Here is a 237,311-nt window from a genome sequence, read left to right as displayed (position 1 = left end):
ATGTGTGGCACGTTCGCAATGCTGCAAGGAATACCAGTTGTTACTAGACCAGCAGCAAAAAGAGAGAGAGTTGAATATATTGCACTGCTTAAGGGGCGCAAAGTAAATGCAACAGGCAAAAGTGTGCATAATTTCCAGGCTCAAGGCTCGAGGCGCAAAAGGACTGCCAGCTACATACCACATTGTAGCTATCAAAACGCGTGCCACAATACTTAGTTAACAATTACAACGTGTGACTGCCTATCGAATATCCCAGCAGACTACGAGACTAGTTGCATTATTAAAACACTTCGAAGCTGTTGGCAAATCCCGTATGATCTAGGCGATTATCCGACTGCGCATAAAATATTCGGATACTGTCTGAGGCTGATATTATTCCAGTCGAAAGCTTTCTAACTGAGTTGATGAGATTGTTGTTATATTGTAGATGTAGCAAGATAATAAACCAAAAATGGAAATACTAATTTAATTGTGTTGTAGAAAAGAGCTTAACTATTAAATAATTCTATTACATTGAAGAAAAAAACGGACTTAAATGACGTGTTTGTTTTTTAGATGATGAGATTGTTATGTTTTGATTTAAGCAACTGCTCTTTGTTTTCAGTGTATAGGCATTGAAAATAGTTAACAAAAGCAAATGAAATGCTGTATTGTGCATCTTAAGCATATTCCATATTATTACCACAATTTTTGGTGCTACAAATTTCGAAAGCTGTTTTAAATGCATAAATAATGCAAATTTGATTGAAAACGTATAATAAGCTTGACAGTTATTGAGGCACACTCGATTTGTGTAGCAATCACATCAAATTGTTGTGCTTGACATTGCGTTCGTTCATTTGTTTATTAGATTTATTACGCATACGTTACTCCTAAAAGGCAATTAAGAAACGATGATGGCATCTCTGCAAACAATTGTTTTACAGTGCTCAACTCAATTTATAGATTGTGAATTGAGCAAAGGGAAGGGAAGGGAATGGAAGGGAAGGCGGAGCACAGTTTGGATCACTTTAGATTGGGTTAAAATTGGTTTACAAATACCTTTAGCTAGTGAATATCTCGTATTTTTTTTTGTAGATTTTTTTCCGTTGCAAATTGTAGCGGCAACTTTTAACACAAATTGATGGGCGTTGTTTTGGGAACGAGCGGGGCGGGGAAGTTATCAGCTTTGGCTGCTGCGTTTGTTTTCCAGTTATCGCTGAGTGGCGCGTTGAGGTGGGGGAGGCGGAGAAGTGCGGTGTGGGGTGTGTGGGATGTGGGATGTGGTAGGGCACATTTGCTCTGACATTTGCTAGCAATTTTATAAATTATCAATTTCATCGGCAACTGAGCAGCGAGCGAATAAATAAATACATAAATAAAAGAAATACGTGAAATGGAAAATGGAAAATCGTTGCGAAAATTGTGAAATTGCCAACTGGCGAAATTGGTAAAATTCGTGAAACCGCAGCGATGCGAACAAGCGAACAGAGACAGCAAGATAGTGTGCGAGTGCGAGGAAGAGAGAAAGACTAAAAGAGAGAGAGAAAAAAAAAACACACACAGAAGCGAATTCTCCACAAGTTGCCATTAAACGTCAATGGGAAATCGGGCCAGAAATTGTTAGATTGCAGATGCTGGCAATGGCAACGACAACGGCAATGGAGATGGAGATGGAGATGGTAGATGGCAAAGAGAGATGCCAGAGATGGCTGTGAGATGGTTAGAGATGAAATTGGAGCTGCGACGCCCTAAGCGAAATGTGCAGTTAAATAAAAATCAAAGCGGTTTACGTTATCAGCGACGATTTTCTGTGGGCGTTTGTGGGTCCTCGAATCCGGATTGCGATTCCGATTCCGATTCCCCCAATCCAAATGCGACTGCGACTGCGAATGCGAATGCGAAGAAGCTGCGTTGACAGCCTCGAACGTTTGCATAATCCCCACCCAATCGCATACAAAACTGAAAGAAGAGCGAATACCCGATCCAAAAAGAGAAAAAAAATAGCAGAGAAAAACCCAAACCCAAACCGAAAACTCTGGCAAAAGTCAATGCCTAACCGAAGCCAAACCCCAGGCAAGAAGTCAGTCAGTCAGTCGCCCAGTGAGTTGCATTTGTGCGAACAAATGCGAAATTGGTTTATGCAACAGACTTTTATGGCGCACGTCAGACCTGGCGAGGAGCATTTGGAAATGGCAAACTTTGACAGCGCAACTCAGGCGCATTCACAGGCAAATTTCTAAATAGAATCGAGAGCTGTGTGTTTGTGTGTGTGTGTGTGTGTGGAGTCGGTACGATCTGGTTGCCCTCGTTCTCTTCCCCTTCCCCTTCCCCTTGTCCTCACTTCTCTCTACCCTCTCTCTACTATCGAATGGAACCAGCATCCATTGCACTCGTGCAAATAAATTTGCTGTTCACGTACATGAAAGCCGTTTGCACAAGCATGCAATCATCCACAAATATTGTCTAAACGAACACACTCACTCGCAGTCATGAGTGTGTGTCTCCCTCTCTCTCTGTGTGTGTGTCGCGACTGACGACTGACATCGAAGTTTTGATAATCCACGGCTCGTTGTTGAATTGATCAATTGGAAAGCAACCACAGCATTGCAACCGCATGTCAATTGGTAGGCATTGCCCTCCCTTCCCTTTTGCTGCCCCCCCGCGTCCTTTTGCTGCCACGCCCCAGCACTCAAACACTCTCACACACACACACTCACACACACACACACACACTCAGTCAGCCGCTCAGCCATGTGAGTCTCTAAAGTTGGGTGCACACACAAAAGCAATGATGACATTTACTGGCTCGCCCAGCAAGCAAGCAAGCAAGCGAGCTCGTTGCAATGTCCCTTTCAGCCTCTTGCCACCTGCCAGCTGCCACCTGCCACCTGCCATCTGCCACGTCCTTGAGTTTTATGGGATTTTTAGATATTTATAGATTGCGCTCATACAATCGCTGTGCTTTGGCCTGAGCTTAGAGTTTGGATCTGGGTGCTGGACAAGTTTGAACTCCGCTCCGATTGTGGGCAACTTGCAAAAGTTGTTTGTGCTTTGCTTTTGCAACAAATGCCTAGCGTATACGTGTGTGTGTGTGAGTGTGCGAACTGTGGCGCAACGAAGCATAAAAAATGGCTGCATTCAGGACACGGCCAAATGCCTTCATCCTTGGTCAGTGCGCTGCAGCCAAGGAGCTGAGTGCGAGGGCGGCAAATCAAAGTCAATTTGGCAAAGATCTTGGAGTCACCCTCGAATGGAATGTCCTTGTTGCCACAACCACAAAGCGTTGCATGCTGCTGCTGTTGCTGTGGCTGTTTCTTCTCCACACTGACCCTGCCCCAAAATGCTGCCTCAAGCGACCAACAGCATCTTGTGGTTAGCAGTTGATGGGTCTAGACCCAATTCTCTTCACCTCTCCGCTTCTCTTCTACATTTTGCAGACTGCCAACGTATTGCAATTTCCTTGAGGAGACGACTTTCCACATGCTGCAAAACCACCGTGCAGGTTGCTTTTGCTACCTGTCGCTCTCTCTCCTCTCTCTCTCTCTCTCTCTCTTTCTCTTCGAAAATGGGCAAACATATTCATCCATAAACATTTAATGGCCGCTTCTTTTACTCTGATTGCACTTTCAAGTTTTAAGGCGCCGACTAATCTGCAAGTCTCGCTTGAGTGTCTATAACCCATTTTTCTTTTTCTTTTTTTGCTGCTGCTGCTGCCACATATTCTCAGCATTGCGTGGAAATCGTAAATTGCAATTGCACTTACAGTTACTATTACAGTTTGAAAGCATATGAAAGCTTTAATAACTCTATACAGTTTTAGAATCGATGGTTTTAAAGTCTGCAAGCAGTCAGTAGTTGAGTATCATCAGTAGTTGAGTAGTAGTTGAGTATATCAGTAGATAATATATAAACCAACAATTTTATTAAAGTAAAAAATGTATAAACCAACTATGAATTATTAATAATATGCCTTCAAAGCAAATTTATACTCACATTTTTTTAAGGTGAGGGCTCCCTTAAATTCACTGGCTCTATTATGGCTCTATTTGTGAATGAGTTCCAATGCTACAAATTTCATTTCTTGTTAAAATACAACAAATATTCTGTTTGATTTTTGTAATCTCATTTTTCTTTCACAACCGGTTCAAATCCTGCCAAGTTAAAGCACACTTTTCTGTAAGAATTTTAAATGCATAAATATTTTGTGCATACAATTTACTATCCCAAAAATGTCCAACACTTATTGTTTACCACAATTTCAAGTATTTTACAAAGCAATATTTCTAGTTACATACTTGCTTTTGTGCATGCGAATTTTATAACATTTCATTATTTAATATTAAAATACTGTGCATATTAAACTATGCAATTATGTGAAGAATAATGACTAGTAAATATTTACCAATAAATCTACATGCAAAAATATTTGCGTCTTATGAACGTATGCACACCAAAGCGAAGCGAATTCCTTTTCACGGCGAATTTGTAGTTTTTTTCCACAACCCCGCATGCAGCGTTTTTATACCCGCTACCCATAGGAAATGCCGGCAGGAAATGTATGTAACAGGTAGAAGAAAGCTACTACAACCCTATAAAGTATATATATTCTTGATCAGCATCAACAGCCCAGATGATCAAGCCATGTCTGTCTGTCTGTCCGTCTGTCCTTATGAAACACTGGAACGCAGAGACTATAAGAGATAGAGCTATAATTTTTTTCGACAGCATTTGTTATGATTGCACGCAGATCAATTTTGCTTAAAATGTTTGCCACGCCCACTTCCGCCCCGCAAATCATTAAAATCGAATAAAAAGAGAAGAATAACTAGAGCTGCGAATTTTGGTATATAACGTACAATAATTACTATAATAGTTGTGATTCCTGACAATTTGGTTGTGATCAGATAAAAATTCTCAAAGTTATTAAAGAAATAATTTTGTATGGGCAAAAATGCCTACTTACTAGGGGTCTAGTTGCTTTGGCCGACAATCTGGTATATTGTGCAGACTATGGTATATTTTGGTATTCGCCGCTGCCGCTGCGATTCCGCTGCGATTTATTCGCTTTACAATTCGGTTAACAGGCGAAGCAATGTGGATGAAGTATACGCCTAGTGTTCACTTTAAATAAATAGATGTATTGTGACTTGAACATTGCTTTCCAGATTTGAATTACCTTATTTCTTATTTCTTATTTTTATATTTTATTGTTTTCGTGCAATCGCATTTCATGAAAATATTTATATTATTTTCCACGCATTTTAATATATATTTTTAAATACTGATTTAATTATATCACCGAATTGGAATAGAATTCTGCCAACGGGCAAAGCAATGTTGATTAAGTATACGCCTAGTGTTTTTATACCCTTCTACCCATAGGGTAGAAGGGTATTATAACTTTGTGCCGGGAGGAAATGTATGTAACAGGTAGAAGGAGGCATCTCCATGTCCGTCTGTCCGTCCGTCCGTCTGTCCGTCTGTCCGTATGAACACCTAGATCTCAGAGACTATAAGAGATAGAGCTATAATTTTTTTCGACAGCATTTTTTATGTTTGCACGCAGATCAAGTTTGTTTCAAATTTTTGCCACGCCCCCTTTCGCCCCCGCTAATCAAAAAAATCGAATAACAAACGTAATTTTAAAGCTAGAGTTACGAATTTTGGTTTATACAATAACAACTATAGTAATTATGATTCCTGAAAATTTGGTTACGATCAGACAAAAATTGTCGAAGTTATTAAAGAAATACTTTTGTATGGGCAAAAACGCCTACTTACTAGGGGTCTTAGTTGCTTTGGCTGACAATCTGGTATATTGTGCCGTCTATGGTATATTTTGAATACGGTACTATGTCGATATACTAAATATACCATCTGGTATATTTTTTAGTATTTTTGCAGTATATTTGGTATATTTTGAGAAATATTATGCAAAATATATAGCTTTTATTCAAAATGGGTAGCGGGTATCTCACAGTCGAGTACACTCGACTGTAGCTTTCTTACTTGTTTTTTTTAAAGAACAGGTATTTTCTTCATATTTGGTTGACAATCTGGTATATTTAAAAATAAAAATCATACATAGTCACGGTACATTTTTAGTATTTTTTCGGTATTTTAACTTGGCATATTTTGTTATTTGTTTTGAATACCGCACTATATTTTGCACTCTTTGGTATATTTTGAATGTAGTACTTCATGAATATACCAAATATAGTCTTTGGTATATTTTAATTATTTTTGTAGTATATTTTTAAACTAATACCGCACTGATTTATTTTAGTTAAAAATTAGTAGCGGGTATCTCACAGTCGAGCACACTCGACTGTAGCTTTCTTTCTTGTTATTTTTATACTTTTTAATGATTACTTGCAATAGCGTTAATTGTATGTTTTAAAGGAATTACAATACAACTCGGTCAACATGGGGATAAGCAATGCTGATCAAGTATACGCCTAGTGTTGACCCATGTAAGTGGCAGTCTGCGACTAAAAAAGGTCATAGTTCGCAGTACTCGCACTTGCACTCGCCAACAGTCGAATGAGGCGTTGATGTCGCCAACGTTGGCACCAAAAGAGCCGCCGGCCAGGTGCCCAGTGTCGATGTCAGTCTTAGGGAGTGTGGCCAGGGTAAAGAGGAAGAGAAATTCAATTAGAAATTTACATAGAGTCGCTCTTGTAGGGTATTTGTTGCAGCGCTTCGAGGGGCGCGCTTGACTCACGTTGTTGTCGAGGGCAAAGCGCTGGCTGCGTGCCCCATGGCGTATACGTATTCACAATCGCGACAATGCATATCACATTCGCATTCACAATCACAATCACACTCGAACTTACATTCTCTACTCGATGCAGAGTGTGTTTGTGTGAGTGTGTGTGGCAGGGCGTGTGGCAATTGAATTTTTGTGGCAGCAGACACAGCAGTGGGAGCGAAATTGTGGACATCGCTGGTTGCAAACGGCGACAAATAAAAAGGTGTTGATGGACTGCAACATGGCTGCACAAATTGCATATTGCATCAGTTGCAGACACGAATTTGGCATATGGCCAAAACAACGACGATGCGATGCGATGCGAAGCGATGTGCAATGCGGCCGCATGACGTTGCAGCTAATTAAACGCGAAAATTGCATGAGGCCAGCGACTGTGGCACATTGTTGAATTTGTAACCAAAGCCAAATGACTGCAGAGTCTCTGGGCCAAAAATGGGAACAGCCAAACGCCACCCGCTGCTGCTGCTGCTGCTGCGGCATTTTCGATGCCAATTGAAATTCAATTCGGACTGCAACTAAAATGAAATTGAATATAACAACAGGGAGCGAACCTGAACGAGGTTACGAATTAGAAGCGAACGCGAATGCGAATGCGAATGCGAATGCGAGTGCGGTTGCTGAAGCGTGAGTTGAAATGGAAACCAAACGTGGGCAATTGCCAAATGGGTTTGGGATTGGGCTCAGTTGGTTGCTCCTGCGGACTGCCCTTGCCCTACGTCCTTTCCTTCTCCCTTCTCTGTTCTCTCTTCTGCCTTCTTCCCATCGGTCAGACCCAGAGGAGCAACTCGAATTAGAATGAAAAATAATTGCAGCTGGCGCTCGTTTCAATTAAGTTCAGCGCACAAAATGCCCCTTCACGGAGCTCTAACCGAGCAACTAGAACATTTCGCCTGCAGTCTGCAGTCTGAAGTCTTCCCAGCTTCCCACTCCCCTTCCCCTGGAAATCTCCGCAAAAACCACCTTCCGCAGTTGTTGCTAATTATTGCTGTGCTGCGCTGCGATGCGCTTACGGTCAGCTGAGTGCACACGATGGACTCGCAACTCCCAATCCCGCTCTAACCAACTAAAGGATTGCAACAACACACACACACACACACACAATACATACATACATATAAAGTGAAACAGATGCAACAACGGCAACAACTGCACCCGAGGGATGCATTTTACTGTCCGCTAAAGCCGCAGCTGCAATCGTTGTTGCCGCTGCCGCAGTTGCTGCTGCTGCTGTTGTTAAACAGTTAACTGGTTTGGGGCATGGGCTTGGGCTTGGTGGCGATGGCAATGGCGATGTCGGTGGGCGTGGCTCACTAAACAGCTGTCAGCATTTTGCTACACTTAACGATTTTTTTGCCACCTTCGACAGTGCCATAAATCAAGCCACACCACACATTGCCACAAATCAGTCATTTGGATATCCATTCGCATTTTGGACTTTATTTGTGCCCCATTAGCTGCCACATAATTCATAAGCATCAGCTTCAGCCCTCCACACACACACACACACGCACACACACACACACACACACACAGTCGCCACATTCTCTGCACACACTCTACAGTTGGGATAATTGAATTTCAGCGAAATGATTGCAGACGGTCTCCTCTTCCTCTTCTTTCCTTTCTTTGCGTTTCACTTTTTTTTGTGTGTGTTTGTCTTGGAGGCATTCACTTGAATTTCTTGGGCCAATGTGTGCATTGTCCTTGTCCAGTTCGTGCTTGCCTTAGCCTCTGCCTGTCCACTTGCAGCTAATTAAAGCTAATCGTGTTGTCGACTCGACTCTACGTTCAACTGCTCTGTTTGCTGCTGTCGTTGCCGTTGCTGTTGCTGTTGCTAGCCACTTTGGCTGCTCAAGCTCTGAGTGTTTGACACTGTGCGAAAAACGTAGCATACTATTTGGGGTAAAAGATAATGGTTACTTCACTTACTTGATTTTTAGGAAAGCTTCTTTGTGGAATATAGAAATATATATATACATATGTACATAAACATTTATGTCTTACAATAGTAATATAATTAATAATAATATTAATATTAATATTTATGTATTATGAAGCTAGTTTTTTTTTTATCAATGTGGCAGCTTTATCTGGTTTCCGGTACGTATCTCAACTTTCTTTAGTATTTTGCCTCACTGTAAAGCCAAATAAAAATGCCGCATAGATAATCAGAACTAGTTTAATGAACAGACAAAGTTTTAGGTAGCAGAAATCATATTTACAACATATAAAATATATAAAATATTTAAATAAAAACAAATCTCGCCTTCAATGCATTACATGCATTTAACTTTATAATCATTCGTTTAGCTTATTTTTTTATAATGACAATTAAAGTAGTTTCTCATTAGTATTCTAACTTATGAAATCTATTTTATTTATTTGATTTATCATTTAACTTATACAGTATGTAATTAATTCAAAGAGAACATACAATGCATGAAACAAAGTTCTTCATTCTTGGTTGGTAAGAACTTAAAAAAAAGCGCAGCTTGAAACAATTTTGTTTGAAATTCATTCAAATATTAAATAAGTGAGCTTGCAATTATTTAATTTTTAATCCATATTAAATAATTGCGTTTGAATGAATATTACGACATAATGGTGATGAAGTAGAAACTTAAACGTAAATATATTACTGTATGCATTTAATAAATTTGAAGAAGGCCAAATCGATTATAAATTTGTATAAATTTGCAATTTATACTTTCGAAATACAATTATTTGTTTTGCTTGGCATTTGAATAGATTTATGTTTATATTTGTTTTGTCATTACGTTAGCTTCCCATTTCTGTCTGTGTAGTTGCGCATTTGCTTAGCAATCTCAAAGCTTGCCAGTGGACACTAAGGGGGGTGGTGAGGAGGTAAGTGGGGAGTTGCAAACATAGTCGATTTGTTGAAAACAAAACCCCATACAAACGCCGTCGAACCCGAAGCCAAACCCGAGCGTGTTGGCGGTGCGTGAGCAACAACTTCGCCCTAACAATTTGCGGCGAATTCGGAAAGCTTTGCGACACGGCTTCAGTGGCATTCAAGAGGGGGTGGCGTAGAGGGGGAACGAACTCATGCTGTGGCTAGTTTGGTAGCAGAGCTTGGCAGTGGAAACGAGGTAGAGGTGGGAAGGGGGAAGGAGGGGGGAGGTAGGAATTAAGTCTAAGTCAAGTCGACACCACTTCCGCCACGCGTTGCTTCAGCTCAGCTCAGTTTAGTTGACGTTGGAGCAACGACAACAACACACAGACTCGCTTTCTCTCTCAGTCTCTCTCTCTATCGCTCTCTCGTTCTTACTCTCTCTGTGGGATGGCTTGGCCATCTCGAAAGTTGGCAGCATTTACTTGGCTGTGCTTAACACTTTCCGCTTGCAAGTCGCATCCGCATCTCCCAGACTGCCATCCACAGCTATCCGCCGCCACTGCCGCCGCCGCTGCCGCATGTTGCAAAGTTGTGCGGCTTGCTGATGTATGCTCATATAACTTTGCCACTAACGAGACTCATGAGCTGCATAGTAATGAGTACCATGGCTCAGGCGTCAGCCAGCAGCCGCTAGATCGTAGACTTAGTCCGCAAATAGGCGCCACCGGGCGCTGTAATCACTGAGCTTCCCCAGCGACCAACATTCTCCCACAACTGTAGCCCCCAACTGTAGCTGTCCTCATTCCTCATTCCTCATTCGCTATCGCAATCGCAATCGCAATCTGCCTCGTTCTTTAGCCGCCAGATGAAGCTCACAGAAGTTGGTGGTTGCCTATGGAACAATGCTTCATTTGGCATTTATCGCAAAAATATCCAGAGCCATCAATCAGACAGAAGGAGAGAGGGAGTGAGAGAGAGAGAGAGAGAGCTGCGCAAATGGAGCCAAGACGACCGGATGGATGGCTTCGTGGCCCGCCAATGAATTCAATACGATTAATTTAGCAACTGATTTGCCGATGACGAATAACAATGCAACATAATGTGCCACAATTATTCATTTCATCGGCACACTTTTGCGCTTCTTTCCCTCTCTCTCTTTCTCCCTCCCCCAACCCCCATCCGAACCACAGAGTTGACGATTGCGGTGAATGCCAAAATGAATGATTTGAAGCGCGAAGCTGTGCTGATGAGCAAAAATGTTGCACACACAGTTTTGTCTTCTCTTTGTAGCTATTTTTATATATGCGAGTATTTGTTGACACTCTGTTGAAGGTTTTCTTTGGCACACAATTTGTAGGTATTCTCTGGCATAATATTTTTTAATAATAAGTATACGCCTATTGAGCCAATTTATTTTTATATTCAATTGCAGCTTAAAAAGTGTAAGTGCGCAATTCATTTCGTAAATTTATTTTTAATTATTTCTGCTCAGCCAAATCTGAGATATTTTCAGACATATTTATTTAATATTAAGTATACGCCCACTGAGCCACAAATTGAATACTTTAAGCACTTTTTTCATATTCAATTGCAGTTTCAAATTTATAAGAACAGGATTTAATTTTCAAATTTATTTAAAATTATTTCAGCTCTGCTATAACTGAGATATTCTCAGGCATATTTTTTTAAATAATAAGTATACGCCTATTGAGACATTTTATTCATATTTTCAATTGCACCTTAAATAGCGTAACTCTGCATTAAATTTCTAAAATTCATTTAAAATTTGTTTCAACTTAACTAAAATGGAGATATTTTTTGCCATATTTTCTTCATATTAAGTATACGCCTATTGAGTCAAAGAATAATAATATACGTAAAGCGCTTTTTTTCGTTTTCAATTGGCTTAATGAATGTCACGAGTTAAGTGCGAAATTCATTTCTAAAATTTATTCAAAATCATTTTAACGCAGAAAATTGGGCGTTTGTTTATTCAATCAGTTTTTGGAAATGATTTCAAATTAAAACTCCCATTGAATAAAACGCGTGGATGACATGCGATTTTGCGCGTTGAGAACACGAGACATAAATTTAATTAAAATCAGCAATTATAAAATAGAAAGCTTGCTAACACCGGCAATTTTAGTCAACAAATTAATCGATAATCGATATGGCAAACAGCACCTATTTATAGCTTTTGTGTGTGTGAACGTTTATGGAATATGCGATTTAAATTTCGAACAAACAACGTGTGTGCGTAACGTAAATATTTATGAAGAGGGCATTGAACCAATGTTTAGTCTGATGAACAATTCACAAAACTGTGGTGTTTAACTGACAATTCCTTAGATAGATTACTTTAGTTATTTATTCATAGTATTTAAGAAAGCAACTCAGCCGCTGTTATCTGAGATATATATATGTATGCTGCTTGTTAAGGAAATGATGTTGACAAGTGGATTTCGTTGCTTTTTTTTCTCTTTTTCTCTTTTTAGTTTCATATTCGCTGGTTGTTGGTCATTTTCTTACTGGCCAGTTGTCTTTTCAATTACCAACAGAATGCAGAAACTTAACCGGCAATTCACAGCTTCCCCAACCAACCAGAACTACTTTCAACCGAAACTGAAGCGAACCCAATCTCCAGACTGTGGCCGCATCCCGGCCCGACTCGTCCCCGTCTCCGTCCCCGTCCCCGTTCTCTTTTTCGTTGCGTTGCAAGTGCAAATTAGTCGAGAGTGCCAACAAATTTAACGAGCAAATTTACACTCGAGCAGCGGCCACGGAACGGAATTCAGTTTGAAAAGCGACTTGCAGAGGGCGGCGAGGGGATGTGGCAAGGGGGAGCCGGAAACATGGGCTGGTGTGTATCTGCTTCTGTTAGCAGAGACCAAGTCCCTGCCTGCCAAACTGTTGCCAGATCAAAATGGGACTTCAGTAGCAGCAACAGCAGCTTGGCAAAAAAGCGGAGCATCGCCAGCCAGTTGTAAATTTTGTGTTTGCGCTTCCGGACCTCGAGGCAAAGCCAGTTCCCTTCCCTCTCCCTATGTGTGTGTGTTTGTGTGAGTGCCTGTTTTAATTTAGGGAACACAGCACAGCAATTGCCCCAAAAAAAAAAATGAAGAAGAAGAAGAAGAAGCCGTGGAACCTTTCTCTACTCCTGGTTGTCTTATTACGCCGTGTCTGCTCCTGTTGCTGCCCAAAGGGGCCAAAGGCCGAGACTCAGCATCAGCATCAGCATTGGAATCGGAGTTGGAGTTGGGAGTTGGAGCTTGAAGCTTGAAGAGCACACGGCCTGCTGAGCTGTGTGCGTATCGTTTCAGACGCCATGCCACGCCCATTTGGCCAGCCAGCCAGACAGGCAAACCTTAATGGTCGGCTGCAGCATCTTTTACGAGTCTCTTTCCTTTGAGTTTGCTTTGCTTTTTGCCTCGTTGCTCGCCACTGTCTGTCTGTCTGTCTGAGTGTGTATGTGTGTGTGTGTGTGTGTGTGTGTGTGTGTTTGTCGTTGAAATTGAATCAAAAATTGGATTCACTCAGGTCGTGGCGGTCATTGGGACTGCAGCGCTTTGGCTTTCAACTAAGAGTGGAGCACACACAAACACAAGACTCTCGCTGCTTTAGCTGCTTCAGCTGCTTCTCTCACACTCCAGCGGGACGTCAGCTTAGCCAGCGGCTCAGCTTAGCTCCTTGGCTTGGTTCTGTCTCTGGGTCTGGTTCGGAGTCTGGGTCTGTTTCTGTTTCTGGGTCTGTTCCTTGCCAGCTGTGAACCCATGTCAACTTTAATTGAATTTGATAGAACAAATATTTAGCAGCATCGCGCACCATTTACACCCCGGCATACTTAACAGACAGCTTTCTCCACCTAACCCAAGCTACATTAACAACAACAAAAAAAAATGAAAAACGAAAAAAAAACCATATAAAATATATGTATATAAAAAAAGAGAGACAACAGCAATAATGACAACAACGGCGGCGGCATTTGGGCTTCCTGATAATCGATGAATTGTTATGTCATAATTAAGGCACATTTTGTTTTTTTTTTGTTTCTTCTTTTTTGTGTCTTTTTTAACTTACTACACAGAGTTTATTTTTTAGGGATCATTCAACGCTTTCCGCTGATGCTTTTATCTTTTGGTATTATTTTTCATTGTTCTTTGTTTATGGAACTCTAAGAGTTTTGTTGTCATTTTATTAAAAATCAAGCAACAGTTCATTAAGAGTAAACAGTAAAATATTTAATACGATAATAATATCAAAGTATAATTCTAATTTAACTACTTGACTGTGTGATACCCATTTTAAATAATAGAAAAACAGTTCGGTATTATTCTTAAAATATTCAAAATAATGTATCGCTAAAATACTAAAATACACTAAGAGCCATATTTGTTGTATCGTTGATGTGCTACATTCGAAATTTACCATAGTGGCCAACTTTATTAATATTCACATCAAAATCAGCCAATTGTGTAATATTGCTTATTGATTTTTCATCCGATTTTATTTATCTTGAAATGACAAACAATGTTTTTAAGCGAAGTATTGCTTAAAGTTTAATGTTTTTTAAATGTTCTATAGTTATTTAAATCAAAGTATGATTATTCTTTTAATCATGGTCAACAATAAAATTTACATTTATTATATATTATGTATATATGTATATATATAATACGATAATAATATCAAAGTAAACTTTTTACTTTTTTAAAATCTGTCAATTGTGTAATATTGTTATTGATTTTTTGCCCAATCATATTCGTTAATGTTACACTATTAAATTTCACATGAACTCACATAAATTGTTTTTGAATTTAAATTGAATTAACCATAGTTATTTAAATCAAAGTATGATTATTCTATATTAAAAATTGCATTTGTTGCATACTTTATAGCCTTTTTGGTTCATTTGAAAGCATGCGAATGGAGACATTAAAAGAAATGACCGCTTGCAACAAATAGTTAGAGGTCATCGAAGGGCATTACGAGCTACTATATAGCTGCGATAGAAGTTGCATGTAGCATGTGCTGCTAATGGGTTTTATATCACTTTATTACACAGCACTCGTGTGTGAAATGTACTTCAATCACAAGTTAAGTGCTAAAAATACCAAATACGTATTCAAATAACCAGATCCAGCTACTCGACGACTGTCTGACTGTCTGACTGTGAAGAGCGAGTGTGGAGTATGATGCTATGCAGCATGCTGCATATGCGGCATGTGGCATCCATAAGGGGTAAATCAAAAGTGTTGTCTTCTTCACTGTTTGTGCTGTGTTCTACCATTTTTCTTCTTCTTCCCCTTCCCCTACCCCTCCTCATCCACTTCTCTCGTTCCCTCTCTGCCCTGTTTCAACATGCCGTTTGCTTTCGTTATTAAATTGCCAGCCACATTGCGCACACTGCGAAGTATTTATTAAGTCATAAGCTTTAGCCAGCTACGGGCACCATGCAACACGGCTGTTGCACACACACATACACACACATTCGCACACTGCAGTATTCTCCTATACTCCTACTCACATCCACACCCACACTCATACATATGTATGTAACTGCTATGAAAGCAAGTATGCGGCCATTGCAACCTTGCTTGGCAATATTGTGGCACAGTGGTTTAAAAAAGTTGTCTATTGGTCAGATATTTCATTGAAATGCATATATGCATCAATAAAAGTTTCAGTTCCTTATTTCTCATATTTATTTGGCTTTGGTTTTTTTCTACCAAACTTAATTCTATCTTTACTTAACTACATCAAACTTACATAATACACCCATTTCTCGCTTAACTGCCTCGATCGATTGGTCAGATATTTTATTTTAATCCATATACGTCAATTCTAGAATCAGTTTTATATTTTTCAACATATTTCGATTTAGTTAGTTCTAGATTTTCGAAATTCACCCATATCCCGCTTATCGGCTTCGGTTGATAAGTCAAATATTGTATTTAAATTCATATACATCAAAAGTTAATTCAGTTTTATGCTTTACAACAAATTTCGATTTATATAATCTTGGTTATTTGGCTTTAGCCTCACATAACTACACTTGGTTTACATTATATATTTATATTTATTATTTATTTATTATATTTGTCCAAAACATTAAAATGAAATTTATATACATATCTGATTTAATATGTAAATAATAAATATTAGACTTTAACTGTAAATGTATAGGCATGTGATAAAAAATGTATGTGTGTTATATTAAAATATATTTTATACTGGAAAACTTTATCATTAAGTGCGTCATTGAAATTATTAAAGTATATTTTATATGCTAATTATTTAACTATTAAAATGTTGTCGATAAAGTTCTACTCGCAAACAATTACAATATATTGAACTTCTTACTTATTTATTATTAAATTTGTTACGGTCAAGTGTTTCTCTCAAATTATTAGAATGTATTTTATATATTTTATATTTAACTATTCAAAGTAGTTGCTTCTTATTAAACGATATTTCTCTTAGCACTTACTTAACTATTCAAATTGTTAAATTTAATTGTATCTTTCTTCAATTAATTAATAAATTTATATTCTTATATTAAAAACTTCATTTTTTTCAATACACTTTTTAATTATGTGCTTTAATTAACTGGCTGTGGTAAAGTATTCGAAATTAGGTGTATTCAATTGAACCACAGTGCGCGAAGCGAGGTGCATTTCACACCTGGAGCAGCCAAAGGGCAACGCAGCCACAACCACGGTGAACGCAACTATGGCAAAGAAAGCACACACAGGACACAGTCAACTGGATGGGTGTGTGTGTGTTGGTGTGTAAGAGTGTGTGTATTGAGGTGTGTGTGCTTGCCTGAATGAGCAAGGCAAGGCGAGACAGGGCAATGCGAACAAGTCTCTCAGAACATCAACAATGAACACTGAACTTATGGCGAAGCAACTTCGCAGCTATTTCTCTCTCTCTGTGTGTATGTGTGTGTGTGTGTGTGAATCTGATGTAGTTGTGGAGCAAAAAGTTTTGCGAATCTTAACGATTTGCTTATTGTTCTTTCTCGTTATGCATTTACTGAGTATTTTTGCAGTTTGCCTCGTGTCTCTCAGCATATGAATATAACTGCAACTTGGTCTAAGGTCATGGCGAATGGCTCTCGCTCTCCTTCTGACTCGCTCTGACTGTGGTTGTGGCAAGCTTTATGCGTGTGTGTGTGTGTGTGTGTGTGTGTGTGTGTGTGTGTGTGTGTGTGTGTGTGTGTGTGGCAAGACTCCGACACTTCGGTGCCAACCACAGATACAGCTCCAGCTTCAGCTTCAGCTAGAGAACTACAAACGTTTGCTACATACCAAGTAACCGCCATCGCCAGGCATTCGTGACTTTGGGAGCCATTTGATGGTGCATGCTCTAACCAAAACTGAATTCCGCTTTAATTGTTTCACACATGTTGCACTCACATACCAAACCACCTTCTGTCCCCTCCTTCCTCTACGGTCACGTAAATCGGAATAGCATGTGGCCAGATCGAAATTTGCAATCGCAGAGTAATTCAATCTACACTCAAATTAACTTTCAATTCATTTCAATAGAATAGAGGGTAGCAGATTGTGTGTCAGCCCCTGTCCAGGGTATCAAGAGTATCAAATGTAGTAAAGAAAAGAAAAGCTCAGCAATAACTAATTTAATTATGTGGCCAAATTGCAGCGTCAGTTGTTGTTGTTGTTGTTGCTCTCTCTGCTGCTTTGCTTGCATAAATCATTTGGTTGAGAGTCGGAGGAGTTGGCATGGGATTTCTTTGACGGCAGGAGATATCGCGATTCCAAGCCATTGACTCAAATTTGTCGACTGGCTTCTCTCTTTCGTTCTCTCTCTCTCTCTCTCTCCCCTTCCTCAAATGCCAAATGACTATACTGAGCTCGCGTTGCGGACATTAAACCAAGGAAAACAGTCAAGCAAAGTTGTGGAACGAGCTTGGGGGCAAAAGCACATCTCTGTTTTTGTTGTTGTGGGGGAAGCATCGCCGCGTCTAGACTGGCAGTCAAGCTAATAAACTTCCAAATTTCCGACAGCAGCTTAAGCGGCATTAATGACGCGTTGGCGTCCAAATGATTTATTAACAGATAGCATAGATCCTTTCGAGCTGCCGTTGATGCTTCTGCTGTTGTTATGGAGCCAGCTATCGTTTACTGCCTTGATACATGAGCGGAATCTTGTCAAATGCCATTAAGATTGCATCTTAGATTGTGCCTAAGACCGTGACTACAGCCTAAGCTATCGCTAGATAGCAAGCTAGCTAGTTGTTGTGTGCAATTAATCCACAAATATCAAGTATACGTCTTTGGTTAGTTCATCAAATGACAACAGAGACAAAAGCCACGATCGATTGTTGTGCCAAAAGTCACAAAGTTTCTTTTTGCATAAGAAATCAACTTTTTCAAAATGTGTCTATTGATTGCGGCTTAATCAGTTACACTAATCAACACAGTCGTATACGTGATTTTATGCGCTTGAAAAAAACCAAAAAGGGTATTACATTTTAAAATTTTAAAATGTTTTAAAAATGTTGTCCATTTTTTTAAATTCTTAATTTGATTTTAATTTAAATACTGATATTACGATTGTTTTGAAATGTAAAATTTATGAAAATATGATGACATATAAGTCAACGTACACCTCACCTGTTTTTGTTGATCATATAATAATAAATAATTCACAAGCTAATTTAGCTATTTATTAATATAATAAAAGTAAAATTAGGATGTTATGTTAAACTGCTTTTTTAGTGAATTTTTTTTTAGCGGAGGCCTTTTTTTGAGGTGGTGCGATTAAAAAAATAGAACAAACTGCATTTATTTGTGTTGTTCTCTTTGCTCAGAAATTTTGATTAAAATATGTGATATATGTACTATGTGATTTAGAAGCAAATTTAAATCAATCAACTACTATATGCGTAATTCTCTAACAGAATTTATAGCATGCGACACCAAAAAGAATAAAATGAAACAATTTTAAAAATAAGTAAATATTATGCTTTAAACTCTGGACTAGGACTATATTTTGAGCTAAGATTAATTTTAGGAACTTTTTTTGTTTAACGATAAAATATATAAATTTATTAATTGACTTGCGAACGAATCCGTTTAATTTTGCAATTATTTTAAAACAGAAAAAAATTTTCAAATCTTAATCAAAGTGCTTATTAAGAGCTATGTTATGATGTTTGTTTTATAACTTTAGATAATGTCACACGCGACATTTTCGCAAGAGAATTACTCATATATTATTTGACTTAAATTTGTTGTTAAATAAACTACCAAATCTTGCATCATTCGAATTTGTTTTTAAATCCAAGAAGTCAGCTATTTAAATATTTATTTCAGCACAAGGCCAGTCCCAAGTTTGGTTTGGCAGTGTTAACACAAGAGTTTTCGATATTGAGACAAAAGTTGTTGCGGTGCTAAGTAAGTCGAGTCGTCGACGATTTAATTGAAATGCCAGTTTATTCGCCTGCGCACCTCCCTGGACAATCCCTATTAGGCACAACTGGCAACTGGGACAACGAGGACAACTGACACAACTAGGACACAACTGGCACAACTGACTGGCTAAGTTGCTCGGCAGTTGGTCTGCTGTTGCGAATGCCAAAAGCAAAAATCTAAATTGCTCAAAAGAAAGTTGCATTTGCATTCGGATTCGGATTTGGATTCAGTTTTGTTGTTCTTGTTGATATTGTTGTTGCCACTGATGTTGCTATAAAAGTTTTGGCCAAATGCAGCGCAAAATTGTTTAAGTAAACTTGCAACTTGAAGTTCGCAGGCAACTGGCAACTGGCAACTGGCGACTTGCTTCGCTGCAAGCTGCTGTTGTCCGGCATTAGAAGACATTCCTCTGCACCCCGCTGCATTCCTCTGCTCCCCTCGTAATTAAGTTGCCAACAAAAGTTGGCTGCCTGATTTGCAAGTCGCAACTCGCAACTCCTGCTTGTCCAGCTGCCTCAATCCAAATACCAATCCCAATCCCAGTTTCACTTCCATTCCCATTCCCATACTCTGATTCGGATTCCCCTTGGCCAATCAAAGTGTGTGTCATTTGCATAGCTGGATAGGCTTCAATGCATTGTTGCTGCGGGTTCACAGAGCTGTCTTGCAGCTGTCTATCGTATCAGTCTCCCCCGGTTCGTGTCCGAGTGTTGATTAAAATATAACCGGGCTCTAATTAATGCTAATTGACTCATTCGACATGTGTGCAGTGGTTGTTGTTGTTCCCTATTGTCGTTGTCGTTGCTGCTTAAGCTCAAGTGTTGTATTGTTTTATTGATTTACTTGAGATACTATATCTATCGCATTCCGTATTGCGCATTTCACTTCTCCACACTCTGCATTCCACATTCCGACACAGTTCACATTCCGCAGTTCCTCCTCGCATTCCTCATTTCGCATTCGTTGCCCCTCGCAACATGCGGGCTGCCTCATCAGTAACACCAACAGCCACAGCCACAGTAATATCAACAGCAACAGCCAGAGCATTAGCATTAGCGACAGTGATGCCGATTCGGCTCTTTTCCCGACATTTTGGTCCAATTGATTAATATTGCTGAATTGCCAGGAAGTGGCAATGACAACTTTAACTACATACAAATGTATTTGTCGCATTCCATTATTTGCATAGACATCAATTTGAACTAAACACATTATCCTCATCGACTGCAAAATACCCTCTGCTTAAAAGTGCTTATCAAATAATCTCTTTTGCTTTAAAACTTTTCTTATGGTATTACATTGTTTTCCATTATTTTTAATCTGTTTAAATATGAAAGCAAAATTAGCATGTAATCTTTTTTTATTTTAAATACGCAAACTTTTAAAAATGTCTTGTTATTATTCTAATTAAGTGTTCTTATTATCATTGTCATTATTATACACCTTATTTACAGGGTGAAAGGGTTTTGAATCATGTTGAAATTAATAGTCATTATATAAGGTGTGAAATGCAGCTATTGATACAGCGAGTAGTGATGGCTAAAAAGCCACCTTACTGCAAATAGATTTTTTATTTCACTTCTAGGTATGCATATAATGTTATTTGTCCAGTCTTGCCCAGTCTCTCATCTAATTATAGCAACAGTTGCTCACAAATATACACATACACACACATGAGCAACTCGAAATCGTTGTAAAGTTCTCCTGGTTGACTACGCCCACTTAACACCCACTTTCCACCCACCTTCACTAATATAGTATATCAGTTCCGCGCCTAGTCAAACACTCCCACATGCATTTGACTCCCTTAAACTAAAATTTTTGGCAAGCCATTTTTAAACACGATCGTTTAAGAAGCAATTACCTGTTGACAACTGTTGTGCAACAGTTGATGAAAAGTACCCAAAAGCAAGATTCGCAATCTTTGTGAAGCCCTTCCGCCCGACCACGCCCACTTAACACATCCACCTTCACTAATATATCGGTCCGCCGTCTAGTCAAACACACACACAACGTATGAAACACATACATCCAAATTTTTGGCAATGACTTTTTTCAGTCACTTGCTTAAATCAACTGCTAGCAGCTTGCTCTGGCAAGGCATTGTAATATCATTCAGTTAGTTGTTTAATAATAGTCACAATAGTCGATCAACAGTTGATCAAAAGTACCCTAACCAAGCGCTAGTCAATATAAGTGAACCTCGCCTGTCTGACCACGCCCACTTAGCAGGATCACCTTCACCATTATCTCAGTCCGCCGCCTAGTCAATCCCACACACACAATATGACCGTCATACATCGAAATTTTTGGCAATGACTTTTTTCATTCTCAAATTAATACCCAGAAATGTAATGCCTTGCATTTCTGCACAACTGTGAAGCAATAGTGGCAACAGTTGAGCAACAGTTGATGAAAAGTACCCAAAAGCTAACTTGACAATCTTTATGAACCTCCTCTGCCTGACCACGCCCACTTAAGACATTAAATGTCACTATTATCTCGGTCCGCCGCCTAGTGAAACACACACACATACAAATTTCACACATATAGACAAATTTTTGGTAAACCATTTTTTACATTTTTAGTCGAACTTATTACAGAGCCATTAAGAGCAGCTAAAATTCGGTTGAAGTTCACAGAAATTTAAATTTATTTAATTTATGTGTAATAATTTATTGTTATAAAATATTTGATTTATTTTGCTTACTACTTAGTTAGGTGATTTTGAGATTTATTAACAGCTTTTTGTTGTTGTTGTTGAAGTTATTTTAGGCCATTCGATGGGTTTTGTAACTCTTAGAGTAATTTATTAATTTGTAAAAGAAAATTTTGATTAAATTGTAGAATATAAATTTGTTGAAATGGAGCTATAGATCATTCGCTGCCTTGACCTTTTCAAAATTCACGTTCTAGCTAAGATGATATCAAGTACAGTAGAATATTTATGACTTAATTTTTAATTAGAGAACAACCAATAGATGTGCAGATGAAATTCGTGTCATGGGTTAAGACAATCGTTGAAGCTGACAACTGGTTAAATTTTGCATAGTTGGCACACACAAACACCCACACACACAGACAAGAGAAGGATGCCGCAAGGACATGCTGAGTGACAGGCTGAAGATGGCCAGAGAAATGCACACATTTACCAATTAGGCGCTGTCACATTTGTTGGCCTAGTGGATATTTGCAATTTGCAAACCAAATGCAGTTTACTTCACTGTCTCTCTCTCTCTCTTTGCACATGTCAACAATTATTTATAGTAGGCGCCGTGTAATGCTTTACAGTAATAACAAAAGCAAATCCACTCGCAATAATTTTGTTAAAAGTCAGCTAAATTTCAGTGTGCAAAATGCTGTCCGAATTCCCTCTCAACAACAATTTGGATCCTGCCGATGTGGGTCGCGGCTTCAGCTTTGTCAACAGCAAACGGTGAAAATGAATGGAGATGTATTTCATTTAATTAATCACAACTTTAATCCCAGCAATGGCGATCTGTTGCTGAAGGGCTACAAGCCACCGCAGGCTGTGCGCACAGGCACCTCGATTGTGGGCATCATCTACAAGGATGGCGTCATACTGGGCGCTGACACACGCGCCACCGAGGGACCCATTGTGTCCGACAAAAACTGCTCGAAGATCCATCGACTGCAGCAGCACATCTAGTACGTAGCTTAACTCACTCTTTTTATACCCGCTACCCATAGGGTAGAAGGGTATCATAACTTTGTGCCGGCAGGAAATGTATGTAACAGGTAGAAGGATCTCCGACCCTATAAAGTATATATATTCTTGATCAGCGTCAACAGCCGAGACGATCTGGCCATGTCCGTCTGTCCGTCTGTGTGTCTGTGTGTCTGTCCGTCTGTCCGTGTGAAACACTGGATCTCAGAGACTATAAGAGATAGAGATATAATTTTTTTTTTGACAGCATTTGTTATATTTGCACGCAGATCCAGTTTGTTTCCAATTTTTGCCACGCCCACTTGCGCCCCCGCAAATCAAATCGAATAACAAGCGTAATTTTAAAGCTAGAGTTGCGAATTTTGGTATATATATATATATATATATATATATAATAACTATAGTAGTTATGATTCCTGAAAATTTGGTTGCGATCAGATAAAAATTGTCGAAGTTATTAAAGAAATACTTTTGTATGGGAAAAAACGCCTACTTACTAGGGGTCTTAGTTGCTTTGGCCGACAATCTGGTATATTGTGTCGTTTATGGTATATTTTGAATGGGGTAGGTACTATATCAATATACCAAATATACTATTTGGTAAATTTTTAGTATTTTTGCAGTATATTCGGTATATTTTGAGAAAAATATCGCAAAATATATTTCTTTTATTCAAAATGGGTAGCGGGTATCTCACTCGATTGTAACTTTCTTACTTGTTTGGATTAATCTATCCAAACTGAACTCGCTTTGTTAGCTGCTGTGGCGCTGGCACCGCTGCCGATACGGAACAGATGACACTCCTGACCTCAGCGGAGATGGATCTGCATGAACTGAACATGGGACGCCAGGTGCCCGTCATCTGTGCCAGCATGATGTTGCGCCAGACGCTGTTTCGCTATCAGGGTCACATCAGTGCCGCCCTCGTCTTGGGCGGAGTGGACAAGTATGGGCCGCATATCAATTGCATTTATCCGTGTGGCTCGATTGATAAAATTCCCTATGCGGCCATGGGATCGGGCACTCTGGCTGCCATGGCAGTGCTGGAGAATGGTTGGAATGCCAGTATTGATCTGGAGGAGGGCAAACAACTGGTGCGCAAAGCCATCTCGGCTGGTGTCTTCAATGATCTCGGCTCCGGTTCGAACATTGATCTATGTGTGATCACCGCCAAAGGCGCCATTCCATTGCGCACCGAGACGATTGCCAGCGAACGGGGCGAACTGTTGGGTCAGTACTCGTTTCTACCCAACACAACGCTGGTGAAGAGCGTCTCGGTGCAGGACATTGAGATCACAGAGGAGCGTATCTATCGCCCATCGCGTTCCACTTCGTTTGTGGAGACGCATTCCGAGTCAAAGTCACTGCCAGAGACTTCGAGTGGCAGCCAGCAGCGACAAGCTGCAGATAAAAAGTAATTCATGTAGCTTTTGATGAGGCCAAAGTATCAAAATTCACTTAGGGGCAGATTTTTCGTTTATCAGTCACACACAATATTTATTAAATGCAAAAAAATAATTCATGTAGCTTTTGATATGTCCAGAGTACCAAAATTCACTTAGCGGCACATTTTTTGTTTATCAGTCACACACAATATTTAATAAATGCAAAAAAGTAATTAATGCAGCTTTTAACGAGTCAAAACTACCAAAATTCACTTAGGGGCATATTTTTTGTTTATCAGTCACACACAATATTTAATAAATGCACAACTTAATGGTCAAAGTGTGGCCGCTATCAAAATTGACTTATTGGTCACAAAAGGCATACCAAATACGGAAATATGTTATTGCTTCACTTAAAGTACCTTCGTGTAACGGCCAACTTGAGACCACTATCGAAATTCACATAGCGGCATATAATATTTTCGATTATTGGACACACACAAAAACGCTCAAATTAAGTGCATACAATATACGGGAATATGCACCTGCTTCGTTTAAAGCACTTTTGCTTAATGGTCAAATTGTGGCCGGTACTAAAATTCACTTAGCCGCATAAATTCTGCTTGACTAAATAAAATGTGCAGATAGTGTGCTGTTGCTGCATTAACGTTTTATCACTTAATGGCCAGTGAGCTAAAGACGTAAGGCTTAAGTTCTGAAATACTTTGGTAACTTATACTGCAGAAAACTAACATTAAAATGATATAAATATTAATAATTAATTGTAGCCTGCTGTGCAATCGTATCATCAAACAAGATACATAACACATTTTATCGATTTTCGCAAAATGTTTATTTATACATAATTTTGGCAAAATAGTTTGTAAACTAATTGGTCTGAAGCCTTTAAAGCAATAGAAGCACAAGGCGGAGGAGAAATATTAGAAGCTCCAATCAAGGTACAAAACTAACTGTCTTAGTTTTCAAGGTTTCAAATTTCAACTTGAATCTCGTATGGTAATCACAAGAAAATCGATTTTAGTTCAGAATACCAATAACGTTGTCGAATATCATAAAATATGAAAATGCGACCAATCAAATATTAATCATATCAATTTACTAGTTTCCATAAGGAAAATGCATTCAATGCAAGTAAACTACAAAAATAATAAAATTGTCAAAACGAAATTTGTAATGTTGGAAAAAAGAAAACGAAACGAAATGTAAACAGATTTTCAACTGCTTTGGTTGGGTGTAATTTGGTAAAAGCAGAATTAACAAGGAAATTTTTGGCTTTTAGCTCTGGCTCGCAATGTTTTTTGCCATGTGCGTTGATTACCAATCACAAGAAGTCAGTCGGTCAGTTATGCAGTTAGGCAGACACAGCTTACATAGCTGGAATTCTTGTGCTCCAGCGATAAGAGATAAGAAATAGCGATAGAGAATGAGAGAGAAAGAGAGAGACGGACATGCAGCAACTTAGAAATGCATGTTCAGATCTGTAGATTACTTTAGTAATTAGGTATGGACTGATGAAGCTATTGCAAATTGTATTTGTTGCCGCAATCCTCACGTACACACACAGCTCAACATGTGTGTGTGTGTGTGTGTGTGTGTGCATGTGTATTAAGAAGAACTTCGAGCAGGTGCACAGTTATATCTACATACACATGCTGTACACATGGCGACCAATGAATGCTGCACTTGATTTGCTCTTACCTTTATTGTGGCGCCAGCCATCCAGCCTTCTGTTGCAATCTCCCCTCTGCTCTTCCCCTCTCTTCCCCACTACTCCTCAACTCAACTCTTAGTGCTGTAACTGGCGTCCCGGGGCGTTGCTTTGAGTGTAGATCTCAGGTGGCTCCAGCTTGTGTTCTTGGGTGCTTATAAACAGGGCTCTGTGTGTGCACATTGCACATTTTAAATTAAATTTCTCTCTGTGTGTGCTGTTTGTTTCCTGTCGAGCTGTGGCTGACAGTTCTATCTCCTAGCAGCATTCCCCTCCCTCCCTACACCCTCCCCACCGTTCTATCTTGCTTTTGTCTTTGTTTAACTTGAATGATTTCTTTTGCCTAGGTTTTGGCTCTGCTTAGGGTCTGTTTTGTTGTTCCGGCCAAAACTGGCAAATGACAGAGCCGCAACAAATCCTTCTGGCTCTCTGCTTGGCCATCGAAAACTTTCATGGCATCCACTCAACTCAGCTCAACATTTTGTAAAACAACAACAGAAACTCAAAACAGCAACAAGCTATTTGCTATTTATATTTTGTTCTGTTTTTAATTAGTATTTGAATTCATCATAAATTTTGCTGCTCTCGAACTAAATGTGAAACTTAACTTTATTATTTGTGTACAAAATGGGCAGCAGGTGGTCAACAACGTTGCTCTTGTTCAGCTGCCTCAAAAACCCGAATTAATTGAATCGTTGTTGCCCAGACTATATCCTGCAGTAGGTTACGTTAGGGGAATGTCCTTTTGCCCTGGACCTGCTGCACTCGGTTCGCTTTCTGCTGCTGCTTCTGCTGCTGCTGCTGCAGGCAACTGCGTCGAGTGCAATTTAATTCAAATCGTGCGTAGCCAAGGGCAACCGTTACGCTTCCCGTATTCCCCCCTTTTGCTCCTTTACATTCTCAGCCTCGCACTTTGTTAGTAGTAACGCACACACTCGCACACATTTGAATAAGAAACCCGTTTTGGTAGGGTAGTTGGGGGGTGGTGAAATAGTAAAGGCAAACTGAAGTGGTGTGTGGATGTGGCATGAGGCATGAGGCATGAGGCATGCCTCGCGTCGCTGCTTCACAGCTCCCTCAGGCACTTGGAGCTGGCACATTTTACATCCTGTTGTTTATGGGCACATATCCTTAAAGTTGAAACATGCAAACAACAACTCGGTCCAGCTACAAACATTTACATGTCCGTCTTCCCCAAGCTTCCCCCAACTTCATCTTCTTCTCCTCGATGTTGGTCTTCATCTTCATCTCCGTCTCCATCTCCGTCTCCATCTCTTCTCTGTGTCCGTCTCCAGCTGCATTACTTATGTGCCGCACGGGAAATGGAATCAAAGGGCATACGACTGTGTGCAGAAAAGGCAAACCGAAACCGAAACAAACAGTGAATCCGAACAAATTTGTCGCTCAAACCAAGCCAAGACGAGACAAGAGACGAGCGAGGAGCGACGAGCGAGAGAGGAGAGGGGAGAGACGAAGCAAACTGAGCCATGTGCCGCCGGATATTGACAGGCGAGCAATAAAAAGGACAAAAGGCGACAACAGCGACACCAACAGGCAGACAAAAGGACACCCAGCACATTGCTTATTTATACGCCACACATACACACACATACACAAATACATACTATATATACTTATGTATATATGTAGAGGTTTAAGGGCGACACTTTGGCACTCACTTGACGACCCTGATGGCTTTCAATTGCGATCAGGTTGCGGCTCACAAATGAGGCTCCCTCTCGCCTGCTTGCCGCTTGCCGCTTTCCGCTTGCAACTGCCGCTTGCAACTTTGGCGAGTAGCTCGTCAAGCTGGCCAGATTGCTTTCAGCTTTCTGTTTTCAACTTGCCGCTTGGCATTATCCATTATGCCTTAACTTAACATGCAGCTGCAGTCGCACACACACACACACACACACACACTGTTGCCCACACGCACAGTGGGGCAAATGTCACACTACAACTATGTCGCTTCCATATTGATTCGCACAATCATTTATAATTGAAGCCAACTACATAAATTAATTGTATTCCGTCACATTTTTCTACACGAGGTTGTCCGAGAAGTGGACTGAAATTTTCCGCCCACTGTGGCACGCATCAAAATTCTGTGCACGGCGGTGGCTCAGTCCATGTGGATGATGCGGATGAGGAGGCTCAAGTTTGTCGTGGACCCGGACAGAGCACGTGATCTGGCATACGGACAAGTGTCCAGTTGGCCAGCGAGATGTGAACATGCCAGCCAACATGCACGAGGGCTGCTCAAAGAGTTCTCCAAAAATACAATTAAAATGTTGTGAGTTATGAACTATTTTATTCATTTGAATTTTTGTTAATTCTAAACAACTTCTTTCATTATGTGATATTGTGTATGCAAGCTTTATCTGAAATATGCAAGCTTTATCTGTTTGTCATAAGAAATATTTGATTTCTAAGAAATATTTGATTTCTATGCTATGTTATTTTGCCTCGTTTACTACATACAAAAATTGGTTGCATTCATATAAAAAGTGTAGAAGTTACTATGGATCTTAGTTGCCTTAGTTGACAATTCGGTATATTTTTTACTCTATGGTATATTTTAAATGTAGTACTATATTAATATACCAAATAAGCCTTTTACATATTATATGATATTATATATTTTGCTTATGTTTTATTTATTACTTCAAAATCTATTTTCTTTGTGTTTTTTACTGGATATCTAGTGTTTATTTATTTTATGTAGAATATTTACAAATTATTTCTAAAGTTGTTCATGGTGCAAGTTAAATGTTCAATCCAGAAACTGATCGAGCCCATTTCGCTCGCATAATCCGTTCAGCTATCCGTTCGCATATCTATCAAAAAATTGTCGCGCATGCTCCACGTGTAGCTGCATATCAAGCAGTGTCATGCGATTGGGCAGCTATTTATCGTGACTAACTGAAAACATACAGCAAAAAAAAGAAAAAACAACAACAACAACGGGCACGTTCCGCTAAAGATGTAGAAGAAGCCAAAGAACGTGGTGCACACTGGGAGAGCGAAAGGAAGAAAGAGTGAGAGACTGAGATAGAGAGAGAGAAAGTTGTCTCACACCTCTCGTCTAACCAGCTAGTTGCCTATGTTTTTTTTACGAAATTGTCACGCTGCACTCTGGACTGAGAAGCTAAAATGTTCAGAGAAACTGGTAAAAATGGAATGCTTGACTTTAGCACTGTCATTTATAAGCTTTAGCTTGTACTTCTAGGAATTACATATATAGATAAATTAAAAAAATGATCCAGAGACTAAATTATAAATTGTCAGATGTGCGTTGAAATAAATGAAAGAAATTAAAATTATGCCTTGGAAATAACAAGTTCTTCTTTATTATACTGATATGAATTCGGTCTTCATTTAAGGAAAATAACATTTATGACTTTTAAATAATTTTGCTATTTCCTTACAGTTTTCGGTTACTTTGACTTAAAAGAAATGTTATATATTTAAGGATTATATATTCGCTAATGAAAATAAAATGTTAAGATAAACCTTGACGATTATTGTAATCATCTAAGGATCGTTTCTCTTCGATACCATAGAAGAGATGAGAATTTATCATATAAATGCAATCTCTGTCCCATAGTAAACTGTAGCAAGTGTTTTTTTTTTCGGCTGTTCACCCGCGACACGTTTGCCCAGAGCTAGAGCGAAGCTTGCTTCATTTTGCAACTTTTGCTCGAGCCGCTTGTTTGTCTTTGGCGTACATCAAAAACCAAAAAACGAAAACATAAAATAGAAAAGAAAGTTAGTTGGCTGGCATTTAGCAGGCAGGACAATGGAGCACGCGCACAGCCAAGAGCAGATATCGCACACGGTTGGCCGTCGGTCCGTCTGTCCGTCTGTCCGTGGAATGCATGCCACGTCTGGCGACGTGCTTCACAGCTTAAACAGTGTCCGGGCATATGTCACCCGTCGACGGGCGTACAAAGGGAATCTCCAGCCCATATCTTGCTCTCTCTCTCTCTTTCCATCTCTCTCTTTCTTTTGGTCTCCATCTAAAGTTGTAGCTGGGCGCACAATGCGCTTTAACGGAGCACTGTGCGCCACTTCATTATCGACAACACTTGCGCCTAATTAGCGGGGCAGACGCGGCGTATGCGCAATGAATAATCTCCCAGTTACCTTGGCAGCGACGTAGCACACAGCATGGCACACAGCGTGCCAGCCTGGCAGCATGGCAGCATAGCAGGCAGGCAGGCAACAACCTCACCGCAAAACTAGTCAACCAGGCAACCACACACGGCAATACGCATCTGCATGATTCCAAATCGTCTGCGGTCTGTTGCCAGCTGCCGTTGCGGTTCTCTGCCACTGCGGCGGCCACTTTATCAAAGCAACCACATCGCTGGGGCGAATGGCAAAGCTCGAATCGATGCTGGTTTGTGGATGTTGTGGCGATGCCAGCAGAAAAGTCGACAGCGATTGAATAATACAACAGGTGGATTTGCAATCAGGGTAAAATACTATACATAACATATTGAATTACTCATAGATTTGGCCAGCCTAATAATTTGACCATCTAACAATGAATTAATGCAACTTAGGGATCCCTACTTGACAGTAAGATACCCTGTAGTTAGTGTTAATTAAAGGTCGACAGTCGATGTATAAATATTAATGTAAATAAACATTGAAGAAAATCATGTGCAATTCAAATTATTAGCAGCTGCAATACAAAGCCTCGACTGTAAGATTGATTCACTTGATCAACTTGTTGTGCTCGCATTACACTCATTACAGTTACGTATACGACACGTATGTCTGATTCCTCATTAAATTAATGATGTCCATGAAGAGCGCGTCATGTAATTTGCACAAAATAGGTTTCGACTTCGACATGCAAAAGGTTGAGCATTAAATGAAATTCCAATTGCACAGAATGTGCTAATTACGTATGTACATAAAATAATATCAAATGTCAGAGGAATGTGGGTGTGTGCTGCTGATTTTGGAGGCGGCTGCGTAACAACCGCATTGCCATGACTCGGGCTCCTTTTTTGAAATCCGCATGCACATGTGCATCTAATTGAGTCGGGCATTAGACACGGTTCACTAATTATTCTGATATTAGTTACACATTGCGAAAGATGAGGCAAGCGCAAAGATTTCCAATTGTTTTCCCTGTATCCTGGCAACGTTTGAAATTGCATTCCCGCACATAAATCCCTCCCTCTGCTCCCAGCCGCCTCTATCGGCTTTCTTCTCTTCCACATTTCATGCTTATTAGACGCATACCAATACGCCCACACACACATTCATGCGTGCACACACATGCAGACTACGTATTCTCAAATTAAATTATTGTGTGGAAATTGAAGGCAGCAGTTGAATTCCTTCCCTTTTAAGCGCTTATAGAAGCACCGCAAATTTAAAATTGTTTTTACAATAAACGTCTACGAATTGCAATTATTGATATTATTTTTTGGTAACATTTAAAATGTAACGACAATCACGTCATAATTAGTATCGTTTTTGCTTGTCGATATTTTTAATTGCCTATCGATAATACAAAAATGAATGTAAGTATTTTTAGTATTTCGATTTCTCACATGTGTTACGCTAATTGAATTTTAAAGATTTGGCCACACTAAGATGTAGTCTGTGCATTTTCGCGATCAGCTGTGAAAGTCGAATAAGCAATACGTTTTTGTGATGAGTTCTATTTTACCGTTTGACGATGTTGAGTTTAAAGTTGTCACCGCCGAAGACAGCGAGCGTCTCATGCAGTTTCTGCATGTGCATTATTATCGCGAAGAGCCGCTAACTATCGGCTGCCCGCCCCCGGAACCTGACGCCGAAGACGAGGCCTTCCTGTTGTCCAATGTGCCGCATGGCACCTGCCTGATGGCATTGTGTGGCGAACGTATTGTTGGCGCCGCCGTTGCCGGTCCCAAGATGCCGGACGAGGCCGAGCATCAGTTCGAAGAGGCAGCACGCCTGACGGGCACCAAATGGGGTCGCATTTTGGGCTTCCTGGCGATTGTTGAACGCGATGCGAACGTTTTCCAGCGCTTTAACGTGCCCAAGGCATTGCATCTGCATGCTCTGGGCGTCGACGCAACGCTGCGTGGCCGTCGTATCGGTGAGCGAATCGTGTCTGCCCTGGGCAGCCGTGGACGCGAACTCGGTTATCCGGTGCTGACCACCGACTGCACCAGCGTCTACTCGGCACGTCTCATGGAGCGTCTGAACTTTCAATTGCTCAACACACTGCCCTACACAAGTTACGTGGATGCCGCGGGTGTGCAACTCATCAAGCCGCCTGCCCCACACGAGCAAGTGAAAACCTACGTGCTGCGATTGTAGCGTGGTCACATTTCCATACATACTGTTATCGATAAAGTGTGTTATCAGCTTATCGCAGATATTAGTAAAACTGATTAGTTATTACACGACTGATAATGTAATTAATAATACTTACACATGATCTTGATATCTTTATGTGGCATTTATGAGCTCGACTTTTTTTGTGGAGTGAATTTATGGATATTTCAATATGCATTTACAACTTACGATCAACTCTAAATAAAATGACAATTGGACTTTAAAGTAATATGGATACTTGGAGTCATTATTTCTTCTTTTTATAAGCTAAATATATGGATATTTCAATAAGAAATTTCGACTTCAAACTTGCAAGTCGTTTATAACGTACTACGGATAATTACTTCGTTCAAAAAGTACCATCAACATTAAAAAAAATGTAAGTACACCACTCTTTTTAAATATATATATTAAATTCCTTTTAATATACTATCACAAATGTGCCGTTTCCTTTTATTATTTCACGGCCAAGAAATAATTTGGTTGGTTAATATTCCAGTCCGGTTAAAAGAAGTAACCGAATGAGAAAAGAGTCCAAGAGGGATGTTGGTGTAATAGAGTTGTCCGCTAAAGAAGAGATGTATAAAAAAAACCCCAAAAAATATTATAAATCCTGTTGAAAAATACAATACTTAGTTTACTGATGTGACATGAAGTTTTATTGCGAATATCAATTGAACATATAAAAAAAAAAATTCTTGAGAGTAATGTTGAGCAATAAGTAAGCTAGAAAGAAAAACAGAAGCCTTCAATAAGCTGCGTTGAGAAGTATGCTATGATTTTCTAAATCGACTTGCAATTTCTGTTTGACTGGGTCCAAATTAAATGAATGAATGCTTATGCAGTAGATATTTCGAAGAATATATTTAAAATTACTTTTTTTTTGTTGAATAATTAAACACGAAAATGAATTTTGAAAAGCTGTCAATGTAGTGATGTAGTTAATAGCTAAATACCACGTTTCACTTTCTTCTCTTCGTCTCTTTTGCTCTGAATATTTGCATCGCAGTCTCGCTCGCATATTTGGCTATTTATGCTGAGCTGTGCTGTGTGCACTGATTAGGATAATGTATTCCTTGTGTCATGGGGGCAGCGACAAATGTAATCCGCAAAGTGAACTACCATCAGAGCGACGTGGCAGGAAGGAAGTGGCACTGGCTGTGACTGTAGTTGTAGCTGTAGCTGTGGCTGTGGCTGTGGCACTAAAAGTGCCAATGCGACTCGGATGGGGCCATCATGGGGTAGGGATTATGCAAGTGAAGCTTGTGGAAGTGAAATCGAGCGCGTGAAGTTTAAGTGGCGACCATTGTCCATCGAAAATGGTTGTAATTGGAGCAAAGTTTGATGGACTCCTGAGAGGGTAGAGAGGGAGGGAAATGCGCTAGGGGTTTGTCCAAGGTCAGGCGAATGGGCGAAAAGAACTAACCGAAAGTGTCCAAACAAATCAACTAAAACTAAAGAAATGCTGCACAATAAAAGCATTAACTTTCGAGAGTGTGCGTGTGTGTGTGTGTGTGTGTGTGTCGGTGTCTCTGCCGCTGTCTGTGTGCGTGTGTATGAGTGTGTCCTTGAGCATTTTGTGCCAAATGCATAGGCAGTGCTTGTTGGCTGCAGAGGGGTGTGGCGAGAGACGGAAGCAGTAGCAGTACCAGCAGTAGCAGCCATGGCACCAACAACAACGACAACGACAACAACAACAGCGACAAGAAGAGCGGGCAGCAAAGCTTAACACACACTTCAAGCGCTAAGCGAGCCACAGTCACGTACATTTTATAAACTTCATGGCACGCCAGGCCCTTTGTCTGTCTATCTCGCTCTCGCTTCCACTCGCAATCACATTCTAGCTCTGTCAGTCGCCTCGTCTCGTCTCGTCTGTTCGCTTCGTTCGTTCGTTCGTTATTGCTTCTTCGCCTCGTTCGTTCGCCTGACACACTCGCACACACACTCAGCTTGTGTGCACTTTGTCTCGCTTGCGCTCGTCCGTATGCTGCACTGTTAGTGGCGAATTTGCCGCAAAGCTTTCGCTTTCGCCGCAAATCCTCGTAACGTTGTCACTGGCGCCATTCAAAAGCAGCTGCCATCGTCGCCGAGACGCCAGAACAATTCGTGCCGCGTGCGCGTTCGGTTCGTTTCGTTAAACAGTGGCTTCATTAGCTGCTGCTGCTGCTGTTGCTGTTCACTGAAGTCGCTGGTGTTGTTGCTACTGCTGCTTCTGCTGATTCTGTTGGCTTTTGTGCTCTTCTCGCAATTGCGAAATACATGGCGCCAGTTTTGTTATTCCTCCACTGCCTGTCTGTGTGTCTGTGTGTGTGTGTGTGTTACAGAGTGTTTGTGTGTGTGTGTGTGTTCGTTTCAGTGAAAGTAAACAAGCCGCATGGGCGCCGGCAATTCGACAAGGCACAAAAAACCATCTAACTCCACTGAGTAGCAACAACAAGAACAACAACAACAGCGACGACAACAGCAACAACGGCAGCAAGTGAAAACCCAGCAAAGAAAAACTCGGGAATCCAGATTGGAATCCATTCATTCATTTCATTGAAATTCGTCCTCGTTTATCAGTACTGTTTTTGTTGTTTTTTGTAGTGCAAATCGCTGGCAATTCACAATAAACGCCAACCACAAACTCGCAAAATAAAAAATACAAAAAAGAATACGAAAAAGAATTACACCGAAAACAAACAACAACCAAACACAAAACCATACAAAAATCCAAATAAAAATACGGTAAAAAACGAGAGAGAAATACAAAAACAACTACAAAAAGAAGAAGGAAATAAACTGATAATGCTGCGAGAGGTGCAACAAAGACGTACCGCTGTCAACTACAGCCGGCTCTGGGTGTTGCCCCTGTTGGGCCTATGCATCGCCAGCTTTGGTCTCCGCTGCGATGCACGTGCGGTAAGTGGCCCATTGTGGTCGTCGATGTTGTTGTTCTCGGTTTGCCCTTTACTCTTTTTGCCGCGGGGGCATGCCTCACGAACATTACTACACATGCCACACATTCCGTCCACATGCCGCGCGCACGAGCTCAACTCTTGGCTCGTGGCCACATTCAGCGCTATCCGTTAAACTCTAACAACACAAACACAATCGCAATAACAATCGCGATTACTTCATTTCGCGCAAAGTCATCGACATCGATAGTGAAGTAAATACGGAGAGCGTTTGTCAGTGAAGCGTTGAAGAATGTCGCACAAAGAGGAATTGCTAAATTAAGTGCTCTCAAGAGAGGAAATGCAGTTTGGCTTGGAGCTCCAACCTCAACAGTTTTCATTTATTTTTCTTCTTTTTCTTCGACTAAAGTCTTAAAGTCTTAGACAATAAAAAACGAAGCTTTTCAAACAATAATCTAAAATAAATTTTAAATGATTTATAAAAGAATCTTACAAAAAAAAATATTAAATGCAGTTTGGTTTTAATCGCCAACCTCAACAGTATTTTCTTTCTGCATTCCTTTTGTTCAACTTTTTGTTATCTATAAAAATTAACGAAAAGCTTTTCAAATAATAATATAAAATAAATTAAAAATAATTTATAGAAGAATCTTACAAAAAAAAGAGTATTAAATGCAATTTGATTTTAAGCGCCAACCTCAACAGTTTTTTAATTTTCTTCTTTTTCTTCGATGGCTAGTTGTCTACAAAAAATAAACGAAATACCTTAAGTCTCAGATAATATTGAACAAAGCTTTTAAAATAATGATATAAAATAAATTGAAACTTTATCTAGTTTATAAAAGAATGTTGCAAACAAAAAGTAAAAGTTAAAAGTTAAGTAAGATATTTAGTCTTATGAGAAACATACATATGTATATAGATATATACCATATATGTGTTATAATATGTATGTTTCAGTTACGCATTTTGGAAACTTACCCAATAAACTTGGTGTAAAGCTCTCACATTAATGTAGCTGTCAATTAATGAAATTGGGAACACATATCGAAGAGCGTCTCGGAAACTTAACATGTAATATGCTCATCCCCCCCTCAGCAAATGGCAATGACACTGACAAGCCCAATGACAGGCCCTTTTTGCTGTTTTGTGTAATAAACCCGAGAGAGAAGCGGAGATAAAGGGAAGTAACAACAGCTTGGGGAACCTTTGCAGAAAGCATATTCTAGACGAGTCTAGATTTAGTTGTGACACGAATATTCTATGCGACGACGATGCTACCAATCAAATGTCCTTGGAACTGGAACAGTTTTAATACTTTTTTTTCGTTCGTTTTCTTTTTTTTTTTTTGCTTGTCGTTTTGCGTTGAGTATTTGTGAAAGTTCTTGATGGCGAGTGATGGACTGGTTTCGGGGTCAGTGAATAGAGCGATTTAAGCGTTACTCACCAGCAAAAATTGTTTTTCATGGCTGGCGCCAATGTTGGGTGTGTGTGTGTGTGTGTCCAGTGTCCTCCGTCCTGTGTCCTGTGTCCGGTGGGCGTAGGCCACCAACGATGACGATGATGATGATGTTGTTGATGGTGCTCCTCTGCTGCTGGCAGCACTTCGAATTGCCCAATTTATATGCGCAAACTGGCGACTCTTTCTCTGACTCTGACTCTCTTTGTGTGTCTCTCTCGCTCTCTGTTTGTGTGTCTGTGTGTGTGTGTTTTGGAAGTAAATCAAAAACGTGAACTCTTGGCTAGCCAAGCCAAAAAGGTTTTTCTTCTGCTCGTTTTTCGTTCTCGTTTGTGGGGGCAGCTAAAGCGGCGTCAATACGTCGCCTTCTCCGTCGCTGTTTCCATTGCTGTGTCGTCTGCCAAAGCAATTCGCCCAGTCTAAATGCCAGATCCTTGCCTGGTTGACTTGTTTTGCTTGCTGCGAGAGTTTATCCTTTCAACTGGACCTCGTCCCGATCCGTCCGTCCCATCAACCGTCTACCAGTGCCATTTTTCTTCCGTTTGTTTTGCTCTACCTCTTGTTGTTCCTGTTGTTCCCGCTACTGCTGCTGCTGTGGTTGTTGCTGCTGCTGCTGTTGTTGCTGTTGCTGTTGCTGTCCACCCGCCCGTAAGCACGCTGCGAAATGAATAATTTCTGGGAATTTACTAGAAAATTTTATTCATATAAATCACAAATTAAATAAGTTTTTACGACGTTGTTCAGCGGTTGCAAGCCACTACAAAACTTATTTGTGTTCTCATTCCCCCGTGTTGTAGACTCATTGTTGTTGTTGTTGTTGTTGTTGCTATTGCTGTTGTTGTGGTTCCTTCATGTTGCCGGAGCCTAAAGGACTAGCTGGGTTTGCCTTGCGGTGCCATTTTATATGTATCGCCGTCGTTGCCGCCGCCGTCGACGTCGCCGTTGCCTCTCCACCGCTCACCCCGCTCATCAGTTTGCTATTCCCTTGCCGCACTGTTTCCCCTTTCCCCTCTGCCCGTTGCCCCGTCTCACAGCCTTTTGGCATTTGCCCTTTTTTTATGGTCGTGTAATTTTTTGTTGGGCTTTTTATTTATGCTTATTATCGTGATTGCTTTTACCCGTAGCGAGAGCCATAGCCATAGTCGCCGCAGGAGTTGCCTCTACAGCATTACGCACTTACACACACACACACACAAACACATACCTTTTTTTTGCACTCGGGGCAGTTCCAGCAGTTGCTCTAATTCAATCAACAATACTTTTTTGTTCACGACAGGAATAGATTCAAGTTTACTTAGATTAAAAAGATTCAAAAAATACTTTTGCCAAAAAATTGCAAAGTAAATACACGCATATTTGAATGAAATTTCAATGCTGTTTACTATGTAATAATACTTTTGCTAAAAAATTGCAATGTAAACTTACATTCTGAATACAAATTAAAAATTAATATTAAATTAATATAAATTTTCTAATTTTCAAATTACTATAGGAAATTACTGTGACTATTTGCTATGCGATTTTGCTGAGTTAAAGATTTTTTTTTACTACTACTTTTGCTAGAAAGTTGTAATGTAAACTTACATACTGAATATAAATTAACTTTCTAGCAAAAAAATATAAATTTTCTAATTTTCAAATTACCATAGAAATTAATGTGAGTATTTGCTATGCGATTTTCTTGAGTTGAATATGTATTTTTACAAAGTTTGTGAATTATTTAAAATAAATATAGCTATTTTGCAAGCAACCCTCGTTCTTATAGTAGAGTAGACTGCCATGTTTATACTACATTCATTCACATTGCTGTGGTGCTGTGGTTGCTGCTGCTGCTTTGCTTTTTTGTGTTGGTCATTTTGCTTTTTGGTTCGTTGGTTGCCTGGGTTTGGCTTGGCTTGGTTTCCATTCTGGCTTAAGACAAAAATGTTGCCTAGTTTTTGGGGGCATGCGGCAAGCTAGTTGCAGATGCATTAATAATGCAACATTAGCAGAGCGAGAAAGAACGAGAGAGAGACAGAGAGAGGGACAACAACATTTACAAATACTACGTCTGCCGGTTGCTGTCTGCTGTCTGGTGTCTGCATCCACCTAACATAGATGCCCGTTGGCAAATGCTTTTCATTTTATTCATGGCATCCACGTGCGGGTGACACGACTGAAAGCAATTTACGATGTGGTCGCCGCAACAACATGCAATTAATCATAGCAGTTGCCCACCTACTTCATCTCCTCCTTTTCCTCCTCCTCTTACTCCCCAGCTGGCAAACACATAGTCATTGCCAAAAGAGCCACTGGCTGCTCCACTTTCACTTTCAGTTTCAGTTTTTACTAAAACACACACACACCAAGGACGCCTCGCCCAGGCGAAGGCCAGCACAGCACAGGACATGGTAGAGAGACACACGGACAACACACAATATAAAAGTAAAAAAAAACAAAAGTAAAAAAAACTACTGTCGAGTGTACTCCACTGTGAGATACCCGCTACGCATTTTGAATTGAACCAAAACTGTGCGATAATAATTTAAAAATATACGAAATTAATATACCACAACAAAATGCTTATAATATACCCAAGGTTATATTTTGGTATATTAATACTGTGTTACATTCAAAATATACCATAGAGTGCAAAATATGCCAAAGCAGCTGAGACCCGTAGCATATTTGGTATATTGATATAGTACTATATGAAAAATATACCATAGAATGCAAAACTAAACCCGTAGTAAGTAGGCGTTTTTTAAAAGTATTTTATAAGTAGCATCTACAGTAAATACATAAATACTGCAGTTAATATTGCATGTACCAAAAAATTACGGCTCAAAATTTAGTTTTCTAGCGGCGTGGCAAAAATTTAAAACAAACTCTATCTGCGTGCAAGCATTACAAGTGCTGTCGTATCTTTATTTTATCTCTATCTATTATAGTCTCTGAGATCTAGGTGATCATACGAACGAACAGACAGACGGACATATCTATTTCGTCTCGGCTGATCAAGAATATATATACAATGTAGGGTCAAAAATGCCTCCTGCCTGTTACACGCATTTCCCGTAGGCACAAAGTTATAATGCCCTTCTTCTCTATGCGGTACCGGGTATAGAAATGAAAGAGAAAATGAAGAAAAATCCAAAAAACTGGCAGTTGAAAAACCAAAGAATTCGACCTTGAGCCAGCTGCAACTATTTCGCACATCAAATCATAATTTATGGCTCCAACCAACAACAACAACAAAAAAAAGAAGAAGAAAGAATCGAGCGTATGGCAATCAAAGTGAGCCTGCAACGTGCCACCTCTCGCTCTCGTATGGCAAGTGGCAAGTGGCAAGTGGCAACTGGAAACTGGCAACTGGCGGTACGCAGTCGCCCACATAATTATCGCTTTGATTTATGGCAGCATTTTCGCAGCCAATTACTTCGCGCCCAGCTTGGCAAAAAGAATGAAAGGCAAAAACAACAACAACACATAGAAAGAGAGAAAGAGTGAGAAGAGTACGGCAAAAGCGGAAACGGAAATCGCATGGAATGTGCTGTGTGCTGTGTGCTGTGTGCTGCATGTGGCAGGCAATGTGACGCAGACCTTCCACGAAGCAAAGATCAAATATTCAACTGGCAAAAAACTAGAGGAGGCCTTCATCGCATGGCTTGCGTGCCATGCAAATCACCTTCAGAACTCACTCATCATCATCATCGCCATCATCTAAATAGCTTTCCCCCAATTACATTGTAATCCAACAATCGAGTTGCAACGTGTGTTCAAGCTGTGCAACCTTCAGCTGAAAAAAATCTAAAAGAAATACCATTACATTACATTGATGAGCTATGAAGTGCACTTTTTCTTATGGCGAAATTACAAAATATAGTTGAAGTGCTGTCAATTTAAAAAGTATTAAAACAAAGCTAAGGAGGAATTATATAGTAATTGATATACATACATATATGTATATATATGAACAAGTTATTTTCAAATTAAAACTAATTCTCAACAGTTTCGAGTTGTTTCAAGTAGGTATTATATGTCTTAATAGCGTGTAATTAATCTTTTATGAACATACATATGTAGACAACTATTCGCTTAAGTGAATTTGTGACTAGCTTCAGGTATCGCACTGACAGTAAAAAAGCTAGTTTATTAAATTTAAATAAAATAATTTTTAATAAAAGTCATCAATGTTTTAGATCTACTTGTAACTTCAGTGAAATTGCTTCAAAATAATTATCTAATTCTTAAAGTTTAAGTGAACTGCGGATCTTAGTTGCTTAGGCTGACAATCTGGTTTTTTTTTTTTTTGCACTATATGGTATAATTTGAATGTAGTACTTTATCAACATACCCAAATTGTACGTTGGTATATTTTAAGTAATTTTACCATCTATTAATTTGGTATATTTTAAAATGAATATCGCATTATTTAACTTTTATTCAAAATGGGTAGCAGGTATCTCACAGTCGAGCACACTCGACTGTAGCTTTCTTGTTATTATATATTGGAGCTGTTTATATCTTTAAAGAAAAAAATAATTTAATTAAATTTTACATTTACATCGCTACCAATATATTGAATTTGTTTATAGCTTCAGCGAATATTGAAGATGTTTTTAAGTATAACGAAATTTCTTAATAATAAGTGAATTACTTAAAGTTTACATTAGAGTATCTCCAATATATTTCATCTGTTTAAAACTTCATCAGAACAGGTTAAAAATAATTCAATAAAATTCTACTTAATTCATTCCACTTAAAATAAGCAACGCCTCCAATACATTCGTCGGAATTGCTTTAAAATAAGTAAATAAAATTCTAAATAACAGCTTCTCAAATATATTGAACCAGTTTATGACTTCAGTCGAGTTGCTTGAAGCGAACTAGTGTAAATATGTTTTTCAGGTGGCATAAATTTCATTTGTGTAGTTCAGTTGCTTGAGGCTTCTCTGCTCATGCTTAAGATTTGCACTTAGATTGAGCTGAGATTGTGCAGCATATGTACATATATATTATAGTATTCTCAGTAGACAGATGTCAGCGCATCTATTTACTATATTTATTGCCAGATAATTGTCAGGCCATTTATTTTATGGAGCATTCAATCGACTTGCAGCAGCAATGCAGTTTTGTCTTTGTCTTTGTCTTTGTCCTGGCAAGCGGTAATCAACTCAATTGCGCTCGTCCTTGTCTCCTTTGACCCGATTCGGGAGTCCCTCAGCGCCTTGCAACATTGTGCAATGCATTGTGCATTGCGTACTATATGCGTATGCGGGTGTCGCCGTCTCAGTCGCAGTCACAGTAGCAATCGCAGTCGCAGTTGGTTGATTTCCCTCCCATTTCCCACTTTCCACTTCGTCTGCGCTCGCTCCCTCTCTCTCTCTCTCTCTTTTGCAAAGCGAACGAGCTGGCACAAAGCAAATGCCCTCTACATTCCCTTTCCCTTCCCTCATCTTTTACACACACACACACACACACACACACAGAGAGCGAGTCCTTTTCCCATTTTGGCACTGCTGACGCCTTTCGGTCCGGGTGCTTTGTTTAACGCGCCGCACGCCTCGTTATGCACAAACAAAGCGTCTCGCTTCAATTTGGCAGCAAATTATAAAAGTCAGCATCTCCAGCAGCAGCAACTGAGGCAGCAGCTTTGTGCAGCACGTGCCGCTTGAAACTATCGACAACGATACATGGCGAGGCGCATTTTAAGAAGTGCTTTAAGCTCACACCGATTACCATTTCAACTCTGCGCATTTCAATTTTAGTTCTAGTTAAAAAGCAGTTGTTGCTGCCCTTTCAACTTCATTTCAATTTACGAATAATAATAGTGAAATAAATATGCAGTTAACCTTACCTAATGCTTAATTATTAAACAGTCGCAGTAAAATTTAAATTTTAGTTCTATTTTAAAAGGAAGCCCTTTCTGCCCTTTCAATTCATAGTATTTGCAAAGGCAAGTATGAAATAGAACAGAAATTATAGCTTGCAAGTGCCACAAAACTTTACGCATTTTTATTTTGAGCAAACAAAAGTAACTATGAACATTTTACAATACTTCATAGAATTATAAGCTAGCAAGTTTTCAACTGCAACTTTCTGTATATGCAAATTTGAAACTGTATTTTCAAATAATGAATGTTGGAATTTTGGTAAAAACTCGTTTACTGCTTGATGAAATGTCGTAAACTAAGTTATTTTCAAATTGTAGATTGATGAAGGTTTAATTTTTAGAAAGTAAAAAAATAATAATTATATTATAATAGTGAAAAGCACAAATATATGATAACTACGAATTATTTAAACAACAAAATAAATTCCTTTAGGTGCAACAAATTCTAACTTTGTATATATTCAATGACAAGAAAATAAATGTTGTCCCTCTGAACATAATATTTCACACATCTTTAACATTTTTCCAACATTTCTGCTAGACTGCAAAAATATAATTGACTCTCAAGGCTTACAAAAATATGCAAGTATTTGCAGCATTTAAATAAATGAATGAAGTCAGCAAACCGAACTAGTATTAATATTTTTAGTAAATTTAAAACAATTTGAGTTGAGCTCTCACAATTTATTGCGCAAATATTCAAAATAGTTCACTTGTCGAATTGATAACAATTTATGTGAAAATACAAGGAAATTAAATATTTTTACAAACACTCACAGACATACACACACAAATTTGTGTGTATTTCTTTTTTTTGAGAAAAGCTCGAAGAATAGCAGTAGAATATTATTTGGATGATGGAATGTTGTGTGTGCTATTCGCTTTTCTAATTACTTGGGGGCCAGCCGCAGACAGTGGAAAACAATGGGCAACAACAACAATCATAATAGGATGAAACGAACAAAAAATATGAAAACAGCAGCTGGTAGAGCAATGAAGGCAAATTAATTTGCGGACATTTGAGACGGCGGTCAAAGTTCAGCGCATAGAATGAATCCGGCTGACGATAATGAGCATAGGCGTAGCAGCTGTAATGAGGCTGCTCTTTTCTCCCCATCTCTCTGTGTGTGTGTGTGTGGTTGTCGATGGCAACAACCATTGATGCAATGCTGATGATGATGATGATGATGATAATGTTAATGATGCTGTTTCTGCTGTTGATGAGCGGCTGTTGGGCGATGCTGGCGTTGAAACATTATCGTTCACTTGGGCATCATTGATAACTAATGTTTGCCCATTAATCGAGGCAGTCAGCAGTCAGCAGTTGTTGTTGGTGTTGCTGGCCGTTGCCTGCCTGATTAAGCCAAGCTCATACAGCACGCAAACAACAACAACAACAACAACAACCGAATGACCGAAAACACGCTGGCCAAAAATGGCAACTGGCAGCAATTGGGCTCTAATGCGTGTTAAACTTTTTATGTTGCCCATGTCCTCTCTGCTTAATAATTGAACGATAAAGAATGTCATTAAGTAATTTGTGTATGTTCAGCCATAAAACATACACCCACCCACACACACACACACACACACACTCAGGCATACACACACGCACCCATGTGCATTAATTGTTAATTTAGTGCTCGTTTAAGTTTAATGATTCGTGGGCATGAAATTTTAAAGTTTATTGCCCAACTCTGCCTCAACAAATTACAGATGTGCGGCATTTGCAGCAAATGAAATACTTATCCCATCAACCAAGCACACACTCACACACACACCCTCGCACACACACACACACACTCAAATTCAGCCGCAGGCACAACACATTTCAAAAAGCCCTTAACCCCCCTCGAAAAATAAAACCAGTGATTCATGTTAATTAAATGTGACACAACTTTAACAACTTTTCTTTTCGGCTTCGACTTCGGCTTTGGCTCTCTTTCTGCACCCTGTAATCTCACGCTCATATCGGGTATAATGATAAGCATCTAACACATACTTAAAGTAACACTCAATGATTATGATAATTGTTTTTTATTTCACCAAGTTTAGAGATCTTTTAGATGTCCCTGCTTACTGTGCAATTTACAATTTTAGAGTTGTTTAGTTTTGTTTGGTAAAATGTAAATTTAATTTAACTGCTGTATGCGTTGTCACGTGTCGTATACTTGATTATTATCATAATGCCTCGAAAAGTATGCTACACATTTTATATAATTCAATCGAAGCTTTGTTTTACAAATCGAGAGTAGATTAGCAAACCGTTGACAGTTAACAAATGTAATAGTTTATGCCATTTAACAACTCATATATCAAATTAGTTTAACATATGTATGTAGATCTAATTAATAGCGAAGCTATTCGAAATCGATTCATCATGCAATGCAACTCCTGCTTTTATATTTTGAACCACACGGCTTACTTTAGTAAAATGTAAATTTAATTATGCTGATGTATGCGTTGACACGCGTCGCATACTTAATTATTTGCGTAGTGCCCCGAAAAGTATGCTACGGTTTATTGTATAACATTTAAACGAAAAACTAACAGTTTATTTTAAGAACCAATGCAATAGCAACACAATACCTTAAAAGTAGATCAACATTTGCATAAACACAGATAAAACCTTATGACATTTAACAACTTATATGTAGAAGAGCTTAAACATAGGTATTCAATTAATATCGAGATGTACAGAATCGTTTGAACCACACGGTTTACTTTAGCAAAATGTAAATTTAATGTAACTGCTGTATGTGCTGTCACGCTTCGTATACTTAATTATTTGCTAAGTGCCCTGAAAGGTATGCTTCACTTTTTTAGCGCAGGTTTCATTTGAAAGTAGATTAGCTTGCAGTTAATATTTGATTAAGGTTGCAGTTAGTGTCGATTCCTGTTCTGTGTAGTAATCTGTATGAACAGCTTTAACATAGATATTCAATTAATAGCGAACATCGATTCATCATCCAACTGCAACTGCTGCTGTCTTTGCGTCTCTTTTGAACTTTGAACCACACAAAATGCGGCGCCTCAGCAATTGTTTCTTAACGGCCTGCAGGTTTATCTCAATGCTCACATCATCATCCCGCTGTCCGTTAAGTTAGCGTTCGACTGCGACGATTTCGATATTGATATCGATCAATGGCCAAAAATTCGTGTAGCCGAAAGTTTTGTGCTTTTAATTAGAAATCGACTCCTCCGGCAATTCATGTGCAAGTTTTATCTCATGGCTGAGCTGAGCACACGCGGCACATTTTTGCCGTCGCACGGTGAACAGCGAATTGACGGAGCACGGGATGCGCAATCAAAGTTTGTCAACGTTGCCATAAAAGGCAAACTCCCATAGAGTGCCGTGTGGGATGCGTTTGTCGTGTGTGTGCAGAGAGACCGCACAATAAATGACATGATGATGATACTTCAATATTAAGCACATGCACATGGTTGTGTTTGTGGCTGTTCAAACTTTTCAGTTGCCAATTTAATTGAGCCAAAGTTCGGATAAGTATCAACAAAGTTCGCTCCAGTGGCGAGCACAGAAACTATTCAATTATTGTGCACAGCACAGCAATTGAAAAACCTTAAGATATTAAATGGTTTACAGCAACTTTAAAGAAGAACTTAATTGCTTTGGCTGCATTTAGTTTCCTGCTATTAATATATATTTCATTTGGCATGGAATTTCATGATGTTTTCATAAGGTATCTTTGCGGGTCTAGTTTCTAGTTTTGTTATTTTTACTGATATTTTCTTTGTGTCGGTAACAATCGCAGTCGGTGCATTTGATGTTGGGTCGGCCATTTTCGTTGGCTTCCCTGTGTGAGTGTTCAAGTTTAACTGCTCCCGTCCATCTCTCCCTCTCTCTCTCTTCTCTCTTTCTCTCAATTTCAATTAGAAACTTTAACTGCCTCTCACACCAATAGCAGAGTCTCAGATGTGTTGCTGCTGCTGCTGTTGCTGCCTTTCAAATTGTCGTCAGCAATGGCGAATGGCTTCCACTGCTGCTGCTGCTGCTTCTGTTGCTGCTGTGGCGCCTCCGTTTCTGTCTTGGGTGCAGCAGCTGCTGGCAGCGCATTGCTGTGCGTTTCTTTTACCGTTTTGCAGTCTCAACTGAGATAATAAGAGTAAGAGAGGGCTAGCGAGTAAGTGAAAGAGAGAGAGAGAGAGCAATTTAATTTCTTTTCAGCTGGCATTCGTAGCGTCTTGTGATGAAGCTGCAACGACTTGGCAATTCACCAGCAGCAGCAACCAAGTTGAATATAACTGCGGCATATATGTATACACACACACACACACACACGCATACACACACACACAAAGAGTCGCATATATATGCAGCACACTATTAGAGTAAATCACTTAAGCCGGTTGCAAAATAAGATGAAAAAATAGTAAAGAGCGTAGAAATTCGCACACTGCCAACTGTGGCCTTTTCCCTCAGATAGAGATCTCTAGATAGAGAGACACAGGCACTTGCAACAGCTTAGAATATTGTAGTATTCGAAATGACTTATGTACATAATATATGTATATAAATGTATATGTGTTGTATATACACTATACTTGTACAATATGCTTAAGTGCGACTGTTAATATTTTGCGTCTTTGCGTTGAGTGCATTATTCAGCATTGGCTCGAAAGTAGCGCAAGGCTTTGAGGATGCACACGAAATTACGTTAGTATCCTTGGGCTTAAAACGCATGTCAAACGCAGACCACCGCAAATAACTAGAGAAAGAGACACACAGAGAGAGAGAGAGAGCGAGCGAGAAAGTGAGGAAGAGACCAATTGCGAATTAGTGGTAGAAAGCCACAGCAGATGAAAAGATAACTGGCAAGTAAACTTGCTGCTTACTTGTCGTAAACTGCTTGCTTAAGCGCTTTATTTCCCATTGTGTTTTGGCGACACTTTCGCTCTTAATATGGCAAATATCAGCAGATGAAGCGAGACAGCTCGATGCGATGCGATAAACACAACAACAACTAGCTACTTTCGACGCAGAAAAGTATGCTACAAAATTGTAGGAATGTTGTGGGAAGTAGGAAACGAAAAAGAAGCAATTCCTGCATTTATCTTATTTGAGTTATAAGCTATTTTTGAAGTCACAAAAAGTATTCTTGCTTACTTTTTAGACTATTATGGAGATCTTCAAAAGAATTCTATAACAAATCAAATTAATTTTAATATAATTTTTCTTATAATTTTACAAATTCCTCAAACATTAAACAATTAACTACAACAAACTAACCTATTTGACTGCGAGATACTTTCTATGCAGCGCAAAAATGAATGATACAAAAATAAAAGAAATGTCAATGTGCAGTAAGAATCAAGGAAAAAGCAGAAACAACTTTTTTATTTAACTTATATATATTGTAAGCCACTTAAAAGCTCTAGAAAAGTATATACAAAGAATTTCAATATGTAGTTGGAAGTAAGAAAAAAGCAGAAGCACCTCTTTTATTTAACTTTAGCTAAGAGATTTAATCCCATTTTAAACAAATGCTTAAATACTTACTTGTGATTTCACAAACGCTGCGAAAACTTCAAGACAATTGACATCGATGCAGGAAAATGCAATAAGACAAAGAACACATAAACAATTGAAATTGCTAATTGCTCTTCACTTTGAGTTAAGTTAACTTTTGTGTTTTCAAAATAAACTAAAGTTCAATAAAGTGACGACGAACGAAATAATAAATAGTCATTAGCAGCCAAGCGTTCAAAGAACTTGAAGTGAAAACTTTAAGAAGCATTTCGCAAAAATGTCAAATGCATGCCAAAAGGATGCAAAAGGCGCCTCGACTGGGTGACTGAATGACTAGATGACTGGATGACATTCAAGTTGTCTTCAATTTTAATAAATTTTCGGATGCATGTAGCAAGCGCGACAGTTGACAGCTACATGAGAACGCGGAGACGATGATGGAGATGCTGGCTGGCGAAGCAGACGGAGACGGAGACAGAGACAGAGGCGGAAAAGAAAAAGGACAAGAAGCAACGCTTCGGTGTCGACATCGACAGCGATGTGGCGTCACTTTGTCCACAATGCTGCACGCTTGACGCAGGCAACAATGTTGCCACATTTGCTGTTGCTGTTACTGTTACTGTTGCTGGCTGCCGCTATTGTTGCCACAAACTGTTACAGTTAGAGCTGCGTTGCGTTGCGCTGCGCCACGCTCTTCTGCTTGCGTCTTCTCTCTATGTGGAGAGGGGGTCACGCCAAGGACAATGCAGCGCCTGTAAGTCTCTGTGTGTGCGTGTGTGTGTGTGTGTCTGCTTGCGGGCGTCGCTTTATTTATAAGTCGTGACACGCCCATTCTATTGGGCAACCAACGATGCCCACCCATGTGCTCATTTCACACATAGATATTTTTGTACATTTTTCTCTATCTCTCTCGAAGCGTCAGCGCTATTTATCATTTGGGGTCAGATCTGACGCTCCCTTCCCTTCCTTTTCTTTCTCCCTCCTCTAGCCTCCTGCCGCCCTCTCAAACATTTTACCTGACTGTCAGAGAGACTATCAGGCTGTCATGCCACCCCCCCGCTTGTCACTCGCTTCCTTGTGCCTTGTCCGACTGTCGGAGTCGTTGTACCGTTTATCAACGATGCTCCAAACAAATTGAGCGTCCAATGCTGTAGCAGCTTTGGCAGCTCTTGATTCCTGATTGTTTGACTAAAATAAATGTGAATGCTACAGTTTTGATAGTCCTCCTCCTCCGGCCACCTCCACCCCGAAACATTTGTTGTGTTGCGCCCATCTCTCTTGAAAATTACGCATACGCAACGTGAAAACTTTTGTGCTGTAAAACTTGCTTGCTTATTGATATCAAATTTGGCATTAAAATTCAGTTATGCTCATATGTAGTTTCCACATGAATTCGCCATGTCATCCAAGTAATCAAATGTCAGACTGTTTCGTGAGTGAGGAAGGGAAAGGAAGGGAAATGACTATGCCAATATCAATTGTCAGTTAACGAGCTTTCAATTTGAGGATCTCTGCTCAAAATTTAAGGCGCTTACCATGCCAAGGCATCTCTTCTCATTTTATTGAAGCATCTCTCGTCCTTCAATTAGTAGCGGAAATATTCAGGCGCTGCTCTAAATTTAAACAGCACTTCAAGTGGCTGCCTGACTGACTGCCTGACTGGCTGGCTAGCAACCAAGGGGACGAAGACATAACCGAATGAATGCTACCATACTATATATTGTATATAGTACAAGTATATAGTATATTTTATTCAGAACGTAACATTCACTCAATGTCGCGCTGGCATCGTTTGGCTTGGCTACAACGTTTTTCTTCATCGCATTTATTTTCGCTTTTTATACCCGCTACCCATAGGGAAGAAGGGTATTCTAATTTTATGAAAGAGGCATCTCCATTATAGGAGATAACACAGATCAAGTTTGTTTTAGATTTTTATCACGCTTCCTTTCGCCTTCACAAAACGAATAGCAGGTGTCATTTTGAAACTAAAACTAAACTATTTTTGGTCTACATACATATCTTTTCTGAAAATTGTATTTTTGTGGTACGTTAATTTAGTATGTTTTAGGAATAATACCACACTGCGGGTATCTCACCGTCGATCACACTCGATTGTAACTTTCTTATTTGATTTCTTCTTTTTTTTTTGGGCCACATTTTGCCCTAATGGCCATAAGAAGCACTCAGCAATCAGGGACGTCGCGAGTGAACGCAATGCGACAATGTAACGACAGGTGTTGCATGCGTGTTGTATGTAGCAGCATGTAGGCAAAAGTGTAGCTATGTGTATATCTTTGCGAATGACATGACATTTGACACAGTTAAGTGTACTTAGTAGCAGCAACAGCAGCGCAGCCTCCACACAGCACAGAGGTGGGAGTTGCCCAAAAATAAGTAGAAAGCGTTGGCATGCATAAAATATTACAATACATCAAAAGGATTGCTAATACAGGTGTGTGTGTGTGTGTGTGGGTGTGTTCGCTCTGCTCTCTGTTCGGCACTCGACAGGCAAACTTTAACTTCAACCCCGAATAGCAAAAAGCCAATACTCAATACCCAAAACACAGAGGCAGCCAACTCCCATGGCATGTCGGGATGACGCTGTCTATCGTCGTTCCGTTTGCCTATCTCTGTGTGGCATCTAGTGACAAGGATGCTGCGCACTTTTGATTTTTAAGCGCCACTTGTTCACCTGTCTGTCTGTGTGCTGAAAATTTGAATATACAAAAGTGCCTTTGGAAGCCAATCGAGCTTATGCCAGAGGGTGTGTGTGTGTGTGTGTGCGCGGTTGGGGAGGAGACAGCACAATCAAAATTATTGCTACTCGTGAATGCAAAGCACGCTTATCGTGACCCACTCTATATTGCGTATACGTATACACCCGCAATTATGTTGGCTTAATTCAGCCATTATTAATCGACAATCGTGTAGGAAGCTATTTATTTGGCATTCAAGCATAAAACTCTCGAATGCTTATTAAGCTATTTACTTACCGCAGCACGTTGGATTTATTTATTACGCTCGCCAGGCTCTATTTAGATTAGCCCAACAAAAAAATATAAAATGAAAAGAAAAGAAAAATATATATATAATCTTGTCTTAATTTGTACATTCATTCAACATGCAACAGCAATGCTCTTAGCCAAGTGTCCAAGCATATAGACGACAAGTTTCCTTCTTTTATTCAGTTTTTAGTTCGCGACTCTTGGCCTGATTCCCAAAGACAAAGCAAAATGGAAATAGAAATGGGAATGGGAATGGGATTGAAATGGGCGCTGACTGCAGTTAGCAAGCGCCCATTGTCCTCTGTCCCCCTTTTTTGACTTCGCAGCACAAACACAAAGCGCAACGCGCTCGCAACTTGTCCTTGAGTGCAGCGCAAATAGAGACAGAGAAAAAAAAAAACTAAAAACAAGTGAAGAAAGGGGTAAAGCACGGAAATGCAAATGCCCAAATTATACAAGAGAAATCAAAAATAAATGCAACCAAGTTGAAGCCGCATCGACAGTGAAGATACTCTTCATTTTAATAGCAGCGCAGCTGCAACAAACTACTGAACATACCCGATTGGTTTATACCTTCTTTTTACAGGGTATGTGCCTAGGAATTGTTTAGTGTTTTCACTTATTCTTTTGTTTAAATTGTAACAGGCTCGTTTTGCAGCAGAACGCGCCCTTTGCCTTTGCCTTTGCTTTGCCGTCGTCGTCGTCTTCATCATAACTGCAAACAAAGAATAACGAGGCAAACAGTCAAACAAAACTGAAGAACCTGAACTATTTGCACTGCAACTTGCTAAGTGGTCCCCTCTGTATCTCTCTCCTCCCTCAACAGATACGAAAAAAAAAAACAAAAAATATATATAGTACAATAATAACAAAAGGCACAAGAGTCAACAAACTGCTGAGATCTTGTCTAGGCAGCAACGCATTCATTGTATTTGTTGCTCTGTTGATTTTTACACACAAAAATTCGCATATATGTACATACATATATGCCACAATAATATTTATTATATTTCCTTTAGCCAATAAAGAATTTAACCATTTTTGTATACAGTGTTAATATGAATATTTCATGCATACAAATTTCATTAAATTTTTGGTGAAATCGTGTGGAGATTCAGCGTATGCGTAATTTCAGTTAATTTTTTAGCCAATTCATGCGAATCATGCGAATTATTCATGCCATTTTTCTGTGTTGCATTGTGTGTAAATAAGTAATTGAATAATTACGTTTACCTTCGGCGAAAATGCAAGCCCTCAATAATTGCATATTTTTGCAAACAGTAAAAAAATTATGTTTGCAATTATTTAGATTATGATTCAATTTGTAGCTGTCAACGCAATGCTGATCAATTTCAAATGGAGAAAAACATACACACACACAAATGATTAATGAATGCGAATCAAAAAAATGAAAGAAAATTACGTATATTGTAAAATGCTAAATTTAAAAAAATGTTCATGCTGATTGATTGACAATCAATTTCATTTCTTTGGTTCAACGATAGTTTATCAAGTCAAATTGCAAAGTTCTTGGTAAAAATTATTGTTTTAGTTTTTAAATCCGCTATCCCATATGGTAAAAGAATATTTCTTATAACTTTATGCCTTCATCAATTGTATGTAGTTGGTAGAGGGAGGCATCTCCGACTCTATAAAGTATCTATAATCCTGATCAGTGTTACTTATGGGCATTTGTCCGTATGAAACACTGGATCTCAGACAGAGCTATACTTTGTTTTCGCACTTGTAACTTTTCACACAGATCAAGTTTGTTATATATTTTTACCACGCCCTCTGATTTTTATTCTGCCTCTGCAAATTAAATGGCAAGTTCAATTTTGAAGCGATTATTGGTATATATTCATTATGCCTGCACTCGACTTAAGCTTTCTTACTTGTTTATTATGTATTTTTAAATTGCATTTCTAAAATTAGCCTTTGAAAAAATCAAATTTAGCTAACAAGAAATTATTGTGATATCCAAATATTGAAATATTGCAAACTTAAATTTGCTAAGAGTTTGAAATTGATTGGGAATTGAGACAAACTAAAAATTTGCTGGCAAATTATTACAAAAAAATTGCAAATAGATAAATTCCTCATTAATTGCGTTTGTCCAGTTCGAAATGAAATATGCTATAAATTTAGCTTGAACTGCTATTGGCTTTTAATACACGATATGAAATATTATACTTGGACTAATCAGCAAGCTTATGGCAACCTGGTCTTCGTCTGCATATTTATGTCGAATATTGAAATTCTTGACATCGTTTTCCTTTCCTTGTGTGTGTGTGTGTGTGTGTGTGTGTGTGTGTGTGTGTGGGAGTGTGTTTGGCTTTTTGCTTTGTATGCCAAGCTCTGTTCTTGACGTTATGCACGCTCTTAAGTCAACAATTTTATTGTTTTATTCTTCATTTTTTATGTTGACTTTTTGTGTTGTTGCTTCCGTTGTTGCTGCTGCTGCTGCTGCGGGTTTTTGATATTTTTATTTCTTTTGGCGAGTGCTCGCTTTCAAATTGCAATTAAAAGATGAAAGTACACCGCCGCGTGCTTTGCGCGTCTGTCAAACAATTTCAATTAAAAGTTAATTAACTTAATGAAACGTTTGGCTCGTTTTTGCACTTTGTTGCCTCACACTCACAATCATTCCAGGAGTGTGTGAGGTGGGGTGTTCTTTGGCCTACGCGGCGTATGCGCAATGCACATTCTTAATGCCATCATCACCTTGTGGCGCACTTGATATGGAAAAACTTGTGCATCGAATGCAAGTTTATGCAATTTGCAGCACTCGAATGTCGTTTCAATTGCTACTTAAACATTTCCACAATGATTATTGAATTCTATACGAAATTGCATGCATTACGTATACGTAATGTGAGCCGCAAAGAAATGCATAAACTGTATGTATGTATATGGCAATTAATTAAAGCGCATTTCACTTGACATTGCACACACACACACACATAGGGTACATAAACAGTTATTTAATGCAGTCTACAGTCTTCAGTCTGCTTCAGTTTCTTCTTCCTTTTCCCCTTTTCCTATTGCTGCTGCTTCGTTTAACCGTTACTTTGTTCTCGCTTGGCCCCTTGCGACGCCTTTGATAAACCTCAACGGGGCATAAAAAGATTTGATGTGCTCTTAATCTTGCTCTGGCTTATGTTTATATGCATATTTATTTTCACACACCCCTTCCGCTCTCCCCCTCTTCTGTCTCTTTGCTTTCTTTTCGCCACCTTTTAGCAGCTTCTCTTTGTGTGTGTGTGTGTGTGTTTTTGGCCTCTACTTTCATTCGTAATTAGTTAATGTGCCGCCGTTGTCAGTCGCATTGGCATTATACAGCGCCTAAGCACCGCGACAGTCTGTCAGCCAGTCAGTACCCCCTCTCTCCCCCCTCTCCATTCACGTTCCCACCTCATGCTTTGCCTGTTACAAAAGGGAAAAGTCGCTGCTGTTGCTGGAGGAGGTCTATATTATGGCCTATGCAGGGCTTTATAGCAGCTGTCCCATTCGTTATTCAGTTGCCTCTGCAGCACCCAAACACACACAAACACACACACCCCTCCTCTTCTCTCTCACTTTCTGCCTTTCTCCCTTTGGCTGTTTTATGCCAGCATCCGTCCATGTTGCGGGCCAACCTCCCAAAGCTTCCTCAACCGGCTGCTGCCTCAGCTAATGAAGTACATCTACTCGTACACATGCCAGCCTTCAAAGTAAAATTTTCTTCTCATTTTTTTCCATTTTTTTTTTTTAGCCGCATTTACACATAAGCACGCACCACACACACACACACATTTGCATACATAATACGTGAGAGTGTGTTGGTGTATTTATTTTTTATGTCGCTGCCTCGTTTTTGCTCTCTCTATGTATGTGTGTGTGTGTGTGTGTGTGTGTGCGCAACAACATTAAAAATGAAGGCGTTTTACGTAGCGTATGCTTAATACATTAAGTATACGCCGCGTTGAGAGCGTGTGCCACAGTCAATCCTCAAAGGTTTTGCGCTGACAAGAAAAGCGGAAAACTCTCTGCTTCTTCTACCGCTGCTGGTTTTTCATGCTGTTTTTTTCTTTCTTTCTTTCTTTCTTTTTTTGTGCTTTTGCACTTTGCAGGTGAACGTGAGCAACACCTGGACAATGCCACAGGAGGGCCTGAATGTGTTCTATCGCTTCTTTCGTGATCGCATCTCGTGGTTCGAGGCTGACGCCGTTTGCCAGTTCCATCATGCCAATCTGGTGACAGGTAAGCGAAATGAATAGAACAAAAGCTGAGCTGCAGAGTGAGACATGAAACACAGCAGCAGCAGCAGCAGCTAGTTAGCCAACAAAAACAACAAAAATCAAGGTTGGCACGCCAATGCCTTACGCTTATTAGAGACTGCAATATTCAAAAGCAGCTGTAGCAGCAGCAGCAGCAGCTGACAAAGAGGATGTAATGGAATACTAAACGCCAACACAAAATGTGAAATGCAAATAAGCCCAATGACAGCCAAGAACAAAAAGCCAACGCATAGAGATAGAGCAAAGAGCAGAGAGCGTGCAAGGCGGAAGTGTTGCTAGAGAACATTATTGCAAATGTCCGGCAGCTGTCGTTGCTGTTGTTATTGTTGTTGTTGTTGTGGGGCACAAGTTGCTGCACCTTGACTGGACACTGCGATGCACGGCGCAAATGAATAGAAAGCACTGCAAAATGACATCAGACCCAGACCAAGGGCATTTGGGGTCATGTCCCGTTGTCCGTTGTCCATGTCCATGCTCTATTGTCCGCTGCCGATGCCAATCCCAGTGTCATCTGCATGCGCCTGTCCATAGCTGCATAGCTCATCGTTGTCGTTGTCGTTGTCCTTCTTGTTGTCGTTGTCGCTATAAATCCTTGTGACAAAATACCAACCACTGCACTGCAGAGATCAGAGTTGAGAGTTGAGTTCAGAGGATCACAGCAGCAACAACAGCAGCCGCATGGCAAACAGTTCAACTGTGGTCATCCATATCGTATGCACACTGTACGAGCACAACAATGTGTGTTTGCTTCGCAAATAGCAGATATAAATTCTCTGTTAGATATTGTGTGCATATAAATTGTGCATGCCACTCAATGACAATGGCAATTCAAGTTTTGCATATCTCAAAATATGCAAGTGTGTCATTGGGACAACTCTTCCGCTCTCTCTCACTCTCTCTCTCACTCTCTATTCTCTTCTTCCTTTCTCTTACAAAACTATTCTTTTTTGGTATCGAGGGAATACCATTTTGTCTGGCTCCCAGTTTCCGGTTCAAAGTAAAAGAACATAATCTTAGCAACTTTCGCTTCAATATATGTATGTATGTAGATATGGATAGGTCCATGGTCTTGGCCACCCTTAGACAATACACTAAGTATCCCTTTTGCCTGTGTTCTACACACACAACAACGGAAATAACTCTGCGTGTGTGTATGTGTGTGGCAGACAGTGCGCATAAATAAGTTGCAGCAGGCAGCTGAATCCATGGATCCATGTAAATGTGTGAAACAGATGAACAACAAATAACAAGAAGAACTCGGAAAGTACACAGCTAAATAACCACAAGAGTATGACCAAATAAATAAATAGATATATCAAACAGACAAGCGACACAGCTTATACACACTAAAAAGGTGGCTTAACTGGCTGAGATGCTTTGGAAATGTTTTCTTTTCTTTCAACATTTCCATAAAGTACGATAATTAAAAGCAAATAAAATCTAGTTTGCTTTCGAAGAAAATATAGAAGAAAGTTTGCAATTTTATTGCTGCAAAAGATTAAAGAGCAAATAATTGTATTAACAAATCTGGAAGAGATTAAAATTTTCTTGCTGAAAACTTAAGACTAAGACTAAAACTGGAATTAGAAAATATAGAAAAGATTCAAAACTAAATGAAAAAAATACAAAAGATTGCTGAAAAACTAAGCAAAGGATAAAATGTAAAACTAAGAAAACTAAGAACAAATTAAAAAAAAAAATTAAGAAAAGATTGCCGAAAAACTAAGCTAAAATTTGAAAGTTAAAACAGATTAAAAATATAGAATAAATTGCAAATTTGTTTACTGAAGAACTAAGCCAAAATTTAAGATTAAAAACTGTTATTAAAATTATTTCGATTTGTTATGGCAAACTTTAGTTTTATTGCAGAAAATAGATATAGGAATGGATTCAAAACTTTTACGATGAATTAAAACTTATATGACATACGAATAGGATTCGAATCTATTACGATATGTAAATCAAATCTTATATGGCATTCGAATAGAATTCAGATTTAATACAAATAGAATTCAATGTTCATTTTCCGACTGCAATGCAAATCAATCACAGGGTATTACTTAGTGTCAACACTCTGTTTTCTGTTCTCTGTTGTCCGATTCCGAGTCGGCTTGTGTCTGTCTCTCTCTCTCTCTCTCTCTCAATTTTTTTTGGTATGCTGTGTGTGTTACAACAATTTGTGTTGACACAAGCTGGGAGCAGGGACGGCCCAGCGATCGGGTTCGAGTTGGCAGCTGGCGTGTTGTTGGATTGCTCAAGGGATAGAGGGAGGATATAGAGAGAGGGAGTCCCCTCTCGATGGATGTATTTGGGATGTATATTTTTTTTTGTTGCTGGGGGTTTTTTTTCTCGTTTTGGTCACTGTCCCAAATATTCAACATGAAAAAACAATGCGCTTGGCAAATTTAATAGAAATATATTCGTATCGTACAAATAAAAACCATTTGTCTCTTTTCCCTTTCCCTTTCTCTTTCTCATTTTCATTCGCTTTTGCTGGCTGTCTGCTTGTGTATTTTAAATTGTTGTGTTTGTAACCCTTTTACACATTTCTGTTGTTGTTGTCTTTGTTGTTTTTGCCAGTCGACAACAGTTTTCAATTTGATGCAACGCGCGACCTGCTGAGGGAATTGGATGTGAACGACATCGTTTGGATTGGTCTCATGCGACCGCAGAACTCGGATCGTTTTATGTGGTCGTAAGTACAGTAGCAACACCCTAAACGCAACACCCTAACCCAACCCAGCCAACCATTGAACAGCAACAGCAACAACAACAAGCAAAACAAGAGCAATAAACAGCAAATATTGTGTTGTAATTGTTTTGTTTGTGTTGTTCATGAACACACACATGTGCATGTGTATGTGTGTGTGTATGTGTATTTATGGTCTGGCATTATAGTTGCGAGTACGTGCATATTAACGGACTAACGGTCTAACCGTTCGCTCGTTAAGAGCAAGTAACGAGCTCTTCAATCGAATAATCGACACGATTAACATATCAAATGCAACGACTGAATTTCCAACAACAACAACATGTCCGAAATGTCTTCAATTCTTTGACGGACACAAATACAAATACAAAAACAAAAGCTAAACGTAAACGTTAACGTTAAAGTTGAACACGAAAAGCAATTAAATTTATTTTTTATTTGCGAGTAATGTGAGTTTAACGTGACATTTAGTGTGCGATAATAACTGGCGCCGTTAACATTTTTATTTGTATTTATTTTTTTAATACTCGCACACGCAATTCAATTGCAAAATCATTTGTCCATTAGCCAAGGTCTTCCCGGACAGATGTAGATGCATTCGCTTTGACTTTCAATGAATCTAATCAAGTCTGGTTATATAGTATATTAGTTTTACAAAAATATTTAATGTAAATTTAATTACTTCTTTTATATTTTATTTAATTAAAATAACCAGAATTGCGTTAGTTTTTATTGATGAATTTGATGATTGACCCAAATTTAAATAACAAGAATTTTCTTCAATATACTGAAGTTTTCTGTTTTAAAATTAACCATTTTCCTTGCCTTTAATCAGAATAATCGAGTATTTACGAAAAGTTTAAAATTTGTCCATCAGTGAATATTTTCGTTGAAGATATAGTTACGGTAAATAAGGCACAGGTTTAAAACTCATAATAACTTAAAAAAAAGAATATATTGGGTGTAAAAGTTCCACGAATTGAACTTTTTCCATTACTAAATCTTTTCTCCCTAGTTACACTTTATCTTTTATCAGGCAATATGAATTGATTAAGTTTTCGTAAATGAATTTATACACTTATTTTGCCTTTAATGAGCCACTGATTTGAAATTCACATTGTGGTAAAATACCAAATACAATTTTATATTAAATTCATCAATGATTAAAGAGACTTTACAGAATTTTCATAAATATTAAATCATTTTCAGCGCAATTTATTATGCCATATGCTATTGAATTCCACTTTCTAAGCTGCTTGACAACAGAGTATTAATAATGTTTTCTTTTTTGCTTTGGCTTTAATAATGGCTTACAAACAAGATTATTATTTTTGTTGTATTTTTTTTGTGATGAGAACTTTAAACATATAGAATATGAAATCATGTAACTATTGCTTGGCAGCAACTCACGTCCCTTGGTTGCGGATACCGGCTACTGGGCCGAATCGTTGCCCCTCATGGATGCTCCGCTGTGCGCTGTCATCGATCCCATACGCGACTATCGATGGCACGCACTGCGTTGTGGCGGACCGGAAACCGCTTCGTTCCTCTGCGAGATGCCCGGTAAGTTTTTGTGGATTCCCAAAGGGATCAACGATGGCAGCTAAGAGAATCTATTTCCGTTTGACTACACACACTCGCACACACACACACACACACACAGTGCCTAGCTGGGCCGACGCTTGCATATTGAAGGAGATGCCCAATCTGACGATGCAGTATATGGCGGACACGGCGAGCATTGAGCTGATCCGGAACTGCCAGGAAGAGGGACTCTTGCGACACACATGTCGCGGCAAGGAGGTAAACACGAAGACGAAGCGCACTTTTATATCATCTCTTTGTATACCCGCTACCTATAGGGTAGAAGGGTATTATAACTTTGTGGCTCCACGAAAGAAAGGCAGAAAGACGAATCTCCGATTCTATAAAGTATTCATATTCTTCATCAGCGTCAACAGCCGAGACTATTTAGCCATGTTCATCTGTCTGTCTGTCTGTATGAAACTCTGAATCTCAGAGACTATTAAATATACTATAGTATTTCTGATTCCTGAAAACTTGGTTGCCATCAGATATGGTCAAAAACGCTTCCTTACTACGGGTCTTAGTTTCTTTGGCTGACAATCTGGTATATTTTGCACGTTATGGTATATTTTGAATGTAGTATGTCGGTATATATATACTCTATCAAACAAATACAGCATTTGGTATATGTTGGTAGTATTTTTGCGGTATATTAATATGGCATATTTTAAAATATATACCGCACTGTTTGCCTCTATTAACAATATTTTATTCAATAAACCTAAAAAAGCCTTTGGTACATTTTTAGTATTTTTCGGTATATAAATATAGTATTATATTTCAAAATGAATACCGCACTATTTTGCTTTTATTCGCAATGGGTGGCGGGTATCTCACAGTCGAGCACACTCGACTGTAGCTTTGTTACATAACTTGCCTTTGTTTGTCTTTTGATAGGATCGTGAACGTGCCATTCGTGAGCTGATCTGCCCGAAGGAACGTCTGGAGGCGCAACGCATCAATGACATCACCAACTCGCACTTCAAGTCGCTGCAAATCATCAACAACATACGCACCGACAACAACGAGAACAACGACATCGAACTGTTGCCCCTGGTGCCCAATTACGGAGGTAGTGCCCTCAAGCTTGAGGTGGCCACCGCAGCTCCAGCTCCAGCTGCCGCAGGAGAACACTTCAGCCTCGACAAGCTGATGCTGGCCGATGGCCCAGTGGCACACTATCATATACCGGATGAGGTGCCGATGCCGGTCAAGAAATCGGCCAAGAAGGTGAATGCACACGACGATTATCAGGCCAAGAAGTTGAAGCAGCAACAGCAACAGGAGAAGCAACTGCTGCTGGAGAAACAGTTGCAGATGGAAAAGCAACAGCAGGAACAACAGCAGCAACAGGAGCAGGAGGAGAAGCCATTGTCGCATCTGGACATGATGATGGGCGACCAGCCGGCGTTGAGTGAGGAGCAATTGCCGGAGGATGTCAGTGATAGCGATGTGTCCAATGAGATACTCGAGGCGTTGCCGCACAAGAAGAAGACATTGCCACAGGATTTGCGCACGATGGCGCCAATACCGGAGGAAACATTGGCAACCACAACAACAGTTGCACCTTTGCCAACCACTAAGAAAGCAATAGCTACCAAGAAGACAACAACAACAACTACAACTACTACAACAACAGCTGCACCGCCAACAACAACCGAGGCAGCGCCGGCAACAACAACAGCAGCAACAACTGTAACTACAACTACAATTACAGCGCCAGTAACAACACCAGCAACAGCAACCACTACAGCAGCAGCAATTGCATCCACAACCGAAGCAGCAAGTGGCACAACAACAACAGCAGCAACAACTGTAGGCATCAGCAGCAGCAGCAACACACCAGCGGCAACGACAACAACCAAATCAACGGCGCCATTAACGACAGCAACAACAAAAGCAACCACTGAAATCAACATAATGTCATCAACAAGCAAAACAACAACAACAACATCGACATCGACAACAACAACAACAACTACAACTACAACAGCAGCACCAGCGACAACAACAACGGAAACGGAGGCGGTAGCAACTACAGTTGTCGCCAACTCTAACAGCAACATCAACATGAATCCGGCGCCGACAACAGCAGCAACAGCAGCAGCAATGCCGATAGCAACGTCGACGGTCAGCATCGCACATCCGATACATCCGGCACAGCAGCAACGCGTTGATGAGCTGCTGCTACCCCAGCATCCACACATTAAGGAAACGGCGGACAATTCGCATTTCATACCACCAATGTTGCTAGTCAAGTCACACTATGTGCCGCCAGCCAAACACGGCGAGCACTCGGAGCACTTGGAGCATGGCGAACATGTTGAGCATGGCGAGCACAAGTTGGAGCACAAGCTGGAGCACGTAGAGCACATTACAACAACTCCGTTGCCGGTGACAACAACCGTGAAGATAGCAGCAACAACAACAACCGCTAAGCCAGCAACAACATCAACAATCACAGCAACAACAACAACGGCAGCAGCAAGAGAGTCTGAAATGTCAACATCGAGTGGCATCAATGTTGCTGGCGTGACAGCAACAGCAGCGCCATCATCACCAACAACAACAACAACAGCAGCAGCAACAACAACCATTGCCAGTAGCACATCAGCAACAACAGCAGCAGCAGCGGCAGCTGGAGTTGCAGCAACAACAGCAACGCCAAAATTGCTGACCACTGAGATGCCTCATCTGCCTTCAACGACCACAACAAAACAACCAGCCACATCTAATGAAAATAGTTCAAATGCAACCACAGCAGCAGCAGCAGCAGCAGCAGCAGCCTCAACAACATCAACAGCAGCACCAACAACAACATCATCAGCAGCAGCAGCTTCAACTCAAATGAAAACTGATACCAAGAAGCGAGTGCAAAGCGAAGAGTCAGAGTCAGAGCCAGAGGCGGAGGTGGCTGCTGCTGCTGTGGCTGCAGCTGCCACTGATAGTGATGCTGCTGATGATGATGATAATGATGAAATTGATGCAAGAGGCGCCACAACAGCACGACACAACTTCCTACAGGAGGAAACTGAGGCGCCATTTAAGCCAAATCGACGACGCTCGCTAACAAAACCGGAAACTGTTAGCTATTTCAAGAAGATCTTGGGCTAAACTGTAACTGAACCAACCGACTTTTACAGTTAGCACACATTTCCGTTAGCAGCAGCAGCAACATCGACACCAACAACAACAACAACTGAAGGCCCTTTCCGCTTCCCCACTATCACTCTCTCTCTCTTTCTCTCTCTGTCTCTTGTTCTCTCTTGCTCTCGCCCTCTCTTTGGTAATTGGTGTGCAGAAATCAAAGCTGCAATGCCAATAAATTGAATCAGTTGATGTCGCTGCCTGATTCGACTTCCCAATCCCAATCAGATTCAGATTCACATTCCCAGCAAACGTCATCATCAGCAGCAACATCAAACATCATCATCATCACCGTCATCGTCATCGTCGTCATCACCGTCATTCACATGCTGGCCAAAGTTTGTAAAACTTGGCTCCACGAAATGATTCCCCTTCGACCGGAAACTCAAGCTGTTAGTCAACGCCAAGCGGAAACGCAAAGCAGCCAAAGAAAACTCAAGCTCATCGAGAGTGGAAAGTGGAAAGTGGAGAGTGAAGAGTGTAGAGTGTAGAACGTAAAGTGTAGAGAGATGGCAAAGACAACAACGGTGGCAGGAGAGTTTCAGTTCCAGTTGGGCGCACCAAATATGTCAATTTTTCAGCACAACCCACAAAACAACCAACCACACACACACATACACACACCAGAGAAAGGGAGCGGAAAAATTCAGGCGAAAGTCTTGTCAAAGTAAGTAGAAAAAGCAGCAGTAAAATGTTTGATGGAGAGTGCGGGAAAAGAAGCAAGCAAGAGAAGCGAGTAGCAGTAGAAGCAGAGAGAGAGAGAGAGAATTGCAGAGGCCAAATCTAAAGTATGATAAATACAAAAGTGTGTTTACAGAGCTAGCAAACTACACACATAAGCAGGAGAGTCTGTTTCAAATTTCGCTTACATTTACCATTTACCTTTTACTACCCATCTATTTGCGATTTACCTTTACCTATTGCCAATAGCACGGTTGATACTCCACAGTCGAGAGTCGACAGTCGACGCTCGACGGTTGTCAGTTGGCCATTTGTGTGTGGCAGCCAAGCACTTAGTTGGCCACAATTCAAAATGTTGCACTCGAGTAGTCGATAGTAGTTTTCATATTCATACGACGAGCACTCAGTGTACTCAGTACTCATAAACATGGCGCCAGCCATTCAGTATTAAAACACACAAGTATTATATTCAACTATAACTTCAATTTCAATTTGAACTTTTTGCAACGGAATGCGAAACAGGCCTCGGTATAATACAAATATTGATAAAACCCAAAAAAAAACAAAAAAAAAAAACATAAACAAAATTGATGTATGCAACAATTATGAAATAGTTCATATTGTTTTTTTTGTCCAAACAAACAAAAAGAAATACAAAATAGTGATTATATATAAATCTATATGTATATGAATGTACTCGCATGTAAGACAAGGTTTTCGAAGGTTGGCATCGTTAATAATAATAATAATATGATACGAATAACATGCAGCACGCGCACAGTAAATGGATTTTAGGCCAAGCGATCGTAACGTATTTACTTAAGATTAAGATTAACACACGCACACACACACACACACCCCTCGGAAAAGATCTCGCAAGAAAAGTCCCCAAAATCCAAATTCTGACCTTAAGAAAACCCTAGAAAATTATGTACTCACAAAAGTATGAAATGAAAGTAAATGAATGGAAACGAGAAGTAAACAAGGCGAAGCAAACAATCAGTTTGCAAGTTTTTTTGCGGTAATGAAAGTCAATGCGAACAATGTGGACAGAGCAAAAATAGTCTATGCGTAAATAGTATAAATATAAACCAAAAATAAATTATTAAATATGAATAAAACCCCATTCAAAAAAATTAATAAAAAAAAAAAAACGAAGCACAAGTTTCTTATTTATGAAGGAAATCGAATTTTATTTCCAGCAAATCTTGGTAAGCATTGAGTTCATTTTATTTCGAATTTAGAGTAGAGAAAGAAAAAATACTTGAAAAAATACTATGAAATTTTCAGGCTGCCACTGATTAATATTTCAAATTTGTTTAAGTCGCCCAGTTAGGTAACAGTGCACCTATCTTTGTTATCATTTCGTTATTATTGTAATCAAAGAAAAAAAAAGGCTGCCGCAGACCAAAAATTTATCAAAATTATGTGGCATACTTTTAGTGTGAAGATTAATTGAATGGCAATCAGAATTTCTTAGGTGATCCTAAAAGTACGCAATACACTTTTTTCAGCAAGTGACTTTCTGTATTTCTGCTTGCTGCTTATTTATGTTCGCCTAGTATTTTATCAGCTATGCGGGCACTTTTTAGTCAATCGTGCCGGTTTCAAAGAGCCAACAACAAGAACAAAACATTCGAAAATTACAAATTGAAAATTACGAAAATTTCAAGTGGAATAACTCGAAAACCACAAGGACGATTTGAATGTCCCTTGGCACTATGATAGATCTGATCAAAGGACATCGTTTGTGCCAGGTCCTGCCAGGTTCACAAAAGATACCCCCGAAATTTACGTAAATTTCTGTTCACAAAACAATCGTTCTATCTCGAGTCCTGTAAGGACTTTCGTCCTTTTATGAACACCAATTAGTTTGCATTTATGAGAGCAATCTTTGTGCAGAAGGATATCACGATTATCCTTTAAATGACCAAGATACTGGTTTTCCGTGTGACAAGCCACCAATTTCACTAAAATTGTGTGGCATACTTTTAGTATGAAGATTAATTTAAAGGCAATGAAAACTTCTTAGGTGATCCTAAAAGTATGCAATACAAATTTTTCCACCAAGTGACTTTCTGTATTTCTGCTTGCTACGGATTTATGTTCGCCTGGTATTTCAAATGCTGAGCGGATACTTTTCAGCCAATCGCGCCGGATTTAAATGGCCAATAACAACAACAACACATCAATGAAACATACGAAAATTACCAATTGAACATTACGAAAATTATAAGTGGAATAACTCGAGAACCACAAGGACGATTTGAATGTCCTTTGGCACGATGATAGATCTGATCAAAGGACATCGTTTGACCCAGGTCCTGCAAGGATCCCACTTAATACGCCCGAAATTTAAGCAAATTTCTCTTAACAAAAGAGTCGTTTTATCTCGAGTCCCGTATGGACTTTCGTCCTTTTAAGTACACAAATTGCTTTGTATTCATGAGAGCTAACCTTGTGTTAAAGGACATCATGATCGTTCTTTAAATGAGCGCGATACAGTGGAATTTTCATGGAACCACAGGCAACTAATGGCATAAAAATTGTGTAGCATACTTTTAGTATCAACGATAATTAACGAGCGTTTAGAATTTTTAATGCGACCCTAATAGTATGCAATACAAATTTAATCCACCAAGTGATTTTACCTATTTCTGCTTGCTGCTGATTTCTGTTCACCTGGTATTTCATCTGCTAAGTGAGCACTTTTCAATTACTCGAGACGGTTTCGTGTAGCCAACAACAACAACTGTAAAGATTTTCGCCCTTTTGACAATGCTAGTCGGTTTGTATTTACTATACAGAGCATTTTTTAAATTTTTGCTAATATTTTCATACTTACCTCTTCTACTTACCTCTTCTACTTACCGATTTTACTTACCTTTCCAGATGCTTAAGGATTCTGCCGAGATATGACTATAATGTTCGCAGATCGCAACGAGTTTACCGATCGGCATCAAATCAGACTGAAGAAAACATTTGCAAATCGTATGATCCATTCAAAACACCACTTAAATTGGAAATTAATAAGTAATATAAGAATCAAATATTGAAATATAGTAGCACTATACTATATATATAAATTTGTATGTATGTATAGTAGCAAAATAAACCGAAATTGACATAATTTATTTATTGAAACCAAACCAAGAATTGGAACCAAATAAAGTGCTCGTAAAATAAAAGTTGAATTTTGTTTCAGAAATGTTGCATAGTAGCATTTTTTTTCTTGGTATTTCGACTAGCCATGTAGTTGAAAGGGATTGATTTTTTCTCACTATATGTTTGAGTACTCGCTCTCTCGCGTGTACTCAAACTCGCATTTGTAGTCGGTGTACAAGTGAATGCGAGTTCTCATGAATATTCTATGGATGCTCCGTTACATATCTGAAATTTCTCTTAAAGTGCTTAGCATGCAACAAAGTGAGCGCCGTCTGTTTTGGTTCGCAACCGCCCACGGAATTTGCCCGGCTCCCGGAGAGGAGAAAGTGCGGAGGCGATAGGGTGTTGGTGGTACATGGAATCGGGGGCATTTTCTGCAACTGAAAGCTCTGCCAGCGTCAACACTGCTTTCCGGCTTCGTTTGTGGTAGCCATTGGCCTGCCAGGCCACCCCTCGAACTCCTGTTCCCTCGACCTCCTGCTTGTTGCTTGCCAGCATTGCCCGTCAAAGAGCTGGGCATTTGCCGCAGGGACTCCCGCTTTTTTGCGGAGCATTTCCTTTTTAGCAAAATGGGCAACGCAGATGGACAGCTACGAGGCTACGAGTCTCGGACTCGGTCTCCCAGTCGCCAGTCGCCAGTTGCCAGTTGCCATCGGACAGCAACTGCGTTCTACTTATGATTGCCTAAAATCCAATGAAGCGTTGACGCTTGCTCCTGGTTCGGGGCAATCGCTGTCATCGTCGAACTGCTGTTTGAATGACCAGCGGAAGCTTTTCGTTCGTGCTGCACAGTGGGGCGAACATCAGCAGCAGCAGCAGCAAATAAAACATCGAAATGAAGCCAAGCATCAAACCATTCACTCATCCACTTAACCAACCGACCACGAACCACATTGATTTTTAAAGAGCGCTTCGTTGGCTGTCTTTAAAGAGATGATGAATGTTCTGTGAGTGTGTCTTCTACTTTACTACTGTCTTCTGTATGCGTGTGTGTGTGTATATATGTTATGTGTATGTGTGTGCTTACTCATCCACACATGTTGGTTGCAATAATTCTTATGCTTAAAATTGTAATTTCTCTGTTTACTGTTAATCCTTTTGCTTGCGCAAACCTCAAGCTCATTTTGTCTGTCTGTGTGTGTACGTTTATGTAAGCGCATTTATGTGTGTGTGTGTGTGTGTGTGTGTTTGTGAGTGTGGTTCTGTATGTAAAGTAAAGCAGAGATGTCTGTGAGTGTGGGTGTTAAGTTACATTTGACAGACGAGCACGCAGCAAATTTATTCCAAGTGCGAATGCTGTGAGCGCTTTTATTTTTATTATACCCTGTGCTCATAAACTGCCTAAAAGGGTATCATAAACACACACAAGCAAATTTCACGCCATAAAAACAGCAAATGTGTATGCGTGTGTGTGTGGGAAAACATTGAAAAATATAAAGAAATATTCTGTGTAGAGGGTATGTTGTGGTCGTAACGTAATCCTCAGATAGTTGCTGGGGGTCTGCCTTGTTATACCCACTACCCATAGGGTAGAAGGGTTTTATAACTATGTGCCGGCATAAGGACGAATCTCTGATCCTATATACTATATATTCATACATATGTATATACTTCATCAGCCCTTGTTATATTGACAACATGATGTATGTTGTACTCTATGGTATTCAAATATACCAAACATAGCTTTTGGTATACTTCAGTATTTTACTGGTATATTATTTTCTTCTATTAATACTAAATATAGCCTTTGGCATACTTCAGTATTTTACCGATATATCCAATTTGAAAAATTTTCTATGGATAATGAATGTAATGATATATCAATATTCCAAGAATATCCTATATATATATCCTATATTTTAGTATTTTTTTTACGAATAATGAATGCAGTATAATACTATACCAATATACTCAATAAGAATAATACCGCACGGTTTTGCTTTTATTTAAAATGAGAAGCGGGTATGACAAAGTCGAGCACACTCGATTGTAGCTTGCTTACTTGTTTTTATTCCGCTTTTATTTGCCTCGTCAACGACGCGTTTTTACAGTCAACTTGGGCAGCAAATTAAATGCAACTGACAAACAAACTGAAAGACGGACGGACCTGCAAAAGTGCGGATAAAAAGATGGACAGTTGGCGGAGTGAGCGCAGAGGTCAAGGGAAAAGAGACAGACCGAAGGAGAGAGAGAGAGAGGGATACCAAAGGCGTCCGACAAATGAGAATCATTTGCCATGAAATAAAATGTTTTATTAAGAATGAAAGCGAGATGCAAGTTCGTTGGGGGTGGCAATAAGAGTTACCTGAGTGGAAAATATGCCACATTTGGAAGGGAGGGGTGACAGGTAAGGCAAGGTGACAGCCAAGGCTTTATCTTGTTGTTTGATTGAATAACTTAAGGCATCGATCTATGCAGCTCAAGTGTTGACTGAGTTGCGTAATAAATGAAGCATTTATTTAATAATAACTCGAACGAATAACGAGAACAATAAAAACATGACTGCGGGCATAATTCGATTTGTAAACACTCACACACACACACAAATTGAGAAATGCAATAAATCAACAAACATTACGTATACGCAATGAAAGCAGCAATTACTTTTAATTCAAAAATAACAAACCTCAAAGTTCAATCCTTTACTTAATTAATTGAATTAAAATGTTACAACACGACTTTTTTTCTCTCATGTTTTGTGTTCTGTGAACAAACACAAACAGACAGCAATACGTACATACATATAATAAAATATATCTCGTGGGTGAATTGCGTTGGTAAATAAATGTAATAACAATTATTGATTACGTATACGTAACATTAAACCCTTACAGAGCAATTTAAATGCCTCAGCACACACACAGAAATTGTTTGCCACGAATAATTGCTGTATTTAGCTGTACAAATAGGAATTCCCATCTCAGTTGAGCAGCAGCTGCACCTTGGAATTCCCAACTCTGCCGCTGGGTAAAACGTGTACTTCGAACTATGTTATGTAATATGATTCTATTCTATTCGCTGTCTTGTTGCTTGTTTCGCTCTGCGAGCGCCCACCTCAGCAATTACACTTTAAACTTTAAATTTTAGCCAACGAAATGGATCTTTAGCACAGCTGTGAAAAGCGCTGCAAAGCCTGAGCCCTGATCCGATCTGAGAAGCCGAGACTTGGAATGGTCTGCTTGGACAGCTCTTGGTTTTTATGAGCTGATTACTTTATGCTGAAAGTGTATAGTTGCCACAATCGCTTAAGTGTAAGTAACGCATAGTCACCGACTATTCCAGAGAGCAAGACAGAGAGAGAGAGAGAGAGAGAGAATCAGAGACAGAGACAAGTGAAAGAGAGGGAGAGAACAGAGAGTCACAACACCACAAGCAAAGCCATTTCAAATTGCGGCAAAAGCCTCGAAGAATAATGGCATTGTTATTGTCACACACACACACACACTTGCACATTCATACACACACACACACACACTCAGCAGAGAGACATACGCACGCAAACAGAATGAGGGAGCGTCTATTTACTTACAGTCAAGCACTAAAGGATAAATACATTTACAAGGACAAAAATGCGGCCAATTCAGCTCCATTTGCCCTTTTAGTTAAATTGGCCCCACACACACACACACACACACACACACACACAGAAAACAGCTGAAATAAGTAGATCAAGTTGCAAGATACCAGTAAAACACTTGCAACTTTTTATAATAATAATAACAGCAACAACAACAACGGCAATAACAATAATAATAATAACAATAAACGTATACTACGACTACGAAACATTCTTAAGTACTTAATTTCTTAGTTCGTTAAACTGACCATGTCAAAAGGCTCCTCTGGCCAAACCTCAAGGCATTTTTAAACGAATTGAATTGTGTGTGCCTACTGCTATAAATACTCATAATAATAATAATAATAAGACCGACCAAAAATTGCTGTCTTTCCTTATCAAAGATAAGATGCAGATAAATGAGCGCAAACTAAAGCTGAAGCCGGGAATTAGCTTCAGCTTTATGTTTTCTGTAATGTAAGCTTCAAATGGCAAAATGAGACAACAGCAAAAGCTTATTAAACTTGGTCCTAAAATTATAAATTAATTGAATAACTAAGCAGCCATTACACCAAGTAAACTAAAACAATTTTAGGCTGTGGAAAATAAATTGACAGTTTTTTTGTAGGCAACAAAAGAAAATTGTGTGAGGCCAAAACTTCAATTACAATGGTAACATAATCAAAAGAATTGGTGAAAAAAACTAGTAACTAGTAACAAAATGGAACAATGCAAATTCAACTAACAAATGAAATTTACAGAGCAGACAACTAAAAAAAAATACATTTTTTTGTTGCAACTGAATTTTAGAAAACAAAAAAAAAAAGTGAATGCATTTAGATTAAATTCCGTGTAAACTAAGAGAGCATATCCGCTGTGCTGTATACTCTATCAAAATGGCGCATTGGAATTAGCTTATTCCTTTGAGATGGGAGCGACAACTGACAACTGAAAGGAAAGGCCTGAAAGGACTGAAATTGGCTCAAATTGAGCTTAACCATTCGGAACTCATTTGAACGCATTGCTAAACTCATTTAGAGTCAGATTTAATACAAATTTTAAAGCAGGTTCTCTCAACAATCAACGTCAACCTTTCGGTTGCCATTGGTGTTGCTGTCAGTCAACTCCTTTGTGTGTATGTTTACCTCGCAAAGCAGGCCAAAAGGAGTATCTTAATACTGCTGAACAGGATATATGCTGTAAACATATCGAGGATATCTTTGAGTCGCGCAATGTTTTGAAACTAATTTGCAGGTTTCTCGCACTCGCGCTTCGCTTTTTTCGCTTTTTTTTTGGCGAATTTACTTTTCCCGCTGGGTTTTTGTCGCTTTTGCCATCCGCATTTATTATTTATTACATTGTTATATTAATAATGCAGTCCCGTTGAAATTTCATAATGTTCAACAATGTCATTGACACTGTCGTCGTCAGTTGTGTGTGTGTGTGTTTTTTTTTTGGCTAGCAATGTGGCTGCAACAATATTATGTTATGCCATGTAGTTTGTTAGTTGTATGCAGTTGTGGTAAAGCTATATTTAGTTGCGGTTGTCATTGTGTGGTCGCGTTTTGAATTTCAGTTTTAGGTGAATGAATATCCATTTAAAAATTTAATCCAAATCTGGCAAATTAAAAACAAAGGAGAGATGTGTTTGATGATTATTCGATAATCTGGCAACGCTTGAGCAGTTCCTATGCTTGTTAAGTTGGCTGCGCTTCAGCTCAAGCACTGATACAACTCTCTCTCTCTCTGTAGTTGTTGCTCGAATTTCACTTTTGAGTAATTCGATTTGCTGGAATCAGAATCAATACAACGGGCAAAGGCAATAGAAGTGGACAAAGCACACAAACATCAAAGAGCAACTCGAACGAATGCGAATGAGTATGTGTGTGTGTGTGTGTGTTTGTTTGTTGTCTATTTATAAGTTCTAAACGAGGTTCTTAATTTTATTTTAGATAGACACTCATGCATACATATGTATCGTAAGTGCTTACATATGTCCGAAATGCCTTTTCTAGTTCAGCTGTTGCCATTGTTGTTGGGGGCAACCATTGTGAACCATTTTATTCAGACCATTTCCCCCGCTTCTCTCGCGCTGTCTCTGTCTCCCACTCTCTTTCTCTCTGTCTCGCTTCATCTTTCCGTGTGCTGCACATGTGTGTGAGTGTGTGTGTTTATCATCATAAAATTCAATTAAAGCGAAACGCACACAATCAAACAACAGATCAAATTAAATGCCAGACAAGCAATTTACTATGTATGCTGTTGAGGGCGCTGAGATGGGCGTGGCAGTGGCAGCAGCAGCAGCAGCACGTGGACGCCAATTCGGATATGTGCGTGCGTGGCTCTGCGATGGTATTGGTGAGTGTGCGGAGTGGTGTGGTGTGGTGTGATGCATGGTGTGTGGAGTGCTCTTTACAGCCATGTGAGTGGGTGAGTTTGTGTTTTTATTGAATTTGAAATAAGATACAATGTTGAAACAAGCTAAAACCGAAATAGATACGCTTTCTAAGTGCGGAGAAATCTAATGTGAAGTGCTCTCTCTATCTATCTCTATATCTCTATCTCTATATATATATATACTATATCTCTCTATCCCTTTTCACTCTATCTCTATCTCTCTCTCTCTCTCCCCCTCTCTCTATCCCTTTTCACCTTTTCTCTCTCTCTCTCCCTCTTTCTATCCCTTTTCACCTTTTCTCTCTCTCTCTCTCTCTCTTTCTCCATCTCTCTTGCTCTCTCTCTCTCTATATATATATAATTTATCTCTCTATGCCTTTTCACCTTTTCTCTCTCTCTATCTCTATCTCTCTCTCTCTCTCTATATTTCTTTATATATCTCTATCTCTCTCTTTCTCTCTCTCTCTCTCTCTCTCTCTCTCTCTCTCTCTCTATGTCTCCTTCCCCTTCTCTGTCTCTCTCCCTCTCCCTCTCCCTCTCTTCCTTTCTCTCTTTCCCTATCTCTCTCTTTCTCTCTCTCTCTCTCTATCTCTCCTTTCCCCTCTCTCTCTATCTTTCTATCTCTTTTCACTGTTGGCGTATACGGTCATACTTAAACAACGGCCGCACCTGTCTAAGCTACAACCAGACACCAAAACACAGAAAAAGGACAGTAAATACGCTTTAGTACTATTACAATACATATGTAATTTGAGCGCCTGAACATGGCACGCACATCCATTCCTCCCCACTCCCCGCTCTTACACACACACACACACAGAGAACCCGAAATGTATGTATGTGTGTTTGCTGGATTGTACGCCGAAAATCACATAAAAGGCATTGGCACTTAGTTAAGCCAGCGATATTAACAAATGCTGCCGCCGTTGTCCTTTTGTGGCCCCTCTCAAAGGACATGACAATAAACCAACTAGAAAGCCGCAACGAATGCTCCAAGCTAAAACTCAACTGAGCCGGGGCGCTTAAAGATATCGCGATGTAACGCCAGTAAATGCCACATGTTACGCCACGAGTATTGTGGCCAGCCAGAGAGACAGAAGCAGAGGAGAGCGTGGAGAGAGGAGAGCGAGGAGAAGTCAAAGCTAGAGACAACAATCGCAATGCTACTTTTCCTATGCCACTTCCACTTCCACTTCGACATCGACTTCGACTTCCACATCCAATTCCAATTCCTATTCCTATTTCTATTGCTATTCGCATTCGTTTTCGTTTTCGTATCCGTATTGTGCTGTCCCTGGCCAATGTATTATGTATCTTATATATATCTGCTGCTTCTGCTGGTAAGTAGTGTGTGTGTTTGTGTGTGTGTGCGTCTCTCACGCTTAAATTTATAGTTGCAATCAACTTGGCCCAAATCGTTGTCGATTTTATTTACTGCGTTTATGGTGTGTCCATTTTTGCGGCATCATTGCGGGAATTCCACTTTAATTCCTCTCAATGCCTCCTCTCAAAGCACCGTCAACTTAATGCACTAATGAAATCCGTGCAGAGTTGTCAGATCGCCTAACGAAGCGTCAGAGCAATCACTTTGGTCAATCAAACGCTTAGCAATCAATCAAATCTTTATAGCTGTTTAAAATCAATAACTTTGGAAATATTACAATTTAAAATAATTTAAATACAAAATTACAAATTTAGTCTCACTTTTGAATCAAACTTTAAATGTAAAAATTCATCAATAAACAAACATTTTTTTAACAGCAGAAATCTTTGCAAAATTTCAAATTTCATTTTAGAATTTATCTATAAAAGCTTAAGTTAAATGTAATAAATAAGTGGTACTTTTAATTTGAAAGAAATTCAGCGTTTATTTTTCAATTTTTGCACACTCCTTCTACAGCACAAATTTATCTGTGGCACATTATTGGATAACTTTGTGCATTTTAAGCCCCTAAAGATTTTATTGCGCACTCCGCTGCTTACAACTTCGATATTGCCTTCACCATAAAAGGTGTTGATGTCTAATTGAAAAGGTCTTATCTACCTATCAACTTTAACTTAAAGTGCATTATCCATTTGCAAACTAATTAAGTGAACAATAAATGTGCTTTATTTTTCATAAACAGAATTTCGACTTGAAAGCTTATGCTGCAAAATTCACAACGTTCTAAGGGTATTTTTACTTTCCATACCAAAAAGTCCGCACTTGATTTGCTGTACCTTAATACTGCCTTGCGGACTTGGACTTGGTAGACGTCTGCACAGTGGGGCAAATGTAGAATTTTGTTGTGTTTAATCTGTATCTTTTTTACTTAATTGTAAAACCAGTAAATGAACTACAGTACGGAATATTCTTCAAATAAACCAAATTAATATACCTTAAAAATACTACTATATACCAAAGGTTATATTTAGTATATTGATATAGTCCTAGTATGTAAGTTATAATGCAGTTCTACCCTATGGGTAGCGGGTATAATAAAACAAGTAATTTAACTTATCAATGAATAGTTGTTAACACCGTCAAATTTGAGATATTTCTTAGAAAACTTTGAGCACTTTCGACCACAGTGCAATGCACTGAAATAGCAATAAACGCAGCGATGGCTTTGTATAATCCGCACGCTGTCGTCGTGGACGTTACTTTGGGCTTCGTTTCAACGCGTCATTGTATAGTTATATAGTCTACTCGTACTTAAGAGTATCGCATCGTAGTCAATTTTTGTTGAGCGCTCGTGGCGCCATCTTGCGTGCAAAACAATTAAAAAGTTTGTGCGCTGCACTTGAGGCACGGCATTTAATTAGCTACAGCAGCCGGCTCGCAACTCCAAATGGCTGCCAGCATTTGTTATGCAGGGAGTATTTACGTACTAATAGCCGGAGAAGTGTGCCATTTAATTGAATGCCAGCGGCTAAATACGAGTAAAAAAAAAAAAAACCAGCAGCAGCAACAAATTCACAAACAAAACACGTCCCAGGGAACGATAGGAAAATACCCTGTAGATAACATTGCAGTAGTAAATTATTATTACATTTTGTTATACAAATCGAGTGTGCTGACTATGTATGTCAAGCGAATGTAATTTAGGAAATATTTATTTATTTTCTATTAGCTTGCCCCAAAAAGTATGCTATAGAAAATGAGCAAAGTACTTTCGCATTCCACTTTTTAATGGGCGAACTCTATTTAGAGTTGGGCTTCAACCAAATCATGCAGTAATTACGGAAATAAAGTTTCGTTTTATCTGCAACTAATATTGAGCTGTTGGTTATTCGAAATATTTGCTATTGAATCGCATGAGTTGTGTGTTATAGGGCTGAGCACTTGACTTGGCTTTTGGCCTGAATTGCGGCCAAGGAACTTTTCAATTTGGCTTACATAGCGGCTCAGCTGCAGCAGCTAAATTGGCCATTTTATTAGTATGTTTTAACCAAAACTTCTGCTTCTTGTTGGGTCTTGTTCTTCCCCCCGCTCATCGCCATCTCCATCTTCACCCCCTCTCCAGTTGCCAAGCTGCGACCGCAAAAACCACAGCAGCGGATGGCAGCGACTGCAGAAATGCTTTGTGCCAGAGTGCAGAAATTATGAAATGCCAGCGGCGGTTGTTGCCCATTTTGGTAACTCGCCAGCGTTGGTAACGGTTACGGTTACCGTTACCGTTACCGTTACGGCAATAGAAATGGTAACGGTAACAGCAACAGTAACAGTAAAGGCAGCGGCAACGGCAACGGTTAAGGCTAAAAGAAAACAAAACACTTTTCATGTTTTACTTTTGAAGTTGGCAGACAATGTGTTGCCAACGAGAACACAATGTGTACCAACAAATACATATGCGTATAACGGTGCTGAACAGCTGGCAGCAGCACTCGACGACAACATACCCTATACTTGGCACAAAACAATCATGACAGGCAATTGAACTAGTATATATACAATATTTGTTACTATTTGTGTTCAAAATGTGAAACTTACAAGAAAAGAAATACATAATATACATAAATATAATATATATCAGACAATAAATGATATATATTTGATTATTAAATGAATAAAATGTGAAAGCCAAAACAAAATAATTGAAGTAATACTACATATACTAAAATATTTATTTATGTTTATTTAAAATTCCACAATTAATCAAAATTAGATTAAAAAAAAAACTATTAAAACAGATAGTTATAATACATATAAGTATTACACCAGACAAGCAAAATAAATAATTAAACACTTTAAGTTCTTCTTTATTACTGCCAACAGAGGGTATCATAAGGAACAGCATCTTTCGCTCTCTGGTAGATTACGCGGGGGATGTAAAAGGAGGAGGATGAGAAAGGAGGAGGGGTAGCAGAACGCACTGTGCCTTGCCCTCGATTCGTTTTGCTTATAGCTAAAATATGCAACGTCACTCGCCCATCATTATTCCCGTACACAAAACGTAAGCTCGTTAAAAGCTGCTCAAAAGCAAACCGGAAGCTCTCACTCAAATGCTCCTTCTCAGCATTTACAAGCTGTTAGGCGTTTCTTTTCCGATGGATGCTCGTGGTCGGAGATGGCAAGTGGCAGTGAAAGGTGAAGACGGGCGGAAAACGGGGAGCGGTGGACTCTTGCCTGTGGCCACATTTATCCCGGAATCGTGTTCTAAACAGCTCAGCTCATGTAAAGTTCCATATGTTTGTAAACCATTTACAAGAACATATTGGGCAATGTTTATGCCATCCATTTGCCTTTTTTTTTCGTTGTTGCCTGCTTTGTTTTTGTTGCATCTTATGAACAATATCATCGTATATTTACATGTTTATGTATAACATAAGAGCGTTTTGGGGCAACGGCTCGCAACGAGTGTTCAAATATTCGAGTTTCGTTGTTTCAACAAAAGTATTAACGAAATAATAAACTAAGGCAAATAATGGTTTTCGTTCGCAAAGGGTTTGGGAGCATAAAACAATAGCTCGACTTTTTTCGTCGACGGATGCCAGAAGCATGCAACGTGTCGTATACTTAATTTTGGATAGAATACATTTCTATCAATTCAAATTTGGAATAAAGTTACCGAAATGATGTTAGAACAGCTGGAAAAAAAAACATACAGAATAATTATAAAATATTGAACTGATTTTACTATATACAAAATGATTTTTCTTTATCTTTAATGCAATAGCTTTTTTTTGGCGTCGGCTGTAAATAGTAGAAACGTGTCGTATACTTAATTTTAGACTGAATAATACACTTCATTCCAACATTTTGTCTCACAAGAAATTTAATTTTTCAACATGTCGTATACTTGTTTTTGGATTGTAGTGTATTATTGTTATCAAAATTAAGTATTCGACACGATGGAAATTTAAATTTCTTGTAAAAGAAAAAAAAGATTATGAAACTATTTTGAAAAGGCTGAAAAATTACAATAATAAATTAAAATATTGAACTGATTGATATATTTTGATTAACTTGGATATAAATGGCCAAAAATAAATGCAATATACACAAACGACTAAAAATAGTTCCGGAACTCATCTGATAGCTTAAATTATAAAATGCTTGTAATTGAATTTAATATTTAAATCTTGATTTTATAACGTTGCTCACTGATTGACTCTATTCGTTGTTGAATTTAAATTATAGCGAATTAGTCAGAAAGTTTAATCGAAACTAATTTTCGGAAAGTCTTCCATAAGATTGAGGAATATCTTGAATAAGCAACAAGTTTATTTATACTAATAATGCATAAAGCAATCTTGTCACGTGAATATTGAAAATTTACTCACAACAGAGAGCAAGTTGTTCGCTTTGAGTTTGAATCTCTCTCGAGAGTCACTTAATTTGATGCATTTTGTTTTGTAAGCGCATTCGTCAACTTTTCGCAGACAGCGTCGGCTTGTCAGTTCATTAACTTTCGATTAACTTTGCAATTTGTTATCTCAGCAATTTTGTCGCTATTATGAGAAAGTTAAACATGCGCTAATCTGCGAACTGTAAAACTGAAAGTTAAAAGTTGCGGCACAACAAGTTTCCAGCACTCTGTGTGTGTTGAATTGTAATTGTAATTGTATTTTCATTGTAAATGTTTTCCATGCAGATGAGCTGGCTGCTAAGCAAGCATGGCGTCTGCGCCTCCCATTGCAACTGCGGATCGATGGCGACTGCGAAAGAGAGCCTAGAGGGGACGAGACGGGTCGGGTTGGGTCGGGAAACCAACGTGCCACAAATCACATTTGGTCGTCGACGACGACGACGACGAGACGTAGCTGTCCACAGATATGCACATTTGCGGGCAACCAAACATTATCAATCAGTTGCTGTTGCAATTACGACTCTCGCTGTTGTTGTTGTTGTTGTTGCTGTTGCTGATGCTGTTGTTGCACACACGCACGCAATGGCGGCGAATGAGGCTGCATTGGCGGGAGGTGGATGCGACACAGTTTAATGGTGGCTTAATTAAGCGTTGCATGCTACGTGCGGTTGCTGAAAACAGCACACAACAGCGAAAAACTTTCAGCGACGTCGAGGGACATCCAGACAGAATCATGTTGATGCTGCTGACATAGACACCGAGACACCCAGACACCGCCAACTCTTGTCTGTCGCCTGTCAATTGTGGGCATGGTTCGCCTTCCCGCCTCCCCATTGGACAGTCCCATAGCTCTTCTACTCCGCCCACTTCACATCCATTCATCCATCCATCCATCCATCCATCTGTCTCCATCTCCGTCTCCGTCGCCATGTCTATTTCGCCACTGACTTTCGCCTCCGTCTTGTGCCTTGGAGGTGTTAACGTGCGTGATTTGTTAGCAGCGAGACGTGCGTAGGATACAAATCGTAAATCCTGCGAGCCTGTCACCGAAGACAGTCCAAGGATGCGGACATGGATACCCTCAGTGTATATCTGTATGTGTGTTTCTTTGTATGTATGTCTGCTAGGCTTCAATTTCGAGTTGCTGATGAAGATTGAGACTCAGATTGAGATTGACATGGCGCATTAACCAAACTAACAATGAGCTCTGCTTCAAATTAGCCTCCAGCCTCCCCCAGAAGTAAAAAAAGAAAGAATACATCCCTCTGCATCACAACTGAAATTGAATTATTCACTTATTATGCTAAACTCAACACGCATTTTTCTTCATCTTCTTCACTTTGTTCCCCCAAATAATATCCAGCACCTTGGCATACATAAATTCAAAAATTATATTCTCAACTCCCGAGACCTTTTTCAGTTCGAATATTATTTCCAAGAACACTGGCCGCAGGCCCAGACACCAAAAATAACAAAACAACAAAAAGGTCGTAACACTGTTTTCTTTTTATACCCGCTACCCATAGGGTAGAAGGGTATTATAACTTTGTGCCGACAGGAAATGTATGTAACAGGTAGAAGGAGGCATCTCCGACCCTATAAAGTATATATATTCTTGATCAGCGTCAACAGCCGAGACGATCTAGCCATGTCCGTCTGTCCGTCTGTGTGTCTGTGTGTCTGTCCGTCTGTGTGTCTGTCCGTCTGTCCGTATGAACACCTAGATCTCAGAGACTATAAGAGATAGAGCTATAGTTTTTTTTCGACAGCATTTGTTATGTTTGCACGCAGATCAAGTTTGTTTCAAATTTTTGCCACGCCCACCTCCGCCCCCGCAAATCAAAAAAATCGAATAACAAGCGTAATTTTAAAGCTAGAGTTGCGAATTTTGGTATATATAATAATAACTATAGTAGTTATGATTCCTAAAAATTTGGTTGCGATCAGATAAAAATTGTCGAAGTTATTAAAGAAATACTTTTGTATGGGCAAAAACGCCTACTTACTAGAGTCTTAGTTGCTTTGGCTGACAATCTGGTATATTGTGCCGTCTATGGTATATTTTGAATGCGGTACTATGTCGATATACCAAATATACCATTTGGTATATTTTTAGTATTTTTGGTATATTTTGAGAAATATACCGCAAAATATATTGCTTTTATTCAAAATGGGTAGCGGGTATCTCACAGTCGAGTACACTCGACTGTAGCTTTCTTACTTGTTTTAAATGGCATAGCTTTAAAATATGTTAAATTTACCAACAATTGTTTAGAATATCAGGTCTATTAAGCTGTCACCATAAAAAAACACTTGGCTAATCATCAAATACTTAAAGAACAAGCAACGCAAACAAATCATTGCAAAATTTCCCAATGTGCTGTGTTCAAAAGCCTAGAATTTATTGTTAATTTATTCGCAGATATAAATTAAGATAACAAAATGTTCGTTCTTGTGTTTGTTATTTTTTTGGGCGATTGCTGCAGGAAGCGTTCCCAAGAATCGCACCATTTGACATAAGTACTTGAAATGGTATTAGATATGATGGCATTGGCATTGGCATAGGCCTCTCGTTTCCCCAACAAACAGTTCCCTGGCTACAGCATAGCTATGCTATGTATATTGTATGCCCCGTTACCTCTGTGTGTGTGTGTGTGTGTGTGTGTCTTGTCTCTCAGCATTCGCCTCTCAGCAGCGGCAGTCAGGCATAATTTCCGTAACCAAATGCCATCCCCAAACAAAAACCCATCCGCACCCCATAAACAACGCGTGTACCTAATTTCCTTCTCCTGCTCTGCTTTGGTTGCCTTCTCACTCTTCTCTCGATGCTCTTGCTCTCTATCTCTTGTTGAATTGCTGCCGCTGCTCATTTCAATTCATTTCATTTCTACCTTTTAATGGTTCGGCGACAACGTGGCGCGTACTGAATATGAATCACGTTCTTATTTTCCATATTGATTGAAGTTGGGGACGCGACCAGTCACCAGACACCAGTCACCAGCCACTCACCAGTTGCCTCTGCCACCCAATCTCAATTCCATTCTCTCACTCGCTCTCTATTTCTCTGTCTCTTGAACCACTTTACCCGCATATATTTCGACATTGATTAGCTGCGCTTTGAAGGATTTCTAATGATTTCGCCTCTGATGAGCTGAATGAATGCTGAATCTAGTGTTTCAATGTAGAGCAGAAGTAGTAGCAAAAGTAGTTGGGGTCAAACCTCGTTTAATTACAATTTACCGCCATCTAATCCACGCCAGAGTCGAATATAATTGGCTTTTTATGGTCATCAAGTGAGATGAACCAACAATCTACCAGCAAATAGGATTATGCAATGCTAGCTAGAGTGGTTGCCTCTTAAGTGCGTATTACTCACAATTTTTATTTCAAAGTTAATAACATAACGTTAACCTCTGCTCTTCTTTCATCTTTCATTACTGATTTCGATTTGAAATACCTCTCGTTGAATTCAACATTTCAAGTGTGATTTTCACTTTCGTTTCTTAATGTGACTCGTTGAATACGCTTACTGCATTATTGTAAAATTCGAAGTATGTATTTAAATCAGTAAAATATATAACATGAAGTACTTTTTGTCTTAAATATATTCAATATACTTTCAACTCGAAATTGCATTAATTATTGCACAGGGTATTGCATAGTCGAACACACACACACACACATACACATAGAGTATTTCACTGTCGTTCTTCCGGTACATAGAAATTCTGAAGCCAAGGGAACTGGCAGATGGCCGCTCTGTGCTTTCCATTCTCTTTGCCGTGCTGCTCGTGTTTATGCAAATATTTGTATTCCATTTGCATTTCAAAAATTGAAATTTTTATATCTTTCGCTCTCTCGCATTTATTATGCGATTTGCTGGGAAAAATTTAATTTTTGCACAATTTAGGACAAGTTGATTAAGCTTTTTTGATGCCAGCTGCAAAAGCTGTTGCATAAATTTCCACACCCCATCCCCAACAACAAAGAATGCTTGCCAGCAAGCTGTTATGTCAATGATTATCATCAGAAAGAACGCTCGAACAACTTTCAACAGTAATAAGGCATATAAATACTTGTGTACTTGCCCAGAAAACACCATCAACAACAACAACAACAACAACAAAAAAGAATAAGGTAAAGAGCAGGCAAAAACGGGAGCAGGAGGCAATCAGGACAGCCAGAAATGCTGAAATAATTCACTTGAACCTTTCTTTTTATACACTGTGCATATGCTAATATCTACAAAAGGATTTGCTGATTGCTTTGCGAGCTTATTTATCTACTACTTTTACTATTTTAATGCAGTACTCGTTAATCGATTAAGTTATTTGGTATAATATATTATACTATATGTCTATCAAGTATCGATTATGTAATAAATTATGAAACAACACTGCAGTAGAGAAGATCACAAGTACAAGAAGAAAAGAAATAGTCGAGCTGAAGTAATGTAAGCTTAATAAAAACGGTATTTCTTTAATCCATCTCCCACATATGTGTGTATGTACTTTTATGCAGGGTATCTGCTGCTTCTGTTCACGCTTTCGTCACACATTGCATTGCTGTCATTTTGGTTGATTTGTAATCAGAAACGTGTTTGCATGCACAACGCCAATAGGGGCTTTGACTTTGGCTTCAGCTGGATGCTCACAAGTCCTGCAAGAGAAACGTGGACGCATCATCGCTACAAACATTACAAACAAATGGGGAAATACTTGCATCGGGCAGATGATTGAAGCACAATGCGTGGTTTCATTTCAACTGCTGCCGAGAAGTCATCGTTAGTTATGCGTCTCGCGAATGTAATCAAGCGAACTAACCAGGTCCAGATCACGTCCTGAATACTGCCTGATGCTCACGTAATATAATACGAGTAGTCAAGAGCATGAAGCCGTTGCTTAAATACACTTACCAACAGCAAAAAAAGAGAATTCACGTTATCTGTGTTCACATACATACATACATATGTACATGTGTGCTCCTCGATGATACTGCATAAAGATTCATTGAGTAGAGGCCAGCAAATTGACAGACTAGTTTATCACAAATACTACGTTGTCATGCTGCCAAAAAAACCAAAACAAAAAATTTGCTAAAACATTGTGAATATTTTTAGAATCATGACAGTTCGTGATTTAACGAGTCTGCGGTTCGATTTTTTTTATGCACTTTGTTTAGAAAACTAAGCGAGATTTAACCACAAGATTTCGCTGTCAAAGGGAAATATGTAGTTCCTATTGCATCATACATAACATATATCGTTGCCTTTGCTAAAAATTTTGCCACTGCGAATATTAAATAACAAAGGGAAGCTTATTGTAAGTAGTACCACAAAGTGACATTATGAGTCTCGCTTATTTCTCACCATCACCATCACCATCCACATCCACATCAGCACTGCTGCTCTCCATTCTCTTCCATTTGCATTCCAACATGCAAAGATTTTTCCTAATTTGCACTTGCACTAGCACAAAGCGTCAGGCGCTTCACTGCGTTTCGTTTTTGGCTACCCTGCAGAAAGCCGAAACTCTGTATTGGGGTATATTAAAATTGTGTAATTCTTATAATAGTCCTAAAAGAATACACTTAATATCATTATTTAACTTCGTTGTACACAAGCAGAGCTCTCAAAATATATTTTCCCATTTCCTAGTCGTATACTTAATCTACAAAATGCTACACTACAAGCTGCACTTAACAGCTCTTAATACACTAACCAAGTGTATGTTTACTAACTCTTCAAATTGGAAAATTTCTCATTCACCAAATCGTAAATTACAAAAATTACATTTCACGTTATACTGAATAATATTTGTATATTATAGATTTATTTTTCTTTTGGTTTTAAATTTAATTGCATTTTTCAAAACCAATTTGCTAAAATAAAATAATGTTTAAAATGATGAAATAAAATATAGGAAAAACCTGAAATAATTTATATATTCGACATTTGCTGATATTACTTATTTTCGATCCTGAAACGTTTTTTACAAACAATTTGATAGCATACTCCATTGATGTTTTTTGGGTTTGTAGAGTGTGTTAAGCTATAGAAGTACTTTCATAGCACTCCCACAAAAAAAAAAGAAGCCCACGCATTTTCCCTCTCTATCTCTTAAAACACACACACACAAGTACACACACACAATCGCAAATATTGCGCATAGCCATAAATAAAGTCCATTTGCATTGCAAGTTGGCCGATGGCTTTGGCATCTGCATTGCCGCCTCCTGCTGTTAGATGTTAGCTGTGAGATGTGAGCTGTGAGCTGCTAGCTGCACACTGAATGATGCTTCTTGCCGCCGCGTGGCGTGCCTCATGCAACATGCCCCACGCCATCAACCTTCTGCCTGCTACTGCTGCTGTTGTTGGGTGTCGTTGTTTATGTACGTGAATTGCAAATCCTTTTGACGCTCGGCCAGTGAAGCGACCGACATTTCCCAGCATTTCCCATCATTTCCCCAAAATCCCACATCCCAACCAAATGTCCAATGTCCACCAGTGTCCAATGTCCGTTGTCTGTTGTCCGATTGTCTATCGTCTGTCAGTCAGGCGGCAGACATTTTGGCAGTTTGACAAACATTTTGCTGCCTGCTGCAGATACTAGAAGAGAACGAAGAAGAAGAAGAAGGGCACTTCTCAGCTGGGTAAGCGCAGATGGTTTGTTGCTTTGGACGGCACGCATCTGGGCCAAAGGCTAAAGCTGAGGCTGAAGCTGAACTAAACTGAAGCCAGGCAGTCACAAATCTTGCAAACTCTTAACCATCTGGCTCTTATGTATGACGACAAACACATGTTAGTAAAATACTAATACAAACTTTTACCACATTGTCATTGCCGGCATTGTTATCGTTGCTTACTGATGTTGTTACTGCTGCTGAGCTTGTTGCTGTTGTCATTGCTGTTGCTGTTGCTGTTGCTGTTGCTGTTGCTCTTACTATTGTTGCTGTTGCTGTTGCTGTTGCCGTTGCTTTTGCTTATTATAATGCCCATCATAGTTGCGGTTTGTTGTAAAAGCCACAAGCTGATTGTGCACGATGTCAAATAAAACATATCCACTATATACGTACATATATACATAGTATGTAAATATGTGTGTTCCTCTGATATGTAGCAAGCAGCACAAACTAACACAAGTGCGAGGGTAGACTTAAATTATGGCGAAAGCGGAAGATGCAGAGAGTTTCGAATATTCTAAACACAATAGGCTTTTAGATTAGATTCCGAAGAGATACTATATTTTTCACTTGTCTTTCGTAATGCATTTCACAATAATATTTAAAGTAACAAGAATAATCCTCTACAATCCGCTGAGTAAATTGAAACACCATTGAAAAATTGAAATGAATTTCTTCAAGCCATTTATCTTCAACCACCAAACTTTTGCTATTCGAAAATAACTTTTTGAGAAACTCGAAACTATATGCTAATTGATCTGTTCATAGAAAAAATATATTTAAATCAATTGTCAGGAACACATGTAGAACAGACTGTACTATGAAATTCAAATTGAAATTGAAATTGAAATTGAAATTGAGTCAACTTTTGCAGTGCTGAGATCGTAGATGAGCTCAAACGAACCAAGTGAAACTGAAATGGGGAGCCACATTTGCCGTGAAGCTGCAAAACAAAAAGCCAAAAGGCTGCCATAAGTTAAGTTGAAAGTTTCGCAGGATCAACTTTGGCCTGAGTATTGCCAACAGATTGTTGTTGCTATTGCTCTGGGTGGATGTTGCCTGCTGTTGTCATCCAATGCCCGTGTGCTTATGAAATAATTTCAATACATTTCATGAAAATCAAATAATAGCTTGACGGGTGGTCCTGAGGGTGGAGAGGGGAGGGACAAGAGTATGTATAACAACAGATGCTTGGTTAAGGAGTCGCTGGTTAACACAGCGAGACAGAGAGAGAGAGAAAGAGAGAGAGCAGCGTAACCATTATACTTGTATTCTATTCAAAAGTTTTACAGCTCCATTTCGCTTCCTCCTCCTCAATCAGGAGAAGCAACGTTTTGGCGGCAATTGGTTGGTTTGAGAGCCTGTTGCCTGCGCCTTCGTGCAGTGTATTCGCAATTTACCTCATGCACAACACTTTTATCTCAGATTTTTGATTTCAGATTTCAGCATTCAGCTTACGGTTTTCAGTTTTCAGTTTACAGTTTTACAGCCCGGACTGCAGCTGCGTCGCTTTTCAATTTTCACCAGCGTAAATATGGCCAAAAGTTATGCGCCTCAACATTTTTGGCACAAACTTTAACAGCCCGACCCTTTTTTCCAGCCGGCTTACACCAAAGCTTCTGTGTGGCCTGCGGCTCCGGATCGCTGGCTGCGGGTTAACAACAAACACCACCGAATCCCAAACTACCCATCGACGACCCACCACGAATACCAGTCGAAAACCAGCAACATGAATACACAAGTTCAAACAACATAAGTCCATCGCAACAGCGATGGCAACGCTCTTGATTCATGATTCGTGTTTCGTCTCTTAATAATGAATAAATATATATCTTTGAAATTGAGTGTGTCTAAAGAAAAATTTGATATTCTTACTAAATATGAGACTATTAAAATAATAATTAATTTTAATCTCAGAAAAATATTTTAAGTATGGTACTTTAATATGAGAAATAGGAAATAAATATAATATATGAATACAATGAATACAAATTTAAAATTTTATTGAAATAATTAAGTTGTTAATTGACTTTTCACTAATGTAAAAAATAATCTTTAAATTATCCTATAAAGTAAATTTAGATTCCCAAATTGCACATCGCTAATTCTAGCATACAAACACCCAAGAGGTAAAGACATATTACTGAAATTGATTTAAAATCAGGGCAAAAGTTTGTTTAGTAAGTCACAGATTGAGATCGCGTTGCCAAAAGTCAGACTTATTGTCTTAAAGTTCCTCTGTGGAAGTTAACTTGAATTTGTTGATGCATCCACCTCAGGTAGGCAAAGATAGCTATCGAAATTGTTCATTAAATTGGATCAAAAGCATTTCGAGGGACAACAAAATTAAAAGACAACACAACAACTTAATACTGATCAAGAACATATAGGGAAAGGAAAAGCAGAGAAAGTTAGAAACAGTGACAGAGAGAGAGAGAGAGAGAGAAAAAGAGAAAAAGAGATAGAAAAAATTAATGCATATGCTGAGAGAAAAAATTGTAAATGTAAATCTTGATTAAAGATTTTGCCTTCTTAGTTACATTTTGAGGTTTTTCCATTCTTGAAAAAAGATTATAATCGTGAATTGTAAGATTGGGTAATCTAGAATTTTTGTAGAATTTCAATATGGATTTAAGAATAAACCTTTTTGGTTCAATGTATATATCATATAATCTTGATTCGAGATTCTATTATTCAATTTAGCTTGATTTATTTTATCTGTGTATAAATAGAAATAAAGATGAGTTGGAAGAGGGACATGCAAGGTCGGAATCATCCGCAAAAGGTTTGAAGCAACTTGACTCTTACACACGTATGTTTAACACATACTCAGCAAAGGGAAAGAGAGAGAGAATAAGAGAGAAAGAAAGACAGATAGAAAGACAGTAGCAATTTGCGTAAATTTATATTGCGTTTTGTAAATTTACAATGCAACATTTTGTAATTAGTTCATGGACTAGTTGCCACACCAGTGTGGCATTTATACCGACACACACACACACACACACACACACACACACACACACACACACACACACACACACACACACACACACAGACACACACGCACAATCATACACATTGTCTCTCATAACCGACGCGTCGCCTTGTCGGGATTTCTGTTGTTGTTTTTTACCCTTTGTCGCCATCACCGTCGTCGACGTTGTTTGTGCTTCTCCGCTTAAGCAGTGGGCGAAGTGAAATTTGCATATGTATTGCGATTGCCATTGCTAGAGCCATAGCATTTGCATTTATGCATGACGACCTCACCGCCCCTCCCCCCCCGACGTCACCCAGTGTCACCCCGCCTCCCCAGCGAGCGTTCACACAAAATACCTCAATGCGCTGCGATCCAACGATTCAGCAAATCCAACGATCCAACGCAGAGCCATCTGAGGGAAAGTCAGTGCCGTAGTCAGTGCGGTGCAACCGCGCATTTGCACATTTTACGGTCATGTTTATGGGCACCAGTTAATCGATTATGCATGGGCTGAGTGAACAATGCCGGAAATGTGCAAATGCTCAAATGCTGCGCATCCGCTGCCGCTGCTATTGCCGCTGCCATTGCCACACAGTGAGAAAAGAAAATGGCGATCTGAAATTGCAGCAGCTAAAACTGAAATGCATAACTTCTAGTCATGAAACATTTTCAATTGTCAACTTCAAAGTAATAATAATGAAATACAGATTCAAGTTGGTGGCATCAAACTGTGAATAAAAAAGCTTAATCTAAATATTTATTTGGTTATTTCAGAATACTTTATTTTATAAATATTTACTTGCCACAAGTTAATGTGCATTTCTTTTATTAGCAACCCTACACACATAAGCAAATTTAAATAACAAAATAATGTAAGGAATATCATATAATCGATTTTTTATGATATAATAAGACATTTACAATAAAAACACATCATATAATAGATTTTTTATGAAGAAAAGGTATTTCCAATAAAAACGCATTAACTAAACATTTACCTAAACTAATTGCTACTTTGGTTGTATTGAATATTGTCTATAGTATATTTATATACTATATATAATACTATAATACCATGAAAAAATATATCTACAATAAAAACGCATCAATTTATGATTGAAAACGAAACATTTAGTTAAATTAACTGCTACTTTGCTTGCGTTGAATATTACTTATAGTATTTATGTATGTATATACTATATTCTATACTATATACCATACTATAAACTATACTATATACTATATAATATACACATATATAGTAGAATTGTAGGGTAACTAACATATTTGGTTTAATTTTGGGAAAACAAACTCATCATTTCTCTCAATGCATTGCAACTCTTCCACAGCTCATTCCACAGCTCGTGCCGACAGCTTTGAGTGCAATGAGCTCACGACATACCCTGTTGCCTGTTTCCACCACCCCCCTGTAGCCTCCTGCAACGCAGCCACTCGCTAGACAATGCCACTCTGTGGATAGGTAGGTTATGACTGCTGTTTTTCATTTGGCATCCTGACTTTGATTTACCGCCATGTTGTCCACGTTACCGCAAGGTGCGAATAACGGAAATCATTAGCGGCGCCACGCCCACTCCCATTCAAACGCCTACACAGCAACTCGTATACTAACTAACTGTTAATTTGCCCATTGTTTTACTAGAGGAAATATAACAGTTTATAATAGTTGGAACACAAACAGATATGAGAATAAGATTTATTTATTTTAATTTCATTTAAAGTTAACTAACAACACTCAGTTTATGTTAGATTAGATTAGATTAGATTAGATTAGATTAGATTAGATTATTTATTATTATTTAATAAAAACTTAAAGTTTCAAATGAAGAATTCGTGCACTTCAAAATACACTTCTAAGTGGCACAATTTTGCAACTTAAATATTATATAATTCGAATTTCCTCATTAGAAGCGCCGATAAATATTACAATAAATAAAAAGAAATTAAGACTAATATAATAATGAATTTGAATAATGAATATTGAGTGGTTATGCATATTCACTTCATAATAGTAAATTATAAAATTAAAAAGTGTACAAATTTAAAAACAGATTTAAAGACATAGCAAAATAGTAAGTTGTACAAAATAAAAAAATACATTGTGATCATTCCCCAATAAGAAATGAGAAATTGTTGTACACAATTAGAGTAGTTAAGAGACATTATTGAATTCATTTCATCCGATTCCATTCCATCTCATCTTTTGTGTATTCATTGCACTTTCTCCTTTACGCAGCACCAGTGTGACCAGCCATCTGTAATATCGAAGCTGTTCTACATATTTCATTGGGGCCATTACATCAGTTCATATTCAGTTTTGATTTCAATTCCGTTTCATATATTTTCTTTTTTGTGACACAATAAAGACGACGCCATGCGAACATATATTTTATGTTATGTTGACTTTCGAATTCAGGATGTCAGGATGCTAAGAAAGAGCACACACACACACACACACACATATATATATAGTAGTTCACAGCTAGAGGATGAGGCGAGTGGCTACCCTAGAGATACGACCAAGTAAAAAGAGAATGAGAGGAACAGCAGCCTTGCCATGGAAATTGTGAAGTCTGGCGCCTGTCGAGGCAGACACGACTACACAAGTCTATGCATGCTTATCCTTAAAGTTTGTCACAGTTAAATAACAATAAATGTCACACAAAACGCCATAAGCGCGCCCGCACACTCACACACACACACACACACACACGCATGGTGTGGCACACTAACTGATAGCTGCCGACAACGACAAGGACATAAAAGGCAAAAGTTGCCTCGACGCCAGCAGAGAGCGTCGCATAAAAGTTTTCTTTTCTCTTCGGCACATCCTCCACGGCCCTGGCTCCTTGTCTCCTGTCTCCAGTCGCCTGGCGTCTGCTTCTTGGTGTTCCTTTGGCTCCTTTTGGCTCGTTTGCTCGTTGGCTCGTTGCTCTTTACCTTGGCAACGTTGTCGTAGATATTCCTCTTCTTTTTTGGTTTTTTTTCTGTTTTTTTGGGCGAGTGTAAGCCTCTGAATGAGGCACGTCATAACTTTGCCATAAAACAGCTGACAACTCCAACGCAAGCATATAAAGATGCCATCATCCCAGTGATGCCATCCCACCGCCCCACCTCATCTTCTCATCCTCGATGCTCACCCCATTCCATCATCATGCGTCTTGTGTGTGTCTGTCTGTCTGTCTGTGTATTGTAGTTGTTTCAGTGGCTTAATGTGCTAAACAACTGCGTAGCAAAAAGGAAAGGACAAAAGGAATTGAACTTCAGAAAATTTAAGCACTCCTCCATTGGCAGCAGCAGCTTCACCAGCTTCACCAGCTTCAGCAGCATCAGCAGAAGCATCGTCAGCAAGAACCAACAACAATCTGCTGCCCAGCCCTGTCTTGTCCTCCCCTACCCCCCGCTTCCCAGCCTTTCGTTTATTCCTTTATGCCACATCGTTGCCTATCCTTAGTTACCTAAGCTAACTCCGTTTTATTTTCGCCAAGAATTATTTATCTAGCTTGTTTTGCCTTTTGTGTCTCACTTACATTTTTATATACCCTACATATGTACGATGTGCATTTAGCTGAACTTAAGAGGCATAATAAAGTCAAGAAGAAGCCTTTAAGCCATCAGTTGGAACTGAGTTTGAAAGTGTTCAACTCTGTAACTACTGGTTGACTGCTCAAGAATAAACTTTATTTTTAACTAATGAATTTATTTTTAATTAATGAATTTCGATATTTTCAAAATTCACTTTTTACTCTCGCTGCCTATAAGCTAGAAGAGTATTTTAACCTTGTCTCTCTCAACATAGTTTTCTTAGCCTTAATGTTTGGTATAAAAAAATTCACAATTTGTATTAATCATTTCGTGCCAACTAAAAATTTTGAATTTGAAAAACAGACTGAAAATGAAGTCTGTCAAAATTCCAAATTCTACTCAACAAGTAGAAAAAAAAACGATAGATGGCGCCACGCAGTAAGCTAGTGACTTACTGTGTTTCTGCTTGCTGCTTACTTCTGTTCGCCTGGTATTTCTCCAGCTGACTGTAGGAAAGTTCATCTATTATTATTATTCATTATTATATTAACATGACAACCAAAGATACAAAATAATACTTACACCCTGCTGAAATTTTTGGACTTTTTTCCTATATCAATCTTTTAATTTTTTCTTTTATATAATATAATATTTTATAATGTACTTCGATTTCTTATGTATACGAAAGCGCAAAGCGGCTTTACTACGATTCCTTACAATATGCTAAAAAATAAATCTAATAATAATATATTCAATATATAATTATACGTTTCCTTAGTATAACAGTGACTAAGGCATACAGCTTGACGACCCAATACCAGGGTATACTATAAAATGTGTTGTAAGCGCATTATCATTGCGTCATAAATTCAAATATGAATGCGCAATGCGAGAAGGATGAAAACTAGGAGTGCACAATAGATTTCCATTAGATTTGATGCAGGTGTGTGTGAGCAAAGGTCTTAGTTAGACCTAAAGTGCGCTAACACGTATATTTTTAGTCGGGAACCAATCTGCCAGTTAATATGCATGTGCTCACTTAATCATATAAAATGTGCAGGTTGTTTAACTAGAATTCCTACGAAACTGACAAAATAGTTTACATATATAGACAGATAATGGTAAAAAGTAAAAATTAGTATATTAGTATATTATTACAGTTGAAAGATTCGTGGACATAGAAAAACGACATATGAGATTATAAGAACAGAGAAAAATAAATACCTAACGTATTTAGGCATTCAGATATACAATTCTTAATTCACTCTGAGTTAACTGTCTGTGTGTAAGAAGCAGGTGACTTGAGCACTTCACATTTGTACACATTGTTGTGCTCAACAATCGAGTCGATCAAAATCAAAAGGAATCTAAGCCAAGTATAACAAGTAAAATCCCTAACCTTGCCATTATTTTTACCACACATCGTTTACTATACAAAAACAAATATTTTTTGGCCCATAGATACATTCTTCAATATGAGCGATACACAGCGTCAAGTCAAGTTTGTGGCGGAGCAAGCGATGGCCAATCTGGTGGAGCACGCCAAGCGTCTTCAGCTGAGCAGTGTGTCAACCATTCCGAGCACCGATGAGAACAACTTTCGCAAATCATTGTCCTTATCGAACTCAACCCCACCAGCCACTGGCAAAAAGTCCAAGATCAATGTCAATGCTTCTGGCATTGGCGTTGGTGTCGGCGCCAGTGGTGGCGCCCAACGTATGGCGCACCCAACTGCTCGCAAGCCGCGTAAAATTGAAGCGGAACCAACACCGCCACCGCCATCGCCACGGGATCAATGCATGATGGCCGAGTTGCGTGACGAGTACGATCAGACCGATCTGCTAATTGAAAAGATGCTTAGCGATGCCACCAGCTTGAACGAGGACATGATAATCTGTTCGCAGCATCAGCGTGATCTCAATTTGGTGCAGGAGATCGAACTGGAGACGAACAGACGCTCGGTGGACACACTGTTTGAAGCGTTGAGCGCTGAATGCGAGCGCCCTGATCTCAGGGATGTCATGCGGCGTTGCTGCAGCGCTTTGGAACGCTCCAAGGAGCGTGTCTGCTGCCCAATTAATAGCGATCTCCAAACCATGAACACAGCCTCCACTATGGAAGACACAACTGACAATAAGACATGGCCACAAATTTATTACAACGGGGAGGAAAACCTCGAGAATGAGTTGCCACCACCCGGTTATCTGACTGATCTGGAGCCCCTCGAAACGTCCGTATGCCCATCTAAACGCCAACTGGACGAAATACTCAATCACACCACTCCCACCATGGACATGGATATGTCCGTGGTCGAGTTAATCACTCCACAGACTTAATAGGTTTCTCACATTGCAATTGTCGCTAACAATCAATAAAGGTTTCGATGCACTGTCAGTGGCGCTGCCTCTCATCCTTTATCCCTCCCCCCCTCCCTTGCGCCGAGGCGAATCCTTCAATCCCCAACATGTGTGAGAAAGACGAACTTTTCTTGTTAAGCTTCCCCCAATGGAAAGCCATCGCTGAGCCAACTGCACCATGCTGCTGCTGCTGCTGCTGTTGCTACCGGGATTGAGCTGGAAGCTTTGGCTTATAACTAATTACCACCTTGGTTGCCTCCAATGCGTTTGCCTCCGCTTCACAAAACTTTAAATTGAGTTGCGTGTCATAGTCGAAAAGTTTATCCACCTAGCTACTACATAGCTGGGAGCAGCGTTGGGCTCTCTTCTCCTCTTCTTCAGTGTGAAAGCGTTGTACTATCGCTAGCTGCCACAATAAATCAACTTTGTCAAATTATGTACACACACAAGGACAAGACTCCCAAACACTTCTTCCCCTTTCCAACAAACGCACAGTTTTTGCGCTTAATCCACATATATAGACAGAGAATAATGATTTCCAACTTTTTTTGCAGCTACATTTTAGTGGGAGAAATCTCTCCATAACAATTTCAAATAAAATATCTCAATTCATTGGATGCTTGTCGAACTTTCTGAGCTGCTCTTCACTCACACAACATTTGGATTGCAAAAGTGTCATGAATTTGTAAAATCGTATATTATATTATTTTCTTTATTTTTAATTAATCTGTCTTGCAACATTTCTTTGCCTATAAATATTTACCATTAAATATATACAGGTTACTTTGTACTTGATCAATTCTAGTTTTAAATTTAAAACATTTAAAACTGTTAAAAAAATATATATTCGTGTAAAAAAGCGAAGTTCAATTCAAGTTTAGTTGGTCGATTAAATATTAATCACTCTTTTCTAGTTCTTATCTTTGCAATCAAAAACACATAAAACACATTTATATTTTTACTGCCCATTTTATAATAATTAACCCAGAAAAATACCACACAGCTTGATTTATCTTTAACTTACGTAGAACTTCACATTTTTATTTTTAAGTTGGTCCCCTTTAAAATTAGTGTAAAGAAAAGAAAAAGAATAGAGCGATTAAACCCAGTGCTGATTACAAGTTAAAATTGTTCACATTTATTATATTAAAATGGTAGCTTATGATATGGAACGATTTTGAAGCAATAACATTCTAACGCATACATATCTCATTTATTAAAATACCATATTAAACAGAAATGGAAATAATACAATGTTAAATCAATTGGTTTTCAGCTTAGTCTTAGTAATCTCAACATCCCGGCGTTTGCCCACCGCCAGTGTCCAGCTAATAATCCAGAGCGGCAGGAAGATGGTGCAAACGACAAAGTAAAGCCAATTGCCATAGATCTACAAAAGGAAATGAAATTAATATTCAAGCCGACAGAAATTTGGTAATGTATAGATTAACATACCACTGAATCAATAAGAGCAAAAGTGGCTGCATCCATGGCAGCCGATGCGGCACGTGGCAATAATTGCAGTGCGGTGAGCTCAGGAAACTGATAGAAACTCATGATCAACACAATAATATAGATAATAACCAATGGATTCAATAACAAAGTCCAGACACAAGTCAGATTACGCATCGATTTATCGCCCGCCTTCGTATTCAGAGCAATTATCAAGGGCATCGAAATCACAGCCACAAAGAAGCCCAAGGAAAAGTTCAGTAATCCAATGACGATCATAGCACAACCATAAATGAGCAGCAGACCAATGTGAAGCAGCTCCAGTCCGCCCGGCGGTAGAGTAACTACAAATGGCAACACGAATCCAATCGCATTCAATCCGACCAGAATGCTCGCAGTTAATGGGGCTGCACTCAACGGTAATTTCGAAAAGTATTCCTGCAGTGGCAACACATTGCCGCAATAACCGATGAGCAGGACAAATGTGAGATAGATCAACACCGAGCCATAGGGCAATGAGAGTTTCATTGTATCGGCGGCCAATGTTGACTTTCCACCAGCACTTTTAGCATCCGATTGTGTTGCAGCAACGGTGACATCCAGTGTCGACCAGGTAAGATAGGCCTTGATGAATGTGCAGGCAACGAGCGCTATCAATGCTGGCATATAATCGCCAATGGAGATGTAACGATCATTATTCACAATCACATAGAAGAAGAAACTCTGATGAAAGCGTTCCAGCAAATTGTTCAGACTGCGTGCAATGCCCTCAATGGCCTTCAACAGTGGCACCGCCGCTGACGTTGGATTGCTCTTCACATTAGCATTGGTCACCCGCTTCGATGCTGTTATGGTCAACGCATCGATGCGATAGCGATGGAACAGACCGTGATTGCCATTCGGTACACCCGAGGCTTGAGACGATAGCATGGCCAGCATTTGGCGCAGATTTTGCTCATAGTTCGATTGATGGGAACGACGCTTCTTGCGCGGTGTGTGCTTATAGCCGGAGACGACGCCTTCACGTGCCATAATGCGTTGCACCAAATTGAACATGTCCAAATTAGGCAACTTTCCATTCAAACCTTCAATTTTCACATCAATGTAATCTACGGAAAACATCATAATTATAAGTTAGATTGCCAAAACTATATTATTATTCCGTTGATAGAAGATGGCATATAGAAAAGGCTTCTCACCAACTTCCAAATCCTGCACTTCAATGTTTAATGCCGCCTGCAAGGAGCCGGCACGTGCTGGCAGATTTCCAGCACGCAAATAGGCATCGGAACTATCGGATTCCTTGTCACCATCATGATAGGCTTCTAGCCACGCCTGCATACCCAGCTGCTCCTGTTCGGTTACCAAGAATATGAGATCCTTGGCCCAATAGTTCTTACCTAAAAACGCAGATAATTAATATAATATTCTTGTCATCGAATTGGTCAACGTACGTCTGGCAAAGTCGGCAAAGGCGAGCAATAGTGGCACACTGGGCGTAATGTCTACATGGACCGAGCTAGGCACACGATATGGAGCTGAGAAGACGATACCCTCGGTGGAACCGATGCGTGGTGCACGCAATATACCATAAATGTTCTTGCCATGAAACTCTTTGCCATCGCCAAATGGATATCGCAGCGTATAGTTGTGTGTGTGCGTCTCGAGACCAAACTCTTGGAATTTGGCAGCAATCCAGGCGTGTGGCGTTGTTGACTGATGCTCCTTACGTTCGCGCTGCAATTCCTCCAACAGCTGAACAGCCAAGCGATTCGCCTCGATGCGTATCTCTGGGTACACAAGACCTGCACAAAAATAAGCTTGTCTATCAACAGCACTCGCAAAACAGTCCGCTTAACAATGTTACCTGGTGACAGTGCATTCTCCGATAGGTACGTGCCATGATTGAATTCGGGCATCGCCAGACACAGAAACCAAACCACACCCGCTGTGTAGAGGGCGAAACACAGTTTGCGCACATGCTTGGCCAAATTGTCCACCAGCTTGTTGTGCGTGGATAGCGATGGATCGGACAGCAGACCCATTTCTTGCAGTTGATTTGTTATTGCTCCCTCACATAAAACGGCGCAGCACAGCAAGCAAACAAAATTAAGCCGGCATACTAGGGCTGAAGCACTACAGTTATTTTTGTTATCGATAACAGAGTATTAGTATTTAGTGTTATTTTGTGTTATAGCACTCCCTGGTGATAGTAAATATACCAAGCCGACACAAGACAAAAAGCACATCACAGAATGTTAAATGAAAAACTTTTATTTTTTCTGATTTAAATTTTAAATAATGGCCCATAAATATATAACTTTTTTAACAATTGGAAAAATTAAACAACTTTAAATGTATGAAAGCTACTGTGCTGTACTGAGCTCGGCAAAATATAAATGAAGTAAATATACCAAAACTTATACCAAACATGTTCCAATAAATTTCAGTTATAATTGAAGCAGTTATAATTAAGATCAACTGCGCCCGCATTAATCAGCTAATTAATGTGAACTATGATATAGGGTCAAACTGCAAGGCCTTTGGTTTCCAAAGGGGAGTATTTAAGCTTGCGGGATTTCTATAAACTCTCATCCACAATATGCATTATGCTTTCCAATTTCTGTATCTCAGTAAACCTAATATTTAATTGAAATGTGTAATAATTCCTTTTACTAATAACACTGGTTTTAGTTTCTGCTTTTATTTATTGTGTACAAAAAAAAAAATGGTTGAACTCACTAATTATTAATGTTTGATTAAATTTCTGAAGCTTAGAAAATAAACAAAAAAAAATTGTACAATCTACTTAATTTTAGTATGTCAATACATTATTATCATAATAGGTATCTGAAGCAAACAGATATGGTTCAAATTACTTAAGCGAGCGAAAAAAAAGCATAATCTAATAAACTCTTGCTGCTGTCGCCAACGGCTCGGCCTCCATAGAACTATCCAGATCCTCGCCAGCCTCCGTACTCTCGGCTTCCTCTCGAGAACCGCCAGTCTGAGTGACTGACGCTTGACTTTTCGGCTCCTCAGATGCCTCTGGCATATCAATGGCCGTTGGCGCTTCCTGCGGTGGAGGTGCTCCCTGAGTCGCTGACGTGCCCAATGCGGCCGGCGCTCCAAGTCCTCCGATAGCCGCATGAACGCCAAGGGCAGCCAAAGTACCAAGAGTTGCCGGCGAGCCTGGCACCGTTGGCGCCGGCACAATGGTCCGCACCTGAGTGATGAGGTATGGCAATGTGTTGTGTGGCTTCCAATTCAAGAGGTTCAAATCGATAGTGAGTTTGGGTCGCTTAAATTGCGGCAACTGTAGATGCTCGTGTATGGTCTTGGCCGTCACACAAATCACATTCTGTCCCTTCCAATATTTTATCATCTTCATCGATTGCAGCGTATAAATGATGTCATCTCGGGTAATGCCGCTCTCTTTGCTTAATTCCTCGATGCTCGTCTGTTCCGCTGAGCTGCGTCCTTTCATCAGTTCGAGCAACGTGTACGCCCAATAGCTGCGATAGCTGAGACGTCCCAGATCGGACAGCGGTATCTCCGGGCTGCCAATGATGCCCTCTTCGCGCGACAGCACATAGCTAAAGGCAATTAAGAGTTTTCCATAGCCTTTGCGCTGATGCGGTGGCAAGACAAGAATGCATGCCACATTGTTATACGAACCCTTCTCTTTGGAGAAATAGCCAACAATGTGACTGCCCTCCTTGTCAATTTCGCAGAGCACATAGAAAAAGAACGGATCCATGTCGAAGAAGAGACCCTTGTGGTCGAGAAACAGTTTGGCCATCAGACAGAGCAGCTGACAATAGAGCGGCTCCTTTTTGCCATTCACCTCAAATATGGAAATGGTACCCTTGCGATAGATTTCCTCACCAGGCGGCTGACGTCGCTTGCATTCGCTCATGTGGTACCGATAGCTCTTCTCTAGCAGCATATACTTGAGGCAATATTCGCAGACGTACAGCACTCGCGCCTTTCCATATTTGCCGGGGAATGGACTAAAGTACCAGGTGTCAATCTCATAGTTGCCAAATTGCAGCTTATCAATGTATTTGATTTTCGTTATGTTCTCGTGCTCCTTTTCGAGGGCTGCTTGGGCGGCTGTGAGTTCGGCATGACTCTTCTGCACATGATTAATCTCATCGTACCGTCGCTTTTGGTAACGTGTCATCTTCTTATCGCTGTAATCATAGCGATTCTTATCGCATGCCGACAGATAGTAATCCTTGTTCACCTGTCGCTTGGGTCGTTGTTCCGTTGCCTGACCGCTGCTGCTGCTACTGCTGCTGACAACAATATTAGCGCCACTTGCACTGCCACTTCCACTGCCGCTACCACTCCCAATGCCGCTGGCACTAGCACTTAGACTAGCACTGCTTGTGCCAGGCTGTTCGCTAATCGCTGGTGTCGATGGTATTGGCGTTGGTACTGTCACGCCACCTAAATCTTCAGCATTCGTTGAGATGCGATATCTGCTTACCCAGGCGTCCAGACGACGATTGAGACCAACGTAGTGCACATAGTATTCGTTCGGCGTGCCCGTGTTGTCCGTGCATCGTGATTGTAACACTTGGCCGGCATGTACAGTGCCATCGTCGCGACGTATATAATAGATCTTCTTCGGATTTTCAATGATCTCGATCTTTTGCAGTGTCGGATCACCGCCACTTGCGCTGCCACCGCCAATATCGCCACTTTCGGCCTCCACATCGGTTGTTCCGGGCGCCGTCTCCATCTCGCGCGATGTGGCATCATCATCACCATCATCATCATTCTCATCGAATTCATCGTCATCCTCATTGTCTTCGCTCTCTTCGCTGCTGTTGCTCTCCTCGCTGCTGCCCGAAATGTTCTCAATGTCTTCGTTGAGCAGATTGCGTGTGGGTTTCGGTGGCGCAGCCATCCGCTGTTGCCGTACATCACGTACCACCACTCGTGGCACCGGCGGAACTGGCGGTTGACGCATCTCTGTATGTTGACTGTATGTGGACGCCTCTGGTGGCATGTAACGCATACGTTTGTATGGTAGCAACAGATCGATGTCCCCGTCATCGGTGGGCGACTCTGGTGTCTCTGTCACCACTGCTTCCATTTCAATGTCTGCTTCCGCCTGAGTTTCCGCTTTGCTTGCCATTTCCACTGTGTTGCTTGGAGGAACATCTTCGACAGCCACCTCTGTCACCTCCCTGCTGGCAACCATTTCTTCAGTGGCAGCAACACTTTTGCTAACTCCCTCCTCCTCCTCTCCGACAGCCACATTAAGGCTGCCGGCAAACTCTTCGTTACTCACAAAGACAACTGTATTGGGTGAATGCTCATCTTCGGTAGCATCAGCGCGAACATCGCTGCCCTCATCCGAGTCTGATGAACTGGTATCGCTTCGTTCACCGCTGCTGGAGCTGCCGCTATTGCTGCTCTCGTCCTCGAAGACGGAACTGCGATTAGCGTCCATTTGTTGCGAATGAGGCTCCGCCATCTCCCCAGTTTCTGCCACTGACACCGTACTTGTCTCCGACTCAATTGTTTGTTTGTCGGCATCTGTTGTGGCAATCGATTGATCGACTTCGCTGTTATCGGCATCAGAGGCTTCGATGGGACCGCTTATTTCCAGGCTGCTATTCAGCTCGGAGGCTGCATCGTCATCGGGTGGCGGAGAGCGTGGTGGATTGCTGCTCGTTGATGGCCGCTCCCAGTCCGGTATGTTGCCATGTGTTTCTTTTGTTTTGAATCGCAAATATTTCATAAACTCTTCCGATCTTTCCATTCTGCGCTTTGCTGCTGAATATAAAAACAACTCGGCTATTGTGCTTCAGTGTGACCACATCGTGTATGAGCAAAAATACTTTTCTTTACCAGGCATGGTCACAATACTTGTAGCATCGATATCAATAGCGTTTTGTTACGTGACTGGCTCATAAATATTGCGAAATTAGAACTAACATTAAGGACTTTTATTTTATTTTTTATATGCATAAAGTGGTGAAAATGGGTAATTGCTTTATATCAACTGGATTCTAGTAGGACAAATTGCAGTGTTGAGTAACGTGAAGCATATTTTGGCGCAAATTTCGCCAACAGCCACATACATACATATTTCAGTGTTGATAATATAATTTTGCAGTTCTAATAGAACTCAACACATCCAATTTAGCGGGCAATTGAATTCTTGAAGCTATAATAATTAAATCAATTGATGTTACTTCCTGCAAACAGCAAAAGTATTTTACGTAGTCCTTTAATTTTGAATTAGTTATTTTTATTGATTTATTATCTGAAATATAATTCAATAAAAGAAACATGAGTGCATTCAATTTTAAAAACATAGATGGATGACAAAGTTTTTTTTTATTTTGACGGATATTTATAGTACATACATACATATGTATGTTCTGGGCGCGTGTTGTGGATCGGATCGATCAGATTAATCCATAATAAAATATTGCAGTGTCTTTTGATTGTAAAACCGTGAGATAGAGGGAGATAGATGGCGAAAAAGAAAGTGATAGAGTGTGTTAATCTCCGTATAGCCCCAACTATATTATAATATATGTAATTATGTTATTAAATTGATAGCCCTGCTGACAAGGAAACTTCTTATTGATTCGCTGGTAGTTTAACTGCAATAAATGTGTGATGTTTAATACACTTCTTAAAGATGCTGGACTTATTAACTAAATAATCGACAACACAAAAAAAAAATAACAACAAATGCATACAATTAAATATGTATAGTAAGAACATTTAGTTAAAGCCAAGTGTTATTTAGTCGAATAAATTGGAATCAACAAATCAACAACAGCAAATATCATTTCGTATATTGTATGTACAGCACATATCCCATTAAGTATGGGTGCGATATTTGCATTTTTTTTTTTTTAAGTTTTCTGTTTTTGTTTTATGCCCTATTTAGTCTGCAAGCCATATTATAATAATACATAATATGGTGATCGATGATGAATGTAGTTGTTGTTAGTAAGGGGCATAAACATTTAACAAGTAAAGCGTCGAACAAATAGGCAAATACATTCCAAATTACAATTAAAATAAATAAATAACTTATTTACATCCATGGTCGGTATATAATGTAATTTCTTTTACGTCTAGGCCGATCGAGTCAACGACTATGTCTGCAAACTGGGTCCGGTTGCACCTCCATGTCCATTGCCACCCACGATTGCACCAGATGTTTCGATCTAGATAAAGCGCCGCATAAACTCACTGCAACGATTCGCATAATCTATCGTCATAGCGTATTCGCTGCTGCGCAATAGAATTCGTCCGAATATCGAAGCTGGATGGATGGAAAGAGATTGACATACACACAATTAAAATTTATTTATACAATTACATAAATAGTATTTTGCTTTAATCATTGTATACAACTCACCAACATTAGATAGCTCGTAATAGTGACGCTCAATTCCCTCGCGCAGAAACTTGCAGAGATGCATAAAGATATTACTGTTCGGCGGACTGAGCAACGCTATCAGCTTCATGGCCTCTGATTTGCTCTTACTGATTAGTAGATCTTCTACAAATGGCTCCAACAGCGCTTGATCGGGCAAATCGAGCAGCAACAGCAAAGCCTCGGCGGCTGTTTCTGGTGTTCCAGCTGCAAAGCAGAATAATCATGATAATGAATATATCAATCGCTTCAATGCGGCAGTGCTGGGGATACGTACGAAACTCAGCCTCGGACCAAGTGTCGAGCCAATCGCGTACATCATTAAACTTTGCACTAAGTGCCTTCCGGCGATCGTAACTTTGGAATATGCCGCGCAATCGATCTCCTTGCTTGTGCAGATAATCGATGAGTAGAAAGAATTCCCGAGACATCTTCACACGATATTCAGGCGACACCTCATTCATCTAGCAACAATTGAAGACGAATTAAAACTTTACGATCTGATGAGCATTTTTGCAAGTCTATTAACCAGTTCCTTGATTTCCTCCTGCTTGTATTCGCAAATAGGTCGATTCGTGCGGCACATTGTCTCCATGGAGAGGCCAAAGCAACTCGGTTGATATTCGCCAGTCACAGTGATGAAAATGTCGTGTCCCGACTCTACATGCAAGATGAGTATATCAAAATCGCATTTGCCCCTGGTCTTACATATCTTTCGCAGCAGTCCCGCTATGGAATTTGGATCGACCAACATGCATAGCCGTATGCTGCGTTCCGAGTCAATCATTAGACTATCGGAGCATGGATCCACTCGCAGCCATTTCTCGCAAATGTCATTAATTTGCGCATCCCACGCTTTAAACTTAAAGTCTACCTGTTGCGAGCAATTGTTGTAGACATTAAAGTCACGCATGGAGAGCTCATTGAAGCGTACGAGACCGAAATCAATAACGGTCTTTGATGCAAGAATCTGGGGTTGATTGTCATTCTCACGCTTATCCACCGCCTTGAGCACCTCCTCCTGTACTCGTTTGTATTTGGCCTCGTCGCGTGTCTTAATCTGCACTTGAAATATGGCATAGACGGGCTTATGATCGCTCTGTCTTATCTCCATGACGCTGTTGTAGTCCAACTGTTCTATGCGTTTACCCTTCCACAATACGCGATCACAATATGCTGGAGCTCGTTGCTTTTCGGACGTGTCATACGTATCGGTATCCACATCGTATTTATATGTGGGTGCAAATTTGATATCACCCTCCATGTAGCCCCTGAAGCATCGGTCATGTCGCATCTCATTGCGCAACTGATCGTATTGCAAGAGTTCCTCAAAGGTTGACGCATCACTCATCGGCCCCGGGCGCTGATATCCAGGCGGCTCCTGTATGCGATAGTTGAGATCTCCCAACCAGAATATGTGGCTACAATATGCAATTATGAAGTATTATTATTACAAATAATTACGCATATTTGTTATTAACAGAGAGAGAGGGAGAGAGTGAGAGACAGAGACAGAAAAAAAAGTCTTACTCATGATCGCTGATAGTGCGAAATGGTCGACCCTCTTCCTCGAATCGCATCTCATTCTCAATAATTCCGTAGTCTTCGTTGCGCGCCGTAATATTCTCCATATGCGCGGGCAGATGTGAGTTAATGAAGCATAGATTTGCCTCATTCAATTTCAAACTGACACCAACGCCGCCCTTGTTGCCGACTGCATTCAAGAATCCACATGGCACCTTGTGGATGCGACAACGGAGAATGTTTCGCCGCAGCTCCTTGCGCACAATGATGGCTAATATGATGCCAGACAAACGAACCGTCTTCAACTCCTCGTAATCAATGCCATTCTCAGTATGCAGATTCGCTATCATTTTGCGTCTGTGAAAAGCAAACAAAAATGTTATTTGAGGCGGATAGCTCATAATACTTTATGAAATATCTTATTGTATTATTCATCTTCATAATTTTTAATGCATGCATGAAAAATGATTAAATTTTTCGTGACGCATCTTGTGAGTAAATTAAAATTATAAATGCGAAACGTGTGTTAATAATAGTTTCAAGTGATTTACAATTAGAAGCATAATATTATTGTCGGGAGCAAGCAGACAGCTGGCAGACGCTGTTACAGCATTGCATTAACATGCGCTGTCTGCTGCTCCCGACAATTATCTTAGTTTGTACTAATTCATTGCATAAAGCGGGCATTGTTTGCTGGGAAGCTGTTGCAATGGCCTAACGATAAGATAAGATAAGATGACTTATCTTTGCACAATTTCGTATGATTTAATATACTTACATCCACTGTGAGGTGTACATTTGCAGTTGATTGCTATTGAGCATCATGATTTTGGTAATTGTTTCAAACTCCTGCAATCCAATGGCATAAATATGTGGTGCATTTTCGCCTCGTGCCAGCCAAGGTTGCAGTGAGCTGGTGTTCTCCCAACATGGTCGATTGTTCACATTCCAGGTGGCACAATAAATGCTACAAAAGTGTCGAAATATAAGTATTAACCATATGCATAAATATTTTTAGAAAATTCAGTATTTATACGTAATATCTCTGTAGACGATATATTGACTTTCACGCTTCTTTAGCTCCTTGTTCCCTTCACCAATTTCACGATAGTCATCAAGCCTCTGAGAGTGCATAATATTTGTGAGTGATAATAATATTTGATTGGCCTTTCGTCATCTGCTGACAAATCAAACTGTTGCTGCGTTATGGAACTCTTGGAATCTGCAAAAAAAATTCAAAAACATATTACTAAAAGGTTACGGTTACGAGTACGAAAACCGTGCTTGTACTTGTTATATACTCTTTGTCAGTTGGAAACTTTTATTTATCGGAAATACTTTGTTTATTTTCAAATCGCTGCTCAGAGTAAGGTTGTTGATAATATATCAATATATCGATATATTTCGAAAAATGATATATTTATATCGTGATTTTTTGTTTTCCAAAATATCGAAATTCCGATATTTTGTATGATATTTTTTGATATTGTTGTCTTTCGTCACTCTGAATTCCAAAGTGACATCGAGTGAACGAATTCAAGGAAAACAAGGAGTTAAAACTGTATTTTAGTTTGCTCAAAGCTGCATTGGAAAGCAATCCACTTAAAGTGTGGAAATCGCATAAAGCGACTATGCCGGGGCTCTACAAGCTGACCATGAAGTATCTAGTTACAGGTAGTTCGGTGCTTCCAGAGCGGCTGGCGTCCTCCATCAAATGTGTTGTGTGCGACATAAGAAGCAGGATGACGGACGCACACATAACGCAAAGGGTATAATAATAATATTATTTATTTTTAAAAAGAAACTTATTGTCTTTTTATTGTAGGCAGGGCATTTTTTTATTTAACGCAAAAATATCAAATATATCGTTATTTTTATGTGATATGTTAAATATTATCTTTTTTTTGATAAACAAAATATCATCAATACGATATGTTTTAAAATATTCGACAACCCTAGCTCACAGTCAGTGGTGTGCGCACTGCGCAGGAGCCATCCCCAACAACAAAGAATGCTTGCTATCAAGCTATGATCAGAAAGAACGCTAGAACAACTTTCAACAGTAATAAGGCATATAAATACTTGTGTACTTGCCCAGAAAACACCATCAACAACAACAAAAAGAATAAGGTAAAGAGCAGGCAAAAACGGGAGCAGGAGGCAATCAGGACAGCCAGAAATGCTGAAATAATTCACTTGAACCTTTCTTTTTATACACTGTGTATATGCTAATATCTATAAAAGGATTTGCTTTGTGACTTTATTTATCTACTACTGTTACTTTTCTTATGCAGGACTCGTTAATCGATTAAGTTACTTGGTATAATATACTATATGCGGGAGTGTGGCAAGAATTATCGATATCAAATATCGATTATGTAATAAATTATGAAATCAACACTGCGGTAGAGAAAAAAGATCACAAGTATAAGAAAAGAAATAGTCGAGTTGAAGTATGTATGGACTTTTATGCAGGGTATCTGGTTCCGTTTATGCTTTCGTCTCACATTTTGGCTGATTTGTAATCAGAAACGTGTTTGCATGCACAACGCCAATGGGGGCTTTGACTTTGGATGCTGGATGCTCACAAGTCCTGCAAGAGAAACGTGGACGCATCAACGCTACAAACATTACAAACAAATGGGAAAATACTTGCATCGGTTTCATTTCAATATTGTGAATATTTTTAGAATCATGACAGATGGTGATTTAACGAGCCTGCGATTCGTTTTTTTATGCACTTTGTTTAGAAAACTAAGCGAGATTTAACCACAAGATTTCGCTGTCAAAGGGAAATATTTAATTCAAAAAACATGAGCTTATAGTGTCTAGTGCAGCATATGTATATCGTTGCTTGTGCCAAAAATTTTGCCACTGCGAATATTAAATAACAAAGGGAAGCTTATTGTAAGTAGTACCACAAAGTGACGTTATGAGTCTCGCTTATTTCTCACCATCATCATCCACATCCACATCAGCACTGCTGCTCTCCATTCTCTTCCATTTGCATTCCAACATGCAAAGATTTTTCCTAATTTGCACTTGCACTAGCACAAAGCGTCAGGTGCTTCACTGCGTTTCGTTTTTGGCTACCCTGCAGAAAGCCGAAACTCTGTATTGGGGTATATTAAAATTGTGTAATTCTTATATGTAATAATCCTAAAAGAGTACACCTAATATCATTATTTAACTTCGTTGTACACAAGCAGAGCTCTCAAAATATATTTTCCCATTTTCCAGTTACAGCATCTCCTAGTCGTATACTTAATCTAAAAAATGCTACACTACAAGCTGCACTTAACAGCTCTAATACTCTAACCAAGTGTATGTTTACTAACTCTTCAAATTGACAAATTTCTCATTCATTAAATTATTTTTTAATTTCATATTATTTTTCAAAGCTGATTTCCTAAAATAAAAATTCTTTTCAAATATATATTTTACGATATAAGTATGATAAGTATTTTCATTTTGTATTTTTATTTATTTACGTTTTTATATAAATAATTTTATTATATAATTGGTTACTAATTTAATATATACAAATTTTAAAATAATGAAATAAAATAATAAATAAATAACATATTATAGGAAAAAACTGAAATAATTTATATATTCGACATTTGCTGATATTACTTATTTTCGATCCTGAAAAGTTTTTACAAACAATTTAATAGCATACTCCATAGTTGTTTTTTTTTTGGTTGTAGAGTGTCTTAAGATATAGAAGTACTTTCACTGCGGTTGGGTGTCATTGTTTATGTACATGAATTGCAAATCCTTTTAACGCTCGGCCAATGAAGCGACCGTCATTCCCTAGCATTTCCCCAAAATCCCACATCGGAACCAAATGTCCAATGTCCACCAGTGTCCAATGTCCGTTGTCTGTTGTCCGATTGTCTATCGTCTGTCAGTCAGGCGGCAGACATTTTGGCTGTTTGACAAACATTTTGCTGCCTGCTGCAGATACTAGAAGAGAACGAAGAAGAAGAAGGACACTTCTCAGCTGGGTAAGCGCAGATGGTTTGTTGCTTTGGACGGCACGCATCTGAGCCAAAGGCTAAAGCTGAGGCTGAACTAAACTGAAGGCAGGCAGTCACAAATCTTGCAAACTCTTAACCATCTGGCTCTTATGTATGACGGCAAACACATGTAAGTAAAATACTAATACAAACTTTTACCACATTGTCATTGCCGTTGCTTACTGATGTTATGCTGCTGAGCTTGTTGCAGTTGTCATTACTGTGCTGTTGCTGAGCGAAAAAAAAACAAAAAGCATAATCTAATAAACTCCTGCTACTGTCGCCAGCGGTCGTGGTGTGATGTGTTTCTTTTGTTTTGAATCGCAAATATTTCATAAACTCTTCCGATCTTTCCATTCTGCGCTTTGCTGCTGAATATAAAAACAACTCGGCTATTGTGCTTCAGTGTGACCACTTCGTGTATGAGCAAAAATACTTTTCTTTACCAGGCATGGTCACAATACTTGTAGCATTCTTATTGCTCATCGATATCAATAGTTTTGGTTTTGACTGGTTCATAAATATTGTGAAATTAGAACCATCATTAAGCACTTTTATTTTATTTTTGATATGAAAAAAAGTGGTGAAAATGGGTAATTGTTTTATATCAACTGGATTCTAGTAGGACAAATTGCAGTGTTGAGTAACGTGAAGCATATTTTGGCGCAAAAATCGCCAACAGCCAAAAATTGCAGTTCTAATAGAACTCATCCAATTTAGCGGGCAATTTAATTCTTGAAGCTTTAATAATTAAATAATATTTGTGTTGAGGTTTGGTGTATTTTTTATATTTGATACTCCTGTGATGTTAAGGTTTAAATTTGCTGTACCGATTCTTCACTTAATAAAATGAAACAAAAAAAAAAAATTGAAAAATTTTAATAATAAAATCAATTGCTGTTACTTCCTGAAAACAGCAAAAGTTTTTTACTTAGTCCTTTAATTTTGAATTAGTTATTTTTATTGATTTATTATCTGAAATATAATTCAATAAAAGAAACATGACTGCATTAAATTTGAAAAACATAAGATGGATCTGTTTTTTTTTTATTTTGACGGATATTTATAGTACATACATATGTATATAGATTAATTAACACATTATATGGGTGTTAAACTAAACGTTTATTCACATTTATTACTCTCTTAAATTTTGGAATGTTCTGGGCGCGTGTTGTGGATCGGATCGATCAGATTAATCCAATAATAAAATATTGCAGTGTCTTTTGATTGTAAAACCGTGAGATAGAGGGAGATAGATGGCGAAAAAGAAAGTGATAGAGTAAGTGTGTTAATCTTCGTACAGCCCAAACTATATTATAATATATGTATGTATGTAATTATGTTATTAAATTGATAGCCCTGCCGACAAGGAAAATTCTTATTGATTGGCTGGTAGTTTAACTGCCATAAATGTGTGATGTTTAATTCACTTCTTAAAGATGCTGGACTTATTAACTAAATAATCGACAACACAAAAAAAATAACAACAAAATGCATACAACTAAATATGTATAATAAATACCTTAAGTTGAAGCCAAGTGTTATTTAGTCGAATAAATTAGAATCAACAAATCAACAACAGAAAATATCATTTCGTATATTGTATGTACAGCACATATTCCATTAAGTATGGGGTGCGATAACACTCCGTTAATTGTACATTAATTGCATGTGTTTTTGTTTGTTATTTGCATTTTTTTTAAGTTTTTGTTTTTGTGTTTTAAGCCCTATTTAGGCTGCAAGCCATATTATAATAATACATAATATGGTGATCGATGATGAATGTAGTTGTTGTTAGTAAGGTGCATAAACATTTAACAGGTAAAGCATAGAACAGATATGTACGTAAACGCTAAGCCATCAAGAGTGAGCCACGGAGATACAGTAAAATGGAGAGACAGAGAAATAGAACTCATTCACTCGGTTGGCATACCAATAAACTAGGCAAATACATTCCAAATTACAATTAAAATAAATAAGTAACTAATTTACATCCATATTACGGTCTGTATATAATGTAATTTCTTTTACGTCTAGGCCGATCGAGTCAACGACTATGTCTGCAAACTGGGTCCGGTTGCACCTCCATGTCCATTGCCACCAACGATTGCATCAGATGTTTCGATGTATATAAAGCGCCGCATAAACTCACTGCAACGATTCGCATAATCTATCGTCATAGCGTATTCGCTGCTGCGCAATAGAATTCGTCCGAATATCGAAGCTGGATGGATGGAAAGAGATTGACATACACACAATTAAAATTTATTTATACAGTTACATAAATAGTATTGTGCTTTAATCATTGTATACAACTCACCAACATTAGATAGCTCGTAATCGTGACGCTCAATTCCCTCGCGCAGAAACATGCAGAGATGCATAAAGACATTACGCTTCGGCGGACTGAGCAACGCTATCAGCTCCATGGCCTCTGATTTACTCTTACTGATTAGTAGATCTTTCACAAATGGCTCCAACAGCGCCTGATCGGGCAAATCGAGCAGCAACAGCAAAGCCTCGGCGGCTGTTTCTGGTGTTCCAGCTGCAAAGCAGAATAATCATGATAATGAATATATCAATCGCTTCAATGCGGCAGTGCTGGGGATACGTACGAAACTCAGCCTCGGACCAAGTGTCGAGCCAATCGCGTACATCATTAAACTTTGCACTAAGTGCCTTCCGGCGATCGTAACTTTGGAATATGCCGCGCAATCGATCTCCTTGCTTGTGCAGATAATCGATGAGTAGAAAGAATTCCCGTGGCATCGTCACACGATATTCAGGCGACACATCATTCATCTAGCAACAATTGAAGACGAATTAAAACTTTACGATCTGATGAACATTTTTGCAAGTTCTACTTACCAGTTCCTTGATTTCCTCCTGCCTGTATTCGCAAATAGGTCGATTCGTGCGGCACATTGTCTCCATGGAGAGGCCAAAGCAACACGGTTGATATTCGCCAGTCACAGTGATGAAAATGTCGCGTCCCGACTCCACATGCAAGATGAGTATATCAAAATCGCATTTGCCCCTAGTCATACACATCTTTCGCAGCAGTCCCGTTATGGAATTTGGATCGACCAACATGCGTAGCTGTATGCTGCGTTCCGAGTCAATCATTAGACTATCGGAGCATGGATCCACTCGCAGCCATTTCTCGCAAATGTCATTAATTGGTGCATCCTTCACTTTAAACTTAAAGTCCACCTGTTGCGAACAATTGTTATAGACATTAAAGTCACGCGTGGAGTGCTCATTGAAGCGTACGAGACCAAAATCAATGACGGTCTTTGATGCAAGAATCTGGGGTTGATTGTCATTCTCACGCTTATCCACCGCCTTGAGCACCTCCTCCTGTACTCGTTTGTATTTGGCCTCGTCGCGTGTCTTAATCTGCACTTGAAATATGGCATAGACGGGCTTATGATCGCTCTGTCTTATCTCCATGACGCTGTTGTAGTCCAACTGTTCTATGCGTTTACCCTTCCACAATACGCGATCACAATATGCTGGAGCTCGTTGCTTTTCGGACGTGTCATACGTATCGGTATCCACATCGTATTTATATGTGGGTGCAAATTTGATATCACCCTCCATGTAGCCCCTGAAGCATCGGTCATGTCGCATCTCATTGCGCAACTGATCGTATTGCAAGAGTTGCTCAAAGGTTGACGCATCACTCATCGGCCCCGGGCGCTGATATCCAGGCGGCTCCTGTATGCGATAGTTGAGATCTCCCAACCAGAATATGTGGCTACAATATGCAATTATGAAGTATTATTATTACAAATAATTACGCATATTTTTTTAATTACAGAGAGAGAGAGAGAGAGAGAGAGGGACAGAAGGAAAGTCTTACTCATGATCGCTGATAGTGCGAAATGGTCGACCCTCTTCCTCGAATCGCATGTCATTCTCAATAATTCCGTAGTCTTCGTTGCGCGCCGTAATATTCTCCATATGCGCGGGCAGATGTGAGTTAATGAAGCATAGATTTGCCTCATTCAATTGCAAACTGACACCAACGCCGCCCTTGTTGCCGACTGCATTCAAGAATCCACGTGGCACCTTGTGGATGCAACAGCGGAGAATGTGTGGACGCAGCTGCTTTCGCACAATGATGGCTAATATGATGCCAGACAAGCGAACCGACATCAACTCCTCGTATTCAATGCCATTCTCAGTGTGCAGGTTCTCCATCATTTTGCGTCTGTCAAGAGCAAACAAAAAGTTATTGGAAGCGGATGGTTCATAATACTTTATGTTAAAATATCTTATTATGCATAAAAAATGATTACATTTTTCGTTAAGTGACTCATGTTTTGAGTAAATTAAAATTATAAATGCCAAACGTGTGTTAATAATAGTTTCAAGTGATTTACACTTAGAAGCATAATTTTGTCTTAGTTTGTACTAATTCATTGCATAAAGCGGGCATTGTTTGCTGGGAAGCTGTTGCAATTGCCTCACGATAAGATAAGATAAGATGACTTATCTTTGCACAATTTCGTATGATTTAATATACTTACATCCACTGTGAGGTGTACATTTGCAGTTGATTGCTATTGAGCATCATGATTTTGGTAATTGTTTCAAACTCCTGCAATCCAATGGCGTAAATATGTGGTGCATTTTCGCCTCGTGCCAGCCAAGGTTGCAGTGAGCTGGTGTTCTCCCAACATGGTCGATTGTTCACATTCCAGGTGGCACAATAAATGCTACAAAAGTGTCGAAATATAAGTATTAACCATATGCATAAATATGTTTACAAAAATCAGTATTCATACGTAATATCTCTGTAGACGATATATTGACTTTCACGCTTCTTTAGCTCCTGCTTCACTTCTCCAATTTCACGATAGTCATCGAGCCACCGAAAGTTCAGCACTTTTTCCTCATGTGTTTCAGCACTCGACATAGACTTTTTGCAGGAATAGATATGAGCAACGAATTCCTCGTAATCAACCGATTCCATGTCCGTTTTAATGGGGTGATAATAATATTTGATTGGCCTTTCGTCATCTGTTGACAAATCAAACTGTTGCTGCGTTATGGAACTCTTGGCATCTGCAATAAATTCAAAAACATATTACTAAAAGGTTACGAATACGAAAACAGTGCTTGTACTTGTTATTTACCCTTTGTCAGTTGGAAACTTTTATTTATCGGAAATACTTTGTTTATTTTCAAATCGTTGCTCACAGTCAGTGGTGTGCGCAGGAGAGTGAAAGAAACGAGCGCATATGTGCCGCCCTTAGAGGATGAAACCAATGTGAGCAGACCCTCGACATGCTCCTGTCCTATAATTTGATATGCTTCAAAGATCTGATGAGAGATAAAACATATACATAAATATATTAACTATACGTATTCCAATTGGAAAGAACTGTCATCTTATCAAATCATATACTACGAACGATCTTTCTATATAATCAACTAGATTTTAAGAGCCACAAAATTTATAGACCTGCTTTATCAAACGATTATATTGACGCCATAGCTTTATGAAATTTTGCTATTATCGGTTACAACATTTTTAGTATACAGGTTAAGTGAAACAATAAAAGTGACTGATGGAATCGAACAGCGAATCTTCCCGCTGATAATTCAACCCTTTATGTGCTTTATTGCTCATTTTAAGATCGTTACAGTGGGAATTTTGATAACTGTTTTGGTTGTTGCGTTGATAGTTCAATCAGTAAATGAATAAGTCAGCTAAGCAAACGAATTTTAGAGATTTGTTTCTACTCATATTAAGGAGTTATAAGAGTCTTTGTTAATTGTATTCACTACTGAACATACAAATGACTGACAATTACTACTTCGAACTATTGACTATTATCTAAAATGTATTACTGTTATTATTTAGCCAAATCCAGTTTGAAGATGCGTGGGCTAGTTTTTATTTATATTCATTTATTCATTTTTTGTTTGCTATTTCTTTTCTGCCAAATTCTCCCAGTGTGCTGGATGAAAATAATTATCACCAGGCAGTGAAATACATTTAAAGAGGTTGAGCAAACAATGTTATCTCGAAACTCTATTTGCGGCGTTATGTTAAATGTAAATAGTACATTAAATCACTATCTACGGAGCTATGTTAAATATACGTGGTACATTTGAAAGGCTAACATTGAGAAGACTTGCTACTTGAGAAGAGATGGCAAAATCAGGCAAATCAATGAATCGATTAATCAGTTACACTCGCATGCATAAGTGTGTGTAAGTGTGCATGCATGCATACATATGTATGCAAAATAGTCACTTACCAACTGAACTTCTTCATCCGACTTGAAACGTTGTTGCACCAGTTCCATTGTTGTTTTTCTTTTCGGTGGCACAGCCGCCGTTGCTGTAGTTGTGAATGTTGTCGTTGATGTTGGTGTTGTTGCTGTAGCTGTGGCCATGGCCGAGGCCGCATTAGCGCCATTGGGGAAATTGCTCCCGCGTTCCATCGCTTTTTAAGCTTCTTGCTTGCTGTTGTTTTGCTACTTCTGTTGTGGCTAAAGTGCAAGCGAATGGAGAATGAAAATAACATTGTTAACCACGATATTACGACGATGGTAAATGCCGGAATTCGTCTTCTCCTGCATGTATGTGTAGTTCTATATATTATGCTATTTTTAGGAAAACAGCCAACAACAACTAGTGACGACACCACTGCTTGAGTTTCTTTTGCTGTTTTACAAGTGCACAGAAGCAAAAACCAGCGATATGGAGAGCCGAGGTCAAGAGACAATTTAATTTCAACGTTTTTCTATTTGTTTTACATATTTAAATTTTTTTTCTATTATTATTTTGAGCTTACATTGCGTGGAGTTAGTTATTTTGTGGGTGTGGGCGGGTATATCTTTTTTGTTGTACAATAACACACACACTATTGCCGTCAATTATTCACACAGTGTGTAGAAGGAACGACGATGACGATAAAAAGTTGTATTCAGCTTTCGATTTCAATTGTTACACACTCGGACACACAAACCCATTAAAATTACTCACATATTATATCAACAGCGAACTCATTAAACTGCAATTATATTTAATCACAAATATTGCAAATGCAAATAACATACAATATACACTAACAATAAAAATGCAACTTTATGAACAACAAAACATTCCAGCCGAATGCCAATAGCAATACAAAAAAAACCAACGTCAACAGCTGATCAGGGTTGCAATGCTCAATAACAATCGATAATTTAACCAACACTAACAGCTGACAGTGCTGTTAAAGACACAACAGCAACAGCCTACTGAGGCAACACAAGTTTTTTAATTTTGTTACATTTGGCACGCAAAATTTGCGTGTGTTTATTTTCTGTGTATTTGCTAGGTATTTACAAATAAAACAAATGTCACAGTTTCAAAAGGAGATCGTGCAAGCGGTACTCATAGCCGACAATAATGTGTGGAACTTTAAACCGCTCTCCGACGAAGGCTCCACGGTGTGTATTATTGAATGAATGTCACGTTGCATTATTATTGAATTGATTGCATCTTGTCATTTTTTATGAAGGCGCTGCTACCGTTGGTCAATGTAAGCATGCTGGACTATGCGTTGATTGCCTTGAATCGCAGCGGTGTCGAAGAAGTCTTTGTCTATGCCAGCCTATATCTGCAGGACATACGGCAACACATCAAGTGAGTGACGTTCGTGACGTTCACCTGTCTCCTTGCCACAACAAGTGTGTGCCACATTAAAATTCTTATTGTTTTTCTCAGACAGGGCATCGCCACATTTGCATCATGGTCATTTAAAATGACCGTTCATGTGATAGGCGGCGAGGGATGCCGTTGCTTTGGTGATGCAATGCGTGATCTGGATGCCAAAGCATTGATACGTGGCAATTTTATATTACTGGGCGCCGACACTGTAACCAATGCCGATTTGCGTCCCGTGCTGGAGCAGCACAAGCGCACCGCCAAATTCGATAAGGGCGCTGCAGCCACATTGATCTTCAAAGAGGCGAGCAGCAGTTGCGGTCGTACCGGTAATGAGCTATTGATTGCCATGGACAAGCAGAGTTCGCGTCTCCACTATCATCAGCGTTTGCGGATGCATCACAAGGAGGGACGCTATCAGTTGCCGCTCGACATCTTTCTCAGCAATGCGTGTGTAACGCTGCATCACAATCTGCTCGATCCACAGATTGCCATCGGTTCACCATCGATGCTGTCGCTGTTCAGCGATAACTTTGATTTCCAGACACGTGATGACTTCGTGCGCGGCCTTCTTATCAATGAGGAATTGCTCGATAGTCGCATCTATGTGTCGCTATTGCCGCCAGCACAATATGCTCATAAGGTAAACAATTGGCTGTCGTATCAGCTGGTTAGTCGCGACATCATCAGTCGCTGGGCATATCCACTGGTGCCAGACATGGGTGTCTATAAGCTGCAGCAGCAGTATGTCTTCTACAAGGATAACATCTATAAGAGTCACTCGGCCAATGTGTCCAAGGTGGCGTTACAGGAGAATGTCGTCGTTCAGGCTGGCAGCCATGTGGCTTGCGGCACCACAATTAGTTGCAGTGTCATCGGTGCCAATTGCCGCATTGGCAAAAACTGTCAGCTCAACAATGTGTTCCTCATGGCCAACGTAACCATCGAGGACAACTGTCAGCTGCGACACTGTGTCATTGGTCCTGATGCCGTCATACATGAGCGTTGTGTCATTGAGGCTGGCTGTGTGCTGGGCCCCAAATGTGTGCTGCCGGCCAACACAAAGCTGGCAAACACACTGGTCACCAGCTCACCAAATACACAGCGTAGCGAAGAGAATGAATCGGGTATGTATGGACTATAGCAATGGCTTTTAATCGAAATAGATTCTTACATTTATTTCATTGCAACTTTTAATACTTTTTTCTCTAACAGTTGAATTGGATGCCATTGGACCAAAAGCCTATATTGTAAGCGATGTGACAACTGGTGATCCAGACGATTCCGATGACGACGAACAGCTGCTGCCCAGTACCACAACACTAAGCATACCTAAAATGTGTGAGATTCAAGCAGTGGCCAACGATGCTAGCGATTACAGCTACTCGAGCGATGATGACGATGAGGAATCTCGCGTAGCGACACCTCTGCCCGATGATACCAACAGTAAGCAGCAATCAATACTTATTTTCCCTTAAATGAAATATTCATGAAATTTATTTCGCTTTTGCAGTTTTCCTGTCGGAAGTTATTGATTCATTGACACGCGGCTTTCGAGAGAAATCGAAACCTGAATTTCTTATACTTGAGATTAATTCGTCACGCTATGCCTACAACATGTCCCTAAAGGAGGTGAATTTCAATGTGGTCAAGGCAGTGTTTGGCATGGAAAGCATCATTGAGCCGGCTAACAATAATGTGCTGGTTGCCATCAATGCCGCATTCAAGCAGCTGGGACCTGTTGTGTCTAACTATATTAAAAGCGAGGATGCCATGATTGATTGCCTAAAGGCATTGGAAGTAAGCAACATGAATAAATCACCGCTCATTTACTTTTTATTCATTAATGATTATCGCTGTTCCCTTCCCTGTAGGACATTTGTGAGGAGAACGAGTTGGTGCGCGAGAAAATATCGCAGGTGGTGCATTACCTCTATGACAAGGACTTTGTCTCTGAGGATGCCATTCACGCCTGGTACGAACAGCTGGATCCCACAGAGCAGCCAACATTGAGACAAAGTCTCGCCAAGCTGGTTGAGTGGCTGAACCAATCCAGTGAAGAGGATGACGACGATGATGACGATGATGAATAGTCACTTACATGTTTTATATTGAAAAATCATTGAATACATACAAAAAAGGAAAACAAATGAAATAATTAATTTTTTTTTTTTTAATTTTTATTGCGACATAATCGAGAATTTGCCGTTAAAATTTAAAATGTGAACTACATAAAAACTAATATTTAAAAAAAATTAGGAGAATGATAAACACGCATTACAAATCGGATAAATTATACAAAAAAAAAATCGTATTTCCAAGTTTATAATTCTTAGGCGGATTATAATTGTAGCGCTCCTCAATCAATATACAGTTTGTATACCATCAGTTGCAACCAATGGGAGAAACATTTAAAAAATGATAATATATATAATTTATATGTATACATAATTTTTTGTAAAAGGTGTAAAGTGTGAAAACGTAACATTTGGTATTTTTTTGTTACGACTTAACTGAAAGTACCCAACTAATCAATATAACGATGCACTTGCTACTCGCAGCTCTCTCAACTCGTTACTCGCTACTTTTCATACAAGAATTCTTGTTGCGAGTCCGAATCATCTAACTCGGCGACCAATTTCAGTTCGCTGATTTCCTGCTGCTTGTCATCATCCTTCTCGTCGTGCGCTTGACTCTCATCGTCGGACTCCTTCATTGACTCGATTGTGATTTGTGAATCCTCGGCACAGGGATCGGTATTTGTTTCATCCACTTTTGATTCGGGCGTTGCAGCATCATTTGCTGGCTTCTCAGCCGCATCCGTATCATCGGCATCAGCATCGCCATCTGCATCACGATTAGCTTCCGCATCTGCGTCAGTATCAACTTGAGCTTCGTTGTCGTCGGCATCTGTTCGTTTTTTCTTCTCAGCCGGTGCCAGTTCATCATCATCCTCATGCTCGCTGTCCACTTCCATGGGTTCCACATCCGATTCGACAATGTCTTGTTTTGATTTATCTTTCTTGTTCTTTGCCTGCGCCTCCTCCCCCTCCTCTTCCGCTGGTTTCTGATCATCTGCTGTTGTATCGTCGTTATTCTCCTCGTCATTATCGTCATGCTTCGCCTTTTTGTCGGTCTCGGTGCTTTTAGCATTGCCGCCCGTCTCGCCGGCCGTATCGGTTGCCTCCGATTTGGGTGACTTTGGTGATTTGGCCGATGCCTGGCTAAAGCTACGTTCCTCGATGTTCCGATTAATGTCGAGGGCAATGTACTCGAGGCGCGATTGTACACTCTTCTGGAACACCTTGCTGTTGGCGCTGCACACCAGATTGCTGCGCACCTCCTCCATGCAGCCCTCGAGCACCTTGTTCACCTCGGCTGCCTCCCAATCGCTGTCCAAATTCTGTGTGACAATCAGCAGCGTTGTTAGATTCTTCAGTAGCGTCACCATGCGCTCGCTCTTCACCACACCCTTGTTCATCTCATCGACCGTCTGGCTGGCCTTGGCGCGACACTCTTCGCGCAGCAATGTCGGTGATATCATGGCCTGAATGTTGGGATTGCGGGTCAGGCTGCTGGACAGCTCCTGCACCTTGGTCAGCTCATACATTAAATTGCCGTTGATGTACTCAATGCGCAATATGTTGGAGGCATAACGACGCTGGAAATCATCACGCAATTGTCGGCGATTGCGATCGCCTGTCTCCCCTGTGACCAGATCACCCATGGCCAGTTCCGCCTTGGCGTTCATCTCACTCAGGCGATGAATGCGCGCCTCCTTGAGCGCAATATAGTTCTGCAGCAGCACCAGATGCTCCAGCAATTTCATGGAATAGCCATGATGACGTGCCAGCTGCTGACGCATTGGACTATCACTGATGGCGTCTTGTCCCAGCAATGGATCACTCTTGTTCAACTTCATGCTGAGCGCATTGCGTGCGGCGGCATTATTGTTGACCAGATGTTTCTGTGGTGCCGTTAAACTGTTGCTGCTGATGTTGTTGTTGTTGCTGCCACTGTTGAGATTGCCAGCGGTTGCGGCAGCGAGCGGATTACGTTTGCCCTGATAGCTGCTGGCCAGATTTGTGGTGAAGCCCAAATTGGTGGTGAAGCCCATGTTATTCGTCTGATAGATGCTCATCAAATTGGGACGAAAATCTTTGGTGAAACTGTGCAGCGGCAACATCTCGTGGAAATTCTCCGAGACAATCTCGTAATCGGGTATCGATTGGGTGCCCAAGCCCATGCGTTCAAACGTCACACGATACATGGCATTCAACGAATCGTAGGCGGCAACTGTGCCCGCAAAGATGCCGTCCTGCGGCGTACGCAAACGTGCCGTCACCTTGGTGCCCAATGGCAGCGGCATCGGTATCTTGTCGGGCATATCGGCCAATAGCACCGAATCCTTTAGTTCGCCCGGTTTGCGTGACTGTAGCGTACGCATCAGCTGCCGCTTGCGCTCCAGCTCCCGACGCTCCTCGTTGAAGAATGCCGCCGAACAGCGACGTGGCCGTCCCATCCGGCGCCTAATGTTCACCCACTCGTGACGATTGAGCCGGCGTGTGCCCAGCCTTGGCGTTAGCTCGTTCACATGATTCATAAAGTCGTATTTGCAATCGAACAGCGGCTTATCAATGTATGAATAGAACCACTCGGCAATCGCCCATTTGTGCGCCTTCGGCAGCTTCAACAGATTACGCAAGCGTATGCCAATCGATTGACCCAAACGCTTATTGGCCGATGCCTGTGCCTCAGCTTTTTTGGCTGCATCCTCGGCCGCTGCCATGGCCGCAGCGGCAGCCGCAATCTTTGCACCGCCGCCCGCACCACGTCCACGCATTCCCCCGGCCAGCTGCTGTTGCTGCTGCTGTTGTTGCTGCTGCTGCTTGAGGCCCGACGAGGTGCTTGGCAGTGCCAGCGATTTGCCCGGGGTTTTACGCTGCTTCAGCGACATCTCATCGTTGCTGGCCGCCGAATTTGAGGTGGAAGCACCGCTGCCATTGTCATTGGAGCGCATGTAACGCGAGACGACACCTTTGCGCTTCTTGAGCACCTTCGACGGTGTAGTCTGCAGCTTGCCGGGACTATCGCCGGCACCGCGTGCAGGCAACTTTTTGGGCGCCAGACTGACGCGCAACGGCTTGTCATCGTTGATGATGTTCTCGTCGTAGAACAGCGGATTGCGCTTGCGTATGCGAGCGGGCATGCCGCGTGCATTGAGCGTCAGGATCGGTGCCTTTTGGCATTTGGGCTTGGGTGGCGGGGCGCTGCCCACACGCTGTAGTCCCAGCGTTGCCAGACTGAACGCAGGCGGCGGCTCATCGGGATCGTCCTCCTGATCGCTGGCCTCATTACTGTCGGCTTCCTCGACCTCGTCGTCATCGATATCATCCTGTTCCATTGCATCATTTTCATCAGCTTCCATATCCTGTTCCACATCATCAGCAGCACTGGCATTATTAACATGCTTAACATATTTGCGATTGTGGCTGCTGCTCGTGCTGCTGGTGGGCACCATTACTTCATCGTCATCGTCGTTGGACACTGTTGGCGCTTTGCGTACGGCGGCCACAGACTTTCGGGGTCGCCCCCTGTTGCCGGTGGGTTTAGTTTCCGTTTCGGGCATCTTTGCCAACGAGCAATTGCTGCAAAATGTTTGAGATCAATTAAAAAGGTATTCTTTAAATTTTATCGCCTAGCAAAATGATTTAAACACTGATAGCTGCGACGAAGAATGGGCTTAATATATTTTCAAACTATGCCTTAAAGTCTTGAATCTTGGCAAATAAAAAAAGTTGGCAATTTGATGATTTCTCTAGTAAATGATTTAAATGTATTCATATAAATATGAATTTATATGTGTATGAGTTTAAAAATTATAATATGTATTTCCCAAATTGTTAAATAAAACAACAACTCTGTTGGCTCATGTTTGGTTGACTTTATTTGTTGTATGTATATATATTGTATATATATATATAATTTAATATATATTTTTCATTCTCATATATATATTTTTTTTGTTGTGTGTAATACTTTGATTGAAGGATCTCGAATACACATACATATGTACACACATATGCATATTAATATATTCGTAATTGAAATTAAGCACAAATACAATTTATTCACTTGTTATATACCGTGTTAATAGGTGGATGCATGTGTGTATCTGTGTGTGTGTGTGTATTAATTAGTTTAACTCCGCGCATAATTTAATACCTATACATACATACATATATAAATACAGGTAGGTGTGTAGGTGTATGTGTGTGTGTAATAATGTTTGCTAAACTTTGTAATTTGTTTTTAAGTAGTTGACGTTTTGTAATACGTTTTTAGTTAATGTTTAACTTTAGTTTGTAAACTTGCAAATTAACAAGAGAAAAAAAAAACATACGATTATAATAATATTAGTTTTCCTATCTGTATGCATTACGATGAAAACTGAGGAAAACTATGGAAATAATAAAATATATGTAGCTGACATAGTTATGTTTGATGTTCTATCGTTTCTCGATTTTCAGTTTTCGGTTTTCGTTTACTCGCTTAACTTTGCGCAATACATTTTATATTTGTTTTGTTTAACTTTTCGTTTTAGTAGTTGTAGATAGATAACAATACATTAGGCATAACAAATATCAATATCAATAATAATAGTAATAATAATAATCATAATAATGTAATAGTAATAGTTACAGTAGTAATAATAATAATAGCATAAGTAGTAATAACAGCATTAATTCTTTGTTTTTATTTTCCCTTTCTCTCCTCATCACTCTATCGCTTTCTCTTCTCTATCGCATTCGTTATTTCGTCTCGTTTCAATTCCATTTCGTATAAACAAATGTATTTCAAGTCGATTTATCGATTTATATTTATTTTTTTTTTCTTTAGTTTTTTTTTTGTTTAACTTTTTAAATAGTTTATAGTTTGCAAATAACAACAAAACAAAAAGCGTTCATTTACTACGGGACTTTTCCTCATCATCTATCCATCCGTATAGCAGCTAAATCTTAGGCTACAGAATATAAAATACACATCATATATATAGAGTAAATGTAAACAAACAGCGACATTCCGAATTCCCTAAACGCAGTAATAGTCACCAACATTTAAAAACACACACAAAAAAAAAGTGTTGAACATTTAAAAACAGAAAACGGAAATAGTTAAAAACATAGCTCCAAGGTTAGTATTATTGTGATTAAGGGAGATTTGGAGTTCCATCTCGTTAGAAGTATAGTAAGTATATATATATATATATATATGGTAAAGTAATTGCGTAGAGTGAATTCGGAACAAATGGCGCTGTTCTAAGTGATAGAAACAAGAACATTTTAAAATCGCACAAATACATTTAAAATACGTACACAAATACAAATAGATAGTTTATACATAATAAATAACAGAAGCTTCTTATTTTCATTACTATTTTTTTGCTTTTCTTTTCTTTATTTTGGTTTTTTTTTTAAATTTTTTTTTCGGTTTTTTTTTGTTTTGTTTTTTTTTTTTGTGGTTTGTTTGTATATGTTTATCGGCTACCGCTCAGATGCTAATTTTTCGATTCTCAAATTAATATTTGTTTTCTCATGTTTCATTGAATTATTGTTTTAGTTGATGGTTGCTCTACTTAGCTGGTCGCTCGCTTTTGAAGTCCGCGTTGTTGATTGCCTAAATAGTATGCAGCTCAGCTGCTCAGTTTATGTGGCCTAACGACGTTGACTCCACTCCGGAATACGCACTGACTTCTGATCTAATCGATGATCAACAATCGATCGCAATATCTTCGATCATCTATTGCACACATTTAGACATTGAAACGCGTCTCAGAGCCATCGGCCAGCATTAGCGTAACGGTGCGATTGTTGATCCAAACGAGTTTTGCCAAACGCATCGGATTCAGACGCGACACATCTGGTATGGGGGCGGTGGAATAGCCTTTGGTGCAGCGCGTCTGCGATTGTCCCAGACCAAACATGCCCGTCGATGTCTGCCAGAAGGACAAACGATTCTCGGCACATGAATACGACACCAGATATTTGCCATCCGGTGAGAAGGCCAACGAGGTGATCGGATGCGTATGCGCCGGTATCATCTGGCATTTGTTCTGTCGCAACTCATAGATGGCCAAATTGCCGCTGTTTGCACCAACGGCGATGCGACGCGTCTGCGCACAATGCGAGATTTGATTGAACTTGCAGATGGCCGGACAGAGTTCAGCAAGGCCGCGACTCTTCAGCTCATTGCTATCCACACAGTGCAGCGCAATGTCCATGACCTCCACCAGGAGTCCTGCAATCTCCGATTGCATCTTATCGATCAGCATCTCGACACACTGCAGTATTTCGCTCTTCGCCTTGTACAGCACCGATTGCGTCAGCGGTGTGTTAATCGACTGTGCATTCTGTTGCATCGTATTGTACCGTGCCACCTCTCGCGCCATCGTCGTGATGAACGCAGCCGGTCGAGCGGTGGCAATCAAGCGCAACGCATGACGTGCGGTGCGACAAGCGTCCGCTTGCGGTGTCAGCGGCAACTTGTAGTTGAGATTGGGCACCGCTTTGCCCTCGCACGAGATCTCCAGCAGACCCAGCAACACCTTCGACACATCCAGATACGGTTCCCAGACGGTAAAGCCACGACCCAGCAGATCGATGGCGGCACGTCGCAACGGCGTGTATTGCGGCAGCTTGGGTGACGGCGGTGCATAAAGCAGATGGGCCAGGGCCATCGATGTGAGGCGTGCCAGATTGTTGGCAATGCCGAAACCTTCCACCACCGATGACTTGCGACGTTCGGTTTGGGCAGCGCTCATGCTGATGCTGCCGCGATGATTGGGCGACTCCTGTGAAATGTCCTGACCGAATTCGGCACCAATTACGCCCAACAATATGACCGCTGTCGTCTGCTTGCGCTTCAGCTCCGACAAACTGGACGGTTTGCGTATTATCTCCTCCTCTTCCTCCTCATAGTCCTCGTCCTGTTGATCGGCTCCATTACCGCCAGCGCCATTGCCTGCAACACCGCCGCCGCCACCACCACCCATGGACTGTCCACCCGAGAGTGCGTTGTTGCCATTGCCCAGCGAGTTGGCAGCACCGCTACCAGCGCTGCCACCACCGCCCGACTGGCTGTTGATCAAAGCGGCCACCTGTTGGGCGCCAACAATGGGCTCCGTGTGCGTGTAAAGCGGCAGATACTGAGCCCAGCTCTCCACGAGCTGTTTGCGTCCCTTCTTGCCCATGCGCGTCAGCTCGCCCAGCAGTATTTGCTGCGCCGCCTCGCGTATCTCGATGCAATGATGCTGCCAACGTTTGACCATCATCTCAACCTGCGGACGCTTGAATTTCTTTGGCTCCAACGCTTCGATTTTATCGGGCAACAGGAAGCAGTGATGCGTCGACAGCAGACTCCAGCCCTGCTTAATCTGTGACGTGTGATGGGCCAACAGCTCTTCACGTTCCTCCTCATTGCTCAGCGTGGAGTCGGCACGTTGGGCCAGACGTTGCAGTTTCTTGTGCTTCTCGCTATCGGGCAGAAAAGAGGCAGCGCTCATGGACATCAGTGTGTTGGACATGGCCACCAAGGCCAGTATGTGATTGGAGGTGAGTGTGGTGCTCAGCTCCCAATGCAGACGGGATGTAAAGATTGCAGTCAAATGCTCCAAGCGACGCAACTCCTCGGGCAGCGGTCGCTTCTTGGAGCTGGTGGGCAACTGCAGACCCGGCGGTATGGCATAGTTATTCTGCCACGTGGGCAACAACAGCGACATGTATCCAGCCTTGGATAACACACCATACGATATAGGCACAATCGGACGCAACAGACCCAATTGTGACTCACACACCTTGTCCAGATGTGGATCTAGGCCCCAGGAGTGCAGCAGCGAGAGCAACAATTGCGCTACCTCCATGACGTGTGTCACCTCCATTTTGGAGGCGATTTTACTCTTTAGATCCTGTTGCTGTTCATCGTGCATTTCCACCGCCTTCTGCAGACTCTCAACCTTGGCCTGCACCTTTTTCTCCACAATTTCCGTTTTCTCCTTGAACTTTTGCACCAGCCCATGCTTGTCCTTTTCCTTTAGTATCTTCTCCACATCGACTGCCTTGTTCTTGACCTTGTTGAAGAAGTCACCAATCTTTTTGCTCGCATCAATGTGCATTGACTTGCCATCCTTAGGATTGTTGAGATGCACACCCAATGCCTCCAGCGTTGCCGGCGTCATCTGTGCATATTCCTCGCTGTGCAGTTCAAAGATCAAACCCTCAATGTCAAAGAAGAGTATGTGACTCTCGGCATCCTTGGGATTGGTGCGCAGTCCCTGAATGACCAAGGGATTGCTGCGATGCTTCATAAGGAAATCAAAGTTGCCCTGATTGTGTCCCTGCAGCTGCTGCAACTGATGAATGCCCCGTTGAGTTGCATGCCTGATGGCATTCATGTTGCGCGATTTCAAGCCACGGAAGAAATGCACTGCCGGATTCGCCATGCCCATTTCGCTCGCCGAATTGGCGGCACCAGCGCCGCCGCCTCCAGATCCCGAGCCACCGCCGTCTTCCAACGCTTGCTCATCGCAGGCGGACAACACTTCCTCGGCCAGCATCCCGTGGAGCACACGATCCAAGTGACCCGTTTCCATTTGCCACACATAAACGCTGCCATCGGAGCAGCCAACGATAAGGAAATCATCGAGTGGCCGCCACTTGATGGTCACCACTGGAAATAGATGACGACTAGCCAACGTCACGCACTTGCGCTCCTGCAAGCTAACGAGCGTCACCGAATGATCCGAGGCCACCGAACAGATGCACTTGAGTATCCGGGGACTGCAGCTCTCGGGCGGTACGAGCAGCTGTGTAATTTCGCCGGCATGTACACAGAAGCGATGCAACAAGCTGCCGCTGTACAAATCCCACAAGCAGACGGCGAAATCAATGCCGCCGGACAGTAGATGGGATTTCTCGTAACGTGGATGCACCATCGATGGACAGAGCAGGCAATTGACGCGTCCACGATGGCCGTAAAGTATCTGATGCGATGGCCAATCACTGAAATTCTGCTTAATACCCACGAGCAGCTGCATCATGACCGTCTGCGTTGCCGGCACAATGACAATGCTGCCATCCTCGCGTCCAATAACCAAACGACTCTGCTGTGGCAAATAAATGCTGGACGTCAGCTTCACTGGAGATTCGGTGATGCGTGACAATTGATCGAGTATGCCAACGGGTGGTGGATCCATAATGGACCATGCCTCCACCAGCGAGGTGCAGACATGTGGCTTCTGTATGCGCGGCGGCATCTGTTTGGCCTGCAGTATGCTAATGTTATCCAACGGCACCTCCGGCACATTCCACACCGAGATATAGCCCTCGGAATCGCCACGCAGCAGGAAATGCGTTTGATTGCCATTAAGCAGTTTCATGGCCGGTGGACACGACAACACCTTGTCGCCAGCATGCTGCAGAACATAGTACAAATAGGGAGCATCGCGCACCACACTCTTCGAATGGAACTCCTTGTTGTCCGGTATGCAATTCGCTGGCAATTTATACAGATATCCCTTGCCCTCGTCGGTCCACAGCATGACACGATCTGAGGTGATGAAATCACCGCCTTGCCAGCGTTCGCGTGCCGGTGCAATTACCGAGCACAATACCGTGAAGTCACCGGCATCGTAAATTTGCCAATATTTAGTGCAAACGAGGAGCACAGTACGTTGATTTTGGGCACAACAGTTCATGGTGATGGCATTGAGGCAACGTATCTCCTTTGATTCATTCTCATAGATTGGCTCCGCATGTTTGTTCTCATTGCCCGTCAACGTCCAGACCTTGACGGTGCCTGTCGTTGTGATGGCCAGCACAACATCGTCTTTGCGTCGCATCGGACGCAGCACATGTATGGCCGATATCCAATCGGGTTTCACTTTCGAGCTGAGCACATAAATCACCTCGAGACTGAATGGATCCATGACCATAATCTCGGCGTAGTAGCCAATGCAAAAGAGACGCACATCCTCGCTGTTGGCCGTGTGATAGCTTTGGATCTGTGTGTGCACTTGCGGCAGCTTAACAGCCTCGGTGCATTTGCCATCGATCAGATCCCAGGTGCACATCTCACCGTTTTCTGATGAGCTGACCAGAAAATTGTTCTCTGGCAGCAGTGAGGCACGTACCAGGCACAATACGGGCGCCGAGTGTCCCACTAAGAGGCAGCGCGGCGACATCTTTAATGTGCTTGGCTCCACCTGCCACAGGCAGATTTGTCCATCGTAGCAGCCGGTTACGAGTGTGCATTGATCGTCCGATAGAAACACGCTTGAGATGCAGTGCGTCGGCGCTGTGGGTCCCCACAGCACCACTGGCACCACCAGATTCGTGCTGACCATGGTGCTGGTGTTGCTGTTGCTGCTACTCCTCCTCCTCCGCCTCCTCTCCTCTAGTTATTTGTCTTGATAATTATCGTTGTATCACGACGTGGTTGAGCTCTGTAAGAATTTATTAGTAAACATTGTGGGCCACACAAACGTAACATTGGCGAATCGACACTCGAAGTCATGCTGTACGAGTATGTGTGTGTGTGTGTGCGAGTGGGTAAACAGACTACAGTGAATACTCTTCATCGAAAACGATACGAAACCTTATAACTAAGCAAGTTTTCACTGCATTATGAATAGATGAAGTCAAGAGTATTACGCAAAACTACAAACTAAATCAACTCTGTGACTAAAACTGATATCTGATCATCTGGAAGCGAATTAAAGCTGATAATAAAAATAATCGTTCACGTAATATAATAATTTCGCTGCTAATCACTTGCGACAGTAAAATGTTTACGAATGCCAAACAAAAGACGCAGACGATTAGTCACGTTCACAACATCAAAAGTTGGCACAAAGGACAAAGGCTGTCTTTGGCAACGATAGTTTACTGTACTGTAGAGTGAGAGAGCGACAGAGACTGGCAAAGTCAGGCGTATTGAATATCAAAAGATAAACACACACACAACTGGAATTGTGTGTTATACAATTGAGGTGCTGGAGACAACAACCTTGAGAGTAAAAAGTGTGACCCGCCCCCTGAGGATGGCGTATACTACTAAACTTAACTACGTTGAGAGAAGACGGACGTTATGCCAGTTGATTACCAGAACTACTTGTATTATAGACAAACAATAACACTAATGTGTACATAGTAAATTGTTTTTTAAAGTAAGTGTTGCAAGTGTGCCAATTACGAATGCCGGATAAACAGACGTATGAAGCACAAATGGACAGACAGACAGACCAATGGTGTGGGGGAAGGCACGCGCATGTGTGGACGACAATTAGCTGCAGCTCTCAACAATTCTCAACTTAGACAATATGGCAAACACGCAGCACACAAAGAGAAGGCATCAATTAATAAAAAATAATATGCTAAATTAATAGGCTGACGACGCGTGCGTATGCATGCATTTTTTTCTTTTTTTTGGCTTGAAAACTCAAATAGGGCTACAATAATAGTGGGAGGGGGAGGTTGGCTATAACTGCTGTCCAATTGTGGGGGTGCACACATACACACGCTCTCACACTCAAAACACACACATACACGCACACTCGACGAATGTAGAGCCGCCAATAAATAATAATTGTAGATAACTTAGCATTTAGCTAACATTTTTCTGCTGCTACTGTTGTTGTTGTTCCTGCTGCTGTTCGTGTTTTGCGTGTATTGGTGGCGCGTGATTGTTCCTCCTCCACCCGTTGTTGCTCCTCTATCGTGTGACAAATTCCAATTGGAATTAGTTGGGATTGCTTGCTATTGATCCTGATCCGTACGCTGCTGCATTGTCAGTGTTGTAAATTAGTGTTGGTTACGGCAGCGCAGCAGTTATGGAATGTCGCCGTCGTTGTAGTTGTCGCCTCACGATTCTAATTTGAATATACGATGTGTGTTTTTCTTTCCTCTCTCTCGCTCGCTCTCGCGAACCGTGTGTTGTGCTGTCGCTATCCGTTCAATTACAACACACACACACACATTGGCAGCACATTTACGTTGCTGCTGTTATTGTTGTTGTTCGGGTTTTTTTTTGTTATTGCTATCGCGCTGTTAGCGATTTTTTCATATGTATTTTATACTATTTTTTTTTTGTTTTTTAGCTCATTGGCATTTTGCAGATAATTATTACAACACTTTGCGTACAACTATTAATTGTACTTTTGGTAATTCAAATATATACACACTTTTCACTTTAACAAGTAATTCGATTTTTACTTTGTATAATCTATTTGTTTTTCTAATTTTTTTTTATTATTTTTAGTGCACACGAAAATCTGCTGAGCAGAGAAAAAAGCATTGAAGATATCGACCGTGGCGTAAAGTTTGTCGATTAATTCGTTAGAGTTGTCGCGTCATCGAATAAAAAACCGATATACTCGTGCAAATTGCGATGGGGTGTCAACTCTGCCACAGCAATTTTGATATTTTGCTTAAATTTTTGCGTTTTAATACGTTTTTCATATTATCAGATCCAAATACATGCACACAAATACGTTTAATGTTTCATAGATGCTAGCTCCAAATTTGGAGTATTAATGTCGCCACCACAGGCGGTTCAGATACGTGCTTAGAGTGTATTGTTGTTACCGATTGCCCAACGGACAACGCAACTCAACAATTTGCATGCGCCTGTACAAGAATGCTTATGATTGTAATCATATTACACTTATATGAGTTATATTATAATGTATTGGGATATTCCTGCGATCTGCTAATATAACGCGATTGAGACACATTTCAAAATGTGCACACACATATGTAAATAAATAAACACACGCTTGTCAACATGAAGCGAGCTAACGCTATTGCTTTCGTGTCTGTACCAGTGTTTTAATCACAAATGACATGCTTATGGTAAACAGTATCGTGTACTCACCGTTTTAAAGATAATTTAGTGTTTGTTTTGAACTTTTGTTGCACTTTCTTTTGAAATTTAAGATGAAACGCTCTGAAACACACTCTTTTGAATGGCGGCTAGAAAAGAAAACCAGTGATGAGTGTTGTGTCGTAGAGTTGCTTAGAGTGCGATGATCGATTTATCGAACTGCGATTTCAACTGTAAATATGAATTTCAATGTTTATCAAATTTTTCGTTAAAAGAGAATGTTTCTTTTATCTAAACGAAATAATATACTGTAATTATAATTGTGAATATTATAAACAATACGTAATTTTTAAGTAAAACAAGCACAAATAGCTAAAGCGCAAAACACCCACTTGGCGCACGTTCGCATCATTTTTATTGGAACAATAATTTTAAGCTAAGAGCACCTTACACAATTATTTATGATTCAGTTTAATATTTTGTAAACAATTTATATGCTATATTTTAAGTTATAAAGAATAATCATTTTCTGGTAGCCATTCGAGGTCATCATTCACATACTGTTAATGACGATCGACCTTATTTGTTGCTGGTAACACTGTACGTTATGAGCAGCGCTGTTAAGTGCGGAGCAACTATATATATTTTTTTTTTAACCAAGGAATTACTGCGCTAAAGAAACGTCATTTTGAAATCGTCTTAAATCATTTAATAGTATAAATAATTAATGCTTTTGGCTAGTAAAATATCGATGTTTGTCATTTAAAATCGATGTTTACAATAGTAGAGGAATGCATAGATTAATCGATAGTGTCATCGATGTTTCTGTCCCACTACAAACAAAAAACCAAATGCGGCGGCTGTTACTAAACAACAATGGACAATTCTGTGTGTCCCAACTTGTTACGCGACATGTCAGTAGCAATAATGGTGCAGGCTCCTCCGCCATTTCTCAAACACAAAAGCAGCAGTCACAGTCGAATACAACGACGGCCAGCAGTAAAGAAGATAAATATGGTGCCAAATACTGCATGAACCTTGTGCAGTAAGTAAAGCATTCAAATGACAATGACTTAAATTTAATAATTGCTAAACAATGCAGAAAATACGATTATGAGAACTATCTGAGTACGCTTCTCCTACCCAAAGAGTTACGACCGGCAGCCTTTGCGTTGCGCGCCTTTAATGTGGAAGTCTCGCGCTCCGTTGGCGCCCAGGTGAGTTCATGGAGAAGTTTGATGGAGAGTCAAATAATGAATATTTTGATGTTGACAGATTAGTGAACCACAAATAGCTAAGATGCGTCTGAAGTTTTGGTACGACTCCATTGACAAGTGCTTCGAACCAGAGGCCAGTAAATCCTATGTCAAGGATCAGCCTGTGCTGCGAGAACTTAGACGCACTGTGGGCGCTCGCAAACTAAATAAGATCTATCTGCGGCGTCTGGTCACTGCACGCGAACGTCCAGCGAATCAGGCATTTGAAACACTGCGTGAACTGGAGGATTATGCCGATCAAACGTGCGCATCCATGCTGCATCTGCTCGTGGAGTTGAGCGGCATCAAAGATCTGCAGGTGGATCATGCCGCCTCGCATTTGGGCAAGGCCCAAGGCATTGCCATTTTGTTGCGCGCTATACCACATGCTGGACGCCAACAGGCGGTTTGTGTGCCGCTCGAAGTGCTGGTCAAGCATGGTGTAAGTCAGGAGCGCATCTTGCGCAGCGATCGCAACGACAAGGGCGTCGAGGAATGCATCTTTGAGGTGGCGAGTCTTGCAAACACTCATTTAAAATTGACGCGTCAATTGTTACCAGAAGTGCCGCGTGTGGTGCGCAAGATCTTTCTGCCTGCAGTTGCCATCGATGGTTACTTGGAGCGATTGCGACGTTCACACTTCCTGTGAGTTACATCAAGAACTCACTAATTCAATGAAATCACAATAATCATTTCCATTTCTAGTTTGGCGCACCCCAGTTGCATGAAACGAGACACCTTGTTGCCTGCACGCCTCTTCTGGAAGACACTGTTTAACAAATACTAAGGCTTAAATAATATTGTAGTGTACGAGCTTGTTAAATTTGTTAATTATTAAAAGCAATTGCATAACATTCAAAATGTTGTTTCAATTGGTATCAAAGGATAAAAGGCTATAACTGTAACTGTAATAACGGGGATATTTGAGAGCGTCAATAAAATATTGTTAGCTGAATTCATTTCTTGCCATTAATTATTATTTTCACAAAAATCGACATATATATTAAAAACATTTTTATTTATTAATTAATTTTTTTCCTTGAAAATTTATTAAATATTTTGTTTGTGTTATGACATCGACAATTTAAATTAAATTGAAAACAGTTGACATATTGCCGCAGTGGGACCATTTAGGTTGTATTTTATACTTTTTGATATACAAATTACAAAATACCAAAAATGTTGGCGTAGTTTGAAATTAGGCTGCGGTCACGCTGCTTCTATTTGCTTAAAAAAAAGCGCGGTGTCTTCTTTTTAGTTTTTAGTACAACAAAAATAAGTAAACTATATTGGAATGTGCCACAAGTTTTAAATAAATGTTTCTTAATTAATATTAATGTGCCCCTTGTGTGTTATATTTGCAAAACGGAGACGTGCGCCAGCGCACCTCGAATTAAAAGCACCGTTTTAAAGTGAACTGAGCTCCCCAAGCATTACAAATGCATTCCAATTAGAATTTTATGGTGAGTGTGCTGTTTAATAAAATATACAAAATGCCATTGAGATATGTTTAATATTTATAGTTGTTATTGAAATCAAAATTCATATAAATATGCGCCATTTTTTTCAGTACACGCAATTTGCATTAATAAACTGCATTTCTGCTTTACACGATCATACTCGAAAATAACGGAATTTGGGCGTCTTCCTTTTCGCTCACACTGCACGAAATAAAACTACAGTTACTTGTTTACAGTGGTGGCCCAAATTATGCCAGTCCAGTTAGAACATAGTAAAGGCAAGAGAAAAAACATTAACTAATAAGAATAAACTGAAAATTGCACAAAATCAATGAAATAATAATAAAGTCACAAAGCTGTGCATAAAAATCAAAAATATTAAACAAAAAAAAAAATATAAAAACAACAAAATTGCAAAAACAAAATAAAAACATAAAATATTAAAAAAAATACATAAATAAATACAAATTTACACATGTACGTTTTACAAATAATTTAGTCTTAATTATAAAAAAAAAATCGCTTTGAGTCATTTCTTTTGTATGCATAAAACTCAAAGCGTCGCGCCGTCAAAAAAGAAAAGTATAGAATTTTGAATTCTCTCCTTGGGCTATGTACACGACCAGGGCTGAAATGAAAATCTTTGCCACGAGTGTTGTTGTAGGCAGCGCGGCAGACGGCGTGGCTGCAACGCCAACGACGACAACAACAACAACAGCCCAGCAGCAGCACCAACAACAACAACAGCAGCAGCAACAACAACAACGCGATTATCGTTGTGGTGCTCAAGTGAAGTTTAATAAATACAACAACAATAACAAAACTGCTAATATTTTGCGACAAGCGAAATATAACAACAACAACAGCAGTAACAACAACAACAATAGCAGCGGCGATAATAAAAATGTCAAGCGTCAGCAACAGCAACAACATTTACACTACAACAATAACAATGTCCATAATTTTACGCGCAAGAAATATTATGGCAACAACAACAACAACAATAATAATAATAACAATAATGGCTATAACTGCAATCAACAACAGCAGCAACAGTCGCCGTATTACCAGCAACAACATCAACACGCGGCATCAGCAGCAACACCAAAGCTTTCTAATAGCAATAATAGCAACAACAACAATAATAGCACGATCAAAAATCAAAATATTACTGACGAGAACAATTGCAAGCAGAGCAATGACAGTAATAACAACAACAATATCAATAAAAATAACAACAACCACAACCACAACAGTAATAGCAAGAGCAACAGCAGCGATAGCAACAACAACAATTGCAACACAAAGCAGCAGCTGAAACAGTTGAACAACAACAGCAACAACGTTAAGAAACACAACTCGCTGTCATCCACCAGCGAATCCTGCGCCTCTTCATCCTCATATTACCACAGCTGTTCCGAGTCATCGTCGACATTGCAAACGTCAGCAACTAGCAGCAACAATAGTTGCAACGGCAGCAGCAGCAACATCAACAGCAGCAATCATCATGAGGAGGACCAGCGACAGCAGCAACAACAATTGCAGAGCACGCCGCCAACATTGGAAACGACAACAGCAGCAACAGCAAAGCAAACACCACCAAGCACAATCGGTGGACAGTCGGACAGCAGTAGCAGCAACAACAACAACAACAACAGCAACAGCAAAACTCAAAGGACACGACAGCAACCGTTGTGTTTCTGGAAGACGAGCTACCCACAGCAGCCCACATTGCAGCAGAAAGAAGTGAGCAAAGCTTTTACCGCTTCCCTTAATACCGTTTATTTGATCTCTTTACTTAAAAGTATTGACTTTAACTGCACATTACAATAATTTCCATTTAAACGCATAATATTTGTCAACTCTACAATATTGTTGCTCGATCCTTGTGACTATCATTCGTATAAATGTAAAAGAAACTTATCAATTTGGTTATTTTTCTGTCCCTCTTTTATATAATTAGTTTTTTTTTAGTATAGTTTTTTTTACGACTGCTCCTCTATGATTTCCAATCTATTCGTTTAAAGAGACTCCTTATATAAATAGAGCTCAGTTTTAGAGATCAGTTTTAAGCAACATATAGATATGATTCTTATTTTATATACACCTTCGAGGTGCGCGGATAACATTCATCTAAATATTTTGGTTTGTTACAGCAGCAGTTGGAGGCGGCGCTGGCCACACAAAAAGAAACTGAGCTGGCAATTGCAGCAGCAGCCGCCGCCGCGGCAGCAACAGCGGCAGCAGCAACACCACACACAACCGAACAGCAGCCGCATTACTATCAGTATTATTATTCGCAACCGAAACAATTGACGATTGCATCGTTTCTGCAAAAGGAATTGTTGCCTGAAGCGGACAAGGCAACCAAGCAACAGCAACAGCAGCAATCACAACAGCAACAGCAGCAGCAGCAGTCACAACAACAGCATCATCAACAGCAACAGCAGCAGCAGCAATCAGGCGGTTATCAGCCACGTTACCGAAGCAATGCCAATTACAATTACAACAATGGCTATCAGCAACAGTCGCATGGACATCATGCTGCCCACGGGCAGCAGCAACAGCAACAGCAGCAGCAACATCATAATAATCACAGGCACAACACGCATTTTAGGTACAACAAAAAAGTGCATTACGGTAGCAACAACAACAACAACAGCAGCAATAACAACAACAATAACAACCATAGCAACAACGCTGCTGCAACAGGAGCTACAGGACAAAAGTCCTTTGAGATTTGGCCATCGAACAGTTACAATGCTTCGCATCGACGTATGCAACATGGCAATGTTGCTGGCGGCAGTGGGAACAATGGCTATGCTGTTGCTGGTAAAAATGAATATTATCAGCAGTTGCAACAGCATCCGCATTCATATCACTTGGTGCATGGCAAAGAGCATCAGAACTTTCACAATCTCACCTATGTGAATATGGATGTGCCGCCGCCACCAATCATAACAACAGCAGCAGCAACGACAGCAACAGTAGCAGCGACAACACCAATGGTTGCTGGGATGACAAAGTTGCCATCGCTGTTGGCTGTTTCGCCAACGCCATCGTCATCGACAACAGTAACAACCACAAGTGAAGGAGCAACAGTAGCAACAGTTACCGGCAACAACATATTTCTACAGCCGGTGCCAACAATGCAGCTGCTTGGTCCTGGCATGTTGTCGCCGGTGGCGCTCTCGCCTGATGCTGTTGCCACGACGCCATCGAATATGATTAGTTGTGCTCAACTCGATGAGGCAATTACCGCAGCAGCGGCCAACAATACGAGCAACATTAGCAACAACAGCGGCAGTTGCGACAGCAGCAACAAGAGCTTGGAGCTGCCAACTCTGATGCCAATACCAAGTCCCGGCTATGCTGCGTTGCCATTTATGCTGCAGCCGCAACAGCAACAACAGCAGCAACAACAGCAACTGTTGTTTCAGAACAACAAACAGCAGCAGCAACAGCAGCCACAGCAATTGTTTGTTGGCTTTGGCGATGGATACAGCAATCCCACCGCTTGGGGTCACGCCAATTCGACGTGCTATTCCACAGCACAATATGGACCCAATCCCAACAACAATCGCATGCCAATGCATCGTGCTGTATCGCCCGCCTTGTCCAACTGCTCGATGGCCAGCGATGTTCAGTCCCAATGGAGCAATCGCAGTCAGTAAGTTGTGCTCTCTGTGCATTTGATTACCACTGTATTTGAATTCCATTGCAGTTTAACGCCAACGGAACAGATGTTGTCCGTTTCGCCAACGCCAACAGTGGCTGCACCTGGGCAGCAATTGTCGCCACATCAACTGGCGAGTTCGCCGCTGATGGGAAACATGAATGGTTTGCATGCCATGATGCCATTTAGCCTGCCACAGCCGCCAGCCCACAATTTGCAAGCGTATCCGCATTATTGTGGACCCAATTGTGGCTGCAATGGCAACGCATCTTGGACGCCAGCATGGTATGAGCTGATATTGCCACCGGATCGCTATTTGGATCATGCACGCAACGTTGAGTTGAGCGTGCAACCGGAGCAATTGTTGCGCCACTGCAAATACGATAATTTGTCGCTGGACATTTGGAAACGATTTCGGGGCGCTCAACAGACGCATGCCAAGTTCAAACTAAAGATGCGATTGTGGCGTTATCTCTTTATCTGGATAAACGTAAGTATAATTCGGGAATGTTTTTCCGGTGAATCAACGGAGTTTTACGCTAGTAGATTTGCTTTCAGCAGCCAATGTTTTCACGTTTTCGCATTTGTCTGGTGGGCTCAACCATTACGGGATTTGGAACCGACTCGTCGGACATCGATATGTGCCTGTTGCCGGAACAGCCAACGCATCAGCATCAGCAACATCATTATCACAACGAACTGCGTGCCGAAGCTCTGATGACTTTGAATCTTTTTCACTCGGTGCTAAAAGAAATGGGCAAGTTCAAAAAAAGGCTGTTTTATATATTTGTCAATTAATACTAAGTCAAGTTTGTACTATTATTAATCTATTTTTCTTTACTTTTTACAGAAGCCTTTCATGACTTTAATCTGATTGAGGCGCGTGTGCCAATTTTGCGCTTTAAGGATCGCACCAATGGCATTGAGGTTGATCTCAACTACAACAATTGCGTGGGCATCAAGAACACTTATTTGCTGCAATTGTACGCGCAGCGTATGTACTAACAACAATATTCTGGGATTCCCCTAAAACTAAATGTTTATTATCTTTCCTCAGTTGATTGGCGAACACGGCCACTGGTTGTAATCGTGAAGTTGTGGGCGCAATATCACGACATAAACGATGCCAAGCGCATGACTGTGTCGAGCTATTCGCTGGTGTTGATGGTGTTGCATTATTTGCAGTTCGGTTGCGTGCCGCATGTGTTGCCCTGCTTGCAGACTCTCTATCCGGAGAAGTTCAATTTGGGGCAACAAGATTGCCTGGATCTCGATCTCATTGAGCCCATTGAGCCGTATCAAACACACAACACGCAAACGTTAGGCGAACATCTACTTGGCTTCTTCAAGTACTACAGCAATTTCGAGTAAGAGGGCAGCATAGACAATGCTCCAACTTCTTATAATAATGCATTACGCCGTATAATTGCAGCTTTCGCAACAATGCAATTTCGATACGCACTGGCGGCATTTTGCCGGTGACAACATGTCGACTGGCAAAGAGTCCCAAGAACGACATACATCAATGGAAGGAGCTGAACATCGAAGGTAAATGATGTCAGCAGCCGAATTTCCCAACGCCTGAAGTATCAATATCCTATGTTCATTCGCAGAGCCCTTTGATCTGTCAAATACGGCACGCTCTGTATACGATTTCGCTACATTTGAGCGCGTGAAAGCAACATTTGTGCATTCGGCACGTCGCTTGGAGCACACTCTTGATTTGGCCTCCATTTTCACACCGATTCATCATCAAACTCAACGTATGGCCATGCATCAGCCTGCGTTGCATCTGCATTCGCAGTCGCATCCAACAACGTATGCTCAGCATCCGCATCAGCATTTGTTGCACACACGCAACGCAGCATCGACGACTGCTGCAACTGCGGCTGCTTCTACTGCTGCCAAAATGATTCCGGCTGGTGGATCATTGTCAACACCAGCCACAAATCTTGTCTAAGAGACAGATTAACACCTAAAAAAAAAACATGCATATGTCTGTCTACACATGCAGTCATATTATACTCACAACAGGTTAGTTTTCTAGTCCATAAATATTACGGTGAATATATACATACTATATGTACACTAGTTGAGGCAACATAATCATTTTAGAAACATTATTTTAAAGCTATGATATTTTTCCGACTTTTTTGGTCTTCAATTTTACAAATTGGAATTGCAATAACTGTGATATATAGGAAAATTTTGACTAAACTTATACATACCACATGCTTTGTTACATTGAAAAGTATTTTTATCAGTATATATTACACAAGATAACGAGTACTTGAAGCAACCATACGACACGTCAAGTTCTATAAAGATTATACATTTTATATAATATACATTTATATTTACCAACCAAATAATATGCATCTCTTCCAGCCCACCCAAAAAACATATTGCAAGATGCATGTGCGATGGCACAACAAAAACATATACACAGAAAATAATGTAAAATAATAAAACATACAGATTGTACAACACTTGAAATGTTTTAAAGTTTAAAGTATATATTTTGTAAATTCAAATTCAATTGATCATCGGCATCTAAGAATGATCAATCGATTATAAATATTTGTTCATTGAATTTGAATGATTTCTTAAGTATGATTCATTGATTTCTTTTGTCTATGTGCATTATTTAAATTATGATAAAAGTCGTAGCCCCCCTTCAATGTAATTGTAAAGTTTAATCGCTTCGCGTCAATTTATTGTAAGCATGTCAGATAAGAAAAGGGTGTGAATTTGTTTTATTTTCTTTCCCCCATTTTCGACTTTGACATGCAACGTTTTCAAACACAAAATCTAAAAAACAAACAAAAAAAAAAAACACCTCAAATATAAGAAAATGGGAATCCTTCATGAAATATAAAGTATGTTAATCGAATGAGCTGCAAGAGATATGGAAAGCAATCGAGTACGATAGATGGTATCCAAAATTCATCAAATCATCAAAACCATTGCCGAGTAATTCATAAATGCAACTTTCGTTTTGTAGTTTTTTCATCTGTTTGCAAATTAAATGAAATTCTTTATTCAGAACTCTCTTTTAAAACTTGTTTCGGGGACTGGGGCATAAACTGGATGGGATTGGGGATATGGGAAGGTGTAGTGTAAATCACAATATTTACGTATGTTGAAAAAATATATATACCATTTCTTGTCAATTATTGTTTTCTTGTATAATTGTTTATTGTTTGTGTTTTTGTTTAAGTGTAGTAAACAAATAATTTTTAACTGTGTGAGGATCACAACATTTTCCAATGTTTTGCAAAGATACAATTTGCACTCAATTATTCTCTATTCGTCGAAAATGTTAAACAATCAAATAAATTTTGTTGAAATTCAATATGTACTTTTTTTTTTTGGTCGTCTTACTTTTTATTGGACGATATCTTTTTAATTGTTTACTTTTTGATAATAATTCTTGTTTTTGTTTTTTTTTCTGTTTTCATTTTAAGTAACAAATTTTAAAATTGATTTGCAATTTTAAGTTAAAAAAAAATATACCGAATTGCTGGACAGAAACAGATCTCCAAGTCGTTCGATATGCTAATTTCGACGCCACATTTCGATAATTTTGGAAACACGCTTGGAACAGAAACATTTGGCATTCGCATACAATTAACAAAAACGTATTTGTTTTTATAAAAATAGTATTACAAACAGTGGCAAAGAGGAATTGAATGGAAATTCTAAAAAAAAAAAACTCGACAATGTCCAGACAAAAAAAAAAAGAATAAAAATAGAAAAAAATTAAAACAAAAGTTGAAGCAAATTAAACGGGAAAGAAACGAATCATTTAATTTTTCGATTCTTTCTGTTTCGTTTCGGTATTTTTGTTTTCACGAAGAGGTTATCAGGAATCCTGAAGCGGCATCATCTTGCCCATAAAATCGATAAACGATACCTATGGCGCGTATGCTTAGCACATCGATCACCAAAACGGCTTCATACATTTTTGGTTTTCGTTTTTTTTTTTCGACGCATCCTGCGTCCTGTCGCCCCGCTGCGGGTGTCAGCAATGCCGCCGCCTCCACCCAAATCGTGCGACGTCCCACCACCGGCTGCATTGCCGTGACTGTTGTGGGGTGCATCATCATCTGTGTTTGCTGTGAGAGTTTCTCCTTGGGCCCCGCGTTCTCTTCTTCGTAAGCTTGTATGAGTGTATGTGTTTGTGTTTTTGTGTGTATGTGTATGTATGTGTTTTTGTATTGGTTTGTGTTTGCGTTTGCTGTCCCAAGTTTCTGTATGTTGTGGGAGAGAGAGTGAAAGATGTCCGGGTTTATGCATGTGTGAGTGGCCCTTCTTATTGCTGCCGCGTTCGCCATTTTGCTCTCTCAACCTGTTCCCTCTCTCTCTCGCTGTGCCGATCTGTGGCCATCTTGCTGTCTTGCTCTCTTTTGTGTGGCCGAGTTTATTTGTTCCAATAGACAATCCTCTGCTGCCTGTGTATGTGTGTGTTTTCATGATGCTCTCTTCCTTGTTCTTGTTCATGTTGTCCACGTCTCCATTAACATTTTGTTGCTCTTCGTGTTGTTGTTGCTGCTGTTGTTTTTGCTGTTTGCTGTTGTTGCTACTGCTGTCTGTTCTTCTTGTTGTTGTTGTTGTTTGTTTTTTTTTTCGCATGCAAAAGCTGCTGCCGCATGACGTTGCTGTTTATCGCTACCGCGCTGCCGCCGCTGCTGTTGCCACTGCTTGCTTGTTGGCTTCAAAGTTCTTTCAAATTGTTTTGTTGTTTGCTTGTAGTGTTCTCGTTGTTGTACATTTTGTTGTTTGCAATTGTGTGCGCGCCATCTCAACCTTCTCAGTAAGGTTGCGAGAATTGATTCAAACTACGTTCGCCTGACTGTAAAATATTACAAAAATAAATAATACAAGTTAATATTATTCATTTTCACTTAGAATTTAAAATTTAATTATATTGTTAGCATACTTTTTAGGGCTAAAATTCCCTAAGGTTGATATATTAATTTTTTTTTGTACTTAATTATTTATTAGTGAATTCCAGTGCGGTATAATTATATTTTGATTTGAAATTATTGTTGTAGGCGTACAGCTTCGCCATTTTGAATTACTTCTCGATTAAATTGTCGCAGCAATTGCAAATGGCGTTGCATCCTAGCCTGCTTTATAACTTTAAACGATAGATGGCGCCTGAATTTAGCTGTATCTTTCGATAAGCACATATCGATATATTTAAATGAAGCGCCATTTCGCGCTCAATTTGGAAATGATCATGCTTAACACTTACCACATTGAAGGAAACGTCCTGCGAGAGCAGTCCATCCATTTGCGAGATCTGTCCAAAGTCCTGCGACAGCTCCGGCTGCTGCGACAGAGCAAAGCCGCTCGGCTGTGTCATTTGCAGGGACAATGATGTCGGCAGCTGGCTAAATGGCGTCGCTGCAATGCCACTAGATGTTCCAGCACTTGCTGCTGTTGCACCGCCTGCTGCCGCTCCCGCAGACGACGAAGCTGACGAGGATGCAGCACTTGCTGTGGGCAACAATTGTCCATTAGCCGCCGTCGCAGCCGTTCGTGCCTTGGATAACTTGCCGCTGGCAGCGCTGCCAGTCTTCTTGGCACCCGATCCAATGGCTGCACCTGGTCCACCAGCAATACTATTGCCACCCATGGGCGGCGCAAAGCTATTCTGATTCTGTATGGCACGATTCTGTTTGGCTGCCATAATCGTCTGCTGATGCTGATTGTAGAATCGGGGCGGTATGTTGCTCATGTTCATGAACATGCCCACGGGCACCGGCATATTGGCCATCGCAGCGGCGCCATGATCGTTCGATATATAACCAATATTGTCATGCAGATGTGCTGTATTCCAGTTGCCGCCGCCGCCACCGCCACCAGCTGCATTTGCGCCACCGTAGTTATTGTTGCCACCAGCGCCTCCGCTGCCGCCACCATATCCACCGTAAGCTCCAGCAGTGGGTCCCATCATGCTGTTGCCGCCGCCAGCAGCAGCACCGCCAGCTCCAAAGCCGCCGCCGCCACCGCCAAATGGACCGCCAGCATAGGGACCACCGTTGAGACCTTGCGCTGGATTGGATTGCATTTGTCGCCCGTAGCCGCTGCTGCGCTCATAAATAGAACCGGGCACCATCACCTCCTTGGCATCGGCCATCATGGTGGACATAAAGTGGGCGCCAATGTTCATGCTGTTCACCAGTTTCTTGGGCTTCTGGAAATGTATCAGCGACTCCTTCAGATTGTTCAACGAACCCTCGACGAGCACTTTGCGATCCTTGTAAAAGTTGAGCAAATGATTCCACAACTGTTGCTTCGCCAGCACCTTGGGATTGCCCACAATGATGATGCCGTATTTGGCACGTGTCAGCGCCACATTCAAGCGACGCGGATCGTTGAGGAAACCGATGCCTTGTCGCTCATTCGAACGCACGCACGACATGATGATGATGTCCTTTTCGCGTCCCTGAAACGCATCCACGCTGGCAATCTCGATCTCCTGATAGAGACGCGAATGCAGGCTGCCCTGATACTGCATGTATTGCACCAGATACGCACGCTGTCCCTCGTATGGCGTTATGATGCCAATCTGTTCGGGCTTGACGCCCGCCTTCAGGAAGCGTGTCGTAATCTTCTCCACATTGGCGGCCTCGGTGCGATTGAGAAACGATGTGCCAGAGCCGGCGATTTCCTCCTGTCCCTGGGTGACCAAAAAGAACATGGGACGCTCGGGCTGCGGCCACGGAAAGTCCAGCTTGAGGCGACGATCCTCGGCACAAACGCCATTCTGCAGCGAGCCCTCGTAGAAGAAATTGGACGGAAATTGCGATAGCTCCGGATGCATACGATATTGCACTTCCAGCCGAAACGGACGTATGCCCAGCACCACCAGACGCTCGAACAAGCTCTGCGAGAGACCGGCGCGTGCTGCCTTCTTGCACATGACAACGGGTCCCAGCTGACAGTGATCGCCCACCAGGATGAGCTGCTTGGCGCCAAGGACAACAGGCACCATGCATTCGGGCTCGGTGGACTGCATCGACTCATCAATCAGAATTGAAGTGAATTTGATGCGTGACAAGCGTATGTCGCCGGCACCGACGCATGTGCAGCAGATGACATCGGCTGCCTCGAGCAGTTGATTCTCGGTGCCACGTTTCAGACTACGATAGCGCTTCTCATCGGCCGAACTCAGCTCGCCGGTTTCATCCTTCAGCTGCTGCAATTTCTTCAGCTCCGAATTGGTTTCCATGTTGCGTATTTGATTGTGCAACGCCAAAAAACTAACCGGACTATCGATGGCCTCGCGACTCTTGGCGCACATGCGCACCACCTTCAGATTGGTGCGATGTATCTTCTCCGTCAGCTGATCGACAGCAGTGTTGCTGGGCGCGCACACCAACACAGTTCCACCATGTTGCTTCACCAGCTGGTACACAATGGTCGCAGATGTGACCGTTTTACCAGTGCCCGGCGGTCCCTGAATAAGACTCAATGGACGCTGCAGTGCATGCTTCACGGCATACACTTGTGAGCGATTCAGATCCGGCAAATGCGGTGCACTATAGAGTTTGGGCTGCGGACCGCGGAAGAGCACCTCATCGCTGCCATCGGCACGTCCATGGCCAAGGAGACGGGCATAGATGTAATTGGAGACGGAATTGCGATCCATGGCAAAGTTGCGCAACGCATGCGTCATGCGATCAAACGATGTGCACTTCCAGATGAAGTCTACAGTGAAGCTGCTCGTGCACTTCACAGGCGCATTCGACGAGCATTTCAACTCGAGGCCAACATCGTCACCGAAATTATCGGGCACCTTGATCACATGCCCGATCTCACTCCACGTATTGTAAATGTCGCCCACGTAGCGCAATCGCAACTCATCGCCGTGCATCAGTTTCATATCCGAATCGGTTTTGGCCAGCGTAAAATAGGCAATTGTTTTCTTGTTCAGACCCACATCCCAGCGCACTTCGATGTTCTCCTGCGTCGCCGACTCCTTCAGCTTCTTGTCGTAGTCGGCCTCGAGACGCACCAGCGGCCCAAAGGTCTTCTCGTACTGATAGCCATCCTCGTAGCGCAACAGCACTTGGGCTGGCTCCGAGTCAATGCCGGGCTTCTCTAGATCCTGCAATCAAAGTTAGGTCGATTAATTTTTGTATCAATCGAGTTCTTAATTGATGATAATTATTCTTCAACTATTGAAAAACAGAAAGAGTTTAATATGCTCAATTATAAACTAAGAATATGTTTCATCATAAATCAATTCAATATGACAAAATAACCATTTTTGTAAGACTTATTTTTATGTTGTTCACTTGCAGTTGTTTTGTAAGCTTTGTTTTTATATCGTTTAAATTAATTCTTTTTATGTCATCTTTTAAAAAATAAACATAATAATATGATCTAGTAAGGTTAGCTTGAATTTTAAGGTTTTAAGTCAAACCCCTCAATATTTGCGTAAAGCTGAATCGCTTGATTCCTACAGATCTTACGTTAATACATTGTTTTCAATATTTTTGATTTATAAAACCGTTTTTCTATAAACTCCATACTGCAAGGGAAAAACTCTTTAGCTCAATGAATCGTTTAAAGCGATTCTTTAATGTTAGCAGATTCAAATTCACCTGAAATGTGGCCTCAATGTTATCCTTCCACAGCTCCTCCAGTTTGTTGATTTGTGCCGCCGAAATCTGTCGAGCTCGGAGCTGTCCCTGTTCGCTGGGCTGCTTCACCAGCCATGGCAGAAAACAACGATCCGAAATCAGCGGCTTCCACTGCTCCTGATCCCAGTTCATGTCCTTCAGCGAATTTTGTGCGGCACACGGCTGGCGACACAACAGCACAACCACCGAATCCGCTTTGGCGGGTATGAAGCCCAGCACAAAGACATTGCGCACACCGCATGAATAGCACTCCAGGATGGTCTCGCCCAGCGGCCCATCGCCATGCAAGGTGACCTCACGATGCTTGGCACGCACCAGATGATTGATGATATGCGAACCGGATGTGCTGCCGCGTCCATTACAGAACCATTTCTTGCAATTGTTGCACATCACAACGGTGGCCGGATCGTGGATGCCACAATATTTGCAAGCGTGCACGGGCAGCTCTTTGACATACGCCGAACTGCCGCCACCACCGCCGCCCTCGTCGTCCTCCTCCTCGAACTGCAGATCGGCCAGATCATTGGTGATGGATGCCAATCGTGGCTGGATCTCGTTGGTATGCACGCTCACGCGTCGCGGCTGTGAAGGCAAAAACAAATTAATGTAATGTGTTAATTACTTGCAAGTTTGTTAAACGATTGAGGGAATTATTTATTTTACCAATCACAACTCTTCTAGTCTTTGAGTTATGTGTTTAAACAGACAGGCAGACAGAACTAACTTTAATATTTATGCTAAATATCTATTTAGCAGGTAATTATCAGCAGCTTTAGAACTGTAATGTACCTCAGTTTTTATGATGAACTACATATCTATTATGTAGTAACTGCCTGAGAGCTGTAAAAGTATAGCCAGCAATTTTGGTGACAATAACTCTATTAATTTTTTAAGTAAGATTTGGCTTTATGTCAGATTTCATTCATTCATTTCATTTCAACTTCATTGCATGGATGTGCAGTGAAATCTGCCTTAGGGCACACAACGCTTTATTCTTAATGTCACAAAAGTGATAAACATGCGACTTTAACAGCTGATTAGAGTCGGTCAAAATACACGTGTGACTGTGGGCGCAACCGCCAACGGTAAAGTGTAAACTGTCAACTCACCTGCTGCAGTTCGGCAAGCTGATGATCACCCTGGGTCTGACTCTGCGATGTGGACGGCATGGTGAAGTCACGATAATCGTATTGCGTTGGCTGCGTGTCGGCGCCGCGCAGCAGCTCGTTGTCGTCCATGTCGAGGAACGATAGCGCCGAACTTGGCGCATACGTGTCCACGCTCATTTCGATGGTTTGCTATTCCTGCTGCTGTTGAGATGTTCACGATGTTCATTATAAATGTTATGTTTGCTTCTTGCTTTATTTCACTCACCTCGCAATCGTTGTTTGCTCTTGTTCTTGTTGTTGTCGTAGGCAAAATTAATTAATGTCGTATTTCTTGATAAACCTCAACGGTTATTTTGTTCGCCTTCCAATCGAAACCAACAAATAGCAAACCAAACAAAACGCAAAAAAAAACAACGCGAACAAAAAATAAATGAATTGAAATAATACGTATCACAAAACTATGCCAGAAGAATTGTCCGTCGTGTGTGTTGCTAAATTGTTTTTGCGCGTGAAATAATTTCGTCGAGGCAAATGGCAAAAACAACGGACGCGTTCAGCACACACGTTGTGTGTGTGCGTGTGTGTTGTGCTAGTGTGTGTGTGTGTTGTTGCAGGCTTACTAGACGGAATCCGAACGAGATAGACTGATTGTATGTGTGTCACTTGTTTTTTAACAATTGATAACCTTTTTGGTTTTTGCTGTGCATTAACATTTAGTTATTATTATTATTTGTAGTTCTATTACAACAGCGCCTACTAAATATAGTTGCATTTGGCGTTTGCCATGCCACACACATATGTTTTTTTAGTGCTTTATTTTTTTATGTTTGACGGCAAAAAATACCAACATACTAACAGGCAGCCGCGCGCAAAATTCTTAGCTTGCTTGAGTGTCTGTGTGTTTCAGATAAAATTTGCCGTTCACTATGAACTGGAAAGCCAGCTGAGTTTATTCATTCATATATTTTTATACTCATTGCAATCAATTGTTTTATTGCATAAGCAAAATATATAAAGCAGACACAAATAAATTTTTTATCGCATTAATAATACATGTAATTGCTTTCAAAAAAACTACAATCAAAAAATAATCGAAAAATAAATTTGTCCGTCGTTATCCACTACAGGGCTACATGTTTTGTGTATATTTTAGGTATACATTTTGAAAGTGGCTGGTCACTTGCGAGCTTATCGATAACGTCGATAGTTCGATACGACGTTCGTGACATCCCTAATACCGATTGCAAAACCGACAACTCGCTTGTTAAATTTTCGCATTGAAAAAAGTGCTTTAATTAGTAAAAGTGTTTTGAAAATTGTGCGAAAATTAAGGTAAGTGCCATGGCAAAACGTTTAAAACGATCTGCTCATATGCACTACGATCGCTAAACGCTGCCAAGTCAAGTGCAAAATTCATCTAATACACAGTCGAGAGTGTAAGCGTGTGCGTGCGCCTATGTGTGCGTGCGTGTCTGTGTGTGTGTCGTGCCGCTACGCGAAGCGAGCGCGCTGTTGCTTAAGGCCCAGTTGGAACATGCATACAACACACCAAAAGCCAAACGCTTTAACCATTTTTTTTCCGCCGTCAAAACGTTTGTATAAAAATTTGTTGTTGTTTTTGGTTTTACTATGATCATTGCATTTGCGATATCGATACAAAAACCTAAACTCCTCTCCAAAACCAACCCAATGCTACCAATCGAAATGTAGTATATCGAGTGTAACCAAAAAAAAAACTCGAACCGTACGGCGTGCTCGATTTCCACACGGGTCGTCTACAAAAAAAATTTCACTGTTCACTCGCTCTCGGTGTCTCTTATTTTTTTCTTTTTTTTCTGAATTTCTTCGCTGCTCTTCTTCTTCATCATCGTCGTAGTGCTCGGCACATTTTGTATGTGAGCGCAGCGCTTGTCAAAATACGCGTACAGATTTCCGTTCAATCGAGTGTGCGTTGAAAAATAACAAGAAAAGGAAAAATTAAACAATCAAATTGAATATTGAACGCATAGTGTAGGCATCAAAATATCCCACAACAACAAGAAAAATAAACTGCGAAATAATAATAAATAAATACAGCGAAAATACAAAAAAAAAATAGAAATCAAACAAAACCTGAGAAAACGTGTAACGCCGCGAAGACGAAGTACCAGCGTATTAATAATATAGCATAATAATATTATTAATCGGTAAATCGAGACGCGCACCTAAAAACTCGTGGACATATTCGATTCGTTTACTTTGGGCCCATCGTCGTCGTTGTGTTGGTGTGCGTGTGTGTGTATGTTTGTTACATACATACATACATAAGTTTCTTGACGGCTAAGGCCCCTTCCCCTTGCCCCCTTCGTCATATGGTTTTTTCAACAACAATAAATTCATCAAATTACGCAAAATAATTCCTTCAATGTAGGTTGGACACACACACATGCATTTACAAACACACGCACTCATACACATACATGCACTCACACACACTCACGCACAAGCACACACTCATATACTATCAGCAATATCCACAAGATACAAATCCTTAATTTTGATTTCTTTTTGTTTGTGTGCAATCGCATTTCATTATTTACCTATTTCTTTGATTTTCTCACCTCACAGCAAAATGAGCAGCTCCGAGGAAGTCTCTTGGGTCACCTGGTTCTGCGGGCTTCGCGGCAATGAGTTCTTCTGCGAGGCAAGTATTGCACATACAATAATAATAACAATAATCTGTTGGGTGTTCCACCTTTCTTGTTGTTACCTAAGCGCGCGCGCATTCTTTAGCACCCACAAATCATGGTCGAATAATGCCAGCAACACCTTCGTCGCTTTTCGGCATCCACCTTGAATATATACTACAATGAATAGCGTCGTAGCTGTGGAATGCTTACTACAACTACTATATTTACATGGCCATGCTAAATAAATATGCTTGGCTCTTATCAAACGCAGTCACCTTTTGCTGTTTAGTACAGTTCTCAGTCTAAGATATATCCGCATTGCGAGCAATTCAAATATTGAGATATTGATATAAAGATCTCAGTCTAAAGGCTAATTTCAAAGTTACAAATTGAATCTATCGATCTTAATAGATATACAGATTCATATATATTATTATAATGTCATTTCAGTTGCTAAATATTATATTAATCAGAAGTACAATAGATCCAAGTCGCAGTTTTAATTATATTACTCATTATATTTACGTAAACTTAATAACTCCCATCACTAATGCACAATTTTGGACTTACAGGTTGATGAAGACTACATACAGGACAAGTTCAATTTAACTGGTTTAAATGAACAGGTGCCCAACTATCGCCAGGCCTTGGATATGATCTTGGATCTGGAGCCCGGTGAGTATTAATTTCTTGCCAACAAATTGAATCAACCAAATAATACTAACTTCCTCGATTTCCTTTTACAGAGGATGAGCTGGAGGACAATCCATTGCAATCGGATATGACCGAACAGGCAGCTGAAATGCTTTATGGACTCATACATGCTAGATATATACTTACAAATCGGGGCATCGCTCAAATGATTGAGAAATATCAAACTGGCGATTTTGGACATTGCCCACGTGTCTACTGCGAGAGTCAGCCCATGTTGCCTTTGGGTGCGTATCTTCGTTGCACATTAGTATTTATACGTATAATCTCTATAACTCACTCTTATTTCATCATATGCTCACAGGCCTGTCGGATATACCCGGCGAGGCAATGGTGAAAACTTATTGCCCCAAATGTATTGATGTTTATACACCAAAATCATCGCGTCATCATCACACCGATGGCGCCTATTTTGGCACTGGATTTCCACACATGCTCTTCATGGTGCATCCCGAGTATCGCCCCAAGCGTCCTATTAATCAATTTGTTCCACGGTGAGTTATCGTATTTACGTCTAAGGAAAATACCGCTATTTTGTCTATTGTCTATTTTTGCAAGGCAAAAATACATGTAGTACTTTAACATTTATTTTAGTTATCAGTAATACAGCTATAAATTGTATTGAGAAGTATACATTAGGTTTCTTCTAGAGAAAGCACACCAACATATTATAGTATATTATACAAATCTTAATTCATTGCTTAAACTTTTTAATCATTTACTGAGTTTGTATAATAATAAGTATTGAATTCTTCAAGAATAGCAAGCAATATAAATTATAATTTATTCATACAGTAGCTAGCTATAATTAAAGCTTCAGGAGTAAAGGAACGGTGCTTAAGCTTCTATAAATTAAAATATTTGTGGTTTCAAGAAAATATAGTACTTATATTAATAGTTAAAATCTACAGTTTTTAGTGGCATAACTTGAGCACCTTCGAATCATATTTGTTTCAATTGAAATTCAGAACTCATCTTTATACTTGTTATCAGTTATGTATAGTCGATTAAATCAAAATAATAAAGAGAAAAAATTAAATACATAGTTTATTTTCTACGAAAAATATTGTAGTACTTGTAATGTATTTGAAGAATTGCCTGGTGAATTTGTAAGACCATTTTATATTTTGTGTTTCTCCTTTTTCCTATATTAAGCAACTTCAATTTGTTATCGACTAATGCTAATGAAATATTTTTTCCTTTACCTTTCATGCCCAATCTCTGGTAATTCCTGATGACGACAATTACAACAACGATCCTCGCAACAATGAACATTTACAGTCTGTACGGCTTTAAAATTCACAGCTTAGCTTATCAAATTCAGCTGCAGGCAGCAGCCAATTTCAAAATGCCACTACGAGCGGTAAATTTAAAATGAAATTTCTTATTCATAATATTTTCTTGACTAAAAAAAAAACAATCACTTAAAATGAAAAACATGCAAAAAAAAACAAAAAAAACCGTCAACTAAGCATATATATATCTCTATATTTTTTGTTTGTTTCTCTCCCCACACATACAACCACCAACCAACCAACCAACTGAACCAACCAACCAACAAAACCGAACCAACAACAACAACCAACACAAAAAACACGTAATGGTCATCTATCTGAACGACAATCAATTCTAACTATGATCAAACCGAATCCAACATATATATTTATTGCATATGCACATGTGTATGTGTGTTGTTTAATATCGTATCTATTCTATACATATACATATATATATATCTATTTATATATGTGTGTGTATATAAAATTGTGCCGTGTCTTTTTTTTTTTGTTTTGTCTGCGTTGTCTCGATAACCACACACCATCCATCATAACGATCGTCGCTGCTGCATCTATCGATATCGATAATTTTACATTCCCGCCCAAAAACAAAAACCTACCAACTATCCATATTCCCCATACTTACATTTGTGAATAGAAAAACTAATTAAAAAAAAAAACAAAAACACGCATACACGCACACACAAAACACATACACACACAACCAACACAACACAAAACACAACATAACCATAAACATTGCATGCATACTATATATATATATATATGATGATGATGATAATGATGATTGATTATAAAGAAACGAGAGACATAGTTTCAACTGAAGAGAGAGCCGAAAGCTACAGACCCTAAATAAGTGCAGAGGTTTTGAGCGCCACAAGCAAAAATCATTTATATAAAATAAAAATTTAAAACAAACAAAAAAATTCAAAACAAACTGCGTTTATATTTAAAAATGATAAAACAAGAAAAACACATAACGAACCATATATATAAATAAATTCGTAGTGAAGTGAACAAGTATAGTAGAAAATGTATTTAAAAACAACAAAGTAATATGAGAAATTAAAAAAAAAAGAAGCAAAAACCCAACATTGATAGAGAAAGACACAAAATAAATAAGAAACTGAATAAAGTAATTGAAAATATAAAAATAATAACTAAATGGAGAGACATATAAGCAAAGAAGCCAATCATAATGAAAGAGTTACGAAAACACGGAAATGAAGTTTTTTCTTAAGGCACGCACTTACACACACACACATACCAACAACAATGACACAAATGCACACAGCAACACTCACACATACGCACATCTGCATCTCAATCCATAAATGGCCATAACATTGATCGCAGTCGTTATCGATATCGAAATTTGTTGCACTCATTCAAAAGCTCATCTGCGCTAAAATAACGATATTTTTCGTTTACATAATCAACACACACACACACACACATGTACAGTGATCGCTCTGTAAATGGGACGCCAAAGCAGCTCTAATGTGTTCATTTTTTTCCTCTTTTCGACAATAACCACGAAAGTTAGCGTTTATCATTGTTGTTTAATTTATTTCCAATCAAATTATTATGTTTTTTTTTTGCTTTTGCATAGCTTCTATGTCCGAGTGATCACTGTATATACAATATAGTTAATATTCTTTTGCTAGCATTTAATAATATTAAGAAAAAAAAATCAACTGAATGCGGCAAAATAGCGAGTGAATTTATTTTGCGTTTTCTGTTTTTGCTGCTGCTGCTTCAAAGTTTTCTTCTTGGTTTTTGCACACAAACATTCAGCTCACACACACACACAGACGCATAGCTCACACATACATATACAAATTTGACTTATTCACAATCAATTCAATCAAACATTAGTATTAATATTAATTATTGTATGTTTAAACTATCTTAATTGTCCTGTGTTTCGTCTTTAGTTTGTAGTCTCATCTCTTTTCTCTGTATTGTTTGTATTTAATTTTTTGTGTACTACTTTTCAATTGAACATAGCTGTATTTACTTATGGCAAAAAACGTTTTATGTTGTATAAACCACACACAGGACACTTTTAGGTGGCAACCCTACACCAAAACAACACAATTAGTTCAACTGAGTGATTCGATTATAAAATCAAAGTAAAACTCAATAATGAATATGAGCGAGACACACAATAATCAAACACACACAAACACAAAAATTAGCGAGAAAGACAGAGACAGCAAATCAGAGAGAAAAAGAGAAACAAGGGGTGTGAGTTAGGGAGAAAGAGAGCGCGAATGTAGAATGTAACGTTATGTTAGTCCATATACAACGATTACGAGCAACATAGTACTTCCAAACTAATAAGATGAACAACAAGATCAACTAGAACGACAAAAAAGAAAATTAATGAAATTTAATTACTTACTATTTAATAGTAATATTATATGTATGTATATGTAAATGCTTGTTTATAATTTATATACATAGATATATAAAAGAAAGAAAAAAAGAACCACACGCACACAAACACACACTTGACGCGCTGACAAAAACCTATTGAAGCTATGTTTGTAGAGTAAACAACAAAAACCAACAAAATACAAAATTATTTTCAACCTATCCTAACAACCATCCACCCCATTTCCTCCACCTCCTTAAAAAAAAAATACAAAAAAACTGAAGAAGAAACAGAAGAAAGAAAGTCCCATGAAATGTGATGAGTCGCGCTCAGACACAAAACCTACACAATCAATACCAACAAGCAGCAGCGGCAACTCTACCACCTCTAACACCACTAGCACAAGCGATTCCGATAGCGATGACGATAACAAGAAAACCAAGACCGATAGTAAAACGAACTCGAAAACCAAGTCTCGCAACAACAGTTCAATCGCAAAAAAATTCGAGAAAAATAGAAAACGATCGGAAGGACGACTCGCAGGCCAAAAAGAATAAAAAAAATAAATGTAGACAAAAATGCAGCAGCAAACAACAACATCGACAGCAACAACTACAACAGCAATGACGATCCAATTGATCGCAATGTGAAGACGCATACGAAAAGAAAGCTGAGGTTCGCCAATATCACGAAACTATTGAAAACCAGGAACAAGACAACCTACAAAATTAAAACAAACAAATCATAATAACTTTGTAACGAAGTAAATTTGAAACTACTGCACAGATAGAAGACACTAACACACACACACACACCCGCATAATTATATATGTTTATATACTTATATATATGTATATGTTTATTAATAGACATTAATATATATTTTAAATGCATACATATGTATTTGTATATTATCAAAAAAAAAAGAAAAACTATTCTGTTCGAAACAATTTGCTAATTGATATGGTCACACTTAAATTGTAAGTAACCACGCTGCATATACTAGAAACAAAACTTACATTAATTTCGGAACACCGAATTTGAAATACTCCTGCGACAAAATCTTCAAGATAGTCCGATTATCCAATTGGTTGTAGATAAAGATGATAGTTTCAATACGATCTGCTGCAGAGTTAACAAATATTAAATCAATTGTGTGTGTTCTTTAATAATGATGATTTCCAAGCTTGTTTTTAGCCATGCAGCGTCGTAACACATTTAGTTCTTAAGGGTCCAAAACATTTTTTTTTTAAGTAAAAAAATGAAAGAAAAAACATAACCTATAATTTTGTTGTTACTCTTATAGGCGCAAATATAAAACGAAAGTTTATTTTGCAATATATACATATTAAATACTATATCACTATTATATTTTTTTTTAAACAATATAGTTTTATAAAATTTTACATACGACAAATTGTGTTTTAGTTTTTCTTCGATTAGTTTTCTTTTCATTTTTATTTTATGGATTAACAAAAAACAAAAAGAAGAGACAAAAGAACACTATGTGTGCAGAGAAGATATGATGTAATAGAAGATTTGTGCATGCTGAATCAAAAATAAGAAAGGAACCCCGTAAAACAAACAAGTACATAACAATAAAAGTGAAAATTTTTTAAGCAAATTAGCAATAAAATATATATATAGAGAAGTCGATACAAAGGAACGTTGATTAGTTGACGAGTGCATACCGCAAAAAGAAAAACAAAAAAAAAACTGTTTACAATTGATATATAACTGATACTGATTAATTTAATGCAAAACATAAGAACGAAAGAAGAAAAAAGGAAAGAAAAAAACAAATACAGCAAAGAAAAAAATGATATGATGACAAGTAATAATAACAATAACTAAAATAAAAACAAAACTGATATTTAATACAATTTTACAGTGTATCATTTTCGTAATATTTGTGTCTAGGCCACAAAAGCAAAGCACACACAACACCGATCGATGACTCTCTATCCATATATATATACAATATGATCACATATCATACTAATCCCATTGCATATATATCGATCGCTTGTCTCACTCGCTCGCTCTATAAGTTTCCGTTTCAATGTGTATTGTGGATCGATCTGTGGTGTTGGATTAACCAATGTATGTATCTGTTCATCGTATTCTTTTTTTGTGGGCTTTATATACATATATTTATTGCTTTTGATTTTCATAATAATTTCATTTCTCTCCCATGCTATGCTATACATTTTCTATTATTATTTATATTTTCTACAAAAAAATTATGAACATCCATCAACAAAATCCTAGGACTACATCGCACTCTGTCAGGAGATCCTAAGTCGTCCCGATCCCGAGGCCGAAGCAGAATAGATATTGAAAATTCTCTCCCCATCTCTCTAGCAATGCGTTTGAGGACTGTTGTGATACACTAACAGAGCTATGCTACTGCTATCGATAATGCTATCTCAATCTAACTATCACATGCACGATGCCTAAGCTAGCTTATATAACTGACAAAAGCTAGTTGCTACATTGAGATTTGACTATAGATAAATACATATACATACATACATACACAATGCATCTTTTGCTTTCCTCCCCCCCATTCGCCAACACAGTTTTGCGACACCGACAACAACAACACATCATTTCACTACTATCATTTTGCGATTTTACATTGTTGATATGCCGAATGTTGTGAATGACCATTTAAGCAATAATAAAGCAAGCACATTATTTTTTATTGTATCTTATACATTACTTATTTATTGGTTGGGTATTTTTTCTTTCATTCTTGCTGCACTGCGACACTTACATTCATACACCTATTCACACACGCACACTTTTCAATCTTTTTTTTATTTATCATGATGAACATTCGCACTTAACCTCAAAGAGTGCCAAGTGACAGCGCCACACGCACAAGTGTGTGTGTGCGTGTGTTTGTATGTACATATGTATGTATGTATGTATGCAGCTTTCTCACAGTTTGGATTGGATTTGAAAGGTCGGCGACCATTTTGAAACATCAATACTACCAACAAATTGACTGATTGATCCTGTTCAAACAAGGCGCATTTTCAATGCAAGCGACAAAGACAACAATACGAATTTCTTCAATCACATGTGTACACATCAAATACTTTATTTTACCTTTACTCCCTCCACCGTCCCTCCCCCAACACTTTATATGATATAATACATATATTCGATACACACCGTATGTATAGTCTTCATATTCCTGCTGCTTTCTCTTGATTGTTTCATTTTACGTTTTTCACTCTCTCTCTCTTTCTCTTTTATTGTGTCTTCCTTTTCTTTGTATCTTTGTTCTTGTTGCGCGCGCTCTCAAAAATTGTGGCAAATCTTCTACATAAAATGCAAACCTCTTCTAATGTCGTTCATGATTCTGATCTGGCACAGCAGCAACGCGGTCAGCCACCCAAGGACGAAGAGCCTGAGAACAATGCCATCGATACGATTCCAAAGCGCATCTAAAATATATGTATTTGCAGCAGCCGTTACACCAACAACAACCAAATACACAAACACACACACAGACAGGCACACACACACACACACAAAGCAGGAAGGACCAACTACAACTATGCGAGGCTTATGCGAAAGTCGTCTTATCATTTAGAAAGTGCAGCTTCTACACACATACACCCACACACACACACACACACAAACATACATACAGACATGCAGCCAGTCACACAGAGACGCATACACAAAGAAAACTCAGCTTTGTCAGCCCTGTGGTCAGTGGTGGGGGCAGCAGCGCATTCAATTCAATTTTATTCTTTGCATTTTATTTACTAAGTGAACGGGCTAAAACAAATGTTTAGCATAGTTTTTAATAATATTTAGTCAAGTTCCCAACCCAATATCAACACTTTCCCCGATCCCCCCCTTTTCAATACACACCTGAAAGGAGCGAATTGGAATGAGCTACAATATTTGAAAAAATGCAGGAGAAGAACCTTTATCCGTTTATCCCAACAAACAAAAACCCAACCAACCAACAAACAGCAAGCTACGAGGAGATCCGAAATAATTGTCAGTCGTATTTTGGAGAGCGCATACGTATATAAGAATATATATATATACATATAATATATAGTGAAATACACATGTGTACACAATAAACAATATAAATATACCGTTAGCTTATTTATATACATATTTAAAATGAAAACAAACAAGAAAAACAAAAACAAAACAAAAAAAACATACAAAACAAATATTTTATGTATTTTTTTAATGTATTTAAGATAATTAAGATTACTACACGTCAAATCGGGTGAAAAAGAGCAGAGAGCAAAGAAAAGCTCCCCACAAATCGGAGAGGTAACTCTGAAAAACAAAACTGAATCTGAATGCGCAAGGAAATGAAATTCGTAAAGAAATAAGAATGAAAAATAAACAAAACAAAAAAATCATTATTGAAATCAATAATATTTCAATGTGCATTTGATCTATTGTGTTCCTAAGTCCCCGATTTTCCCAAACCATCTTGCGCTGTAATAAGTAAAAACTAGTAAATTGTGTTTTTTTTTTCAATTTATTTTTCTTTATTTTGTTTTTAAATAAATTATTAGGTTCTTCGTAAAATCGAAGGATCCATTATCATTATTATTATTATGTGGGTTTCTGTGTTGTTTTTCTTGCTGTTGTTTTTTGCTTTTGTAATTATTCAATTGAATTATTCAAGTTTATCTCTTTTATTGCCCCGCAGCTCTTTCTTTCGGTTGTCTCTCTCTTGTCACGCGCTCTTTCTTATTCATATAACATTTTGTATTTTGTTTTTTTTTTTTCTTGCTTAATAAGATTGTTTATAACTTGTAAGCTAACCTATTGATTTGTGATTCCTCAATTAGAAGATTAGCGTTTATCGTTTTTATCAAAAAATATACAGTTTTCGGGATTTTGAGGGAATTGATTGGCCATTGTGGTTTCTTTTTGTTTTTGTTAAAGGAATGCGAGGAACACACACGATTCTCACCCCATATTCTACTTGACATATTTTTATAATCATAATCATACAAACGTTCTATCGTTATCATTATCTCTCCCCAACCTACCTAAAATTCTCTCTGCTCGGTTTTGTGATTCTAGGCCCGAAAGGAATTCTTTTTTTTTCGTTTTCACAAATTATAATTTAAATGAAAAAAAATAATAGTATAGTAATACGATATAGAAATAAAAAAAAACAAAACAAAAAACATAATGTGCTACAAGGAATTTAGAGTGCGGCGATTTGTGTTGTTTGAGCTGTTTGTTAAGCTATTTTTCTTTCTTTTTTTTTCTGGTTTGTTGCTTTGGGGATTTGGTGTGCTTGTGATAGATTTCTTTTGCTGTTGTCTTGTTAATTTGTTTACTGGATTCTCGGTTTGTTTGTTTGTTTAATTATTTACTTGTATTCTTGTTGTTGCAATTAAGTTTATAATTGTTTATCAGTCTGCAAAAACTATTTATATAATCAATCCGTCCACTACTCCCCGCGATCGATCACTCTCGGCTCAGAGCTGCGGCTTACAGCTCATCCTTGAGATCATCGCCAGCCTCGCCGCCCTCTGGTGGTGGTGCACCGCCAGCTCCTTGGTACAGCTTGGCAATCACGGGCTGAACAATGGCCTCCAGATCCTTCTTCTGTTTCTTGTACTCCTCTGGATCGGCATCGGGATTCTGTTCCAGCCATTTGATCGACTCATCGATGGCAGATTCCAGCTTGGTCTTCTCATCGTCGCTCAGCTTAGCACCCAGCTTTTCCTTGTCGCCAATCTGGTTCTTCAGACTGTAGGCATAGGACTCCAGTTCGTTGCGTGACTCGACGCGCTCCTTGAGCTTCTTGTCCTCATCGGCGAACTTCTCGGCGTCATGGATCATGCGATCGATATCCTCGGGCGTCAAACGGTTCTGATCGTTGGTGATCACAATCTTTTCCTTGTTGCCGGTGCCCTTATCCTCAGCGCTCACTTGCAGAATGCCGTTGGCGTCAATCTCGAAGGAGACCTCGATCTGGGGAATGCCGCGTGGTGCTGGTGGGATGCCAGTCAAATCGAATTTGCCGAGCAGATGGTTATCCTTGGTCATGGGACGCTCGCCCTCGTACACCTGAATGGTGACAGTGTGCTGGTTGTCGGAGGCGGTGGAGAACACCTGCGATTTCTTGGTGGGAATGACTGTGTTGCGTGGAATCAGTTTAGTCATCACACCACCAACGGTCTCAATGCCCATGGTCAGTGGATTGACATCGAGCAGCACAATGGCATCTGTATCCTGTTCGCCAGAGAGCACACCAGCCTGGACGGCAGCACCGTAGGCAACAGCTTCATCGGGATTGATACCACGAGATGGTTCCTTGCCGCCAAAGAAGTCCTTGACCAGCTGTTGGACCTTGGGAATACGAGTGGAGCCACCGACCAGCACAATCTCGTGCACGTCCTTCTTGTTCATGTCAGCATCCTCGAGCACCTTCTGCACTGGCTTCAATGTGGAACGGAAGAGATCCAAGTTCAGCTCCTCGAACTTGGCACGTGTCAATGTCTCGGAGAAGTCATCACCCTCGAAGAAAGATTCAATTTCGATGCGCACTTGATGGGAACCAGACAGGGCACGCTTTGCCTTCTCGACCTCACGACGCAGTTTCTGCACAGCGCGGTTGTCCTTGCGAATATCCTTGCCCTTCTTCTTCTTGTACAGCTTAATGAAATGATCCATGACACGCTGATCGAAATCTTCACCGCCCAAATGGGTATCACCATTGGTGGCCACCACCTCGAAGACACCGTTATCAATGGTCAGCAGGGAGACATCGAAAGTACCGCCACCCAAATCGAAGACCAACACATTCTTCTCTCCCTCCTTCTTGTCCAGACCGTAGGCAATAGCAGCCGCCGTTGGCTCATTGATGATACGCATCACCTGGAGTCCGGCAATGACACCGGCATCCTTGGTCGCCTGACGCTGAGCATCGTTGAAGTATGCTGGCACTGTGACAACGGCATGTGTGACCTTCTTGCCCAGATAGGCTTCAGCGGTTTCCTTCATCTTGCCCAACACCATGGCGGAGATCTCTTCGGGAGCAAAGATCTTGGCACCCTGCGATGTGTCGACGCTGATGTGAGGCTTGGAGTTCTTTTCGACCACCTTGAAGGGGAAGAATTTGATGTCGTGCTGCACATTGGTGTCGGACCATTCGCGACCAATCAAACGCTTAGCATCGAAGACAGTGTTCTCGGGATTGGTGGTCAACTGATTTTTGGCGGCATCACCAATCAGACGCTCGCCATCGGCAGTGAATGCCACGTACGAGGGCGTAATACGATTACCCTGGTCGTTGGCAATGATCTCAACACGTCCATTCTTGTAAACGCCAACGCTAAACACGGCAAAGAAAAGAAACGTGTTTGTTAGTTAAATTTGTCAATTGGAAACTGAAGATGTGATCGCATGTTCCTCTAATTGGAACGAGTTGTAAATTGCGATAAAGATAGTGATGACCCTTACCATGAGTATGTGGTTCCCAGATCGATACCGATAACAGTGCCCAGCTCCTTGTCCTTCTCCTTCTTCTCCTCACCGAGTGAGAGGCCAACAAAGGCCACGACGGCCAGTAAAATGCACAATTTCATTTTATTTGCAGAGTTCCTTTAATTACTAGTCTTAATGTTTAGTCCACGACACTAAACAAAAAAAACTGCAAAGAGAGAGAGAGAAAAGAAATGCGCGGATTAGTAAAATGTGAGAAAGCTAGGCTTAACTTTTGTACACGTCAACACACAAACACACGCACACACACACGTATGCAGAATAAGAGAGTGTGCTCTTTAATGCGAGAGAGCATAACCAACTGCCGAAAAAAAGCGCTGACGTTGCGCTGTCAACAGGTAAAAGAACCGCTATGTGTGCTACTTTTGGTATTAAACAAATTTATGGGCCGGTGATAAATATAAAAATGCCATGTGTACTTGAAACACAAGTAAGTTACTATCAAACTCACACACACCTGAGAAGCGAAAGAGAGAGAGAGAGTAAAAACACGTCTAGTTCTGTGGCTAACCTTTTAACAACTGTTAAGCTGCCCGCACACTGTTCTTGACTTTGCTCAGCTTTGTGTTCTGCCCGGCAGCAGAGCAGAGCAGCGCAACTCACTGACACTGACCGACGTCGACGTCGCGGCTCTGTTAGCGGCGTTGTCGTCTCGAACAACAACAACGTTGCTATAGAATTTTTTTTGTATACGTGGTAACATTTCTTTTTTGTTTCGTATGCTTTCTCGTTCGCGCTTACACTCTTGGCGGAGACTGTTGCTCACAAAATAAAACAACAAATTGCCGGCCGTCACACACTATTCAACTCTCTTAAAACTGGTTTTGTACTCGAAATTTGTGGTACGTTTAAGCGCCTTTTGCATTGTCAATGAGTGTGCAAGAAGGAAACTACAAGAATTACAACTACTACTACAAAAATTCGCCCACGCCCCGTCCGGTGAAAGTTGACTAAGGGTGGTAGGCGTCGTCTTTTCTTCTAGCCGGCAAAAAAAACTTGCAGTAATATTTGCATTAGTATTTTTGTGTTTTTTGCTCACATTTAAATTGTCTGGCGTTTTGCCTATGTTGAACACACTGTGCTTAATTCTCTTTAGATGTGTGACGTGTAATTTTTTGCGGCGTAAAATAACCAACTTATTTAGATAGCTTGAGGGATTTGGTTTAAATGACGTGTACAAAGCTGATTGAGTCGCAGACACCAACACAATTACCCAAGTGTGTGTGAGACAGCGACGCGATGCCAGACAACGTTAAGTAGGCGCAGGCGCATGTCTATGTATATGTGCATGTGTGTGTGCTGCCGCACATTTTAAATTTGAATTTACTTTTTTTCGCGTATTCGCGCAATTGTGTGATAATCAAAAAATGCTGAACTGGCAATCGTTGTTGCTATGTCATCTTCTCATCAAGATAAGCAGAGAGCGAGAAGAGAGAGTGCAAAAAAGTATCGATCGAAAATGAACAGCTGTGAAGTGCAGTTAGAACAGTGTGTACATCACAGAAAGACGAAGCACTAATATGTAAATGTTCGGCTAACAACATCAATAGCCGGTTGTTGGCTCGATGTGAATGAACTTTGTTAATAAATTATGTTATGCTAATTTGTTGATGCTGTCTGTCTTTGTCACACTATTGTATGTGTACTGTGTGTGTTAATTATACACGGTGGGCGAGTTTTAGTTACACGTCATACGAAATGTAAGAAGGGGTCACACTGGCAGTGACGTTTTTGAGGCACAAAATTGGACCGAACGGAATATATGAAAACTATTCGCGCACAACTTGCATTGCATGTGCAGCAATTCACACTGACAAACAAACATGTGCTTTACTATGTAGTACATCAAGTTTTGAAACATTTTTTTATTTCTTTTCGTTTTTTGCCTTTGTGGCCACATTGCCAACATGGCGACACCGCAAGCGACATGTGCAACGAGGTTATTTATTTCATTGCCGCCTTAATTTGTATGCTTGCATTTACTTTTAATTAAAACGTATTAATGCGTTTAAGAATTTCCATCGAATTAATTTGGGCAAAAGTAATGAAAAAAAAACTTACACTTGAAACTTTGCCTTAAGCTTATTGCTTTCAAATTTTCTCTCTTGACGTTTGAAACAGAACTGAAAGAATGTTGCGATTACTGTGCTTTGTGCCGGCGCTTTCTACACACACGTACACACACACATAGAAAGCTGTGCCAAGTACACGTCAGTGTTAACTTCACACACAGTGTTGTGAAACTCGGAAATTTATCGATAGTCGATTTGTTGTTAAACAAACATAACTTTTAAAATATATGATATATGTATATGTAGTTATATACTTACTTTTCCTAACTTATATGTTAAATTTGAGCACTATTATTGGCTGAGTCTTTGTTGTCTTTTTTTGGCTTGGTTTTATTAATTACTTTTGTACACAATTTCAATTTCACAGTCACAGTTTGAATGTTTTGTTTATGTTTTAAAAAAAATATATAAAAAACAAAATTCACTTAATATATTTTCGAATCGCACGTTCTAGTTGATGTATATTCCAATGTAATGTAATAGAAACGATTTTCTATGTGTGCCGATGCGTTATTACTTCTTTGCTGTCTGTTTTGAAACTGTTGATGTCTCTCTGCATTGCCGGGCTATTTATTCAACGGCTTTGTTTATGCTCTGACGTGTGGTACACGTCAGTGGCTGCTGCAATTCTGATTGGCGTTGCGTAGCCGCTCACCAACCGATAGACCTAACTGGAAACTTCCCCAACCATGCTAGTGTAGTGGAAGGAGAGAGCGTACTTCCAAAAGTATTGTTTGTGTGTGTGTGTGTGTGTCTTGGGCTTCAAACAACGTTTTTAGTTTTCGTCACCGTTTTTTAAATCAAGGCCGATGACACTGACTGCTTGTGCTCGTTATCTCCGCTTTTTTTTATGTCTCTCTCGCTCTCTCTTACAGAAGATTTCTATTGTTGTTTAGAATTTGTTTGAAATATATATGATTCGATGATGAAAAACAAATAAATTTCGCAAGAGTGTAGTATCAATAATCTGCATTTCTCTAATCACTGACGTGTACTTCGAGACGTTACTTGAATTGTTTCGAGTGTTTCCAGTGATTTCTCCGTTCGCAAATTCAAATATTTAACGATATCGCCATTTCCGTTTGTCTATTGATACAAACAACTAAACTATGAAAGATGAAGATATCCAAATGAGTAATTTCGTTATACGGATCTCGAATTTCTTTTAAAATTTTATCTAAATTTTCAAATTTAACTAGCAAGATAGTTTTTTCCCCTAAAAAAATGAAACGCCCATTTTTGTATGTTTTTTTTTTTGTTTGTTTAATGGTTTTTGTAATGACACGCAATCGATATCAATATATTTCTTTTTTTTTCTTCATAACAATAATAGCATTTAATAATCATAATCAGTGACATGTCAACATACGTTCTCAATTCTCAATTTCATTCCACAAATGTTTTGTTTATTCAACATTTTTGTGCAATTCTTCAAGTTATTAAGTTATTAACAATTTGTTGTTTGTTTTCTTGTTTTTTTTTTTTAGACTTGCAATCGACTCGTTTTTAATTGTGTGGTAATAAAATGTATACATATATTAATCTTAAAGTGGGATCGCGAAGGGAGAAAGGCAAACAGGACAAATAATTTGCGCAAAATATTTATTTGCCTGCAAAACATTGGTTTGTACAACCTGAAAAAAAAATGTATTATTCTTTTCTCGCTTTATAAGATAGGGGAGGGGGTATATTAGTAGTTTTTTTAATAGGCATCTCGTATATAGACGATATATAAATACATGGGCATAGTTAAGGTTAAACGACTTGTAGAACAATTCGTACTTGGTCGAAAAAAGTTGAGCTAGTCTCATCCAAAAAAAACTGACGTGCAATATTTGAATATTACATAGACAATATATAGTAGAGTAAATAAAATCGAAATATATCGAAAAAAAAAATGGCGAAACCTCTGAGCAGAAAATGAAAAAGCACATCGAAAATATTTGTATGTGTTTTGATCATGTTAACGCTTTTTGGTTATCTTCTGATTTCTTGAGTATACATATACATAAATATATATGTATGTATATATATGTATATATATATATAGAGTTGTAGTAGTTAAATAGTTGTAGATAGACAAGTTGTGCACAAAAAATGTTTGCATTAGATTAGAGAATTGCGATTTCAATTGGTATTTTGTTTCTTTTGGTTTAGTTTTGTTGTTTTCCCCATTTTTCTTTGTATATTTTTATTATGATTAAATTTTGAAACACTTTCGAGTTGCCATGCATCAATTTGTTTGCGTTTTCTAGTTGTTGTTGTTGGTCCGAAACAATTTGTGGCTGTTTTTTTTCTTTGTTTGTTTTGTAAATAGTTATAGTAAATATATGTATATAGTTAATAGATACAGATGCTAGTTAACAATATCAACAAATGGGCGTCTTGCAGCCTGCATTCTTAGTTTAAAGTAGTGTGCGTGTGTGTGTGTGTATATGTGTGTGTTCTATGTGTATTGGTGTTTTTGTTTCAAAATTGAAACTTTGGACGTTTTAGCTCCATCCAGTTGCCCATGCTCTCTCCTCTCTCCACTCTTCACTCCATTTCACACTCTCTCTCTCTGCCTCCGTCTATCTCTTTCCTCCCTCCTTACTCGTGCCGCACTCCACATATGGACAGGAACGTACTAAAGTTGTGCAGACTGCACGCCGGCAGCACCGTGTACACAATGGACGCCATCTCGTGGCACTTGTGCCTGAAGTCATGCAACGCCTGCAACAGCAGATCCGTTGGCGGTGCCGCATTCACCTGATAGAACAGTTTCAAGTGAATCGCTGGCAATTTGCTGTTCGCTGCCGTCGCGTTTGTTGCCGCCTCTCCGCCCCCTAACGACGATGGCTGCTGATCGCCAGCGCCTCCGGGTGGCAACTGTTGTTGTTGTTGTGGCATTGATGTTGCCTCTGTGGGCATGGCAGTTGTTGCTGTTGTTGTAGTAGTTGTTGTTGCTGTTGTTGATGTCTGCTCGCCATCAGCGACAACATCACGTGGCGCTTCCAATGGACGTTGTTGTTGTTGTTGTCGTTTCGCTATCGGATAATCCTTGAGCAGACGATTCACAATGTATGTGAGTATCTCGTCCAGATTCTCGACGCTCAGGCATTGGGCAAGACGACAGTGATTGCTCAGCACATCGTCGCTTAGCTGCGTCAACTGGGTCGTGGAGGAGGCCAGACCGGTGGCCACGTAGCAAACAATCGCCGCACAATTGTTCTCGTAGTTCCAGCGACGACGTATCGAAATCGTATAATCACTGACCGAGCAGCCGGTTTCCTCATCTGCCAAAACAAACGAATCAACAATCGGAGTGAATAACTTGTAAGGCAAGCAATAATAATAATTTTAAATAATTAAATTATTACTAGCTACTACTAGTTACGAAAAATTAATTACTATTATTATTATTATTCTGTTGTTATGACTCTTTTAATTTATGGTCGTCACATTTCCAATTGGAATTGTCTAGTAAATTCTTAAGCGTCTCTCAGCGATTCTCAAGTTGTGTACTTTATACTGCGGCTGTGATAATTTATGACTCTTGAGATCAAATCTTAAAGACTCACGTTTCCTGCGCATTTTGAGCTTTTCCTAGTTAATTTACAACATAATCGATTTACACATTTACCTAAAATAAAGAAAATATAGCTACCAAAACACTGAAGCCTTGAAAAACGTTCTGCATAAGATACAATTTTCTTATCTTTGTCTTTGATTAAGCGAACAATGAAAAATGATCTTTATGTATATACTACCATAGCTTTAACTACGATTATAAATGTGAGTCTCAATTTGGGCTGTATAAGTTGAAAGCAGAAATATCGCGCTTTATAATATTATAAATTTTACGGATATAAATCCAACAGAAAATGTTATATATGAAGTTTAACGCCTTTATAAAAGATTCAGTAAAATATATAATATTATAAAGTGCGATAGTTCTGCTTAATTTATATATAACGAATATTGTTGTTTAATATTAAATTACTGCTGGTTTCTTGGGCTTGTTGGAATCAAGTATAAATTAATAATTTGCAAGCTACATGTAGATTAATAATTTCATAGAATGAACTTGGCTAATACTAAGTCTTAGCAGCATAGAAATATAGCTGCCATAGCTAAGTCTTTTAAGAATAGTTTATGTACTTGACACAGTTTGATCTACAGCAAAGTTGGTTTAGGATAATTACACTTTATGCCTGGGTCTAGCTCTAGCTATTACATACAATCCATATAAATTGATGCTTACAGTCGAAACGATCGTTGTGCGTGTGCGCCCAGACTTGCCACTCAACGAGGGCGTCGCGGGGCAGGGCGGGCAGCACAATGTAGTCCATGATGGCGTTGGTGGTGCGTCGCTCCCACTGGCGTCGCGCTTCGCCAATGAATGCCGGATGGGTGACAAAGCAGATGCCGTGGACAACATCACGCAACTGGCCCTGAGCATTCATTGCCTTGGCAATGCGACTGATGTGACGCAACGTCAGTTTGCATTGCGGCCGAATGCCGCCCTCGATGATTGTCATGCTGCCCGGCACCAGCGCAATTTGGCCCGAAATGTACGTGATGTCGCCAATCTGTAACACCACATCCCATTAAGTTACAATGTTGCCAAGTACTACGAAATTGTGTTTGTCGTGACTCACCCGCGTGGATTGACTATATGGACCAATATTGGCTGGCGCCCAATGTGAGATGCCCTGGACATGCATCGTATTGCGTCGGCCATTGAGCAGCGTTTGTGTCTCCTCGCTATCATCGCCGCTATGCGTGGCCGGCGCCCGATATGCGATGGCCTCCATAATCACATGACAATCGTCTGGCAGCGGACACTCGACGCACACACGTGTCGGCGGGTTGTGAAAGTTAAACGCCTGCAAGTAGACGCTATTCAGTGCCGGATACTCGGCAATGGAGCGCACATAGAGTGTGGTGAAGCACAGATCCGACAGCTCATAGCCATGAGTGTGGCACAGTTGACGCAGCGTGTCCAATGCCTGTTGCATGCCCAGTTCCATGGTAGCAGCACAGCCTAAGAAAAACAAGATTGAAGTTGATTAGTTAAGTGAATCAAAAGAAGGGGAATGAATGAATGCTATTTGTTTTGATGGGGTAGGGAAGGGAAACGGGTTTGTTTACCCTGTATGCCAGCCAGCCACATCCAGCCTTTGGCATTGATGGCCGCACGCGGCTCATTGGCGAGTGGACGAAACTCTCGCTCATATTTCATGGGACTCGGTGGCTGTGTTTGGCCCGGCGGCATCGTCGCCGTCGCCGCATTATTGTTGCACTGCGTCGTGCTCAGCCCAAGCGAGGAGATGGCCAGCGACAGCGAGCCGCATACGGCGGCCGTGCTGCTGCCCAATGGATGTGAGCTGCCAAAGCCGCAGCAACTATTCGCCTGCAATGCATTGCTTCCGATACCAAGGCCAAGGCCAATGGCATTGCTATTGCAATTGCCACCGCCACTGTTTGTGGCAGCGGTGGCTGTGGCGCCGCCCAATGCAGATGTCGATGTCGATTGATTCGCATTGGCCAGCAGCAGCAGTGAGGCGCTGCCAGTGATGCAGCTACCGCCCCCCGCTGCCGTCGGTATGGGCTCGTCGACGCTGGCGCTCTTCGTTACAATGGGTATCGGCGAGGACGATGATGTGGCCAAATGGCGTCCAAATGAATTGCTGCGCGATATCAACTCATTCTGGCTCAACGATTCACGCAATCGCGTCTCCTTCTCAATTAGCTCCAATTCCGTTTCACTGAAATCCGGATCACTCAAATCACTGTACGTCGATTCGTTGAGATCGCTAATATAGTCAAGGGATTTCTTAACAAACACCACATCACCGCCGGCATTTGGCTCCTTCGGTTGTAGCGTTAGCTTCGTGAAATTAATATAGCCAACGGGACAAATGGGATCGGCACTGCTAATAATCGTCTGAATGTCCTCGACAACGATCCGTTGCTTGAACAGCGGACAGTCGAGCGTAAATGTCTCATATTCACCGCCCTCGCCGCACACATTCAAACCATACTTGTCGCGCATCTTCAGCAGATGCGTCTGCATCTCACGCAGCGATTTGCCCAAATGGCGATCGGGCACCAAGCCCAATGCAGCCACCTAAAAGAAAAAAGAGTGAAAATTAATCATATTTCATTTATTTAATCGAATACACACCTTTATGATGATGGCGTGCACCTGACAGTCGATCATCTCCTGCAGCAGTTCAGTCTGATCTCTCCTCCACAGATAGGCCAAGGATATCAAGTTGAGGCGACTGCACACGTTCTCCACGCGTACCCGCTGATAGTCTGACAATATGGCCCCAACGGCTACCGCTTCCACATTGAGTTCGTGCTGCAAAAGCGTTTACAAAAATTAATAATCCAATCGACTTTGAGAACATTCAGAAATATGGTTAAGCTAGTATGATAAATGTAAATGTTTTCATCTATTGTGGAAGAACTATTTCAATGAAAACATTGAGAAATATGATAAAGTAAGTATGATAAATATTAATATTATAAATATATTATGAAAAAGACATTTGTTCCCATATTATGAAAGAATGTTTTCATTTAGTATTGTTTACTTTTATGATAATATATGATTTGAGAACATTGTGAATTATGGTAAAGTAAGTACATTTAATATTATTTCTTTTTCATATATTGTAGAAGAACTTATTCAATGAAAACATTGGGAAATATGCTAAGATAAATATTATTTCTTTTTCATATATTGTAGAAGAACTTTTTCAAAGAGAACTTTGAGAAATACGGTTGATATATATTATAATTTTTTTTTTCATACATTGTGGAGGCTATTCAACGAAAACATTGAGTAATAAGAGAGGTATAGCAAGTATGATAAATATTATTTCTTTTTCATGTATTGTGGAAGAACTTTTTCATTTAGTATTGTTAACTTTTATGATAGTATATGATTATGATATGACTATATAATTTGCAAGTCTTGAACTTCTCCTTTTAAGCATTACAACTTATCTATGTTTAAAAATAAACAAAATGTCATGGACTAATTATATTTCAAAAGCGCTCATATAGAAATTATTAGTATAAATACTGCAATATACAAATCTAAGTTTTCCACATACAACTTTGTATTAATTAATTTAAATATATTTTAATTGGTATTAAATAATCTGTTCTCTTTAATGTGCTATTAAAATTGATAATTTCATTTCCATTTTGACAAAAAAAAGGTGGCTTTAAAATTGATTGGCAAGATTAAATAAATATATATTTTTTTAAATAATCTGTTATTTTTTTTAATGTGCCATTAAAACTGAATAGAAAAATGTACATTTCCATTTAATAGATGTTAATTGGCTCAACATTTTAAATGCTTAGTTAGAAATATAATAATAAGCGTAAGTTAAATGCAAAATAGAATATAATCACTTATGTTTATAGAGCTAATGCCTGAAAAATACTTTATGTAACACACACAAAAAAATGTAGTAATAATTCATTTGGCTATAAAACGGACTTAATTACAACTTTTAGATAACGTATCTATTGAAATTTCCAGACTAATGAGCTAGTTTCCATTTTGTTAACACCTTTACCGTAAAGCAATTAACATAATAATTACTGATAGCGGACATAAGTGGAATTTCATTGTATATAAATGGACCCAATATAAGCTCGATGTTTGAATTTCATTTGCTTTAAAGTCAATATTCTTGATTATTGTAGCTTCGACTTGGCGGTTATCGTAATGTGATAGCATTATCAATATGCAGACGAGAGCTCAGCATTACAGATCGTCAATATATTTATAGTACTATAATTAAAATTATAAGTAGAATAAACAATGCATCAAGTTGAAAAGGGATTGAAATTGTGTATAAAAGTGTTGAGTTCATTTCTGATAAAGAGACGAGCGAGTGAAAGAGAGTGAGAGAGAAAGCGACTGAAGTATAAACAAATATTTGCAATGCTTCACGTGTTTAGTGACATTTCTTGTGATTAGATTACGATTACCCAAACGAAGCGAAACTAATTTCCGCAATTATTTTGATTATTTGTTTCGTTACGTTGCGTTTTGTTTTGTTTGTGGGTCGCCACAACACGTTCAAGGACATTTTACAGACAATCAACAAATATATATACGTATGTGTAGCCAAGTGCTGACGTTGCAAGATATCCTTAATGCAAAAGGATTCGCTGTCTTCAATACTTCTAGTGCTCTTCAGCACGCTAGCCTTATTTGTCGAGTTTTGATTGAATTAACAATAAACTAAGACACGGCTAAAGTTTACTCGACTGTCACGATTCCTCAACTTACGCATTGAATTGCGGTGCAGCTGCACTTGGTTTTCTCTTTCTCTTTCTTTTTTGTTTCTTACACAACCTTGCAAGTTTATTTTCTCAGAAAGTAATCATACCTATTATTATTATTATTGTGTGTACCTTCTGTTCTCAAACTCTAAAATTAATGCACCTTAACCGCACTTAGTTTTGGTTTCTTTTTTTAAAAAGAAGTTCTTAATTCAATTCGATTAGTACCTTGTATAGTAAATGAATTCTAGGTGATTATAATAATATATATATAGCAGATCGTAATTGTTGTCGCAATTTTAGCTAAGCAGAAATCTATAAGAATTACAATCTTAAATCGGAATTTAAGTAGAGTGGAAATTGCCCATTAAATTAAATATCTAATTCGAAAACTGACTGAAATATAGAATAGAATATACATATATATACATATATATATATATATATCTCGTCTAATTATATATAAGAACTGTTAACCTAAAATCTTCTCGGCTAGCACAGAACTTGCAGCTATTTATCAATATTATAACTGAGTACACTTTACAGAGTCGTTGTAATATATAATAAGGTTTATACCCGCATTGGGAGACTATCAAATAACAGGGTATCAGAGATTTAACGTCATGCGCTACCTAGTTGCATCGTTAATCGCTAATCAGACACTACAATCTGTGGGCCTCTCATGAATATTTATTATAGACATTTCCTGGTGGATGCAATAGAAACTAAATTCGTGCTGGGTTGGATTTCAAGTTGGGGATTAAGGGGTGGTTACCTTGCACGTCTCGAGCAGACTGTAGAGATCCTCAACTTCGTCATCATCGGTGGGCACATATTGTTTGCCTGTCTGTGTGCTCTTGCCCTTGGTCTCCCGTCTATAAAGTGGCAGCCCCATTGCGTTGGCAAGTATCTCGATGCCCATGTGTCCAACGGTCTGATACATGAAGCTATCCAGCTCATCTGCATTATTAGCATTATTGTTAAACGATAAACCAAATACACAATGTTGACAAGTAAATATATGCACATATGTACATATGTACATATGTTGTACTTATGTATGTAGTGGGAGTGTTAATTGAAGTTACCTCGATCCTTTGGATGCAAATTGGCTAACGCGACAATTTCGTGACCCTCGGCGACGCACTGCATCATGTTGTAGCAGCTATCCTTGCCGCCACTTACCATTGCCACCACACGCATCTTGGACTAAGTGTGCGTGCGTGTGTCTGGGTATTTGTGTAGCAAATTTGGTATTATTTGATTTATTAATTTTTATGATTTTATTTTTCTTTTTGGTTTGGTTTGTGCTGCTCGTTTTTAGCTAGAAGAGGAGGAAAAAGTGTTGTGCGCTCATTTGGTCTGTTTGTTTGTTGACTAGACTTGTTTACTGTATAAAGTATAAAGAACGTAGTGTCTTCTATTAACACAGAGGCGGCTGTCTATTTTTGATGTCGAGTTGAGTTGTCTTTATTATTATTATTATTATTATTATGATTATTTTATGTTGTTGCTGTCAACTGCAAAGAGAAAGAACGACAAAATTCATTAGTGGTCTTGCTTCTTCTACAGCTGTGCTGTTGTTATTGTTGTTGTCCTTGTTCTTCTTGTTGTTTGTTTAATGGCATGCTGCTTCTACTGCTACTGCCGCTGTTAAAAGCTCTCTCAGGTGGCTGCGAAATCTAATTAGACGCAACATAATCAAACACAAGGGCTGCCTACTTAATGCACTTTGGCAGCCGGCAAAGTAACGGAACGACATAGCAGCTGCTCTGCTCTGAGGTAAACACAATGATTATATTATAATACAACAACAACGAGAGCAACAACAAATAGCAAAGAAAGAAAGAAAAGCATATAATGTGTAGACAACACAGGATGGTGTTGGTTGCTTGCTTGGGCGCCTCTTCCTCTGATTATAATTGGCAAAACTCGGCCAAGCTAAATGATTGCACGAAGGTCACACACACACACACACACTGTTACATACACACATGCTTGCGCATGCATATACAAATATAAATATACACATATGTGTAGATTGTACATATTAGCGACATGCGTATCACAAACACACACACATACACTATTGAGTCTACTGACTATGGCGCCGCTCTTATGTCGCTTTTGACCCAAATATCAAATTTGCCATATACACAAATCTCTTCATATTATTGTTTAATATATTTATTTATTTACCCGACCAGTTCTGGACGTGCACGACTTTTGGAATTCGCACACTAGCTAGAGATGAAGATACATCGATGGCACTATCGATGCATCGATGTTTCTCACATGTTATATATCGATTTTTTGGCAAACATCGATGTATTTTGCAACCAAATATTTTAATTCACAATTGTATAAATGGTTTTATTTTTAGATTAGTTGTTCGTAATAAGAATTTATTTTTGTAATGCTGTTTAGCATTAAAAATAAAAAATCGAGGTAATCACGATAAATAATCTTTGGTTCCACTTTATGTTTACCAGTTCATAACTGAAGCGTCGTGACAAGGCGCGTTGTTTGAAGAGCAGCTTCTTTTCACCATATTCTTCAATTTATCTAAATACCCCCTATTTTTATTGCAATCATCAGATTCCCATTCATGAATGGATAAAGTTGAAGCACAGATTAACAAGTGTTCATATGAACATGTTTTTAAAGTTATCCAGTAGTAAATGAGTTAATTTTATTAACGGCCAAATTCACACGACACTGAAATGTTTTTTCAATTCTTTGTCATATTTTTTGTTTTTTTTATCAAGATTTGATGCATTGCATTTTATATTTTACAAATTTAATTGCGCGCTATTTTAAAGTTGTTTCATTAAAATCAAATATTGTAAGTTGAACGCTTCCAAATGTGTTTATTTTTTTGTTTGTACGAATTAAAACGATTCTTATAGTGTTTGTGCACTGATTGTTATTGTTTAAGAGATCCAAAACTATATATTAATATAAAAGTAGCTGTGGCTATCAGCAAGCCAAGCTTTTATCTCTATTTAATGTGCATATTTGATTGCCTGCAATTTATATGCAACTTAACCGGTGTGACCACAAGTTAAAACTGGAAAAATATGCTAAAATATACTATAAAAGTCATATTGAGCCGAGCCTAGCTTACGAATTCGAAATGGATTTCTAATGTTAACTTACAGTTCGAATGTTATGACATTCGAAAATTGTTTTGCTACTGTGATGAAAAAGTAAAATGAACGTATTGAACAAAGTGTGTTGAGGTGTTTAAAATTGCTTACGATTAAAATATAAATTTTTGGAACGCTTTGCTAGGTTTATTTAACGATTTTCCTTAAAGTTACTCAATTTTGCGCATGCTGCTCACTTTTGCGTATTGTTTCTCTTGTTTGCGTTAGCAGCGTTCTGTTAAGTCCAAGGCAAAGTGAGTTTGCATTGGGTCTGGTTAAGTTTCTAGTTTTTTGTTTATGAAAACTCAAATTAAAATAAACAACAATTGTTTTGCAGTTTTGTCAACAATTCCGCATCTAAACATTCACTCGAAGTGCACACTTATAAATTCTTAATTATTAGAATTGTAACCTTCTTCCAATTGCAATAAAATATACAGTTTATATAAACAAAACGGAGTAAGCAATAACAAATAACAATTTGGAAGCAACATGAACGTGTTACCGCAAAGTAAACATTACAATTTGACACACTATCAACAACGCTACAACTGGGACTGTGGCCTGTCCTGCATACTGATGATATTGTCAACCACACAGCGCGAGCAATTTCTCAACAATTTTGAGGCAATCTGCAAGGAGGAAGGTTTTGGTTCGAGCACCTGGACAATTGATCTATGCTATCTGCTGCAACGCTACCAAGTGCGCCATGAGTACTACACACAAACGCTGGGCATCGATCCCAATTACACACAGCACATGTATTACTCCAAAATCATTGACAAGGACGAGAAGCGTGTGACGCGCAAGTTCAAGGATGCCAAAGCTCACGGACTGCGTGTGATGCAACGCACCGTCGATATGGATGTGATAATCAAGCATTTGGCCCGAAACGGACCCGTCATCCTGCTGACTAATGCATCGCTACTTACCTGTGACATCTGCAAACGCAATGCGCTCGAGAAGTTTGGGTGAGTCCTGATTCCTTTCTCTGATCCTTCCTCTCATTCTTCTCTGCACGAATACAGTCCAGTCCGAGTTTGTTATACTACCTAGAATTATATTATATACTTTGTCAGTCAACACTTTGTTGATGGTTCAGAAGAGCAAAGGTAACTTTGAGTTACAAACTTTATACATACATATAAGTGGACTACCCAAATTGTTTAAAACAAAAATAATCAAACAACTTGTAAGCAATCAATGAAAATATCAATATTTACTAAAAACATTTCAATGATTTAAATATCTGACAACTAATTGATTTGTGTCTTCCATAAGCACTGGTTGAAGGACATTTTATGGTTTGTGTCTCAACTAAATCGAAAGGTGCAAATTTAAATTTTAAATTGTAAATCGCTGAGAGTTGGAATCTTAAAATATTTATGTACTTATTAAATAATCAACAGTCTTAAGCTATTTAGTATCAAAAAGCAAATTAGCAAGTTATGGACTGAGTTCCACAATAGCAATTAAAGAACTTCGAAAACGAAATACTATTGCAAATTTGATTTGGGTATACCGTATAGTAGCTAGATCTTGAAATAAGCTTGAACTTTATCAAGAACGATATAAATTGTATTTATTTTTTATGCTGAAAATAGCATAAAGAACTGAGTACAATTTCAAATTTCATAGAGATAGCTGCAATGCTGCGAAACCTCGAAACAATTGACTGACCTCTGACTGTAAATTTGTGCCGAATTGTAGTTACCTAGTTACCTCTGTAGATTGGCTAACTTTTTGCTTATTATCAAGTTGCTTTCATCTATCTTGTATTGCACAAAACACACGTTTGCCCTCGGATAAAAACAAAAGATATGCCGGACACTATGTGGTACTCTGCGGCTATGACATGGACAGCAAGAAGCTCTACTACCACAATCCCGAGGTGCACGATGGACGTAAGTACAACTTGTTTAATGTTGCTCATCAATTTTTAATGTTCTTCATCATTTATTTGCAGATATTTGCCGTTGTTTGTCGGAGGCCATGGACACGGCTCGAACAGCTTTTGGCACCGATCAGGACATTATCTTCATCTATGAACAGCAGCAAAGCAGCGATCAATAGATACTTATATACATATATATTCGACAGCCGATGCCTGCGTCGATGCTAAATGAAATTAGAATGGCTATTTTAGTACCTTGCCGAGCAGTTTGCCAGCGTTGTTTGTTGTTGAATGGAATCTGCGTCTTGTGATATTAAATTGTAGGAAAGAAGGAAGGAAGGAAGGAATTGAATTGCATTGCATTCGCTTGTGCTAAGGCTGGGCCTCTCTTTCTCTAATCTGATGTACCTAATGCTTATATGCAAACATATAAGGAAACAAATTTATATTATAAAAAACATCAATATTCTATTTAATGTATTTTTTTTTATTATTGTAAACATTTATAACATTGCTATTTTATAGTTGCATTTAAGCAATTCAACAAACACGTACACTTAGTTATTGTTAGTTATTTAGTTGATTTAAGCTAACAGTTGGTCCCCATTTGCAAAAGAAAATAACAACTTATGTATTGTTCAATTTGAAAACAAATGTTTGTGACGTCGCAACAATTTGTGTTGAATTGTGGCATTAAGTGAAATTATCTATCTATACTCAATAAGTTATATCAAGTAATGTACTTATAAGTTTTTTTTCTCCATAAATATTTGAGCATGTGTTCCGCCCTCTTTGCGCGCATTCCAAAAAAAAAAATATTGTTGTGTAAAAGTATATAAATAATATATGGTATATGGTATATGTAGATAAATATGTTTATGGATATTAAACTAATGATCGTTTTCATATTTTAGCTCCTTGGTTAGCAGCTGCAATTTGATGTGAGGCGCTTCCACTGGCAAAATGATGCGACCCTCATCGTCCCTATATTTGGCATAGAGCTGCTCGGAGAACGCCTCAAAGCCCTGGGAGCGCAGTATCTTCTGCGAGAAGATGCCAGTGGCATCAGCCTTGAGCAGATGATAGCCAGATTCACGTGCCACCTGCTCGGCACGTCGCACCAGCTCCTTGGCAATGCCCTGACCACGATAGCGTGAATCGACCGACAGGATGCGCACATCAAAGATGCGTTGCACATTGTAGCGTGCAAACAGGTCCACCTGCAAGCTGTGGCGATACAACAGCTCAAAGATCTTCTTGTAGTTACTGTCGCAGCTGAATTGCAGTTTGTCCAGCGCCTGTTCCGTATCACCAGAACGCAGCACACCGTTTAATATAACGCCAGCTATTTGGCCATAGTTGACGCTATCCTTACGCTCATCCACGGCCATTATGCTCAGCTGATCCTGCAGCGTGGCCAGGCTGTGATGCTCCAGTTCACGATTGCCGCCTCCCTGCTGGCAAAGTCCAGCTGCTCGATTCAGTGGCTCGTCGGCAAAGAAATTGCCCCGCAGATGATCAATCACACGCTCGTAATAGTCGACACTGATTAGTTTGTACTCCATTTTGCGCAAAATTTGCTTGACGTAACTGGGAATGTATAGTAAATCCATTCAAATTCATTATTACAATGTTTTTTAAGTAAAATACATGTTCGGTTAAAATACTCTTATAATCAAATTAGTAAAAAAAGCATAGCATAAGTTTAAGCGCTTCCTATTGCTGTTACAAATAAGAGAAATTATCCTAGCTCGGACATATGTATATGCATTTGATTCGTGACATGGAAATCTAGCGATTGGCATTAGCAAAATGTGGTGTCATCTAAGAAGAAATATGTAAAATGTTGAATTCAGGATGGAAAATCGTCGAACACACAAGTAAGATTTGAGTATCCTTTGGTTAGCTGATAGGTCTAATTAATGAATGACATAGCACTCGACAGGATATGCAAGGTCTCGAGCGAGTTGTGATTAATTTTCTCTTTACATACTCTTCAAATGGGCGATATAAGTGTGATTTTGGGAATTTTAAGCTGACAAATGTAAATTAAAATGTAACTCACTTGTTTTATGCAATCCTAAAAATCCGTGAATGTAATTCGTTACTTATGAGTACAAAAAGGTAAGTCCTTTCAAATTCACTCACGATATAATAAAAGAAGGTAAGTAAAGTACAAAAATAGTCAAGATGAAGATGTAGTTGTTGTTGTTATTACCCAGTCGAGACAGTCACGAACAGCCAAAAGTACAAAACCAGCAAGTGAAATACCAGGCGAACAGAAATCAGCAGCAAGTATGTAGAAATACAAAAATTAACTTGCTTAATTACTAGCGCCATCTATGGGTTGTCACCGCAATGACAATTTATATTGGTACAGCCTAAAAGTATGCAATGAAATTTTTTCCATTATGCTGCTGCCATATACAAAATACAAATTTTAAATTATCCTTGCTTGGTCATATCCTCACATATTTTCACAGGACCTATTGCATTCGATTTGTGGCATCGAAATCTATCGATTGGCATCAACAATATATGGGGTCATCTAAGAATCCAACACTTGAAAAATTTTGGCTTCAGGACGAATGGAGAAACGATAAAAATCCAAAATCCTTATTATTTCGAAAAGTACCAGGATTATTTGAATGTCCTTTGACCAGTTGATAGTGCTATTAAAAAGAAATTGTTTGAAGCTAATTTCAGCTTGATCCTGTCAAGGACTCCAGAGATATAGCTAGTTTTCTGTTTAAGAAAATCTGAGTATATCTCAGCTGTTTGAAGGACTTTTAAGGATATTGTTATTGTTTCAGCATCTTTATATTAATATCTATCGATTTGGAAAAGGACATCCAAATCGTCCTTAAGATGGCGAAGTTACAGAGGAAAATTTGAATTTTGGTCAGTTTTTGAATGCCACCCCCCTTGGAAATTTTTTCGATAAATTTTTTGGTTAGCTTCTGGAAATTCTTGAATGCAAATCGGTAGTGCTGGCATCTGTGATCAAAAAATGGGTGTCTTTTTGAAATTCCGTTAGATCCTGCCGAGTTGTAGCTATAATCATAGTAAAAATTTACATTGTCGCACCCTCAAAGTATGCTACAAAATATTATTATTACTTTTTTTTTTCGATAATTGGCTTAATCCTGCAGCTCTTAGAATGGCTATATCGACAATATCCTTAAGGATTTTCACCTGATTCTGTTCGGTTTGTTAAAATGAACTTTCATGAACAATATTTAAAAATGATAATGGGAATCTAAGGATCAGATATTTGGAAAATGTTCATCATTCAAAAACTTTTGGACAAATAATTCAATTTTTAAATTGAAATAGAAAGCCCACAGTTTGCACTCAACAATTTAATGAGCACTTCAGCTGTAATTTCAAAATAATAACAGACGCACACACGTACACACCCATACGCATTAGAATAAATTTGTATGTGTGTATGAGAGCAACATTTACGCACATACATACATACATAGATTTGTTGTGCTAGAGTCAAGCTCCTCTCAGTGGCATTTTTGCTTCCATAACTCAATTAGAGAGCACTTGGGAAGCAGCGCTCTCTTTCTCTCTCTTTCACACACACACGCATACACTTAGGATTTGGCATTCTAACACGCATGCTGCACTCTTGCTCTCTCTTTTACACAGCCTGTCTGTTTGTATACGTGTGTATGTCTTTTGCACTCGCTCCTTGCTTTGTTGATGTTTGTTGTTGCTGCTGTTGAAGTTGCTGTTGCTGCGCTGCTGCTATTACAATCGCATTATATCCAACATTTACGTCGCCTAAACGACAGAGCTTCATCAAATACCATGACTTTCCTCTCCCCTCTCCCCTTACGCTTCCCTCACCCCACACATTCACACATAGAGCCTGACATCACCTGCAGAGGAACTGTTTAGTTGCCATCGACTTTAATTATTAATTTTGCACACTTGATTTCCATTAAATTACTTACTTTTTAGAATAGTTAGTTAGTTTGTTTCTCTTATCACTTCAAATTCAATGTTTGAAACTGAGTTGCGGGAGCTAGAAAAAAATATGTAACCTACTTGCGGGCGCTGCGAAATGCGAACTGCGACCAGCAGCAACAGCAGCAGCAGCAACAGCAACAGCGGCAACCAGCATCCCAGCTGTATTCCTGTGTGAGAGAACACACAGACAAAAAAAAAAATATGCTGCCTGCCCAGTGGCGTCGTTTGATTTGCGCCCCGCTCAACAAGTCGCTGTAAACTATGCTCGCTGTGTGGACGGCTCTGTGCAAAAAACATTTTTGGGGGCGCGCCTCACTACGCCTTACGCATTTAACGAGCGTGTGTGTGTGTGCGTGCGAATGCGTGTATGCGAGTGAAGGAGTCGTTGAGTGAGTCAAAGAGCGAGAAAGCGAGTGATTGCCTGCCTGCCTGGCTGCCTGGTCGTGACTTATGGCAAATACGAATACAAATGCGAGAGAGAGGCACAAAAGCTTCTTTTGTTCCAACACTTCACGCCTTACGCCTGCTTTCCTCTGTGACTCCTCTCCCACTCTTTTGGCAAACGCTACGCTACTCTCTTTCTATTTACTCCCTCCTAAAATTTGCACGCAACAACAAAGCCAACTGTTGATTCTCAATTGCATGTGAGAGTGTGTGTGTGCGTAAAGAGTGCTTACATACTACATATATGTATGTATGTATGTATGTATTGTTTGTAAATATGCATGCTAGAGAACGAAGCATGCATGTAAATAAGTGCGTACACACGACTTTTTGACTTTGATATGACTGCTGAAGCACCATGGAGAGGGTGTCATTTTTATAGCAAATTATCGAGCTTTGATATTGAAAGCTTTCATTTGAGCACGGCGGCACTTTAACGCACGTAAGTAAAACTATTATGATAATTTCAATAAATGTACGGCTATATAAAATGGTAATAAGTAGATTTGCGTTAATCTAACAAGGGGGAAAACGACTCAATAAAATAGCGCAACAGGTGAGAGCACAGAAAAGCGGTAATTGAAAATAAGTTATGCTCAAATTTTGTATTTCTTTTATTGATTTGTTTCTTTTCTTATTTATTTTAGAGACAGCTTTCTTTTAAATTATATAAATACATTACAATATAAGAGTACAGATCAAATTAGATTTTTTTTTGCCTAAACAGATTGAAATTAAAGCAAAACATTGTAAGGAAAATAATTGAATAGGTTTTAAGGTGAAAGAGGCTCTTACAGAAAACACAATATAAACGTTATTAATACTCCCAATTAATAATTTAACATCAAAGTTTTACGTGCACTTTGGTATTTAACGGTTGAACTTTCCCTTCTCATGTTCATTAGTTTAGATTAGAAATTTGCTTAGACGATTACCATTAAAAATAATCTCAAGCTATATTTTGAGGTCTTATTTTGTAATCAAAAACAATGAATCTCGATATAAATACAAATGCGAATAATACGAACAATTTAATGGCATACTCACGTAAATAGAGTAATCCTAGAGGCCCATTTGTTTTATTTTTTTGCCGAAAGCAGCTTAACAGCTGTGAACATATTAGGAAGTCCATTAAAGTAATACGTGATTAAATGCTTTCAAAATTGTTTTTATACCCGCTACCCATAGGGTAGAAGGGTATTATAACTTTGTGTCGGCAGGAAATGTATGTAACAGGTAGAACGAGGCATCTCCGACCCTATAAAGTATATATATTCTTGATCAGCGTCAACAGCCGAGACGATATAGCCATGTCCGTCTGTCCGTCTGTGTGTCTGTCCGTCTGTCCGTATGAAACACTGGATTTCAGGGACTATAAGAGATAGAGCTATAATTTTCGACAGCATTTGTTATGCTTGCACGCAGATCAAGTTTGTTTCAAATTTTTGCCACGCCCACTTCCGCCCCCGCAAATCAAAAAAATCGAGTAACAAGCGTAATTTTACTTTTGTATGGGCTAAAACGCCTACTTACTAGGGGTCTTAGTTGCTTTCGCTGACAATCTGGTACATTGTGCCATCTATTGTATATTTTGAATGGTGTACTATATCGATATACCAAACATACCATTTGGTATATTTTTTAAAGTATTTTTTTAGTATTTTCGGTATATTTTGAAAATGATACCGCAATATTTTGCCTTTATTAAAAATGGGTAGCGGGTATCTCACAGTCGAGCACACTCGACTGTAACTTTCTTACTTGTTTTTTATCGTTTTTATTTTCGCAATGAACTTTAGGGCGTCACGCCCCGACTACGCCCTAAAACAATTGTAGTTAGACCGACATGGACACACATCGAGACATCGGCAATTGTGTGTTCCAAGGTCTCTCGCACTTCATTTCATATTTAGCATGCCCCTCAATCTCCAATCTGCAATACCGTGTTGATTATTTTAATGAATAGTATCATCATCAGACTGGCCGTCAGTGGGCCGTGGCATTAGTCTCCGCATACACACACACACACACACACACACACATACACATACACATTTACATATAAGGCGCACACGTGTGTATATATTTATTTCGTTTGGCATTGTTGAAGGCACATGACGCCACAAGACGCATATTCAAATTGCGTGACTATGACACTCCACACCACCCCCTCTCCGTCACTTCACCCCGCCCCGTGTTTCCCTTGGTCTACTCCGACGATGACCGTGTGCCATTGTCACAGGTCAAAGCCGAAACTTGGATGACAATAGAAACGTCAGCGCGTGTTTTTTCTTCTTTTTTTTTTCTATTTTTTGGCATTTTTCGTTTTTCTTTTCTAATTTGTAAATTTCTTCATTTACGCGTCGTAAGTTGTTGTGCGTAGTCCACTCAATCAGCATCAATTTAAATCAATTCGCTCTAACGGTCATCGCTGCGATTTGGCCACACTGGCATCCAAAATGGCAGCCATATTTGCTGTAACTCGTGATTCGAAACAGAAATCTTGAAATCTTCACTTGATTGAAATGTTTATTATATGGAAGGTCAACAAGAAATTCAGCAGTGGAATGAGTTGATTGCCATATGAATGCATTTTTATTTGTGCATTCGGAATAAGAAAGGAAATTTAATATACTATTATGATTGAATTCATTTCAGTTTCTCACGCTTTTATTGTTGTTACAACAATGAAAACTCCAAGGAACATTTCTCATATATTGTATATCCATATTACTCATTTCCCAGAGCCTTTGGTAATCTTACAATTAATAATAATAATAAAGGGTGGTTTATATTTGCTGGGATTTCGAATTTAAACTTGAAATAAACTGCTACTTTTGTTTAGCTATGACAATTAAGTGAAATTTATAATATAAGTTGTTGAAAATTGAATAATTTATAGGTTGACAAATCAACTACGTTGCTCTCGTATTTAAAAGATGATCAAAAATATCTTTACATAAAACTGACCATAAAATAAAGTTTTAAAGTTCAAACCATTCTTTCAAAATTGTATAGGATTTATTTATTTATTGTTCATATATTCATTTTACAGACTATGTGCAGTAAATATTTCAATTATTTGCATACTTACCTTCGATCATTACTTCAAATTTGAATAACAAAACAAGAAACTACAATTAAGTGTCAATCATAGCAAGAGAAAATCAACGAAACTATAGCAGATATATAGAAATATCAACAAGAGACATCAACAAGTAAGCGATCACGTTGTCATCTCTAGGCTGGTCACGCCCATCGCTGCCAGCTGGCTGCGTAACAGCTGAGCGGTCTGGCCCATCGGTCGCTTTAATTTATCCACCCAAACGCAGCATTATTTTGGACGTTGGCGTCGACGTCAACGTCAGCGTCGACGTTGATGGCGACAGCGACTTTTCGCCGTTTGTCGTTTTTGTCGTTTGGTTGTCGTTTGGCCCATTTTGTTGTCGTGTGCTTTGCTTTGCGCTTCGTTCTCGTTTCTTGCTCTCGTGGTCGTCGTCCGTTTATTTTAGTATTTGTCGCATATATTTAGTTAATAATTTGTTGTTTTTATTTATAGTTGATAGTTCTTCTTTATTATTTTTTTTTTTTTGGTATTTTTGTGTGTGTGCTGTGCATTTAGTGTTTTGTGTGTTTTTTCTTGTAAATGTTATGTTTTAATTTTGTTGTCCCAGCAATAACTTGAATTCATAACTTTATAACTGTAACGGCAAGAAGAATAACGGTAACAAACAACAAATAATGGCTGCCAAAGATCGTTTGCCCATATTTCCATCTCGCGGGTGAGTGTGTGTGTGTGTGTCTGTGTGTGTGATGGCGAAATAAAGAGTGTGGGATGGAATTCATTTTTGTTTTTATTATTAACCAGTGCACAAACATTGATGAAATCCCGTCTGGCGGGCGCCACAAAGGGCCATGGACTACTTAAAAAGAAGGCGGATGCTTTACAAATGCGCTTTCGCATCATTCTGGGCAAGATCATCGAGGTATGTTGTTGAGTGCGAGAGAAACAGCGAGAGAGAGAGAGAGAGCGGGAGAGCGGCAGCTAAAGTTTCTCTTGCATGCAGACCAAAATGCTGATGGGTCAGGTGATGAAGGAGGCGGCTTTCTCGCTGGCTGAGGTCAAATTCACCACCGGCGACATCAATCAGATTGTGCTGCAGAATGTGACCAAAGCGCAGATCAAGATACGCACCAAAAAGGACAATGTGGCCGGTGTGACCTTGCCGTTGTTCGAGCCCTATCAGGATGGCGTCGATACCTATGAGTTGGCCGGTCTGGCTCGCGGTGGACAACAGTTGGCCAAGCTGAAGAAGAACTATCAGAGTGCTGTGCGTCTGCTGGTGGAGCTGGCATCGTTGCAGACATCGTTTGTCACCCTCGACGATGTCATCAAGGTGACCAACAGGCGTGTCAATGCCATCGAGCACGGTGCGTCTGTTTTTCTTTGAAATACTTAACATCAACGACTGATTTCTTTGCATTCGTACAGTGATTATACCGCGCATCAATCGCACCATTGAGTACATCATCAGTGAGCTGGATGAGCTGGAGCGCGAGGAGTTCTATCGCTTGAAGAAGATACAGGATAAGAAGCGTGAGGCACGCAAGTGTGCGGATCGTGCCCGGGAGGAGCTGCGTCGCCAGGGCTACAATGTCACCACCAGCGAGGAGGCTCAGAATATCCTCGAGAACGATGGCGATGAGGATCTTTTGTTTTAGTTCTAGGCGCGATCCAAGCAACAAAACTTCCTCCTCCCAAGAGAACACTACTTCATCCTCCTCTCCTATCAATGTACCGTTGAACATTTGAACACACACAGTTTTTTCCCCCATTTAATTTTCCCGTATATGTAATACCCGGTATCTGTTAAAGGCAAGGGTATAATGACATTGTGTGAATTGCAAGGGCATAACATATATATTCTTGATTACTTTCAACAGTCCGTCTGTCTGAAAATTCTTTTATTAATCTTCTCACAACTAAAAATATCTTTGTTAATCTTTCTTTGTTTTTTTTTTTCGTGGTCTCATTTCAACATATTTTTGTTTATCACTGTGGCCTAGGTACCGAGTATTTTCACAGTCGGACCGACCCGCTTTCGACTGCAGCTTTCTGTTTTCTGTTGCTTTCTGAGATGTGCTCTAATATCTGTTGTGGTTTCTGTGGTTGATGCCTTGTTGTTGTTATTGCTGAAAATACTATACATTTGTATGTTATATATTATATCTATCTACATCTCGCAATGTATGTACTATATATCTTATATCTTACTACGTTTTTGTATTTTTTTTTGCCGTGTGCCTCTCTCAAGCGAGATGCTTGATGAAAACCAATTGTTAATTTGCTGCTAAATTTATGTTTTAATTGTGCAAAACCAACAAAACCAACGAAACAAAAAAACAAAATGAAACGAATCATTTTGATGGGCCATAAAATGTCTCATTTGGTTGCTTTTAGTTGCAAATTGGCATTCCAGCGTCATCGATATGGTTGCTCCATGGCACGTGCCGCAAATATGTGTATGATAAAAAAGAAGAAACAAACAACAAAAACCGCAAGGCTATAAAGCAGTTTCTATCTGTTTCGATCGATCGTCTTCGTTTGCCACTTGATCTCGTTCTTGTTCTTAATCTTGAATTCTGGTATCTGAAATTCGTTAAGTAGTTGTTTGTGCATGCAAAAAAAAAACAAAAAAAAATAAAAATGCGAGAAAACACATTCATTAATTATGTACATACATATATGTATATAAAATCATCATGTTTATTCATACTATATTCCGTTTTTGCTTATACACGTAATAGTTTGCCATTGACCACTGTATTTCTTTTTGTTTTTTCTTCTTTTTTTTTCTTTTGCTAAATGTTTTCTTTAGTTGTCACAGTTTTTGTTTCATTTGTTTTCTTTAAGTAGTTGTTATAATTTGCATTCATTTAGTTTTTTCTTAAATTCGGCTTGCATATTGAGTTCTTAGCTAAAAAAAAGAGACAAAAAAAAAAACAAAACAATGAGATGATCCATTAACTATGAAGCTAATGTAGTCAGTGTAAACGGTTCTTAAGTCGCAAAATGTGCATGATTTGTACTTGTGAATGTATTTTTCCTTTTATCAGCTACGATTGCGTCTGCCAAGGATTGTAATCTCTCTCTTTTTAATGCATAATTCTGTATATGAATCATGAAATGTTTTCCTACTATGAACCACAAAAGCTTTTGCAAAAAGCTTTTCGAAGGCGCGCGTTTATGTTTGTGTGTGTGACGAAATTACTTCAGGTACTTGCGTCTGTGAGAAAAGGAGAGATGACAGTCACGCTCCTGTTTTAGTTTGTTGTGTTTTCAACCAAACAGTCTGGCAACGCTAGACTTCAAATATCGGACCGTTATTTCGCATTTGTTTTTGATTGATCAGTTTCCTTGGCATGTGTCGATTAAATGTGTATGGCATGTGTAAATATAATTGCTCTATAAGTACGAATGTTTTTCTTTTTTTGTTTTTTGTTTTTGTTGTATATGAATATAACGACATAAGTATGTGGTATGTTCATCTGAATATACATATATGTATATATGCATCTGTACAATTAATAGTTTTCTGTCTTGCAATTTTCGTGCATACATACATAAAAAAAAAAATTGTTTTTTTTTGCGAATCAATTTATGTGTAATTTCAATTTAGATTTAACATTATGTTTTCTTTTTTGATTTGCAATTACATGTAAGTAGATAAATATAAAAAAAACATATGTATACATTTATGTATATATAATATTATTACACACATATCAAGACATTTACATACACATGTACACACATATGTATGCATGTATTTAAAAAGTGCACAAGTTTCAGTTTCGAGTTTTCTTGTAGTACAATTTGCGCGGCTTAAAAGCTTTAGCTTAAGCTTAAGATGCTAAGCTACGAATGAGACAGAGAGCGAAAGAGAAGAAAATAGACAGAGAGTGTGGGCGAGAGCGAGAATAGAAAAGTGTGATCGCATTTATGTACGTATGTAAATATTAAGCTTTGGGCGTTTGCTTTTTATTCTGTAGTAGTGTTGTTGCTGCTGCGGTTGCTGCGGCGGCGGCGGCGGCAGCGGCTGCTGCAATTGCCGATGCAGTTGTTGTTGTAGTAAGAGCTGTAACTGTTGGCGTCGTTGTTGTTGTTGCTGCTGTTGTTGGTATTGTTGTGCTTGCCGTTGTTGTTGTTGTTGCTATTGTTGTCAGCGCAGGCAACTGTGACGTCATAAATATTTGCTGCGACACTTGAGCGCCAGGCATCACACATTTGTTCTGCAAATGACACAAGCAGAAAGACGCAAAAACAAAACAAACAAAAAAAAAAGAAAACAGAGAGAGAGAGAGAGAGAGAGCAAGACCAAGAGCGAGAGAGAAGTCGAAATGGGCGATGGATTTGCAGAAGTAGCGTTAATAGAAACAAAATATACAAATGTCGCAAAACAAAAACACGATGATTCCGAGAAATATTTCATATATGTTTCATTTGTATGCATGTTTGTGTTGATGTGTGTGGTGGGTGTGAGAGAGAGAGAAAGAGAGAGAGAGCAGAAAGATAAATACAAATAGACATTAACTTTTTATGCTTTCGATGTGGTTCGTTTTCACTTTAGTAAATATTATCCAATAAAAAATCACAAAAAAAAAGAAGAAATTATTGCAAAATTTGTGTGCGTTGCGTGTTGCAAACACAAAGCGCAGCTAACAACGTTCGTGATCATATTTAATTTGCAAATAGAAAAACGGAAGCGGAAACGGAAACGGAAACAAACGGAAATAAATGAATTTGAGGCTGCTGCCAATTTAATATGTATGCGCAGTGTGACCGAGTTCATAGAATATTCAACAAACAAAACAAACAAAATAAACAAAATACTATTTTAGTATTTACATATTTACAAAGACCATTTCATTTAAAATTTGGCAAATTATAATAAAAACCAAAAAACGAATTTCATATTGCGACTTCGGTCACACTGTAAAGAAACGTTCTTATTATTTTTGTTTTTTTTTTGTATTTCGAATGTTGCAGATATAGACATGCTGCCAGATAGAGTCCTATGCATAGTTTCTTGCTGGAAAAAAAATTATTGAATACCATGCTAACAGTAGCTTTGTAATATATATTTTTGAAGTATATATAAAAATTATATATAGTATATATAGTATAGTATAGTATGCATATTGATTGACTAGCGTTTTGTTCATTGTGGTTGAATGACAATTACATACATTGGTCGATTTGAAAATGGTAAGTAGTATATATATGCATATATATGATACAAGAAAAGTATCTCAACTAAAAACGATCCTAGAAACGAGTTTCGAAGTGTATGTTGTGGGCGAAAGTAAATACAAATGGACCCTGCAGATGGTTGAGACATTTTTGGATCTATACATAAAGGAAATGCGCTAGAACTAGAAATAACTATCTTGTATATCTTTGAAGTTGTTAAGCCAATTGCAATGAAGTTTTGAGGACGTTTACAAGTAAATGCCAATTTTAATTTCAAAGCTAAGTTTAGTAGGCCTTTTGTTTAAATCAAATTTGTAACGCCCTTCCATTAAAAAAAAGTGAAAAACTATGAGAATTTTGAGCGAGGATAACGACGGTCTTTGTACAGAGAGAGAGAGAGAGAGAGAGAGAGAGATGTATTGTCTATTGAGAGCGAGTAGAGCAAGCGTTATGTGGCGTATGTGCAAGTAGTAGAAGAAGAAGAGCAGCTATATATATAGTATGTATTATACAAAAAGTGTATGCATGTAGTTGTTAAATTTAGGATTTAGGCTACGTGGGCTGAGCAGAGGGAAACAAGTGTGTGAATAGGTTGCTTGGTTGGTACTTAGGGCGCTACGGGCTACAGACTACAAAACTAATGGCTAGGACTAGTATTTTTATTTGAATATTGTTTGTTGATTAGGTTAATTTGTTTGTTTGGTTTGGTCTACTGCTCTGACAACTCAAATACAACTGACTCGGTTGGTACGGATGACGCTGGCGGTACTCTCAGTACCTTTTGGCCGCGAAAGCACAGGCCGATCATCCAGTTGCGATGTCCCGATGAGGGCGCATCTTTGATCTGTATGCGTGTTGCCGATGCGGATGCCTCATCGTCTGGCATTATGTTGCGCGAATTGTTGTTGTTACGCTGCTGCTGTTGCTGCTGTTGTTGCACAAGCCGCTGACGTTGCGGCTCCTTGGCGATGACAATGCTCACGCTGCTGGCTTTGCGGCAATTCAAGCGTTTGTTCGGCGGCGACACACTGCGCGAAATACACTTGTTATGGCACAAATGAATTGTCAAATATATATAGAGCAAATACTTACCGCTTGCCAGCGGCCGCAGTTGTTGCTGGCGGCGGAGCATCGCCTGGCTGCTGCAGTGCATCGGTATCGGGGGCGGTGTTGTAGGCACCCGAATACATCGAGGCACGCTTTGGCACCCACTCGGGATGTCCACGCACCGACATCCACACGGCCAGGCTCTTCAACAGCACAGTGCGCACCTGATAGAGAGAGAGAGAGAGAGAAACTGTAGTTGTGACATTGCAAAGGTTTGATGTTGCACTTACTTCGCCATTGAGGAAACAATAGATGAGCGCTATGAAGAAGCCCTGGAACGATGTTAGGAAATGTGTCACATAGCTCCACACAGCGAATTTCCAAGCCGTTTTCAGTGCCGGCACCAAATGCAACAGATTCGTTATGCCCAGCAGCGGCAGCAGCACAATTGCCGCTCTCACCGCTTTGCGTGTCTGCTCGATGTCGCTGGCCTGCGACTGACGCAGCTTCACCACAAGCACGCGTATAATGTTCACCAGAAAGAAGAAGTTCAGCTGCGCAAAGGAAGCGCAAAACAAATGCGAAAGACAATGCTCAATACAGTGGTACAAATTATCTAATCAATACACGAATTTTCAAGTGGGTTAAGCACGTACATATGTGAAATTTATACCTTTATACTATTTTTATTTTAAAGAAATACATTCAAATTGTATATATCGTTTTGAATGGTTGAAGTATAGTTTCGACTAACGTAAAATATAATTTTGTTGATAAATTTTGAAAAATAATTCACAAAATGGAAATGTTATTTGCTGAAATTTTTTTTATAGATTTCATTTGCAATTCTTGCCAACAAAAACTTCAATATCTTACTTTTTCCACATAGTTTAAGATAAGACTTTAGAAGTGAAGTGAACAACAAATACATTGTTATAAAGTGCGCATCAACCTCAAACGAAATAGATTATTAAAGCATAAAAATGCAAGAAAAGCATAGAAGTTAGTCACTCTATTTGCTACCAAAAATGTCTTTTAATATCTATAAGAAGGTAAAGAGTGCTATGCTTCTATGTATAATTTGCGTATACTTAATACTTTATTCTTAGTTTTTTTTTGCAAAGATTGCGAGCTTAACAAGTTCATATGTTTATTATTATATACTTTAAACATAAATATGTTCATACCTTTCAATTTTATGTTTGCCATCAAGTACTTATTGACAACACTGCGTATGCTTAATATTTTAGTATTGAAGTCAATTTTACGTATACTTCATATTTCAATATATATTTTTCAAATTACTGTTCGAATTACAGAAATGTTGATTTAGTTTTAATTTTGAGTTTGTCATCGTATACATATTTTAATATAATGCTGAACACAATTTTACGTATACTTAATATTCAAATTTCTGTTTTTCTGCAAACTACTGTGCGAGTTACTCAAATATTGTCTACTTTTTTTCACTTCACTATCGAATAGTTCACTTTATGAATTAATAGAATAAAAATAATGCATTTGTCCCACAGTGCCTAGGTGGTTATAATATGGCGTGGCATTTGCGTTGCTAAGTGAAATGAAATGACAGTCAATGAGAGTGCAACTCACCAATATGACGGTCAGCCGTGGTCCCTCCAGTATCCAATAGTACGGTGTCAGATTGTAGTTCCACATGCAATCACCCAGCGATGTGTCCATGAAGATGGCTGTGCACTGCACCCAGACGGTGGTCATTACCACGGGCATTCCCCAGCCCAGCAGCGAGAAGATGATGAGCGGAAAGCTGCCCTGGAATACGGCGACAGTGATCATGTTATGCAAGTAGAGTCCCTCAATGAACATCCACATAAACATCGCGGTTCGTGCGTATTCCAACAGCACATAGGATGCTTCACACAGATACGGCTGCAAGTTTAAATAGAACGAGATTAATTTAAGTTTTGAAGTATGGACTTTATTTTGATCATATAAATGTGGTACTCGTATTCAAGTGAACAACTATTTTATCTGTATGTGAAATATTAAGTATTGAAATATTATCAGCAGAATTTTATTTCTTAATAAAAAGTAAATAAATTAAAAATCTAAACAATATAAGATTAGCAAAGGAATAATATATATTTGCTATTATTTATACTGTATGTTAGACTGTCTTTTATTTGATTTAGTAAAAAACATAACTGTTAATAGCTTGAAAGTAAGAAGGCTGATATATAATATGGAATACAAAGCAATATAATAAACGGAAGCTTATAATAGCTTAAAAGTAAAAAGACACAAAAAAAAGTAATAATAATCTTTACTTAAGGTTCACTTTGAGGATGTCAATATAATAGCCTACAAATAAAAGGAATGAGAAATAATATAATATAATATAATATGTTATATACAAAGACTCAAAGGAAAAAAATGAATAATGTATGTACTATAGAAAGCAATAACTTTCACTTTAAGGGAGCTGAAAATGGTCTTCTAAGATTTAATATAACACATTAAATTAAATTAAACACCAAATGAAATTTGCGAAATAACCTAAGACAATATTATAGAAGAAAATGCTTTTGTAGCTTTTGGTTATCAACTTCGATTTACTCACCGTGTTTTCAATAACCGAAAGACTCGCATTGGTCGCCGCCTCCGGTTTGCCACGTCGAAACTGATCTAGGTAGAGGGTCAGTCGCACAATCACCTGCAGCACCATGGCAATGAAGAGGTTCTTGTGTATCTTGGTGCGATTGTTGCGCAGCGATCGAAATGCGCAAAAGATTACCAGCGATATGATCAATGCCAATAGGGACAGACATAGTCCGATAATCTCCAGAGTGCGTGTTCGCTGCGCAATATCCATATAGAGCTGTCGATCAAAACGAGATCAAAGGAATTAAGTAGTAATTAAGAATATAAAAGTCTAGTTTAATTTTAAGGGAAATGACAAGAGTACTGTGCTCACATTCACATCCTTAATCTCCTGCATGAGTCGTATGACCTCGGGCTTGTAGCAGGGTCCATAGTCGGTCCAGCCAGCGGGATTTGGTTCAGTCTCGTTGGGTCGGCCACCCCAATGACCATCAAGCTCGCACTTGCGGTTGGCGAACTCTGTTTACGAAAATCAATTCCCATCAATTATACCTTTTGACTTTTCAAACAGAGTTACAATTTTGGGTCAAACAATTTGCGGAGGGGTTAAAAATGAAAACAACCCAAACTGACAATTGATTACAATTTTGTGGGATCGTTTGATAAGACTGCAAAGGGTAATAAAGCTAGTTTGAAATGTGTTTTATTCAATTTGCACATTGTAATGTTATTTGTAAATTAACTACTGAGCTCAAATTACATATTATAGTGACAAGTTGGCAGTACTAAGCTGGAAAGTTGGCAGTCCCAAGCTGGCAAGTTGGCAGCACTCAGATGGAAAGTTGGCAGCACTAATCTGACAAATAGTCATAAACAAAGCTAGCAAGTTGGCAGCACTACACTGGAAGGTTAGCAGCACCACGTTGGCACGATGGCAGTAGCAAGCTGGCAAGTTGGCAGCCCCAAGCGGCAGGTTGGCAGAACTAATCTGGAAAATAGTTATCAACAAAGCTGGCAAGTTGGCAGCACCCAGCTGGAAAGTTGGCAGTCCCAAGCTGTCAAGTTGACTGCACTCAGATGGAAAGTTGGCAGCCCCAAGCTGGCAGCACCAATCTGACAAATAGTCATCAACAAAGCTGGCATGTTGGCAGCACCCAGCTGGCAAGTTGGCAGCCCCAAGCTGGCACGATGGCAGTAACAAGCTGGCCAGTTGGCAGCACCAAGTTGGCAAGTTGGCAGCACTCAGCTCATTTGTTTTATTTGACCAGTTAATTGATTTTTGTTGACTATACGATTTACTTCACTTGCTTTAAATCTATTCTATATTACAGCTGCAACTTTTCATATCAAGTTGGCAGCACTGTAATCGCGTGTGTGTCTTTGTCAAGCCGAAGTTTTCTTTCACACTCGACACGCAATAACCTTTGATTTTTCCCTGTTTTATCTCGGTATTTTCTTTGTTGTCCATGTTCTTTCTGTTTGCTTCCATCAAGCAACTTCAACTTCAATGACAACGTCATCGTCATCGTCATCGTCAGCGTCAGAGTTAACGTTGGGGTTGTCAATGACAGCTCCGTTGTAGCAGTAATTATGTCAATCGAAATCGAGGGGTTATTGTAAAGGTGGACAAAACGAGGCCAGGTCAAGTTGTGGCTTTTGCTTGTTTATTAAATATTGAAAGCGAAAAATAGAAATAATCACACTTGTTCAGCACACTTGGCTTAACGCTATGGGAACGGAGCCGTCATTTAATGCGGCTCAACAATATCATCAAAAGGTGCAAAATAGTCGAGAGTTAAAACCCAAACACGAGCACATCCCTTTCTTTGCTTTCTTGCTACGCATAGTTCACCTTGGTGACCAATTAATTGATAACTGTGCCAAACACCTGACTCACTTACTCGTCGATTTGCTTTCCAATTTCAATTTCTATGCTCAATTCCCCAAATGACAAATGCTGATTGATTTGATCTGGCTAAATATTTAAAGAGCTACAAGTGTTTTCTGCCATATACGCTTTTAGCATAATGAATTTCATGTTTCAAAAGCAAATGACAATTTCTAGATGGCAATGTTTTATATGTTTTGTATATTTGCGTCATAACGTAAAATAATTAAATATAAATTAAATTTATTACTTTTATATGTGAAGCAAATATGAATGATCAAAGAAGGGGGACAGTTGAATGTTTTGGGAATTCGTCTGCAGAGTAAATAATATATAGAAAGTATTTTCTCAATTAAGATTCCTTTATTGGCATTTTAGAGTATTCCTTACTTCGCTTGCAATGCAGCTGCTAGTTGACCACCTTAGCTATGAATTATCGAAAATTGGAGCTTCAGAATATTTACGTTTAAAACTAAAATTATTATTATAATTTCTAGAGGTTACCGCCATATAAAGTATCTGAGCTATAGCACATTCTATCATAGAATGTAGTTATTAAATATTAGAGTTCATTTTTAATAGCATTTATAAATAAGTCAGTCCTTGGACTATATTTTGAATCCCTCTGATGAGTAGATCTAGTCTTTAATTCATTTATAGCAGCATTTGTAAATAGTTAGTTTGTAAATTATAGTAGAGTACAAGCGAGAGATGTCTTTTCCTTTTCAAGACTGATCGCAACGCTCAAAATTATGTAATCGTAAGTACAGAGTGGTAACAGAGATACAAAAGTAATGAAAAGAGCATGACTAACATCACGAGAGAGTTGTTAGAATACCCAAGAGAGTGTAAATTAAAAATAAAAACATTTTTTTTGCAACAAAAAATATGTGTTCTTATTATATAATAACTCAAGAAATTTCTATTCAAATATTCAATCGTTAGCTTTAAGAGCTGCTGATATTGCTTTAATTATATAGACCGTCTTTAACAATGCAAACATTTGAAAATGTAAAGAAAGTGTATGTGCAATGCGTTGTGGACATTCGTGTTGAAAGTCTTTGTTTACTTACTGCGTGGATCCACACCGTGATAGCCAGCGGGGCAATTCATGCGGGCGAGCACGCCGGCCGGCGTTGGTGGCCAACAGAGCAGCGAGTCCCAAGTCCAGTTGCAATAAATGCCTGGTAAAAAAGAGAGCGAACGAGACGGGGTAGAGAATTGAATTGGCAAATAGAATACAACACACAAAAAACGAAACGCATATGGCGACAAGCGTTGGGTGTGAATTGATATGCGGGTGGGATTAGTCTTTGTGCTGCCAAGTAGCAACAACAACAGCTACAGCAGCAGGTTGGCTAATTAAACAACACATTGAGTGCAAGGACTGTGTGGCATTAAAAATTAAATGCATTGCATAAAACATGGCTGCACAACCCAGTTACCAGAATGCCGTAGTTAAAAGCACTCTCTGTGCTATGTTCTACTATATGTGTATTTTGTTGTGCGATCAATTTAAAATTCAAATTGTATTTAATTGCATATTAATGCAGCTAGTTGCCAGTTGCAGTTGGCGGTTGCTTTTTGGTGCTCGCATCGACAAAGCCATTCCCTTTGTCGTTCTTCTCTTTGTCGCTGGGGGCACCAGTTGTTGTGCCACTTGGCTGTCCATTCACAAATTCGCCAGCTAAAGGCAGTTGCAACTGCTTCGTCTCTTCCTTTGGTTGTTGACTCTGTTTTTGTTGCAGCTGCTTTTGCTCTGCCACCATTGTTGTTGTTCTTGATGTCGTTGTTGCGGCCATTTGGCCAGGCTTTAGTGTCCTCGCATTCACAGCCATTATGTATCGTCCATTGGCCTCACTCTTAACCACAATATCTAGCAGAATTTTCATCATTTTGCTGCTCATTATGATACTCAATTAAAAACAATTGAAATTTTTGGGAATTTGTTTTATCTGAATGAAAGTTGCCGGAAGGAAATGCTGAAAATTTTTGATACGACACGCAAAGTTATCACAAACATTTGGCATTTCCAACGAGGCTAACATGAATAAAAAAATAAAACTGTAGTCGAAAAGCTGGAAAAGTTTTTGAGAGACATGCTAACAATTTTTGTTTTTAAACTGTTTTGGTTTCAAAAACATAGTTTAACTTTTAAAAACTGGTTAAAATAAGTAAACGTTTTCCTTTTTAATTTCAAAACTTATATTTTGGAATAGTTTGGGGATTTTTTAGTGAACTGCATTAAACGTTTTCCCAAATTCGAGCATTGAATTGCGGCTCTAAAATATTTTGATTTGCCTTTCATAATTGTAATTAATAATTATTAGTACATTCAAATGAATTGGATTTTTCTAAATTCAATTAAATCAATATAACCTAAAATTGGAAGACATTAATTGAATTGAATTGAATAAATGTTAAAATAAATCAATATCGCAATAATTTGAAACTATTTTACTTGTAAATAAATAACAAAATTTGCAGTTTTATAATAAAGCTGCCGTAACGAATTTTGGAAATTAATTACTTTTGTAAATGTATCCATATTATATTCATCGTAATTAGCATTACAAACGTGACCGTATTTAGTTTTACTTAGTTTTGTTGAATGTTCATACTTGAACTTAACTATATTTTTGTCTGTACATTGAGGTGAGGTTAGATGAGCATTATATATATTTAAAAGTAAATTGATGTTGTGCATTTTATTTGAAAACGTATATTAACAATCAAAAAATTACTATATGTATAAATCCTTTAATTTTAAAAGTGAAATTATAATTTAGAGCACTTCTTCAACTTTAACATTCCCTCACAATAATTGAAAGTAAATTTCTTTCATATTTTGTTTAAATTTAAAGCATTTTATTAGGGTATTATACAAAATTGTAGAAGGTATTTAAGAAATACTTTTGTATGGACAAAAAACTTTTACTTCAATCGCTTCTTAGTTGCTTTGGCTGACAGTCTGATATATTTTGCACTCTATTATATATTTTGAATGTAGTCCAATATCGTTATACCAAAGTAGTCTGCGATACATTTGTACAATTTGTAGAATATGGTTTTATTGCATATGGGTAGCGGGTATCTCCAAGTCGAGCATTATTTTAGATACGTGCTGCCCCCTTATTTTATGTTTATTCACAAAATTGAATTATATATCAACAGTCTTTTATTAATCTTGATTATTTATGCACTTACTATTTGCCAATGCAATTGTTTATCAAGTATACGACGTGGGTAACGGGTATCTCACAGTCGAGCATTATTTTAGATACGTGCTGCCACCTTATTTTATGATTCTTCACAAAATTGAATTAAATATAAACTGTTAATCTTGATTATTTATGCACTTACTACAATATTTGCCAATTCAATTGTTTATCAAGTATACGACGTGGTGAACTGGGTCGAGCAATGCTAATACGCACTTAGCTGGCGGATTAAATGCAATGCAGCACTGAATAAGCTCTTTTCGAGTGTCTTAAGCAGGTTGGATAACACAATTGACTAAGAAATGAAAATGAGACTAGGAACTCACCTGCTTGCGGTTGGGTGTAGTTGGCAAACAGGGCGGAACAGTTGTTGTAGCTGGTGGCCGAGACGGAGACATAGGTGATGTTCCAGGGCGAACTGGCGGCTGGATCCACGCTGACATTTGCTGACATTGCGCTGCTTGGCTCAAAATGTGTGCCAATTGTGACATCCGCCAGCCGATTGATGACATTCGAATCGTTTAGCGATGAGGCGCCAGCTGTCGAAAGTGACGAAATTGTGACTGCAGATGTGACTGATGTGGTTGCTGCTGCTGTTGCTTCTGTTGTTGTTGTTGTTGTTGCTGATGACATGATGTTGTTGTTGGTAGTGTTGCTGTTGCTGTTGCTGTTGCTGTACAGTCGCTCTTCGCTAACTGTCTGATTGCCGTATGGCATCTGTTCCAGCATGGACATGAATGGCCTGCCAAATTTCCTTGTCCTGGCGGCTGTTGGCGATTTCCTTGCAAATCGCTCGCTGATGCTTTGTGTGATGGTGCTAATGATGCTACTGTTGGCCTCCTTAATGCCAGACAGCTGCATTATTTGCCCTCAAATCGCATAACTGACCAGAGACAGAGACAGAGAGAGAGAGAGAGAGAAAGAGAAAAGAAAGTCGTACTTCACATTAATTCAGGCTGTGTTGCTTAGCACATGTTTTAAGCTTAAGACTCATTAATTTAATTTACTATCCACATCTAATCCTCATCTGCAAGCTGCGCTTCTAAAGCCTTTTATGCCAAATGAACGATAGTCGACAGATAAAATGAAATAAATTGTGAAAAATTCGCAGTGAAATGTAATAATGTTACAGCGAGTTATGCTCGACTAGCAGATGACCTAGAGTTTTGGAATGCGAACCACAATTTAGAACTTATTCATATTTTATATCAAACAAATTATTTTCTTGAATGGATCCTTGACAAAGTAACGTTTTTTCTAATTTAGGCTTAGTACTAACTAAAAAAAAAAGTTGTTGGTTTTAAGGAAAACAACAAGTGCTACTCAATAAAAGGGATGTACAATTAATTACTCCATCAAATCATAGCCCAAGAAAAGTATTTTCTAGTATCATACAGCAAATAAATTGTTTCAAGAGAACCTTCTAATTTATATTTATATAATTTCTTTAGTAGTTTCATTATCATTAAATTAAGTTGTTGATTTTAAACAAAACAACAAATGCTATTCTAGAAAGCTTGTAATTACTTCAAAAAATTCTACAACAAAAAAGTATTTTCTGGAATTATTTAGCAAACAGTTTATTTGAAAAGAATCTGCTTATTAATATTTATTGTTTTCTAGTAGCTTAATAGGAATTTAATGTAGTTATTGATTTTAAAACATAGTTAACCTTATGTTCTCATTTTTTTTCAGTTTATTTAAGCTGTTTTACTTTATTGTATTTTAACAATTGTACTTATAGACTATTAAACTATAATATAGTGGCAGATCAGGGCTAGATTTAAAATACATTAAAATTTATTTATAACATATGTACATCACTAACAGCTTTGGATATAAGCCTAGCACATCCTACGGGTGCAATGGTCTCCTTAGAAAAAATTTAAAGAGATACGAACTTTTCCAAACTATATAACAATATATAATTAGCATTTTTATGGTAGCTACACTATTTGCTGTGGTAATTCAACTGAATAGATTTTAAAGTATGTTTCAAGTTTGTGAAAAATATAATTCATTAGTACGTTCGGACAACTTCCTTTGATAGTAAATAGAAATCTTAGTTAATCGAATAAATACTTTTGATAAAAAATAAAAGTTCTATTTATTTGAATACTTTGTAAAAAATAATACATATAAAATATATTCCCATATATTTATTTTTGTAAAATATTTCAATAGTTGCATATTTGCAAGCTAATCATTATACCCCAAAATACGATAGCAAGCAGAGGGTATTACAAATCAATTATTGTTTAGCCTGGTTGTTCAACTTGTGAATGGATGTGTGTGTGTGAGTGTGTGTGTGTATTAAGACTCGATTGTGATGATAGAAATGAGTGCAGAGCTTAGTTTTAATTAAAAATGCGAGTAAACGAATGCATTCAACTGATTGAGATGCAGAACTGTGAGTTCAAGCACACATACATACACATACATATATATACACATATGTATTTATCTTTGCATGCTGCGATTCTTTGTTTGGCATTAGCTGACAACGTTTTTATTGCAGCCATTCACAAGCAAGCGCTGTTTATTATTGTTTATTAATAAATATACTATGATTGGAATGCAGTTGTCGTTTGCAGTATTTATAGCCTTCGGGGGCTACGCGAGCCACGCTAGAGACTCTCGCATACGGATATTATCACATCATCGCCACAATCATTATCATCATCATCGTCATTCCATCATCATCATCATCATCATCATCATCGTCCGTTGTCGTTGTACAAGAACTCAGTGGGGATTATTGTGGGGTTGTTGTCACTGCAACTGGGAGAAGGTCAGCTAACTAACGGTCTTCCGTGTGTTTACTCACTAAGCTTGTTGGCATCCTTTTTGTTCATCTCTTTTCTGTTTCTTTTTTTCTTTTGTTAATATATCGCAAACACTCAGGTCGCGTGGAATGAAGTCAATTCGGAGCAACGGTTAGATAATCTCAGGGATCACAGCTGCTTGTTTAGTTTTAAACATGTTTAAATTGTAAATAGATTTGCTATCATTGTTCGATTGACTGCAAAACATTTATATAACTTTACATAAATGCATTTCTATAACAGCCGGTTAATTGTAAAGCACACACACGGTAGTATTTCAAGCTTCGTTAGAGATGAGCATATATGAAAGATTCAAGTGTTGTGAAATACCCAAAAAATCAGCTTTTGAATTAGCACTGCATATTCGATTTTACCTGATTTAGTTAAGAAATTTTTATTGATAGTGTTTTGATATTCAAAGTTAAAAGCACGCTTGTTTTCCAAGCTACGTTAAGGATTATCGAAATATGAAAAATATCAGTGCTGTAAAAGATCCAACAAGTCAACTATTGAGCTGGTACTGCATAATCGATTTGGGTTTGATTCCCTTTTTAAATCAAATAAATCAGAGTATTTGTTAAAACAATTTTCACTAATGAAGTTTTGTATTTCAAGCTACGTTCGCGACAACCAAAAATAAACTATGCATAATCGATTTTAGTTGATTTTGCTGTGAAATTATCATTTATAAAATTCTGATATTGAAAGCTGTAAAGTGTTGTAAAGTAAAGCTGTCAGTGTTGTAAAAGATCCAACGAATCAACTATCCACTTAACGCTGCATTGCCAATTTTAGTCACATTCAGCTGTCAATTTAAATAAAACAAAATATTTCTTGAGAAATTAAAAGGCTTCTTTAATTTAAGAATCTCAATTTTTTCGACTTGAGAGTAATTTTATATCGAAGTATTTTCGTGTAGCAAAGCTTCCTTAACGAAAATGTTCGTAACTTTTAATCTAATTAAATTGCAACTAAGCCCTTAATTCAGTAGCGAGCAGACTACTTTAATGCTTTATAGATTACCCAATACTAGTCGAAAGTTTCTCTAGAAATAATATGAATAATAATTATGCATGCAGCAGCAGCAGCAACAGCAGCGACGGCAGCAATTGCGAAGCACTCACATAAGGACTGAAGCTGTGGCAGTCGGATAACTGCGATTGATTAATGCGAATATAAATTGTCTCTGCCACAGCTGCCAAGTGACCCGAATCGCTAGGTAAGGGGAGGGAAGTGGCGAGTGGAGAGTACAGAGAGAGAGGCGTCTCTTGGTTTCCTTTCACACCTGGCATATGGCAGTTGGCAGTTGGCAGCACTGAGCGCAGCTCAAATTACTCTCTGTTGATTTGGCTAAGAATATAGACACAGACATAGACACACACACACACACACACACACACACACACACACACACACACACACACAGACACACACACCACACACAGACGCACACACACACACAGAGACAGAGACGAGTGAGTGGCTTGGCCTGGCTTTTTGCGCTTACTTGGCTTAATTGCAAGCATGAATTCCGCTTAAAGAAGGGGTCGCAGAGAGGGGGGGGGAGGGGCAACGTTGCTGAGGCCACTAATTGATAAGCAGCCTCTGTGTTCGTTCGCTTCGTGCCTTTAGGCTATGAGGAAGGACTATAAGTAATGTCATCGCATCTAATAAGTAGCTCGGATTTTGCGCCAAGAACTTTTGCAGCTGTTGAGTCAGCGGTTTGTGGACCCAATGATGCACATAATCGTTGTGCCCTGGGAAGAAGCGACCGAAATGCAACTGGGCCATCTGCCATCGTCCTTTTTTTTATTTCTTTTTTTTTGGCTTATATAAATGTTGTGCATGCTTTAAGTCTGCCATTCGCCTCTCTCTCTCTCTCTCTCTCTCTGGTTGGTTATGAAAAGTAACATACGCTGCAACAACTTGCAAAATTGAAATTCTTATGAAATTATATCAAATACATATGTATGTGTGTGTACGTACACTCAAAGACATTTTCGGGGAGTAACTGAGCAACAACAACAAAAATACCCTGTGCAACAGAGAAGGGATCAAGGACCAGGCCTTAAGTTGAGTGCACTGAAACTTGCAGCTGCGAATCTTGTATTAAAAGCCAACTCAAGCTAAGCGCGCAGATTGCTCAAAAGTAAGCGAAAACCTTGACATCAAATACTGTTTGAGGGTCTTCTAATGAATAAAGCCATCCAACATGCAACGTGCAACATGTGACACAAATGTACACTGAATATATATTCAATACTAAAGTTCGGGTTTGATGGCAGCTTTATTGTTATATTTTAAAGAGATGTAGCTTGCATCATTCTTAGCTCTGATTAAAGTTCTTATTAAAAGTTATATATGGTTTGATATATGTAAGTTTTTTTTTCACATTTAATAGTGTCGCACCCGACATACAAATTAAGATAATATTCTATTTTCATTAAATCTTAAGAATTTTGTATAAAGTTTTTGCTAAGATATTTTGTTCTACAAATAGTATATAATCTTTTTTATCATACAATTTTATAGCAAAGTTTGTCTGTTTAGGTATAAAATGCTTAATTAGTTTTTACTCCTTTTTCACTTATTTTTAAGCAGATGAAACACGTCCTTAGAGCTTAATGGTTTTAGTCATTGCAGTAAGGAATTGTGTTCGTTGTTTCAATAAAACAATAATAATAGTAAATATTTCTTCACCTTGCTAGATTGAAGAGTGTTCTGCCGTCGACAGTTTGTTTTTGAGCAAGTGCAAGGGGAAACGAATTTCATATAGCTGGCAGATATTGCTGTTGTTGTCGCTGTTGTTGTAGTTGTTGTCGTTGACACAAGCATGCCAAGCAGCCTGTTTACGCAAGCATGCTTGTGCATACTACCTGGCCACACGATATGCAGATTAGATATGCGTACGCAGCATGGACAAATTGGCCCAGCTAACACACACACCCACACACACATACACACACACACCACACACACACACACACATAGCCAATCTGTGTGGTGTGTGTTTTGTGTTTATGTTTGGTCAACTTGTAGCCGTAAAGTAGGCAACACTTAACCGGTACAACACGTCGTATGCGTAACATTGCAAACAGAACTAAGAATCTATTTGATTCAACTAATTGACTTTCGCAAACAAACACAAAACTTGAAATGCCCATTTCTCTCTTTTGATAGAATTCATCATTGATAAGGTCGGTTTTCATTATATATAATTGTGGCAAATATTTTATTTTTTCCATTTTTCTGTAGTTTGCTCATTAGCAAGGGCATTGGCGTAGTTTTTTCTTCCCCCCCCCCCAGTCTTGGTTTTTTTTTTTTTTTAATTTTGTGTGTGGCAGGAATGGAGGCGGAATGCAGCTGTAGCTTTGGGGCCTGAACGACCTTAAAAACTTTCGCGCGATTTGACAATGGGGACGACGACGCAGCGAAAAGCTTTTTTGGGGGCGGGTTGGAATTGTGGTGACTGCGATGAGATGAGACTTGGCGTGCTGGCAAAAGAACGCTCCCGGGCAGACAAACTAGATGTGCTATAGCTAGATGTATACTAAATGTAGAGTAGGACATGCAATACACACACACACACACACACACACATACATAGCTGATGATGGTGATATACGCATAGTTCTTGGCTTGCAAATAAATAGTTGAACAGCCAAAAGTTTCATCAAATATTTACTTAAATCTTGAAAGTTGAACTTTCTTTCATTTCGTTTTTTTTTTTATTACAACCACATTTAATGCAATTTGATTGGAGTTGCAATTGCAGTCGCACTGCCAATCAAACGAGCCAACTTCTTGCACATGGTTAAGAACAGTTTACAAACTGTGTTCAGCGCAGTGCAAAACTTTTCAATGTATTTATCCAAGTTTGTTGCCAAAAACCTATAATAATAATGCTAAGCTACGCAACTGTTCAAATTGCCCCAATTGAATTAAATAGCATTTAAATTCATCAAATTTACAAGATATATTAACAAAGTAATTTCCACTTGGAAACTTTTGTTACCGCCATCTATCGATTGTTTGATATTGTCAATGATTTATAGTAAATGCAGAAGAACTTGGAGTTACAATGATTATTTAAATAATAAAATAGCTTTCTAATTAATCAAATATACACAAAATTAGAAAAGCAATTTTAATTTTCTTAGAAAAAAAAAGAACTAAGTAACTTTCGGTTTATTAAGCATTATGCTAGCGCCATCTAGCGTTTGTTTCCAGTTGTCAATGGCTCAACGTAAATACAAAAGAACTTAATGAGTTAAATAGCTTTTGAATTCATTAAAAATACAAAAAATTAGTAAAGCAAATGTTACTTTCTTGGAAAAATATAAAATAAAGAAGCTTTCTATTTAGTAAGCATAGCGCTATCGCCATCTAGCGTGTGTTTTGTGTTGTTAATGATGTAAAGTAAATGCAGAATAACTTGAAGTCTAGTCAAGATGATTTGTTAAGCAATTAAATGTATTAAATGGCTTTTGAATTCATCAAATATACAAACAATTAGCTAAATTGTAAAACAATAAACTAAATAAACTTTATATTTATTAAGCATTGCGCTAGCGCCATCTATCGTTTGTTGTCTGATCCTAGGAAAAGCAAAGGAATTTAAAGTTCAGTTATTGCCCATAATATTTGTTGTAAGGAATGTAAGAAATATGAGAGAACAAATCGCATTTGAATTGTGATATTCAGAACAAAAGGGAATTGAAATTCATTCGATTAAATTGAAACCCAAAACTGACCATTTCTGTTAAGTTGTTAAGCAGGTGTAGGAAAAGTGATAACGGGCTGGCAAACTGGCAATTCAAGTGCAAGTGGCAATTTGTGGAAGAAGCGTAGCCGCAATATGCAACGCTTGAACGGACAGTCGAGCAACGACGAGCAGATGTTGCAACTTGCAACTTGCAACGACAGCCTGAGCCTAAAATTGGGCAAAGGACATACCAGAGTTAGGCATGCAGAGAGACAGAGAGAAGGAGGGAGAGGGAGGAGAAGTGTGTGGATGATAGATAGTACATACAACGAATGTTGCCCTAAAGGCGTTCACTGCAACAGCATTTGCAGCAGCTGGCCAAATCTCTGAGCTTGGCTTATACATACATATATTCCTTATACATGCTCTTGCTATCTCTGTCTCTCTTTCTCTGTCTCTCTTTATCTCTCGCTTGCATTGTGTGGCATTAAAATTAAATAAAAACCTAATTCAAGGCAGGCCAACGCTGCTTACAGCAGTTACATCACCTAGCAAAGACTTGAGATACTTTCTTTTTTGCTGAGTGTTGACTGTCAGTTGCTGGCGAAGAAGAGGAAGAGAGAGGGAGGAGTGGCTCACCACAGGACATTTGCCGCTTGGCTGAGCTGCTGTTGCCTATTACAAGTTGGCATTGAAATTGTTACACTCTGCTCTCTATTCTATTCGCCATGATATTTGCACTGCCTAGTTGCTACTCTCTACTACAACTACTTTGCCACTTTTGCCACATTCTCTCTGTCTGTTATTCTGCAGTTATTTGCAAGTTCTCTTTCTCTCTCTCTCTCTCTCTCTCTCTGTCTGTCAGTCATTTGTCTCAAGTTCGCTCGACGATGTTTTGCTCGGCTGCATTTACTTTATCCGCTTTCGACTTGAGTTACCGGGGGGGGAAGGAGAAATCCGCAAAACATAACTGTGAAAAGGAAACACAAAACCGACAAGACAGTGCGCATTATAAGTACGATCACATGCAGCTACTTTTCGTTCTCCCCTTCTTCGTATTCAACGTATAATAAAAGCAAACGACCAACAGAGGGCGCCACACGCCTCGCTGACCAACCATGTAATTTTCTTCATAGGCCAAAAAACAAAAACAAAACAAAACAAACAAACAGAACAAAAAAAACAACACAGTTTTTGACAGCTCGTCACTATTTATTGTGCTCGCTTCGTCTCGCTTGCTCTTTCTGACTCTGACTCTATTGCTGGCTCGCTTGCAAATCGTACGCCAGCTGTGTATGTGTGTGTGTGTCTGTGTTTGTGTGTGTTTCCTTTGTATCTATCACAATATAATACAACTGTTGCATTGCCCTGCTTATGCTGGCCTGGCGTTGTGTAATTTGTCAGATTGACACTCTATAAATCAATATCAATACAGCGTATAATTCGCATTGTTTATTGCTGACTGACCCAAAAGATACTCTGTGATTGTAATTGACTTTTAGCTGAACTAAGGTCTATCAGATAAAAGTTCTATGAAATATTTCTCTAAGTTTCAAATACTTATTTGAAAAGTTTGACAAATAAACGCTTAAAAAAGTATAAAGGATTTTAAAATTAACAAATATTTGTATTTGTTTTAAGCTAAAATACTAATAAAATGTATCTTTTTTTTTGCATTTTTACTTATTTAAAAGATTGCATAATAAACGCTTAAAAAGTATTTTTAAGATTTCATTTTTATCAAATATTTGTATTTTATTTTAAGTCAAAATACCAATAACGGATATATTTTTTTTTAAATTTATTAATGAAACGTTTAAAAACCCTACATAAAGATTTAAATATTAACATACATAAGTAAAAAACGCCTATTGAAAAATACATTTTATTATCTTTTATGATTACAAATATTAAGCTTTTATTTAGCTAAAGATGGTATCAACAAATGCTTAAAAAGTATTTGAAAACTTAAATGTATTTTAAATATTCCATTTCTTTCTATTTTCCAGAAGACATTGTTATCATTATTAGCTTTAAAGATTCTATAATAATCAGGTTGCTTATTTATTTTTATGCTGAAACAAAGTATTGCAAATATTACTGATGTTATTTTAGTTTTATGAAACTAAAATATATGCAAAACTAATCAAATAAAATATACATATTTTATAAAATTAACTTTAAAACTTTATTAAGATTTACTAATAAAATAAAATACAAATATTTTGCAAAATCATCTTTAAGATTTAGATTTTTAGATTTAAGATATAAAAAATTAACGCAAAACTTAAGAATTTTATACAGACTAATACGAAATAGCTTTGCAGTTTCTCTACTTAGCTTACAAGATTTACGAATAAAATAATATATAAGTTTGTGATAAAATTTATTTGAAGTTTTCATAAATATTTGAGTTACATAAAATCTACGCCAAATTTAATTATTTTATACAAACTAAAACAAATTGAAATGGCTTTGCAGTTGTCTTACTTATTTTACATTTTGAAACGAAGCTTAGGCTTGGAATGTTTATTGATCTTTTGCACTGCCAATAATGTGTTAGACGGTTTGGAATCTATCGTGAAGAAGACGATGAAGACGAAGAAGTGCCACATTAGGTGGCAAGTGCTGTTGCTGCCGTTCTTACCTACTATAAATCAAACGGAATTGTTTGCACGTTTTCAAATTTCAATCAAAGTCGGCGCAGTTGCTCGATGGCATCTCAAATCAGGCATAGCCCAGGGTAGCTAAAGGCGGTTCCAAACCAAAATAGAAGAGGGCAAAAAAAAAGAAGAGTCTATATGCTCACTCTTCTCCCCTTTCGGTGTCGTCTGGCAGTGGCAGGAGTGGCATTGATGGCGTCCCCCCTCTCCATACACACACACACACACACACACACACACACACACACATACATTCGTTGCATGCCCCCGGCGATGGCAATGGCAACTAGGCAGGCAGCACAATGGCAGCAGTGGCAGCAGCAGCTCCGACCCAGACCAAGACCTTGACAACGGGCAAACTGCCAAAATAATTTCGTAACGCTCGTTTGGGGCCAGTCGAATTTGTTGTTCTTGCTGTTGCTGTTGTTGTTGTTGTATTTTACGACGCTGCTGCTGCTCGTTTATTTGATGCGGTAGTTGTCGTTATACTGAGTATTTCGCTGATTGTATTCACCATTTAAATGATACAATGCGAACGAAATGAATCGGAGTGAATGCGTTTAGTATTGTTTATCCTCTTACACAATATAATTAGACACAATTATGATGTGCTTTGTATCATGTTCATGCTCAAATTGGGCTAAATTAATTGGTATTGCTATCTACGTCGTAGCTCTCTCTCTCTCCAGCTGGAGTATGAGAGAGTGACAGGGAGTGAACTGTGCTGAGTAGCTTCACAAGTTCACAGGACACATTTTAACGAGATGGAGTCAGAAAGTACAACTTGGCACAAGTGCAAATATTATATTCATGTTCATATCTGCACTCGTAGTTGGGTGCTACAAATAAGTGATGAGCACATTTTGTACAGCTCTCTGATGTGAAGACGTCGCATGACATAAATGCATCAGATATTACAGCTGAAAAGCTGCTCACTGAATTTGTAGTTCAAGCTCTAGCTCTAGTTCTGAATTGTTTGACATGCAACAGTACGTATACTTAATATTTGTATAATTGTTATGCGTATACGTAATATGTGTATACTGGATATATTCTTAATACAATTATACTTTATATGGTCGTAAATATTTTAAAGTAATACTTTTAATGTTCCAAAATGTTACTACTGATTATATTAGTTTAAAAATAACGAAATTTATGATAAATCATTCTTTGCTGCCCAAACCTTTTTTAGATAATGTGTATGACATTATAATAAGATAATGGTAAAATACAAATTCAAAAAGCATATAGAATCTAAATATTTATTACTTATCAAAACAATGAAGATATTGTTTTTGCAGTATACGAAGTCTTTATTGGAAGACTTTACATAAGTGCATCAATTTTAATTCTTATCTTTTTTGCTTCTTGTTATGATTGACTCCGAAAATGTATTTAGTTTATCTCTAATTTACTTATTCCTTAATAAATTTAAAAAACTTAAAATGAATATAATAAATCTATATCTAATCACTGTTTCCAACGAACGAATTTTGGAATGAAGTTCTATTTTTGATTTTACCGTATCTGTAAATTATGGAATTGTGAATTTGCCTGCTAAACATTTATTCTTATTTCATATTTATCAAATTGGCATCATGCCCAGTCTTTGTCTCAGTCTCAGTCACAGTCTCAGTCACATTCACAGTCACAGTTACATCTACAGTTACAACATCGCATCGCAATTGAGCCCATCTCTGCTGAATAAATATGTGTTTGTTTGTGTGATGTAAATTCTTACATTTCATTCACACTGATGTGCTTGCCTGTGTTTGTGTCTGTGTCTGTGTCTCTGCTTCTTCTTCTACTTCTGTCCCTGACTCTCTTGCGTAATGCGTCATTCACACTTCTCAATCAGCTGCCGGTCAATGCTCACATAATATGTATGCATTCAAATAGCTTCACACAATGGCAATCGAACAGACACGACATGAGCGCAAAGGGACGAGGGAGGGGAAGGGACTCTCTCTTTCTCTGTCTGTCTCTGAATGGAGAAATGTTGTACAAACAGGATCGTTGTGAGGATGTCCTGCAAGTGTTCAGGTCAAGAAAAGGTTATGTTGTATAACCGACCAATGAAGCAGCACCGATGCAAACACAAAAACATGCTGAAAGCCAGTTAAGGGGTCGAAGAACGAGGCACTGCAAAGGAACGGGGCGAAGAAGGGGGAGTGGCAACAAATCAATGCAATGCAACTCAATTGCAAATAACAAAGTGCTGTAATGCTAAGCTGGGATACACACGGGCCAGGGCATCAATGCAAACATTTTTGCACGCGAGTCCTTGAGAAAGCGAGTCCAGGCTCAGCAGCCATCCAGCCAGTCAGCTGCCATTGAAGACCCTTAACAGCACCATCAACAAAAGCTGCAACAACAACAACAACAACAGCAACAGCAACAACAACAACTATTGCAATTGCAATGTTATCAGAGCACATGCAACAAATGATGTGCACAATATTTTGCGCAGGCGGAAATATTCAACAAATCGTTGCAAATGCAACTTGATGGCGCAATAGTGCTGAAGATTTGCATACGATAGCTGAAGCGATAGTTTTCCGATAGTATGAATGTATCTGATATTTCATTCATTTTATCTCTTGTAAAAATTTCTTTGAAATGGAACTTTTACAGACGATAGTAGAAGTGATAGCAGCGATAGTGATTATCTAAATTGCTGTTAAATTGTAAGAATTTCAGTAAAGGATATTTTCTTTTATTTCTTTCGTAAACATTTTAATTGCAATTATTCAATATATTTTATTTTGAAGATCGTTGCAAGTCCAACCTGATGGCGCCTGAACATTCTCAGACGATAGCAGAAGCGATAGTTTTTCGATAGTATCAATGTCAAACTAAATTCAGTAAAAGTTTTTTATATTTGCGTTACTTTGCAATTATTTTAGATAATTTTCAGGGGTTCCAATTTAATGTGTTTCGAAACTATTCAATTTTAATATCTTTATATTTTGATCTCTACTTTTTTTCATTACAAATATTTAATTTAAATAACTTAAAGGGTTCTGAATGCAATATGTGTTTGCCATTATTTTACATACTTTGCTTTCTTCTGCAAATTCTTAATAAAATCTTGAATTTGAATTATTATGTTACGATATTTTCTTTTATTTCTTAAGTAAAAATTTAATTTATCTATGGAATCTGACTTAACATATTTCATTCGTTTGCCCAAATTCATTTCGTAGCTAACGATAGTTTTCTTTCTTTTGCAAGATTTGATTGCTTTTCGTTCGCTGGGTGAACAGAAAAGTTTAGGAGAAATAAACAAGATAGTTTTGTGGGTAAAAGGTACAGCAGACTAGGACGGGGTTTCAAATGTAGCATTGCCCTTGCAATAATTGGAATTTAAGAATGTTGCAATCAATGTGGAAGCCAAGTTTAATGCCGAATGTTAGAAATCGAAAACATTTCTCGCATAAAGACAGACAAAAACAGACAAAATTATTATTACTCGAAATGCAATTTCAAATATTTTTGTACTGCATTTTTGAGCAGTGATTTAAAACCATTAAAAAGTTTAAACAAAACCTTAATTAGATAAATGTTGACTACCGATGGTGGCACAACAAAATGTTTAGTGAGACTGAGATTTGCTGATTTACTGCCTGTTACAAACACTTAAATGTCTGATGATGCCCTTGTTAGCTGTAGGCAATAAAAAGTTCGATAATAAATTTTATTGCAGAAGTCGTGTAGTTTTGCTGACAAAATAAAATGAGATCAACTTAATGCTGGAACGTGACGTAAAAAAATATCGCGATGTCGGTCGTAACTTATGCGCATAAACAAGCTGAAGGCTGAAGGATATGGCTGATGTGTGTGTGTGTGCGTGTGTGTGTGCGTGTGTGGCATACAATAAAGTAAGATACAAGTCATAAATGTTAATGGTCAAACTGAGGATGCGGGTGCGGGAAAAGCGTGTGGCAGCCTCAGGCGGAAGGTCACGACTGTAAGCCACAGGCAGACAGCTTATTCCGTTCCCTTTTTCAATACCCTCTACCCATTGGGTCGAAGGGTATTATAACTTAGTGACAATAGGCGATTGTGGGTAGATCCAGCTTCACAAAAATATACATATTCTTGGTGAGTCAAAAGTATTACGTTATTCGATTTACGAGCAATGTCTGTCTTTTAGCAGTCTTAACAGTCTGAGGATTATACTGTCATGTTAACTTAACAGCTTGAGTGTTAGGCTGTCATGCTAATTTAGCAGTTACAGTGTTAGACTGCCAGTTAACTTAACAGTTGAGAGTTGATGTGCAAACTTTAACAGTTTGAAAGTTAATCTTTATATGTTAACTTAACATTCTGAGAGTTAATGTGCACATGTTAACTTAACATAAGGAGCGTTTATCAACAAGTGTTAACTGTTAACTTAAGAGCCTGAACGTTAACCTACAAATGTTAATTTAACAGTCAGTGCATAGAACTGCGCTGTTAACTTCATAAGCTGAGTGTAATGCTGAAATGTAAACTTAACAGTTTGAAGATTTGATTGCAACGCTCATTTAAAAGCCATAATATAAATATTGATTAAACAAGTAAATCTATTTATTTGCATAGCTATGTTGACTACTAACTGTTGCTAACAACAGTTTATTAAAGTCCGCTTTGAGTGCACTTTAAATCCAAAGCGGGTATCTCAAGGTCGAGCAATCGAATTCATAACTTTTTTCCACGTATTTGTTTTTTAAGTAGTCGAGGAACTGGAGAAAGTGCAATTGCCATAAGGGCTTGAGATACTGAGCCAGCGAATGCGTTTCGTTACGTTGCTATGCCGCATGGCAGCTGCCAGCCACTTCATGCCCACCTGCCAGATGGCAGCTGCCAGCTTGCCACATGCCACATTGACAACGACTGTCAAAAAGTGCAGCATCCAAAGGATTGCAATGTTAAAATTGTAATGAAATCCGGATTACAGATCACAGTCAAATGTTGACTGTGGCAAGCGGCAAGCGGCAAGCGGCAGGCAGGCTGCCTCATGTTGCACCATGAACGGTGAATATTGAGCGGTGAACACTGTGAATATGGTGGATGACTTACACATGCCAGGAGACTCTGGCCAGGATTAAATCTGTCTGACTTCGTAAGCCACTCGTTACGGCAAAAGTGAGCATCGTATCTTAATTGAACTACATGGTTGTGAATGGCGATGGCGATGGCGATGGCGAAGAATGCAAAATTCCCTCTATGGGTGGGATGGATTATCAAATGGTTTAGGCAAAGGCAAAGTGGCATGATTGACAGCATCAACAACGAGAGTGTGAGTTGGCCTAAAAGCGATTAAATTGCGCTTCAGTGGGATTACAATTTATCAGCTGAATCCCATTTTACAAAGTGGAAACTTTAATACAATTTTGCATTTGCTGTTGATTGCCATTTGTTCTCTAGAATTTCTGTGCTATTTGGTCATTATTAAATTTTAGTTTGTTCTTAAAGTGCATCTAATTTATTCATTTAAATTTGAGCAAAATTTCAGTTAATCTTTTTTTATATTTTAGACATGTTTTTGCCTGTTTAAATTCAGCCATAACTTGAATGACGAAATCAATTTGTAAGTGTTTGCATATCAAATTTAATTTATCTTAAATTTTCAGTAATTAGTTTATAATTAGTATTTCCCTTAAATCCTTTTGAAACTGCAAACTTAGTTCCATACGCATTCTATTTATGAAATAACATTGAAAAAGAACTATCATTATTTTTAAAATTCCCATTTGTTAATATGTAAAGTGGCATTAACATTAAGTCGTGAGCATGTTACTCATCACTAGCTCTGTGTAATTGTTGTAATTGCCCAGCCAAAGTCAAAGCCAAGCGTTGTTGGCATCACCAACAACACCACCACCAACAACAACAACAACAACAACTGCGATACACAAACATATAACTGCAACCACAGAGAACGCCCTCTGCCATTTGCCTTTTGCCCTCTTGCCGGCATTTTGCATAAATTTCCATATGAGTTGCAGTTGCGGTCGCACAAGAAAGAGCACTTGCTAAGTGGCAACGCCTGTTCTGTGCTCTTCTGCGCTCCACTGTGCTCTGCTGTGTTGCCAATAAGCTGCACAGTGGTACCAAGTCGCTGAAAAACTTGAGCAACATTTGCAACTCAACATGCGTATAAATATAATTTGAATTTCGGAATTCACAGTTAATCAGCGAAGAAAAAGAATTAAATAGGCAGCGACAAAGTAAGCTCTTGGTAATGGATCCGGGTTGCCAAGCAGTTGAACTTCACAAAGTGTGTATTATTTATATTGTGTAAGTCAAATAGTACTTATATAGTATATAGTATTATATATTTATCATAAAATTATAATTTTAAAATATATTTCAGTTAAAGATTTCTATCTTAATTCCAACACGCTGTAATATGATGCAAGTAGCTTGATTTAATTGTATTCGGAATTCTTAGTAAAACAGTTATGATAAATAATTAAATATAGATTTATTTCTAAATTTAGGAAGCGACAAAGTAAGATGCAGTTAATGGATTCGTTTGGAAGCAGCATAAGTGATAATCAATATCTCCGAAACTTGATTTCGAATAGTAATTTTATTTTTTCATATTTAGCGACTTCTTAGCACAATATACTGTCTACTTTTAAAATGTTTTTGTTTTCGTTAAATATTAAAAACTTCGACTTTTGACTACAGTACAAATTTGTACATTTTTAATATGAGTATAACTTTTATTAGCTGATATTTAATATTAAACACATTGACACGCATATTATTATATTTTAGAATTTGATGCTGACTATTAACTGCTATGATAATGATGTAATGAGTGCATTTACTTATTAAGATTATTGTAATTTATGATTATTATGATTGGTTGGTTCAACAAACTTTTATAAGCCAATGTTGATAATTGAAATGTATTCACATAGTATTTAAAACATATTTTGAGAGCAGCAAATCATAATAAACTGCTTGTCAGCACATATTCCCAAATAACAATAACATGTTTAACTCAGCTTTAACAAACTTTGATGGTATGTTCTATTAGTTTGGAAGCACGGTAAGCTACCAACTGACAGTTGGCAAAGCAGCTTACGCTTTGTGATGCAATGCAATGTGCTGATAATGATGATGCTCATCATGCTCCTCATCATAATGATGATGTTGCTGCCCGTGCCCGTTGTTGCCTATTGTTGTTGTTGTTGTTGCTGCTGAGCTCGCTCAGATTGCCGCATCACAAAAGCAAAAACCAAAACAAAAAAAAACAAACGCAATGCAAAAGAGGGGAGCAGAAAAACGTAGCATACTTTTTTCTGCCGCTGCTTTCGCGTTGCGTTGTGTTGCGCTGACCAAATCCAACTGCAGCCAGTTTTTGTTCATTCACCTAAACCCGCTGTTCTTTCTCTCTCTTTCTCCCACACTCTCTCGCTCTTTCTCGCCATACGTTTGTCTGTTTATCTATTCTTTTGGTCTGTGTTTTGTTTGTCGTTTTTTCTTTTTTTTTTGCTGGCTGTCAGCTGTGCGCCCATTTAGTTTTGTTGCTCTTCCGCTTCCGTTTATCCAGTGTTCGTTGCTATTGCTTTTGCGCCCCCATTTTTTGTGTTTTTGTTCTCCGCTTTTGAGCTCCCTCTCGTAGTACTCGCCAGGCTTATCCCAGACTAACTCTAATTGCCAATGCAGCCGGGCAATGTGTCCCGGCCGAGTCTGCATGTTTATTTGTCCGAGCATTAATTAAAATTTACATGCAGCTCATTACAGTATCCTGGCTCCGGGTTTTCTAACATCATCACACAACTCGAAAGAACATCAAATGTGCTGTTGCCCCGACCAATTAGTAATCTCCTGCTCGCCCACACTCGCCATCAGCCATTGTGCTTCAATTGGCACAAAAGCACTGAGAAATTATGTCTCAATTGCATCTTCTTGCCTAGCCAAGTGAAAGCTATTCCGTTAAAAATACTATTTTACGTTTTTCCGGAAGCAATCGCAAAAACTTGTCCAGAAATTCCGCAGCTTTAATCACGGCTTAAGAAATGAACAAGTAAGAAAGCTACAGTTGGGTGTGCTCGAATTGAGATACCCACTACCCATTGTGAATAAAAGCGAAACGGTGTAGTATTAATTTTAAGAGATACCTAATTAAAAAAAAAACTAAAAATATACCGAATACTATCTTTGGTATATGGTTATAGTACTACTTAATAAATGTTCCGCAAAAATACTAAAAGTATACCAATGAATATTGATCTAGTATTACATTCAAAATATACGAAAGAGAGAAAAATATACCAGATTGTCAGTCAAAGCAATAGTCCGGTATTAATTTTAAAGTATACCAAATACCTCAGAAATACAAACAATATACCAAAGTATATTGATATAGTACTACATTACAAATATACCAAAGAGTGAAAAATATACCAGATTATCAACCAAAGCAACTTCTACAATTTTTATTTGATTCCAACCAAATTTTCAGTAATCATAAAAACTATAGATAATGTTGTATGTACGAAAAATCTAGCTTCTAAATTTATACACTTGTTATTCGATTATTATTGAATTGCGGAGACGGAAGTGGGCATGGCAAAAATTTTAAACAAATATAACAAGTGGTGGCCAAAAATTATATCTGTATCTTTTATTATTCGGATAGACAGACAGGCAGACAGAGAGACGGAGATGGCTAAATCGTCTCGGCTGTTGATGCGGATCAAGAATATATTATATATACTTTATAGGGTCGGCGATGTCTTCTTCTGCCTGTTACATACATTTCCTGAAGGTACAAAGTTATGAAAACTTGACCATAAATTCCTTAGCTTTAATTACTGTTTAAGATCTGAATCAATTTCTTGGTTAAATACTTTACGTCAAGTGCCAGAATTATGCGTACAATAACCTTCGTAATTATTTCCAATAATAGTCGATTGTTGTTGTAACAAAATTAACTTTAATTCCAGTCTGGATATTTTCGTACTGTGTTGTACGAATGTTGCTAAATACATATAAAAGGACACATAAGTGTTGTCTTGATTTGGCTTGAAAGCCATTGAGAAACAAATACACAATACATCGATGTGGTGCTGTGGGTAAAAGCTGCTTAATATTATTGTTAGTATTTGGTATTATTGTTGTTGTTGTTGTTGTTTGCCCGCATGGTTGCTAGTCAGCACAAGGCCACGAGGCGTATGATTAATATATGCTAGGACACATTTATTGCGTATACGCGTACACAGGCAAATGCCACAATCCGGAATCCACAATCCACATTGTGATGCGGGCAGTTGCACATTATTCTATTTATTGTTGGATAATTAAATTACAAAACGGGCAAAACAAATATAATATATGGTAAATATATATGTATGTATATTTGAATGTGCACAATGTTGGTTAATCAAATGAGTTTTATGGCTTTTGTGGTCGCAGAGCATTGCACAGCACTCGGCAGCAAAAACTAAGCCAACAAAACAATAACAAACACTTGAATTTCATGACATGGCTAAAACACCCGAGCAGCGAACAGTCGCCATCAGACCCTAGATTTGTCGTCATTGTGCGATGAGTAAAAAGAATTGAGTTCAATTTTAAACATTCCCGAAAAAAAACAACACAAGATTGCATTCAAACATGATTGACGTTTTAAATCCTGTATTCAAATTACTTAAACTGCAATTGTTGTGGGGGAATTAAAAACAACGTCAAAAGTTCAAAGCGAGCTGAAAGTTTCATTTACTTTTTTCATGCCAATTTTCCTAGGTTTTAATGTGTCTTTAAGTTTAAATTCGACCATTTATTTTTAACAGTAATTAACTTTATTTAAATACGCAAATGAATCTTTTTTATTATTGTACATTTTCATAGTAAAAATATTCTGCGATAACCAAAATGTTTATTGTATTTTAAGACCTTCTCAGTTTAGTTAGTTTTCACTATTTTGTCAACTTTCGAATTTTTGTTATTTAAACTGAATAACCTAATGAACGAATTTTATTTTAATGTTCAAGGTGAGTTAATAGATTTATTTAATTTCAAAAGGCAAACATAAATGTCAATTTTACCAGCTTTGTATATTTTATTAACTTTTAAATGTATTGAGGTTTTTTCTTGAAGTTTTAATTTTAGACTTTATTTGAATAAGCAATAATTTAATAAATGATTTTATTACTACAAATTTATTTTTACAAATTCCCTTATTTAAAATGTTCAAAACGTACTGACGCTTGAATATAATTTTGAATGGAAAAGTTGCATGAGAATTTTATATATTTCTTTATTTTAAAGTTGGTGTTGTTTATTTAATGAATGAATTTTAATGATATTTGGTTATAAACTTATTTTACTCATTCTGTAGCAAACTCAATTTAAATACACAATAAATTCATTTCGAAAAAATGTTAAGCGGCAAAGTTAATAATTTTGATAATTTTAAAAATGTATAAAATTTTAAGATTAATAAATTTGTGTGTTTCAATGCTTTTGTATTGCAATACTCAGATAATTGATTAATTGATTCCCCCATTTATGTATTTAAAAAAATTTGTATTTTTCACAAAAAAAAACTATTTATGTTAAATTTTAAATATTATTGTAAACATTTATATTTTTACTGCATTGACAACTTTATTGTTTTGCGTTTTGATGCTGTGTTTTCTATTTATTGATGCTAAACAATCTGGATAACTGATCGCTTTAATTTTTAATCTGGCATCAGTTTTATTGTTTTGTGATTGCAATTATTTATGCTGGTCGAATCGTTCTTAGAATTATACATTCTTCATAGCTTCCTGATAATCTCTGTGTCTGTGTGTGTGTGTTGCTCTTGTTTTGTGTTGTTTTTCTAGTCACACTTTCCATCTGATTTTGTCGTTGCTTAGCCCTCAGCTGAAAGCCTATTAAGAAGGCGCAGCCGGTTTCACTTTTGCTTCTCATTTTTTTTTATATATACATATATATGGGGGAAAAGGACATATGAAGATCAAGGTCATACTGCAAGGCCTACAACACGCACACACACACACACACACACACATTCATATATACATATATGCTCATTTATAAGTAGAACAAGTGATGCATGTAAATGCAGCCCAGTGGCAACAGCAGCTGCTGCAGCTTCATATGCAAATCATTGTCTACAGCTGTCTTGCTTGCACTCCCTCTTTCTCTCTCACTCTCTGGCTGATTTAATGCCTGTAGAACATTGTATAAGTATGAGGCATAAGCAGTTGCATAGAAAACACATACTTAGACACAGATACTCGCATGTGTGTGTGTGTGTAACATATGTACTACACCAGCGGCAACATCTTCATCTCATTCTTTCCCTCTCTCACACATACTCTCTCTCTCTCTGTCTCCAGTGTTCTACTTGGCTGATTAACACCCAAGTCCAAGATGCAATCGTAGACCTCGTCTTATAGTACGTGTAGCGTGTGTTAGCTTGCCTCTCGCACAGTGTCTCGCCATACGTCAAATTATCTCGCAAATTACGTGAGTGGATTTCCACATCAATATTGCACTTGCCGTTGTTCCGTTGTTCGCTGTCGTTGCCCAACCGCATTTGCCAGACATTGCTTTACATTAGCTGCCATATAAGTCGTCTCGTTAGTTGCCTCTCTGTTAACTTTCATATTAATTCACATGCAATTTGTGCACCGCACGCAACTCCTTTATTGCGTTAGCATAGCGTATTTTTCTATTGGAAGCTGTTAGCTATGTAGTTGTCTATGTGAATTCGCTACTTTACATTGTTAATTAGATTTACTCGTTAGTATGATTTGCACTAATTTGTTATTTTTATCTAGAAGTTATAAAATTCTGCGCTACTTGCTGTAGACATTGTTATTGATTCTCGTAAATTCTTTATTCCTTTTTTTCAACTTTACATATTCCACGGAAATAAAGTTACAGATTTTTCTGGGAACTACTTGGATTTACTCGTTGCAACATTACAATTCGTTATTATAGTATACCCGCTACTTATAGGGTAGAAGGGTATTATAACTTTGTGCCGGCAGGAAATGTATGTAACAGGTAGAAGGAGGCATCTCTGACCCTATAAAGTATATATATTCTTGATCAGCGTCAACAGCCGAGCCAACGATCTAGCCAAGTCCGTCTGTCCGTCTGTGTGTCTGTCCGTCTGTCCGTCCGTCCGTATGAAACTCTGGATCTCAGAGACTATAAGAGCTATAATTTTTTTTCGTTTAAAATTTTTGCCACGCCCCATCCCGCCCCCGCAAATCAAAAAAGATCGAATATAAAACCTAATTTTAAAGCTAGAGCTAAAGCGAATTTTTGGTGTATACAATAATTACTATAGTAGTTATGATTCCTGATTTGGTTGCGATCAGATAAAAATTGTCGATGTTATTTAAGAAATACTTTTGTATGGGCAAAAACGCCTACTTACTAGGGGTCTTAGTTGCTTTGGCTGACAATGTGGTATATCGTGCCGACTATGGTATATTTTGAATGTGGTACTATATCGATATACCAAATATACCATTTGGTATATTTGTTTAGTATTTTGCAGTATATTTGGTATATTTTGAGAAAAATACCGCAAAATATATTGCTTTTATTCAAAATGGGTAGCGGGTATCTCACAGTCGAGTACACTCGACTGTAGCTTTCTTACTTGTTTTTATCTTTTCGTTTTAAAAACTTGCTGCATTTTACGGCAGTTAAGCGTGTAGCTCGTTTAAAATTCGTAAGCATCGACAATTATTTTAAATACTCAATAGTTAAATCGGTTATTCGTGCATTTCTATTAACTATTATATTACTATTATATTAATATTTCTCTTATATTCTATTTATTTTCATATTCTATATACTCGTTATCGGTATTACATTACAACTAGTTATTTTTTGTTTACTCGCTATAAACACTCTTTATTGTTTGCTATATTATTGAATTTTTGTGTAATTTGCTATTCGTTAAAAATAATCTTCTAGCTTTTTATTTCAAAAACTCGTTCCTTTTTACTGAACTTGTTACACTGTAGGAAGAAAGTGGATGGCAACACTGGCTACAAGCATGAGTATAACATTTCATTGCCGCATTGTTTAAGCGCCTTATACTTGTATCTCGTTGTGGATGCCTCGCCACAATTGCCGCACTCACACACACACACACACACACACGTACGACTAGCACAACAATAAGCAGCAAAAAAAGCGTCGCACGCTTTGCCCAGTTTCTCCTCCTTCTTCCTCTCTTACAACCACTTCTTCGGGTTCTTGTTCTTGTTCTTCTAGCGTTGCTACGTCTCTTTCTTTTGCTTCCTTTGGCTGTGCTCTGCTTTGTCTTACGTTTTTGAGTCTTTTTTTTATGTATTTGGTCGCCGGAAAACAATGCAACAGTTTTGGCCTGGTCCGAGGCTGGCAAACAAAGCTCAGCCATAATAACAACAATAATGCATAATATGAATAACGCGATGCCTTCTACCTCGCTTTCCCCTGCATCTCGCTTTCTAGGTTTTTCTCCCTTAACCTATTCCACAATTTTCCAGTGCGTCGGCTCTTAACGTTGTCTGATATTTGCACGATTTTCTCAGAGCTTTTGTTTATCATGCAAACTGCAGGCACAGCAGATTGTTGTTGTGGCCTGCGTCCTACCTCAATGCCACGCCCACTGGCCAATGGAAAACAATCGTCCATTGTTTCTGGGGCGCCGGCACAGGACACAATTCATGTCCATTTTACTGATTAGTCAAGAGGCCAACTTCAACTTTAACTTGAAACCTGCTTAACATACATTGTGCTCGAAAGAGAGCAAGAGGAAGTGAGATGGAAAGAGCGAGAGGGAGAGAAAGAGAAAGAGGCAGCTGCCACCCCAAAGCATTCATTAATATGTTTAAATACATGAAAAACAGCCATGGTTACCAGATTCACTGTAATCCCAGTTCGCTCTCTATTTAAAGCACAATGTGGCTCATTTTTAATTAAATTTAATTAGGCTTTTTATCTTCATGCTTTTGGATTTAAAAGCACAGTCAACAGGTTGACATTTTTCGGTATAAATAGCTGCTAAATACGCTTGCACTGGCAACTTCATTAAAATATTTTCTTTTATGATTAAATTTTAATATTTTTTTGCTAATGTTATGTGATGAAAAAGTTCGATGCTTTGGTGGAAATCTTTCAACACTAAACAATAAAACATTTACATTGTAATACTTCAGTTCGTTAGCAAGTTGGAAGCGCTAGACAAATGTCAGGTGGCAACGCTGTCCAAGTTTATATTGAACTTGCACTTGTGATGAATATAGTCTGGCAACACGATTTGAGCTGTAGTTTTGCACTCAAATTCACAACTAGACCACACAAATAGCGCAAAAGTTCCAGAGAAAAGAAAGGGAAGGTAAATAGAAAAGAGAGAAGATATTAAAAGATGGGCGCAGAAAGAGCGATGAGCTGCTACTTGGATTGAAAAAGAGAAAGAGAGAGATTAAACAGCGATTTCCACATCATTTGACCCACTCGAAGCAACTTGCACTTCGATGGGAATCGAGTCGCTGATTGCCGCAATCCAAACTTCAAGTGGCGGCCAGTTGGCAACTTTTGTTCAAGTGAATCGTTGGCCAACAGCAGGTCAGCAGCAGCAGTAGCAGCAGCAGAAAGCAGGAAACAGGAAGCAGACAGCAGGTGGAACCAGGTTGCTCCACATTGACTGGCGGTCAATTTACGTAGGTACAGTAGAAAGTCGATAAACGCAAATGCCAAAAATGGCATAATAATTGTAATATAAACAAATAAATAAATTTGTATCGAAAGTGAAGAATTTTTGAATTTAGAAATATTGTGCATTTTCACATTTATGTATAATTTTATGAAGTGATATTTTTAATTACATACTATATTCATTGCCATTTTATTTTAGAAATAAAAGAAGAATATATTTGACATCATTTGAGTTTTTTTTAATTTGCATATTATTTTTTATTCACTGCCATTTTATTTTAGTAATAAAACAACAATATACTTTGGGATCTTAAAATACTATTTGTTGTGTACATCAACATATTTTGTACATTTTTATTTAACCATTATGTTAAAATGTGTTAAAAATATAAAAAAAATAATTAAATAAATAAAAACTAAAAAGAGTTAAAAGAGTTCAACATATTGCTATTTTTACCTATTTTTGTTCATGCTAACATATTTTTTACTCTTTTATTTTACAATTAAAAAAAATGAATTGAAGAAGAGGTAAAGAAACCTATATTATAGTCATGTTTATTTGACCATTTTTTTTATATTTTTCTTTTAAGTATTTAGTTAAATTTGCAGAATTTTAAACACATTTTAACATTTTTTCAGTTAAACAAAAAATATATTTTAAATACATCACCAAACAAAACATTGTGTGATCTTTGTGGCCATCGAATGTTATTTTTATGGCATCACTTTGTTTGTTTTATCGACATTACACTGTATTTAAGTTGTGAGTGGCTGGATTTTTAGTAGGCATTCTTACTTCGCTCTGTTTGCGAACGCGTTCGATTGCAAAGTTTTTAATTAATATTTTTTATGCAAGTTTGGGCATTTGGCAGTCGCATTGAGAGCATTGCCATTAAATGGCCGAAACCAAAAGTTGGCTGTTGGTTGTCCTTCGGGTCAGTGGTGCAACATTTGCAACGTTCGTTAGCCGCTGTCGCTCTCAGTTGCTCTGCTTCGCTGCCACTGTTGCTGCTGCTGCTGCTGTTTGCCTTTTGCCTCTGTGTGCTAGATTTAGTGCGCCTTTGCTTTCATTTTCATGCTGGCTAAGTGCTAACCTCTAACCCCATTGGGCTTAACCCAACACCCAACAGCCAGCATAACGCCAACGCCAACGCCAACGACAGCGCCTCATACCCACACCCAGCCACAAGTCAACACACAGTCAGTGAGCCAGCCACTCGCCCAGCTAGGCTATCAAAATTGGCGGCTGACCTTGCGCTTGCGTTGCTTTATTAAAAATAGAAATAGAAATTCTGCACAAATGGAAAGCGGCGCGCTTTTGCGTTATGCAAGCCAAATGGGCGGCACACGAATCCCGCCGCATTTCCTTTTTTTTTTATTCTTTATTTTTTTGGGTTGTGGGTCAACTGCCGTTGGCTTCTTAAAACAGCCGTCAATTACATTTCCCATGCTCCTAACTCTTGGCTAAAGAGTCGATTGAAATAATCCCCAAAACAACAAACGACAAAGAAAAAAAGGAAAAACATAATACACAGAAAAAGTGAACATTCGAAAAGTGAGCATAATCAACTGAAACTCATCCATTCAAAATTTTGCTCCCAAATTGCATTATGGTTGAACGATGTTGACGCAGTGGCAGCTGCCACTCTCGTTAAGAGTGCCCCAAAGCGTCGAGTGTTTGCAGATGTAACTCGCTCAAAGTGTGCTTCAGAGTGACCAATTGCATGACAACGACAATTTCGAATATTGCCAAGAGTATTAAGTAAGAAGTCCTAAGTCGCATTTGAGTTGCAAGTGTTAAGCATAATAACGGAATTTATAAATAGACAAAATTTCGCATTTTAAATTGTAGATGTTAAATCGGCATAATTATTAAATTGAAAATTGGAAAATAGACAAAATTTTGGACGTCAAATAATATATGTGAATGTATATATTAAATAATATTCTTATAATACCATATTTCAAACACTTTCCTATTTTAAATCACAGTTCAAATTATGTTAAAATAGTTTATAGTCTATAAAACTAACGTTCTAAAATGAGACTTGAAAGTAGTCCCATACAAAATTAAATGGAGTTTAAACTTTAATAGACAAGTCCTAACTCTCATAATTTTAAAATAGTATATTAAAATACCGACGGCAAATTATACTTATACTTCTTTAATACAAAATTTCAAAGAAAAAAATAATTCCATCATAAATCGAATAGCAATTTTCTCATAGTTATATAGTTAGCTATATTTGCTATTCATGATTACCAACAGCTTACTTTGTCACTGAAAATTAGCAATGCATATAGCTTTATTGAAAACTAGTAAAAAAAAACTACAATCGAGTGTGCTTGACTGCGAGATACCCGCTACCCAATGTGAATAGGAGCAAAACAGTGCGGTGTTATTTATAAAATTTACCATATTCATATACCAAAGGCTATATTTGGTATATTTATATAGTACTACATTTGAAATATACCATACAGTAGTAAACATACCAGATTTTCATCCAAAGCACTCAACACTCTATTCTTGATGCAGCTTTTTTGCCATACAAAAGTGTTTCTTAAATAACTTCTACAATTCATTACCAACAGCTTACTTTGTCAATGATTTTCAATATACATAAGTAGCATATTAATTGTATTGTCTTTACTTCAATTCAATTTATGAGTAAGCAACATATTCAATCATTTACATGATATAGTATTACTAGTATCATTATATATATAATATAGTATTTATAGTACAGTATAAGTATAACAATAAAGAGAAGCAAATGTTGTGCCTTCTATGTATGTCTACTTCAAAGTCAATTGTATAATAATGCAAATCATTTTCATTTAATTAGATTAAGCAAAAGCAACCTCCGAAACCATATTGAACGTGTTTCATGCCACAACTAAATTTCGTAGCGAGTAATTATTTTACGTAATTACACAAAGGAAACCCAAAAATTTAAGACTCTTAAAATCTTATCAAAAGTTTTTGCATCTTCTTTGCCAAAGAGTTGATATGGCCGCTGGTCGCATAAGTATCGTAAGAATTGTAAATTTCGTTTCTTTATTCGGTGTTTGAAAGGGAATTGCATATGAGCGAAGCAGCGAAGTTTTGGCCACATTAACCCAAAAATCAAAAGGCCGCCAACGTGTGACTTCTGTGTATGTGTGTGTGTGTGTTTGTGAGTGTGTGGCACTTGCCACGTGGCATTTGGGAGATGTATAGTTGGATAGCTGGGCAACTGGCAACTGGCACCTGCCACGTATGCAAATTTCCGTTGAGTTAAGTGAAATTAGCGGCTTGTGCGGCGCAATGAGTGTGCTGATGGCAATGGCCTTAGCTGAGTGCCGCATATTTCACCTAAAAACAAGCTGCAGCTGCCACCTGCCACTTGCCACTTGCAACCAAAAAAAAAAAGAAACACCAAGACATTTACACAAAACTGACGACTGTCGACTCTTTGGCCTGCATTTTGTCAAAGTTTTGAGCGCTGCCACACAGTCGCCAAAAAATATGAAGCATACGCCGCGATGGCACCGACGGCAAAAGAGCAAACATCCACAGAGTCGAAAGTAACTTTTGCACATTGCTTCCACTATTCGTGAAAATTTTTCATCCACACATGCTTCGTTAACTTTTGATGGCAATGAGATGTGCAGCAGCCGCGCATTAAAGATGTCAAAAAACCAAATGCCTCTGACTGTATTCGATTTTTACTTTTCTTTTCTTTTCTTTCTTTTTTTTTTCCTTTCGAAACTTTTGAATCTGGATATGCAAGTTTTGTGTCGACTCTGTTTCACTGTGCACACTCTGTGCACTTGGCTAATGAAGTTAAGGCAAAGCCGCTGTGCTTAACTGCATAGCAATGAGTTAATTATAACAATGAGGTAAGTGTTTAACTTTATTATGAAGCCAAATGGTGACTCATTATGCCGAGTAATAAATTTCTGAACGACTTCACTCGCTGCACTTGTTTAATTTGGCCAAATTTGTTGGCTAATGTCGTCGCAACGTTATAACGCTTATGAATTATGCTCTTAGTAACATTTGGTAGCTATATTTTCTACTAACTAAATTTAAGTGTTGAAATTGAGTTGAATTTGCAAAATAAATTTTCGATTGTTCGATTTTGTTGTTTTCGGTAAACTAAACTCAAAAGTAAGAGAATTAACAAATAGGAAGCAATCAAGAAAGAAACCCAAAATTATTTATAAGATTCTTAATTCTGAGAAATTGAAATCAAAGTTGAAATATATTTTGTTGTTCGCTTTGTAGAAAATGAACTGAATTAATATCTCAAAAGAATAGAACGCATAACTGATTTATTAAATTATTAACCAAACACTGAGCAATAAAGCAAATTTTACAAAATAATTTATCTTTGATGATTGTAAGTTGCAAGAAATAATAAATAAAAGTTTTTATTTTCTGCCGAGATTTGTTGGTTAAGTAAAATGTAATTAAACATAGCTGAATCGTTGTATAAAAAAAACACAATTAACTCAATTAATTAACATTATTGAAAATAATTTAAGCGAGTGTTCGTTGCAGTAAATAATAAATCAAAATTATTAAAATAATGGAGCAACAAAATTGATTTTGTAAGCATTGATAATGCAATTTTTAGAGCAACTTCAATATTTTTCTGATAAATACTAAAAATATAAATAAATGTAGAAATAGTGAAATCACCGTTAAGTAAAATCGATTTGAAAGTAGAATAACTAAATAATTCAGCGACGCTAATTGTTCAAAAAGTGTGTCACAAAGTGCATAATTATTTTCCTCAAGTCTCCGATTTTTCCGCAATTCATTTTCCAACAAAATTATAATGCAGCACAAAGTTGTAAAAGCATTTGCAATAATAATTACGAGCCTTAAAAATCAATTAGTTGATCTCAATGGAGTTATTAATTATATGGCAATTGCGAATTATTGATTTCTAGCTGCTGCACAATAATATTAATCGTTACACTTTAAGTTGCAGCATTGACACAGAAAAGCGGAAAATGGTTGAAAGGGGGGAAAAATGACTGGGAGTAGAGAACTGTGGGAACTGAAAAATGTGACATTTGTCATTATTGTGAGTGGTTTGCATTAATTTGTGCACATTATTTTATACCTCATTATTTTGCCGCGACGTGGCACGATTTCAAGCGAGGGAGAGAGAGAGGAGATCCAGGGTGGAAGAGTCTATTTATAAATTTATACCCGCTACTCATAGGGTAGAAGGGTATTATAGCATTATAACTTTGTGCTTGTAAGAAATGTGTGTAATACAATCTGGTATATTTTGCACTCTATGGTGTTTTTTAATTTAAGTACTATATCAATATAGTCTTTGGTATATTTTAGTATTTTTAGTATTTTTGAATGAAGTACTATATCAATATACCAAATGTAGACTTTGGTATTTTTGGTATTCTCTTGGTATATTCATTTGGTATATTTTTAAATAAAAACTTCAATTTCGCAATCTGGTATATTTTGCACTATATGGTGTATTTTGAATGAAGTACTATATCAATATAGTCATTGGTATATATCAGTAATGCAGACTTTGGTATTTTTGTGGTATATTAATTTGGTATATTTTTTTAAAATAAATACTGTAATTTCGCAATCTGGTATATTTTGCACTCTATGGTATATTTTGGATGAAGTACTATATCAATATTCTCTTTGGCATATTTTAGTATTTTTAGTATTTTTGAATGAAGTAATATATCAATATACCAAATGTAGACTTTGGTATTTTTGGTATTCTCGTGGTATATTAATTCGGTATTTTAAAAATAAATACTGCCTTTTCACAATCTGGTGTATTTTTAATGTATTATTATACAATATACCAATATACCAAATATAGTGTTTGGTATATTCTATATATGTATTTTGTTGGTATATTTTAAGAATAATACCACACTGTTTTTTATTTATTCAATATGGAGTGCGGGCATTTCACAGTTGAGCACACTCGACTATAGTTTTATTACTTGCTTAGTATACGATTGGATCTGCAGTTGGCTATCGATGGTTGTGGCGTCAATTCAATTAAAAAGTGCAAGTATAATTGCCAAGGCAGTCGAATGGAATTGCATTCAAACGGCACTCGTTTTATATGCTGATTAGTTGGAAACTAGCACAATTGCAATTGTCCTTGACACACACACACAGACACAGAGACACAGAGAGACACATGTAAACCGATATGGTGTCATGGACATTAGCCCTTTTAATTAGTAGCTAACACAAATGCCGTTAGGAGAGGAGAAACGAAACCTGAACGTACGGATATACATACATATATTCTTCATTTTTGGGGGGAGTCGCAAAATGTCAAATGCAAAACGAATGAAAAACAAATGTGCTGAAAAGCGAGCGACAAATGACATTTATTTGTGTGTGATTCTTGGTGCCACACAATGTGGGTGAGTGTGTGTGTGTGTGCTTGCCTGCAGGTCAAATGAAATGCAACACATGTCACAGAGTCGACGCTGCTCGTCCTACTCTCCTCATTGTTTTGGCCTCCAGCAGCAGCATCAGCATCAGCGACGGCCCGAAAAGGTATGCTACATTTATGTTACAAGCCTCGAGTGCGACTCTCCGTGTCTGTGCATGAGTGTGTGTGTGTGTATGTGGGTGCAAAAATCAATAAGAAAATCAAGCAAAATTCAACAAAAAAAAAATCATAAAAGCGCATATCATTATCATCAGTTCAATGCAGAAAAACATCGATCGAACTTTTTTCTTTCTTTGCAATTTCCATTAAATGTCAAACGAAAAACGTTTCACAACGTTTGCTAGCGAAGTTCACATGAAAAACAAAATAATGCAACAATTAAATAACAAAAGGTCAGCATTACAAATAAAAGCACAAATTTATAGACTGTATAAAATAAATAATCAAAATTGAACAAAATATTTTTAGGAGCAATTTGAAAATCATTTTGTTGTGTAAAATAATAAAAAAATAAATATATAAAAACAAATTTTCATTTTGAATTTAATTGAAATACATTTTGTTGTGTATTAATATAATAATAAAATTATAAAAAGGGCACAAAATGTAATATAATTTAGTTTCTATTATTTGAAAGTTTTTATATTTAAGCAATTGACAAATTATTTTGTATAAAATAATAATATAATTATGAAATAGAAATAATTTTAATTTGAAATACTATTCTTTTTGTTATAATATAAAATATGAAAATAAAAATAAAAAATTTGAATTCAATCTAGTTTTAGTTATTTTAAAGTTTATTTGAGCATAATAAATAATTTGCAAAAGTATTGCTTGATTTATATTTTTTCTTTGCTGCTCAGAAATCTCACTCATACCAAAAACATTTGACAACATACAGCTGATTTCTCTCGGTGTCTTATGCGGCATAAGGATATTACACATACGCACTGTGTGCCGCATATTTGTATGCACACATAGACTGAGGCAGTGCTTAAGTGCAGCATCTTTGTGTAAAAGCCGCTGGCGACAAATTTTCATTATAAATCGCGTAAATGTGCAAATAATTTAAGCGTCACCCAATGCCACGCCCACACATTGCGCCCTTGATATCACATAGTTTTGCATATTGTGTGCGCCTCTAAGTGTATGCATGTGTGTGAGTGTGTGTGTCGCGCCTAAACCGATTTGCAGTACAGCAACAACAACTCTCTTCACTCTCTCTCTGTCTCTAAGCTGACTCAGAGAATGCGATTTGTTGAACTAATTAACAGATATACACGTCGTATACGCAATAAAGGCAATCCCAAGCTATTGGGACTCATTGCAAATGGCAATTGCAATGCAACCACAAGTTAAGCGCTTTGAATTGTAATCGAATGGCCAAGAAGATCTCAGCACACAGAGTAAACAACCTTGACTTGTGCGAATAGCGAGCACAATAAAACCGCAGGCGCTTTTCAAATACTAATTGGGACAAACTAAAAGATTTATTTAAATTACGCTAGAAGTTTTGTTTTCGTTACTTCAATTAGTGGTTTTTTATAACATTAACCGATCAATACTTAAATTGCCTTTTACTTTAATGCGGAATGTGGTAAACTTAATACACATTTTTATTGTATAACTGAAGATCAAATACATATTAATATTGTATTTAATACTTGAGTAGAAGATGTAAATTAATTGATATACTTTTTTTTAAAGCCTTCTTTTACAATTGGCTTTCAAATTTGTATTACTTTATGAATTTTTGTATTTCAAATTGAACAAAATAGAACACATTATATTCATATTGTTTTTAGTACTTGCGCAGAAGTTAAACAATAATTGAAATGATTTTTTGAAATCTTTTTTATGTCAATAAGTTTGAAATTTTTTTATTATTTTATCTTCAGTATGATTTTAATCAATTTTGAATTGTTACTTTATCAAAATTTAAATTAATTTGTATTTCCGAAGCTTTGATTATTTAACATATCAATATATCATTTCATTACCATATCAATATAGCTTTACATAAATACATAAATAAATGAATATATCAAGATATCAATATACCACTATACCAACAAATCAATAAGAAAAATATCCATATAGCAATATGTCAAATTACTAATATAAATATATCAATATACATATCAACATATCAATATATATATAATTACTTTACATATTTCCACAATACTTCGTTATAGGGTATTTAACTGATTCTATCACTTAAGCGCTGCTGATTTGTTTGTCCTCGCATTTGTTTATTGCAATTTATGCTATCTGCACTTTCTCCTCAGTCACTTTCACATTGATCGCTGAAAACTGGCAGCTGCTTTTCAAACCGAAAAAATTTCCGCAATATCTGTGTCCAGTTGTCGGCAATAAAATTGTGAATCTATTATTATCACGATCATGATCAGTGCAATGATTATGATATGGATCGAAAATGTGGAAGTGACGTCAATAGAAGACGACTAAAACGACTTTTGGCCAATTGCATTTTGATTTAATTGTTATCATTTTGTTTGTTTTCCGATTTCATTTTCGTTTCTTCGTAAACAAACAGCGTATCAAACAGAGCGACAACAATAAAATCACAAGTTCACAATTAATTTATTTGTTTGGAAAACATCCGCAACTGTACTTTGTATTCCCCAAAAAAATATATATTATATATACCATATGCGAGAGTAATTCTATTTTTTTAACTACACTTTTTACCCCAATTTATTTTTGTGCCTTCACATTGGGGATTTCCGTAACGCGTGCTGAATGCCGTCAATTGATGTATCTGTATCTGTATCTGTATCTCAGATGGGGTAAAAAAAGGCCAACAGCTATGGATACCCCCATTGTTGGGCATTTTTTTTGCCATTTGTTTTCTTTTTTTTTTTTTTGGACGAAAAATTGAAATTTTATTTAAAAAGTGTGTGGCGGCGAAAAAAAACGCTGGCGAAACAGTCGAGTTCAAATATTTAATATTTATTTTTATGCAAATACACGTTTTATTCGTTTCAATATCCTGTAAAATTGCGTATACGCAATGTAGCATCGACACGTGCAAAGATTTCGCACTCAACTGATGTTTGCCAACTCTTTGTCGCCTTTCGCAAAAGTTTCTAATGCATATTTGCCTTTGCTTTCGTTGCTTTCGTTGCTTTGGATTATTGTCTTTGTAGCAAGGTATTTGGCATGTCGAGATAACAAATCGCAAAACGAGAGCAAAATGTTGCTTGTGTTGCTTCGTTGCATATGCAACAATTGCGAGTGTTGTTATTGTCAACCTTTAGCCTTTGCGTGTAATTAAATGGATCACTCGAATTGCATTTTGGGTTTTGCATTTTAAATGTTGCAACATTTTGTTGTTAAGCTAATGATTGCATTATTCAAGTTAATAAATCAATTATCTGGGCTTGTAAGGTTGCGTTTGCATATTTAACCAACGGAAGTGACAATGACAAAATAATACACTCAAAGTGCAAACACGCACTTTGTAATTGCGAATATGTTTGCTATAAAGTAAGGTCAAAGTATGATGATGATGATGATGACAGCGTTGACAGACGCGCGTTAATCCGCTTTGGGATTACCTCAAGTTTGGCCATAAAATGGATTTTTCAATGTTGTTTGGCATTTTACAGATTACCGACGCTTTCAAGCATTACATTTTTTTCCTTTTTTTTGTTTTTGTATACTAGTTGTTGATCTGGTACGTGATTATTATTTTCGGCTATTGAAATTTATTGAAATTGGAATTTGAAAAATGGTGATGCTCGCGCCATTTTGTGTTTGAATATTTTCCACTACAGAAATGTCAAGTTGAGTTGTCTCCATTGTTCTACATCACATTGTGTTGGCATTAACCCGTAATGGCTTCTTTATCGCTTTCAATTCGTTTCAATTATAGTGAATTATTGATAGATACCAAACCGTAATCAGCTTACGCAACAGAGGTTCGATTTCAGTATCGGTTTCAGTTACAGCTTCAGCTTCAGCTTTTCATATTTTGTATTGTGTATTACGCAATTGCAAAACGAAGAAGAGAGAAATTATCGTTGATTATGAGCAATTAAAGAGGGTTTATTGTCGCACACATTTAAAATTCTCAATAGCTTGTTGTCTATGTAATTCACATTATTAATGATGAGTATTAAATATCAATTGTGGTAACAATAATATGTGAGGTTCCGCCTTAAAGACAAATTTCTTAAAGCTAATAATTTGTGTGTGATTTGGAATCAAATAAAAATGCATCTTTTGTCGGCATCTCATTTACATATTATGCGGCGAGTCGAAAAATTGAATTTGCGCGAAATTCATCGCAAACCAAAAAAAAAAGGGTTCGAAATATGCGCGCATTAAGTACGTATACGACCCATATGATGGAAGAAAATTTAAATTGTGGGTTCATTTATCGCTTTACAGTTGAGCTCATTTCGTTGAAGACACAGTTGACAACACAATAATAAATAAATATGTATATGTAGTGGGAAGAAAAGTGCGGCGAGGAGTGCAACGGAATCTTTTTATGGCAAAAACACTTAACACACAAAACCTTGTGGCAAAACAAAAAAAAAATATGTGTAAGGATTTTCGCACTAAAGCTTTTCACTGTCTGTCGCACCCACATCACAGTTTCGAACCCATTTCATGCTCATTACTTGTGTTAATAAAACGCAGGCATGCAAGGCAAAAAGACAAAAAGACAAAAAGACACAAAAAATGAAATAAAATATGTACGTATGCTGAATGTATTCTTTCGGATATCCTTTTCGTTAGTGCGTGCCTGTGTGGGTGAGTGAGGAGTGTGAGTGTGTGTGGGCTGGTCAAAAAGCTAACCGCAAGTGTCTCAATTTGATTACACGCTCGTTCACGGCAGCCGCAAACTTACAACGCTGCTCCACCTGCCGCATAATGAGGCACGTGCTGTCGGACACAGTTGCCATCACACACACGCAGACTGAAGCTGCGAGAGACTAAAGCACAGACTCAGGACTGAAGCTCATGCGGAGCGTCATCAGTGTCAACCTCGCCCGCTAACTTACTTCATCGTCAGATGGCAAGCCATCTAGCAATTTGCCAGTTCATTACGTGGCGGCGGCCATCAGCAAGTTCAACGTTGAGTTTTGGTCTTCAGCAAACTCAAAATCCACACGTTCGCTTTAAGTTTTTGCTGCAAGCACAAAAGCACTTCACGGCCACCACTTGCCACCAATGCTAACGAGCTCAACACACACAGACGGACGGACGGACGGAATGACAGACACACTCAAAGATGCATACACTTGTGCAACATATATAAATACCAGTGTGTTGGCAGTGCATTCCATGCCCAGCAGTCTGTGCACAACATGTAACAACTTTTGTCAACACGAAGTTTGTCTTTGGCCAGTCAAAGTCCTTGTTGCCCCCCTCTCTCTCTCCCCTCTCGTTATTTTCAGCCTGACCGGGCCTGAAAGTCGCTACAACTTTTTTTTTTTTTGGGGACTGCAACTAAAGTAAAAACAGATTTTTTGGGGGAGCCACGGACGTTCCACCAAAGAAATTGAACGAAATGCAGCCACAAAATTTGCTTGTCGTCTCTTTGCGCTCACATTTTTGTTGGGGCAAAATGTTTACATACCTCCATACACACACACACACACACACACACACACACACACACTCACACACAAGCTGACAAGCCTCGGAGCCGGAAGGCGAATTATTACGAACGATACATAAACTATATATGCTGTATATTAAAATATATGAGATTGCATACAAAATTACGAAATGTAAATATTTGTAATGTTGCGCATACGTTGCGTTGTCCCGGCCCCAAACCAAAAATCATTTGTTGTTATGAATATTGCACAGAACGCCCGGAAAAATTGAAAAATGCAACAAACTAATCTGTTTGGATGTGTGTGAGTGTTCTTCAATGGAAATATTGTATTTATAAATATTTAGTTGGACCTGCAGTTGAGCACTTAATCAATTCCGTTGCGCAGTTTTTACGCAAGCAACAAACAACAAACAGAGACCAAAGTTGATAGTCGAGTGCGCAACTCACTTAACGACAAATCAAATTGCATAAGTTTTTGGACACTGAAATTTGGCAACAGCGCAGAAATTTTGTGTTTTTTTTTGCAATTATTTGAAACAACATAATGTTCGTTTAATTTGTTTGTTGATATAAACCAACAAAAATTTTATTGCCCGTCGTGAACGTGAAATGCAATTTTCTTTTCATTAATTTTGGCAACACGGCAATTGCATTTCGAATAATAAACATTATTTGGCAAGAAGACAATCAATTAAAAGAACAATTTTCATTTTAATGGTTGTCAGTTCAAACAAAAAAAAAAAAAAAAAAAAAAAATAGAATGTCACACTATAAACAATTCAATTGAGTTTAAGTAAACTCTGTTCGAAAATGATTCATTCAATTCATTTAGAGAGGCATTAAAATTCTATTTTTATACCCAAAAATAATTTTAGTATTGCAGATGATTAAACTTACCTGCCATTTTTGAGTTTTTGACTTTTAAATGCTTTGAATTTTAATTAGTTTTTTCTTTATTATCGCCGTTTTGGGACCAGTCGTCGTAAATATTTTGGCGTATCGTAAAGCTGGACTATGTTTATCTTTCGACTTGTATTTAACAAATAGTAACCATAACATTGCTTTCAATTTGTTTGGCTTACTCGCGATATCAATAGCATTTCGCTCCCACACTATTCGCGACTCGGCACTTTCGAAAACGTTTTTCAAATCTCTCTCTCTCAAAAAAAAAAAAAAAAAAAAAAAACCAACTCAATTCACGACAGCAACACAAACAAACAGAACGTGAAAAAACGTGAGGTGAGCGCGAAACTTTAAAAAAAATAACGTTTTGTTTGTTTGGCCCTTTTGATTGTTTCTTCAAATTCAGCCTTTTGCTTTGGCTGTTCTGTGTTGCTGTTTAGCCTGTAGCCTGCAGTTAGCTGTTTTGCCGCGTGCGAGACGCGCGCCACGAATGCCGAAGCCGTTATGACAGAATCTTGCAAGCATCTGAGCAACTTATCCTTCTGGCGGCCGTTGGACGACGACAACAACGACGACGACGACGACGACGACGACGACGACGGCGACGACGACGCCAACAGCGCTAGCGATTGCAACAATAACAGCAACAATACTAGCGACAGCGACAGCGACACGAGTGAATACGAATCGTTTTGGGGTCCCGTTCGTTCGTTTCGTTTTGTCGCTCGTTCGGCTTTCTATCCGTATAGATCCGCATGGCTGTGTGTGTGAGTGAGTGGGTGGTTGGACCGAGTGAGTGCAATTGCAGGCGTTTAACTAGCGACCAAAGCGACTGCTAAGCGGCACACTCGCCTCGCCTCGCCTCGCCTCGCTCTTCTCTCTCTGCTCTTCTTGTTGCTCTCTGCTCTTGTTCTCCACTGTTCTGCTTTGCTGTGTGCGTGCCTATGCGTGTGTTTCTCTGTGTTTATGTGAGTGTCTGCGTGTGTGTGTTTGTGTGCCAAAACGAAACGCCAGCGGAATATAATTTTTACAGTTTGTATATTGTTTGTTTATGACTGTTGTTCTTGTTCTTGTTGCTATTGCTGCCGCTGCTTTTGCTCTTGTTGTTGCTGTTACTGTTACT

The 237,311-nt window shown here is 38.7% G+C and overlaps 21 protein-coding genes and 1 long non-coding RNA gene across 46 annotated transcripts; 10 read left to right on the top strand and 12 right to left on the bottom strand.

The window, feature by feature from the left end:
• Positions 1-22,323: 22,323 nt before the first annotated feature.
• Positions 22,324-24,341, top strand: LOC132795670 (proteasome subunit beta type-7). Its single transcript, XM_060806527.1, has 3 exons — positions 22,324-22,484; positions 22,538-22,717; positions 23,494-24,341. Exons 1-3 carry the CDS (start codon positions 22,405-22,407, stop codon positions 24,152-24,154), a joined length of 921 nt encoding a protein of 306 aa, XP_060662510.1. The 5' UTR covers positions 22,324-22,404; the 3' UTR covers positions 24,155-24,341.
• A 7,109-nt stretch (positions 24,342-31,450) lies between these two features.
• Positions 31,451-32,535, top strand: LOC132795727 (arylalkylamine N-acetyltransferase-like 2). Its single transcript, XM_060806598.1, has one exon. The coding sequence runs from the start codon at positions 31,527-31,529 to the stop codon at positions 32,178-32,180; it is 654 nt and encodes a 217-aa protein (XP_060662581.1). The 5' UTR covers positions 31,451-31,526; the 3' UTR covers positions 32,181-32,535.
• A 1,745-nt stretch (positions 32,536-34,280) lies between these two features.
• Positions 34,281-63,917, top strand: LOC132796022 (mucin-5AC). Its single transcript, XM_060807032.1, has 7 exons — positions 34,281-34,322; positions 34,785-35,099; positions 55,038-55,167; positions 57,786-57,900; positions 59,318-59,478; positions 59,579-59,718; positions 60,400-63,917. Exons 2-7 carry the CDS (start codon positions 34,986-34,988, stop codon positions 62,614-62,616), a joined length of 2,877 nt encoding a protein of 958 aa, XP_060663015.1. The 5' UTR covers positions 34,281-34,322; positions 34,785-34,985; the 3' UTR covers positions 62,617-63,917.
• A 28,797-nt stretch (positions 63,918-92,714) lies between these two features.
• On the top strand, positions 92,715-93,838 carry LOC132795836 (uncharacterized). The gene is made up of 2 exons (XM_060806744.1): positions 92,715-92,829; positions 92,906-93,838. Exon 2 carries the CDS (start codon positions 92,920-92,922, stop codon positions 93,778-93,780), a length of 861 nt encoding a protein of 286 aa, XP_060662727.1. The 5' UTR covers positions 92,715-92,829; positions 92,906-92,919; the 3' UTR covers positions 93,781-93,838.
• Positions 93,839-94,936: 1,098 nt separating this feature from the next.
• On the bottom strand, positions 94,937-97,397 carry LOC132796384 (glycosylphosphatidylinositol anchor attachment 1 protein). The gene is made up of 5 exons (XM_060807542.1): positions 97,121-97,397; positions 96,708-97,058; positions 96,453-96,653; positions 95,257-96,362; positions 94,937-95,191 (listed from the first exon to the last, which is right to left on the bottom strand). Exons 1-5 carry the CDS (start codon positions 97,296-97,298, stop codon positions 95,063-95,065), a joined length of 1,965 nt encoding a protein of 654 aa, XP_060663525.1. The 5' UTR covers positions 97,299-97,397; the 3' UTR covers positions 94,937-95,062.
• Positions 97,398-97,937: 540 nt separating this feature from the next.
• LOC132796163 (males-absent on the first protein) lies at positions 97,938-101,096 on the bottom strand. The gene has a single exon (XM_060807229.1). It carries the CDS (start codon positions 101,030-101,032, stop codon positions 98,159-98,161), a length of 2,874 nt encoding a protein of 957 aa, XP_060663212.1. The 5' UTR covers positions 101,033-101,096; the 3' UTR covers positions 97,938-98,158.
• Positions 101,097-101,615: 519 nt separating this feature from the next.
• LOC132795640 (type II inositol 1,4,5-trisphosphate 5-phosphatase-like) lies at positions 101,616-105,580 on the bottom strand (the record flags this gene model as incomplete). The annotated part of the gene is given in 9 exon segments (XM_060806497.1): positions 101,616-102,559; positions 102,656-102,880; positions 102,951-103,137; positions 103,203-104,094; positions 104,204-104,554; positions 104,976-105,164; positions 105,234-105,339; positions 105,342-105,419; positions 105,499-105,580. Coding segments are annotated over 9 exon segments (2,208 nt in total), but the record flags the coding sequence as incomplete, so codon positions are not given.
• Positions 105,581-107,660: 2,080 nt separating this feature from the next.
• Positions 107,661-108,835, bottom strand: LOC132796092 (uncharacterized). Of its 3 annotated transcripts, none has more exons than XR_009633495.1 (2): positions 108,373-108,835; positions 107,661-108,166 (listed from the first exon to the last, which is right to left on the bottom strand). It is a non-coding gene; the product is annotated as an uncharacterized LOC132796092 (long non-coding RNA). The 3 variants fall into 3 exon arrangements; XR_009633496.1 differs by having other exon boundaries at positions 108,379-108,835; XR_009633497.1 differs by having other exon boundaries at positions 108,403-108,835.
• A 926-nt stretch (positions 108,836-109,761) lies between these two features.
• Positions 109,762-115,363, bottom strand: LOC132796367 (type II inositol 1,4,5-trisphosphate 5-phosphatase). 2 transcript variants are annotated; one of them, XM_060807521.1, is made up of 10 exons: positions 115,228-115,363; positions 114,498-114,731; positions 113,367-113,553; positions 113,016-113,295; positions 112,758-112,946; positions 112,088-112,438; positions 111,091-111,982; positions 110,838-111,024; positions 110,543-110,767; positions 109,762-110,446 (listed from the first exon to the last, which is right to left on the bottom strand). In XM_060807521.1, the coding sequence occupies exons 2-10, from the start codon at positions 114,681-114,683 to the stop codon at positions 110,277-110,279; spliced, it is 2,667 nt and encodes an 888-aa protein (XP_060663504.1). In that variant the 5' UTR covers positions 114,684-114,731; positions 115,228-115,363; the 3' UTR covers positions 109,762-110,276. The 2 variants fall into 2 exon arrangements, with proteins under 2 accessions (XP_060663504.1, XP_060663503.1); XM_060807520.1 differs by lacking the exon at positions 115,228-115,363 and adding an exon at positions 115,037-115,146.
• A 103-nt stretch (positions 115,364-115,466) lies between these two features.
• Positions 115,467-118,075, top strand: LOC132796368 (translation initiation factor eIF-2B subunit epsilon). Its single transcript, XM_060807522.1, has 6 exons — positions 115,467-115,676; positions 115,748-115,872; positions 115,954-117,020; positions 117,109-117,339; positions 117,407-117,693; positions 117,768-118,075. The coding sequence occupies exons 1-6, from the start codon at positions 115,584-115,586 to the stop codon at positions 117,984-117,986; spliced, it is 2,022 nt and encodes a 673-aa protein (XP_060663505.1). The 5' UTR covers positions 115,467-115,583; the 3' UTR covers positions 117,987-118,075.
• Positions 118,076-118,100: 25 nt separating this feature from the next.
• Positions 118,101-130,939, bottom strand: LOC132796366 (uncharacterized). Its single transcript, XM_060807519.1, has 2 exons — positions 130,822-130,939; positions 118,101-121,541 (listed from the first exon to the last, which is right to left on the bottom strand). The coding sequence occupies exon 2, from the start codon at positions 121,520-121,522 to the stop codon at positions 118,475-118,477; it is 3,048 nt and encodes a 1,015-aa protein (XP_060663502.1). The 5' UTR covers positions 121,523-121,541; positions 130,822-130,939; the 3' UTR covers positions 118,101-118,474.
• On the bottom strand, positions 122,744-130,256 carry LOC132796365 (WD repeat-containing protein 7). The gene is made up of 2 exons (XM_060807518.1): positions 129,562-130,256; positions 122,744-128,392 (listed from the first exon to the last, which is right to left on the bottom strand). The coding sequence occupies exon 2, from the start codon at positions 128,291-128,293 to the stop codon at positions 123,707-123,709; it is 4,587 nt and encodes a 1,528-aa protein (XP_060663501.1). The 5' UTR covers positions 128,294-128,392; positions 129,562-130,256; the 3' UTR covers positions 122,744-123,706.
• Positions 130,940-131,590: 651 nt separating the features above from the next.
• On the top strand, positions 131,591-132,887 carry LOC132795452 (NADH dehydrogenase (ubiquinone) complex I, assembly factor 6 homolog). Its single transcript, XM_060806157.1, has 4 exons — positions 131,591-131,815; positions 131,873-131,987; positions 132,046-132,671; positions 132,732-132,887. Exons 1-4 carry the CDS (start codon positions 131,622-131,624, stop codon positions 132,811-132,813), a joined length of 1,017 nt encoding a protein of 338 aa, XP_060662140.1. The 5' UTR covers positions 131,591-131,621; the 3' UTR covers positions 132,814-132,887.
• Positions 132,888-133,214: 327 nt separating this feature from the next.
• On the top strand, positions 133,215-139,165 carry LOC132795195 (poly(A) RNA polymerase gld-2 homolog B). 4 transcript variants are annotated; one of them, XM_060805761.1, is made up of 9 exons: positions 133,215-133,489; positions 133,597-135,232; positions 135,646-137,156; positions 137,211-137,652; positions 137,709-137,919; positions 138,013-138,156; positions 138,220-138,529; positions 138,595-138,710; positions 138,776-139,165. In XM_060805761.1, the coding sequence occupies exons 2-9, from the start codon at positions 134,099-134,101 to the stop codon at positions 139,120-139,122; spliced, it is 4,215 nt and encodes a 1,404-aa protein (XP_060661744.1). In that variant the 5' UTR covers positions 133,215-133,489; positions 133,597-134,098; the 3' UTR covers positions 139,123-139,165. The 4 variants fall into 4 exon arrangements, with proteins under 4 accessions (XP_060661744.1, XP_060661746.1, XP_060661745.1 ...); XM_060805763.1 differs by having other exon boundaries at positions 135,643-137,156; positions 137,724-137,919; XM_060805762.1 differs by having other exon boundaries at positions 135,643-137,156; positions 137,721-137,919.
• Positions 139,166-141,755: 2,590 nt separating this feature from the next.
• LOC132795197 (regulator of nonsense transcripts 1 homolog) lies at positions 141,756-147,749 on the bottom strand. 2 transcript variants are annotated; one of them, XM_060805764.1, is made up of 5 exons: positions 147,197-147,749; positions 146,932-147,132; positions 145,784-146,404; positions 142,423-145,284; positions 141,756-142,017 (listed from the first exon to the last, which is right to left on the bottom strand). In XM_060805764.1, the coding sequence occupies exons 2-5, from the start codon at positions 147,106-147,108 to the stop codon at positions 141,976-141,978; spliced, it is 3,702 nt and encodes a 1,233-aa protein (XP_060661747.1). In that variant the 5' UTR covers positions 147,109-147,132; positions 147,197-147,749; the 3' UTR covers positions 141,756-141,975. The 2 variants fall into 2 exon arrangements, with proteins under 2 accessions (XP_060661747.1, XP_060661748.1); XM_060805765.1 differs by having other exon boundaries at positions 146,932-147,129.
• Positions 147,750-148,106: 357 nt separating this feature from the next.
• LOC132795199 (casein kinase II subunit beta) lies at positions 148,107-159,135 on the top strand. Of its 7 annotated transcripts, none has more exons than XM_060805769.1 (7): positions 148,107-148,263; positions 149,539-149,614; positions 150,173-150,275; positions 150,347-150,538; positions 150,616-150,805; positions 151,593-151,674; positions 154,274-154,951. In XM_060805769.1, the coding sequence occupies exons 2-7, from the start codon at positions 149,543-149,545 to the stop codon at positions 154,544-154,546; spliced, it is 912 nt and encodes a 303-aa protein (XP_060661752.1). In that variant the 5' UTR covers positions 148,107-148,263; positions 149,539-149,542; the 3' UTR covers positions 154,547-154,951. The 7 variants fall into 7 exon arrangements, with proteins under 7 accessions (XP_060661752.1, XP_060661755.1, XP_060661754.1 ...); XM_060805772.1 differs by lacking the exon at positions 154,274-154,951 and adding an exon at positions 157,380-159,135 and having other exon boundaries at positions 148,108-148,263; XM_060805771.1 differs by lacking the exon at positions 154,274-154,951 and adding an exon at positions 157,377-159,135 and having other exon boundaries at positions 148,108-148,263.
• Positions 158,729-164,114, bottom strand: LOC132795198 (endoplasmic reticulum chaperone BiP). 2 transcript variants are annotated; one of them, XM_060805768.1, is made up of 3 exons: positions 163,841-164,114; positions 161,469-161,658; positions 158,729-161,340 (listed from the first exon to the last, which is right to left on the bottom strand). In XM_060805768.1, the coding sequence occupies exons 2-3, from the start codon at positions 161,591-161,593 to the stop codon at positions 159,492-159,494; spliced, it is 1,974 nt and encodes a 657-aa protein (XP_060661751.1). In that variant the 5' UTR covers positions 161,594-161,658; positions 163,841-164,114; the 3' UTR covers positions 158,729-159,491. The 2 variants fall into 2 exon arrangements, with proteins under 2 accessions (XP_060661751.1, XP_060661749.1); XM_060805766.1 differs by lacking the exon at positions 163,841-164,114 and adding an exon at positions 163,572-163,670.
• Positions 164,115-165,728: 1,614 nt separating this feature from the next.
• On the bottom strand, positions 165,729-176,058 carry LOC132795254 (uncharacterized). 2 transcript variants are annotated; one of them, XM_060805877.1, is made up of 8 exons: positions 175,962-176,058; positions 172,969-173,400; positions 172,656-172,840; positions 169,752-169,931; positions 168,716-169,694; positions 168,223-168,608; positions 167,826-168,153; positions 165,729-166,857 (listed from the first exon to the last, which is right to left on the bottom strand). In XM_060805877.1, the coding sequence occupies exons 2-8, from the start codon at positions 173,081-173,083 to the stop codon at positions 166,172-166,174; spliced, it is 2,859 nt and encodes a 952-aa protein (XP_060661860.1). In that variant the 5' UTR covers positions 173,084-173,400; positions 175,962-176,058; the 3' UTR covers positions 165,729-166,171. The 2 variants fall into 2 exon arrangements, with proteins under 2 accessions (XP_060661860.1, XP_060661859.1); XM_060805876.1 differs by lacking the exon at positions 175,962-176,058 and adding an exon at positions 174,080-174,183.
• LOC132795255 (protein GUCD1) lies at positions 175,212-177,459 on the top strand. Of its 2 annotated transcripts, XM_060805878.1 has the most exons (4): positions 175,212-175,283; positions 175,367-176,000; positions 176,788-176,933; positions 176,996-177,459. In XM_060805878.1, the coding sequence occupies exons 2-4, from the start codon at positions 175,522-175,524 to the stop codon at positions 177,100-177,102; spliced, it is 732 nt and encodes a 243-aa protein (XP_060661861.1). In that variant the 5' UTR covers positions 175,212-175,283; positions 175,367-175,521; the 3' UTR covers positions 177,103-177,459. The 2 variants fall into 2 exon arrangements, with proteins under 2 accessions (XP_060661861.1, XP_060661862.1); XM_060805879.1 differs by lacking the exon at positions 175,212-175,283 and having other exon boundaries at positions 175,290-176,000; positions 176,848-176,933.
• Positions 177,460-177,813: 354 nt separating this feature from the next.
• Positions 177,814-178,488, bottom strand: LOC132795256 (arylalkylamine N-acetyltransferase 1). The gene has a single exon (XM_060805880.1). It carries the CDS (start codon positions 178,486-178,488, stop codon positions 177,814-177,816), a length of 675 nt encoding a protein of 224 aa, XP_060661863.1.
• Positions 178,489-184,479: 5,991 nt separating this feature from the next.
• Positions 184,480-186,890, top strand: LOC132795626 (V-type proton ATPase subunit D 2). 3 transcript variants are annotated; one of them, XM_060806431.1, is made up of 5 exons: positions 184,480-184,569; positions 185,026-185,133; positions 185,220-185,337; positions 185,419-185,782; positions 185,844-186,890. In XM_060806431.1, exons 2-5 carry the CDS (start codon positions 185,093-185,095, stop codon positions 186,071-186,073), a joined length of 753 nt encoding a protein of 250 aa, XP_060662414.1. In that variant the 5' UTR covers positions 184,480-184,569; positions 185,026-185,092; the 3' UTR covers positions 186,074-186,890. The 3 variants fall into 3 exon arrangements, with proteins under 3 accessions (XP_060662414.1, XP_060662415.1, XP_060662413.1); XM_060806432.1 differs by lacking the exon at positions 184,480-184,569 and adding an exon at positions 184,803-184,862; XM_060806430.1 differs by lacking the exon at positions 184,480-184,569 and having other exon boundaries at positions 184,936-185,133.
• Positions 186,891-187,178: 288 nt separating this feature from the next.
• LOC132795625 (PDF receptor) lies at positions 187,179-236,453 on the bottom strand. Of its 7 annotated transcripts, none has more exons than XM_060806428.1 (10): positions 236,183-236,449; positions 198,668-199,224; positions 196,194-196,304; positions 193,606-193,751; positions 193,252-193,509; positions 192,264-192,560; positions 190,943-191,206; positions 190,698-190,876; positions 190,384-190,633; positions 187,179-187,329 (listed from the first exon to the last, which is right to left on the bottom strand). In XM_060806428.1, the coding sequence occupies exons 2-10, from the start codon at positions 199,200-199,202 to the stop codon at positions 187,300-187,302; spliced, it is 2,070 nt and encodes a 689-aa protein (XP_060662411.1). In that variant the 5' UTR covers positions 199,203-199,224; positions 236,183-236,449; the 3' UTR covers positions 187,179-187,299. The 7 variants fall into 7 exon arrangements, with proteins under 7 accessions (XP_060662411.1, XP_060662407.1, XP_060662405.1 ...); XM_060806422.1 differs by lacking the exon at positions 187,179-187,329 and adding an exon at positions 188,061-188,644 and having other exon boundaries at positions 236,183-236,453; XM_060806427.1 differs by lacking the exon at positions 187,179-187,329 and adding an exon at positions 188,542-188,644 and having other exon boundaries at positions 190,346-190,633.
• Positions 236,454-237,311: the final 858 nt, after the last annotated feature.

The sequence above is a fragment of the Drosophila nasuta genome, chromosome X, assembly GCF_023558535.2.
Source record: "Drosophila nasuta strain 15112-1781.00 chromosome X, ASM2355853v1, whole genome shotgun sequence".
In the NCBI taxonomy this organism is placed as follows: domain Eukaryota; kingdom Metazoa; phylum Arthropoda; class Insecta; order Diptera; family Drosophilidae; genus Drosophila; species Drosophila nasuta.
This window is presented reverse-complemented; position numbering and strand designations above follow the sequence as displayed.

Bases quoted from the DNA above. Each gene is read 5' to 3' on its own strand.
- LOC132795670 (XM_060806527.1), top strand. From the start codon at position 22,405: ATGCTGTCCGAATTCCCTCTCAACAACAATTTGGATCCTGCCGATGTG. The intron at 22,485-22,537 runs GTGAAAATGAAT...CTTTAATCCCAG, and splicing joins AGCTTTGTCAACAGCAAACG to CAATGGCGATCTGTTGCTGA. The intron at 22,718-23,493 runs GTACGTAGCTTA...TCGCTTTGTTAG, and splicing joins CGACTGCAGCAGCACATCTA to CTGCTGTGGCGCTGGCACCG.
- LOC132795727 (XM_060806598.1), top strand. From the start codon at position 31,527: ATGAGTTCTATTTTACCGTTTGACGATGTTGAGTTTAAAGTTGTCACC.
- LOC132796022 (XM_060807032.1), top strand. From the start codon at position 34,986: ATGCTGCGAGAGGTGCAACAAAGACGTACCGCTGTCAACTACAGCCGG. The intron at 35,100-55,037 runs GTAAGTGGCCCA...TGCACTTTGCAG, and splicing joins TCCGCTGCGATGCACGTGCG to GTGAACGTGAGCAACACCTG. The intron at 57,901-59,317 runs GTAAGTACAGTA...ATTGCTTGGCAG, and splicing joins TCGGATCGTTTTATGTGGTC to CAACTCACGTCCCTTGGTTG.
- LOC132795836 (XM_060806744.1), top strand. From the start codon at position 92,920: ATGAGCGATACACAGCGTCAAGTCAAGTTTGTGGCGGAGCAAGCGATG.
- LOC132796384 (XM_060807542.1), bottom strand. From the start codon at position 97,298: ATGGGTCTGCTGTCCGATCCATCGCTATCCACGCACAACAAGCTGGTG. The intron at 97,059-97,120 runs GTAACATTGTTA...ATTTTTGTGCAG, and splicing joins GGAGAATGCACTGTCACCAG to GTCTTGTGTACCCAGAGATA. The intron at 96,363-96,452 runs GTGAGAAGCCTT...TGTTTTCCGTAG, and splicing joins AGTGCAGGATTTGGAAGTTG to ATTACATTGATGTGAAAATT.
- LOC132796163 (XM_060807229.1), bottom strand. From the start codon at position 101,032: ATGGAAAGATCGGAAGAGTTTATGAAATATTTGCGATTCAAAACAAAA.
- LOC132796367 (XM_060807521.1), bottom strand. From the start codon at position 114,683: ATGGAACGCGGGAGCAATTTCCCCAATGGCGCTAATGCGGCCTCGGCC. The intron at 111,025-111,090 runs GTAAGTAGAACT...AATTGTTGCTAG, and splicing joins AGGAGGAAATCAAGGAACTG to ATGAATGATGTGTCGCCTGA. The intron at 110,768-110,837 runs GTACGTATCCCC...TCTGCTTTGCAG, and splicing joins TTGGTCCGAGGCTGAGTTTC to CTGGAACACCAGAAACAGCC.
- LOC132796368 (XM_060807522.1), top strand. From the start codon at position 115,584: ATGTCACAGTTTCAAAAGGAGATCGTGCAAGCGGTACTCATAGCCGAC. The intron at 115,677-115,747 runs GTGTGTATTATT...TTTTTTATGAAG, and splicing joins TCTCCGACGAAGGCTCCACG to GCGCTGCTACCGTTGGTCAA. The intron at 117,340-117,406 runs GTAAGCAGCAAT...TCGCTTTTGCAG, and splicing joins TCTGCCCGATGATACCAACA to TTTTCCTGTCGGAAGTTATT.
- LOC132796366 (XM_060807519.1), bottom strand. From the start codon at position 121,522: ATGCCCGAAACGGAAACTAAACCCACCGGCAACAGGGGGCGACCCCGA.
- LOC132796365 (XM_060807518.1), bottom strand. From the start codon at position 128,293: ATGGTCAGCACGAATCTGGTGGTGCCAGTGGTGCTGTGGGGACCCACA.
- LOC132795452 (XM_060806157.1), top strand. From the start codon at position 131,622: ATGCGGCGGCTGTTACTAAACAACAATGGACAATTCTGTGTGTCCCAA. The intron at 131,988-132,045 runs GTGAGTTCATGG...TGATGTTGACAG, and splicing joins CGCGCTCCGTTGGCGCCCAG to ATTAGTGAACCACAAATAGC. The intron at 132,672-132,731 runs GTGAGTTACATC...TTCCATTTCTAG, and splicing joins TTGCGACGTTCACACTTCCT to TTTGGCGCACCCCAGTTGCA.
- LOC132795195 (XM_060805760.1), top strand. From the start codon at position 134,099: ATGTACACGACCAGGGCTGAAATGAAAATCTTTGCCACGAGTGTTGTT. The intron at 135,233-135,642 runs GTGAGCAAAGCT...GGTTTGTTACAG, and splicing joins CCACATTGCAGCAGAAAGAA to CAGCAGTTGGAGGCGGCGCT. The intron at 138,711-138,775 runs GTAAATGATGTC...GTTCATTCGCAG, and splicing joins GAAGGAGCTGAACATCGAAG to AGCCCTTTGATCTGTCAAAT.
- LOC132795197 (XM_060805764.1), bottom strand. From the start codon at position 147,108: ATGAGCGTGGACACGTATGCGCCAAGTTCGGCGCTATCGTTCCTCGAC. The intron at 145,285-145,783 runs GTGAATTTGAAT...CTTTGATTGCAG, and splicing joins ACATTGAGGCCACATTTCAG to GATCTAGAGAAGCCCGGCAT. The intron at 142,018-142,422 runs GTAAGTGTTAAG...AATATTTTACAG, and splicing joins AGGACGTTTCCTTCAATGTG to TCAGGCGAACGTAGTTTGAA.
- LOC132795199 (XM_060805769.1), top strand. From the start codon at position 149,543: ATGAGCAGCTCCGAGGAAGTCTCTTGGGTCACCTGGTTCTGCGGGCTT. The intron at 150,276-150,346 runs GTGAGTATTAAT...TTCCTTTTACAG, and splicing joins GATCTTGGATCTGGAGCCCG to AGGATGAGCTGGAGGACAAT. The intron at 150,539-150,615 runs GTGCGTATCTTC...ATATGCTCACAG, and splicing joins TCAGCCCATGTTGCCTTTGG to GCCTGTCGGATATACCCGGC.
- LOC132795198 (XM_060805768.1), bottom strand. From the start codon at position 161,593: ATGAAATTGTGCATTTTACTGGCCGTCGTGGCCTTTGTTGGCCTCTCA. The intron at 161,341-161,468 runs GTAAGGGTCATC...TGCCGTGTTTAG, and splicing joins CTGGGAACCACATACTCATG to CGTTGGCGTTTACAAGAATG.
- LOC132795254 (XM_060805877.1), bottom strand. From the start codon at position 173,083: ATGCGTGTGGTGGCAATGGTAAGTGGCGGCAAGGATAGCTGCTACAAC. The intron at 168,609-168,715 runs GTAAACAAACCC...TGTTTTTCTTAG, and splicing joins GTGGCTGGCTGGCATACAGG to GCTGTGCTGCTACCATGGAA. The intron at 168,154-168,222 runs GTGAGTCACGAC...GTGGTGTTACAG, and splicing joins CATATAGTCAATCCACGCGG to ATTGGCGACATCACGTACAT.
- LOC132795255 (XM_060805878.1), top strand. From the start codon at position 175,522: ATGAACGTGTTACCGCAAAGTAAACATTACAATTTGACACACTATCAA. The intron at 176,001-176,787 runs GTGAGTCCTGAT...CTTATTATCAAG, and splicing joins AATGCGCTCGAGAAGTTTGG to TTGCTTTCATCTATCTTGTA. The intron at 176,934-176,995 runs GTAAGTACAACT...ATTTATTTGCAG, and splicing joins TCCCGAGGTGCACGATGGAC to ATATTTGCCGTTGTTTGTCG.
- LOC132795256 (XM_060805880.1), bottom strand. From the start codon at position 178,488: ATGGAGTACAAACTAATCAGTGTCGACTATTACGAGCGTGTGATTGAT.
- LOC132795626 (XM_060806431.1), top strand. From the start codon at position 185,093: ATGGCTGCCAAAGATCGTTTGCCCATATTTCCATCTCGCGG. The intron at 185,134-185,219 runs GTGAGTGTGTGT...ATTATTAACCAG, and splicing joins CCCATATTTCCATCTCGCGG to TGCACAAACATTGATGAAAT. The intron at 185,783-185,843 runs GTGCGTCTGTTT...GCATTCGTACAG, and splicing joins TGTCAATGCCATCGAGCACG to TGATTATACCGCGCATCAAT.
- LOC132795625 (XM_060806422.1), bottom strand. From the start codon at position 199,202: ATGCAGCTGTCTGGCATTAAGGAGGCCAACAGTAGCATCATTAGCACC. The intron at 192,561-193,251 runs GTGAGTAAATCG...TTAAACTTGCAG, and splicing joins TTTCGGTTATTGAAAACACG to CCGTATCTGTGTGAAGCATC. The intron at 188,645-190,383 runs GTACTGAGAGTA...TGTCATTTGCAG, and splicing joins TGTGCTTTCGCGGCCAAAAG to AACAAATGTGTGATGCCTGG.